The 288,358-nt window shown below is 35.8% G+C and overlaps 1 protein-coding gene and 1 pseudogene across 6 annotated transcripts; both read left to right on the top strand.

Annotated features, from left to right (window-relative positions):
* The first annotated feature begins 137,599 nt into the window (after positions 1–137,599).
* On the top strand, positions 137,600–137,695 carry LOC133101812 (U6 spliceosomal RNA; annotated as a pseudogene).
* Positions 137,696–162,831: 25,136 nt separating this feature from the next.
* On the top strand, positions 162,832–280,437 carry USP15 (ubiquitin specific peptidase 15). 6 transcript variants are annotated; one of them, XM_061206270.1, is made up of 22 exons: positions 162,832–163,215; positions 181,783–181,910; positions 190,820–190,950; positions 201,228–201,354; positions 207,563–207,708; positions 211,910–211,971; positions 226,186–226,272; positions 234,802–234,946; positions 256,864–257,037; positions 258,802–258,960; positions 259,040–259,264; positions 266,644–266,727; positions 266,818–266,912; positions 267,010–267,201; positions 268,104–268,219; positions 268,402–268,674; positions 269,053–269,123; positions 269,471–269,586; positions 270,210–270,359; positions 272,366–272,469; positions 276,595–276,683; positions 279,996–280,437. In XM_061206270.1, exons 1-22 carry the CDS (start codon positions 163,127–163,129, stop codon positions 280,176–280,178), a joined length of 2,946 nt encoding a protein of 981 aa, XP_061062253.1. In that variant the 5' UTR covers positions 162,832–163,126; the 3' UTR covers positions 280,179–280,437. The 6 variants fall into 6 exon arrangements, 5 of the variants coding, with proteins under 5 accessions (XP_061062253.1, XP_061062254.1, XP_061062256.1 ...); XM_061206271.1 differs by lacking the exon at positions 226,186–226,272; XM_061206272.1 differs by lacking the exons at positions 162,832–163,215; positions 181,783–181,910; positions 190,820–190,950; ... (3 more) ...; positions 226,186–226,272; positions 234,802–234,946 and adding exons at positions 238,490–238,555; positions 250,613–250,758.
* Positions 280,438–288,358: the final 7,921 nt, after the last annotated feature.

Here is a 288,358-nt window from a genome sequence, read left to right as displayed (position 1 = left end):
TGGAATAATATTCAGCCATAAAAAAGTATGAAATCTTGCCATTTGTAACAACATGGATGGACCTCAAGGGGATTATGCTAAATGAAATAAGTCAGAGAGAGGAAGAGAAAGACAAATACCAAATGCTCTATCTTACAGGTGGAATCTAATAAACAAACAAACAAACAAATAAACAAACCAAGCTCACAGATACAGAGAACAGATTGGTGGTTGCCAGAGGCAGGAGGTAAGGGGCACTCTCTTACCTCCCTACCTGTCTGGGGCACTGGTGTGGAGCTATAATGTCTGCGGCCATTTTTTGAACACAAAGTGACAAGCTCAAGGACCAAAAGGTGAGAAGATGAAGAAGGCACAACAGACAGGAGGAAAGAGCTGGGATTCTTCATGAATTCACAGAGACGCCACCCCATCTCTGCCTACTCTTGGCAAACTGAAGCAATTAAATGCTTTGCTGAACTGCTCGGGCTCTTTTAATAAAGCACTTATAGCCAAAAGCAAGCCTTACTGACTGCATTGACCAGAGATGGGATTTATACTCAGGTTTCCATGATGCTAAAAACTATTCTCTTGGGAGTTTGGGGAGAGAAGACAGCCCTCAGTGCCCTTCCACTGAGGAGCCACCTTGCCAGCCCCAGACTGCTTGTACTGGACTACTAGGTGTTAGGAAAACTTGTATCTTGTCTAAGTCACTTGTCTCCATTGCTGTGACACCATCTATTTCCTGCCTTAAAGTGTCCTGTGTTAGCTCTTCTGTAAATGTCTGAAAGGATTCACCAACACCTATCCTTCTCAAACTCTTCCAAAATCTAGCAGAAGGAGGAACACTCCCAAACTCATTCTATGAGACCACCATCACCCTGATACCAAAACCAGACAAAGATGTCACAATGAAAGAAAACCACAGGCCAATATCACTGATGAACATAGATGCAAAAATCGTCAACAAAATACCAGCAAAGAGAATCCAACAGCAATTAAAAGGATCATACACCATGATCAAGTGGGGTTTATCCCAGGAATGCAAGGATTCTTCAATATACGCAAATCACTCAATGTGATACACCATATTAACAAACTGAAGGAGAAAAACCATATGATCATCTCAATAGATGCAGAAAAAGCTTTTGACAAAATTCAACACCCAGTTATGATAAAAAAAAAATCCTCCAGATAGTAAGCATAGAGGGAACTTACCTCAACATAATAAAAGCCATATATGACAAACCCACAGCTAACATTGTTCTCAATGGTGAAAACCTGAAAACATTTCCTCTAAGATCAGGAACAAGACAAGGTTGCCCACTCTCACCACTGTTATTCAACATAGTTTTGGAAGTTTTAGCCACAGCAATTAGAAAAGAAAAAGAAATAAAACGAATCCAAATCAGAAAAGAAGTAAAGCTGTCACTGTTTGCAGATGACATGAGAACTATACATAGAGAATCCTAAAGATGCCACCAGAAAACTACTAGAGCTAATCAGTGAATTTGGTAAAGTAGCAGGATACAAAATTAATGCACAGAAATCTCTTGCATTCCTATACACTAATGATGAAAAATCTGAAAGAGAAATTAAGGAAACACTCCCATTGACCACTGCAACAAAAAGAATAAAATACCTAGGAATAAACCTACCTAAGGAGACAAAAGACCCGTATGCAGAAAACTATAAGACACTGATGAAAGAAATTAAAGATGATACAAACAGATGGAGAGATATACCATGTTCTTGGATGGGAAGAATCAACATTGTGAAAATGACTATACTACCCAAAGCAATCTATAGATTCAATGCAATCCTTATCAAACTACCAAGGGCATTTTTCACAGAACTAGAACAAAAAATTTCACAATTTGTATGGATACACAAAAGACCCTGAATAGCCAATGCAATCTTGAGAACGAAAAATGGAGCTGGAGGAATCAGGATCCCAGACTTCACACTATAATACAAAGCTACAGTCATCAAGACAGTATGGTACTGGCACAAAAACAGAAATACAGATCAATGGAACAGGGTAGAAAGACCAGAGATAAACCCACGTACATATGGTCACCTTATCTTTGAGAAAGGAGGCAAGAATATACAACGGAGAAAAGACAGCCTCTTCAATAAGTGGTGCTGGGGGGGGGGGCTTCCCTGGTGGCACAGTGGTTGAGAATCTGCCTGCCAATGCAGGGGACACAGGTTCGAGCCCGGGTCTGGGAAGATCCCACATTCCGCAGAGCAACTGGGCCAGTGAGCCACAACTACTGAGCCTGCGCGTCTGGAGCTTGTGCTCCGTGACAAGAGAGGCCGCGACAGTGAGAGGCCTGCGCACCACGATGAGGAGTGGCCCCCGCTCGCCGCAACTAGAGAAAGCCCTCGCACAGAAACGAAGACTCAACACAGCCAAAAATAAATAAATAAATAAATAAGTGGTGCTGGGAAAACTGTACAGCTACATGTAAAACAATGAAATTAGAACACTCCCTAACACCATACACAAAAATAAACTCAAAATGGATTAAAGACCTAAATGTAAGGCCAGACACTATCAAACTCTTAGAGGAAAACATAGGCAGAACACTCTATGACGTAAATCACAGCAAGATCCTTTTTGACCCACCTCCTAGACAAATGGAAATAAAAACAAAAATAAACAAATGGGATCTAATGAGACTTAAAAGCTTTTGCTCAGCAAAGGAAATCATAACCATAAACAAGACGAAAGACAACCCTCAGAATGGGAGAAAATATTTGCAAATGAAGCAGCTGACAAAGGATTAATCTCCAAAATTTACAAGCAGCTCATGCAGCTCAATACCAAAAAAACAAACAACCCAATCCAAAAATGGGCAGAAGACCTAAATAGACATTTCTCCAAAGAAGATATACAGATTGCCAAGAAACACATGAAAGGATGCTCAACATCACTAATCATTAGAGAAATGCAAATCAAAACTACAATGAGGTAGCACCTCACACCGGTCAGAATGGCCATCATCAAAATATCTACAAACAATAAATGCTGGAGAGGGTGTGGAGAAAAGGGAACCCTCTTGCACTGTTGGTGGGAATGTAAATTGATACAGCCACTATGGAGAACAGTATGGAGGTTCCTTAAAAAACTAAAAATAGAACTACCATACGACCCAGCAGTCCCATTACTGGGCATATACCCTGAGAAAACCATAATTCAAAAAGAGTCATGTACACAATGTTCATTGCAGCTCTATTTACAATAGCCAGGACGTGGAAGCAACCTAAGTGTCCATCAACAGATGAATGGATAAAGAAGATGTGGCACATATATACAATGGAATATTACTCAGCCATAAAAAGAAATGAAATTGAGTTATTTGTAGTGAGGTGGATGGACCTAGAGTCTGTCATACAGAGTGAAGTAAGTCAGAAAGAAAAAAACAAATACCATATGCTAACACATATATATGGAATCTAAAAAAAAAGCAAAAAAAAAAAATGGTTCTGAAGAACGTAAGGGCAGGACAGGAACAAAGACTCAGACGTAGAGAATGGACCTGAGGACACGGGGAGGGGGAAGGGTAAGCTGGGACGAAGTGAGAGAGTGGGATGGACATATATACACTACCAAATGTAAAATAGATAGCTAGTGGGAAGCAGCCGCATAGCACAGGGAGATCAGCTCAGTGCTTTGTGACCACCTAGAGGGGTGGGATAGGAAGGGTGGGAGGGAGATGCAAGAGGGAGGAGGAGATATGGGTATATATGTATATGTATAGCTGATTCACTTTGTTATAAAGCAGAAACTAACACACCATTGTAAAGCAATTATACTCCAATAAAGATGTTAAAAAAAAAAATGCCCTGTGTTGTCTAACAAGCACAGTAAGGTATTAGTTTTTGGAATGTGACACAATATTACAAAATTAGTCTTTAAAAAAAAAGAAAAACGTGGAGGGTATGCTTGGGTCTCTGACTTCAAATGTGTGCTGTGAGACTTACACAAGTTTCCCTCTGAAGGACTGCGACGTACTTCAAGAGAGAGAGGTAGCCATCTTCTAGAGCAGCTAACTCCAAGTGGCAAGAGGCCCACATGACCACAATTAGAGGAGACACGCCTCACGCATGAAGCAAGACCTTGTCGGCAGAGAAAACACAGTGGTTCCAAATATGAGCCCACAACCAACTGTCACAATGTGAAAGATGCTGCTAAGTATGGGTGTTCTTTTGCAATTAAGCTGCTCTCATGTGCTCAGCTCCATACAACATGCTCTAGGCTCTGGAGTGAGTAGCAACCGGAACTTCTTTATTTACCAGTAGTTAATTCTTCCAAACAATTAAGTGGGGAGGGAGCCTCTAGTCCTTAGTAAAAATGACAGGGATTTGGGAATAACGGCATTTGCAAATTTAATACTGTCAGAGTTTTCCTCTAATTTGGGGGCCTTGCTGCTTTCTTACGTCCATTGTGAGACCCGGATAATAAGCTTTACTGTTGTGCCCCAACACCTAGAAGGGGGCCTGGGAAACAGCAGGCACTCACAGCAAGAATCAAAGTCACAGAAAAGGATGTTGTTATGGGCTGAGTTGTGTTCCCCCAAAATTCATATGTTGAAATCCCAAGCTCTAGTACCTCAGAAAGTAACCATATTTGGAGATAAATTCTTTGAAGTGGTGATTAAGTTAAAATGTGGCCAATGCTGGGTAGGGAGATGAGGAGGAGTTAATCCAATTTGACTAGTGTCCTTATAAGAAGAGGAAGAGTCAACAGGGATGTGTAGGCACAGAAGAAAGACCTTGAGAGGACACAGCGAGAAGGTAGCCATCTGCAAGCCAAGGAGAGAGGCCTCAAAAGAAACCAAACCTGTCAACACTATGATCTTAGACTTCTAGCCTCCAGAACTGTGAAAAAATGAATTTCCGTTGTTTAAGCCACCCTGTCTGTGATTTTGTTATGGTAGCCCTAGCAAACTAATGCAGATGTGAATAAATATCTAGGATTCATTACAAAATAGTATTTCCAAATTTTTAAAACTGCCATTTGTTTTTGTCAGCTGAAATTCCTATCCCTTTTATTGATTAGTTCTCTCATTTTTGGATCATGTATATGCCATTTTATATTTGTATTGTATTATAGTTACAGTAATTCACAACAGATTTAATTTTGCTATTCTAAGATGCTTCCAATTTTGTTTTCTAAATATAACAAACTGTATTTTAGGAAATGTGTTTTAGGAAATAAGCTAATTTAGATCTGAATTTCCACACACTGACCCAGGGTATTCAGCCCAAGACCCCACATCTTTTAAACAGGTATGCTTAGGCTGATTATTTAAATGCTTAGCACTTCAAATGTTTCAGTTATCTAATCTTTGTGAGGTTTAAATAACTTCTGCAGCAAAAATTGGTTTCAGATACTGCCTTAATTTTTTTCTTTAAAAAACAGATGAAATATAATTAAAATGTGCACCAAGAAATGGAGAATGACTTTTATGTTTTTTTATGTGATAGACTCATAATCTGGGAATAAGCTCAAAAAGTGTTTTTCATATAACGTATAATCTAAAAATGCATAGATAAATACTATAAAAACAGTAACGATATAGTCTGCCATGTCAACTCTGAAAATATGGTTAAATACTGTATTTCCTTAATAGTCATATATTTGGGGAACTAGTTCATCTTTCTCTCCTTGTACCACAGGTGCACAAAGTTGGATTAATCATAATCCTTGGCTCATACCATACTCACATCATTGGTAACTGTATGACCCACTTTCATTTATTTAGCCATTTTTAATAATGTAATAAGGAACCATGAATTTCCCCACCCATAAGAAGTAAGAGGATTTTGATTGGAACCCACGTTCAGCTACATGGTCACCTCACATGACAACCTTTTCGATTCTAAGACCTGAGGCAATAACCACATTAATTTCCATATTCATCATTCCCTTGATGTCCTTAACAGACTTATTACATCTATCTGTATTTCAAGAGATACTTTAGTTATTTTAACTTTATAAAAATGGTATATTATATATAATATTTTAGAATTTGATTTTTTTTACTTAGTATTACATGGCTAGGACACCGTCATATTTGTAAATGCTGTACTTTATTTGACTACTGAGTCATATTTTACTGTGAATATATCACAGTTTATTCATCCATGCTCCTACTGATATGCATTTGGATTGTTTCCAGGTTATTCTTTAACTAGCACTGATATGAACATCCTTGTACATTTTTTCCATTGCCCATGCAAATGAGGTTTACTGAATATTTAGTAATGGAATTTCTGGATCATAGGATATATGAATGTGCAATTTTTTCCAAAATGTTCAATGTTTTCTAAAATGATTGCACCAATTTACACTCGGACCAGCAGTGAACATCTAGTGGATCTATCCTCTCCAACAATCGATATTATCAGGCTTTTCATTTTTTTTGCCAAAAGAAGAGCATAAAATGATATTGTACTACTGTTTTTATTTGCATTTCCATGACCACTAACGGGTATGATATGATGTAATGACCATCTCTTCATATGTGTGTTGAACATATGAGTTTCCCTTCTGTGAAATATCTATTAAGGACTTTTGCCTATTTTTCTTACTGATTTGTAGATGTTTCTGTGCTCTTGAGACCAATCCTTTGTCAATTGTGTATGTCATGAATATCTTCTCCTGGTTTGTGATAGGACTTTTCATTTTCTTTAAGTGGTCTCTTGATGAACTAAAGTTCTTATTTTAATATAGTAAAATATGTCTTTTCTTTTATAGTCGACATGTTTTATGCCTTTTTTAAGGAATATTTTCCTACTTCTAGGTTTAAAATACATTCACCTATATTTTCTACTGTTTAAATATTTGCTTTTAACATTTAAATCCTTAATGCATCTAGAGCTGATTTTTTTATATACTGTAAGGTAAGGATCAAATTTCCGAATTTTCTTGATACTTAATGAACTATTTATTCTTCAAGCATTGATCTCTAGTTATAGGAAATTGCAATTACATGATTCTAAAATCAACTATCCTAAAATTCTGATATTACTTACTTATACAATACCTTCCTAAATGAAAGAAAATCTTACACAGTAGTAATTGAAGTTGCAAATTCCATCATATACAATAAGAATGATTATAAAAAGGAGAGAAACATGAAGGTGATTTTCCTGACAGCTAAGCATGCCCAATCCCTTCATCAAGGCATATTTAAAAATCTATTTTAACTAATCGGAACATACAAACAAACTCACACATATACACAACATACACAGAAAGCAACAGCAGTGTGGAAGAGGCAAGCATAATCATTGCTCCACACACATAACAACTTCCATATCCATTTTTGCATCCCTACTAGGATTTGTTTTACAGTCATTTTGTATGTTGGTTATTTTGAATTCTACTCTAAAATAAAATTAACCTCTACCTTATATATAAAATTGGTTCACAAAGAAATGGCATACCAAACAGTAAATTAATTGCCAAATATCCACTATCTCAGAGGAGCTCTTGTTTCTCTGTTTCTCCACTATTTTACTCTATAAAAGTGAAAGGGTTTAACTTCCAATCCATTTAACAAACACCTGTTGAACATCTAGGGACTTCCCTGGTGGTCCAGTGGTAAAGAATCCGCCTTCCAATGCAGAGGACTCAGGTTCCATCTCTGGTCAGGGAACTAAGATCCCACATGCCACGGGGCAGCTAAGCCCACACACCACAACTACTGAGCTTGCGCGCCTCAACTAGAGAGCTGGAGTGCCGCAAACTACAGAGCCCATGTGCTCTGGAACCCATGCACCACAACGACAGAGCCCACGCGCCCTGGAGTCTGAGCGCCACAACTAGAGAAGAGAAAAAACCCACACACCACAACTAGAGAGAAGCCCGCGTGCTGCAACTAAGACCTAACGCTGCCAAAAATAAAATAAAAATTTTTTTAAAAATCCACTATGGGCAAAGCACTGAACTAGATAATATAATGGACAAAGTTGTTGTCCTTTGCATGGAATACAAAGTTGTTCCATAATATAATCAAGGAGACATAAATAAATTTAAAATGGGACCAACTATGATAAGTTATATTGGGTTGGCCAAAAGATTCGTTCAGTTTTTTCCATAAGATGGTTCTAGTAGCACTTTGTTGTCTTTAAGTTCATTCGAAACAATTTTGTTAGACTGTATTGTGACAGCTGTCATATCAGTGTGCATTTAAAAGAAAACATCAAAATTGGTGAATTTTTGTGTAGCCATTTTAATATTGAAGATGGAAGGAAAAAGCAACATTTTCGGCATATTATGCTTTATTATTTCAAGAACGGTAAAAACACAACTGAAACACAAAAAAAGAAAGATTTGTGCAGTGTATGGAGAAGGTGCTGTGACTGACTGAACATGCCAAAATTGGTTTCTGAAGTTTCGTGATTTCTCGCTGAACATGCTCCACGGTCAGGTAGACCAGTTGAAGTTGACAGCAATCAAATCGAGACATTAATTGACAACAATCAACATTATACCATGTGGGAGATAGCCGACAGACTCAAAATATCCAAATCAAGTGTTGAAAATCATTTGCACCAACTTGGTTATCTTAATCGCTTCGATGTTTGGGTTCCACATAAGTTAAGCAAAAAAAACCTTCTTGACCGTATTTCCGCATGAAATTCTCTACTTAAACATAACGAAACATTCCGTTTTTAAAACAAATTGTGACGGGCAATGAAAAGTGGATACTGTACAATAATGTGGAATGGAAGAGATCGTGGGGCAAGTGAAATGAACCACCACCAACCACACCAAAGGCTAGTCTTCATCTAAAGAAGGTGATGTTGTGCATGTGGTGGGATTGTAAGGGAGTCCTCTATTATGAGCTCCTTCCGGAAAACCAAACATTTAATTCCAACAAGTACTGCTCCCAATTAGACTAACTGAAGGCAGCACATGACAAAAAGCGTCTGGAATTAATCAACAGAAAACGCACAATCTTCCATCAGGATAATGCAAGACCGCATGTTTCTTTGATGACCAGGCAAAAACTGTTACAGCTTGGCTGGGAAGTTCTGATTCATCCGCCGTATTCACCAGACATTGCATCTTCGGATTTCCATTTATTTCGGTCTTTACAAAATTCTCTTAACGGAAAAAATTTCAATTCCCTGTGGAAGACTGTAAAGGCACCTGGAACAGTTCTTTGCTCAGAAAGATAAAAAGTTTTGGGAAGATGGAATTATGAAGTTGCCTGAAAAATGGCAGAAGGTAGTGGAACAAAACAGTGAATACTTTGTTCAATAAAGTTCTTGGTGAGGGAGATTGCGACTGACATGTATATACTAGTATGTATAAAATAGATAACTAATAAGAACCTGCTCAATAAAAAATAAATAAAATTGAAAAAAGTTCTCAGTTAAAATGAAATATGTGTCTTTTACTTTAAAACTGAAGGAACTTTTTGGCCAACCCAATATAATGGAAGTAGTCACAAATGTTCATTGGGTTCAATTATGTTTGTAATTCCTAAGCACATAAGAGGATACAGCATTGTACTTTTCAGTGGTCTCACTAAATAGGCATTTTTTAATTTCTTTTTAAAGAGTCCATTTAGTAATTTCATGATGTTGGGAATTTAGAATAAAAACAGTCAACAGTAGGCAAAATCCATTTCCAGGCATGCCCCAGAGCGTAATGTAAACACTAGCATAGCAGATGATGACTGTTGCCAGCATACTTGATGAAGGCTTTTCTCCAAACTCAAAAGAGAAGAACTGAAGAACAGGGTCTTTCCAAACTCTCCCGTCCTGTAGTATACATAGTCAGACAGTTCCAGCCTACACAGTTTCTTGGCTTTAGGTTTCTACCTGACCCAAGAGAAGGACCTACATAAAATTATGAAGATTTTTAACGCCTGCGCTAGGCCCTCTACTTCCCTGTCTTATCTGTTTTCCCCACTCCCACTGCCTTTATTCAGAACCTCTAGTGGAGCATCCCACCCAGACCTTCCAGTTCCAAAGGACACATCATGATTTCTATGAACTACCCAAGGTAGATTCTAACTCTGCCCACTACTCGTCCCACCTCAAGGCTCTATCCAGTATCACATCCCCTAAGAGTTTTGGGTGTCTTCCAAGGTAATCCCAACCTAATCTCACAAATAATGTATACCAATATGAGAAATTTAGAGAGGCCCCATCCTTCCCAGGAGAGTGAATATCATCATGAGGCTTTTAATTCAGGTAGAAAAAAAGTATGGTGCTGCAAAAATTTTAAAGAAAATTCTTTGCACTTGCAGTCAAAACACCTCAGATCGAATCTAAATTCCACAATTAATGTGTGAGATTGAGCCATTTAACTCTACTGAGACCCAGTTACTCAATCTATTAAATGGAAGGAATATTAGCAAATTCACATGAGTGCTGTAGAAAATTACATGAAGTATAAGAGTATTTGTAAACTATTAAGTAATCTAAAATATAAGTGATTTTCATTTTATGGCAATGATAAACCACCAAGAAAGATATTTAATTAGACATCCCTCAAGACATACTGTAGTAATGCCTACTTCACCTATGCTAGGAATAGGACTGTCCACAAATTTGTAAGAGACAAGGATAATTTCCAAAATCATGCCTTCATTCAATCATTGACCCAAAATAAAAAGTGAATGCCAGAATACAAGAGTACAGAATACAATGTACAAGAATATACAAGAGTAACCAAGGTAGACATGGTTCCTGCCCTCATGGAGCTTATATTCTGTCCATGGTTTAAAAACAGTTGGAAAATACGGAGACACTGCAAACACAAACAGGACCACCGAATTCCCAGGTGAGCACCAATCTTACTGAACCGAGTGTCATCTTTGTTTTTTTACTGAAACAAGGGAGCCCATGCTTATTTCCATAAATCAGCCTGTGAAACCAGCATAATCTTAAACCATATAATCTGCTTCATCATTCCTAACCAGCAAAAAACAAAGTAGCCTAGATGAGACCCAGGATTTTCATAACAGAAAGCCTAATGGAACATTTTTATACCTGAAAAAGTAGGGTATTTGCTTTCTGTTTGAGTTACACGTTAGCTCTCTTATAATAACATCTAAAGCTGAGGGCTCACTAGGCTCTAGGCATGGTTTTAAGCAGATGACATTCTGTCTCATTTAACCATTATAACTCCATGCAGTAGATACCATTATTGTCTTGCCATTTTTTGGAGGAGGGAAATAAGGCATAGAGAGGTTGAGAAACTTACCCTAGGTCACACATCTATTTTTTGACATGCCCAAGATTCAAATCCAGGCTGTCTGACTATACAGTCCATCTGCACCCACTGTGTTCTACTGCCTCTTTATAGATTCCTCTCAATAGAGTGATTGATGGCTATATTAATATAATATGCAGAGAATGAGGAACCACTGTTCAACATAACCACAGTCACTTCAGAACTCATTCTAAGGTACTGGGCGCCTCCAGAAGCACCAATCACACGGGCTTGGTGTGAACGGCACTCCCTAGGAGTATGCAGTACACAAACGGCATAACCGCTCACAGTGGCCCTGTACCTCCATCATAACCATACTTTTTATCTCACAGCGTTTCTCATGTTGCTTCTCCACAAAAAGAGGCCCTGTCCCCTCCTCTCTTCTGCTCTCACCATGCACAAAACCACTCATTATTCAGGCCCATTCAGATCCTCCTTGAAGCCTTTCTGGGCTCTTCCAGCTACCTCAAGGATCAGCAGGTCTGTTTTGTGAACACCTACTTTATGTTCAGTTTACTTTGTGGGCACTTGGAACCACTGCTTAACATTTGATTACACACATAATGTTTTGTGTTTTACCAAACACACTTATCTACTCAACTACATGTAAGTTCACTGAGCACAGAAAATTGTTTTGATTCTCGCTTCTGACTACACCACTCCCCCATATACACAGATACACACACATTCTGCACCTCACATAGTACTAAAAGTTCAATAATTACTGTTTGCATAGTTGGTGGACTAATTGATTAATCTATTGAATAAATATTCACCTAAACTTAAATAGCCTCCAACATTTTCTACACTCAGACACGGATGCACACGCAATGTGTGAGCCAGTGAGGTAATAGACGAAGAAAGGGAATTAAAAAAAAAAAAGCTTTCACTGGGAAATTACCCTAAATATAAAAATCACAAGAAATGGAAATGTATAAGGGTTCAATCTAAAAAGTTTTAAAGGGAGAAATGACTAACCTGAAAAGTAAGAAAAAGAAAGTAGTATTATACCTTTAGCATTAAACTACCTTCTCAGCATCTGAAAATCAAATGCTCCTCTCCATCAATTCTGTCATTTTCCTTCAGAAGATGTCATATATCTCCCACGTTTCAAGTACATTTTAAAATCCACATGGCTTGCACCTTCTATTTTACTTCTCCCTTCTACTCTCTTTCAATCACACGTACACATACACCCCATATATCCTGACTTCTTCCCCTGCCCCTCAAAAAATCTCTTTTTGACCATGAGTTACTGGTTTTGAGTCATCAAAATAGTGCCAGAGAAAATTTCGTTCACTAACTTGGGCTCCCTCTGCTGGGTCTGCAGCAGTAAAACATACAGCTCTGTAGAAGCAGAGGTTATAGAACTCATTCCCCACAGCATCTCTCCTGTTTTAACTAAAACTAAACTCAATATCCAACAGAATATAATCATTTGAAAACAGAAAAGATTTAGGACTTGGATAAATTAGTAACAATAAATCAAGACAAGTGGTTGTTTAAGAAATTGCAACACAGATCAGTGTTTTTGCCCCTGCTTATTTTCAGGTATAGAATGGTGGAATTCAGCAGGGGATCTCAAAGATGGCAGAGATAATGACATAAACCTGTGCAGAAGAAAATAATCACAAGAAGTAAGATCTAGATTACATGTGTGTTTGTCAGAAGCAAACGCAGATGGATATGATCCAAGGTCATATAAAGCCTCTAAACAAGGTTCCTGAGGAAGTAAAGAAAAAGCAGCAGCAGCTAGGTAGAATTACTGAGGTATCACAAATAGAAGCTTTGATAACATCACTGAAATATACTAGCAAACCTGATGGTATAAAGTATACTGAGCCAACACAGTCACACACACACACCAAAAAAACAAAACAAAACAAAAAACCCTAAAGTCACAAAGTACATTCACATTTATTAAAGATAATAGAAATGTAACTTACATATCAAAATGGAAATGGTGCATATTGATTCCTGTTACAAAGAAATATTATTTCTCATTTAATTGATTTGGTGCTTACTATAAAAGAGAATGGTTAAATTGACCTAAACAAACCATCAGACCAGGAAAAAGAATGAAAATAGACCTAAGACACTTAAAACTCCAGAATAATATTGTCTGTAATATTTTTTTCCCTTAAGACAGCCTGGTATTCTGCAACAAATATCTTAAATCAATCCCAGGGTGATCTTGCAGAATCATCAAATACTCAGGGAACTGGATATTCCATAGCCTAGAAATTCAAGGCCTGAGCTTTTCTCTCCAGAGTCCAGTATGAATACTGCCAGAACCCGAGGCCTTTACTGGTAGCTCTTCTGGTGTTGCCAGGCCTCCTGCCTTCCCCACTGTCAAATAATTAGCTGTTATAAAGAGTTAAGAAGACTCCAGCCCACGACTAGCTACAAAATTGACATGGCCAGTACAAAATGAAAATGCAGGACCCCTTATGCAAAATGTATCGATTTAAGGATTTCAAGAGAGGGATAGCAGAGCACGAAACCAACCAAGTAAGCCCTTCAAAGCACAGCCCTTCTAAGCGCAAGGCCCCATGTGACTATATTGGTCACAGGCCCATGACACTGGCCCAGCTCTAGCCTAGTTAGTTGGAGGTTAGCAACTAACCTAGGAGGTTAGCCATAAAAATGTCTTCATGGGTCCTTCACCCCCAAAGATGCTACCTTTGTCTTACTATCCTCAAAGAATTTCCTTTGCAAGAAAGACATCTTTACTAAAACAAGGTTTTGCTTAGTTCACCAAATGCATACCAGAATCTGTTTTTTGTTCTGTCTATCCAAGTTTGGTTTTGGAGACAGAGCATCTGTTGAGAAAACCTAAGACAACTCATGCTGACTTTTTTGTTTCCTTTCCTGTGAGGGGCTGTACCATTTAAGTGGCTAAAAACACAACCTCCAAAGTCAAATCACCTGCGTTCAAATCTCATCTCCAACACTGACCATCTGTGTGACTATGAACAGGTTACATAACCTTTCTGAATCTGTTTCCAACGGCAAATGATAATAGTACCACTTCATAGGGTTGCTTACAGAGATATATTGAGGCATTATCTACAAAGAGTTTAAGTTCTGGGTCCATAATTATTGATGAATTTGGTATTATCATTATACAATAAGAAATTTTTTCAAATGTTTCACAATCCGGATCATGGAAAACCAGCTGGTTACCAATGAGCCACCTGGCATTTAAAACAGTTGTGTTTGGTGTGGTTTAACAGATTATCTTACATGAAATAACTTCTGGTGTAGCCCCCATGTTCTCCAGATTTTTAAATGCCTTTGTTTATTCATTTATTTCATAAATATATATTAATTCTCTATTCTGGGATAAGCACTATGCTAGATATGAGGAATGAAAGATTGACAAGATTAAATTTCTGCTCTAAATGAGCTCAACAACCAGAAACTTAAATGAATAATTTTAATACAATGTGCCAAGTGCAACGACTATTGGAAGACAATTCTCCAAGGATCTCTCCTTTTTCGGCACTTTCTGAGCAAAGGCATTAAAAGCTATTTTAGTCTAGACTAGCTGTTCAGGAATGTTTGTATACCAAATAGCCTTCCAAGATATAGTGACTCTCTCTCCACGGGAGAGGGCAGATTTGTGTTTTGACCAGAATAATAAAGATAATGTGTCCTTCCAGGGCAAAGTGTGAACAGGTTTGCTAGCAGCCCCCTTTAAAAGGCTGAGGTTTCCAAAGTTCAGAATTCCTCAGTTGTGCCACAAACCTGCTGTGTGTGTATAGAAGGGGAAAATAGATATTTCATTCAGAGGGAAGCCATGTATGAAACAGCACTGTATAGATGCTTAAGTACAAAGGATGCAATAATGTCAACAAGTAAGGTTGGAGACAGGAAGTGGGTAAAGATGAGTCTAGAGAACCACACAAAGGCAGAACCTTGAGGGACTTTACGTGCCAAGCATAAACTATTTCATAATAACTGTTTAGCTAACAATTTTTCAGCATTATAGCTCTTGAAAAGTCATGGCATTTTGTGAGCAAATCTTTTTTTTTTTTCTATAGAGTGACATTTTTCCCCAAATCCACTAAATAAATACTCTATAAGATGTGATATACTGATGTTACTGTTTTAGGGAGACACCAATTTACTTGACTTACCAGTTTTTAGTCAGTATCTTATGGAATACATTTAAATTAAGTAACACATTTGGATAAACCAATAAAAAAAATTTTGAGAGCGTATGTATGGGTACATATATGCCCTAGTTTCATCATGAGTTCATGTAGTAGATGTAGTCCTGGGTTTAGCCTTTATTCGGCGCACAAGGTACTTTCCTGTGCTCTCTTTAGAAAGTGAAGCTTGAGTACAAGATAATTATAAATCCAAAAACACTGAAGAACTGGTAAAGGAAATGAGTCAGAAAGAAGATTGCACCCTCCAAAGAATGATCAACTCTATCATTCACTACCCACTCTCCCAAGTCTTGTCTTCTTCCTTCGGCAAGTATAATAAGCCTCCATTTTATGTAGAAATTGGATTTATTTACTTTCAAATTGTTGTTTATTATTTATATAAAACTGTCCTCATGTTTGAATTGCTATCTTTTTCTAACGGTGAAAGCTGTTTGGGTATCTAAAGTTGGGATTGAACTCACTATAATTTTTCTCATTAAAACTAATGGATTTGGGGATAGCTTCAACAAGGCGGAGGAGTAAGATGTGGAGATCACCTTCCTCCCCACAAATACACCAAAAATACATGTGGAACACCTCCTACAGAACACCTACTGAACACTGGCAGAAGACCTCAGACTTCCCAAAAGGCAAGAAACTCCCCACGTACCTGGGTAGGGCAAAAGAAAAAAGAAAAAAACAGAGACAAAACAATAGGGACGGGACCTGCACCAGTGGGAGGGAGCTGTGCAGGAGGAAAAGTTTCCACACACTAGGAAGCCCCTTCACTGGCAGAGATGGGGGTGGGCCGGGGGGAAGCTTCGGAGGCACGGAGGAGAGCGCAGCCACAGGGGTGCAGAGGGCAAAGCGGAGAGATTCCTGCACAGAGGAGCGGTGCCGACCAGCACTCACCAGCCTGAGAGGCTTGTCTGCTCAACTGCCGGGGCGGGTGGGAGCTGGGAGCTGAGGCTCGGGCTTCGGAGGTCAGATCCTAGGGAGAGGACTGGGGTTGGCTGCGTGAACACAGCCTGAAGGCGGCTAGTGTGCCACAGCTAGCCGGGAGGTAGTGTGGGAAAAAGTCTGGAACTCCCTAAGAGGCAAGAGACCATTGTTTTGGGGTGCACGAGGAAAGGGGATTCACAGTACCACCTAAATGAGCTCCAGAGATGGATGCGAGCTGCAGCTATCAGCACAGACACCAGAGACAGTCATGAGACACTAAGGCTGCTGCTGCAGCCACCAAGAAGCCTGTGTGCAAGCACAGGTCACTATCCACACCTCCCTGCCCAGGAGCCTGTGCAGCCCGCCACGGCCAGGGTCCCGTGATCCGGGGACAACTTCCCCGGGAGAACACACGGTGCGCCTCAGGCTGGTGCAACGTCACGCCGGCCTCTGCCTCAGTAGGCTCACCCTGCATTCAGTACCCCTCCCTCCCCCTGGCTTGAGTGAGCCAAAGCCCCCAATCTGCTGCTCCTTTAACCCCATCCTGTCTGGGCAGGAACAGATGCCCCCAGGCAACCTGCACCCAGAGGCAGGGCCAAACCCAAAGCTGAACCCTAGGAGCTGTGCGAACAAAGAAGAGAAAGGGAAATTTCTCCCAGCAGCCTCAGGAACAGCAGATTAAATCTCCACAATCAACTTGATGTACCCTGCATATGTGGAATACCTGAATAGACAACGAATCATCCCCAAATTGAGGCGGTGGACTTTGGGAGCAAATGTAGACTTGGGGTTTGCTTTCTGCATCTATTTGTTTCAGATTTTATGTTTATATTAGTTTAGTATTTAGAGCTTATTATCACTGGTAGATTTGTTTATTGATTTGGTTGCTCTCTTACTTTTCTTTTATATTTATATATATATATATTTTTTTTTTTCCTATTTCTCTTTTTGTGAGTGTGTATGTGTATGCTTCTTTGTGTGATTTTGTCAATATAGCTTTGCTTTTACCATTTGTCCTAGGGTTCTGCCTGTCTTTTTTTTTTTTTTTTTTTTTTTGTTACAGTTTTTAGCACTTATCACTGGTGGATTTGTTTTTTGGTTTGGTTGCTCTCTTCTTTCTTTCTTTCTTTTTATTTTATTCCTTTTTATTTTTAATAATTTCTTTTTATTTTGTATTTTAATAACTTTATTGTTCTTCCTTTCTTTCTTCTTTTTTCTCCCTTTTCTTCTGAGCCATGTGGCTGACAAGGTCTTGGTGCACCAGCTGGGTGTCAGGCCTCAGCCTGTGAGGTGGGAGAGCCAAGTTCAGGACATTGGTCCACCAGAGACCTCCCGGCCCCACATAATATCAAATGGCAAAAGCTCTCCCAAAGATCTCCATCTCAACACTAAACCCAGCTCCACTCAACGACAAGCAAGCTACAGTGCTGGACACCCTAGGCCAAACAACTAGCAAGACAGGAACATAACCCCACCCATTAGCAGAAAGGCTGCCTAAAACCATAATAAGTTCACAGACACCTCAAAAACACCACCGGACATGGTCCTGCCCACCAGAAAGACAAGTTCCAGCCTCATCCACGAGAACACAGGCACCAGTCCCCTCCACCAGGAAGCCTACACAACTCACTGAACCAACCTTGCCCACTGGGGGCAGACACCAAAAACAATGGGAACTATGAACCTGCAGCCTGTGAAAAGGAGACCCCAAACACAGTAAGTTAAGCAAAATGAGAAGACAGAGAAACACACAGCAGATGAAGGAGCAAGGGAAAAAACCCACCAGACCAAACAAATGAAGAGGAAATAGGCAGTCTACCTGAAAAAGAATTCAGAGTAATGATAGTAAAGATGATCCAAGATCTTGGGAATAGAATGGAGAAAATACAAGAACCGTTTAACAAGGTCCTAGAAGAACTAAAGAGCAAACAACAATGATGAACAATACAAAAAAATGAAATTAAAAATTCTCTAGAAGGAATCAATAGCAGAATAACTGAGGCAGAAGAACAGATAAGTGATCTGGAAGATAAAATAGTGGAAATAACTATCATAGAGCAGAATAAAGAAAAAAGAAAGAAAAGAATTGAGGACAGTCTCAGAGACTTCTGGGACAACATTAAACGCACAAACATTCAAATTATAGGAAGAAGAAGAGAAAAAGAAAGGGACTGAGAAATATTTGAAGAGATTATAGTTGAAAATTTCTCTAATATGGGAAAGGAAATAGCCAATCAAGTCCAGGAAGCACAGAGAGTCCCATACAGGATAAATCCAAGGAGAAACACGCCAAGACACATATTAATCAAACTTTCAAAAATTAAATACAAAGAACAAATATTAAAAGCAGCAAGAGAAAAGCAACAAATAACATACAAGGGAATCCCCATAAGGTTAACAGAGGATCTTTCAGCAGAAACTCTGCAAGCCAGAAGGGAGTGGCAGGACATATTTAAAGTGATGAAAGGGAAAAACCTACAACCAAGATTACTCTACCCAGCAAGGATCTCATGCAGATTTGATGGAGAAATAAAAACCTTTACAGACAAGCAAAAGCTAAGAGAATTCAGCACCACCAAACCAGCTTTACAACAAATGCTAAAGGAACTTCTCTAGGCAGGAAACACAAGAAAAGGAAAAGACCTACAATAAGAAACCCAAAACAATTGAGAAAATGGTAATAGGAACATACATATAAATAACCACCTTAAATTTAAAAGGATTAAATGCTCCAACCAAAAGACACAGATTGGCTGAAGGGATACGAAAACAAGACCCGTATTTATGCTGTCTACAAGAGACCCACTTCAGACCTAGGGACACATACAGACTGAAAGTGAGGGGATGGAAAAAGATATTCCATGCAAATGGCAATCAAAAGAAAGCTGGAGTAGCAATTCTCACAGCAGACAAAGTGGACTTTAAAATAAAGACTATTACAAGAGACAAAGAAGGACACTACATAATGATCAAGGGATCAATCCAAGAAGAAGATATAACAATTGTAAATATTTATGCACCCAACATAGGAGCACCTCAATACATTAGGCAAATGGTAACAGCCATAAAAGCAGAAATCGACAGTAACACAATCATATTAGGGGATTTTAACACCCCACTTTCACCAATGGACAGATCATCCGAAATGAAAATAAATAAGGAAACGCAAGCTTTAAATGATACATTAAACAAGATGGACTTAATTGATATTTATAGGACATTCCATCCAAAACCAAAAGAATACACTTTCTTCTCAAGTGGTCATGGAGTATTCTCCAGGATAGATCATATCTTGGGTCACAAATCAAGCCTTGGTAAATTTAAGAAAATTGAAATCATATCAAGTATCTTTTCCGACCACAATGCTATGAGACTAGATATCAATTACAGGAAAAAATCTGTAAAAAATAAAAACACATGGAGGCTAAACGATACACTACTAAATAACCAAGAGATCACTGAAGAAATCAAAGAGGAAATCAAAAAATACCTAGAAACACATGACAATGAAAACACGACGACCCAAAACCTAGGGATGCAGCAAAAGCAGTTCTAAGAGGGAAGTTTACAGCAATACAATCCTACCTCAAGAAACAAGAAAAATCTCAAATAAACAACCTAACGTTACACCTAAAGGAACTAGAGAAAGAGAAACAAACAAAACCCAAAGTTAGTAGAAGGAAAGAAATCATAAAGATCAGAGCAGAAATAAATGAAATAGAAACAAAGAAAACAAGAGATAAGATCAAAGGAACTAAAACCTGTTTCTTTGAGAAGATAAACAAAATTGATAAACCACTAGCCAGACTCATCAAGAAAAAAAGGGAGAAGATTCAAATCAATAGAATTAGAAATGAAAAAGGAGAAGTAACAACTGACCCTGCAGAAATACAAAGGATCATGAGAGATTACTACAAGCAAATCTATGCCAACAAAATGGACAACCTGGAAGAAATGGACAAATATTTAGAAAAGCACTACCTTCCGAGAAGAACCAGGAAGAAATAGAAAATATAAACAGACCAATCACAAGCACTGAAATTGAAACTGTGATTAAAAATCTTCCAACAAAATAAAGTCCAGGACCAGATGGCTTTACAGGCAAATTCTATCAAACATTTAGAGAAGAGCTAACACCTATCCTTCTCAAACTCTTCCAAAATGTAGGAGAGGGAGGAACACTCCCAAACTCATTCTACGAGCCCACCATCACCCTGATACCAAAACAAGACAAAGATGTCACAAAAAAAGAAAAATACAGGCCAACATCACTGATGAACATAGATGTAAATATCCTCAACAAAATACTAGCAAACAGAATCCAACACACATTAAAAGGATCATACACCATGAGCAAATGAGGTTTATCCCAGGAATGCAAGGATTCTTCAATATATACAAATCAATCAATGTAATAAATCATGTTAACAAACTGAAGGAGAAAAACCATATGATCATCTCAATAGATGCAGAAAAAAATTTCGACAAAATTCAACACCCAGTTATGATAAAAACCCTCCAGAAAGTAGATATAGAGGGAACATACCTCAACATAATAAAGGCCATATATGACAAACCCACAGCCAACATTGTTCTCAATGGTGAAAAACTGAAAACACTTCCTCTAAGACCAGGAACAAGACAAGGTTGCCCACTCTCACCACTATTATTCAAAATAGTTTTGGAAGTTTTAGCCACAGCAATTAGAACAGAAAAAGAAATAAAACGAATCCAAATCAGAAAAGAAGTAAAGCTGTCACTGTTTGCAGATGACATGAGATCTATACATAGAGAATCCTAAAGATGCCACCAGAAAACTACTAGAGCTAATCAGTGAATTTGGTGAAGTAGCAGGATACAAAATTAATGCACAGAAATCTCTTGCATTCCTATACACTAATGATGAAAACTCTGAAAGAGAAATTAAGGAAACACTCCCATTTACCATTGCAACCTAGCTATAAAACTATTTAAGGAGACAAAAGACCTGCATGCAGAAAACTATAAGACACTGATGAAAGAAATTAAAGATGATACAAACAGAAGGAGAGATATACCATGTTCTTGGATTGGAAGAATCAACATTGTGAAAATGACTATACTACCCAAAGCAATCTACAGATTAATGCAATCCCTATCAAACTACCACTGGCATTGTTCACAGAACTAGAACAAAAAAGTTCACAATTTGTATGGAAACACAAAAGACCCCAAATAGCCAAAGCAATCTTGAGAAAGAAAAATGGAGCTGGAGGAATCAGGCTCCCAGACTTCACACTATACTACAAAGCTACAGTCATCAATACAATATGGTACTGGCACAAAAACAGAAATACAGATCAATGGAACAGGATAGAAAGCCCAGAGATAAACCCATGCACATATGGTCACCTTATCTTTGATAAAGGAGGCAAGAATATAAAATGGAGAAAAGACAGCCTCTTCAATAAGTGGTGCTGGGAAAACTGGACAGCTACATGTAAAACAATGAAATTAGAACACTCCCTAACACCATACCCACAAATAAACTCAAAATGGACTAAAGACCTAAATGTAAGGCCAGACACTATAAATTCTTAGAGGAAAACATAGGCAGAACACTCTATGACATAAATCACAGCAAGATCCTTTTTGACCCACCTCCTAGACAAATGGAAAGAAAAACAAAAATAAACAAATGGGACCTAATGAAACTTAAAAGATTTTGCACAGCAAAGGAAACCATAAAAAAGACGAAAAGACAACCCTCAGAATGGGAGAAAATATTTGCAAATGAAGCAACTGACAAAGGATTAATCTCCAAAATATACAAGCAGCTTATGCAGCTCAATATCAAAAAAACAAACAACCCAATCCAAAAATGGGCAGAAGACCTAAATAGACATTTCTCCAAAGAAGATATACAGATTGCCAACAAACACATGAAAGGATGTTCAACATCACTAATCATTAGAGAAATGCAAATCAAAACTACAGTGAGGTTATCACCTCACACTGGTCAGAATGGCCATTATCAAAAAATCTACAAACAATAAATGCTGGAGAGGGTGTGGAGATAAGTGATCCCTCTTGCACTGTTGGTGGGAATGTAAATTGATAGAGCCATTATGGAGAACAGTATGGAGGTTCCTTAAAAAACTAAAAATAGAACTACCATACGACCCAGCAATCTCACTGCTGGGCATATACCCTGAGAAAACTATAGTTCAAAAAGAGTCATGTACCACAATGTTCATTGCAGCTCTATTTACAATAGCCAGGACATGGAAGCAACCTAAGTGTCCATCGACAGATGAATGTATAAAGAAGATGTGGCACATATATACAATGGAATATTACTCAGCCATAAAAGGAAATGAAATTGACTTGTTTGTAGTGAGGTGGATGGACCTAGAGATTGTCATACAGAGTGAAGTAAGTCAGAAAGAGAAAAACAAATACCGTATGCTAACACATATATATGGAATCTAAAAAAAAAAAAAAGATTCTGAAGAACCTAGGGGCAGGACAGGAATAAAGACGCAGATGCAGAGAATAGACTTGAGGACATAAGGAGTGGGAAGGGTAAGCTGGGATGAAGTGAGAGAGTGGCATGGACATATATACACTACCAAATGTAAAATAGACAGCTAGTGGGGAGAAGCCGCATAGCACAGGTAGGTCAGCTCGGTGCTTTGTGTCCACCTAGAGGGGTGGGATAGGTAGGCTGGGAGGGAGACGCACGAGGGAGGAGATATGGGGGATATATGTATATGTATAGCTGATTCACTTTGTTATACAGCAGAAACTAAACACACCATTGTAAAGCAATTATACTCCAATAAAGATGTTAAAAACAAAAAACTAATGGATTTCTTTTACTCTGAGTTTTTCAGTTAGCAATAGGTCTTTCTGAAAATGAATTATAGTCATTAAATGAGAGATGAGTGAACTTTGAATTTTGTGGTAGGCTCTGAGGAGACAATGAATGTCTTAAACAGTAGAGCATAACACAGCAGTCAGGATCCAGTGCTCCCAAGTCTTAATACAGGGTTAAAACCTGGCTCTACCACATATTACATACGTCACCTAGCCCAAGTTTCTTCTTGTGCATTAGTTTTCTTGTCTGTGCATTAAAGGTAATAATACTTCTGATATCATACTATTGTGAAAATTGAGATTTACTGTACGTTGAGCACTTAGAAGAGTACCAAGTACATCATAGGTACTCAGTTAAATGTTACCTGCTAATATTATTCCCTTCATATTTGTGGCTTCTGTACATCACTCTGACATCAAATGTGAAGAAAAGATTTGAAGGTATCAAGACTGGCAAGAAAGAAATCCACCGGAGGCACAATCAAGGCAAGAAAAAATGGGTAGGGAATAAGAAGCAAGAGTATGGTGGAAAACAATGCATTCTATTTTGGACATGTTGAGATTAAGTTGCCTGAATTACATTTTTTTTTTTCCCTTCTATCTCAGTAGTTTGTTCCAGTCAGTTTTATCAATCTGTTCTAGGACAAAACAAAAATATGTAAAAGCTGAATTAGGATTACACTTTGAAACAGAAACTGCAGAATATATGGGCTCAAGAATTTTCAATGTTTATTCAATGTTAATCTCTTTAGAGAATGGCCCTGGGAGCCACGTGCTTATTGTTAAGCATGACAAAAATCAATGCACTGAGTTTGCACTCAGAGAATTCATTTCCTAGGAAACTGAGAGGTTGTGAAACATATATTAAGCTTATGTTTACCCTGCCCTTCCCAAGGCTTGTTATAACAGAAAGAGGGCTTCCTGGTGGCACAGTGGTTAAGAATCCACCTGCCAATGCAGGCGACACAGGTTCGAGCCCTGGTCCGGGAAGATCCCACATGCTGCGGAGCAACTAAGCCCATGCGCCACAACTACTGAGCCTGCGCTCTAGAGCCCGTGTGCCACAGCTACTGAGCCCACGTGCCACAACTACTGAAGCCCGCGTGCCTAGAGCCCATGCTCTGCAACAAGAGAAGCCACCACAATGAAAAGCCCGCACACTGCAACGAAGAGTAGCCCCCACTCGCAGCAACTAGAGAAAGCCCGCGCAGCAAGGAAGACCCAACACGACCAAAAAAATAAATAAATAAATAATAATAAAGTTCCCTTTAAAAAACAAAAAAGTATCTAACAGAAAGAGTTAAAAAACAAATCCAGGTTAAAAACAAAAAACGAGAGGTCAAAACAGGTATAAGTGACAGATTTTGTTCCTTTCATGCTTTGTTTATCCTCCTACCACTTATAACACATAATTCACATAACTCCCCGCTGCTCCTCCCCGCAATCTCAATACTCCCCTGTCCAACTCTTTCTTCCCTGGCCCCAGCACCTCCTCCAGCAACTGCACAGAAGGGCAGGGACTATTCCTGATTTATGTTTAAGTCTCTTCTTTGCAGAATAGCATAGCACGTATTAGGTGTTTAATGTTGGTTAGTAAAAAAAGGAATCATTGATTGCATAAACCCACTTACTAATGATAAGCTACTTAATCATCTCATAACTCAAAGAGTGGTTCAGAGGATAAGACTAGGGTCACACAATAGGTGGTTTCTATTATTTAAGTCTCTGTACTTGTAAATCCCATATATCACATCTGAATCCATGTGTACAAGAAGTTACTACAGACACATAAAATTAATTTTAGTCTCATGCTTGAAACTTTTATTATTTTCCAAATAGTTCAGTAAACAACGTCATAAAAAGTTCTACCTGATTTGCTGTGCTAGCCCCAGACTGTGAACGAGACAGTCCTCCATAAATAGTTAATTCATTGACTAATAGATTCCTTTCTTTTTCCTACCCAGAAGTGGGTATTTTTCTTTCCCATTTTGTTGGATTGAACCCACAAATAAACCTTATCCGAATGACAGAGAAAAAATTTCCTTCTTTCTTATGTTTCCCTAGTAGGCTTGAAATAAAAGCATAGGGTATTGTAACAACAGCTGTGTTGACAGAAGTATTATTCCAAGACCATGTCACCTATTATTTTTAAAGTGTATTTAAAACACATTAACAGAGATCAAGTTATATTTCAATTTTCTTGTAATGTGAAAAGTAAATAATCCGCCCTATAAGAAAGAAGTAGCAATTCTAACTCAAATAACTGTTATGATGCAAGAATTAATTGAGCCTCTTCAGATAATTGTACCACAGCGTAACATCTTTATCCATCTAGCAACCAGGAATCCTCATAAACCAACACTTCTACACTTCACCAATACAGTGGTAATTGATGTTGATAAAGACAATGAAGCACTGTAAGATGCTAAATTATCATCTAAACCACCAAAAGTATTCACTGTCATCTTGTAGTTTAACTGAATATTGCGGAATTATAATTTGAGAAGAAGTGCTAGCCTGCACAGCAGAGTTTCTATAGACATTTTGGACCAGATAATGTTTTGTTGTGGGGACTGTCCAGTGCGTTGTAGGATGCTTAGCAGCATCCCTGGGCTTTACCCACTCAACGCTAGTAGCACCTCTTCCTCCCACCACCCTATCAAAAATGTCTCCACGCACTGCCAAATGTCCACTAGGGGGCAAAATTGCCCTCAGTTGAGAGCCACTGTTATAGTAGGCATAATGTGTGGCAACTCTTGAAGATCAAAAATACCATAATATTCCATTTCCCAATCATCCTGGATAAACAAGAAGTCTGTATGTTATGCTTTGGTAACACTCCATTAACCAGCATATTAGACTAACCCAGAAATCCCATTTCCTTGTTACAATAGATGAGAAACGTAAATCCAACGTATCTATTCATGAACTTAATCTTCTTACATTTTAGCAGCTATTTTTAACAATAAATTAGAAGACAAGGTATTCTAATACCTTGAGTATGCTCAAGAATTTACAGTGTTTATTCAGCTATTTTTAACAATAAATTAGAAGACAAGGTAGTTCTTCGGGTAAATTGCCTCCGTTGTCACAAGTAACTGGGGGCTTGAGGGGCTTTACAGCCATAGTTGTAGCCTCATACGTAAAGGTCCCCCTTAGCTTGTTCTTTTACTCTCGGGAAACAAGGTAACCCATTATCTTTTCAACTGCTATCAGAAAGCCTACAAAATTTCTCCTGCTATTGCTGAAACTCACATGAAGGAGGAAAAGCATTACATTTTAGCTCAAAATTAAAGTGGCAAAAGTGAAATATACGATTCAAGGGGTAAGGAATAAATGAATAAATAAATTAATATTACAAATAGGGCTTCCCTGGTGGCGCAGTGGTTGAGAATCTGCCTGCCAATGCAGCGGACACGGGTTCGAGCCCTGGTCTGGGAAGATCCCACATGCCGCGGAGCAACTAGGCCCGTGAGCCACAATTACTGAGCCTGCGCGTCTGGAGCCTGTGCTCCGCAACAAGAGAGGCCGCGATAGTGAGAGGCCCGCGCACTGCGATGAAGAGTGGCCCCGCTCGCCGCAACTGGAGAAAGCCCTCACACAGAAACGAAGACTCAACACAGCCAAAAATAAAAATAAGTAAATAAATAAATAAATAAATAATAAAATTAGAAAATATATATATATATTACAAATAAAGACCAGTTCGTGACATCTTTACTGGCCAACTCAATCGCCAGGATATACTGTGGTAGGAAAATGAATGAAAATGAGAGTTCCTTATTATTTAAACTTAGAAAATAAAATATTTGGTGTATTCCTCAGTTTGTTTCATTTGGCACTTCCTGAGCACTCATTAAGTGGCAGGCACTGCGCTAGAGCCGTTCACAGAGGTTGAGAGCATTGCCACACATAGATGTATGACATGCTCCACATAGCGGTTTTCTCTAGCTGGCGCTTGAAATCCACTGACTCATATTAGATATGTTTTAATTGTTCACATTTTCCAAACACAGTATGTTTTCTTTGAGAGGGACATACCTATTTATAAGCAAGGGTCAAGAAAGGGAAAAGAGAGGGGAGAGAAAATGGTCTGTTTGGGAACATTTTATTAAACTGTAAAAATCTTTTTCTGAACAAGAAAGTGAAAATCATGTCAGTGGTTAACAAACTGAAAACCTGACAAGGGATAAGCATCAGCAAATTGCTTAACAAAAAGGTAACTACCGGTTACAATGTTGATGCAAAATCAAAAAAGCCAGCTGACATAAAATAACATGTTAAAACAGAAAAACCTTACTAATGAAAAGGGACAATGCTGTAGAGCTCATTGGCTTTTGTGGAAAGAATGTCACACGTGAAGCAATGCAGTAGTGAAGTTCACTAGATGAGCTAGAAATGTAGGGTACAAACGCAAAATGTCAGAGCCTGTTCCCCGCTAAGTAATTATAATTAAGAGGTCACCTACCACCCCTGAAATTGTAAAGTCTTTGGTTGGCATCCCACAAGGGAGAAAGAAAAAAGAGGTAACATCTGCACTTTCTCTATGCACTTAAGCTTATCCAACAGCAAGTAGTTAACTCCTACATAGTTAGAGGAAGTGCGGTATATAAATTAATTATTTTATAGAAACTTAGAAAGTTCTTGAAGTGAAGAACTTTGGGCATGTTCTCTAGTAACTCTCCACAAATCCCTCTGCAAAATTCAAATGGCTCTCAGTTGTGCTCCTGGAACAGCCCAGTGGCTGTGTGTGCACTGTACCAGATACATTATGACCAAAGCAATAGAAACACCTTTTTGGTTTTTCATTTAATTCAAGGGAACAGATAAGAGAGGTTCACTTAGGTGTGAATTTTGTAGCAGCAGAAAAAAGTCTATACCCACTATCTAAAATGGTCATTTTCAAATGTTCTATCTTCTTTAAACCCAGCTTTCAGGGAACCAGATATGTTTGTTTAACTCTAATCTGAGTTACTATCTCAACTGTTTCGCCTGTTAAACAAATCAAGCCACTATTCTCCATTTTTGTGCTTGCTGCCTTCCATTTCTATCCTTCCATTGTTTCTATGATGGTTCTTTTACTAGGAATTAGTATTTCAGTCATTCCTCTTTCACAACTTCATGGCCAGGTCAGGTTTAATGTTTGAGAACCCTTCTAGATGCTGGAAGCGTGCATTTAGTTCACAACATTAAAATGGAAAATGGTGTGTTAAAGCAACAAATGAGAGATGCCTACACAAAACTGAATTGTCAAAAGCAAGAATGAAATCTACACTGACAAAATTTTCAACATGAAATAAAATTTGTGTCACATTTCATCCCAGGTGAACTTGCTTTTTAAAATAAACACTTTGGGATAGTATTCACAACAAGAACTTACCTTAATCTGGATTTTCCCTGAGTGTGCATTTAAGATTAAAACTAAATAATGCCATTTGCAGCAACATGGATGGACCTAGAGATTATCATACTAAATGAAGTAAGCCAGACAAAGACAAATATCATACGATATCACTTATGTGTGGAATCTTAAAAAAAAAAAAAAAGAGACACAAATGAACTTATACACAAAACAGAAATAGACCCACAGACACAGAAAACAAACTTATGGTTACCAAAGGGGAAAGGTGGGGAGGGGCAGGGGGATAAACTAGGAGTTTGGGATTAATAGATACACACCATTATATATAAAATAGACAACAAGGACCTACTGTATAGCACAAGGAACTATATTCAATATCATAATAAACTAATGCAAAAGAATCTGGAAAAGAATATATATATGTGTGTGTATATATATGTACATACGCATAACTGAATCATTTTGCTGTACACCTGAAACTAACACAACATTGTAAATCAACTATACTTCAATTTAAAAAAAGAAACCTTAGTTTTATACCAGACTTTAGAGTGGCACTTCAGGTGTCAGAGGGTATTGTAGCCTATCACTTCTTGGTATTCATACCTGGTACTCACACCCCTGTGTAGTCCCACATTGTATCAAGGTTGGTCTGTGTAATCAATGGAATATGGCAAAAGTGATGGTATGTCACTTATGAGATTAAATAATAAAACACACACACAAAAATATTAAACTCTAATCACTTCTGTCTTCAGAAAAGCCAATTTTTAACAATAAAATGAGGATCCAGTGGACACTGTGGGTATCTCCGCAATATCCATCCCATCTTCTCCCTAGTGCATATTAACAAGGTTGTGCATGTATTCACCCCAACCCCAACTCCAGGGTGGGCTCTGATAGGTCTAAACCAGTGACTTCAACCCTATCATATCCATTGGCCTCTTTATGTAATAATAATTTTGTAATATCTCTTTCTATACTAAAACATTAATTCATAAATAAATATAATTTCAAAAATCAGTATGATGTTCAAAATAAAAGGCAAAGTAGAAATAAAAGGAATTCATAAAACAAATATATTTCAATAGTAAATATTTAGACATGATAACGTAGTTAAATGCCTATACCTTTACATGGAACCACCATGAAATGAGACACCTACATACGCAAGTGATAAGGTGTATTGCACAGACATCTCAAAAACCAGAGCATCATAACAACCATGATGTGATTTTTTCAAATGGATGAACAAATCTTGGAAAAATTCTGAACAAACTACAATATTCTCACAACATACCCAATAGCTATGTTTCTGGGAAATTCAGTATATATTAAAATATTGCCCCCCAAACTCCGCTTGGTGTTTAAATGTGGCACAGCTAAGCTCTACGTTCAGATGATTATATAAAATTTTTCACCTATATATTTTCCAGAAGCACATCCAAAAGGTATGCAGAATATGGGACAATTCTTTGTGGTGCAGGCCTGTCCTATGCACTGAAGGACCGTTAGCATCCCTGGTCTTCATCCACTAAATGTCAGTTTTGAACCCCCTCCCTTCATTGTGACAACACAGCACTCCTTATAAGTTTTTGTGCACACACACCCAAGGGTTAATATCACACCCCATTAAGAATCTCTGGGAATAGTCTCACTACAACTATTATTTCAGGAATAAATATGGAGCCCAGGCCTAAGCCAGTCTGCATGAATGTTATCCTGGTTCTATCAAGGTCAACCCAATTAGAACAAAGCTCAGGACTTATGGTGGAAATTCTGGAATCTTTTTTCTTTTTGTACAGTGTGGTATGTGGATACAAAATCTGGAACTGGGCAAAACTGAATCACAGAAGAGAAAAGAACTAAGAGAAGGACAGGAAAAAAATAGAGATAGAGATTTACTCAATCATCCTGGAAGCCTCATTTCAATTACATAAGCAAACAATTCCCCTTTAATTCATAAGCCATATTAATCTTTGTTTTTCCATTACTTACAGATGGAAGTCTTCCCCTTGCCCTCCAAGGATGCAACATGACTCAGGGAAAAGAGCAAGACATAGCCCCATAAAGGCAAGGATTTTGAATATCTGACATAATATTGTGTTCCTGAAGCATAGCATGGTGCCCAGCTGCCAATAAATATTAATTAGTTGAATGAATAAACAAACAAACATAGGCTTGGACAAACAAACATGGAGTATAAAGGCTTGCACTATCTTCATAGCTTTGCCATTTACTACCTAGGATAACCCTGGGCAAATAGCATCTCAGATTCCTTACCTGTAAAACTGAGAACAGAGTTCTATCTGCTCACCTCTCCATTTTCATCTCATAATATTTTACCCCTAGATTATAATGGTGAGCCACATTGAACTCCTTGCAAAACAATCTACTCTCTTTCCTGAGTCATGGTCTTGACAAAGATTATCTCCTCTTGGAATGCTCTTTCTCTTCCCCTTCTTTATTTGTTTATTTATTTATTTATTTTTGGCTGTGTTGGGTCTTCGTTTCTGTGCGAGGGCTTTCTCTAGTTGTGGCGAGCGGGGGCCACTATTCATCGCGGTGCGCGGGCCTTTCACTGTCGCGGCCTCTCTTGTTGCGGAGCACAGGCTCCAGACGCGCAGGCTCAGTAGTTGTGGCTCACGGGCATAGTTGCTCCGCGGCATGTGGGATCTTCCCAGACCAGGGCTCGAACCCATGTCCCCTGCACTGGCAGGCAGACTCTCAACCACTGCGCCACCAGGGAAGCCCTCTCTTCCCCTTCTTATGGTTGACTTTTCCTGCTTCTTCATGATTCAATGGAGGGTCACTTCCTCTACCAAGTCATCCTGACAACCCTGTAGCCATGCCCACATTTCTATCACATTCCATTAATGTTTTCCATTGCACTTATCACACTCTATATTAATTTTGGTTTTGATTTGTTTCCTTATTTATCTAGTGTCTCTTCCACTAGAAGGTAAACTTGATGAGGGCAGGAAGCATGTCTATCTAGTTCATCTATCACCAGCACCTAGCACATAATTGTCAATACGTAATTGTGAAATGAATGGTCCTTAATTCTCCAGCCCACCTCATACCACTCAAACTCTATATTCTGTAGCTATCTGGACTTATTTAAATTCCTCAAACAAGCTTTTGCACATGTTACACCACCTACTAAAAGTCATCTTCCACCCCAGTGTTGCAGTACTACCTCACTTCCCGATCCCATCTCCCATCACTTGTCTAATTTCTACTGTTTTATAGGGTCTTATCCTAACATCATTCTTTTCCAGAAGGCCTTCTCTGGCCCAAAATACTAAGTAAAGCCCCCACTACTGCCCACTACAATAATGCCAAATCACAATACTAATCACATGTACTATAACAATTACTTAATTATCTCTTTTCCCTGGTAACCTGTAAGCCCTATGGAAATAAGGACTATATCTTCGCCACAGCTTCAGTCACATCGTAGGTGCTTAACAAAACCAGTTCCCTTCCCTCTCTCAGTAAGACTGGTACTCGATATGAGGTTGTGATCAAGAGACTGTTACAAAAAAGAGCCAGTTGTGGGGGTTTTTTTTTCCCAAATCACCCAAGCAAAGCCACATTCTTAGCAAAATCTGACTCCTCTAACTTCGTATCAGGCAAAATGCCAGTTGTGAAGGACTGGATAGTTAAATAAATTGCTTAGCAATCCAGTGACAGGCATCACAAGATTGCCATCAGATTTATGATTTGGAAACTCAGCTACTCAACAAAAGTAAAAATCTCTTCATCAGAAGGTTATAGATTCAGCAGGGTGTTACTACTACAAGGTGAGAAAGATTTGGAAAATTCATCATAGATATAAAGCAAAGGGTTGTTTGAAAATGAAAATAAACATTAGAAAGAAAAAACATGTAATGAAAATAGATTTTATATATCATGGTAAAACAACCAAATTAAATAAGAAAACAAGCTTTCCATTTAGAAAGCAAATTTAGAGGCTGATTTACCACCTCTGAATTATCCCACTTATGGACATCATCAGCTCAATTAAGTTAGTAACAAAGCTTGCATTATGCAATCAAGTGAAAGATCATATGAAGTGCTGTTAGAAAAGCATATTTTTGACTGGTCAGTAGCTAAAGAATGAGAACTTATTGCGATATGAACTATCTGATAAACAATGTAAATCTCAGGAGAAATCATATATGTATAGAAGGAATGCCTGGCTCCTTCACCCTGATTGACTTTTCTCTGTTCTTTCTGTGTCTCAGGAGAAGAACGCTCTTTCTCATGCCAGAGGCATCATCATGATGAATGCTGATGAGACAATATTTGACTTATCACTGCCTATACACTTATTTTGCATGCAGTTTTTCAACTTTGTAAATTCATTGGCTTGCACACACAGCAGTATCTGGGGTATGAGTCCTAGTTTACCAGTGGACAGGTTTTTGTTTTTAAATTATAGAGATTTCTATTAGGAGAAAAAGTATATTTCCTTTCATCAATTTAGAAGACCCAAGAAACTTAAAAGTTATTTTATTTAATACAGTGATCTACAATTATTATGAATCATATAATGTAAGTATGGATACAGATGGGTTAGATAGATACAAATCCAGAATCAGAATGTGGCAGTTTTCATCTCTTCTGTGATTCTTCTGTCAACTCTGATAATTTTCAAAGATATCTGTTTTACCCTTCTAGGAAACTGTATCATTCCAATATGCAACAATTACAAATAGCAAAGGACAAACCTTTCAGAATATGATTCCCCCCACCCAGGTTCTGGGAGAACACTGCACAGAAAAAATAAGCTATCCTTGTAATTCACAACAGTAAGTATAAAGTATAAAGATCTCCTAAGCTTTTTTCGTATACAGTATATATGCAGAGAAGTTTATAATTAGCAGTGGTCAGGGAGTCAAAGACAGAAGATATTGACAGACTGAGAAATATGAGAAGGCAGGATAACATCTCCTAACCACAAAGTGTTTCGTGGTGAAATATTTGTTAAGAGAATCAGCAAGAGTAGGCAACAATTTCTCTTACATGGGGGGATGGGGGATGGGGAGGCGGTATTTAGAACACAGCCATTGGCTAAGTAAAACTTTATAGAACAGTGGTTGGTAACATTTTGGGGTTCATGGGCCTCTTTTTCTTATAATCTTCAATTTCTTATTCCCAGAAAAAAATATGCATATGCACAAAATTTTCATAAAATTTGAGGAGATTCCCTGAGCCCCTTAAGTCTATCCTTGGAAACCATTCCCCATTCCCCAAGAGAAGCCTCTGCTTTGGAGAGGACCCTCACCTTTAACATGGGTCTGAAACTTAAAGAAAAAAGCATTGTATTAGGAATTTGTCCTCAATACAGCTGCAGCTATTTGGCCAGAAAACCTCTTTTTCTCACCCCTGCCACCTCAAGGACAAGTGTACTGGGAAACGCCCTGCACAGATTCTGCCCAGAGTCAAAGTAACGTATCAATAGTTTATGGGCAAATAAACCATGATCTACTGAGTTTATATTATAAGTGACAATACCTAAGCTAATGAAGAAGGGAAGAAAACTAATACTTATGAAGCACTTTGGTAGGCTAACCCATCTACAAGTTGTTGTCACCCTACCATGATATTAAATCTTCATAAGAACCCTGGGAGTTGGTTATTATTCCCTATCTTGGTCAGTTCAAGCTGCTATAACAATATACCACAGATTGGGTAGTTTATACACAACAAATTTATTTCTCACAGTTGTGGAGGCTGGAAGTCCAAGATCAAGGCACCAGAACTGTAAGACTCTCAAGTGGAGACATGTCAAGTTTTCACATGTCACGTCAAGACATTAACAGTGGATGTGTTCTGGTGAGGACTCTCTTCCTGGTTCCCAGCCAGCACTTCTCCTTGTGGTGGAAGGGGTGAGGGATCTTTCTGGAACCTCTTTCATAAGGGCACTAATCCCACCTATGAGGGCTCTACCCTCATTACATAATCACCTCCACCTCCTAACACCATCATCTTGGAGGTTAAACTTCAACATATGGATTTTGGGAGAACACAAACATTCAGACCACAGCATTCCCATTCAAAGACAGCGGTTCCGTAAGGTTAGTAACCTGCCCAAGGTCACACTCCTGATATGTGATGGAAATTGGATTCTAACTCAGATTTCTCTAATTCCAAAGCCCACATGCTCTCTATTATGTTCTATTACCCCACAGCTAAGTTTATGGCATGGTCATCCACAGTGCTTGGAATACAGACAGAGTCCAGGGCCTCTTTCTTGGAGCACACACCTAATCTAGTCAAAAGTCTCCCAACCCTTTCTCACCACCTCTACTGCAAACACCCTGGTATAAGCCATCAGCAACTCCATATGGGTTATTGTATGTTTGGGGTTTTTTTTAATAAATTTATTTAGTTATTTATTTATTTTTGGCTGTATTGGGTCTTGGTTGCTGCGTGCAGGCTTTTCTCTAGTTGCCGCAAGCGGCAACTACTCTTCGTTGCGGTGCGTGGGCTTCTCATTGCGGTGGCTTCTCTCGTTGCAGAGCACGGGCTCTAGGTGCACGGGCTTCAGTAGTTGTGGCACACTGGCTCAGTAGTTGTGGCTCGCGGGCTTTAGAGCGCAGGCTCAGTAGTTGTGGCGCATGGGCTTAGTTGCTCCGCAGCATGTGGGATCTTCCCAGACCAGGGCTCGAACCCGTGTCCCCTGCATTGGCAGGCGGATTCCTAACCACTGTGCCACCAGGGAAGTCCTGGGTTATTGTAATAGCCTCCTCTCACTAGTCTCCCAGCTCCCATTCTTGCCCCCATACATTCTGTTTTCAACACAGCAGCCAAAGTGGTCCTTTTAAAGCATAAATTAGATTATAGCATCACTCCTCTGCTCAAAGCCTGCAGTGTCTCCCCAACATACTCTGAATAAAAACCATATGCCTTACAAAAGCCTACAAAGTCCAACTCCATCAGGCCCCACCCTTGCCTCTCTGATCTCACCTTGGATCTTTGAAATCTCTTCCTACAGATCACTCCAATCTAGGTAGAATGGCCTCCTTGATGTACCTCTTGATTTCAGTACCTACTTGTTCTCTCTGCCAGGAATGTTCTTCCCCCAGATTCCCTATCACAAACTCCCACACATCTTTTAAGACCTTGTCTCAAAGGCCACCTCCTCTGTAAGGTCTTTCCTGACCACACTATTTGAAATTGCATACAAACTTCTACCTCAACATTCCTTATCCCTCTACCCGTCTTTATTTTTCCCTATATCACTTATTATCATTTGACTTACCATCAATATTACTTGTTTGCTTATGTTCTGTTTTCTGCCCCCTGTAGAATGTAAGTTTCACAAGAATAGGAATTCTTGCCTGTTTACCGCTATAGCTCCAATTGCCAGAACAATGCCAGGCACATAGTAGATGCACAATCAACATTTGATGAAGGAATGAATAAATAAATGGTCACTGGTACTTCAAGTCCCAGTTGACAGACCAACAGAAGGCATTGAATTGTGCAGTCTCCTAGAACCTACATGGATGATGGCTGCTGTAATGGGAGGGTTGCCTTGCTACACTCCACTGCACACCAATTAAATGCAGCCTTTGAGTGTGTATGCGGCGTTCAGCAAAGTTTGGCTTCCCCTGGTACAACCAAATGTCTGCTTCACGTCTCTTTTCAGTTCAGTGCACCACTTAAGACATCTAAAACAGTGGAAATAGAAACGTTCATTTTAATTTAAAACAACCTTTTTCAGAAGAGGTGTGAGCTTTCCATTTTAAACAGGCTTGCCAACCGTATCCTTAATTCAATAATGAGTGCCACAGAATTAATAGATTTCATGCCCCCCAAAGACCAGCAATAGGGTGAAAAAAATAATTTCTGTCCTTGCCCATGGAGTAACTAGATAAATAAAAGAAACCCTAAGATTTTATGAAATTGTTAGATGTGTTTAAATTGTGGGAACATAGAAGGGGGAATTTTTCCAAAGCTTTAATACCTTTAATACCAACCTAGGCAGAGGTCTTGTCAATCACTTGTTAAAAGGTGAGTTTGGGGAAAATATAGAATAAATACAAATAAGTAAGCCAATGTGTTTTAACACTCCTGAAGAAAGCAATAGTCAGCAAGATAGTCATTATTATAATTACTTGGTACTGTCGCAACCAATGCACCCAACTCTGTAAAATGAATTCCTGAGTCTCATAAAATTTTTAAGTGTTTTGTAGGATTCATTTCCCCTATTTAGGGATTGTAATTTACAAAGAAGTAGTATAAACTGAAACATTCTACCCCAGAGAATCAGCACTACAAGTTGTTTTTACTGGAAAAGCAAAATACAAAATTTTATGAGAGAATATGAAGTTTACACCTACTATTTTATAGTTTACTCACTGATTTAATATAAAATTAAACAGCAAATCAAGGAATTCATAATTGGGGATAGGAAGGATACGTTAGCCAGAGTCTACACCAGAGAAACATTTTCTCCAGTGAGCAGGCTGTGTGACCGATGACATACGTCTTAACAACAAGCACTGCTTGAAACCATAGCATGTGATAAAAAGACTAAGGAGCCAACACTTTGGAGAGACGCTTTCTCATTATTCGAAAGTCATAACACGTCAGAGCTGGAAAGGATCCAGCCCAATTTCCCCATTATACAGACAAGATAATTGAGGTTTAGATTTGAGAAGTGACTAACGCAGGTTACACAGTGACTGAGCCAGGACTAAGATAAAGTCTCCTAACCCCCAATCAATCATCTTTTTACTATATTGTGAGTACTCAAGACATTCTGGTTTCCCTTTGTTTTAAGTAGCAGGAGGAAAGACAGAGAAAAGACACTGTCATTTATTACTGTTTATTTGTATTTTTTAATATAAAGTCTTTAAAAAGACAATACCAGAGTGGCAGTGTGTATTTCATTTCCCCAGAGCATATGGGCTCTTGGGTGAGTGTGCTTTATGAAGAGATTTGTCCTGGGAACTCGGCAGGTTTTACTGTAAATATTTTAGCAGTTTCCCGTTATTTGCTCTGGGATGAAATTTATCCCAGCCTCCTCAAACCAATGTCTGCAGATTAGAAGCAGTTTTGTGAGGGAGTGCCTGCAACAAGAATGACAGCATTCTTCATTCAAGAATGTTTTGGTAGACATTCAAAGAAGGACTTCCTCCTGCCCAACAAGAAAGAACAGCTTCAGCTATCAGCTCCTCCAGCTTCCCATCAGCTGCAGAAAACTGTCTCGCCAGAGCACGAGCCCTCTGGTACCACCCAAATCTGGTGTCCAAGCAAGGTGGTAGGATAAACAGTTGGGCCAATGCAGGACAATTCTGAGGCACGATATTTGCTCCAGAGCTCACTCCCAGGGGGAGCAAGGCTTTGTCGGACCTACATCACAATTCGACTTCTCCCTCCACCCAATTCTGCTTCCTGAAACCTTCACAGGTGTTGATCCCCAATAAATATCTTGCACCCCAAGCTCTGTCCCAACATCTGCTTCAACTCAATCCAAACTACCACAAATGTTTACTTTGTTTCTCAGGCAGACACCCTAACCACAAGGTTTCAGCCAGCCCAGGGTGGTACCCAGTTCATACTCTCACCAATTTCCCAGGTGCTGACTGTGCACTGGTACTGTCAGAAGTGGGTTATTTCCTATAGGAACAGGGAAATTTGAGAGAACGATCAAAGACTATAGGCATTGCTCACATCAGATCAAAAAGTAAGCACGTGAGCTGAGTGAAAACAGCCTAGACTACAGAGAGGACAGATGAGTCCTTGGTGAAGTCGATACCAGGGAAGGACCCTCTGTTCACGTTTTATCATGATCAGCTTTCCTGGCCCAACACTGTGCTGGGTGCTTTACACGTGCTGCCCCTTCAAATCCTCACAACCACCCTCTGCTCTGAGGTAGGTTTTATCATCCCTGATTTACAGTTTTGGAAACGGAGAGGCTACATAAGTTCTTCAAGGTCACCAACATGATCATAGATGCCTGAAATTCCTTTAACAATAAACAAAGTTCTTCATTCCATACACAGAAGGTAGGTTTAAAGCCCTGAAGCATCTTTGGAGATGGAAAATTCAGAATGATGACTGGGTTCTGCGTGTTTCCTGTAGCCTGACGGGAACATTACAGGTGTGACGGCTCACCTTGGCTAATGGGTATGCTTTTCTCTGAAGTGGTTCAAGGTTGTTGGCACCAGCCTGGAAAGTTCCAGCTCCTGCTGCTGTTGGATGGGCTCTCATCTAAGCCTCAACCTTCAGAAGCTTTACCTGAAGTCTTCTACATCTGCTCCCTGCTTTGAGGATAAACCTCAGACCTGGTACTCACAGCATTTAAACAAAGAACTCTGCTTGGCCCTTTGTTATTTCGAGGCTTAAATTTTACCGTATGTTGCAGCTTAACAGTTTTACATTTTTTAGTGAATAATCTTTTGATTTGGTTTTATAATATTACCTGCTTTTTAAATTTTTTAAACTGTAAATAATGAGATGATGTAAGCAAAGCAATTGAGAGGAGAGCCGTACCCCAAACAGGGGAAACCAAGTGCTTATTTTCTATAGTTAGTTCTGCACAGGCTTTTCCTATAGCCCTAAGGGGGACTCCTAGGCAAGCCTCAATAAACACTAAACTCAGTCAATTAAGAAAGACTGACAGAGCCACACTCATCCCTGGTCCTGGTAATTTAGGAGAATCATAAACTAAATTTTCCTATAGAAGTGCATTGAAACTGGACTTCACACTAAATTATCATCGTTTCTGTTGTTATTATCAGCCACTTATTGAGTGCCTACAAATGCCAGACTTTACATATTACCCTCATCACTCAGCGAAGGAGGCATTTTCATCTGTGTGTGCTAGCTACTGGTAGGTATTATTTTCCCCTTTTTATAAAAGAAACAGGGGCTCATAAAGGTTAAGTAACTTGTCACTTTATGAGCTTGTGATCTTAGGAAAAGCTATTTAACCTATCCAAGCCTGTTCTGGCAAGTATAAAATGGGAAAAATGATAACTACTAGAGCCTGTAGAGTACCCACAGCCCTAGTGCTCTGCCTGGCTCACACTAGGCCCTCAATTAGCATTTCTTGAATAAATGAAATTCACAAGGTCTAAAGGTGATGAGAATTAGAAACACTGCATGAAAATGGACTAGAACATTCTGTGGCAAATGGTGGCTCAATCATTGTTATCCGGAGTTACACATTGGTAAGTAGCAGGCCAGGAATTCCAGCTTTGTTTCTCAGTCTCCAAATACCTCAATTCTTTTCACTATCCTGTATCATGTTTAAGATCATGGCATTCTTATGTTTCCAGAATAATTTGGAGACTAAAGACATAAAATAGCAAAAATTCATAGTGTCTCCCAAGCATGACCACCCAATATTCATCAGAGAAGCTGAGAAGAAAATAGGAGAAAAGTTCTATGCAAGTCAGACCTTTCAATGAAATTTCTCAGCAATGCTTCCAGCAAAGTTCCCTATGACATTTTCTAGAAGGATTAACAGTCTGTAATTAGTAGAATCCCCTTTAAATTTAGGTGGATTCTCAAAAAAAAACAAATTAAATAGATCCACATTTTGTCAAGGCAGAATATCTGAGATGATTTTTTATATGGTTAATAGTTATTGAATTGTAACTATTTTCAAGGCAACGTTTTAACCACTCCACGTGGATTAACATCTTTAATCCTGATGACGACTCTACTGTTTAAGTACTACTAGTGTCCTCATTTTCCAGTGCAGAAGAGTGAAGCACACAGAGGTCAAGGAACACACTCAAAGTTACACTGTGAATAAGGGTTTAGCCGAGATTTAAACCCAGGCATTCCAGTGCCAGAGACCACTATGCTATACAGTCCCTCTGTATCTGCCTTTCCAGACTCCCTTGCTTTAAAAAAACTTAAGAAATGGCTAAGTTTAAAATTGTGCCTAACGAGTTTTTTTCAATAAGGAGATGACTACACCATGCTAGGTTACCTCCCATCCACCTGTGACATAACCCCGTTGCCTTCCAAGACTAACAGCCCTCTTTACCTCCCTGAAAATACTAAGCCCCTTTGGCAGAAGAATCTCCCATACATGACTGTCATCTGAAGAGAGCCTCTAATTGCATTTGCAGACTTACTTAGGAAAGAACCAGGTACTGTTAAGGCATGCCTGACTTTCTATAAAGCCAAGTGATCAGTATGCAGAGCTTAGACCTTAGAACTAATCATCTACAGGAATGTTTTCACCAGCTGAACTTCTCAAAGAATCTGACCAGCCCAAAGGCTACCTGACGAGAAACTTGTTTTTCCATCTGTACAACCTACCCAGGATAACATTCCTAGAGCCACCACACTGCACTACTCCAGCACGTGTCATTCACGTGATGCACGTGAAGGGAGCTGCCTGGATTTGTGCAGTGCTCACCCTGAGCAGTGGTGAACAACAACCCAGACTCATCTAATGGCAATCGCATAGCAGTTTTCTCTGCCTGCCCCACAGTCTTACTCACCTAGTCTCCTCTTGATGGTATCCATTTCTTGGAGACCATTAGTCAAATTGTCCTTTAAAATTCTTGGGAATTCCCTGGCAGTCCAGTGATTAGGACTCCACGCTTCCACTGCAGGGGGCACGGGGTTCAATCCCTGGTCGGGGAACAAAGATCCCACATGCTGTGTGGCATGGCCAAAAAAAAAAAAAAGTTCTAAAGCTCCCTTATGTTTACCATATAATTGATAGTTTTTTTCTTTCCTGTGGAAAACAAATGGAACTAGCAAATGATGACTGCTATCTATTGTTCTTAAGTAAGATGTGTATGTCCTTCTCTAGAAGATACAGTTCAATATAGAAAGAATGAAATGTTAGCCAAGTTCCTGTAAGAAATATCTTTGTCCAAAATTATACTATGGGCATATACCCAGAGAAAATCGTAATTCAAAAAGACACATGCACCCCAATGTTCATTGCAGCACTATTTACAATAGCCAGGACATGGAAGCCACCTAAATGTCCATCAACAGAGGCATGGATAAAGAAGATGTAGGACATATATACAATGGAATATTACTCAGCCATAAAAAGGAATGAAACTGGGTCATTTGCAGAGACGTGGATGGACCTAGAGACCATCATACAGAGTGAAGTAAGTCAGAAAGAGAAAAACAAATATCGTATATTAATGCATATATGTGGACTCTAGAAAAATGGTATAAATGATCTTATTTGCAAAGCAGAAATAGAGACACAGACGTAGAGAACAAACATGTGGGCGGGATGAACTGGGAGACTAGGATTGACATATATACACTATTGATACTATGTATAAAATAGACAACTAATGAGAACCGACTGTATAGCATAGGGAACTCTACTCAGTGCTCTGTGGTGACATAAATGAGAAGGAAATCCAAAAAAGAGGGGATATATGTATACATAGAGCTGATTTACTTCACTGTACAGCAGAAACTAACACAACATTGTAAAGCAACTATACTCCAATAAAAATTAATTTAAAAAAATAAACTCTTAAAATTAAAAAAAATTATACCAGCTTCCTATTTAATATTGCTACTAAAAAGCAGAAAGTGGCCTGCCTCTGGAAGCACCTCTATTGAGGCATGCAATTATGATTGGATATCATTCCTGCCGATCACTTCTGTTCAGAAGAGCTCAACAAAAAGGTAAAATTGCCAAAACCCTACAAAGGAATGACCCTATCCCTCACCTCCATCAATAAAAAGGAAAGGTCCAAATATGGTTGGACATTTGTAGAAAAAATTAAGAAAAAGAACCCACAAAGAGAGCTGATCCAATGTGGTAATATATAAATGCTGTGTGATCCTTTTTTAGATACAGAACAAAGAATCAGAAGAATAATCTTTTGCTGATTTACATCTGTAGGTAACTAGATTTGCTTCTTTTTCTTAATTTCAAATATATGTTAAAATTAACCGAAAAGGAGATACCCCTAATATTTGGCATCATTGAAAGCAATATCCCAGACTCTTTAGTAGAACACCACCTAGATCCAAGGCCATAGAATGTCATCGCATCGCCCCACAGCTGGCAGTTTTTTCATTAAGCCACTGACCTCTCAAGATGGACTGGTCAAGGAGGCCTATATTCTCATCTCATAAGAAATTGATCTGGTGGTTATGACTCAGCCAGATGGATTTGGCCTTGATGTCCAACCTGGAAGTGTTAGTAAATCATCACCTACATGAACCAGTTTATTTAGAAGCCTCTCCTCGGTGGGGTATAAACATAAAAAGTTTTTTTCTCTCTCTCCAAAGCCTCCTAAGTGGCTCCCCTCTTCTCCAGTGTAGCAGAGAATTTAGCAGTGTCCTGGGCAGGCTCCATAACTTCTTAATCACCTTTTGTTTTCAATAGTTTGTTCAATCTGATTTCCAATCTCATATCAGATTTAAAGCTTTCCCCACTCATCATTGCTCAGTCTGTGGTAGAATGGATGTGAAGGAAGTAGAGGAAAATATATTATTTAACTTATCTTCCTCCTTTACCTTAGAGTGAACATCAGCGATCTCCCTCTAGGACATTCCCTCCTCCACTGGGTCTCTCCCCCTTCAGATGAAAGGGACAAGCATCTCTTACTTGAATGGCATTACTGGGTACCACTGGCCACGGATGTGCAATCTGCAGAAAATGTCCAACCCCAGACATGTGAGACACACGTGTGAATCTTTCAGCTGACTCTGCAAGCTGTCTTCCATGTACAGTCCCTGGACATGAGGAAATCTGGTTCCAGCCTGACCTCTTTGCTGGCCCACTCTCAACAGAGTGGTATACCCCAAAGCCCTTTTTGTAGGGTTGCCCCTCATACTCTGTGGGGTCCAGAGAAGACAGCTTAAGCCCAGCTACTCCTTGGTACCTCTGTGACCAGTGAGAAGTTCACGCTTCCTTCCTTGCCATGCCAAGTGCTGGGAAGGTAGGCTACTCCCCACCTCCCCGCCCTGCCTCCTCTCAGCCTTGCTATTTCACGTCAGTTCTCCTTTTCCCTGCTGAGATAAGCACAGGGATACACCAAGTCCTTTGACAAATCTAACATCTATCCTTGAGTGACAGTTTCCCCTTCTTGCAGGCACCCCAAGTGTTTAAGAGGAGTTTTCCCAGGTCCCCCAATTTCACCTTGAGAAGCCGAAGCACCTTTCTTCTGCTTAGCGTTATTCTTCCCATCCCCTGCCCCAACTATCACAGCACCGCACTATTCAGGGCTATGCTGTGTGTGCCTGCAAAGCTCCCCCTTCCCTCATCCCATCTCTCATAGACTGGAACTGGGGACCAGAAGGTTGGGGTAATGACTGGAGGTAGCAAGGCTTCTGCCCCTTAGCCCTGAGTGAGGTGGGGGCTCTCTATTATGATGGCTCTCTTACAAACAGAGGTTTAGGGAACTCCCTGGCGGTCCAGTGGTTAGGACTCCATGCTTTCACTGCCGAGGGCGCAGGTTCAATCCCTGGTCGGGGAACTAAGATCCCGCATGCCGAACAGCGCGGTCCAAAAGAAATATATATATATATATAGAGAGAGAGAGAGAGAATAGAGGTTTAACCTAGCTTTGAGATCTAGTCTCTATATCCCAGGCAAAAAATGCCACTGAACATCCTGTTACATATAGAAACATGGTGCAAGGTTTGAGGAGGCAAAGGGCTGCTTTTTCCATGATCTCTGGAATATATCTGGTAGGGACTAAAAATCTCTAGGATGTGACAAGATAAAGTCAAATACAAACTCTGACCTGATAATCTTCATTTGGGGGTTTTATAACCTTGTTTATACAGAGCCAGAGATCTAGAGAGTGACTGCCTCTTGCTAAAGTTTGAGTCCTTTATTAAAATATGACCACTGGGCAATGTAGAGACAAGGGGCTTGGTCTCACTGATCCTGGTAAGATTAAGAAGGACTTTTCTTAGTTACCTGATATAACCAATTAGAAGTCATTCCTTCTAATGCCAATATGAACTCCTCCCCGATAAAAGAAGATCAAATATGTCTTTTTTTTTTATATGAAAGGTTTTTTTTAAACATCTTTATTGGAGTATAATTGCTTTACAATGGTGTGTTAGTTTCTGCAAATATGTCTTTATGTATATGCTGGGCTCTTCTTGTTGAGGTGTTCAAGGATTTTTCAGACACCCCAACCTGACAGTCTTTCAAAATTTTTATTTTCTATGATCCCTTTACCTGACATTATAATCTTAGGATGACTTAGAATTCTTTTCTAGACCGTGCCTCACTGGTACACTTCAGCTGGAGTTGGTACACCCTCAGCCTGACCCTGAGCTATGCCTTAGCACAGACTTACAGTGGTTGTTAATGTATCATTTGCTTTTGATTCCAAGACAAAAACATTCACAACCTACTATGTGTTCTGGATACAAATCCCAGTAATATTCCCTCAGGTTCTTTATCATAATTTCTTAAAAATCAGCATGGATAGGAATTAGCTCTTGAGACTTAAAATTCAGGTCCTATAAGTAATGGAGAACAAGGGATAAGACATAGATCTTCAGGCAACTTTCTAAGGCTTTTAGAAAGAGGTTTTAAAACTGGGTTCTACAGAGCCCTAGCATTTCACACAGGTATCACAGGAGCCTTCATGGTGGTAGCTTTTCCCACTCTCTCTCTCTCAGTTACACATTGTCAACCAGATTTCATCAGCTCTGTATATGAGGCTTAATGTTTTGTATGGGGGAAAAATGGTTTTGCTACCCCAGCATAAACATTTTCTACAAGAATTTCTTTACATGAACCAAATAAATATTCCCTTGCCGTATCAAATAAGAATAAAAACTGCCTGAAGGAGCAACTGAACTTATTTACCAATTAACTATCATAAAAAACAACATGTTAGGGGCTTCCCTGGTGGCGCAGTGGTTGAGAATCTGCCTGCCAATGCAGGGGACACGGGTTCGAGCCCTGGTCCGGGAAGACCCTACATGCCGCGGAGCAACTAGGCCCGTGAGCCACAATTACTGAGCCTGCGCGTCTGGAGCCTGTGCTCCGCAACAAGAGAGGCCGCGATAGTGAGAGGCCCGCGCACCGTGAGGAAGAGTGGCCCCTGCTTGCCGCAACTAGAGAAAGCCCTCGCACAGAAACAAAGACCCAACACAGCCAAAAATAAATATAAAAAATAAATTAATTAATTAAAAAAAAAAACCAACATGTTAACTATGCCAAAAAGCAGTCATCATTTTTGCAATTCACTCTTCAGTATTCAGCTGTATCAAATAACTTCCTTCAGCTCTGACTTGGCCACAGAAATGCCTTTACAGAGCTATAATATTATGCCTTGGCCTTTATCAGGGGTCAATATAAGGAACCTCAATATGACAACATTTCTTCCTTGTTTGTGAAGGTGCTGCTGAAGACTTTGTCCATGTCCCTTACATAAAGATACATGTCACGAACTCCCCTTAGAGTTAGGGCTAGAAAAACCTTCTATGTTCCTTTTTTTAAGATACCAAAGAATTTGTCATTTAGATTTGCCTTTAGCTGCCAAAAAAATTGAAAGTTAAATCTGGGCACAGGGTCAGAAGGGAGAACTTATATTCAAGATGCTGTGTTTTCTGACCCAATTATCAATTATCACCTGGCTCTTCATTAATTCAGCCAACATTGAGTACTTAGGTGCCAAGTACTGTGGTAGGCACCAAGGGCACAAAGATTATTAAAACACGATGCTTGGGCTTCCCTGGTGGCGCAGTGGTTAGGAATCCGCCTGCCAATGCAGGGGACATGGGTTCGAGCCCCGGTCTGGGAAGATCCCACATGCCGCGGAGCAACTAGGCCCGTGAGCCACAACTACTGAGCCTGCGTGTCTGGAGCCTGTGCCCCGCAACAAGAGAGGCCGCGACAATGAAAGGCCCGCGCACTGCGATGAAGAGTGGCCCCCACTTGCCGCAACTAGAGAAAGCCCTCGCACAGAAACGAAGACCCAACACAGCCTAAATAAATAAATTAATTAATTTAAAAAAAAAAAAAAAACACGATGCTTTCCCTGAAAGAGATCTTGGTTGAATGGCTGTTGTTCTTCTATCTTCATGATATTTGTGTATATATCTACCTTAATTTGTAACCTATCTCATATCTGTTTTCAAAAACAGATATGGTATCACAGGCAAATAAATGAATTAGCATGACCTGGTAAGAGAAGGCATTGATTTAAATTTGCCTACAGGGGTAGGTAAGTTATATTCTTTTCTCTTAGCCTCCTGAATCATCTCACAGACTGAACCTCTCTTCCAATCCATCCTACAATCAGATTAATTTTCCTAACAGGCCTTTTCTGATCACATCACTCATTTATTCAAAAGAATTAACTGCCACACCACACACTTGTCCTCAAAATAAAATCAACAAAACTGTAGCAAGTCAGAGGTAGTCTTATGAATATGGAACCTGCCTAAATGTTTCATCCCTCATATGTATTTATGAGTGGATGGGAATGGGTAACCCATTCCTAGACTAAAATAGGCACATCTAACTGCCTAAGGCCTTGTCATTAAAAAAGATTACAATGGATACATGTGTACTTTCGCCTAAAATTCAACTTTTTATCCATTTGGGATCTTATAACCACCATGTAGCTTATTTACTTTATTTCCCAGTTTTGCTCACATTCATATCATCACCACTATCACCAAAGGGGGAAGGGAGGAACGATTTTGCAGTTTCGAATTTAGTTTCAAATGTGCCTGAAAATCTGACTCCTGGAAACAGAGGGGCTCTAAGAGGTCCCTTGAGATGCAGACTGGTTTCTTTCCTTTAGTCAGGAAAGGCATTCTTTTTACCCTTTATAAAGTCAACAACTTTAGCAAACCAAAGTTCAAGGTCACCCAGCCAATCAGCCCCTATCTTGTTGGTTTCAGCTTCCTCCCATGGTACCTCTATGAAGAAGAATGCCAACCCATGAGCCACTACGGAAAGCAGTCCATGGTGACTGTCCACCACCCATCAGTGCATTTCTCTTGCAGATTAGTCCTTAATTGAAAGTCTCCACAGAGAAAGATGGTGTTCCTAGATCTTGTTACTTTCAGAAAAGTCTAAGAAGTCTTCTCTATATAAAGGAAGGTTTTCTTTATTTTAAATGCACAAGATTGCCCAGAATGACAATATATATGGCCCATTTGCAGTATCTGATGTGTCCATAGTTATTTACCGTCATATAGAAAAGACCTGATACTTTATGATAAGATTTTAGTAGCAATTTCATAACCCAATTATATGTTATCATTGAGAAGAAAATCCTTTAGCCAGTTTACTCTGATTTCCACTGTAATTCTTCCACTTTTCTAGCCAGAAAAAGTGTTAGGAAGCTAATTTCTTTCTCTTCCAGATTTGTGTATCTAGTACATAGAATAGAAATCTCTATTTCTACACACCCTTGAGCCCAATAGGACTTCTATGTCATACATTAGAATAGACTCTATTATTTAGAAAAGTATATTTATGGGGTTAGGAATACTAACAAGACTCGAGAAATAAATTCTTCATTTACATTTAATTTAGTTATCAGATACAGTTACCCAGTGAACTACAGAAAAAAAATGATGTTAGCCTTTAGATGTTTATGGTTCTAGGGACGAATAGGAAACACAATGCAAGACTGTAGTGCAGACTATTTCAACAAAGCAGACATTTCTGATTTAGTACATTCCTCTGTAACAGCAAGCCAATCCATAAAATAAACAGCACAGTGATGTTGCTTTAGAAAATGTACAAACACCTTACACTGCAATCAACTATATCTAGAGGGGGAAAAAAAGATGATGGCTGTAAGGTTTTTCCTGCCACGTTCATTAGAGAGCATTTTTTAATTACATTCACATTCTCAGATTACTTATTTGTATGCACAGTGAACAATGGAGAGAAAAAAAACCTTAAAGTGGATATGATTTGCTGCAAACTACTGAGAAAAATGTGAACTTATGTCAATTCCTTACACAGGATAAAGCAGCTGAGGAGGAAGAAGACCTCCAAGAAGATGAGGCACCCTGACGCCCCTTAAACTCAGGAATTCACTCTTGACCCAAAAGGTAGCACTAAAATGTGACAAAACATTCACTGTTTAGAGATTTTACTTATTTGTTGATTGCCTGTGGCATAAAGAGGTCTCAAGTTCTCTGTAAACGTGGAACCCAAAATTGTCTAATCCAGATCTGAAGGATAGATATGAACATTCTGACGATGTCTTCCGCTGCATAGTAATTCATCTCCTGTTTAAAGATCTGTGTTATGCTATTCTGAAATTCAGGGTCACTCTCCCATAGAAGTGAAGCATAGAGCTGTGATGGGGGCAGTGTATAATTTTAGGCTATTTGTACACAGCTGCAGCTACTTGCATGGGTAATTGCTTTTGCCCAAATCACCAGCATAATTGTGGCTCTAAAGACATAGATTTGAAAGCCACTGAAGTGTCAAATTATATTACAACAATAGAGCCAGTTCTCTAGAAAATATTCATGTTTTAATTTTAATCAAGCTCCAAGAATGTGTTGAACCCTTGCTCTAGGGCAAAAATAAATGCCAAAATGTTGTGATATGTTGATGTCTAGCCTGACAAACAGAGGAGGGACGCCAGCTGCATATTCTATAGTAAGACTACATTAATAATTCTAGTACCACCACCTCGCCTAGTGCCTGGCATTCAATAACTTTGTTTTTAATGAATGGATATAACTTCTAATTTCTACAATTTAAATTGGAAATTTGGGATCTGAAGGTAGAAGGACCAGCTATGGTTCTTCTGAGAGGTGGCTGGTGAAGGCTGTCCAAAGCAGAGTGGTGACTACAACGAAACTGGATTTATCTGCTACCTCTGGCGTATGTTTGGCACACTGACCCCCTGACCTATCACATTACATTATTCTGTCAGGTGAAGAAGAACATGAGTATCTACTCTGGAAAATACTGCAACCTAATTAGACAAGATTTCTGAGAAGAACAATAACAGGAATATAAAATCAAAATACTAAAGCAATTGTGTGATACAAGCAAAGCAATGTAGTATAGTGAAAAAGAATATAAGATACAGAGTATAAAGACATGTTCAAGTTCCAAGGACTGCCATTTATGTGCTATGTGCTCTTAGTCAAATCACTGAAACTCTAACTAGTAATATATTTTTATTAGTAATGGATTGCCTGCAGGTGAACAACTGTGGGCGCTGTTTTCACATAAGAAGTCCAGGAGTATGGCGTTGTTGGAGTTGGTTTGGTGATTTAAGGATGCAGGGTCATGGTTACTGGAGTTCTCTTGGCCTTTCCCTCTGGTCCTAAGAAATCTGTGACAGCTCTAGCTCTAACAGTTATGTCTGTTATGAGAGGAGGAAGGGGGACAGGAGGGGACAGAAGCGTCATTGGAAGAGAAAAGGCTCTTGAGATCCAAGTAAGACTTCCGTTTATAGTTCATTGGCTACAACTGTGTCACATACCACTGGTAGCAAAGGAGGTTAGGAAATGTAGGGTTTTTTTAAGCTGGACACATTTCCAGTCCAGTCACAATTGGGGTTATGTTAGTAAAGAAGGGAGATCGGAATGAATAGGCAACTAGCAATGTCTGCCTCAATATTCTTTACAGACTTGGTGTTAAGGATTATATGAGATAACATATTTGAAAACGTTCTGTTAACCATAAAGCTAAACAAAATTGGTTTTTAATTGAAGTGTAGTTCATGTACAATATTATTTAAGTTTCAGGTGTACAACATAGTGACTCACAATTTTTAAAGGTTATATTCCATTTATAATTATAAAATATTAGCTATATTTCCTGTGTTCTACAATATACCTTTGCAGCCTATTTATTTTACACATAGCAGTTTGTGTCTCTTAATCCCCTACCCCTATCTTGCCCCTCGTCCCTTCCTTCTCCACACTGATAAACACGTTTGTTTTCTATATCTGTGAGTCTGTTTCTTTCTTGTTACATTCACTAGTTTACTTTTTTGATTCCACATCTAAGTGATAGCATACAGTATTTGTCTTCCTCTGTCTGACTTATTTCAATTAGGATAATACCTTCCAAGTCCATCAATGTTGTTGCAAATGGCAGAATTTCATTCTTTTTTATGGCTGAGCAGTATTCCAAAAGTTGAACTTTTTTTAAGTGCAATAAGTATTATACTATTTTCATGTACATACAGTATCTTGGAAAATGACCATAAGATAAAATATATACTATATTTTAACTAACATATAAGCATATTAACTAATATATAGTATATTAGGTCCCATAAACACACACCTGAAGCAAATGGGAGGAATTAATTTCTTTTCCTTATGTATTGAGATAATGTAAATTAAAACCATATGTGATTCAGTTATGGTCTATAACATTAACGCAAATATAGGAGTTTTTTACGTTTTGCTTAATTTTTTATGTAAATACATTATTTACCTTTGATGACTCAGGTTTTTGCCTAAAAATGGGGTATATATGCCTTTACTTCATTTACATGTTATAAAACTAAATAGTAATTATGCAGTTTGTAAATTAAAATGCCTTGAAACACTATCCTCTCCCTCAAAAAATAAATAAAAATACAACTATAAAAAATTTTAAGCACAAAATTTTAAATAATTTATCTTCAGTATCCAAAAATATATAATACACAATGTATTTTTTTCTTTCAAGAAGTCAATTTTTTCATATCCTAGAAAATGGTTTGGGAAAAAGATGATTTTTTTAAATAAAAAAATCAATGCAGGAAAGAAGAAATTAGGAAAATATTCTGTCTCAGTGACAACGAATTATAGTGCCCTATGAAGAAGCAGTTGGCACAGTTACTTGATTTTTTTTGACTATCAGAGCATAGATAGATATTAAAATGCAGTTGGAATGTGCATGATGTTAAAGTGGTGAGTGATATTAAGGAGTAGACATTTAGAAGGCCTCAGAAATCACTTTGCCCACACCTACACCTAACCATGGCAGCAATACCTCTGCAGTCAAGTCTGCCTCCCTGAGTCTCATCAGTTCACTTACTACCTCAGGGTTTTTGCACTTGCTGTCTCCTCCTCATTTTTCCACATGGCTGTTTCCTTCTCAACATCCCAGTGCTGATTCAAATGTCACCTCCATAGAGATGCCTTCTGGGAACATCCTGACTAAAGAGCTGACCTCCTCCAGCCTTTCCCACCCCAAAAGAGTCACTCACCATCATCTCACTTTTACTTCTTCATTGCATTTACAATTATTTGACATATTTTATTTGGTTTGTTTATCCTATGCCTCCTCACTAGTCTAGAATATAAACTCCACAAAAGCAGGGGCACTGTCTGTCTTGTTTATAGCTCTACCTCTAGTACCTAAAACAGGGTTCATCACAAAGTAAGTGCTCCATAAATATTTGTTGAGTGGGAAAAAAGATATATGTGCATTCTATAAACCACAAGTTTATATAACCACTTTAGATATTTGGAAAGGACTAAGTTGCTGCATATAGGTGTACATAGTAGGCAGTATTTCAAATCATAAATGTAATTTTCATATAATAGTTCATTAAAACATATTCTATTGGCATATTTCTACTGAGGGACGGATTTTAAGTACCTAAGGAAAACAACTAAAGAGCTGACCCAGACATTCCCCTGGTGAGTTCTTCAAAATTTATTAGCATATAAGAACATATTTTTCCAGGCACTGTCAGCTCTCCATGGGAACAGAGTAAAGTCTTCTCAGATCTATAAGCTAAATTCCTTAGACAAAGGACTCTCAAATTGCTATGTCCCCTTAAATCTGCATCTTGTATCTTAGACCTAGGTCTCTGTTCTTCAGATTCATTTCTCTCCTACCCAACCCAGTTATAATGACATAGTTGTGAAACTATAACTGGTCTTATTTTGGACGTTTCTTTTTTTTCTCACCTTTAGTTTCCAAGACAGGATGGTAAAGGTAAGATATGTAATTAAAAGCAAAAACAGAATGTTAACCTCCTTAATTATCTCCAATACTTAACGTTCATGTACTTCCAGTACAAATGAAAAGGAAAAGGCACTGGAAGATAGGAAGCATTCGATTCCTTCCTCAACTCAGTTAAAGCAAGAAAGAGGAAATGTTCATCTTTCACTGAAATACTCCAGTTTAGAACTAAAAGGTAATAACTTCACATATTATACAGATATGACAACTGAATTCTTAATCCAATACGGAGTTCTAAAAAAATTATTAAGAGTTCAGGCTGTCAAAAGACTCATTATAGAAGAACCATAATTTCTTCCTGTCCCATGGTGTAAGTTGACATAGCACTGAAGAACTCTTCTGTTTCTGTAAATGCATTAGATGTGGCTAAAAGACATTTTTTTAACGCTCAAGTTGCTTCCTTAAAGTATTGGCTCATGCAGTGCTGTAGTCAATCACTTGCCAAAAGGTGGGTTCAGGGGAGAATAAAACAGAAACTAAACAAAGGATTTTAATAATCCTGAAGAAACTAACCTTTGATGTAATGGCCATTAATAAAAATATTCATGCTATCATTACCAGCAGAATTGCCACCATAAACTGAGGAGACTATGGTGAATTACTGAGCATCATAAAATTCTTAAGTATCTTGTAGGATGCATTTCCCCATTTAGGGATTATAACTCAGGAAGAAATATTCTAAAAGGAACAGCCTGCTCCTTTGAGTGTCAGAACTCCAGGGTGTTTTAATAGAAAGCCACAATAAATATTTTTTATGGCAGAATCTGAATAATAGGCTTGAATTCTCTATCAAGTCTCAGCTTTCTAACTAAGCTCAGTGCAAACAAGGTAAAGTAGTAGAGGAAGACAATGTTTGATGCTCTTAGCTTGTCCCATGATATTCCTATTCCTACATTCTTGGATGCACTGCCCCTGGAACTCTGTATCTTCAAGTATCTCCTCTAACCTCTGTACCTTTACCCAACCCATTCAACTCAAGCAATATGACATCCTCTGTGTGCCAGGTCCCAACCAGATCCCATGTTTTTAGAGCTAAGAGGGCAAGGTGGTTGGTGTTAAGGATATATGTGAAGTCCTTTCTGAAAATCTCCTGGGAACCTGGCCATGCAACTGCCCTTTCCCCCCAACCCCCACCAGGAATATCTCTCTTGGCCTTTCTTCTTTCCCTAACAGCTCTATGATCCCAGATGATAATTAAGTACAAGAAAAAGTCAACATGTCTGTGAGCAGGCATGTAGCCAGCTGATAAAAGAGATTTCTACCAAGGTTCAGTGTCACTTCCTGTATTAGTCAGGGTTCTCCAGAGAAACAGAACCAATGGATTATAAAAGGAGGTTTACTATGAGGAACTGGAAGCTCCCGCAACCATGGAGGCTGAGAAGTCCCACAATCTTCTGTCTGCAAGCTGGAGACTGAGGAAAGCCAGTGGTATAATTCAGGCCAAGTCCCAAGGCCTGAGAACCAGAGGAGCCAATAAAGGAAATCCCAGTCCAAGGGCAAAGGAAGATGAAATGAGATGTTCCAGCTCAAGCAGTGAGGCAGAAAAAAGGGGCAAATTCCTCCTTCCTCTCACTTTTGTTCTGGTCAAGCCCCCAAAGACTGGGTAATGCCCACTCACATTGGGGAGGGCAATCTATTTGTCTGAATCCATCAATTCAAATGTTAATGTCACCCAGAAACACCCTCACAGACACACCCAGAAACAATGTTTAATCTGGGCAACCCACGGCCCACTCAAATTAACATATATAATTAATTAACCATCACACCTCCTAAGAAAATCTTCCCAGAATCCTTCAGGTAGTTTCTCACTCTTACATTCTGTTCACACTTCTCTTAAAGGCCTTGGCCAGTTGCAATTATTTGGTGTCTCCTAATCAAGTGTCATCTCTTCATACTCATCTCTGTGCCCTTACCTTAGCACAGTACCTGTCACAGAAAATACTGAATAAATGTTGCTAAATATGAATGGGTTAGAAAACAATAAGAAATTGTTTTTCACTGCCATCCAGGGGCTCCAAGTCATGCAAATAACTCTGATATATGACAGAGAGTAACGTGTAGTAAGAGAAAGATACAAATGCTTACTGCCAGCTTCTGACTTCAATGTGATCAGCTGCAAGTGCGCATGAGTGTGAAGGCAGGTGTGTCTCCTATAGGTATGTCCCTGACCACTTCTGTGTCCTTACCTGTGAGAGGGGTCTGAAATTAGGTCTTGTTGCTCTCAGGGTGGTATTGCAAGGGCAAATACACATTAAAATAGAAGACTTAATCACTATCTCAAAGAGACATCTGCACTCCCATGGTCACTGAAGCACCATTCACAATAGCCAAGATGGGAAAACAACCTAAATGTTCATCAACAGATGAATAAAGAAAATGTGGTGTACATAAACAATGGAATTTTATTCAGCCTTTAAAAAGAAGGAGATTCTGCCATTTCTGATAATATGGATGAAACTTGAGGACATCATGCTGAATAAAATGAGCCAGACACAGAAAGACAAATATTGCATGATGTCACATATATGTGGAATATGTGTGTGTGTGTGTGTGTGTGTGTGTGTATTTTTAAGGCAAACTCATAGTAACAGAGAGTATAATAGCAGTTACCAGAGCCTGGGGCATAGGGGAAAAGGGAGAGATTTTTTAAAAAGAAGAAGGAAAAAAAAGTACAATAGTGGTTGCCAAGAGGTAGGGCAAGAGGGTCGTGGGAGTTATTGTTTACTGACTACAGTTTTCAGTTTTATAGGATGAAAAGAATTCTGGAGATGGATGGTGGTGACAGTTGCACAGCAATAAGAAGGTACCTAATACCACCAAACTGTACACTTAAAAAGATTAAGATAGAAAGTTTTATATTATGTGCATTTTACCACAATAAAAAATTAATAATCTGATGTATAAAATACTACCAGAAAAGAAAAATATTTCAGAGAGTGAAGAATGTCTGAATGTATATCTACAACAAAAGCACAGTGAATGAGAGGACTGCTCTTCTGTATATTAAAGAAAGTTGAAAATTTTGGAATTTTTTCTAAAAAAGAAGAAAATAAGAGAAGACACATCCTCCCCAACCCCCACTCACTATTCCTTTCCTTATTTACTTTCGAAGATTTGTAATTTTAAGTTCTTTCTCTCTTCAAAATACACGTAAATCTTTTTAAAAGGTAAGTCAATCTCTTGCTGACTTTAAAACCCAGGAACGTCTTCCTCAAAGACCTGGGAACCAACTCTCTGAAATGTAATTATCTAGGAAGACAGCACCCCATCTTCCTATGTCTGTTGGGAGGGCAGGAGCCTAACTTCAGTGGGAAATTCATACCAAATTGCAATAACTACCTCCTGTCATGAGAAGAGTGTATATCCTCTGGATAAAGTCAATTAGCTAACATAGATGGTCACCTCAATTACCAGGTGAATATACGATAAACTATGCTTGACAAGTGGTACTGTTTAGTCTCCTAACTTGAGGACTAGTTATTATTTATCTGGAGGACACATAATGATTTGTATCTGCTTAGCTATACAAAAGGCTGAGATTGCTTTCCATCTTTATAATCTCTTAACAGATCACCTGTGATACACATGACATTCTGGTTTAATACTTATTCAATAATAAAAGTGTTGTCATTCTCTCTACCTTTGTAGAGAGGTTTCCTAAGTTGGAAGGATATGTTATTTTTAATTTTATTTCCCCAAGAGCATCCAGTATGAACACTGAAATGCCCAGTGCATTGCAGCCTTTCTCTAGTCACCAGCAAATTTGCCTTGTTTATTTGACTGGGGTTCCTCTTTGGATTCTGAAGTCATAAAGTAATAAAATCATACCATTTAAAAGGAATTTAGATGTCAACTAAGAATTCGGTATCTATTATGTGAATGTCCCTATGTGGCATTCTACAAAAAAAAAAAAAAAAAAGTACAGCTTTTTTTTTTTTAAGGTTTTAAGATCTAAGGAAAGGGAAGACTTACTCAAAGACAGAAATGAAGGAAGATGGCACTGCAAGTAGAAGATGCAGCGTGAACAAAGTACAAAGGAGGAAAAACAGGGTGTTTGGAGAACACTAAGAAGCTTGGTCACATTGAAATGTTGAATGCATGTAGGACCTTGGAAGACAGAACCAGTAATGGAAGTTAGGACAATAGTGCAGAGATCTGCATGCCAGGAGGAAGAGTTTCCACTTGACGATCAAAATGTAAACCAGGCGGAGACCTTCAAGATGGTGGAGGATTAAGACGTGGAGATCACCTTCCTCCCCACAAACACATCAGAAATACATCTACATATGGAACAACTCCTACAGAACACTTACTGAACGCTGGCAGAAGACCTCAGACTTCCCAAAAGGCAAGAAACTCCCCACGTACCTGGGTAGGGCAAAAGAAAAAAGAAAAAACAGAGACAAAAGAATAGGGACGGGACCTGCACCAGTGGGAGGGAGCTGTGCAGGAGGAAAGGTTTCCACACACTAGGAAGCCCCTTCGCGGGTGGAGACTGCGGGTGGCGGAGGGGGGGAGCTTTGGAGCCACGGAGGAGAGCGCAGCAACAGGGGTGCAGAGGGCAAAGCGGAGAGATTTCTGCACAGAGGATCGGTGCACACCAGCACTCACCAGCCTGAGAGGCTTGTCTGCTCACCCGCCGGGGCGGGCGGGGGCTGGGAGCTGAGGCTCGGGCTTCGGAGGTCGGATCCCAGGGACAGGACTGGGGTTGGCTGCATGAACACAGTCTGAAGGGGGCTAGTGCATCACAGCTAGCCAAGAAGGAGTCCAGGAAAAAGTCTGGAGCTGCCTAGGAGGCAAGAGACCATTGTTTTGGGGTACGTGAGGAGAGGGGATTCAGAGTACCGTCTACACGAGCTCCAGAGATGGGCGTGAGCCATGGCTATCAGCGCGGACCCCAGAGACGGGCATGAGATGCTAAGGCTGCTGCTACAGCCACCAAGAAGCCTGTGTGCAAGCCCAGGTCACTATCCACACCTCCCCTCCCGGGAGCCTGTGCAGCCCGCCACTGCCAGGGTCCCATGATCCAGGGACAACTTCCCCGGGAGAACACATGGCACGCCTCAGGCTGGTGCAACGTCACGCCAGCCTCTGCCTCAGCAGGCTCACCCTGCATTCAGTACCCCTCCCTCCCCCTGGTTTGAGTGAGCCAAAGCCCCGTAAACAGCTGCTCCTTTAACCCCGTAATGTCTAGGCGGGAAAAGATGCCCTCAGGCGACCTACACGCAGAGGCAGGGCCAAATCCAAAGCTGAACCCCAGGAGCTGTGCGAACAAAGAAGAGAAAGGGAAATCTCTCCCAGCAGCCTCAGGAGCAGCGGATTAAATCTCCACAATCAACTTGATGTACCTGCATCTGTGGAATACCTGAATAGACAATGAATTATCTCAAAATTGAGGTGGTGGACTTTGGGAGCAATTGTAGATTTGGGGTTTGCTTTCTGCATCAAATTTGTTTCTGGTTTTATGTTTATCTTAGTTTAATATTTAGAGTTTATTATCATTGGTAGATTTCTTTATTGATTTGGTTGCTCTCTCCCTTTTTTTTTATATATACAGACATATATATTTTTTTCCTTTTTCTCTTTTTGTGAGTGTATATGTGTATGCTTCTTTGTGTGATTTTGTCTGTATAGCTTTGCTTTTACCATTTGTCCTAAGGTTCTGTCTGTCCTTTTTTTTTTAATAATTTTTTTATTTTAATAACCTTATTTTATTTTATTGTTTCTTTCTTTCTCTTTTTCTCCCTTTTCTTCTGAGCCATGTGGCTGACAGGGTCTTGGTGCTCAGGCCAGGTGTCAGGCCTGTGCATCTGAGGTGGGAGAGCCGAGTTCAGGACACTGGTCCATCAGAGACCTCCCAGCTCCACGTAATATCAAACGGCAAAAGCTCTCCCAGAGATCTACATCTCAACGCTAAGACCCAGCTCCACTCAAGGACCAGCAAGCTACAGTGCTGGACACCCTAAGCCAAACAACTAGCAAGACAGGAACACAACACCACCCATTAGCAGAGAGGCTGCCTAAAATCATAGTAAGGTCACAGACACCCCAAAACACACCACCAGACACAGTCCTGCCCACCAGAAAGACAAGATCCAGTCTCATCCACCAGAACACAGGCACCAGTCCCCTCCACCAGGAAGCCTACACAACCCATTGAACTAACCTTAGCCACTGGGGGCAGACACCAAAAACAACGGGAACTATGAACCTGCAGCCTGAGAAGAGGAGACCCCAAATACAGTAAGTTAAGCAAAATGAGAAGACAGAGAAACACACAGCAGATGAAGGAGCAAGGGAAAACCCCATCAGACCACACAAATGAAGAGGAAATAGGCAGTCTACCTGAAAAAGAATTCAGAGTAATGATAGTAAATATGATCCAAAATCTTGGAAATAGAGTGGAGAAAATACAAGAAACGTTTAACAAACATCTAGAACTAAAGAGCATACAAATAATGATGAACAACACAATAAATGAAATTAAAAATTCCCTAGAAGGAATCAGTAGCAGAATAACTGAGGCAGAAGAACGGATAAGTGACCTGGAAGATAAAATAGTGGAAATAACTACCACAGAGCAGAATAAAGAAAAAAGAATGAAAAGAATTAAGGACAGTCTCAGAGACCTCTGGGACAACATTAAATGCACCAACATTGTAATGATAGGGGTCCCAGAAGAAGAAGAGAAAAAGAAAGGGACTGAGAAAATATTTGAAGAGATTATAGTTGAACACTTCCTTAATATGGGAAAGAAAATCATCAATCAAGTGCAGGAAGCACAGAGTCCCATACAGGATAAATCCAAGGAGAAACACGCCAAGACACATATTAATCAAATTATCAAAAATTATATACAAAGAAAAAATATTAAAAGCAGCAAGGGAAAAACAAGAAATAACACACAAGGGAATCCCCATAAGGTTAACAGCTGATCTTTCAGTAGAAACTCTGCAAGCCAGAAGGGAGTGGCAGGACATATTTAAAGTGATGAAAGGAAAAAACCTACACCCAAGATTACTCTACCCAGCAAGGATCTCATTCAGATTCGACGGAGAAATTAAAACATTCACAGACAAGCAAAAGCTAAGAGACTTCAGCACCACCAAACCAGCTTTACAAAAAATGCTAAAGGAACTTCTCTAGGCAGGAAACACAAGAGAAGGAAAAGACCTACAATAACAAACCCAAAGTATCAAGTAACTTTTCTGACCACAATGCTATGAGACTAGATATCAATTACAGGAAAAAAACTGTAAAAAATACGAACACAAGGAGGCTAAACAATATACTACTAAATAACAAAGAGATGACTGAAGAAATCAAAGAGCAAATCAAAAAATACCTAGAAACAAATGACAATGAAAACACGAGGACCCAAAACCTATGGGATGCAGCAAAAGCATTTCTAAGAGGGAAGTTTATAGCAATACAATCCTACCTCAAGAAACAAGAAATATCTCAAAAAAACAACCTAACCTTACACCTAAAGCAATAAGAGAAAGAACAACAAAAAAAACCCCAAAGTTAGCAGAAGGAACGAAATCATAAAGATCAGAGCAGAAATAAATGAAACAGAAATGAAGGAAACAATAGCAAAGATCAATAAAACTAAAAGCTGGTTCTTTGAGAGGATAAACAAAATTGATAAACCATTAGCCAGACTCATCAAGAAAAAAAGGGAGACTACTCAAATCAATAAAATTAGAAATGAAAATGGAGAACTAACAACTGGCACTGCAGAAATACAAAGGATCATCAGAGATTACTACAAGCAAATCTATGCCAATAAAATGGACAACCTGGAAGAAATGGACAAATTCTTTGAAAACCTTCATAGAATGAACCAGGAAGAAATAGAAAATATAAACAGACCAATCACAAGCACTGAAATTGAGACTGTGATTAAAAATCTTCCAACAAACAAAAGCCCAGGACCAGATGGCTTCACAGGCGAATTCTATCAAACATTTAGAGAAGAGCTAACACCTATCCTTCTCAAACTCTTCCAAAATATAGCAGAGGGCGGAACACTCCAAAACTCATTCTACAAGCCCACCACCACCCTGATACCAAAACCAGACAAAGATGTCACAAAGAAAAAAAACCACAGGCCAATATCACTGATGAACATAGATGCAAAAATCCACAACAAAATACTAGCAAACAGAATCCAACAGCACATTAAAAGGACCATCCACCATGATCAAGTGGGGTTTATCCCAGGAATGCAAGGATTCTTCAAATACACAAATCAATCAATGTGATAAATAATATTAACAAATTGAAGGAGAAAAACCATATGATCATCTCAAGAGATGCAGAAAAACCTTATGACAAAATTTTAACACCCAGTTATGATAAAAACCCTCCACAAAGTAGAAATAGAGGGAACTTACCTCAACATAATAAAGGCTATATATGACAAACCCACAGCCAACATTGTTCTCAATGGTGAAAAACTGAAACCATTTGCACTAAGACCAGGAACAAGACAAGGTTGCCCACTCTCACCACCATTATTCAACATAGTTTTGGAAGTTTTAGCCACGGCAATCAGAGAAGAAAGAGAAATAAAACGAATCCAAATCAGAAAAGAAGAAGTAAAGCTGTCACTGTTTGCAGATGACATGATACTATACATAGAGAATCCTAAAGATGCCACCAGAAAACTACTAGAGCTAATCAATGAATTTGGCAAAGTAGCAGGATACAAAATTAATGCACAGAAATCTCTTGCATTCCTATACACTAATGATAAAAAATCTGAAAGAGAAATTAAGGAAACACTCCCATTTACCACTGCAACAAAAAGAATAAAATACGTAGGAATAAACCTACCTAAGGTGACAAAAGACCTGTATGCAGAAAACTATAAGACACTGATGGAAGAAATTAAAGATGATACAAACAGATGGAGAGATATACCATGTTCCTGGATGGGAAGAATCAACATTGTGAAAATGACTATACTACCTAAAGCAATCTACAGATTCAATGGAATCCTTATCAAACTACCAAGGGCATTTTTCACAGAACTAGAACAAAAAATTTCACAATTTGTATGGAAACACAAAAGATCCTGAATAGCCAAAGCAATCTTGAGAAAGAAAAACAGAGCTGGAGGAATCAGGCTCCTGAACTTCAGACTATACTACAAAGCTACAGTCATCAAGACAGTATGGTACTGGCAAAAAAACAGAAATATAGATCAATGGAACAGGATAGAAAGCCCAGAGATAAACCCACATGCATATGGTTACCTTATCTTTGATAAAGGAGGGAAGAATATACAATGGAGAAAAGACAGACTCTTCAATAAGTGGTGCTGGGAAAACTGGACAGCTACATGTAAAAGAGTGAAATTAGAACACTCCCTAACACCATACACAAAAATAAGCTCAAAATGCATTAAAGACCTAAATGTAAGGCCAGACACTATAAAACTCTTAGAGGAAAACATAGGCAGAACACTCTATGACATAAATCACAGCAAGATCCTTTTTGACCCACCTCCTAGAGAAATGGAAATAAAAACAAAAATAAACAAATAGGACCTTATGAAACTTAAAAGCTTTTGCACAGCAAAGGAAACCATAAACAAGATGAAAAGACAACCCTCAGAATGGGAGAAAATATTTGCAAATGAAGCAACTGACAAAGGATTAATCTCCAAAATTTACAAGCAACTCATGCAGCTCAATATCAAAAAAACAAACAACCCAATCCAAAAAATGGGCAGAAGACCTAAATAGACATTTCTCCAAAGAAGATATACAGATTGCCAAGAAACACATGAAAGGATGCTCAACATCACTAATCATTAGAGAAATGCAAATCAAAACTACAGTGAGGTAGCACCTCACACCAGTCAGAATGGCCATCATCAAAAAATCTACAAACAATAAATGCTGGAGAGGGTGTGGAGAAAAGGGAACCCTCTTGCACTGTTGGTGGGAATGTCAATTGATACAGCCACTATGGAGAACAGTATGGAGGTTCCTTTAAAAACTAAAAATAGAACTACCATACGACCCAGCAATCCCACTACTGGGCATATACCCTGAGATAACCATAATTCAGAAAGAGTCATGTACCACAATGTTCACTGCAGCTCTATTTACAAAAGCCAGGACATGGAAGCAACCTAAGTGTCCATCAACAGATGAATGGATAAAGCAGATGTGGAACATATGTACAATGGAATATTACTCAGCCATAAAAGGAAACGAAATTGAGTTGTTTGTAGTGAGGTGGATGGACCTAGAGTCTGTCATACAGAGTGAAGTAAGTCAGAAAGAGAAAAACAAAGACCGTATGCTAACACATATATATGGAATCTAAAAAAAAAAAAAGGTTCTGAAGAACCTAGGGGCAGGACAGGAATAAAGATTCAGACGTAGAGAATGGACTTGAGGACAGGGGGAGGGTGAAGGGTAAGTTGGGACGAAGTGAGAGAGTGGGATGGACATATATACACTACCAAATGTAAAATAGATAGCTAGTGGGAAGCAGCCTCATAGCACAGAGAGATCAGCTCAGTGCTTTGTGACCACCTAGAGGGGTGGGATCGGGAGGATGGGACGGAGACACAAGAGGGAGGAGATATCGTGATATATGTATATGTAAAGCTGATTCACTTTGTTATACAACAGAAACTAACACACCACTGTAAAGCAATTATACTCCAATAAAGATGTTAAAAATAAAATAAAATTAAATTAAAATTAAATTAAATTTAAGAAATGTAACCCATATTGTCTCTGAAGGGAGCAACATATGATTTAGCAAGGATCTTCCATGATAAATACAAAAATGTATGTTCAGTGCTACACTCCCTTTTTATTTTTTTAATGTTTTTATTTTGTTATTGAAATATAGTTGATTTACAATGTTTCGCGTGTGCAGAAAAGTGATTCAGATATATATATATACACACACATATATATATACACACACATATATATACACATATATACATATACATTTATATATATTCTTTTCCAGATTTTCCATTATAGGTTATTACAAGATATTGAACGTAGTTCCCTGTGCTATACAATAGGTGTAGGTCCTTATTGTTTATCTATTTCATACATAGTAGTGTGTATCTGTTAATCCTAAATTCCCAAATTATCATTCCCTGCCTTTCCTCTTTGGTAACCATAAGTTTGTTTTCTGTGTCTGTGAGTCTATTTCTGTTTTGTAAATAAGTTCATTTGTATCATTTTTTTAGATTCTACATATAAGTGGTACCATATGATATTTATTTTTCTCTGATTTACTTCACTTAGTATGATAACCTCTAGGTCCATCCATGTAGCTGCAAATGGCAATAGTTCATTCTTTTTTTATGGCTGAGTAATATTCCATTGTATATATATCACATATTCTTTATCCACTCATAGGTCGACAGACATTTAGGTTGCTTCTGTGTCTTGGCTATTGTAAATAGTGCTGCTATGAACATTGGGGTAATGCTACACTCTCTTTACAATTCTGTAAAAATTATCCTTAATTCCAGACTAAATCTTCAAGCACTAGAAGAAAACATAAATCTCAACTTTTCATTGCTCTTAGGAGCTGGTCTCTTATCTGACCACAGTTATCAGTTTTATCTCCGTAACAGCTAACAGCAGTTTTGGGGTGCTATTAAGATGGCATGGCTGTTTAGAAGAACTATTTCTTTGTTTTCAACTCCTTATCTTCTGGGCCAGAGCAACCACTGCTCTCACTTTTCTTATGCTGTCACTCACAGTGGCTAAGGCCAGTCGTTCCAGTTTTTATTTGACCTTCCTTCTCATTTTCAGGGAAGTGTCTTACCTATTTAAAGATGATTTGCTGAAACCAAATGAGCAGTCACGGAAATGTAAGAACCCACAGAACGTCCTCTTTCATTTGTAAAATCTGCATTCAAAGACAGATGCTTTTAAAGAGAGGCTGTTATTTAAGGAAAGCAAATATATGTTTGTTTTCCAAGTAATATAAATCTCTCACTGGCCTATCATAATTGCAATGGATCTTCAAAACGCTAGGCAAAGGAAGAAATGGATGTCAGCAATAACCATTTGTATTAACATGTCATATTTCTTTTGATAAGTATATTAAAAACACAAAGATTAAGGGTGTGGAGAAGTGGGGGAAAGTTTCATTTTAACTCTTTCCCGTGACTTCATAAAAAGAATTTTCACTTCAACAGATGTTTCTATAATCAGAGCTGAGATCTAATTTATTTTTGGTAAACAGAGAAAATGAAACTGTTATGAATAGTCTTATTTAAGGCAATCAAAGAGAGTGGAACAAGAAATCTAGTATTTGATTTGTTTTTCACAAGCACGGTTCAAAGAACATCTGTGCTTATGCCTCGAATCCTTCTGTATAGGGCTCTCCCTTAGAAGTTTTAGTAAGAGCTGAGTCCATTGATCTGCAATTTGGTAAACTTGAGGTTTTTGAAGGGCAGCCAAAGTTTCACTTAGGTTTGAGATAGAGAGTTGTTGAGAAACTGAGAACATCTATCTTGTTCCTGGAGAACTTAAGATACATTTTTATACTCCGGACATCATTGTGACTTGCAGACAAAAGCCAGGCAGCCTTATTGAGACACTGAGTTCTTTTTAAAGAAATATTTCATTTAGTTTCTTAATGAGCATGTCTGTCTTTAGTGAAAGAAATATGCCTAAAAATACAAGTGTTACTTCCCATGGGAATGTGTAAGTTTTAAATCTAGCTAGGGTTCAGGTCTTAGACATTCATACATACAAGATTCACTCAAGATTTTAAAAAAACAATTATTTTTTACAAATCCACCCAGCAATTAATCAATTGGAAAAATTAATCAACTGGAAAAATACAGACATAATCTTGGTTATTTCACAGTAGTTTCCAAATGTTAGAGCTTCTCATACATTTCAGATTAAATCATGATATTTTTCATAAAAGGAACATTAAATATCACATAAGTGAAAGAATAGGGATAAAGTAATCAGTACAAAGCCTGGCACAAAGGGCTCAATAAGCAACAGCTGGCAATTCAGTAGGGCAGTAGGGGTAGCAATAGCAGTAGTCATCCACCCTCTCCTCACCGAACAGTTCATTTTACAGATGAGGCCCAGAAAAATTAAATCATTAGCCCAAGGTTACAAAGCTGGCTAGTGGCAGAGCTGAAATTGGAATGCAGGCCCCTTTACAAGTCTAATATTGTTTCCCCAATACCTTGGGGGGAATAATTTTTTCAATTATAATGAGCTCTTTTGTCATATAAAAGATCCTTAGAGAGAAAGGCTAAACTTCACTTCTATCTTCCGGTGGCAAGCCTTCTCAGTTTCTATCCTGATTAACTTGTAATTTCAGAATGTGATGGGATTTTTCTCAGTCCTCACCTTCTTTTAACCTCTGCTACTTTTCACACCATCACTACACTGTCCTTTAGCCTGAGCAACGCCACAGTAAACCAACTCCTATCTCTCTTTACTCCTTCTGTTTACTTTCTCCCTCCTTCCTCATATACCCAAAGCATGGGAATCTCTAGAGCTGAACCGCTGAATCTGTTCTTTCTCCTTCAGAGATCACATGTATTCCCAAGGACTCTCTCTATGCAGCTAACTCTAAAACGTCTTCAGCCCTCATGTCTTTCTTGAAATCTAGCAGCAAATTTCCAGTTTCCTACTGGATGTTACTACCTAAATGTTCCAATATTATCTCAAAATTACTATGTCTGGAATCAAAATTATCATCTTCCCCCCTAAAGAAGCTCAAAATCTCCATTTTCAAAGTTTGTTAACAGTTCCATAATTCTTCCAGTCTTGAAATCATGAAGACATCGTTGAGTCTCCTCACCCTTCGGACGTGATCGATCACAAATTCTATTATATCTTTTCTTTTTTCCTTCCTTTCCTTTCCCACTAATATCACATTAGTTTAGTTCCTCACCAGCAAGGCCAGAACTACTCTGAGAGTCTATTAACTGATGGCTCCGCCTTTACTCCTCACCATCTTACAAACTCCCTGAGGGTAATTTATCTTCCTGAGTTACATTCTATCATATTATTCCTCAGATCAAATCTGTCCAACCACTTCACTGCACCTACAAGATAGGATCTAAACGCTTTGGCTTTGCAATCAGAACTCTCTACCATCTTGCCCTGTTATCCACTATGTTCACTCAATTTCTCAGCAAAATACAAAGTTACATACCAAGTTTGTACGTTTAATGTTTCTCTTTGACATTATTCAGGCAATGAGAAAAGGTGTACAGTGCTCAGAATTAATGTGATGGTTTTTCTTTCTTATGAACAAAAATTAAATTTAAACAACCTAATACTTTTTTAGAATTGACGTCACTCACTATTAACATTTTCCAAATGAAGAAGTTTACCTTCTAGAAAGGTTTTATAATCATTGTCCTCCACAGGCGATTCAGGCTAAAATACAGTCTCGATAATAGTACTAAACAAAAGCAGGAAGTCTGTTTCATTTTTCTCCAACAAAAGGTTAAGGAAGTCTGTCCAAAACTTACTGCTTAGGGAACCCAGAATTTAACATTTTGCCAGCTGGGCTGTTTTTTTTTTTAATTGGTGGTTACTTAAGCTTACTACAGTCAGTCTCTCTCTTTCTTCCATATTATTAACAAACATTATCTGCATTCTGACTTCTCGGGATGTTCAGGGACTAGTATCATGAATGCTCTTTTGGGAAGGCTATTAGCTAAATCCCTCTGCAAAGAAATACACCTACAATAACAATTCTTTGATTTTTCTCATATTTTGTTTCTTTTTCTTTTACGTATCTCTCGTTCTTTAAAAAAATTTATCTAACGCAAACTGAAGCTACACTGAAACACCACTTCTTAACTATCAGATTGACACAAATCAAAAAATTTGACAACATGTTCTTTGGCAATTTGGTAGAACAATGTGCACTTCATACAATGCTTGTGTTAACGGAAAATGGTAAAACCCTAAGGAGGGAAATTTGGCAAAATTACATGTGATTTTAGCCTATAAGCCATCAATTTCACTTCTAAGAATCTATCCCAAAGTAACACTGGCAACACACAAAAGCCCATTTTTGTAGCACTATTTATTAATAGCAAAGGAATGGAAATAACTTATAAATGAATTAAACAGACTCTATTTTCTCTTGTTCAACCTTTGCTTCCTTTTCTTTTTTTCCTCTTCTCTTTTTCCCTTTCCCTTTTGTTTGCTACCTCACCTTCACCTCCACCCCTGGACCTTAACAAACTACAAGCATTCCAAAATACCTCCTTAAGAACTGCTCTGACAATTGCTAGGAGGAGATTTACACCCATGATCCCAAACTTGAGGCATGAAGAGCCAAAACAACCTCCAACTGTCCCAACCACAAGTTCCCCAACAGTTAAGGTGAAGAAGCAAAATGGCCTTACCACCAAGACATGTACTCCTCACTTCTCACACTGTGAAATTCCAGGCCCAACACAACTCGAGGAATTATTTGGGTTTCGGGTACTTCCCAGTGAACACCAGCTAATTAAAGCTCATAATCTCTACCTGAATCATTTTAGCTATTATTTTCTTTGACAAACCCCAATCTCCATCTTTAGGAACTGACCAAATAAACCATATTACATCCACCAAATGAACACTATGCAAGTGTAAAAAGGGCTTAGGAATCTTTATATACTACAGTGGAATGATTTCCAGAAATACTAAATGAAAAAAAAATCAGTGGAGTACAATATGCTGCCATTTATCTAAGGGTTTAGTATATAAATATACACATGCATTTAATTATTTTTAAAAATACATAAGAACCAAAACTTTTTAACAGTTACTTATATAGAGGGAGGGAGGGAAGTGGTTGAAGGGGACAGGGATAGAAACTAGACTTCTCTGAATATGCCTTGTGTGTTAGATACAAATATTTTACTTTTAAATTAAATTTTAAAAAGCAAGCTCTGAAAGCTAAAAGCAATATGAAACCAGTGAATCTATGTAGCATAAGCACAGAGAGAAACTATTAACTAACATTAGATGTTTTCAGTACTCATTCATTGGTGATAGAGTTGGTATTGTCCTCCTGAGACTGCTGTGTGTACGCTGTCTGATGAAACAAATGAACAATTATATTGTTGTCATTGGTAAAAAGGCTTTCCACCATGGGATAAGACATAAAATCAAAGAAATTAAATGAAAACTCTATAGTCCTAAACTTTAATTGGAGGTATTATGAATTTATAATAAAACATCATAAAAGTTAATATTTCCTAGTTCTGTACACCAGAAAGGCTTTGAAACAACATTCAACCCAATAGCAATGGGCAAGCCTAGTTCCCAGATCGTAGTTCTAAATGCCATTTCCTAACAAAAAGAAGCAGGGCTTCTTGAGAAAATAGTTTATTCCAGGTTTGGAGAAGGAAAAGTATAAGATAAGATTGAGACATCTTGTCACACTAAAATTAGGGTTGTTCAAAAACCTCATGAGAAAACTTGAAAAGGTTCTTACTGACCAAAGATAGGGCAATTTGAGCATTAATAAGTAAAATATCTGCAATGGAATGAAACATATGAAATATAAGTTCATAATTATAATTTTTAAAAAGCTCAATAGTCACCTTTGAAAGATGCTAAAAATATAACAATTATTTGAAAATTTGTAAATTAAAAAAAATCACACTTTTATCCTGCCTTTTCTACCTATACCTCTGTGTGAGCAAATAGTTGAGAAGGAGAAATTTCTCTTTATAGAAGTAGTATAGCCAATAAATTTAAAAGGAATAATTGAATTAGTAAATCGCTACTTTGTAACTCTTCATTAATTAATAGATCTAGGCACTGAGCATCAGTGATTATTAACATCAGGAAAGAGAGACAACCAGATATTATGTACATGTACAACACCATCTGTGAAGTATTCTTGCCCAAAAAATCTAAATTGAATATGATCATGCTTCTAGTTTGAATTACCAACTTACCAAAAATATAGGGAACAAATAAATGGGTTAAAAACATAGCAAGGATTCAATTGGCAAATCCAGACTATAGGAAATATACTGGACAAATGACCTGATTTCTTCCACTGATAAATTACAAGGAAGAAGAATAAAAGAGATGGAGAGGGAATGCAGGTTTAAAAATATTTGAGAGGCATCAATTATGAATGAATGGATTGCTTTGGATCCCAATTCAAACAAACTCTATGTATATCCTGATGCAAGATATCTGTTTATATTCTTTTAAGATCCTGATCTTAGAAGTTCCCATCGCAAGAAATTCCAACACTGACTGCTGGATATTTGGTAATATTTAGGAATTAATGTTAAATTTTTAGGTGTGATGACATCATTGTGATTAATTTTTTGACATATAACACTATTAGTTAAGGTGTATATCACAGTGATTTGATATATGTATATATTGTGAAATGATCACCACAATAAGATAATATCCATCATCTCACGTAGTTACCTGTTCTTTTTTCTTGTGATGAGAGCACTTAAGATTTACTCTCTTAGCAGCTTTCAAATATACAATGCAGTCAGCATGCTATACATTACATCCCCAGAACTTACTTATCTTATAACTAGAAGTTTATACCTTTTGACTCCCTTCACCCATTTCCCCCACTCCCTCCCTCTGGCAACCACCAATCTGTTCTCTGTTTCTATAAGTTTGTTTTTGTTTTTGTTTTTTTTCAAATACAAGTGAAATCATACTGCATCTGTCTTTCTCTGTCTGACTTATTTCATTTAGCATAATGCCCTTGAGGTCCATCCATGTTGTCACCAATGGCAAAATTTCATTCTTTTTTTATGGCTAAAGAATATTCCATTGTATAAATATACCACATTTTCTTTATCCATTTATCCATCAATAGACCCTTAGGTTGTTGCCATGTGTTGGCTATTATAAATAATGATGCAATGAGCATGGGGTGCAGATATCTCTTTGAGATAGTGATTTCAGTTTCTTTGGATATATATCCAGAAATGGAATTGCTGGATCATATGGTAGCTCTATTCTTATTTTTTTGAGAAACCTCCATATGGTTTTCCATAGTGGCTGTACCAATTTACATTCCCACCAACAGTGTACAAAGGTTCCCTTTTCTCCACATCCTTACCAACACTTATTTCTTCTCTTTTTAATGATACCCAATCTGACAATATGAGGTAGTATCTCACTGAGGTTTTGATTGCATTTCTCTAATAATTAGTGATGTTGAGGACCTTTTCCTGTACCTGTTGACCACTTGTATGTCTTCTTTGGAAAAATATCTATCCAGTTCTTCACCCATTATTTAATTGGATTGTTCAGTTTTTTGCTATTGAATTGTAGGAGTTCTTTATACACATACACATATATGTATACATATATGTATGCATACATATATTTTAGATACATATTTATATATTTAAATATATACATTTATATGTGTATATACACATATTACATATATACATTTATATACAACATATAATGTCTTATACAGTATAGAATATCTTGCATACTATAATACAATGATGAAACATTAAGGAAGACACAAATAAATGGAAAGACACTCTATGCTCATGGATCGGAAGAATTAATATTATTTAAATGTCCATACTACCCAAAGAAGTCTACAGATTTAATGCAATCCCTATCAAAATTCCAAAGGCGTTTTTCACAGAAATAGAACACACAATGCTAAAATTTGTATGGAACCACAAAAGACCCAAAGAACAAAAGCAGCCTTGAGAAAGAAGAACAAAGATGGAGTCATCATGTGTCTTGATTTCAAACTTTATTACAAAGCTACAGTAATCAAAACAGTATGGTATTGGCACAAAAACAGACACACAGATCAATGGAATAGAACAGAAAGCCCAGAAATATATCCATACATATACAGTCAATTAATTTGTGACAAAAGAGCCAAGAATATGCAATGGGGAAATAAATGGTGTTGGGAAAACTGGACAGCCATATACAAAAGAATGAAACTGGACCACTATCTTACACCAGACACAAAATCAACTCAAAATGAATTAAAGACCTGAACATAAGACCTGAAGCCATAAAACTTCTAGAAGAAAACACAGTGGGTAAGCTTACTGACTTCAGTCTTGGCAATGAATTTTTGGATTTGACAATTAAAGCAAAAATAAACTAGTGGCACTACATCAAATTAAAAAGCTTCTGTTTAGTTTTTTGAAAAAATAAAAAGGCAACCCATGGAACAGGAGAAAATATTTGCAAATCATATATCTGATAAAGGGTTAATAGTCAAAATATATAAAAATTTTTTTAATTCATTATCTTTTGGAGAAATACTGAAATATTTTCAGAAGAAATGATAGCTATCTTGGACATTCTAATCCAGGGTAGAGGAATGGATGGAGGTATAGATGAACAAAAACAGCCATAAATTGGTTTTTGTGTAAGCTGGGTGATTTGGCCAATATCATACACCTAGTAAGCAACATAACTCTTATCTTAGTTGTATGATGCCAAAGTCTGTGATCTATCTGGTCACTGAGATTCTCTCAAATGCACCACACAGATGCCTGCACATGACCATTTGTAAATTGATAACTACCTATATTACCTAGCTTTTCAGGGTTCTCCATGTCTTAATTATGCATTTAGTGAGAGTTTTATAAGTGTGTACCTATTATAATAAAAAGTGAGGCCAACAAGAAGAGTAGTAAATTAGACTTAGAAAAAAAGCACAAGAAATAGATGTTTTAAACTAAATAACAGGTCTTTTTAATAAGTGTTTTTGTTAATATAGTCTATTCATAACTGATAGCACCTAAATAATAGAAATGAGTCTGAGATGCATAACAGAAACGAGTTTACAGTATAAGCACAAATCTAAAAATTCAATTAAGATTCTAAGAGAATTCCCTTATTGTATAGCTTCCAAGTTCTTTACAAGCAGCATAACTGTCTTGTTTGTCTTGTTGTGCCAGTGATTTATGAAAGGTAGAAGAGAATATTGCAGTCCCAAGGACCCTAAGGCAAGACTTAATAGTACCCTTGAGCCTAAAATAATTGATATCTTTTTTTTAAATGCCAAACAAAGGAAACTATATGTCAAAGTACAGTGTTATCATCATCATAATAGTAAGTAAAGGTACTTTTATAAAGTCAAGTAAATCAGATAATAGGTCACAGCATCACACTGGGTGAGTACTTTAGACAAATCTCTTTGAGGAAAGAAATCTCCTAATGGTATAGTGAGTACAAAGATGCACCTTCTCCTGAAATGTTGCCAAAACATGAAAGAAATACTAGTTTTGAAATTTGTCCAACTTGTACATCAAGTCAGCCAGGTTCCTGAGATAGATAACTCTGCTTTTATGTTCTTGCATTTCCACATTTGCTCTACCAGAATAATGTACTTGTTTATTACTTCTGTAGTATTTACTCAATAGGGACCACCAAGAGCTATAAACCCCAACTGCAATATGGGCTTTATCAGATAGCAGACTAGCTTGGCTATTGGCCTATTGTTATAGCCTTACCCATCAACATTTTGTATCCACAACTTTTAAAAGTACGTTTATTCTTACTTTTATATTCAGGCTGCTATAGATTGATTCTTGATTGACCTCTATTTTGAAAACAATAAGTAGTTTGCAGCCTAACAACATTATATTATTCACTTTGTTATGACCCGTCACACTTAAGGTATCACATGATCTCTCTGATTATACACTGTATTATTGCTGTTATGATTATTTTAGTATTAATTACTGTTATTATTGCTTTATTATTAACCATCACCTTGTTACTGATAACTGATTTGTGCAGATGAGCTACAGTATTTGAAGAGAAAAGAGAACATAAGTAAGCAAATCCTTAATGCACAATTCTTCAGCTCTGCTTTGCTAAAATTTTACATTACAGAACAATTCCAGATTCTGAAATATAGTCCCTGAACTTTGATGGTATTGAAAGAAAACTACAGCTGTGACTAGAACAAAGTTTGAACGATAAGAAGAAACTTCTGCTGCATGACATTCCGTTTATAATAAATCATTGGGAACAGACACTCCCCCAAAAAAGAATTTCACCAGAGACTTCAAAGGACCTGTTTTCTTCCCTTTTGATGTGTTGCATACTGATAACACTGAGAAAGTAAGAATAAATACATTTCGGGGCTTCCCTGGTGATGCAGTGGTTAAGAATCCGCCTGCCAATGCAGAGGACATGGGTTCGAGCCCTGATCCAGGAAGACCCCACATGCCACAGAGCAACTAAGCCCGTGCGCCACAACTACTGAGCCTGAACTCTAGAGTCCATGAGCCACAACTACTGAGCCCACGTGCCACAACTACTAAAGCCCACGTGCCTACAGCCCATGCTCTGCAACATGAGAAGCCTCCGCAATGAGAAGCCTGCGCACCGCAATGAAGAGTAGCCTGCGCTCGCCCCACCTAGAGAAAGCCCGTGCACAGCAACCAAGACCCAATGCAGCCAAAAATAAATAAATAAATAAAATTTATTTTTAAGAAAAGAAATATATTTAATCTATTATAACATTAAGAAACTGGCCACAGGCCCACACCTATTATTTTTAAAAATTCATGGAGGATTAGGAAGATAGAGTATAACTATATTGTCTCTCATATATATATTTTTTAAACGTTACTGGAAACCTACCAGAGCAAATCATCATAAAATCTTTGTCAAAAAGAAAAACAGCATAGATCATGTAGTAAGGCCATTCTTTAAAAAAAAAAAAAATTTTTCAGGGATTTCCCTGTCTGTCCAATGGTTAAGACTCCGTGCTTCCACTGCAGGGGCATGGGTTCAATCCCTCGTTAGGGAACTAGGATCCTGCATGGCACATCGTGTGGCCAAAAAAAACAAAAACAAAAACAAAACATTTCAGACAAATTTAACATTTTTATTTAACAAAATTATAAGTTTAGGAGATAAAAAACAAGGATGCTTTCCTTCCTTCCTCCCTCTCTCCCTTCCTTCTCCAACAAACATTTATTAAGGGACAACAACATGCCAGGAAATAGGCAAAAAACAGCCCCTGCCTTCAAGAATCACATAATCTAGTGTTTAAGGCAAACAAATAATTTCATCAAAATAAGGTGGAGGCATTAAGGGATGTAAATCAAAGTTGTGAGTGCTTAAAAGAGGGCCCCAATAGTTCCATCTAAATAGAAGACTCTCTTGACATGACTTCAGTGATATATTCATCAGTATGCCAAAAAGTATTTCCAAGATCATGTAACTACAACAATTCAGCAAGAAAAATGAAGCATTACAGGAATTAATCTTGGATCCAGAGTGGTTTAAATGGTTTTCCACTGCCTCCATAATGGCCCAGACAGCATGGTTCATAACAGTGTGGGCAGCTATGTCAAAAGCTCTTTCAAGGCAAGGGCTGACTTCTCCCTCTTTTTACTGCATAATAATACTCAGTAAAAACACAGAGTAGGTGCTTAATACATATTAATTTCACACTCAAAGCTACATGAACCTGCAAAGTGTTTTCATATATAAACATGAAATTAAAATGTCAGTGACCTTGGTTAACTGAAAATAATCAACAGAAAACAAATGAAGGCTAGAGCAAGGCTTTGCCTTTGAATTCAAATAATCTGGGTCCAAATTTGAGTTCAGTCACCTAATAAGCTTAGTGGCCTTCAGCAGGGCTACTCTTTAACCTCTTTGACAATCAACTATTTAGCCATAAAATGAGGATGAGGATATTGATACTAATCCCTGGGGCCCTTAGGTCATTATGAGGAATAAATAAACTAACATATATAAAGATCCCTAACTCAGGGCATCGCCCAATGTAAAGTACTCAATAAATGTTAGTCTCATGTCTTCACTACATACATGGAAAAAATGAGGTTTCCTAACTAGAAAAGACCTTGAAGGGTCTCTTCCTCAATTTCCCTTTAAGACATTCTGAACTTAGTGAAAAAGATCATTCCACAGCCTTCCTTATCAAATGGTTTAATCTCCTTTAGGAGCAGAGGAAAGAAACTGGCCTCAGTATCAAGCATAACCTTCATCCATTCATTTATTTGCCTATTATTAAGTATCTACCACATGCAATGGACTTCGTTCCAGACCAGTATCTTCTAAACCTGTGTCTGAGTTTCTGATCTAGATAACCTGGTGAATGATAAGTATCCATAACCTACAATATTGGAAATTCACCACTTTCTGAGACAACTTTTAAGTCTTTACTCAGATTTAAATATTATTTGGTGACAAAGGAAAACATAGAAGAGTTTTGAGAGAGCAGAGAATGAGTTCAATCAGAGACATCCAGATGGAGAAGCCTAGTATACACTGGATATTCAGACTGAAAAAATCTTGCTATGAACCTCAGATTTGGAAATCATCAACACATTGGCACTAGTTAAGTGATCAGAGTAAATAAAATTAACACGGAAATGTAAATACGTAGATGTGCCAAGGACAGAGTACTAGGGAACATCATATGTCAAGGAAATACTGAGGAAGAGAAGCCAGCAAAAGAGGTTCTAAAGAATGATCATGGGACTACAACCTTCAGGATGGCAGAAGAATAAGACGTGGTGATCACCTTCATCCCCACAAATACATCAGAAATACATCTACGTGTGGAACAACTCCTACAGAACGCCTACTAAACGCTGGCAGAAGGCCTCAGACTTCCCCAAAGGCAAGAAACTCCCCACGTACCTGGGTAGGGCAAAAGAAAAAACAGAGACAAAAGAATAGGGATGGGACCTGCACCTCTGGGAGGGAGCTGTGCAGGAGGAAAGGTTTCCACACACTAGGAAGCCCCTTCGTGGGCAGAGACAGGGGGTGGCGGAGGGGGGAAGATTCGGAACCCTGAAGGAGAGCACAGCAACAGGGGTGCGGAGGGCAAAGCAGAGAGATTCCCTCACAGAGGATCGGTGCCGACCAGCACTCACCAGCCCGAGAGGCTTGTCTGCTCACCCGCCGGGACGGGTGGGGGCTGAGAGCTGAGGCTCCGGCTTCAGAGGTCAGACCCCAGGGAGAGGACTGGGGTTGGCGGCATGAACACAGCCTGAAGGGGGCTAGTGCGCCACAGCTAGCGGGGAGGGAGTCCGGGAAAAGGTCTGGAACTGCCGAAGAGGCAAGAGACCATTGTTTTGGGGTGCGTGAGGAGAGGGGATTCAGCGAGCACCACCTAAACGAGCTCCAGAGACGGGCGCGAGCTGCGGGCTATCAGCGCGGACACCAGACATGGGCATGAGATGCTAAGGCTGCTGCTGCCGCCACCAAGAAGCCTGTGTGCAAGCACAGGTCACTATCCACACCTCCCCTCCTGGGAGCCTGCGCAGCCTGCCACTGCCAGGGTCCCGTGATCCAGGGACAACTTCCCTGGGAGAACACACGGAGTGCCTCAGCCTGGTGCAACATCATGCTGACCTCTGCTGCCACAGGCTCACCCCGCATCTGTACCCTTCCCTCCCCGCGGCCTGAGTGAGCCAGAGCCCCCGAATCAGCTGCTCCTTTAACCCCGTCCTGTCTGAGGGAAGAACAGATGCCCTAAGGTGACCTACACGGAGAGACGGGGCCAAATCCAAAGCTGAACCCCAGGAGCTGTGTGAACAAAGAAGAGTCAGGGAAATTCCTACCAGCAGCCTCAGGAGCAGCAGATTAAATCTCCACAATCAACTTGATGAACCCTGCATCTGTGGAATACCTGAATAGACAACGAATCACCCAAATTGAGGCAGTGGACATTGGGAGCAACGATGTATATTTTTTTTTCCTTTTTCTCTTTTTGTGAGTGTGTATGTGTATGCTTCTTTGTGTGATTTGTCTGTATAGCTTTGTTTTTACCATTTGTCCTAGGGTTCTGTCTGTCCGTTTTTTGTGGGTTTTTTTAGTATAGTTTTTAGCGCTTATCATTGGTGGATTTGTTTTCTACTTTGGTTGCTCTCTTCTTTCTACCTTTTTTTTTCTTCTTTTTTTATTACTTTTTTTATCTTTAATAATTATTTTTTATTTTAATAACTATTTTATTATATTTTATTTTATTTTTTCTTTCTTTCTTTTTTTCTCCCTTTCCTTCTGAGCCGTGTGGCTGACAGGGTCTTGGTGCTCCGGCTGGGTGTCCAACCTGTGCCTCTGAGGTGGGGGAGCCGCATTCAGGACATTGGCCCACCAGAGACCTCCCAGCTCCATGTAATAGCAAACGGCGAAAGCTCTCCCAGAGATCTCCATCTCAGCGCTAAGACCCAGCTCCACTCAACAACCAGGAAGCTACAGTGCTGGACACGCTAAGCAAAACAACTAGCAAGACAGGAACACAACACCACCCATTAGCAGAGAGGCTGCCTAAAATCATGATAAGGTCACAAACACCCCAAAACACACCACCAGACATGGTCCTGCCCACCAGAAAGACAAGATACAGCCTCATCCACCAGAACACAGGCACCAGTCCCCTCCACCAGGAAGCCTACACAACCCACTGAACCAACCTTAGCCACCGGGTGCAGACACCAAAAACAATGGGAACTATGAACCTGCAGCCTGTGAAAAGGAGACCCCAAACACAGTAAGTTAAGCAAAATGAGAAGACAGAGAAACACACAGCAGATGAAGGAGCAAGGGAAAAAACCCACCAGACCAAACAAATAGGCAGTCTACCTGGAAACGAATTCAGAGTAATGATAGTAAAGATGATCCAAAATCTTGGAAATAGAGTGGAGAAAATACAAGAAACGTTTAATAAGGATATAGAAGAACTAAAGAGCAAACAAACAATGATGAACAACACAATAAATGAAATTTAAAATTCTCTAGAAGGGATCAATAGCAGAATAACTGAGGCAGAAGAACGGATAAGTGACCTGGAAGATAAAATAGTGGAAATAACTACCACAGACCAGAATAAAGAAAAAGAATGAAAAGAATTAAGGACAGTCTCAGAGACCTCTGGGACAACATTAAATGCACCAATATTCGAATTATAGGGGTCCCAGAAGAAGAGAAAAAGAAAAGGACTGAAAAAATATTTGAAGAGATTATAGTTGAAAACTTCCCTAATATGGGAAAGGAAATAGTTAATCAAGTGCAGGAAGCACAGAGAGTCCCATACAGGATAAATCCAAGGAGAAACACACCAAGATACATAATAATCAAACTATCAAAAATTAAATACAAAGAAAAAATATTAAAAGCAGCAAGGGAAAAATAACAAATAACATACAAGGGAATCCCCATAAGGTTAACAGCTGATCTTTCAGCAGAAACTCTGTAAGCCAGAAGGGAGGAACACTCTCAAACTCATTCTACGAGGCCACAATCACCCTGATACCAAAACCAGACAAAAATGTCACAAAGAAAGAAAACTACAGGCCAATATGACTGATGAACATAGATGCAAAAATCCTCAACAAAATACTAGCAAACAGAATCCAACAGCACATTAAAAGGATCATACACCATGATCAAGTGGGGTTTATTCCAGGAATGCAAGCATTCTTCAGTATATGCAAATCAATCAAGGTGACACACCATATTAACAAATTGAAGGAGAAAAACCATATGATCATCTTAATAGATGCAGAGAAAGCTTTTGCCAAAATTCAACACCCAGTTATGATAAAAACCCTCCAGAAAGTAGGCATAGAGGGAACTTGCCTCAACATAATAAAGGCCATATACGACAAACCCACAGCAAACATCATTCTCAATGGTGAAAAACTGAAAGCATTTCACCTAAGATCAGGAACAAGACAAGGATGTCCACTCTCACCACTATTATTCAACATAGTTTTGGAAGTTTTAGCTACAGCAATCAGAGAAGAAAAAGAAATAAAATGAATCCAAATCAGAAAAGAAGTAAAGCTATCACTGTTTGCAGATGACATGAGGCTATACATAGAGAAACCTAAAGATGCTACCAGAAAACTACTAGAGCTAATCAATGAATTTGGCAAAGTTGCAGGATACAAAATCAATGCACAGAAATCTCTTGCATTCCTATACACTAATGATGAAAAATCTGAAAGAGAAATTAAGGAAATACTCCCATTTACCACTGCAACAAAAAGAATAAAATACGTAGGAATAAACCTACCTAAGGCGACCAAAGACCTGTATGCAGAAAACTATAAGACACTGATGAAGGAAATTAAAGACGATACAAACAGATGGAGAGATATACCATGTTCTTGGATTGGAAGAATCAACATTGTGAAAATGACTATACTACCCAAGGCAGTCTACAGATCCACTGCAATCACTATCAAATTACCAATGGCATTTTTTACAAAACTAGAACAAAAAATCTTAAAATTTGTATGGAGACACAAAAGACCCCAAATAGTCCAAGTGGTCTTGAGGGAAAAAAACAGAGCTGGAGGAATCAGGCTCCCAGACTTCCGACTGTACTACAAAGCTACAGTAATCAAGACAGTATGGTACTGGCACAAAAACAGAAATATAGGTCAATGGAACAGGATAGAAAGCCCAGAGATAAACCCACGCACATATGGTCACCATATCTTTGATAAAGAGGCAAGAATATACAGTGGAGAAAAGACAGCCTCTTCAATAAGTGGTGCTGGGAAAACTGGACAGCTACATGTAAAAGAATGAAATTAGAACACTCCCTAACACCATACACAAAAATAAACTCAAAATGGATTAAAGACCTAAATGTAAGGCCAGACACTATAAAACTCTTAGAGGAAAACATAGTCAGAACACTTTGTGACATAAATCACAGCAAGATCCTTTTTGACCACCTCCTAGAGAAATGGAAATAAAAATAAAAATAAACAAATGGGACCTAATGAAACTTAAAAGCTTTTGCACAGCAAAAGAAAACATAAAAAAGACGAAAAGACAACACTCGGAATGGGAGAAAATATTTGCAAATGAAGCAACTGACAAAGGATTAATCTCCAAAATTTACATGCAGCTCAATATCAAAAAAACAAACAACCCAATCCAAAAAATGGGCAGAAGACCTAAATAGACATTCCTCCAAAGAAGATATACAGATTGCCAACAAACACATGAAAGGATGCTCAACATCACTAATCATTAGAGAAATGCAAATCAAAAGTACAATGAGGTAGCACCTCACACCGGTCAGAATGGCCATCATCAAAAAATCTACAAACAATAAATGCTGGAGAGGGTGTGGAGAAAAGGGAACCCTCTTGCACTCTTGGTGGGAATGTCAATTGATACAGCCACTATGGAGAACAGTATGGAGGTTCCCTAAAAAACTAAAAATAGAACTACCATATGACCCAGCAATCCCATTACTGGGCATATACCCTGAGAAAACCATAATTCAAAAAGAGACCTGTACCACAATGTTCATTGCGGCACTATTTACAATAGCCAGGACGTGGAAGCAACCTAAGTGTCCATCGACAGATGAATGGATAAAGAAGATGTGGCACATATATACAATGGAATATTACTCAGCCATAAAAAGAAACGAAATTGAGCTATCTGTAGTGAGGTGGATGGACCTAGGGTCTGTCATACAGAGTGAAGTAAGTCAGAAAGAGAAAAACAAATACCATATGCTAACACATATATATGGAATCTAAGAAAAAAACCAAAAGAGTGGTTCTGAAGAACCTAGGGGCAGGACAGGAATAAAAACGCACAAGTAGAGAATGGACTTGAGGACACGGGGAGGGGGAAGGGTAAGCTGGGACGAAGTGCGAGGGTGGCAATGACATATATACACCACCAAATGTAAAATAGATAGCTAGTGGGAAGCAGCCACATAGCACAGGGAGATCAGCTCGGTGCTCTGTGATCACCTAGAGGGGTGGGATAGGGAGGGTGGGAGGGAGACACAAGAGGGAGGAGATATGGGGATATATGTATATGTATACCTGATTCAGTTCGTTATACAGCAGAAACTAACACACCACTGTAAAGCAATTATACTCCAATAAAGATGTTAAAAAAAAAAAAGAATGATCATAGAAGTAGGAAGAGAACCACAAATATTGTTCAATCAGCCTGTGGGGGGAGGGAAGTTGAGTTGGAAAAGAAGATAATGGTCATCTAAATCAAATGTCAGAGAAATCAAATAAAATGAAGCCTAAATAAAATCCACTGGGTCAAAAATTTAATTTTCCCATAAAGAAGTTCAAAGAAAACTAACTTAATAAAAGGTCCATCTACCATTTGAATGCCTCCAAAATAATGCTCTCCTGGAATCTGTCCAGTTGCACTTTCATGAACACCCCAATGTTAGAAATTTACCACTTTCTAAAACTCTTAATTTTTCGACAGCTCTAAATATTACAAATTTTTTCTCCTTTTGAATCAAAATCTTACTCCTTATATGTCTTTCCACTGATACAACACTATTTTCTAAATATTTGAAGATACAGCCTTACCCTGATTGGCAAATATATTTGTGTGTATATGTATATACATACATAACATGTTTGTGTATTGGCTATCTCTCCTACTAGATTATAAACTCCAAGAAGTAAGGAAACTCTCTGCTTTACTAAGTAAGTATCTGCAGCACATAGCATAGTGCCTGACACATAGCAGTTTAATCGCATAAACAATGATTAAATGAATACATATATTGACACATAGGGTATTAAACTCTAGAATAAATTATTGAATGAAATTTTAGCATTCTTTTCTTTGTAGATTTTTTTCCTTAATTGGATCAAAGTTATGTGATCAATGTTCACATAACTTTCTAAATCAGTGTAAGAAAGCGAGACAGATTAGGTGCCCTCTGAAACGCCCTTTCAGAACTTTGATTCTATAAAAAGCTGACAAAGATTATCTGTAGTGGAAACATCGCATTGGGAAATCAGAAAAACCAGGTTCCAGACCTGGGTCTGCCACTATTTCTGTGCTCTTCAGCAAATCTGGCTACTTCTCTGGTCCTTGAGAACTCATTTATATAAAGTGAGGCTTTTGGATTCTACTATATATACTCCAAGGTTTTTTCCTGATTTAAAACTATAAGATTATGGCAGGGGGAGGGGTTGAATCAGGTGTAAATTTTATAAAAAAATGAGAAAATATATAAAAATAGAAAAATATTTGAAATGCCTACTCATTGCTTTGATTATATCATCATTTCTTTAAACTTCACATTTTTCTTCTTTTCTAAAGTTATTGTGTATCTACAATAAACTCCTTTTATACCACATTTTCACTTTGCCATATCCCCAGTCATTTGAAATAAAACTGCCCTGTAATCTTCAACAAAGTGGCTCTTCAAATGAAAGTACATTGTTGTTTGTTATGATTTTAAATCTTATCTTTCACAAGAGGCCTTTCTCTTAGTATAACAAAACTTTCTAGCTGGGGCTTTTTATAGTTTTAGAGTGCAATCTATAATGATACTTAAATTATTGATAATTAAGATAAATTATCACCAACTACTAATCCATTCTAGAAGCAATAATTCAGACTAAGAAACTGAAGTAAACAAAGAGCATATAAAACATAATATATATATATATATATTCTGAATATATATATACATATATATGTTTACTTTGCATGATACCTCTTATTTAAAAAATAAAAAAGATTCAATATGTTCCCATCCCTTTCCAACACTGAGTTTTAAAGACAGATTCAAAAGAAAATATAATGTAGCTATTGCATAATACAGTACTCCTCCTTTGATTTGGTCATCATATTAAACACATCCGTAACCTTCAAGAATAGGAACCTACTATTCATATGACCATAGAATGTCTGCTGCCTGTATTACCATATTATTAGGAAAAAAGTCCATTTACAGATACATTTTCTGTTTTACTCAAAAAGGGATTATCTGAATTCTTCCAATACACTTAATGTTTTCATGAAGTTTTGTCATTAATCAGAAAATTAGAAGAATGCATTGTTCAATACTCACCAAGCATTTAACATCTAATTAGTCTTATACTGATGTTCTACAGAGGCAACTGAGCCCTGCAGCCGGGACTGCTGCATAGGCTATTCCCACCCTACCCTTAAGAAACACATTTTCTTACATAGCAAAGAGCGAAGAGAGATTTTTGTAAGATAAATGTAATAGAATGTTTCAGCCTGAATTTAAATTCCAGAAAAAGACACACTTTAGCTCACATTTGTTTAGAAGTTAGAGCTTTGTTCTTCAATTCAAAGGTACAAATACATGAGTATGTGAATGAATTTTTCAAATTTTCTTGAATGCTAGATCTTTATCTCATTACTTAATAAAATTTCTTATCAAATGGAATTAGAGAATCATAGAAGGCTGCATATGGGAAATCTGAGAGATATTCAAAGAATGCTATGAACGTTAAAGTGTAATTTTAATGATACAATTCTAAACTTAGAGAGGTAGGACCTACTTAGGATGTCTAGATAGAAATAATTTGAACCAAGACAATTCTTTAACCAGCAGTCTGTTAAGCAGAATGAGTCTACTATTCTAACAAGTATGACTGGGCTTCCCTGGTGGCGCAGTGGTTGCGAATCTGCCTGCCAATGCGGGGGACACGGGTTCGAGCCCTGGTCTGGGAAGATCCCACATGCCGCGGAGCAACTAGGCCCGTGAGCCACAATTGCTGAGCCTGCGCGTCTGGAGCCTGTGCTCCGCAACAAGAGAGGCCACGATAATGAGAGGCCCGCGCACCGTGATGAAGAGTGGCCCCCACTTGCTGCAACTAGAGAAAGCCCTCGCACAGAAACGAAGACCCAACACAGCCACAAATAAATAAATAAATAAACCCAAAAGTTTTAAAAAAAAAAAAAGTATGACTGAGATGCAGTACTATATGGTTAAAAACTCAGCTCTGAAGCCAGGGTGTATGATTCAAGACTTGTCTGATTCTTAAAAGCTGTACAGCCTTGGTCAAGACACTTATTTATAAACTAGGGATAACAGTAGCAGCTTCTTCTGGAATTACTGTGTATACTAGATGAGAGAATTTATGTAAAGTGTTTGGCACAGTGCCTGGCACATCATGAATGCTCAACTTTTTAATTTTTAAAATGTCTATAGATCTCCACAAAGAGTAAAGACCACAGGGGAAAGTCTCTATCCCCTCACAGTGTGCTTGTCCACGAGAGCTCTGCAGGGGCACAGCCTTAATACAATGATCTCCAGGGTTAGCAGAGGGGAAAATACAAATAAGAAACGCCAGGCATGCTCCCCACTTTCCTCCATTGCTCTCTCTTCCTGCTATCATCAGCTTCTCTACACAGCAGATCATTACAGGAAAGGTGGACCTCATGCTTTATGAGGCCAAGTTGCAGCAAGCTGAACAAAAGCCCAAAGAGAGAACAACAGAGAGAAAGGTGAGTCTCCTTTCTGATATTAAAAAGAGCTGAGATTCTTTTATATATGTTATTGCTCCCCAGGGCTCTCTCCTTGGTGTTTATACAAACACTCTTCCTGGAGATCTCATCTAGTTAGGTTTCAACAGCAACATGTACACTGATGACTCCCAAATCTCTATGTCTAAACCGTAATTCTGTCCTGAACGCCCAACCCAAATTTACCACTACTTATTTAGATTTCCTCTTGAGTATCCCAAGGGCACCTCAAACTCAGAATACTTAAAATTAAACCAACTATCTTCATCTAAATAGACTAGAGTAGCTTTGGGGATCTAACTGTATAAACAGCAACAGTCGCCCAAGCCAGGACCTATTCTTGACCCTTTCCCTCTTCGGCACATTCAGTCTCCAGGACCAATTGGTTCCATCTCCTACCTCTAAATTGTGCCTTTTCTTCTTCCCTTCCTCCAACATTTTTTGTCAAACTCTTGCCAATTCTCACTAGCTCTCTAGCTGGTCTCCCTGGCTTCCTATTCTGGATGCCATGGAACCTCCCCTCTATAGTGCCACCAAAGGATCTTTCTAAATATCAGAGGAGGATGGGTCTGAAGAGGGTCCTCAGAACTAAAAGCCTGGCAGTGTATAATAGGTCATTAATTTTGTTACAATTCTTCTTAGAGTGGCTATGAAAGTGGACATAAACTACATAAAGAAAAAGAGACTTTCTTGAATGTAACATAAAGATGTACTGTTAAGAACTACAAAGGGTCTGAGATTTTTTATGCTACTTGGAAGCCTGCCATATTTTATGGATGCTGGCAAAAGACATAAGACTCCTGGGTCAGAGGACTTGTTACATAGCAAGAAGCATGAACATCACTTTCGAGTCAGTTCCCTTTGTCCACAAGTCCCACAGGTGTGATACAAAGCAGCCCATATGTATGTTGCACATGCATTGGTTTGTGGAACCTTGAGATTAGGAAATCTTTTATGATGGGCTACAAGCAGACATGCTCTTTGCCTTGAAGGGAGACATTATTTTTATTATGCTGGACAGCAAGCAAATCTGCCCTGTGATTCAGAGGAAGACATTATCTTCCAAGACTGATCACTTTCTAAACATCCTTAAAAAGATATTATGGAACAAAAGGGTACTTAGTGTCTTGAAAGACCCAGGGAGAATTTTCTCCCAACAGATAGGCTTTGAATTCAAGCCAACCTCTTGGCACTCACTAGTTGTATGATTTTTACCAGTCTCTATCAGTTTCCTCACCTGAAACTGAGGATAGCACTTATCCCTAACTCACAGCCATTTTAAACATCAAATGAAATCACATGCATGAAACTGTTTTATAAACAATACAGCAGCATACAAATGTTGTTATTATTTATGCCTCTAGAACACACCAGTGTTTATTATGAAGATTAAAAATATAGAATTTTAGAATAACAAAATTAAAGATCAATTAATAAAACACTTAGTAACTGCCTGAATATTCTAGGGTAGGCTTAGGTAGTACAAGTTGAAGAATAAAACACATTTCTAGATCAAGAATTTCACAGTCTAGGAAGGAAGCAGACAGGGCAGTGTCTAAGATATGTTCAGGGGACAGAATAGAAGCACAGAAGGATGACCTATGGTCATCACTGACTTATAGAGCTTAGAGAGATCTAAGTAATCATTAAATCCAATCATCTTATTTACCACTGAGAAAACTGATGACAAAAATGTTCAGTAACTTTTTTCAGGGTTGACTACATGTAGGTGAGGTCAGAACCAGGATCCATTCTTTCTGGCTTTTAGTTCGGTTTAAAAAAAAACAAAAAACAAAAAACAAAAAAACCTGACAGAAATTTCTTATTCCTGGACAGAGTTTTTACATGATCAAGAGGGAAAAATTGGTTTGGCACCATACATCTTTCCCTCCTCTATAGCTTTACTTTAGTTTGTTGCCATTTTACCTCTTTGTTCCCCCAAAATTACAATGGATGTATTCTTTGTCTTTTTCCTTCTCTCAAAGGTCAATTATTTCCTCTTTTTGTTGTATAAAAATTCTAGCTAGAACGAACTTCCTTTCTGACCCTTTTTCTTCCCTTTCACTGCATCTGACCTCCTATCTAATACCTTTTCCCCATCATATCCTACAAAATGCTAACCCTGCCACCTTTATAATCCCTAATTGCCAGTTATTCAGTCTGCTTTTTGCTTTCATTTCACTCCAGTCTGCCATACCATCTACCCAGTGAACTTGAAGCAGATTTCACAAAATACAAAATGAAATATTAGCCACAAACCCTGAGGCCCATTTTAAAGACTAGAGGTAATCAGCTGCTAGGAAAAGATACTAGACAAGGAAGACCATAACTCACACAGCCTTCCCAGAAATATAACAGAAACTTTGCTCCAAGGTAAAGTTTCACCAATATACAATAAGCTTGATTTTAATTCTACTTATTGATTTTGAAAATCTTTCAGTACTATACAGTACCTAAGTTTTTCATTAATCTCATATTTGAGATTGGGTTGGGAAAGAAGCATAGATCTATCTTTTTCAATAAGTTCCACAGTGTCCCTAGCTCAATAGCCTTAGATCTTAATTATAAAAGTATGAGTGTTTTTGGACAATACAGAGAAAAATCATATCCCTTCAATTTAAAGTCTGTCCTTTGACTCATTAAAAAGTTCCAAAAATATACTTTATATTTCAAAGAGTGAAGACATTATATTTAAGGGTTTTGAACAGCTTTTTAAGTATATAGGAATGCTAATATATCCAGTTTAATGCAATCTTTTAAAATAAAGACAATGCAATAATTCAACTTTAAGTTTTTAATGATATAATGAGTTGACTTTTTTTGGTTTTATAACACACGAGTTTTCTTTGTATTCAAATACAGTCAAAGAATTTTAATTTTGTGAAATTATCTATGGTGCAAGCATTTAAAAGCTTTGCTTAACCCAGAAGGACTAAAATAAAATCAATACTTGAATACATACTATCTGTACTAAATAGCATTTAAAATTAGAACACCAGTAATTTTCAACATCATTGAAGCCAAGAACAATGATATCACAGTCAACAGTGTTCCTGAAGGTGAAATAAGTAAATCTGGTTCATGATAAATTATGAAAATGGTAATTATGTAGATAAGAATAAATGGCTTTAAATTCCCTAATGAATGATAAGTCAAGTCACTGACAAGAGTAATCAAAATATATTCCATATGTGATTAACAACACTTAAATTTGACATTGACAAATATTATTTAATTCAAACAACAGTAGAATCACAAACATATGTAGTCTCTAAACCTCCAGGTTACAATAAATTGTAGAAAGAATGGGAATATCGGTCAGCATGCTCATTTTGTTTTTGTCCTTGCTGTTTTGCCTAGAATGTATTTATTTTTTAATGCTAATATACCTTTCAGGTTAGAGATGGAAAGTGCAGGTCAAAATAAATGCTCTCTCTCTCACACACACACACAACAAACACACAATTAGAATAAATGACAGTTCTTCATAGAATACTTCCTCACACACTGAAGAAACATACAAAAAGACATTCTATCAATATGAACTACTGATCATCTTCCCATTAAATTTATTAAGTACTGTTATGTGCCAGACACTGTGCGAAGCACCAGGAATCAACAGAAACATGTTAAACATGGTTCTGCCTCACAGAGCTTACAGTCTAATGGACTCCGTAAAATCAATTCATATCATTACTCAGCTATAAGCAAAGCTCTTCAATATAATAGAAACTTCTATTAAAAGCACTTAAAAGAACCTGAGTAAGATTTAATAGCATTACTATTACAAACTATATTAATCATACAACTTGCAAGAAAACAAACTGCTTCACTCTCTCAGACTGACATGTCTAAATTTAATCTCAGTTTATAATTAATATACCACAATAAGAAAACATGCAAGAATTTCCAGGGCGTTGATAAAACTGGCAACAAAATTTTTTTGAACTGAGCTTGTGACACGAGACCCAGGTCTTGTCTCAGTAGATTAGAGTCACACATCTGAGCTATGACACTTCTGGCATTAGTAAAACTGGTTTAGTGAAAAAACTATTAATAAAATATGAAGAAGTTTAACTCCCTAAATGATAAGCTATTATGTCTTCAATACTAAATTGAACACTTATGAATTCTGTGCTCAGATTAAAGAGCCTTTGAGAAAAGTGTTTAGAGTCGGTGGCCAGGTTTATGCTGCTTACTACAAGGAGAAACCTGTCTGAGAAGTAAGAATTGGAGGCTTCCAACCTTCCTGTGTGCATGAAATGAAATTCAGTGGTAAAGAAGCTCTCTAAAGCCTTGCGACTCAAGTACCAGACTCATTAGCTTCACCCAGGAGCTTGTTAGACATGCAGAATCTCCAGGCCCCACTGCAGAACGTGCATTTTAGCAAAATTCCCCCAGATGATTAGTGTGCGTATCGAAGTTTAAGAAGCACCGATCTAAAGGGATAGGTTTTACTGAAATATAGAGCCATTCCAAATATCTGGCATAAACTTAAACTTCCGTATTCCCAGCACATCTCCTAAACCCTCCAAGGTACCACCAACTTCAAGGTGAGTTCAGCAACAATGAGTCAATCAGAAGAAAACTAAAAACAGCGGTGAGATTGAACCACTCATTATTATCATTCAGCATCTCCAGCTGAGCCTTTTACTGTCAACCACCCTGGCTCCAGATGCAACTGGGGTTGGAGGATTGTGCCTACAGAGGACAGAAGGGCAGGCATACACGTATTTCCCTAGCTAGCTGTCTTCACACATCCCTCTGTCAACAGTGACACAGTCATGTTGCAGGCCCTTAGCCTGCATATGGCCCACAGATATGTCTGCTGGCCCATATAGTATTTCAAATTTGAATTTAATACCATCATTTATAAATCTGAAACTTTCACGTTAAAAAATCTGCACATCTAAGTTCTCTTCTACAAATCAGAAAATCTGGCAACACCAGACCCACATTCCAGCATGGCAACAAGTGAAGCCAAGGTTTGGCTATCCCACTCAGAATGTTGGCCAGAATCTCCACTATTCCCTACAGTCTCCCCAACACTGTAGCTGAGGCTATGTGTCAGTTGCCATTTGTCATCTTCCATTTGGTCTGCTTCATTCATTCACATTCCCAGCCTGACTCCTATAGGCATTTGAATTTGCAACTTTAAGAGGCTCTAGGAAGCATCATGTCACTGATCTCAAGTCATTCAGCCTATCCGAATTTCTTTCTTTCAGGTACTTAACTCAGGAAAAGGAGCTATTGTTTGTGTCACCCTTAGTTTGATCATCGATCTTGTGAGTTGGAATCAATCCACTAAACTACATTATTACCTCACCTTAAATATACACTGTGATATTTTTCTTCACAACTCATTCCAACTCAGACATTTTAACTATTTTAACTCTTTTCAGAACTGTACTTCACAGTTATAAACAAGAATTAATAGTAAGAGCAGATATAGCACAAATACATTGTTGAACCATTCCTCCAGATTCATTTCAAAACTTCAAGTATTATACTAAAACAGTAAATTCTGTATCTTTGTCTTCTTTGTTTACTGAAATACCCCAAGCACCTAGAGAGTGTTCAATAAATACTTATTGAATAAATGAATGAAATTTCCCAAGGATTATAAATTCTCTAAAGTTCATATGCAGATTTTGAATGAATGTGTTTAATTATCAACAGGTATATGAAGATTATTCATTTGCTAATTAGTTCTATTTGGGTTAATCAACCAAACCATTTTATCTCAGTGACTATGAAAACCAGCAGTAGAGAAGAGACATGCAACCTCAACAAGCCTAAGACTCATGGCCTATCACAACTTGTTTTGCAACAAAACAGCATCATGCAAACTAGGCAAAATGGATAAACAGAATAAGAGTTAGTCTGATTCAATTTTATGTCCCTACATCTATAGTCTTTAGTCATCACCATAATCATCATTAACATCACCATCATCATCCCAATCATATAAAGCTTAACTTTTACAAATTGCTTACTGAAAAGCATTTATGGAACTTTTACTGGTGTTCCAGGAACTTTTTGTGCTCGATGTCCCTTGACATTCTGAATAAAGGTATGTCCTGGAATACTGTTATACTTCCCATACCATGATGTTTAGTAGGTCAGAATACAGGAAAAAATTACATTTTTAATTATTTTGAAAATTTGACTGAAGAAAATATATTGCTGAGAAACTGAGGCACAGAGAAATAAAGTGATTTTCTTGTGGTTACATGGTTATTTATTGGTAGAGTTAGAAAAGCATCTCCAGAGCTCTCACCACTGCACCACATTGGTTTTACAATAGTCATTTCCAAAATTTATCTGCGAACCAAAATGCAAGCCAATGAATTTTAACCACTCAACAAATGATGTGATGAGCAAATATATCTTCAAATAGCAAAGTCTAAATTTTGACCCAGTTTTGGTGTATTTATAAACACACAACAATCAATCTAAAAGGAGTTTGCAATAATGCTAAATATGTATCTTAGCAGGAAACTACTGTGATACAACATTTCAAGAACTAAGCCTGAAAAAAAAAATTAGGTTAGAATTTTCCTCGAACTTAAAGCTGCCCAAAATGGGGCCTCTGTTTTCTGGAGTATGAGGTTTCAATGCCCTTTCACTCTCCCCTTGGGCTTTGGATTGCTTGACTTAAAGGTGGATCATCTACCTCCTTTCTCCTTTTATACCATAAAAGAGAGCTAAAGTTAGAGCTGTTTCGCTCAATTCAACTCAACTTTCTGAAGAAAATACAAACAAAAGCAGGACCACGTCACTGTTACTGATATGTCTGATGGCCATTCTAAGGAGGAATTTACTGAACTCTTCAGCACCAACAAATTTGAGTATGCCATCCATCATACACCTACAACAAGGAAAACTAAACTGAGAAAGAAATGGTAACAATAACTAGGTTTTTCCACCTTAAATGAATTTGGAACTGTCATAAACTAATATAAATTAAAAATATAAGTATATATGTTGTTTTCCTCAAATGATCTGAATTGACCACTTCTGAATTCTTCTGATCTGAACAATCACAAATTTGCTACATTGGTCCATAAAGCTCTATTATTTGAGTAGACCCAAGTATTAGGGCTGCTCTCTTGAAGAACCCATTCTAACAAACTCTCAGTGTTCTATTAATAGGTTGAGGTTTTGTTATTAAGATTCCTATGACCACATAACCCATTTTTAGTTGCCTGCCTTTGCTTACTCCAATCCATCAAGACAAAAAATATGAAGCCAGAAAAATGCAGACTAGGACAAATAACACACCTTGCTTTTCTTATATAGATGGTCTTTTTCATAATAGAGCAGGAGAGAGAAAGCATATTTACTTCCTCCAATATTTAAGTACAATTCTCACTGGAATCTCCAAGAAGGATGTTAAAAAAGGGAGAAAAACTCAGCCAGAACCAAATAAAACCATGGCACAGTTTTTACATATAAATAATAATTTTCAGTGGTCAGTTTTTTTGCACGAGAAATAATCCATTTGTATCCTCATAGCCCAGGCCATTCTGCTTGAAAACTTTAATTTCAAAGCACATATACACTTTTCCAAAAATCTTCTGTCATAGTGCCTACTGTGGATACCTTCATGAATTCACTTATAAAGAGGGGCATAATCTGCCAGCTCCATAATCTGTTCTGTATTATTAAACTCAACAGACATCTCCATATGCAGCGACAGGAGGCCATAGGCAATTAACACTGCAAACTGTAAGGTTTAGAATCTTTGCATGCACATGCATGCAATTATACAGTGACTAGTTCATAGCAGCAAAAAAAAAAAAAAAACTCATAAAAATATTTAGTAAAACAAACCTTTGCACTCTCCGGGCTTTATGTGAAGAGTTAGCTTTATGTAGCACAAAGATAATAGAGCAAAGAAGACTTGTTTGGCAGATTGTCCCCATTTTGTCAAAGTACTAAATTCAGCCTACCACCATAATTGCTAAGAAGGCAACATTATCACATTATCCAATCTCTCTGTAAAGAGTTTCCAAAATCTACTGTGTAAAAGGAGCATTATAAATATAAATTTAATTGATAAGTATGTTTGTGCTATTGCTAGGGGAAAGGGAGATGTACCTTTGCTAACTGGCCATTCAGGGGAAATCATAAAATAATTACAGGTACTATGGAGTAATTTAGGGGACTGAAGGAAGTGATTAAAAGGACTTTATCTAATATAAGCATATAAACTATGATTCCCTAGCTATATTTCATACCCCATAGGGATAATTGTGAATAAAACGGAATACTCTCCTTATAGCTTACATAGTCATGTCTCATCTGAATCCCAAGTTACCTGAAAGTCTTATATTTTTCAATGGTAATAATAATCAACTGCCTAAATATGCTAGATTTTCACTAATTCCAGTGACTAGGTGGCCTAGTTACAGCACAGGATGAAATCCAACAAAGACATGTGGTATACACATTGGAAGTGGGTGCATTTAGGAAATTTAACAAATTTGGAGTATAATATCAATACGTTTCTGGAAATTTTGTAGATACCATTTGAAACCAGAATAGTATGCTCTAACGTAACACACGGTTTGTGTTTTGACTGTGGAGGCACATATTTAATAAAGACAGAATACAGATATATTCACTGTTTAAAATGTGTTGAGATTTCTAGTCATAGTGTCAATAAACACATCCCAAAGCACCCCTACATAGAGGACAAAATTGATTTTTTTTTTGCATTTGTAGCCTAATGAATACAAATATCTCTGAAAGAAAAACTGAAGAGAAAAAATACTGCCTGCAACAGTGGCTCAAAGAGTAAAACTCAATTATAAATGACCTTGTTAAACCATGGTTACCCAGTTGCACCGTAGGTCAAATCATGTAAAATAGTGAAAAACTAGGTACCTTAAAAATGTAGACATTTTTTTAAAAGTCATTCCCTCCCCCTTCAATACTAAACCAGTATTTTACATGGATCCCATTAAAAGCATATGTATGTATGTATGTGCATATATATGTATAGAAGTAGAGATTAGATTCATATTGCAGAGAAAAGTATTTAAATACCACTTTTCTTCACATTCCAATGAAGTCTAACCATTCCTCTTAAAATTTCTGTTAAGAATAAGCAGAAGATAAGAATTGTTAGCTATATTTCACTGACAGGGCACTGAATCACTGTGCCAAATGAATAGAATCAGATTTTCTAAAAATTACCCAATAAATCAGTGGTCAATGACAACTAAAAACCAAAACTAATTTCTAGGTCTCTGTTTGCTAGGCCCACCTTTCCACCTCCCCTGTTTCAGACTGCACTCCAAACCCAAAGTAAAACTATTCTCTAAAAAGACTTATAGTAACTCATTGTGAGACTATTCCTCCCCTTCCAGTGGTACAGTTCCATGTGCTCTAAGTAATTCAAACTAAACCAAAGAATTTTCCAACAAAATAGCAAAGCCACCATATTACATGGCATTAAAATCAATGGTTCATAAGCAAGATATAGGATGTGAAATGCTGTGCAGGTATGTGGACCAGACATGAGGTTGATTCGGCTGGCTTGGCCTTCATATCTAGCAGCAATCTGTGTTAATGCGTTTCTTCTCTTTGTTTTGATGGAGCCCTACTAATAACAAGTTGATGATTGCATTTGTAAATGTCAGTTATAGATCAAAGGGGGCTATGTTAGATGCTTATTTTACTTCAACTTATGGTTTTTCACCTAGAAAACAAAACTGCATTGCACAGTAAAGTTCCTTATTTTTACTTGACTCTTCAACGAACAAAACAGCTGCAGAATAATGCAATTTAATGAGGCATTCCTAATAAAATACTGGAGAAGTAAAAGCAGGGGCACTGAACTGTTTCTGGTTGTTTCATCTTCTCAAATATATTAGAAATAACTGATGACACTTTGGAACATTCCTAGTTTGGGACATGCATTAAAGAGGCAAATGCCCATTAGTTTGCTGCCACAGGTGAACTTAACGCAGAATCTGACAGTACCTTTTATTAGGGCCCACGATAAAAAACAAAACAAAAAACAAAAACAAAAAAACAAACATCTGGAAAATGCTGGAGAGGCACATCTTACCCTACCCGTATAGGATAATCCATAACCTGCAGTTAGTGATAAATCAAACTTAAAATGCACTTTCAACATTTACGTATTCCAAAACACATTGTAAAGGCTCATCATTAAAATACTACATTAAAGATACAGAATCCAGGACGACTAAACCTTTCTGATATTATACAAAATAATTTCCATAAAATCTTCTATCACCCCCTGAATTTCATCACTTCATAAATTTTTAAAAAGGAAAAGTGGCCATGTCTAAAAACAGATCTTTTTACAGCTGTTGTCATCACATTTTTATAACTCGGTGGTTAGTAAATACTGTAATGCAGTCTCCAAGCAATATGTACCTTTTTTGACATAGATCCATGTCTTCATAGATCCATGAATCTTCACTCTCCAGTTTGTCACTTAAAATAGCTAATACTTTTCAGATTCAAAATCACACATACTCAGAAAGCTTAGGTTCCTTTTTAGCACAACTTGTAGTATTACAGGTGTTTGCTTTCACGTCGAGGTTTTTTGGTTCTTCCGTAAGAGACATATATCATAGCACTATGTATAAATATGTAAATTCAAGCATCCTAAACTACAAAACTGTATTAAAGGCAAGAATCAAGATTTCAGTCTCAAAAAATGCCTGATTTGAATAAAGCAACACACTAAAACTGTGTTCTGCCTCTTAAAAGTCACTGTGTCTAAGCAGTTGGCAGTGTGACACTGCTTTCATAGTATTATGTCTATAAATAATGCAATCTAATTTTTTTCATTGAAAATTAAGAAAATGAAAATAAAATAAGCTCCAGTGTGGTTCGTAATGGCCTTCCAATGGCTACAGATGGTTTTAAAAATTAGGATTCTAAAAAGGTCAGTATGCAAACAACTGACCCAGGAAGAGATCCAGAACAGAATCAAGTAGGAAAAGGGAAGATTAAATGTGTCTGATCATTTTTAAGGATCTTAGGTGTCAAATTTGAAACTGTAAAAGATTCACCAGTCTGAGAGTACATGTGCAAACGTGGGAAGGCTGGAATAAATACAAATAATCTTAATGCCCCGGCTTTTAAAGGCTTTAGAAGTGGTTTCAGAATCCTTTGCTAGTTATTGCCATTTAGGACTTTACCCAGAAATCTTAAATTAATTACTCATTTGTCTTAACTTACATTGCCTAACAGAGCAGTTTTAAAGTGTTAATTGATAATAGTCTGAATGTTGATGTCTCAAACAATCTAGTTGGGGAAGACAGGAACCAGATAATTATCATGCAGTCAATAGTCATTAAAATTCATCCTGTCATGAGTAAAAGACCCTTATACACTGACTGCTTTGGGGGTACTTTTCAGAGTAAAGGTTGCATACAGGTTTGTTTGGTTTTGTTTTCTTCAAGAATGATGTTTGCAAAATTCAAGAGGGTATTTAACACTCACAAAAAGAAGATATTTTCTCTTCTGTCTTATTGCCACAAGCCAAACTCACCCAGCACCAGGTGAAGACAGGCTAGCTAGCCACTGTAGTGACTACACCTGTGATTCCACACACTTCAGGCAATCGTTTAACACTTGCTCAGGAGGTGGAATACTGACTAAAAAGCATCACGTCTACCACGGGGCTCTGCAAGCACCTACAGTTCCTCCTTTTCAAGTGGGGACTAGATAGCTCAGCCTGCAGTTCTAGGAGAAATAGGGCAATGGATCTCAAACTTTCCTTTACAAGGGCAGTTTCTGGAAATAACACGTTCCCCACTGACAAGTGAAGATCAGTGGCTTAAAGAAAACACCTCTTGGTGGAACCTGGCCTTTTGGAATAGAAGGGGGAAGGGACAGGAAAGCAGTGGGGCAGAAAAACCGTGTACTATTAGCAAGATTCTAGAGGCATCTATGCGGAAATAAGTGAAAAACCGTTAGTTTCTCGAAGCTGTTCTTTTTCTGAACGCTGTTCCTAAAATGATCCTTGTTCTAAAGCTCTCCCGCAGTATCCTTTACTGAAGCTTTATCTCACTCGGTAGTAAAGCGTCCGGTACCAAATCTAAATAAACCTTTACACAGATGAGGCTCCAGAACTTATCAAGAAGATTCTTTATGAAAATGGTTACAGGTGGAGAAATCAATAGCCTCATTGAAACACCCACCCTCTACAGACAGGCCCGAGAATTAACTAATCAGAAGTGGACAGAAAGTGGGGATTTCAGAAAGGCGACCTGACATCCCATTGATCCTCCCTTGAACGCGACCCCCAACTTCTTTTTAGGAGTCCACAATGGTTACCAACCGAGATTGGTTGGGTCGAGGGATCGAATTAAAACCCACTTCAATCCTCGGCCGGGTCGCTCGTTGTGTTAAGAGAAATGGGGCGCAGAAGAGAGGGAGGGCAAGGCTCTTGGAACCGCCTTTCACTTGCTCAGATCCCCTCTCGGCGTTCCTCTACCCCCGCCCCTACCCTGGACGCCCAACCAGCATCTGCTATCACCTCTCGCCTTCCCCGGGCGAGCTCTCTACAGCCCCCGACCCCCGGAGAGGGGAGGGCTTCCGGGCCCCGGGTCCTCCAGCTGCCGCCCGAGTCCCCAGCGCCGGCGGGAGGCGCGGCTGGCACCTACCTGCAGCCCGGCTTCCTGGTGGCGGCAACACCTAGCGATGCTCCTGCAGCTTCCGCGGGCCCGCGCCAGCCTTATCGCTCTTGCATCGCTTCCAAGATGCCAATCCGCCGTCACCGTTCTGGGGCATAGGGAACCGAAGTCTGGTGGTGTGTGCTCGTGGAGGGCGTGTGAGTGTGGCCCCGAGCGTGCTTGTGTGAGCGCGCGCGCGCGCGTGTGTTTCCTCCTCCGAGAGCAAAGAGGGTTCAGGAATCTCTTGACATCCAAACTGGAATCCCCTTAAAGTGGGTGGAAGGTGGCGTGCGGGAGCCTCGTTTCTTTCCTCCTCTCGTTTTTCACAAGTCAAAGTAATCAAAAGATTTGTTTACTGGGGAAACGCCGAAGTCCCGCAGCCCTCGCCAGCGCCCGCGGTCGCCAGCGGTCCTCGCCGGATGCGCGCGGTGCGCTCAGCTCCTCCCAATGCGAGAATCAAGGCGGTCTTGCAGCAGTTACCGCTCTTACTCCATCTCTGATTTGTTTGCTTTGAACGCCGAGTAAAGACTTTTCCTCCTGCCACACGTCGTCTCTGCCTCTCACACATACACACACTCACGCATCCTCGGTTCCTTTTCCCCCGCCCTCCCTTTTTGCTCTCTGGGGAAAGGCAATTGGACGGAACAGTTCACCTTCAGAAAAGCAGCCTCCGCCACGTACTTCTCCAGTTCCCTGGCTCTCGTAGGTCCCAGGTCTCCGTTGTGCGAGAGTTGCTGGGGAGGTTCGGGGTAGGAAGGAGGAGAGGCTCTGAGCTCGGCAGTCTTCCGCCTGCGAGACGCTGGAGTTCCTCCGTCAGGCGCCCCTGTTCCCGCTTTTAGCAGATAGGTCCCAGCTGACGCCCTCTCGGAGACTTGGCGCCAAGTCCACTTAACAGCAACTCCTAGCCAGCTGCAGACCCTCAATCCCGCCTCGAAGTGCTGCGGGCAGAGCCCCACGCAGCCCAACCGCTGCCCCTCTAGGCATCGTGGGCTGGGAGGAAGGGAAACCGCCGCTGTCCCCGTCTCCAGTACGCTGGCACAGTCACCGCCGAGAAGGTGCGTGTTCCAACATGGAACACAAGCGAGCAGGTGCTGTCTGTGTCAGTTCGCTAAAGGAGGGGAGGGAGATGAGGCGGGGGAGGAGGCCGGGGAAACAAATCCGCTCACCAGAATAAAAAGAATTAAGCGGTTTAGTAACCGAAGTCTCCTCTCCGCCGCCCACCCTAGGGCGCTGCACTGTCAAAAAACACTAGTGGTACCTTTTAGAAAGTCACCGTAGAGGGCAGAGCCCCCCTGTTCCAACCAGACCCCTTATTCCACCCAGCCTGGACGTCCAGAGAGTCCGGAGGGACTGGCTTCCCTGTAGAGTAAAAGGAGAACGCAGGGAGGAAATAGGTGCCGACACTCCAGGTTGAGTTAAGCAGGAAAATGCGAGGGCAGGACCAGGCGGCGTTGCCTCCCTCTGTCTCTCTCCCAACAGCCACCTCTGTTAGCAGCCGCAGCTGCTTCTGAGAGGAAACTGCGGTCTCGAAGAAAAAGAAAGAGGCAGTAAAAGCTGAGAGGGCGGCAATTGGTATAAAAGCTGGACTATGTCTCCCTCTAGAGGGAGGCCCGGGTTAGAAAGCTTTACTGACTAACTACGACTCCAATTTCTCCACAAAGAAAAAGAAAATACTGGTTCCAGAGAATTTTGTAGTTTTACAAATTCCAACCTCTAATGGATTTAGAGAGAGGATTTGCACTGCAGGCCTATGTAAGCAGAGTCCTTGCTAAAGGAACCTCTCAATATTTACAGAAATTTAATAGCAAGACGCTGGAAGGTCATGTCCTTACAGGTTTGGTCAATTTGGGTGTTGGTTTAAGCAGTATGCATACGAGCTCAGATGAAGGATCTTCTTAGACTCACTTTGATCAAGTTTGGCTATGAACAATACCTTAATCTAGTGATTAGAGGATTATGCAAAAATGAATAAGTAGTAATAATGAATTTAGAAAAAGAAAAGAAAATCTAAAGCAAAGAAATAGCATGCCGATCCAGGAAATCTTACAAGCCCCTTACATCTAGGGATATCTCAGAGATCTTGCTTTGGAGCCAATATTCATACCTCTTATTTAACTAAACTAATCATTGTCAACTAAACTAACCAGACAAGGCGTTCGGGTTTTTTGAGCATCAGCTGCTGGCATTCCTTGTCTGGTGCCTACAATAAACATTGCATTTTCCTTCACCAAAACCTGGTGTCAGTGGATTGGCTTTACTGCACCAGGGCAAGTGGACCCAAGTTTCGTTCGGTAACAATAGTGTCACAGATGTTATAATGTTTTGTTACTTCAGTCAAGTCCAAGCTAGGTTCCATCCGTAACTTTAATATTTAGATTTTGTGAACTAACTATTTGAAAGTTTTCATTCAAAATATTTCTATATCATACAACAAACTAGTGAATATAACAAAAAAGAAGCAGACTCACAGATATAGAGGACAAACTAATGGTTATCAGTGGCAGCGGAGGAGCAATACAGGGCTGAGGGAAAGAGAGGTACAAACTACTGGGTATAAGATAGGCTCAAGGATGTATTGTATAACACTGGGAATATAGCCAATATTTTGTAATAACTGTAAATGAAGAGTAACCTTTAAAAATTGTACAAAAAATTTAAAAATAAACTTAAAAATAAATAATAAAAATAATAAAACAAAAAATTCTGTATGTTTAAAAATTATTAAAAATGTATTCAAGTTTTTATTAAACTCCTTCCCATTTCCATTCACTCTGAATTTTTGAAGTAGTCATATTTTAACTTGATAATCTAATTTAGTACAGGCTCAAAGAAAGAAAAGAATCTATAAGAAATAGCTTAGACTGATTGAAGTCATTTAAAGCAAGGAGCCAAAACTAAGTCATGTAGTTTTATTATTTAGCTAATTGTACTATAGTAGATTTGAATCAGTCGAGCACATGGCAGTCATTTGAGGTACCCTCACCTGGTCTCTTTCAAAAGGTTCATGTCATATGGTCAAAGATTTTTATTTCATTCCTCTTACAGTTAATGAAAGTTTGGTCTGGCTGCTCGCCACTCAAAAGCCAAAAAAGAGGCAACGTTGGTGGAAAGGAAAGTTTGCTTTATTTCAGATGCCAGCAACAAGGCGGGGAGAGCAGACTCCTGTCTAAAGGCCAACTTGACCCAACCACTGACAATCAGTGGGCAAGAGCTCTTATGGATGGAGGGAGGGGGCTACATGTAGAAACAGCACAGTCAGCTCTGACAGTCATCTTGAAATTGGTCATGTGGTGGTCTGACCAAAGTTATCTTGATTGTTTTAAGTACAATTAATCTTCAGTTCCATGGTCAATTTGTTCCCATTTCCTTGAGGCCAGTTCTTGGAATTGTGGCAGCTTATGTCATGGCTACAGTCTGGTCATCATGTGGTTAACTTCTTCCACCTGGTGGCGGTTTCAGTATTTACAAGGCAGCTCACAGGATGTGGCTCAGAACATTATCTATAGCCCTTGAGGAGGAACCAAAGGTCCTTGACTATGCTTAATGACGAAACTATTATTATTTGGACTCCTTTTACTGTTTTCCTTTGTTTCTGCATTTTCTCACTTCTCTGATTAAACTTACTCTTTGGCTAAAGTTTTTGCACAGACAAAAGGCAGGCAGAGGACATGGTGGGGGGGCGAAGGACCATGGGGTCCGGCTCCATTTCATTACCTAGCAACTTATTTCCCCAGGGAGCAAAGTTTACGTTTTAAAACACCTGGCACTGTTTCACTGCCAATCTTACAGTAATTCTCAGTCTTCTATGTTAAGTAGTAGGATGGAATCCAAGCAGGAATGACTGGAAATCTGGGCTCTGTGCTGGGAGGAATAACCATTTACAAAATCACTTTAGAACACTGGCCTTCCTTTCTTACAAGAAATATAAAGTATACTTTATAATCCTTCTAGCTTCTAACTCAAGTAGCTCTCTGTGACTATAGGAAAATCTATCATTTTATCATATTGTTAAATTTTTATTTTTATTGTTAAAATATATGACATTTCATCCTTATTTTCCTAATTAAACCCATCATGTTTTTACAAAAATGTAAAAAAAAAGTTCGTAAAGAGAACAAATGTGTAAATTAATTACAAAATATAATAGAATTTCTTATCCAAAGTCATATGATACTTAAATTCTGTAATAACCTTTGTACTTTTTGTACAGATCCAGATAATTTCTAATGATTTTTAGATCAAGGTATTCCTATTTCCAGCATCTCCTAGACTTTGAAATCAAATATTTTGTTTTCCCTCCTAAACAAAATGGCAAATACCTCCCTAGTTTAATAGAAATCTTGAGATGATACTTCTTATCTTCTGTTTATTTAAACTGCCTGCCTCCTCCCATATAAACAGTAAAAAATAATTACTTGGAATGCAGAACTTCACTGACAGTAACCCCGAGCATAGCTCTTCATGTTCTGAGAGCTCACTGAAACATCACTTTGGGGCACTGTAAGCTTTCTGCTGTAGGCTTTCTATATTATCTCAAATTCTTATCTCAAGTCCTCACAACATGCCATAAAGTACCTGATATAACCCCATTTTACACATGAAAAAATTTTTACATATGAAAAAAATCGAGACAATTTCACCGTGATTAAGTGGCAGAGCTGGGAATCAAAGCAGATGGCTCTACCTGAATCCAAAACCAGTTTTTGGTTTGGTTTTGGCTTTGATATTTTTTTTCTACCCTCCCCAGAACCACCACTAAAATAGGCTATCTTCTATATTACAGGGAAATAAAAATCATTTGGACCTGGATATGGAAAACACTTAGCTAAAGAATGTGGGTCCATTAATAAGAATAGAAAGAAGTTATTCATGGGAAAGAGAGAAGAAAAATTAGCACCAGCTCCCCTCAGCACTCAGCCAGGGTCTAGGATATTAAAACAAATGAACAAAAAAATTCTGATTCCTAGTGTGTAAGTGAAGAGGAGTGCCGTTCATTCTTCCTTGTCTCTTCTTGTTTTGTTTATTTGGTCCTAACCACCTCATTCTACTGATATCTTTTTCAGTAATGTCTCCCTCACTCACTTTTGTTTTCATGTAATTAGGTAAACAGAAGGAAGCACAGAATCCATTTCACATAACCTAAGGTGGCATGTGTACGTTATTAACTTTTAGAATCCCCATCATCTAGCATAGTACCTAACACACAATAAATACTCTATAAATACATTATGGTCAGTAATCAGGAAACCAAATTGGTCAAGTGAGCAGACTGAAACCACGATGATAAACCAAGAGAATTACTCCACAGAGCCATATGAGAAAGTAACTGAGGTAGGAAGACTGCCCTATATGGAGTAGTGAGGCAAATGGAACAAACCACTCCAAAACTTAGTGGTTTAAAGAACAAGCATTGATTTAGTTCACATTTCTGTGGGATTGGCAATATGGGTTGAGCTCAGCTAGTCAGCTGGGCAGTTCCTCTGAACTCAGCTGAGCTTACTTGTGTACCTGTGGTCAACTGGCACTATAGTGCCTCACTATAAGCTGACTGTAAGCTGGAGTATTTGAGAGTAACTAAGCTGCTTATCCCTTATCATCTAACAGGGTACACTAGCTGTTTACATGGTGGCAATCACAGGCTTCCAAGAGTAGCAATAGGGGAAGCCTCAATACCCAAGCACTTTCCAAGTCTCTGCTCACATCATGTTTGCTACAGTACCCTTGGCTAAGCAGTTCATCAGACCAGCCCAGATTCAAGGGGTGAAGAAACACTCCATCTCTTAATCGGTAGAGCTACAAAAACCTGGTACATTAAAGAACCTGGTATGGGGGAAAACGTATTTGCTTTCATTTTTTCAATCTAGCATGATAGCTATCCCAGAAAGCTAGCATCTTGCATGGTAGCTTAACCCACCAAGTGTTTTATGGACTGACCTGTGCACAGCAGAGTATTCCCATTATAGATTAAAGGACACCTGTCTTGGGTAAGAACAAGATGTTTGTTCAGATTATTGAGTCCCTGGACTGTTCCCATTATCAATTTAAAAGATATAGTCCATCCAACACCTTTCACCAATACAATGCAACATGTTTCTGTAATTCTGTCTCACTAGAAAGCACAAATGTTCCAAGATTTAACATACTTTCCACATTAGCCATTGAATTAATCTCAGGGCTTTAATTTACAATTCAGATTTATCAACAGTATTATAAAAATTTGACTTGTTAAGCTAGAAATCACTAGCCACTTTTACGTGACAGTGATTTTGTCATCTTTGGTACACAGACCTGATAGCATCTATTTCAGTTATTTAGAGACTTTGTTCACTTCCTGATTTTTTTATCATACTCCAAAGAATTGAGATGAGTAAAACCTACTATAATGGCTTCCCAAATGGACTTGACTGAAACCCTTGGCACCACCTCACCACATCTGCAAACAATCTCTACCTGGTTAACTCCAACTCATTCATTAAGGCTCAGGACAAGGGTTACCTTCTCTAAAAAATCATCCATAATTCCCTTAATCCACTATATTAACCGTTTCTCCTCTGTGCTGCCAAACACCTGAGAGTTCCCTCTATCTTAACACTTTTCACATTGTGTTGTAATTGAGTCATTTTTAATAGATTATCCTACATTAGACTATATCCCTCTTGAAGGTACACAGTCATGTTCATCCTTGTTTCATCTACCAAAGCTACAGACATGAATGGATGAGCAACTAATATATCTCAATTCACAAGACTGTGGAGCAATGTATGGTCACATTTATTTTATTATCCAATAATAATGACTTTAGGCCTCCATCTTGCTGATCACAAGCATTACATGCATCTAGACACTAGAGTCCCAAGTGGCTACAGGCACTCTTGAAGAATGCTGACATGGTTTATAAAATTAGCCTTCTTTATTACTGCACCTGCACACACACCAGAGACAGGAGCTCACATGCACTCCTTAAGGTCTGTCGTGTCCTGCTGACCTCCAGAGCTCCACCTGCCTGTTTCTATTTCCTACATTCAGCTGCTTCTATGCACATTTTAGCACTAAGCCCCGCTTTAGAATAGTAACTGAAGTTCAATTTGCTCCAACAGCTGAACTGCAGTGGTTTCTTGAGTACAGGGAAAGTTTCACTTCTCCACAATGTTATACTTGGTCCAAGATCAAAGAAAAATAGCCCTAGACTCTAGAAGACCCACCTCTTGGTGAGCAACTTAAGTTACAAGCACATAGACATTTTCCCCAAGATGTGCCCGCACTGCCAGAGTAGCTAGGTAAGAAAGAGAGCTGGTATCAGCTTCATGCTGCATCCAGTATAAGCCCTTCCCTGTGACAACTTAGATACTGGTGTTGAGACCAGGTCTCTAGTGTCTAGACATCCTCATTCCTTGTGAACCTGAGGTTGACCATAGGGAGGGATGAGATGAGTTGGGTAATCTTGGTCTCACTCCTTGGCCAGATGCTTGCTGAGTTGCAGAGACCAGGGTGAAAAAGAGCCCTTAGGAGAATCTAACATTTGTTTCCCAATAGTTTGGGGGAAAATGTGAAATTAGAGAAAAGTGCCTGCTCCTTGTGTGAAAAATCTAAAGGTAGGAGGCTAGCTGAAGTGACCAAGGACAGCAGTCCAAAAAAGAGGGTCATCTGATAGTCAAGAGGCAAATCTATCATTTCATGGGCCAAAGACATATTAGTTCCATGGACCAAGTGGGTGTCACACAAGGTAGTGGCCTGAGTCATCAAAGCAATGGAAGAAAAATAAAACTATTTATTGATTGCACTTAATTTGTACCCATTCTATTTATTTATGGGCTAACATGGGTTCTATGAATATTGGCTTTCGGGGCATGTTAGTTCTGTAGCATAAGGTAGTAAGAAACTATTTATAGATACTACTTGTTAGCAGAAAGAAGCTATTAATATCATGGTAGGGTGAGACCTCATGATTTCTAGAACTAAATAGGAAGCAAGTAAGTAGCTATAAAATCATTATGAACAGCTAGCATGGGGTTAGGGTTAGGCAGAGACTGACACACTCCAGATCTCTGAGAAATTAATGATCCATGTAATGAATATACCAGTCTCAGCAGTACAGGTTAGAGGGCAGGATCATCAGGATTAAGAATGTTGTCTTACTAAACTGCTCCCTTCCACCATCAGAAATTAAAATTTCCATTGGTTTGAGGTAGGAAGTCTAGGGTCTTTAACAACTTTACCTCATTTAAGTCATTGGCTGTCTTCATTCATAAGATTTTCATAAGTTACCAAGACCTGGTTGTCCTTCAGTCTCTACCTGAGGTGTGATACATAGCCTCATGCCAATACTACCGGCTCCAGATGATCTGTCTCTTGATCTTATCATGCTTGTAGTAATCATGGGTAATCAATGTTTCTTCTAATGCTCATTCTTCCTGCCTGGTTTATTGGATTAACTAGATTGCTTTTGGCCTCTCATTCCCTTTTTGCCCTCTTTCCTCCCTCACTTCCCCATTGCAAGGTTGTGGAAGCAGACAGACTCTCACTTTATCAGGGAACCAAAGATTCCACACCACAAGGTACATTCTGAAGGTACAAACCAAGATGAAAGTCCGTTTTCGTACCATGCTTAAGAGCCTGGTCTTCCTAGTCTTTAGCTCAAAGTCCCATTTCCCTGTATTATTTGCCAAATAGATATTAATAATCCATAGTTTTCATCCACAGAATGTAGCTAAGAATAGGGGGAAGGGGAGCAAAATCCACTGAACTAATTGACCATGCATCAAAGGTTATTTTTCACTGAAGCTAAGTAGAGGATAAGGTTTACAAGTTTTTACTCAGAAATGGGAAAGAAAAGAAAGAAAACTAACACATTTCTTTCTTCTCATAATAGTTCTATAAAACAGATATGATCTCATTTTATGACTTATACACTAAGGCTCAGAGATGAAGTAAATTGCCCAAAAATTCAGTTAAAAAGTGAGAGCAGCCAGAATTACAATTAGATCTGACTCAAGAGCATTAATAAGAACTCATGTCTCCTAGTTATTAGTCCATTGTTCTTTTCACTTTACATATTGTTCTGATTTAATTATTTCCACAAAGCTCAAGCGCAAACCCTGAAATTCCTCCTTTCAAACTCTCTTTGGATTTCTGTACAAAATTTTCTCCTATTTTTAGTATAATATAAAATGACTTCTGTCATCCAACATGATCAAAATATTGCCTGCAAAGGTTTAAGTGTTTCAAGAAACTTCTCTATGTATTTCAGCCATCCAGTGTCAAAACAGAGCAACTGCAGGCAGGTGCTGATGTTTCCACAGACAGGCATGATAGTACATACTGTCGGCTTTACCACAACAAAAATAAATCATGACAGAGGTTCTGAAGTCTTTCAATGGTAAAGATTGTACATTTAGAAGACACTCCCACACAGAAAGAAGCACATGAAAATGAGAAGCCAATATTTTTTAAATGAAGAATTTAAATAGTGTAAGTGAAGATGTGCCTGTTCCAAAATCCTAGAAAAAATGGAATAAAAGGAAATGAGATAATAAAGTTTAATCGTATGTAAAGAAGCAGTCAAAAATAAGAGGAGGTAAATTCAGTTTTTAACACATTTTTAACGTACTTTAATGTACAGGTTAATTAGACAGTGTAATGAGCTACAAAAAGAATTAGTGGACTTGCCAATATTGGAGGTATTCAATGAAATCTCTAGCCTGACAACTGATGGGAAACATAGAAATCAAGTTCCCTCCTGTCGTAATGACAAACACAAGGAAACAACATGCAGCAAGATATCTACGAAGACTAACGTTAAAACAACATCATCATCTAAGTGGATTTACTACACGCTTAATTGTATGTAGATAGCACCTGCCCTTTCAAGAAAGTCTAAAAGAGCAAAATGATAACATCACTACAAATGAAGCTAGTAGCTCATTAATCCAATTACATGAATGGCAAAGAGGAGTGAATTTTAGAGATGGGGGATAGTTTAAATTTTAAAAGTAGAAAAATAGCCATAGAACTCTGAGTAAGAAAAGGAAAGGATTTTTAACGGTAATATGTCTTATTTCATAATTATTCAGGTTTTCTGCTTGGGCTCTCTGGGTCAACCTCGGCTGTGAAATCCTAGCTCTACTAGGGTGTCGGCCCCAACACAGTGCACAAGTATACAATGTTGTAGATTGGACCAGTAGCTCTCAACATTTTAATTAGTTTCCATGTGTGGGATAGAAAGCATTCTTATAAATGTACCAGGACTATTCAAAATTCTTGGCTTCTTTACTGTAAGTCCTTTCTCTCCCACTGACAAAGCATAGCTAATACAAGTGAGTAAACAGGGCAATTATAAAGGACAATCATAGGGATAACTTTTCCAGTTTACACTGCAAAGTAAATACTTCCCAAAGCTTTGTGCTTTATTAAGTCACTTTATTATTAATGACTAACTTCACAAAAAATCACCAAATTGTATGAAGCCAGTAGTCAAGCAATAAATATTGTTAACAACCATAATTCAATTATCCCCTGTGGCTCAAGCCACCATTAGACGCTTTGCAAGTTGACAAGGTGTCAAAGCTGAGCCTGTCCAAGTTCGCTGACATACATGGAGGAAAAGTCACTCTACTCCTCTCTGCTTAATAACCATTCTCTAAAAGTTGATTCTTCTCTCCTCGGCAGATAGAACTGCTTTCCTTTAAAAACTTGTTAGAATAATTGAGATTGTAATATGCTCTACCACCAAAAAAATTTCTAATAAACATGAAATATTTGAAAATGCTTTCTTTCTTATTCATTTGGCATTCTAAATTATCAAAGTTGTAATCCAATTCTCAAGAGAAGAAAATAAATTGCAACTGTGCTGACGCAATAGGTTTCTCAACTATTGTGTTACTTTAAGGAGAATAAAAAACATACTTAACCAACTGAGTCCAAGACATGTAAATTCCAAGGTAAAAAAAATTATGTACAAATGATTAAAACTTTTAATATCAGAGCTCCTGAATATGCCTGAAAATAAGCCCAAACAAATGATTGAAATGTGAAGTTTTTGCCTTATATTCTAGTTCTAAAAAAAAAAATGCAACTATGAAATTATATAAAATGGAAGCCTCAAATAACATACTTTGTTCTCTTTGGTGGAAATAATTATATTAAAGGCTGTGAAATAACTGTATAAGTATAATTTATACTGGCAACCCAGGAAGTTTTGAGGCCACAAGTTTTATTTTAGCCCCTGTCTCTGAATCAATTTATACCCAGAAGCCACTATAAATGTCTGTCTTCTCTTCTAGATTTACACCAGGCAACTGCTAGTATACAACACGTCCCTCAATCCCTCCTCACTAGGATAAGGAGCACAGGTGGAGAAGTAGTGGAGTGTGTTAGAGCCCGGGATAGGCTGCCCTCAAATGTGCCTCAGTGGCATATCGATTATATTGAATTAAAGTTACTTAAGAGCCAATGCAAGAGGGACAGTTTGACTCTCCTTTCTGTCTCCCTAAAGCAGGAAATAAATCTCTCATATGACAGGTGCAATCCCTGCATCTGGAAGTAGGACACTCTTATCACCAGAGATAGGGAATTTGGGGCCAAGAAGCCTGCGTAAACAAACCTTGTTACTTCTTTAATTTACTACCCTAAGCCCAAACTCTTAGATTCTTCACTGATTAAGCACCCAAAGGCTATGTTTCTTGTCTTGTCCACTCTTCACAAATGTATTGTTTCTTTGTCTAAAAAGTATAAAAGCTTCCTGCTTTGGCTACTTCTTAGGTCCTATGTCTATGAGACCTCCATACACATAAATTAAAATGTGTTTCTTTTTCTCCTGTTAACCTGTCTTGTGTCCATTTTATTATTAGTCCAACCACAAGAACTCAAGAGGGGTAGAGGGGCAAATTTTCCCCTCCTGGATGGTCAGTAAGCCATCAGGAGGCTAGGTGGACCTCCCACTTCCCACCCTGAGACTGCTGCAGCTGAGAGAACCTGAGACGTCTGACAAAGGCGGTAAAAGGTAAGATTTCTTACAAAATGCCTGCAAGGTCTGGTGGAAGCAAAGTGGTAAGAGTCCCTTTTCTCTCTCTCTCTAAATTTAGATGAGCAGGAGAAAATATTTGTAGAGCTAGTTGGTTGGACTTAGTGACTCCTGGGGATCCTTTTCCTCCCAGATACGGTCTCTTTCTTTTTTTTAATTGAAGTATAGTTTATTTACAATGTCATGTTAGTTTCAGGTGTACAGCAAAGTGATTGTTATATATATATTTTTTTTCAGATTCTTTTCTATTATAGTTTATTATAATATACTGAATATATTTCCCTATGCTATACAGTAGGACCTTATTGTTTATCTATTTCATATATAGTAGTGTGTACCTGTTAATCCCAAGCTCCTAATTTATCCGTCTTCCCCAGCCCTTTCCCCTTTGGTAACCATAAACTTGTTTTCTAAGTCTGTAAATCTGTTTCTGTTTTGTAAATAAGTTCATCTGCATCTTTGTTTAGGTACTACATATAAGTGATATCTTATGATATTTGTCTTTCTCTGTCTGACTTCACTCAGTATGATAATCTCTAGGTTCATCCATGTTGCTACAAATGGCATTATTTCATTCTTTTTTATGGCTGAGTAATATTCCATTGTATATTTGCACCACATCTTTTTTATCTATTCCTCTGTTGATGGACATTTACGTTGCTTCAATGTCCTGGCTATTGTAAACAGTGTTGCAATGAACACTGGGATGCACGTATTTTTTTGAATTATGGTTTTCTCCAGATATATGCCCAGGAGTGGGATTGCTGGATCATATGGTAGCTCCATTTTAGTTTTTTAAGGAACTTCCATACTGTTCTCCATAGTGGCTATACCAGTTTACATTCCTACCAACAGTGTAGGAGGGTTGCCTTTTCTCCACACCCTCTCCAGCATTTATTTTTGGAGAATTTTTGATGATGGCCAGTCTGACCAGTGTGAGATGATACCTCATTATACTTTTTATTTGCATTTCTCTAATAATTAGTGATGTTGAGCATCTTCTCATGTGCTTTTTGGCCATCTGTATGTCTTCTTTGGAGAAATGTCTATTTCGATCTTCTGCCCATTTTTTGGTTGGGTTGGGGTTTTTTTTTGGATATTGAGCTGCATATTATAAACAGCTGTCATATGAGTACTTTCAGGAGGATCAAATTGAAAGGGAAAAAAAGTATAATGGCTAGCCTTCGGGAATCCCTTATTCTGAAAAAAACAAATATTAGATTTAAAGATCCAACATAAATTCCTCTTCTTAAAAAAGAAAAGAAAAGAAATAGACCATCTGGAAGCCAATATTCAAGGGCTATTAGAAACAACTGTCTTTGTCTTACAAATCTCTACAAAACCAGAAATGCAACTCTAGAAACAAGTCAAGGCCCACTTATCTTTACCAATCCCAGAACTTCACCTATTCCTCTCAAAATGCTTGTTGATATTATAAAAGATCAGGATATTGGAGCAAAATTGTCCCATACTTTAAAAACAATTTTATAATAATAACTACCCTAAGCTTATAATAGACAAATATATTCCAAAACTCCTAGGAGAAAGCTTGTATTTTCTTTCTCTGTCCCTTAAAGTCATAAATCTTATCACTTCTTTGAAATGTAAACACAGGCCACATTGCCTGAGACTGAGCCAGATTAACTCAATTGGTAGAACCTGAAACAAACAAAACAAAACCAAAAAAAAAAAAAAAAGGAAAGAGGCCTTTTTAAATACAAACTGTTAAAAGGATTCTCTTGCTCAAACTCTAATAAATCACAGCCTCCTTATAATTGCTTGTCAAGGGCAAATACATATCTTAAAAGTATTCACCACAAAGGGAATCCTCCTACACTGTTGGTGGGAATGTAAGTTGGTGCAGCCACTGTGGAAAACAGTATGGAGGTTCCTCAGAAAAACTAAAAAGAGAATTACCATATGATCCAGCAATCCCACTCCTGGGCATATATCCAGATAAAACTATAATTCAAAAAGATACATGCACCCCTATGTTCATAGCAGCACTATTCACAATACCCAAGACATGGAAACAACCTATTGTTGACAGATGAATGGATAAAGAAGATGTGGTACATATATCCAATGGAATACTACTCAGCCATAAAAAAAAGAATGAAATAATGCCATTTGCAGCAACATGGATGCAACTAGAGATTATCATATTAAGGGAAGTAAGTCAGAAAGAGAAAGGCAAATACCATATAATATCACTTATATGTGGAATCTAAAATATGACACAAATGAACCTATGTATGAAACAGAAACAAAACCAGGGACATAGAGAATAGACTGATGGCTGCCAAGGGGGTTCGGGGTGGGAGAGGCTAGGAGTGGGAGTTTGGGATTAGCAGATGCAAACTGGTATATATATAGAATGGATAAACAACAAGGTTCTACTGTATAGCACAGGGAAATATATTCAACATTCTGTGATAAACCATAATGGAAACAAATATGAAAAAGAATGTATATATATGTATAACTGAGTCACCTTGCTGTATAACAGTAATTAACACAACATTGTAATTCAACTATACTTCAATAAAAAATAAATTTAAAAAAAAGTATTCTCCACAAATAATAAAAGACTTAAGCCATCTGAGTAAGTGAACTTCATTTATTCCAACTGTTACTTATAAACTAGTGAGTTTTGTATTGTACCTGATTCATGGCTATAGTTTTAAAATGAAAACTATGAGATCTCTGGTTGTGCCTGTCTACATGTCTATATGTGTACATTGTAGATATGGTATTTTTCTACCATCAGATGATTTGACAAAATTAATTTGTAAAAGACCTCTATTTCTTTGACCTAAACAAACAAGTGCTTTTATTAAAATTCTCAAAAGTATAATAAAGACTAACACAAATATTTTTCGAGTTCACATGATCTAGAATAATCTTTGGTGAATAAAAGCTAACTTTAAGCCTTTTGGCTTAATTAATACAGGTATGTCTTCAGAGTTATCAGCATTAAATACAATGCAGATAAACAACTTTTGTTCTACCTGGGTATACTAGTCAAATGGGGTCATGTAGTCTCTGTTGCAGTTTGTCAACAACAACAAAAAAACTTAAGGTAATGACTAATTGCTTCAGTGTCTCATGAAATTGTCATGAGTAATCTAAGTATGACCATTAAAAACAAATGACTTAAATAGATGTAAATGAGATAAGAGTTTTTAGATAAAATTTTTAACAATAATTATTTTATGATATGTCTACTTAAATTGTTTCCTAAATCTCTTGGGTAATTTATACCCTTAGAGTTTTGCAAAGTTAAATTAAATGATGGGGATTCACTGAATGTCTAGATCATTTCCAAATAAGATAAAATACTAAAACATTTATTGCTAAACAAGTCTAAGTTTACCTACTTTTGACCTCTATTACAGAGACTAAATAAGTTTGGGTTTATTAGTAAATATATCTTATGCTTTATTGAAAGACTGTACTATGAAATAGCATATGTTTCTAGAAATTATAAAATATATTTATAAGTTTGCCAAGCCACAAAATGTTAATACAGTTCACAATTGTTTACTTCTTTATTTTCACTAAAAAAATTAAGATTTCAAAGGATTAAGAATTCTAATTAACACATGTGGCTAAAGCTACCAGAAACAATAAGTGAAGTAAGATGTGTTTTGGGGTAAGAAAAACTATAAGGTATGGAGATGTTTTTGTTAAGGAAAAAGAAAGTGATTTTGTCCTAAAGCTGCTTATTTCTAAATGGGAAAGAAAACAAGTGATAAATAAAATGGACATGGAAAATTGTAAAAGGTTTGTGGGAAAAAAAGGAATCTTTCTAAAGGAATTTTATCTGTGGTAAGGACTGGCTAAGACTGCAATGAATTTAATTAAGTAAATAAATCTTAACATCGAAAGTAAGCTGGTACAATATTAAAATTTGATTTTTCTGTCTGTGAAAAGGACAAAGTTTTCTTAGATTATTGGTCTGGTTTTAATGAAAAATTGTAGACAAAGGTTTTCTTTACCTTTGATATAATCTGTCTAGAAAAACAAAGATTCTATATTTTGTCTTAAACAGGTCTTTGATTACTTAGAAGAAAAGGAAAGAAACTGAATTTTTTCAATATTAAAAGAGCTAGGGCTTTTTATAAATATTTAACTTCTCTATTTGCCTGTGAAGTCTTTGTCACTTTGATTAAAAGTATTGTTTCACAGTGGCCTATGATCCTATTTAACCAAGTGTTTTTAAAACTTTTGGTATTTTTGACAAATTTCCCAAAAATAAATTTTCCAAAAATAAAATTCTAAATGAAGACTTATTGACCTGGAAATAACTTTGGGGTTTTCCAAAGGTCCCTAGAATGCCTCAAAAGATTTATTTTCTTTTCTTATAGAAGGGAGATATTAAATTAATTAGGCTTATTTGTAAAATTTCATATTTATTAAATTACATAGGAAGCATTGTCAAATAAATGATGATAAGCCTTCTTAGATTATATTGTATGAATAAATGTTATTAATATAAATGTTCTAGAAAATATATGAAATTTCTAAAATTTGGATATGCCCTAGTATAATGTTACCAGTCATAATTCTAGTTATTATCTTAAAATGTGTATCACAGAGATAACTAAATTTCCTCTCAATTCCATTATAATGAATCAGATCTTTAATAATAGCTATTTTTAAGTTTTTTATCATTTACAGACAGTTATTGTTTTACTCATATGTTTTTACAAAAGCTTCCTGTAAATGTGTTTTACCTTCAAAGAACTGCATGGAAAGGAATCTAACAAGTACTCTAGAATACAAGTTTCTGATGTCTTTCAAATAAAACCACTGAACTGGTTAAGAATTTACAGAACCCTAATGGAGAAACTGATGCCTTCATAAAATTTCTAACAAAAGATTAAGGAGAACAAGAATTAATTACATGGGACCAAATGAACTGAGGAAGATGATTATAATTTTTTATGATTTTTTTGCGATATCGCTGATTTTTTAAATGTTTTACTTCTCCAGATTTGAGGAGCAATTTTGTAAATTATACCTTTGTAAGCAAGATCAAAACATTTATCTGTTTTTCTCTATTTGATCCCTCCAGAATTCAGAAACTGTCAGTGAGTATTCTTATTTTCTTGACAATATAGTTATTTGCATATGTTCAATAAGAATCTGTTGTCCTTATAACAGGACACAACTGGAACCATTGATTATATTACCAAAGCTTTGACTGGAATGTCATATTTGAGAGATACATGCCTAGACTCAGATATGACCAGACAGCTTTAAGGAACTAAGGTTGACTTTATGGAGCCAATAAAGCCCCTTGGAAAAACAGCCTGGTGCTTTGTTTACAGGGTTCCCAGCAGTCTTTCCAGGTGAGTAAGAAATTTCACTTCCTGACAGGTACAGAATCCTCAAAACATTTGGGGGACCTTGAGAAGAGAGGAATTAACCCAAATCTATACCTACTGCAAACAACGTCTGATGGCAAATATTGATGTTTGGCTTGGCTTCTTAGTTTTGAGAGGCTATTAAAAGTTCAATTTGAGATTCCTTCTAAAGTTCTGACAAAGCAGATTTTAAAAAGCCTATATGGTCCAATCACTATTCTTGCTGTAGTTATATGAATAACTAGGCCAAGTTTATTGAAACTAGACTTACTTTGCAAATAAATTAATCTTAATTTGGCTATCTTTGGTAAAAATGGGGGTAATTGTAGAGAGAAAAAAATATGTTTCAGTAGAAACTGTAATACATACTATAGATACCAGATTCTAGTTCTGTTAACTACTGTCTTTGAGGTTTTTGTTATTTACCTGTAAACTGAACTGGATCCTGAATTATTCTAGTTTCCTCTAACATCTGGCTATGACTCTCCAAACTAACATTTCCAAATTTCTCCTAACCTTTTCATTTGAAATCATTGAGAATTAAAACTGCCCTTTTCCCTGAAGGCCTGCAAACTGAAGCTAGGTGACTTGATATAAACTTCAGAGAAATTGTCACAATCTTCATGCCTGTTGCTGCAGGAGCCATTCAGAAAGTTTACTGATGACATCATCAGAGGCATTTCAAACTGTAAAAGATGCTTCAACCCTAATATCTAGAAATCTTCTTGACTGACTGGACTCTGGGCTCAGAAACTGGTTTATAATCTGCTCCAATCATTAACCTCTGTTTTTCTTTTGTTTCCATTGACACACTTGTTAAATACACGATTGCTTGAACCATAGGTTTAACTTTTGGAACCCACCTACTCAAATGAGTCTAAGTGAACTGGCCTATTGTCAAGACTAAGAGACTGGTTCAATGAGATGGAAAAATATACCAGCTCAACTTTTAATATGTGAAACTTCCAGGGAAGTTTCAGAGCAGGGAACTCTTGGAGCCCAGGGCAGACTGCCCCAAAATGTGCCTCAATGGCATATTAATTATTTTGAATTAAAGTTACTTAAGAAAGAGCCGATACAAGAGGGATGATTTAACCCTCCTCTCTGTCTCCCCAAGCAGAAAATAAATCTCTCATGTGAAAGGTGCACTCCCTGCATCTGGAAGTAGAAGGACACTCTTATCACCAGAGAAGGGAATTCAGGACCAAGAAGCCTGTGTAAACAAACCTTGTTACTTCTTTAATTTACTACCCCAAGCCCAAACTCGGTTTAGAATCTTCACTAATTAAGTACCCAAAGGCTACAGTTCTTTGTCCTGTCCCATTCTTCACAAATGTATTGTTTCTTTGTCTAAAAAGTATAAAAGCTTCCTGCTTTGTCAACTTCTTAGGTCCCATTTTTATGAGACCTCCATACACACGAATTAAAATGTGTTTCTTTTTCTCCTGTTAATCTGTCTTGTGTCCATTTTATTATTAGTCCAGCCACAAGAACTCAAGAGAGATAGAGGGCGATATTTCCCCCTTCCCAACAAGAGAAAGAATAGAAGAGTTCTAAGTCATACTTAGAATTCAGAGGAGAAATCCCTGGTTATAATCTGTTTATAAACAATCTGCATAGTTTTCAGTATGAATACTTGAACAATTTAAGTTCAATTTGTTTAATTATTATTAAAAATACAAGTTGCTATTAGGTACTCCTTTGTGTAGTATGGGGCTTTTTAAATATACATCGTCTGGTCTTTTAGAATTTATAATCCAAGCCAGAGAAAAAAAATGCTATCAGTCTCTGAAATCCTTTAAAATCAGTTATTCTTTATCTCAACTCCAGGTAGCTTCAACTTACAATGGGATGTCTTTCAAGACTTTATATGTTATTTGAAATTCAGAATGTCCCCATCCCATGGAAACAATGATTAAAATGGAAATTAGGTTCCCAGACCTGTGTACCAAAATAAAAAATTCAGAAAAAAAAACATTAAACGAAGAGATTCTGAATCAAGTTCCCAGTTGATACCACTACCAGAATGTAAGCACCCTTTGGACTCTTAACCCTTGGGGGAATGAATAAGAACCTGATGAAAGAACATACTTCTAAAATTTAATAAACTGTTTCAAGGAGCCCGGTGATCCCGTGAACCACCCAGGAACCCCCGGTTAAGAAGGGCTGACTTAGACATATGAGTGACATCAACAAGATGGTGGAAAGAAAGTCTCACCTCTTGTCCCCCCGACAGAGACATCGATAAAACAACAATACTTGGGCCAAAATACCTTCATAAGGCTTCCAGAATCCAATTAAGAATTTGCAACACCCCAAAAGAGCACAAAATCAAGAAAATAAAATGGTTTCACTTTATTCATGTCAGCCCCTCCCTCAAGCCATCCAGTTCAGGGCTGAGATCACTCAGCCTGCAATTTCTTCCTCAGGGGAAAGAATGAGTGACGTGCCCATCCAGCATCTGCAGCCTTCCAGGGAACTGTCCAAGAGATTTACTTCTGTCTCACTTCATTCATTCAGTGTGCTGAGGCAACTACCATAGTTAGAACACCTGGGGGCAGCTAAGAACAAAGAAAAGATGGCTTCACTAGTGAATTCTACCAAACATTAAAGAAGAATTAATACCAATTCTTCTCAAAATCTCTCCAAAAAATTGAAGAGGAGGAAACACTTCAAATTCATTTTAAGAGGCCAGCATTACCCTGATACCAAAACCAGACAAAGACACTACAAGAAAAGAAATTACAGGTCAATATCCCTGATAAATATAGATGCAAAAGTCCCCAACGAAAAAAACACCAAGCAAACCAAATTCAACAGCATATTAAAAGGATCATAGACCATAATCAAGGTGGATTTATCCCTGAGATGCAAGGATGGCACAACATAAGCATATCAATGAATATGATGCATCGTATTAACAGAATACAGGATAAAAATTATACGATCACCTCAATAGAAGCAGAAAAAGCATTTGACAAAAGTCAGCATTCTTTCATGATAAAAACTCTCAACAAATTAGGTATAAATGGAATGTACCTCAACATAATAAAGACCATATGTGACAAGCCCACAGACAACATCATACTCAATGGTGAAAAGTTAAAAGCCTTTAAGATCAGGAACAAGACAAGAATGTTCACTCATACTCCTTCAGCAATGCTGAGACTCATTCTCCTGATTCAAGGCAAAAAGGGGGCATGTCTAGAAAAGGAAGGAAGTTGTGGAACACATCTAAGAGAGATTACTAGAAAGCTAAATCATTTCTGCATAAGATACCTTTGCATATTCACATAGGACACTGAAACTTTCTAAGTATTGATAAGTCATTTTTTCATAAAGTATTTATTAATTGCATGCTGATATTCAGTCACCAAAACAATCACTGTTATACTATACCTAGGTCATTCAAGTTTTCCCTTCTCAGTAGTTGCCCTAACAGTGGGAATATCCTGAAGTGAAAAAAGGTTAGGATTTTTTCATTTCACTTTATAGGATAGAAGAATGACAAATTTACCAGCACATACCACAGCCTAGGAAGTACTGACATTTTCACCTATTCTTTTGCCTTTCAGCTTTGCTTTTCAGATACAAAGAATTATCTGAATATAATCTTACTCTGGGTAAATTTATTGTAGCCACAGCCTCTCCAGGATAGTATTTGGCTTAAGAAAAAAAACACTGTTTCACAAACAAAAAAGATATTGGTACAAACATAGGTTTTGCAACTTACTGTTTGTGTGATCTAAATTCCCTGAACCTTATCTGTTGAGACAGGGCACCTATATAATATCAGCTATTTTAATTACAGGGATTGTGGTGAGCTTTAAATAAACATATAATTATGAAGACTGGCAAGTTTCACCCATTGAAAGAGCGAGTCCCAAGGACCTGTATCACCATGGCAAGTGAATAAGTTAACAATTTTCTCAACCCTTCTTCCCCAAAGGGACCTGACCTAAGACCATTTAGTCAACGAAGAAAATACCCAAACATTTCAAGGGCTTTTGGACACAGGGTTTGAGTTGACACTGAAACATCATCATGTTCCCCCTGTTAGAGTACCAGAATATGGGGGTGAAGTAATAAATCCAGTCCTGTCAAATTCCTCTGCTAACAGTGGGTCCACAGAGCGCTCCAGTGCCTATTTGTCCCCTCTCCTGTTCCTAAAGGCATAATTATTATGAACATATTTGGTAATTAGCAGAACCTCCATATTGGTTCCTTGGACTGTGGGATAAGACCTATGCAGCTTCAAACCACCTTCATCAAGATTATAGTTTTTTTAAGTATTTTATCCCTGGTTGGGAGTTGAGGGGAGTAGCAGAGACTAGTGCCACCATTAAAGACCTTCAGGATGCATGGTTGCTGGTTCTCATCATATCCCCATTTCATTAACCAGCCTGGACCTTACCAAAAAAAAAAAAAAAAAAAGATGTATCCTGGAGAATGACAGGAAAGTAAGGCAATCTCAATTAGAAAGCAACCCCAATTGCAGTTGCTATGCCAGATGTGACCTCTTTGCTAGAACAGATTACCATGGCCTTGGGTGCATGGTATACTATCATTGATCTGATGAACATGTATGTCATTTTCCATCCCTACTGGAAAGATGAGAAATCATTTGAATTCACTTGAAGCAAATATGTGTATATATTTACAGTCTTAACAAGAACTAGATTAATTCTTTTGCCCTCTGACATAATATAGTCATAAAGATCTGAACCGGTCATTTGGCAAGACATGGCATTGGTTCACTTTATTGATGGTACCTTGCTAATCAGACTGGGTAAGCAAGAAGTTGCATACAAAAAAAAAAAATGTTGCATACATATAATAGGCCTTGGTATAACATATGTGTTCCAAAAAGTGGGAGTTATTATACTCCAATAAAGATGTTAAATAAATAAATAAATAAATAAATTTAAAAAGTGGGAGTTAAACTATATGAAAGTTCAGGGAAATTCCATATAAGTAATATGTAGGAGTCCAGTGCTCTGGGACAAGTCATGACATTCTTTCTAAACTAAGGAACAAATTATTGCATCTTGTCTCTCCCTGCACAAAGAAGGAAGCATAATGCCCTGTATTTGTGTTTTGGTTCTGGAAGTAACATATTACACACTAGTAAATACTGCTCTGATGCGCTTAACAGGTGCCACGAAAGTGTGAGTGAGACTCAAAGCGGGAAAGAGACTTGCAGCAGGTCCAGGTTGAGTGCTTGGACCATATGATTTGGCAGATCCTTCAGTATTCAAGGTATCAGTGATGGGAAAAGATATCATGTGGAGTTTATGACAAGCTCCCAAAGTGAAATCACAATGTACATCCTTAGGGTTCTGATCAAACTATGCCATCTGTAGTAGTGAGTTATACAGCATTTTAAAAAATTATAAAAGGTCTCTGGAATGCTACTGGACCTTGGTAGAGACAGAGGCCTGACCATGGGAGATCAAGTGACCAGTGGGCCAGACCTGCTCATTATAGGGTGGGTTCTGCCAGACCTCCCCTAAGTCAGTTCAAGAGAGCCATCTGGCCAAGATCAAACCTCTTCCCTGGGTTCCACCTACCTCCAATGTCTAATCCAGATACAAGGGTATAAAAGCTCAGCACTTCCTTCAAAGTGGAACACCTCTGAAGGGCCATACTAGTTCCAGAGTTCCCCTTGAGATGGCTGAGGCCATTGTCACAACTGAATCACAGCTCAAGTCCTCCCTCTTGCCATTCTTACTTCCTTTGATCCCCCATGGATATCGATCCCAAGGACATTCTACAATAAATTTCTGGCAAACAAATGTGCATCTAAGAATCTTTTCCCCAGGAAAACTTACCTAAGATACACGTACCAAAATTCTACTCAGTTAGGTGAAAGTGAGGAAGGGGAATAAAGAAGCTTTACTTCCGGATTTTTCTAAATAAATCTGAATTGAATTGATTTCTAATTTATAAAGAAAAAGAGTGGGAGAAAGGAAGAGAGGGAGGTAAAGGAAAGGTAGAAGAGACTCCCCTCCTCATGTTTGATAAACACATCTTCTCCATTCCTTGAAAAGCTATGTAGTCAGTTGTGTAGCCTTTCACTTCCCAGTTACTAAAGTGGAGGATAATATTATCCCAGAAAAACACTACCATTTGCCATTCAGCAAAGAAACTAAACATTTCAACCCAAACTGTACTTGTTTTTACCTCCTGTGAAAATACTGAATTTTACTCATTCACTTAATAAATATTTATTTAACACCTATAATATGTCAAGCACTGATCTATTTCTATAATATAGTAGTATTATCTTTACGTACACTCTTAAATCTATAAGCCAAATAGATATTTCAAGTATTATTAGATATAATGTTATTCCTAGCCACTTATTTTCCTTCTCTTTTACATTTTGTTGATACCTCACTGCAAGTCACAACATCAATAAAGCAATAATAATCAGAGTAGATATCATCTATTTACCAAAGATATCCTGAAGGACATTTTTTTTCAAGCAGTTACACATTTACATAGGACATTCAATAATATCATACTTGCAAAGTAGCTAGACATTTTGGCATTTTGGATTTGAAATGATGAGATTAAAATGGCAGTATATGAAAACTGTGATTTGGACTACATGAGAAAAGATGAGGACAAAATAATATTTTATTAATGAATATGTCAAGGTGAGTATAGCAAAAGAAAACATTTTTTGGAAAAATATTTTTGAAAAGACCCAATTTAAAAGTCCCTCTTATTAATATTATATCTCTGTAAATCGATGAATAAAAATACACTCCAGCTCTAAAAACAAAAACTTGGTTGATTTATAGGAGTTCAAATATAGACCTAAAAGAAATTAATTTGGTTATTTGAAGTGTGAAATGAAGAATTAGGTTTAGTTAAAATTCAAGTGAAACCTCAGGTCACAATTTTACTTGTATTTAATAGAAAACTTGAAGACGTTGCTAACACAAGTGCTTTGGGGAATGCAAAACATTGGTAGATACAAGAGAGGACTAGAGAATATCTACAAACAGTAACCACAAAATAAACTAAATCTACACTTAGTCTAAACCAATATAAACCTGAATTTCTGTATACCAAGGACAGAGTTATTCTAAAATATTCAGAAGTTAGTTCTAATAGTAAAATTTTTAGGACTGTTGACTTGAAACTTTGAAAAGACATATATTTTTTATAAGAGATTTATTTGCTAACAAAAATGTTTTTCACTTAAAGTTGTAAGCAATATTTGTCATAAGGGGTTGAATTTGTTCACTAAACTTACGACAATTAAATCACTAAATATAACCTTACTGTTCTTATTATAAATGACCCACCTACCCTGTACATAAAACTGCCTCCTTCTATTAAATTAGAACTGTATCAGTGAGTCTTCCTCCTTGAATAACTTGCTAAGTTAAATTATTCTAACATATTAACTTTAAAACACAACACAAAATCTCATTCTGTAACAGGGTTTACTCAACAAGCTAACCTATGGATTTGGGAATTTTTTTTAATCTAGCGATCAAAGAGAATGTGAGATGGAAACAGAAAATACTTGTTAAGTTTCAGAAAGTGAAAAAATCTAAAACAAAATTATGGAGTATTATTAAACAGCTAAATTACTGAAGTGTCATTTCAAAAAACTTGAGAATGCCTTTACTAAAGGCAGAACCTAATGAGAGACAGAAACAAACTACTGGAACGAAAAAAAAAGAACTAGAACAAAGTATAAGTCATGTGAAAGTAAGCAGTGCAAATAAACTACGAGGAAAAATAAATACAATAAAGAAAAACACTAATAATTATTTTGAAAAGAAATTACAAAATTAAGCCAATTAGTGAAAAGGAAGAAAATACAATTTAACAAATTGAGAAACTAAACATAAGAACCAAAAGATTTTGAAAAATATTTGATTAAAACAGCAATGAGACACTGCTACACACTTAATAGAATGACAGGTCCAAAACACTAACACCACCAAATGCCAATGAGGATGTGAAGCAACAGGAACTCTCACTCATTGCTGGTGGGAATACAAAATGGTACAACCACTTTGGAAGACAGTCTGGCCATTTCTTATAGAACTAAATATTCTCTTAACATGTGATCCAGCAATCATGCTCCTTGATATTTACTCAAACGAGTTGAAAACCTATGTCCACACAAAAACCTGCAGATGTTTATAGTAGCTTTATTCATAACTGCCAAAATTTGGGAGAAATGAAGATATTCTTCTGTAGGTGAAAGGAAAAACTGTCGTCCATCCAGATAATGGAATATTATTCAGTGCTAAAAGGAAATGAGTTGCCAAGCTGTGAAAATGGATGGAAGAAGCTTAAATGCATATTATTAAGTGAAAGAAGCCAATCTGAAAAGGCCAAATACTATACGATTCCAACTATATGATATTCTGGAAAAGGCAAAACTATATAGACGGTACAAAGATCCATGGTTGCCAAGGATTCTTGGGGGGAGGGATAAATAGACAAAGCACAAAGGATTTTTAGGCCAGTGCTACTAGTCTGTATGATACTATAATGGTGAATACATGTCATTATACATTTGTCAAAACCCATAGAATATGCAAAACCAAGAGTGGATCCTACTTTGAACTATGAACTTTGGATAATAATGATGTGTCAATGAAGGTTGTAACAAATGTACCACTCTGGTAAGGAATGTTGATAGTGGGGGAAGCTATGTATGTGTAGGAGTAGGGAGTATATGGGAAATCTCTGTACCTTCCATTCAATCTTGCTGTAAACCTAACACTACTCTAAAAACTAAAGTCTATTTTTTAAAAAGAAAGAGAAAGAGAGATGCCTGGAAGAAATGAAACAAAATATTTTAAAAAGTAATCATCTCTGAGTAGTTAAAATATAGGTCATTTTTATTTTCTTTATTATACTTCTCTGTATTTTCCAATTTTCTATGATATACATGTATTGCTATTATATATTATAACCAGAAGTTACCTATGCTATCTTTTAAAAGATTTGGAAATTACTGAAAATATTTTTAATAGTATAGCAAGATGAGAGAATATATTTTCAACACATATAAGCAACAAAGAGCTATTATCCAAAATATATAAAAACTCTTACAAATCCCTAAGTTGGAGACTTCCCAAGTAAAGATTCCTAAACCATGTTAAACAAAGAGTTTAAGTCCAATAAAAAGATGGAGTGGGGCTAAATAAGGGTTAAAACAAGCAAGACATATTAGGAAGTGGTCTGTGTCTGTGACAGAAGGGTGAAGAGACACATTGCATTGTGAAAACCTCTATTCCATTGGATATACATGCATGCCTATCTCCATTGACTGGGGAGAAGTAAAGGCTTTAAAACACACACACGCGCACACACACACACACACAAATTCTAGATCATAAGGAAATTCCAGCTAGCCTCAACACGGCTCTGGCTCCTTCCCAACATGAGCCACCCACACGTACCTCGTCCAGCAAAAACTTACTTCCTTCAAAATGAGTAATCAATAAAGAACCAGCACAAGACCTGTACAAAGATTCTACCAGAGCAAATAAATATGGAAAGCTTATGAAGAACATTCTCCAGAAAATATTGCTGAAGGATAAGTAAAAGTTGTGACCCACGCATTTCACCATGAAATTAACATATATATTCATATTTTCTCCATGAACTGAAAACAGAAGAATTCATATATACATACTGTGATTGGTTTAAAAATATTAAGAAAGAATCTCACTTATAATAACAATAAAAAAAGGATAAAACAGCTAAGATTTTATTAAGTAAAAAGTATGTGACATTTATATAAAGACTTTTAAAATAATATTAAAGGACACAAAAGAAGACTTAAACAAATGAAGAAGCATACCATATTCTTGGTTAGAAAGACTCAACATTATTAAGATATAAATTCTCCTTAAATTAATCTATAAATTCAGTGCAATCCCAATAAGAATATTAACAGGACAGCTACACAGAAAAGATGGCTGACAGAGGTGGGGGATGGGGAGTGGGCAAAATGAGTGAAGGGAGTCAAAGGTACAAACTTTCAATTATAAAACAAATTAAGTCACGGGATGTACTGTACAACATGGTGACTATAGTTAATAATATTGTATTGCAATTTGAAAGTTGCTGAGAGAGTTAATCTTAAAAGTTCTCACTACAAGAAAAAAATTCTATAACTATATACGGTTGACGAATGTTGACTAGAATTATTGTGCTGATCATTTTGCAATATATACAAATAAACAATTATGTTGTACATCTGAAACTAAAATAATGTTGTATGTCAATTATACCTCAATTTAAAAAAATACTAACAGGATTCTTCCATTAGCAAGCTGATTCTAAATTTTATATATAAAACATAAACAAATAATATGTGATCAAATGCTTTTTGACAAGGGTACCAAGACCATAATCAGGAAAAGACAGTCTTTTCAACAAGTGGTATTGGAAGAACTGGATATCCACACACAAAAAGTTGGACTCTCACCTTAACACCACATACAAAAACTAACTCAAAATGGATTAAGACCCAAGCGAAAGAGCTAAAACTATAAAATCTTTAGAAGAAAACATAGGGGGAAACCTTCATGACGTTGGATTTGACAATGATTTCTTGGATATGACACCAAAAACACAGGTAACAAAAGAAAAAAAAAAAAGATAAAGTGGACTTCATCAAAACTGTAAAATTTGTGGAGCAAAGGACACTATCAACAGAGTGAAAAGGGAATGCAAAATGATGCAGCCACTGTCAAAAACAGTATAGTTGTTCCTCAAAAAGATGAAATAGAGTTACCATACGATTTAGTAATTCCACTACTGGGTATATACCCAACAGAGATGAAAGCGGGGACTCAGACAGGTATTTGTACACCCATGTTCATGCAGCATTATTCACAATAGCCAAAAGGTAAAAGCAACCCAAGTGTCCATCAACAGATGAACGGAACAGATGGATATATATGACAATAATAATGTATCATTATATATTACTCAGCCTTTAAAAAGGAAAGAAATTCTGACACATGCTACAAAATGTTTGAATCTTAAGGGCATTACGCTAAGTGAAATAAGCCAGAAACAAAAAGACAAATATTTTATGATTCCACCTACATGTGATACTTAGAGTAGTCAAATTATAGAGACAGAAAGTAGAATCATGATTGCCAGCAACTGAGAGAAGGGAGGAATGGAGAGTTATTGTTTAATGAGTACAAAGTTTCAGTTTGGGAAGACTCCTGGAGGTGGATGGTGTTGATGGTTGCACAGCAATGGAAATGTGCTTAGCTTCACTATATTATACACTTAAAAATGGTCAGAATAGTGATTTTTATGTTATGTACCTTTTACCACAATTTTTAAACAAAAATTTAAGTTTAAAAAATAAGTAATAGCCAATACATTTCTGAAAAAGAGTATTTAAAAAAGTAGCCAACCAGTTAATGAAAACAGTGTGGTATAGCATAATAATAAACCAACACATAGAAGAAATAGACTAGAGTGTCCAGAAACAGATAAAATAAAATGAAAATTTAAATGTTTTGAGTCATGAAGGGGAGTTCCCTGGTGGTCCAGTGGTTAGGATTCGGCTCTTTCACTGCCGTGGCCCAGGTTCAGTCCCTGGTTGGGGAACTGAGATCCCCACAAGCCACACAGAGTGGACAAAGAAAAATAAAGGTAAATGTTTTAAGTGATTAAGAGAAAGATGATTACTTAATAAACGCTATTGGAGTAGCCTTATGGAAAATAACAAAATTTGATTCATATTTCCCACTTTAAAATAAGAAAAATTCCAGATTGATCAAAGACTCAAATATTAATAGATTATAAAGGAGCTAGAAGAAACCATGTGAAAAAAATTTACGATCCTGAAATAAGGAAATTCTTTCTAAGTATGCTTCCAAACGAAAAGCCATAAAAGAAAAAACTATTTGACTACAATTAATTTTTATAACAATTACATGGAAAACCCACTAAAGTTTTTTTAAAAAGAGCAAAGCTGGAAATAACCTGCAATTTATTCACTGACAAATGATTAATTTCCCTTATATAGTAAAAGTGTCTCCAAATCAGCATTATAGAGAAAAATATGGAAAATGTGGAAAAATCTAGAGACATTTCATGGGTTCTTGGTCACATGAAAAGATGCTCCAACTTTCTCACAGGAAGAGAAACATATATAAAGATACACTGAAATATCAATTTTCACCTATAACTTTGGCAAAGATTCAAAAGTTTAATATCACACTCTTGACAAGAGCATAGAGAAGTGGGCATTTTTATTCATTACCGGTTAGTGTGTAAATGAGTTTAAAATCTGTAGAAGACAAGTTGGCAATATTTAACAAAACTTCCAAGGTTCCTGCATTTTGACCCAGCAATCCCACTTCTAACAACTGATCCTACAGGTAGTCTCATCCAACCAACATACACCCTATTCCCAAACAACATATTTAGATTTTGTTCCCTAGGCTATGCTTATTGCCTTTGAGAAGTTTACTTTGCTGGCTCTAAGATATTCTAAGATAATGTTGTGTTCTCTCTGCTTCCTCCTACAACTACTTTTGCTTAATTTTTAAAGCTTTCATCATCATTTCCACCTATCTGGTGGATTGGGGTTTTAGCTGTCTCCTGGTTTGTGTTCTTTTATTTTCTCATTCTCCTTGCTGCTTTCAGATGATTTTTAGTAAGAGAAAAGGAAAATGCCAACTACATATGACACCATCTTCAAACCAGAAGTCCTCCCGGGTCCTTGAATTCTCTAATCCCTTGGCTTCTGAAATTTGACTCCCTCCTGCTTTTCCTTTTCCTGTCTGACCTATCCTCCTCATTCACCTTCATAAATTCTTCTTCCTATGACATCCCTTAAATGTTATTGAGTTTTAGAATGCCATTCTTGGTCCACATCTTTCTCTTGACATACTCTTCTGAAGCAATCCCATCTATTCTCTGGGCCTTAGCTACCATCAGTATATTACTCTCCCCTCGCCCAGATCTTTAGCATTGACCCCCATCTTCAGATTTTTACATCAATTCACCTTGTATTATTTAAGTCCTTCAAACAATGAATACCTAAAACGCACCAGGTAAAGGCTGACTGACTCAAGCAATTTGAATTTATAAGTACTGTTGCTTTGATATATTGCACTATAATTTCCTGTTTCCTATGTTGTAATTTTTTAGTCAGCAAATACTGCTTAATTGGCTCTCTAATTATTGGGCCTAGAAATATACAATAATTAAGGTGGCTCTCTTTTCAGAGTTGTTTTCTGACATAGAAAATTAGAAATTGTAAACTTAGGTAAAACTTTGAAGATGTGTATATTACTTATCTCTGTGTTAGAAACATTATAGCTAGCCAGACTTTTAGTTATTTAAACCATACACTCAAACATGGAAGAAATAATCATTAATCCTGACCTGCCACTGAATATGCCCTTATTTTCACATCCCACAGACTGCTAATCTCAGTTTTCTCAGTTAAAAAAAACGCACCTCATCAAAGGTGAATTATTCAATGTTACAAATGTTTATTGAGTACCCACTTATATGAAATCCCCTGTGCTAGATGCTTTGAAAGATGTAAAAATGAATAGAGGCTCAATCGTTTCAGAGATTTACAGTCTAAAGATGACAAAAACAAATAACAAGTGTCATTCCTCCATGTGCAAGAATATAATATGTGCCAGAAGAAGTGTACAAATAAAGAGCTACAGAGGATCACTGGGGGAAGAAATAATATCTGGATGGGGGAATGGAGGGTGAGGAAGGTCAGGAAGAGTTTGAGGTGGACCTTGAGATGACCAGAAACAATGAGGAGAGTTTTGCTACAGAAAAGCCTGAGGGCAGAAGAGAAAAGGGGTGGTGAGGATATTCCAGACCAGTGGTTTTTAATCTTAACTGCATACTAGCTCACTAGGAGGATATTTAATTCTCAACACCTCTCCTGACACACACACAAGCCAACGTTAAGCACCATTATTTTATGAGGAGAGAATAGCATGTGTCCTGCATAACAAGAAGATATGAAAGGTAGATATATTCTGGGAAACTGAAGGACCCATTTTTGTTTAAACATGAGGTACATGTAAGAAAGTGATAAAAGATAATCTTGTAAGGTTAGATTGGGGTCAGATCATGCAGCAAACTTGCCTCACATCGGTACTTCTCCTGTAAACACTTAAGATGGTTCAGAGATACAAATGTCTCCTATTTTCATCAGAGATAAAGTCTGAGTTTCATTTTTCTCTTCTCTTTGTTTTGAAGGAATTTTCAAAAGGAGGACTCAGAAATATCTTTGCCACCTTGAAAAGGGGCTACCCTTTCCTTTCTTTTTTTACTCTCAATTTAATTTTCTAACATTAAGTCCTTATCCTGGCTGATAGAGAAGTTTTATCTAGTTCTTTCAGTTAATTTCAGTCTAATTTACCGATCTCTCAGTGGAGTTCCTAATTTGGTTCCAGCAACTGCTGCCACAATAGTTATTGGGTATGTGGAAGTCTAACTTCTGCGCCCTCTGAAGAAGCAGTAACCATAGTAGAAGGAACAGAAGACGTTTCTGACTGCTTCCCCATTTGGAAATTATCTCAAACAACAAGAAAAAGAAACAGAAACACAACATTTTTGCCTAAACTGGGAGAAGCAAAGATAAGCAAGCTGCCTTAGCCCTCAGAACCCTAGAATGGCTCAAGAGTTGGAGGCAGTGATGCAGAGAGGGGCTGAAAACACAGAGATTGCTTGTAAGACTGTACAGCTTGTAATGAAACTCCCAAGTTCTCATCCTCAAAGAAGCCAGGCAACTTCCCCAATCCCTGCAGGGAAACAAGTGTTTGTTCTCTGGAAATACAGAGAGGTCCCAGTTTGAAGATGACCAGGCATAGATGAAAAGGTGGTGAAAAGAGTTCATACTGCGCAGTAGGACCCTTCTCCTCTTTCCTCCTTTTGGCTCCAGAAAGAAGATAGAAGGAAAGCAAACAAAATTCCAAAAATGGTGACGAAAGAAAGTTCCAAGATAACAGTGAACATCAAAGCTGAGAATGCAACCAATTCAGATTGTCAGGACATCAGATATGTCCAGTGTTGATGTTTCCAGGGGGGGAAATAGAACAAATAAATTTTCCTAAAGTTTAGGCCTGATGAAAATTATATTGAGATATATTTTATGGCAGTTTTGGAACTATGGGAAAATTTTATTCAAATTTTCAAAGAAAAATAATGAATGAAGATTAAAAAATCAAGCAATTATCAACTTCAGAAAAAAAGAACAAGATAGGAAATAAAAGCATAGTCTAATGCTTGGATCAACAGTGATGAATATTTACATAGTCAAAAGATGCTGACACAGAGGATTAACCAAGATGGCGGAGTAGAAGGACGTGCTCTCACTCCCTCTTGTGAGAGCACCAGAATCACAACTGGCTGCTGGACAATCATCGACAGGAAGACACTGGACTTCACCAAGAAGGATACCCCACGTCCAAGGACAGAGGAGAAGCCACAGTGAGACGGTAGGAGGGGCGCAATCAGAGTAAAATCAAATCCCATAACCGCTGGGTGGGTGACTCACAGACTGGCGAGCACTTATACCACAGAAGTCCACCCACTGGAGTGAAAGTTCTGAGCCCCACGTCAGGCTTCCCAACCTGGGGGTCCGGCAACGGGAGGAGGAATTCATAGAGAATCAGACTTCGAAGCCTAGTGGGAATTGATTGCAGGACTTCGACAGGACTAGGGGAAACAGAGAACCCACTCTTGGAGGGCGTACACAAAATAGTGTATGCATCGGGACCCAGGGGAAGGAGCAGTGACCCTGGGGGAGACTGAACCAGACATAACTGCTGGTGTTGGGGGGTCTCCTGCAGAGGCGGGGGCTGGCTCTGTTTCACCGTGGGGACAAGGACACTGGCAGCGGAGGTTCTGGGAAGTACTCCTTGGCGTGAGCCCTCCCAGAGTCTGCCATTAGCCCCACCAAAGAGCCCGGGTAGGCTCCAGTGTTGGGTTGCCTCAGGCAAAACAACCAACAGGGAGGGAACCCAGCCCCACCCAGCAACAGTCAAGTGGATTAAAGTTTTACAGAGCTCTGACCGCCACAGCAACAGTCAGCTCTACCCACCTCCAGAGCCTCCCATCAAGCCTCTTAGATAGCCTCAACCACCAGAGGGCAGACAGCAGAAGCAAGAAAAACTACAGTCCTGCAGCCTGTGGAACAGAAACCACATTTACAGAAAGATAGACAAGATGAAAAGGCAGAGGGCTATATACCAGATGAAGGAACAAGAAAAATCCCCAGAAAAACAACTAAATGAAGTGGAGATAGGCAACCTTCCAGAAAAAGAATTCAGAATAATGATAGTGAAGATGATCCAGGACCTTGGAATAAGAATGGAGGCAAAGATTGAGAAGATGCAAGAAATGATTAACAAAGACCTAGAAGAATTAAAGAACAAACAAACAGAGATGACCAATACAATAACTGAAATGAAAACTACACTAGAAGGAATCAATAGTAGAATAACTGAGGCAGAAGAATGGATAAGTGACCTGGAAGACAGAATGGTGGAATTCACTGCTGCGGAACAGACTAAAGAAAAAAGAATGAAAAGAAATGAAGACAGCCTAAGAGACCTCTGGGACAACATTAAACGCAACAACATTCGCATTATAGGGGTCCCAGAAGGAGAAGAGAGAGAGAAAGGACCAGAGAAAATATTTGAAGAGATTATAGTCGAAAACTTCCCTAACATGGGAAAGGAAATAGCCACCCAAGTCCAGGAAGCGCAGAGAGTCCCATACAGGATAAACCCAAGGAGAAGCACGCCGAGACACATAGTAATCAAAGTGGCAAAAATTAAAGACAAAGAAAAATTATTGAAAGCAGCAAGGGAAAAACGACAAATAACATACAAGGGAACTCCCATAAGGTTAACAGCTGATTTGTCAGCAGAAACTCTACAAGCCAGAAGGGAGTGGCATGATATACTTCAAGTGATGAAAGGGAAGAACCTACAACCAAGATTACTCTACCCGGCAAGGATCTCATTTAGATTTGATGGAGAAATCAAAAGCTTTACAGACAAGCAAAAGCTAAGAGAATTCAGCACCACCAAACCAGCTCTACAACAAATGTTAAAGGAACTTCTCTAAGTGGGAAACACAAGAGAAGAAAAGGACCTACAAAAACAAACCCAAAACAATTAAGAAAATGGTCATAGGAACATACATATCGATAATTACCTTAAACGTGAATGGATTAAATGCTCCAGCCAAAAGACACAGGCTTGCTGAATGGATACAAAAACAAGACCCATATATGCTGTCTACAAGAGACCCACTTTAGACCTAGGGACACATACAGACTGAAAGTGAGGGGATGGAAAAAGATATTCCATGCAAATGGAATTCAAAAGAAAGCTGGAGTAGCTATACTCATATCAGATAAAATAGACTTTAAAATAGAGAATGTTACAAGAGACAAGGAAGGACACTACATAATGATCAAGGGATCAATCCAAGAAGAAGATATAACAATTATAAATATATATGCACCCAACATAGGAGCACCTCATTACATAAGGCAATTGCTAATAGCTATAAAAGAGGAAATTGATAGTAACACAATAATAGTGGGGGACTTTAACACCTCACTTACACCAATGGACAGATCATCCAAAGTGAAAATAAATAAGGAAACAGAAGCTTTAAATGACAAAATAGACCAGATAGATTTAATTGATATTTATAGGACATTCCATCCAAAAACAGCAGATTACACGTTCTTCTCAAGTGCGCACGGAACATTCTCCAGGATAGATCACATCTTGGGTCACAAATCAAGCCTCAGTAAATTTAAGAAAATTGAAATCATATCAAGCATCTTTTCTGACCACAACGCTATGAGATTAGAAATGAATTACAGGGGAAAAAGCATAAAATACACAAACACATGGAGGCTAAACAATACGTTACTAAATAACCAAGAGATTACTGAAGAAATCAAAGAGGAAATCAAAAAATACCTAGAGACAAATGACAATGAAAACACGACAACCCAAAACCTATGGGATGCTGCAAAAGCAGTTCTAAGAGGGAAGTTTATAGCTATACAAGCCTACCTAAAGAAACAAGAAAAATCTCAAGTAAACAATCTAACCTTACACCTAAAGAAACTAGAGAAAGAAGAACAAACAAAACCCAAAGTTAGCAGAAGGAAAGAAATCATAAAGATCAGAGCAGAAATAAATGAAATAGAAACAAAGAAAACAATAGCAAAGATCAATAAAACTAAAAGCTGGTTCTTTGAGAAGATAAACAAAATTGATAAGCCATTAGCCAGACTCATCAAGAAAAAGAGGGAGAGGACTCAAATCAATAAAATCAGAAATGAAAAAGGAGAAGTTACAACAGACACCGCAGAAATACAAAGCATCCTAAGAGACTACTACAAGCAACTTTATGCCAATAAAATGGACAACCTGGAAGAAATGGACAAATTCTTAGAAAGGTATAACCTTCCAAGACTGAACCAGGAAGAAGCAGAAAATATGAACAGACCAGTCACAAGTAATGAAATTGAAACTGTGATTAAAAATCTTCTAACAAACAAAAGTCCAGGACCAGATGGCTTCACAGGTGAATTCTATCAAACATTTAGAGAAGAGCTAACACCTATCCTTCTCAAACTCTTCCAAAAAATTGCAGAGGAAGGAACACTCCCAAACTCATTCTATGAGGCCACCATCACCCTGATACCAAAACCAGACAAAGACACTACAAAAAAAGAAAATTACAGACCAATATCACTGATGAATATAGATGCAAAAATCCTCAACAAAATACTAGCAAACAGAATCCAACAACACATTAAAAGGATCATACACCATGATCAAGTGGGATTTATCCCAGGGATGCAAGGATTCTTCAATATACGCAAATCAATCAATGTGATACACCATATTAACAAATTGAAGAATAAAAACCATATGATCATCTCAATAGATGCAGAAAAAGCTTTTGACAAAATTCAACACCCATTTATGATAAAAACTCTCCAGAAAGTAGGCATAGAGGGAACCTACCTCAACATAATAAAGGCCATATATGACAAACCCACAGCAAACATCATTCTCAACGGTGAAAAACTGAAAGCATTTCCTCTAAGATCAGGAACAAGACAAGGATGTCCACTCTCACCACTATTATTCAACATAGTTCTGGAAGTCCTAGCCACGGCAATCAGAGAAGAAAAATAAATAAAAGGAATACAAATTGGAAAATAAGAAGTAAAACTGTCACTGTTTGCAGATGACATGATACTATACATAGAGAATCCTAAAACTGCCACCAGAAAACTGCTAGAGCTAATTAATGAATATGGTAAAGTTGCAGGATACAAAATTAATGCACAGAAATCTCTTGCATTCCTATACACTAATGATGAAAAATCTGAAAGAGAAATTATGGAAACACTCCCATTTACCATTGCAACAAAAAGAATAAAATACCTAGGAATAAACCTACCTAGGGAGACAAAAGACCTGTATGCAGAAAACTATGAGACACTGATGAAAGAAATTAAAGATGATACCAACAGATGGAGAGATATACCATGTTCTTGGCTTGGAAGAATCAACATTGTGAAAATGACTATACTACCCAAAGCAATCTACAGATTCAATGCAATCCCTATCAAATTACCAATGGCATTTTTTACGGAGCTAGAAAAAATCATCTTAAAATTTGTATGGAGACACAAAAGACCCCGAATAGCCAAAGCAGTCTTGAGGGAAAAAAACGGAGCTGGAGGAATCAGACTCCCTGACTTCAGACTATACTACAAAGCTACAGTAATCAAGACAATATGGTACTGGCACAAAAACAGAAACATAGATCAATGGAACAAGATAGAAAGCCCAGAGATAAACCCACGCACCTATGGTCAACTAATCTATGACAAAGGAGGCAAAGATATACGATGGAGAAAAGACAGTCTCTTCAATAAGTGGTGCTGGGAAAACTGGACAGCTACATGTAAAAGAATGAAATTAGAATACTCCCTAACACCATACACAAAAGTAAACTCAAAATGGATTACAGACCTAAATGTAAGACTGGACACTATAAAACTCTTAGAGGAAAACATAGGAAGAACACTCTTTGACATAAATCACAGCAAGATCTTTTTTGATCCACCTCCTAGAGTAATGGAAATAAAAACAAAAATAAACAAATGGGACCTAATGAAACTTCAAAGCTTTTGCACAGCAAAGGAAACCATAAACAAGACGAAAAGACAACCCTCAGAATGGGAGAAAATATTTGCAAACAAATCAACGGACAAAGGATTAATCTCCAAAATATATAAACAGCTCATTCAGCTCAATATTAAAGAAACAAACACCCCAATCCAAAAATGGGCAGAAGACCTAAATAGACCTTTCTCCAAAGAAGACATACAGACGGCCAAGAAGCACATGAAAAGATGCTCAACATCACTAATTATTAGAGAAATGCAAATCAAAACTACAATGAGGTATCACCTCACACCAATTAGAATGGGCATCATCAGAAAATCTACAAACAACAAATGCTGGAGAGGGTGTGGAGAAAAGGGAACCCTCTTGCACTGTTGGTGGGAATGTAAATTGATACAGCCACTATGAAGAACGGTATGGAGGTTCCTTAAAAAACTAAAAATAGAATTACCATATGACCCAGCAATCCCACTACTGGGCATATACCCAGAGAAAACCGTAATTCAAAAAGACACATGCACCCCAATGTTCATTGCAGCAGTATTTACAATAGCCAGGTCATGGAAGCAACCTAACAGCCCACTGATAGATGAATGGATAAAGAAGTTGTGGTACATATATACAATGGAATATTACTCAGCCATAAGAAGGAACGAAATTGAGTCATTTGTTGAGACGTGGATGAATCTAGAGACTGTCATACAGAGTGAAGTAAGTCAGAAAGAGAAAAACAAATATTGTATATTAACGCATGTATGTGGAACCTAGAAAAATGGTACAGATGAGCCGGTTTGCAGGGCAGAAGTTGAGACACAGATGTAGAGAACAGACATGTGGACACCAAGGGGGGAAAACTGCGGTGGGGTGGGGATAGTGGTGTGCTGAATTGGGCGATTGGGATTGACATGTATACACTGATGTGTATAAAATTGATGACTAATAAGAACCTGCAGTATAAACAAACAAACAAAACAACTAATACTAAACTTTCATTGGGTTATTTGTATGGAAATATGTTAATATAAATGTTTCAGACATTACATGAAATTTCTAAAAATCTTATATGTTCTGGTATAATGTTATAAGTCATAATCCTAGTTATTACTTTAAAATGTATATCTCAGAAATAACTAATTTTCTTGTCAACTGCATTATTATGAACTTTCATCAAATCTTTAACCGTGGTCATTTTTAAGTCTTTTGTCATTTACAGACAGTTCTGGGTGTACTCTGATGCTTTTGTTAATATGTTCCTATAAAAGGGTTTCATCTTCAGGAAATTCATGGAAAAGACTCTGACAAGTACAGGTTTCTGGTACCTGATTGTACTGCTGAACTGAATGAATAAGCATTTTCAGAACTCTAATGAAAAACTGATGAGCTCATAAAAGTGCTAACAAAAGATCAAGATGAAAAAAAAAATTAATTACATGGGACTGAGTGAACTGATGAGGATGAGTATAATTTTTGTGACTTTCTGGTTGAATTTAAAAAAAGAAAAAATCCCACAAGAACTCAGAGGCAAAGAATATACAAATCAATTTTCACTGCAAAGTAAAGGAGCTGTTGCAGTGGAGGATTACTGGACTGAATGTCAATATTATGACATAGTATGAGTGTGTTTCATGTTTGGTAATTGCAATCATTGTTGCTTTTGTTGTGGTCATCCATGTACAATGCTTGGTGTCAGTCTATTTATCTCTTGTAAAAATAAAATACAGTGTGTGTGAAAAAAAAAAAAAGATGCTGACACAATTAGAGATTTAATAAGCAAAAACTGAGATACAAAATTATATAGAAAAATAGAAGGAAGGAACAAGAAGCTATGAATGAGCTAAAGTCTTTATGTTCCAAAGCAAGAAGACAACAGATGTTTACGATTAATAATCAAGCGATGGCAGTACGTACGTATTGTATATAAATGGAGGTAAATATCAGAATAAACTTTTAAAACAGTTGGAAGTGGTGGCTTCCAGGGAGAAGAATGAGAGAAGGTAGAAAATGGGACTACAATTTTTATGCTATACTTTTATGCTATACTCTACAATTTTTATGCTATACTCTGAATTTTTAACTATTTAGGTATAGTACTTTGGCAAAAAGTAAATAAAGGACATGGAGGTTAACATGAACATACTGTAAAAGTCAACATTCCTACTTCTAGGTACATACTCTAGAGAAACTCTCACACATTTATAAGAGGGTACATATGCAAAATTTTGACCAAAACTGAAATGTCTATTGGAAGGAAAATAACTAACTAAAATATGGTATGTTTAAATGATAGAATATCATTCAGCAAGTAAAAGCAACCCACTAATTTTATATATATATATATATATATATATATATATATATATATATATATACACACACACACACATATATACATAATTAGTGGATTATAAAAAACAATGCTGTCAGAAAAAAAAAAGCAGTTGCAGTATAATTTATACAGGATGAATTCATTTAAGTAAAGTCTAAAACATAAAACAATACTCTAAATTTTATCTGAATATATTTTTATATGTGTAAAGGCATAAAATTTGAATGAAAAGACACATCGAGCGCTTGCTTCAGCAGCACATATATTAAAATTGGAACAATACAGAGAAGATTAGCCTGGCTAAGTTGCTGGAGCTGTTGAAGCCACCAAATTTTTTGTGATACACAAACAAGCAGGAAGTGGGCAGATGAATTCACCTACCTGCATCCTTATCTCATTTATATCCTTAGCACTGCTTATTAACTGCGTTTGTGGTACACCAACATAAAAGCCTTGAACCAAGTCCAAGTTGTGATTTTCACCTATCTTCAAACTAAAATTAAAGCTTTGTGTTCCAGTCTAAGATACAGAGAAATAAATATAGAGAGACATTTAAAACAAGAAAGAAAGAAAAGACACATTGAATTTATAGGGAAAGGGGAAGGAAATGGGACTAGATTGGGCGGACAAAGACTCCAACTTATCCTTAATGTTTTAGTCACTATATTATAAAAAGATAAAGCAAATATGACAAAATGTTAACTATTGAGGATTCTTTATGGTCATTTTCTAGTGTATGTTTTATTACTTTGTGTAATTTCCTATATTTTTAAAATATTTCAAATTTTAAAATTTAATTGCACAAATTTTAAAATTTAACATCACACACACCTAGCCTTATACATGTATAAGATCAAAAAGCAAAGTCTTCTTAGTCCAGGAAACACAGTACTTTGATTGGAGTAAAGTTCACATAGATTGAAATTCACATACCTTATGTGAACGTAATCTGTAATAACCAACCAACTTGTAAAACTCTAATCAAAAACCTATTATTTAAAAATAAGCACATTTCTTCCCCAAAGCTAGATTCATTTAAAAGTCTTTTTAGATGAGTCACTGACCTGAAAAGTAGATAATAAATATGTTTTACATAAAATTGTGTTGAAAATTACAGGCAAAATTATTGATTTTAAGCTAAGTTATTAAGATTTTTAAATATTAAGATACTCAAGATATTAAGAAAATGAAAACACCCTTAGTTATGAAAGATTTACATAGTAAGAGGATATTATATAGGATATATCCAGGATATCAATTTTCCATTACGTATTTTCATATAGAGACTACATTTGAATGCCAAGCTTCTCCACTTAGTAATAACGCTGATAAAGGAAGTCTGGCAGGAAAATGCTTTAGTACTTCTGATGCTGGACCTGCAATGTAGCACTAGCAAATTTGGCTTTAAGAACTGCCTACTTATGTATTTATAGATGCATATAATGTACCTTTAGGCTGGAATCGAGCCCCATAGCCGTTCCAGTTTATCAAGTAAATGAAGTAATTTTTATAAAACATTATGCAGTCGATTAAACCAAGCAACAATATATACTCATGATTATTTGTAAAGGCTATCATTTATGGACTGATTTTTTGTTTTATTGTGTGGTTAAATGCCAGGGACTTGAACCAGCAAAAACTAACTGCATGGTATAAACCCAGAAAACTAAGATGATGGTTCAGTAGCAATCTTCTCTTAATGATTACAGCTATTAGTTAACATTCATTGCACACTGGCATCATTCTTCTCATTTTATAAAATATCCCTGTCTTTTCAAAGGACCAGATTTTGGCTTTTTTGATCCTTCTTTTTGTTTCTATTTTCTATTTTATTAATTTCTGTGATTTATTCTGTTGCACTTTTTCAATATTTTAAAATGAAATTTTAGCTCACTAGTTTTTATTTTTTCTTATTTATGCATTTAGACCTTACATGTCACTCTTGGTTCTGTTTTACCACCAGACTATTCTCACTGTTATTCCTTTATAAATGTTATATAATTTCCAATTTGATTTATTTTAGCCATGAACCATTTAGTTTTCAAACACATAGTATTTGGGGCCATCTTTTTCTTTAGATTTCTGATTTTGTTCAGAAAAGGAGCTCTTTATGACATGGATTGTTTGATATTTTTTGAAATCTTCTTTATGGCTTTGTGCTGCTTGATTTCTATAAACGTTTTACCCATGTTTGAAATAATCTGTATTCTCTAAATGTTGGCCAGAAGAGTCTATATATGATTATTAGATCAAGCGTATTGCTTATGTTGTCCTAATATTCTTTATCTTTATTGATTTTTGCTTGATCCATCAGCTTTTTTCATTTTTAATATTTATTTATTTATTTTGATTGTGCTGGGTCTTAGTTGTGGCATTTGGGATCTTTTAAAAGAGTTTCTCAATTTCTACTTACAATTCTTTAGACTTTCTGCTTTATATGTTTTGAGGTCATGCCTCTAGATAAGAAAAGATTCAAGATGTTACATTTTCCTTATAAACTGTTATTTTTATCATTAAATAGTGACTTTTTTCCTACTAGGTTATTTTCTTTTTTGCCTCATAGTCTATATTGATAGAAATTTGATTGATAATAGATGGTAAGACAACTCAAAATAGGTTTTGATCTACCAGCAAAACCAACTTTCTTTGGTATTCTCCTGGCATACTATTTTCGATCATTTTATATTCAACATTTCTGTATGTCTTCATGTTTTTGGTACCTCATAAATTGCTTAAGGCTCTTTTATTTTTTAAATAGGTATAAAACCTCTGGTTTTTAACAAGTCCAATCACTCATATTTACTGTGATTATATTTGGCCTTATTTCTACTATCATAAATATGCTATGCTTTCTATATGCTATGCTTTCCATTGCTGCTTCTTTTAGTTTTTCCCTGTTGGTTATTGTTGCTGCTGTCATTGCTGTTCCCCTTCTAATGGATTGGCTTAATTTACTGTCTTATTTTTTTTTCCTTTTTGTAACAGTTACCCTTAAATTTTTAACATACTTTCTTAAAATGGTCTAAAGTTAATTGATACTGCTACACTTAGACCATTTATTGTATTTGTTAAAATTATTTCCTTTCAACTTCTTTGTTTTAACTTTTAATTGTAAAATATGCAAAACAAAATTACTGTCGCAACCATTTTTAAGTGTACAGTTCAGTAGTGTTAATTATATTCACATTGTTATGCACCCAATCTCCAGAACTCTTTTCACCTTGCAAAACTGAAACTTTATACCCATTAAACAACAGCCCCCCTCCCCCATTCCTCTCTTTCTCCAGACCTTTATAACCACCATTACATTTTCTGTCTCTATGAATTTGACTACTCCAGGGACCTTGTGTAAATGGAATCCTATAGTATTTGTTTTTTTGTGACTGGCTTATTTCACTCAGCATGATGTCCTCAAGAGTCATTCATACAACAACTTTTTTTTTTTTAATATTTAATTTAATTTTACTTTTGGCTGCATTGGGTCTTCGTTACTGCGCATGGGCTTTCTCTAGTTGCGGCAAGCAGGGGCTACTCTTCGTTGTGGTGCGCAAGCTTCTCCTTGCAGTGGCTTCTCTTGTTGCGGAGCACAGGCTCTAGGGGCACTGGCTTCAGTAGTTGTGGCATGCGGGCTCAGTAGTCGTGGCTCATGGGCTCTAGAGCGCCGGCTCAGTAGTTGTGGTGCACGGGCTTAGTTGCTCCGCGGCATGTGGGATCTTCCCAGACCAGGGATCGAACCTGTGTCCCCTGGATTGGCAGGAGGATTCTTATCCATTGCACCACCAGGGAAGTCCATACAACTACTTTTTAAAACACCCCTCCTTCAAAATCAGTCTAATCAATGGTTATGTGTATTTATTTCCTCGTTCATAATGGCTTCTTACATTCATTTCTAAATTCAATTTTCATCTTCCTGAAGTACATTGCGTGAGAAGCTGTGAGAAGGTCAGTGTGCTGTAAACTCAATCTTTTCCTAAAAATCTCTTTATTTCCCTTCATCTTGAATAATTTAACTGCATAGAGAATTTTAAGCTGATAGTAATGTTCCCCTCAGCACTTTGAAGATATTTTCCCAATGTCTTCTTGCATACACTGTAACTGATGAGAAGTTTTCTATCTAAATGGCATTTCTTTAATAGGGAACTGTCTTTTCTCTTAGTATTTAAGATTTTCTCTGAGATTCATATTTTTATGCTCATGAAAATGGGTCTAGGTATTTATAGGTATGAATATATATGTATGGATTTATTTTTATTTTTCTTATCAAACTCATTTTAATTTCTGTACATATAGGTATGTGTTTGTGTATCTTTAGAGAGAGAAAGAGTGTGTGTGTGTGTGTGTGTGTGTGTGTGTGTGTGTGTATAGAGAAAGAGAGAGAGTTGTTTTTGTTTAGTTTTACTTGCATCAAGTTCATTTTAATTTTTGAATCTGAAGACTTTGTTTTTTATTCTGGAAAAAAATCATAGGCATTTTCTCTTCGAATATTGCTTATTTTTCATTCTGGAACTCCTATTAGACATATGTTGGGTTTTATCCATTCTCCATTAAATTATTGTTCTTTCATGTTGTCCATACTTTATCTCTCTATTCTGCATTCTGGTAATACAGTAGATAGAGGATTTTTCAGCAAATGATCACTCCCTTTCCCTTGCCCCACAGGAGGAATACACTTCTCTACTACTGATGTGGGCTTGCATAGTTGGGCTTGTTTCTTGGTCTCTTGCTTTTTGCATGAGAACAGGGCTAGCTTCTGGCTTGAGGAAGATGAGATATGTGTGAAGCAGACTTAAACCCAACTTGCAGCTTAGAGACCAGTTGAGTCCTGCCAAGATCAGCCAAACTCCATCCAACCCACAAATGTATAAGAAATATATGTAGATTATTGTGTGATACTAGGATTTGGAGTGTTTTGAAAGGCAGAAAAATTTGACTGATACAGAATTTGGTATTTAAAGTGCCGCTGTAACAAAAACCTAAGTTGTGTAGCACTGGCCTTGGGAATGGGCAGCAGGCAATTATGTACTTGTCATAGGAGAGTGGAAAAATGGCAGCAGTGTTATGTAGTGGAAAAACGTTTGGGAAAATTGTCACCTGCAATAACATGGAAGGCAGAACATGTACTTAATAAACTTGTGAAGTTAGGTGAGATGATTTCAAAGCAGGATGTTAAAAAGTGGGCTGCTGCTAGCTGTACTTGAAAAGGCATAATAAAGAGATGAACCCAAAAAGACCTGCCTGAATTATAGTTGAGAAGAAATATACAGTCCAGAAATTCTGAAACTTGCAGGGTTAAAAATGAAACTGTTTATCACCAAATTCCAACTTCAGAGAAAAAGCAAGTCTAGGCTACTACCAGTAATACTTGACCTCAGGGTAAAGACAAAATCAAGGGTGTAACTGCAACACCCTTTGTTAAAACCTCAGAAAAGATAAAGGTGGTATTGCCGGTCAAAGTGCCATGAAAGTCAGCTCTGACATGGAGATTAGCCTGCAAATAAGTGCTCTCAGGATCAAAACCTGTGGAAGAAAGGAAGCAAGCAAGATTGAGCAGAGAAAGAAATTGGGCTATAATGCATTTACAAAAAGACTTCAATCCACTGAAACTAAATGGCTCCTCTGAGTTGTTCCAAACTGAGGCATTGAGGCCACACCTTTATAACCCCATATCAACTAGTCATTACACACTAGATGCCCCCTGGAATGGAGCATCTCCTAGGCATGGTGGTCCGTTGTTTGATATATTATAAAAGATCCTATGCCATGAGATCAAACCCTCTGTAAGCCCTTTGATGGTGGAGATGGTGGAGATACTGCTGGCAGGAAAGGAAAATTCATGCATGTAATATCAGTTGTAATCAAGATGAATCATTGCCTTTTCCAGAATCAGGGTCCAATGTACTTAACTTACCACCATTTGTTTCTCCTCTAGGGATGATTCCATATTACAGGCTCAGCATTGGTCTCTGTTCCCAGCAAGTTGGACATTTGGCAGCAGTAACAGCTAGCTCAGTCTTGATAAATAGGAACTGTGCTGTGGGCCCCTTGTATAGCCACCATCCCTGCCCCTGTGGCTATGACATTCACGTGCTCATTGTTCCACCTCTGGGGATAGAGGCTATTTGATGCCAACTGTTGGAGTCATTCAGTCTATTTGTTCAATACTTCCTCTGTGGTGTATGCTTTATGGTTGGTGCTCACATATAATACAAAACTCTTGACACTTTTGCCCATCTCCTTAGGTCCATCCATATAACTTTTCCTCAGGCTTCCTGGCCCTCAGTCTAACAATAGTTCTCCTTGCAGGCCCCTGAACAAACTTGTCTTCCCATGCAAAGTCGATGACCAGGTGTACCACCCAAAGTTCTGCTCATTGGGAGAATTTCTCCGCTTTCTTTTAACCCCACCCAAGAAAGGATCTGTAGTGCAGACACGATCCTTTTCTTGGCTTTGACCCACATACTGAGCTAAGTCATTCATAAATAAACCTCAACTTTTTCCTTTTATCGTAAACTAATCATTAGGTATCAATCATGCAGCCATAGAGATGAGCTTAAGTAGACAGTGTCTACTACAGATGTTATCTACTAAATCTTTTCACCCGGATAAAAGGGATCTAAAGAAATAAAGGGTATGGTCCCACAAAACCTTGACGGTACCCAAAATATCTGTAATTAAGTCTATAAAGTAGGATGACCATATCTCAAAGAGAATTGTGGAGCATTTTGGTATGTAGCATTGACTGGAATCAATACATAGAAAATCCATGACTGTTTTTGAAAGCTATTCTAGCCAAAGCACCACAGGCCTGAACTAAAAGAAACTGAGACTTTTCAAATATAAAAAGAACTTTGGGCCCCAACTTTCTATAGGCAGGGACCAGACCATGACAGCATCTTAGCTACAAGGAAAAGCTCTCTTCAGAAGTGGCTAAGGAGGATGATAAAAAAAAATAAAGATCCTTCCTCCCCACAAGAGGACAGAGCAAAGAGCCATGAAGAAGCACAGATGGGACTAGGACTAGAGACGGAACTCTAGTTCCAAGAGACGGAACTAGGACTTCATCAAGGAACATTCCAGACCCCCAAGGTGGAGGTACTTGGAAATATTTGTCTAGCAAGATTTCAAAATTGGCATGAGCCAGTGACTCCTATCTGTATCTCATTCTTCTCCTTTTCAAATGGAAGTGTCTATTATAGTTATCCTGTCCTTGTTCCACCATCATATGTTGAATGTATGAGAGCAGATACCTTATCCTTTAAGTTTCTAGGTCTTTGAATCACAAAGAGATACTCTAAAACTTATATAAATCATGTGATCCTAAACTTTAAATCTGATGTCATGACTGAATGAGACTTTTGGGGTGTCTTGAAATGGAAGTGAGTGTATTTTACATATGGTTGGTGAATGAAAATTTGTGACTGAAAAAGTAGACTGTAGTAGATTAGATTTAAAACATTGTTCAACAAATAGTCATTCTTTTCCTTCCTTCTCTGGAGAGGAGTATATTTTGCCCCTATTTAATTTTGGGCTTGGCCATTTAACGTCCTTGGCCAATTGAATGTTAATGGACCTGACAGGACCAGAGGCTTGCAATGCGCTTACATGACTGAGCTTTCTCTCTTGCATTCCAGCTTTTCACATCAGAAGAATATGCCTCAGGTACACTGATCTTTATGATAACAGAAATGTAGGGCATACTTGGACCCAACTTGAAGCTTAGAGCCAAGGTCAGCTGAGTCTAAACTAGATTTGTCAAGCCTTAGTAACAATAGGTGTAAGAAGTAAATGAAAGCTTATATTCCCTGCATGCTACCAAGTATATGGGTGGTTGGTTGTACAGCAAAAGCCAAGTAGTATAGGGAGATTTTCTCAGATCAAGAACTTAATTTATGTAGGGATAGGGGATTAAGAGATACAAACTACTATGTATAAAATAAATAAGCAATAAGGATATATTGTACAGCACAGGGACATATAGCCATTATTTTGTAATAACTTTAAATGGAGCATAATCTATAAAAATAGTGAATCAATATGTTGTACACCTGAAGCTAATATAATATCATAAATCAACTATACTTCAATAAAAAATAAAATAAATTTTAAAAGGATTCAATTTATGAATTGTTTCTTCATTTGCATCTTATTTGTAATTTAACCTCTTGCTATGACCAGAATGTGGTGCACAAGCCAAAGTCATATTTTGAAGCCCTAACCCCCAGCACCATGGAATTTGGAGGTAGGTCCTTTGGAGGGCAATTAGGATTACATTAGGTTATGAGGGTGGGGTCCTCATGATTGGATTAGTGCCCTTATAAAAAGAGGAGGAAACATGAGATGGCTCTCTCTCCCTGATTAACTGCTTGAATTGAATCATCAGTCTTCACCTGTCTTTGGACTGGGACTTGCACCATCTGCACCTTCTGCAGGTTCTTGGGTCTTCAGACTCAGTCTGGACTTTATATCACTGGCATTCCTAGCCCTCCAGCTTCCAGACGACAGATCATAGGACTTCTCAACTTCTATAACTGCATAAGCCAATAAAGAAAGAAATAAATTTATGTATATGTATATCCTATATATATGTATATCTTATATATGTGTGTGTATCCTATTGGTTCTGTTTCTCTGAAGAATCTTAACTAATAAAGAAATTGGTATTACGAAGTAGGATGCTGCTGTAACAAATATCTAAAAATGTGGAAGTACCTTTGGAATTGGGTAATGGGTAGAGGATGGAAGAATTTTGAAGTGCATGGTAGAAAAAGCTCATATTGTCATGAAGAGACTGCTAAAGGTGATGCTGGTGAGAGCTCAGAAAGAAAAGAGGAAAACTAGAGAGAAAGCCTCCATCCTCTTAGAGAATACATAAATAATCATGAACAGAATGTTGGTAGAAATGTGGATGGTAAAAGGCCATTCTGATGAGGTCTCAGATGGAAATGAGGAACAGATTATTGGAAACTGGAGGAAAGGCTATCCTCATTATACAGTGGCAGAGAATTTGGCTGACTTGCGTTTGCAGTCTAGTGTGTTGTGGAAGGTAGAGCTTGCAAATAATAAAACTGGGTATTCAGCTGAGGAGATTTCCAAACAAAATGTGAAGGAGTAGCTTGGTTCCTTCTGACTGCATATAGTGAAATATAAGAAGAGAGATTTGAATTGAATACAGAATTACTGAGCAAAAAGGAACTAGAACTTAAATATTTGGAAAATCCTCAGCCTGTCCATAAAAAAAATGAGAAAGTGTGTTCAGAAGAGAATGCTAAGGGTATGGCTGACTGACCATTCAATTAGGAGTTTAACATGGGTGTGAATCACAGATCTAATCAACCATCCCAGCAGCAACACTGCCGGTTTGAACTGAAAGTAATGGAGAGGGGACAAAATGAAGGAAGGCTGTCAGACTTCTTAGACCCTACAGAACCTCAACCATAGTGCTATTAGGCTGTGAACATGCGCTATTCTTCAAGATAAGGGAAGAAAGGCCCTGAGGGGGAGATCAGCTCAGGTGCTTTGTGACCACCTAGAGGGGTGGGATAAGGAGGGTGGGAGGGAGGGAGATGCAACAGGGAAGACATATGGGGACATAGGTATATGTATAACTGATTCACTTTGTTATAAAGCAGAAACTAACACACCATTGTAAAGCAATTATACTCCAATAAAGATGTCAAAAAAAAAAAAAAAAAAAAAAGAATGGCCCTGAGGGTGATTCAGAGATCTTCAGGGTCACCACCTCACTTTCAACAAGCCAGACAGCCACCAAGGGAAGCCATGGGGTGGGACTGCCTGGAGCTGTGGGGTCATGACACCCACTGGAAGAACTGTGGTGTAGACTGTGTGTTCCCACTGAGCCATGGGGATGGTATTGCCACTCCAGGAGATTTGGAGGGCAGAGCATCCAACCAGGACTATTCTCTCACCTTAAGATCCAATGAACTCCAATAAAAATTAATTTAAAAAAAACTTAATTAAACTAAAACTTAAATAAACGCTTAATTAATTTCACACTAAAAAAAAAAATCCAATGGGATTTGCCTTGCTAGAGTTTAACTTGCTTGGGACCCAGCACCCATTCCTTCTCTCCCATTTCTCCCATTTAGAATGGAAATGTCTATCCTATGCCTGTCTCACATTGAATTTCGGAAGTGCAGAACTGCTTGGTTTCACATGTTCACTCACAGCTGGAGAGGAATTTTTGCCTCAAGATGAATCATAGCTCGAGTCTCACCCATATGTAATTTAGATGGACTTTAGAATTGATGCTGGAAAGAGTCAAGACTTTTGGCGTTGTTCAGGTAGAGTGAATGTATTTTGCCTGTGAGAAGGATATAAATTTGGGAAAGCCAGTGGCAGAATACTATGGACTGAAATGTTTTTGTGTACCACTGGCCCCCAAATTCACATATTGAAGCTCCAATCCCCAGTGTGATGGTATTTGAAAGTAGGACCTTTAGGAAGTGATTAAAGTTAGATTAGGTCATAAAGATGGGGCCTCATGTAGGGATTAAAGCCCTTATAAAAGGAGGAGACAGGACATCTACTCCAATTTATGGAAAAGGTGGTAACTCTAACTCCCACTAACATCTCCAATTTTCAGCCACCAGAAAGGAAGAACACAAACGGGGGAGTGATAAACATGATCTTTCCTTTTAAGAGCATGAATAAGAAGTTTCACACATCACTTCTGCTCACATTCTATTGACCACAACCTAGAACATGACCACATGTATTAGCAAGGGAGATTAATAGACCATGGTGTGACACCATGTTCATAAATTGAGAGACAATATTGTTAAGATGACATTACTTCCCAAACTGATCTACAGATCCCAAGCAATCTTTATCAAAATCCCAGCTGACTTCTTTACAAAAATTGAGAAGCTAATTCTAATATTTTTATGGCATTTCAAGAATCTCAGAATAGCCAAAACAATCCTGAGAGAGAAGAACAAAGTTGGTGAACTCACACTTCTCGATTTCACAGCATATTGCAAAGCTAGATTAATCAAAGCATTGTGATACTGCCATAGGATAAATACAGAGATGAATAAAATAGAGAGTCTTCTAGTTATCATTAGTTAATTTTCAAAGAGGGTGCCAAGACAATTAAATGGGGGAAGGAATAAAATTTTTAACTAGTAATGCTGGAATTTCCACATGCAAAAGAATTAAATTGGACCCTTTCCTCACACCACATACAAAAATTAACTCAAAATGGATCAAAGACTAAATATAAGATCCAAAGCTATAAGACTCTGAGAAGAAAATATAGGTATAAATCTTCAGGACCTCAGATTAAGCAATGTCTTAGAACACCAAAAGAACAAGCAAAAAAAGAATAAACAGATAAAATTGGACATCAAATTTAAAACTTTTTGCTTCAAAGGACACCAACAAAAAAGTGAAAAGATAACCCACACAATGGGAGAAAATTTTTGGACATCATCTATCTGATAAAGGTCTAGTATCTAAAATATTTACAGAACACATAACTCAGTAATAAAAAAAATCCAATTATAAAATGGGCAAAGAATGTGGATAGACATTTATCCAAAGAAGATATACAAAGGGCCAAAAAGCAAATGAAAAGATGCTCAATATCATTAGCCATCAGGGAAATGCAAATCAAAACCACAATGAGATATCACTTTACACACACTAGGATGCCTATAGTCAAAAAGACAGATAATAACAAGGGTTGCTGAGGTTGTGCAGAAATTGGGACCCTCATAGACTGCTGGTGGCAATGTAACATGCTGCAGCCACTTTGGAAAACAGTCTGATAGTTCTTCAAATGATTAGACATAGAGTGACCATTTGACCCAGCAATCCCACTCCTAGGTACATACCCAAGAGAAGTGAAAATATCCACACAAACAATTGTACGTGATGTTCACAGCAACATTATTCATAGTAGTCCAAAAATGGAAACCTATCAAATGTCCATCAACTATGAGTGGATTAAATTAAGTGTGGTATATCCATACAATGGAATTATTATTGTTATTATTCAATAAAAAGAAATGACACACTGATACATGCTACATAGATGAACCTTGAAAACATTATGCAAAATCAAAGAGGCCAGTCACAAGGGAGCATATATTGTATGATTCTACTTAAATGAAATGTCCAAATAGGCAAATCTATAGAGACAGAAAATAGATTCATGGTTGCTTGGGGCTGAAGGGCTGAAGGGGTTGGGGTGACAGCTAAGGGATGTGGGGTTTGGGGAGGGTAATGACGATATTCTAATATTGTGGCAATGGATGCACAATTCTGTGAGTGTACTAAAAGACATTAGATTGCACACTTTAAAGGAGTCAAATGTATGGTATGTGAATTATCCCTCAAAGTGGTTTTAAAAAAGAAAAAAACATCCAGAGTGTTTGGTTGTGTAGCCATGTGTTCAGCTGAAACTTCTATTGCTATGGAAGAAAAGGAGAGTATACATTTAGAGACAGTAAGCAGTCTCTGCCATAGGGAGCACTCTGACTTTTGGCACTATTAGTACAGTTTCCAATTTAGTAGCAAATCATGTTACAATAAGAATGCCCAATATCATTAATATAGTGACTTACTGAATTAGTGTGACATTATAGCAAGAGCAACGAAGTAACAGTAAGGTTATTTGGATGCTAGTCCTCACCCTACCCTTTTACTAGCTTTATGACCTTGGTAAGTTGCAATCTTTCTAAGTATTAAACTGCTCATCCAAAAGGTGAGGATTACATGAGATGATTGCTATGTCCACTGAGTTCTAAGGACATTTGATTTCAACTCTACAAATGGATATTTTCACAGACTGTTTCCTCCCTATTTGTCATTTCAAGAGTCAAGCACTTGCTTACAGTGTTCCCAGGAGCCCCCCTCAGGTATAACAACCACTGTAAATATTCTTCAAATAATATTTACTTCTAATTCTGAAATAGTTCATCTTTAATTCTCCATTCAAGAGTTTGTATTTTACTATTTGAGGCACTGAAAGTGAATGAGAGCTTTTCTCCTTAATATTTATTATAGACTCTTAGGGCTAAATTAGATCAGGGTAACAAATCTAAAACCCTGACTTTATTTTTATTTATTTATTTATTTTTATACAGCAGGTTCTTATTAGTCATCAATTTTATACACATCAGTGTATACATGTCAATCCCAATCGCCCAATTCAGCACACCACCATCCCCACCCCACCGCGGCTTTCCCCCCTTGGTGTCCATACGTTTATTCTCTGCATCTGTGTCTCAACTTCTGCCCTGCAAACCGGTTCATCTGTACCATTTTTCTAGGTTCCACATACATGCGTTAATATACGATATTTGTTTTCCTCTTTCTGACTTACTTCACTGTGTATGACAGTCTCTAGATCCATCCACGTCTCAACAAATGACTCAATTTCGTTCCTTTTTATGGCTGAGTAATATTCCATTGTATATATGTACCACATCTTCTTTAGCCATTCATCTGTCGATGGGCATTTAGGTTGCTTCCATGACCTGGCTATTGTAAATAGTGCTGCAATGAACATTGGGGTGCATGGGTCTTTTTGAATTATGGTTTTCTCTGGGTATATGCCCAGTAGTGGGATTGCTGGATCATATGGTAATTCTATTTTTAGTTTTTTAAGGAACCTCCATACCGTTCTCCATAGTGGCTGTATCAATTTACATTCCCACCAACAGTGCAAGAGGGTTCTCTTTTCTCCACACCCTCTCCAGCATTTGTTGTTTGTAGATTTTCTGATGATGCCCATTCTAACTGGTGTGAGGTGATACCTCATTGTAGTTTTGATTTGCATTTCTCTAATAATTAGTGATGTTGAGCAGCTTTTCATGTGCTTCTTGGCCATCTGTATGTCTTCTCTGGAGAAATGTCTATTTAGGTCTTCTGCCCATTTTTGGATTGGGGTGTTTGTTTCTTTAATATTGAGCTGCATGAGCTGTTTATATATTTTGGAGATTAATCCTTTGTCTGTTGACTCATCTGCAAATATTTTCTCCCATTCTGAGGGTTGTCTTTTTGTCTTGTTTATGGTTTCCTTTGCTGTGCAAAAGCTTTGAAGTTTCATTAGGTCCCATTTGTTTATTTTTGTTTTTATTTCCATTACTCTAGGAGGTGGATCAAAAAAGATCTTGCTGTGATTTATGTCAAAGAGTGTTCTTCCTATGTTTTCCTCTAAGAGTTTTATAGTGTCCGGTGTTACATTTAGGTCTCGAATCCATTTTGAGTTTATTTCTGTGTATGGTGTTAGGGAGTATTCTAATTTCATTCTTTTACATGTAGCTGTCCAGTTTTCCCAGCACCACTTATTGAAGAGACTGTCTTTTCTCCATTGTATATCTTTGCCTCCTTTGTCATAGATTAGTTGACCATAGGTGCGTGGGTTTATCTCTGGGCTTTCTATCTTGTTCCATTGATCTATGTTTCTGTTTTTGCGCCAGTACCATATTGTCTTGATTACTGTAGCTTTGTAGTATGGACTGAAGTCAGAGAGTCTGATTCCTCCAGCTCCGTTTTTTTCCCTCAAGACTGCTTTGGCTATTCGGGGTCTTTTGTGTCTCCATACAAATTTTAAGATTATTTGTTCTAGTTCCATAAAAAATGCCATTGGTAATTTGATAGGGATTGCATTGAATCTGTAGATTGCTTTGGGTAGTATAGTCATTTTCACAATATTGATTCTTCCAAGCCAAGAACATGGTATATCTCTCCATCTGTTGGTATCATCTTTAATTTCTTTCATCAGTGTCTTATAGCTTTCTGCATACAGGTCTTTTGTCTCCCTAGGTAGGTTTATTCCTAGGTATTTTATTCTTTTTGTTGCAGTGGTAAACGGGAGTGTTTCCTTAATTTCTCTTTCAGACTTTTCATCATTAGTGTATAGGAATGCAAGAGATTTCTGTGCATTAATTTTGTATCCTGCAACTTTACCAAATTCATTGATTAGCTCTAGTAGTTTTCTGGTGGCATTTTTAGGATTCTCTATGTATAGTATCCTGTCATCTGCAAACAGTGACAGTTTTCCTTCTTCTTTTCCAATTTGTATTCCTTGTATTTCTTTTTCTTCTCTGATTGCCATGGCTAGGACTTCAAAAGTATGTTGAATAATAGTGGTGAGAGTGGACATCCTTGTCTTGTTCCTGATCTTAGAGGAAATGCTTTCAGTTTTTCACCATTGAGAATGAGGTTTGTTGTGGGTTTGTCGTATATGGTGTTTATTATGTTGAGGTAGGTTCCCTCTATGCCCACTTTCTGGAGAGTTTTTATCATAAATGGGTGTTGAATTTTGTCAAAAGCTTTTTCTGCATCTATTGAGATGATCATATGGTTTTTATTCTTCAATTTGTTAATATGGTGTATCACATTGATTGATTTGCGTATATTGAAGAATCCTTGCATCCCTGGGATAAATCCCACTTGATCATGGTGTATGATCCTTTTAATGTGTTGTTGGATTCTGTTTGCTATTATTTTGCTGAGGATTTTTGCATCTATATTCATAGTGATATTGGTCTGTAATTTTCTTTTTTTGTAGTATCTTTGTCTGGTAAAACCCTGACTTTAAACAGGAAAATATTCAACTACAATTGTTAAGTATCATTAGTAAAGGAGATTCCTTGAATTATTTGGCTGTAATTCCCAACTAAAAAATCTTAGTTATAGCTAACTCAAGCTTTTCAGTTCCATCTGTCTCCAATTAAGGGAAATGTATCTCTAAATAGCATTTTTCAAGATGTTTTGCTCTTAAATTTAAGTCTATTTAATCATTTTTAGTTATTTTAAAAGCCATCTTCATATTGCCATTGTCTGTGTGTTATGTAATAGTTTACTTATTCAAGACTCCTTCAACTCTCATGTTGTATTATTTATTACCTGTCAAAATATGAGTCCTAAGGAGTTAGTTTTATAAGTCAATACATAGGCACTTTCAGTACTTTTCTGGGAAGTCATGTTCTCAGTCCCATGGATCCCCAAACTGCTCCCTAGGCATGAAGAGACATGGGTCCAGGAAGAAAAAAAGGATTTGAACTCATTTGGGGATAGGGTGAGATAGGATAGGGGTGGGTATCCACTGCCTCAATACAAAATGCAGAATGTTTATAAAAAGAATAATTATTGATGCTTTCATTTTTAACATATGTTGTAGTCTGTCTCTATAATGGAGATTTCTCAAAGGACTATTTAACTTCATGAAATCATATAGAGGGCTTCTAACACAGCAGATTCCTAGTTCTCACCTGCTGATTTTCTGATTTGAGAGGTACCCAATAATGTGCCACTTTTACATATCCTATACTTATTCTTACATACATCAAAGTTTGAGGATGACAACAGCCTACAAAAAGATCTTTTCCTCTTTTCAGTGTTTCCAAAATAAAATCCATTTTTAATAATAAGATTTTAAATGCAGTAACAAAGACTATGATCCTTAAAAATCTAAAGCAAACAAGGTTTTGACATAGAGTCTAAAATAATCACACATTTAAATTGTCATAGGTAAATACGTGGTGTGCACATATATCATATGTGGTACGCGATTTATACAAGTATTTCATTCCCTCTGCTTAAACATTATCTAAATATATATATATAAATATAATATATAAATATCTTAAAAATCTATATGCCATAGCATATATTTGTATTACATTTATATTTAACCATTTATGGCTTAACAAATCTTAAATTAGGTCTTTGTACAGGCAGTACAACTTTTTTAACATAAAAATAAATTACTTTTACATTGCTTACTAAAGATAGTTATCATCAATTAGATACACAATTCTTAGTAGTTTATTGTGCTTTAACAAAAATATGATTTATCTACTAAAAAAATGAACCCAAATGGACTATAAATGGTTAATATAGAGATATCAAAAAGAAGAAATGATTGAATATAAAATCAATCCACTGATACAATCCAGCATTTTTATTAAAGAAATTGCCGTAATTTTTAAGAAGGAAAAGAATCCTAGATGAAGTGATGACAGTTACAGTATATGAGAGTTATACTAGAGTTTGTTCATTTAATTTACTGAGACTAAATATTCCTAGAGGGCTGGGGATAGAAATTTTTCTATCACGAACTGACAATCCAGCCTTACAGCTACAATATAATTGCACTCTTATCACAAGGTCATTGCCTGAATTCGGGCAAAATTAATTCAAGAAGCTAACCTATCTCTTTACACCAATGCTTCCCAAACTTTGGAGAGCATAACAACCACCTGTGAGATTGTTAATATGCAGCATTCTAAACCTTATCCCCTATAGATTCTGATTCACTGTGTCTGGAGTTGGGCCTAATAAACCACATTTTAAAATGCACCTTAAGTGTTTGTGATACAGCTAATTTACAGACCAGACTTTTAGAAACACAGCCTGAGTTAGTTTAGAAACACTGATTTTCCTTTTTAACCCTCCAGCCACTAACAGTCCATTGGATAAGTAATATACCTTCAGTGGTGAAAAGGAAGAATAAATTCCAAATGAGTTCTATCATCCCTTTCTGAAGTTCATATGAAGGACTGCATTCTCTTCTTAGATTCCTTGTTCCCTAATTTAAGAGTTCCTTTTTTGAGGGGGAAGCCCTAGAATTTAATTTGAGGTACCCAAGTCTATTCTTAATCAGCGAATACTATTTCTATAGCTTTTGAAGAAACACCTAATTCCTGAGTTGATTTCATCACAAATGTTCTTCCATATCATGATAGCAAATATGTAATAAAATCATTGTCAGTAGGGACTTCCCTGGTGGCGCTGTGGTTAAGAATCCGCCTGCCAATGCAGGCGACACGGGTTCGAGCCCTGGTCTGGGAAGATCCACATGCCGCGGAGCAACTAAGCCTGCACTAACTATTGAGCCTGCACTCTGGAGCCCGCGAGCCGCAATTACTGAAGCCCGCACACCTAGAGCCCGTGCTCCGCAACAAGAGAAGCCACCGCAGTGAGAAGCCTGCACACGACAACGAAGAGTAGCCCACACTCACTGCAACTAGAGAAGGTCCACGCGCAGCAACGAAGACCCAATGCAGGCAAAAATTAATTAATTAATTAATTAAATTAAAAAAAAAATCATTGTCGGTAAAAATTTCCTTCCCAGTGAATTACCATTTCCCTTAGATGAGTCTTTCTATATTTTAAAAAACGTATTTACTCTCTTTAACATAGTTTTAAAGTTCTTTCAGACAAAAAAATATTTACATCTTTATAAATTGTTATTGTTTGTTTTCTGAATTAATTTATGCAATATGAAAATAGAAAGCTTACAAATGCAAACCATGTTAACAGTAGAAGAATTTGGAGAAAACTTCCTCTATTTTGGAAGTCTGACAGTTCTGAACTGTCTTTTAATTTCCTAGTTTCTTTTACTTCCACTTCAAGAGAAACAAAATTGAAATTCATTTTTCTCTGAAAGGGCTAAAAGAAACTTGCTGTATAGCACCATTTACACTAACTATTCAAAAGCAGTTAGAGCATTATGGAGTCTAAAGGGCATTACTTAAAACCACTCAGCTCTTGCTCTATTAAAGACAGGGTACTTTCCTCCTTACCTTGATCTACTTCTGTTTTCCATTAACCACTTTAAGTAGTCAGTAGACATGGGTTTTATCCTTAGTTTTAACTTGCCTGCAAAGCCATTTCATTCAGTAAGTATATACTTATCAAGGAACCATTGTCCACATAGACCTGTATCAAATACCTTGGGAGATCAGAAGGAAGACAGGGAAGAAGGGAAGGAGGGCGAGAAGGAGGGCAGAAGGAAGGAAGGAAACAAAGTTTTGACCACGTGTATGGATTTGTAATCTATTTTGGCTAGTAGTTTTATGTATTATCCAGCTCATATGTATTTACAGCTCTACTCCTCATAAGTCATCTTGACTCAATTTCCTCTGATTGTAGTTCATGAGGTTGGCTTAACTGCTGCTCTTGCTTCCCTGAACTGTTTCAGAGTCTCTATTAGTGAGTCTTTATAGCGTTTCTCTGCATAGTATGCCAATAATTATTCTACTACAACTGGTCTACAGAAGCTGTTTGTATCTACTGTCATCTACCATGGCTTATACCTGACCCAGTGGAAATGTAATCAGCATAATTTACAAACTCCAGGTCATCATTCTTGATGAATATTTATTAAAATTTGATGTTAAGAATTTGGCAACATTGCCTAAAAAGTTAAAAAATATCTCATAATCACTGAAGACTTTAGTATGGCTATTACTTTCTATATTGTGTCAGTTTTACAGTTCATTGCTAAAAATATCTTCCATTCTTTTGTGAACCAGCAGTCCAGAGAATATATCTTATTGAGCCCAATTTCTTGTTATCCATGACATAACATATCTGTGTAGTGCTACAGTAGGTGGAGATACAGTGGTCAATTTTAAGTCTGAAAATATTTTGCTTTGTCTTAATTTCCTCAAGATAGGCTGTTCTACTACCTATCTGTATTAGCTTTCTATTGCTACTGTAACAAGTTACCACAAACTTAGTGGCTTGAAACAACACACATGTTTTATCTTACATTTCTATCGGTTAGAAGTGGAATACAGATTTCACTGAGCTAAAATCAAGGCAGTCTTCCTTTCTTGAGACTTCATTTCCTTGCCTTTTCCAGCTTCTAGACGCCATCTACATTCCTTGGTTCATGGCCCCTTTATTCCATCTTCAAAGCTGTTCCTCCGTTGTCATATCTACCTCTGACCACAGCCAGGAAAGTTTCTGGCTGTGGTCAGAGGTAGATTCATGTGACTAGATTGGACCCAACTGGATAATGCAAGATAATCTCCCCATCTCAGGGTCCTCAACCTTAATCAAATCAACAAAGTCCCTTTTGCCGTGTTGCCACATAAGGTAACATATTCACAGGTTCCAGGATTAGGACATGGACATCTTTGGGTAGCCACTACTCTGCCTTCTGTGCTGTCAGTCTCGGTCCACAGGTACGATGACTATAACACATGTATTTGATCTATTATGTATCTATGTTTATAATTAGAGGACATTCATAATCATACGAAAATATTTTTGTATCATGTTCCACTATTGGCTTCCAAGTACATTGTTTTACCCTTAAGAACACCTTCACAGAAAAGACTGTGAGTAAAGCTGGACTTTTAATATTATCCTTCTCGGCCCCTTTAATGATTGGGTGTCTTTGACATAGGATACTACTAATTTTAACAGAATTGTTTATATTACTGCATAGCAGCTTTGTGATCTTAATGAATTTGTTTAAACATTCAAATTTAGTATCTGCCCCAGTCTAAGAGGGACAGATATTTCGTAAGTAATAACTGCTACTATATATTGAGCTCTATTATGAGCTTCACATTCATTACTTCATTCTCTTTTTGACTGAATGCTATAAAAGAAGTCTATTATTCCCATTTCACAGATGAGGAAACTAAAGTTTCCAGTATCACAGAACTAGTAAGTAGCAGAGTGGGTCATTCAAATATAGGTCTTTCTAAGATATATAATTTTTTCACTATGTTGTATTAAATTTCCATAAACATTAAGTAAATCAAGTTATATGTGGAGGTATATTGTTATTTCCTGCACATATCATGAATTCCTCATGCTAAACAAATCACATCCAATGTATTACATAGTGGCCTTGGGCCACTAATAATTTTAGAAATGCACAACTGACATAGTTCAAAGGGCCTAGACAGAAGCATACTGGCTAGCAACAAAAAGTGATAGTAAATATTTTTATAAAATCACTAGACTTGTTTTACCTTCATTGTTTATGTCTTCTAACTTGACTAAACCGTCCATGTGGTCTGTAGTGCCCCTATTGCTTAGAGATACCTGGAAGACAACATCATGAAAAATTCCTCATACAATGTTTATATCACTCCCAGAACACAGATGTATTCTTTAAGACCTGCTATTATATTGTTCTAAACCTCTGTGTAAGCAGTTTAAATCTTTTTGCTATCCACGCCAAAATGAAGAGAAGGATTGTTCAAACAGAAAATCTGAATAATTCAGTCCTCTCTTGGGAGGAAACAAAGTTAATCTCTCTGGAATCTATATCGTTGAAGAATCACTGGATCATTACACAAGTCTCTACCTCACTTTGGATGTGTAGATTTCTAAGACCCATGGGCATAAAAGAAAATGTGTTTAAACTCGTGCACAAAACTGATGTAAGTATGATCAAGTATATAATGTTAAGAGCAATATTTTGTTTAATTTAACCTGTCCTTTAAAACAAAAGATCAGCATGTTTGAAATGATTTAGCTTTCTAAAGTCCATCTATTATTATGAAGCTTGGGAAAAGGACCCAGAAGCTGCTTAGCATTTCTATTTTTTCATGAAGTGGTTCTTTATCAACCTTGAAGTCTACATATAAATATAATAACATATTCAACCTTTAATCTGTCAATACATATAAGCAACAAATAAAGAAAAAATAAAAGAGGCAGATTTCCCTCCTATCAACCTTGATTTAATCTATATTACTCTTGATTGGATAGGATAACCGGAGTCTTTTCTTGTAAAAGTTTCCCACCATACAGGTACATTTCATTTTGAAATATCTAGGACCCACAGAATATACTATGTCTTAAGAATTTTTTTGCTATAATTCTAGACCTATAAGACTATTCGATTTGTTTATTGATTCAATTCAATTTAGTTCTCTGATCATTTAGTATCTACTATAGATTGACATCAGTCTTCAGAGTAGTGTCAGCTTTCACAGCATTTTGTGTACGCTTCCAAAATAGAGAATAAAAAGTAGCAGCTCAGATTAACTCATTAGCAGACTTCATGCCCATGTTAAAATTAAACTTTCGAGATCCTTTAGGGTAGAAGGTATAATTTTGTTTGTTCTAATTTTTTTAATTTAAGTAACTTTAGTTAGGGCAGATCGTTCATTAGAGTTCCCGCAACTCCTTACTGTCTTATAACAGTTTTTCTTCGCCCATTTACATTAGCTATATTGAACCCTTGCAAGCATTTGAGTTTCAGCCCCAGAAGAGTCTAATCACCTTATTTTTAATTAGAAAACAAATGTTCACAGAGATTAAATAGCTTGGCCAAGGTGACCCAGCTAGTTAGTGGCACTGAGCCAGAGTCAAAATCCAAGTATACTGCCCCTTTTTCTAAGACACTGTATTCATTTCACTACTTTTTCTTTCTCTTTATCAGGACCTAACATTTATCTGAAATAAGAAGCCTCTGTGGTTTTTTTTTTAAGTTTTAAAAACTGCATCGTGGCACTTACAATTTTTATTTATATCTCAAGTTTAAAAATATCATTAACAGATTAAGCACATTACTACATGCTGTTTTGGTGTTTGCACTACTCCCCCACCTTTCCACTGCCTTTTAGCTGTCCAGAGAGCGAGTAAAGCGAAAAGGGAGTTATAAAATTACAAAAGAGAAAAGAATGAAGGGTTTAGACAGTTGAACAGGCATGGGGGAGTGGGGCGTTATCGGAGGGAATAACTGTAGAGGAAGGACAAGGAAGAAGGAAAAAGTGAAACAGTGGTTCCTGAAGATCTGAGATAGGAAGTGTTGAGACATAAAGACAGCTAGGTCATCAATCATTGTTCCTTTAGGGGATGTGCTGATTCTAGCAGATTTTTCCTTAGGCTCATGTAGCCAGCACCAAACAAAATTGTGAAGTATGCAAAGCTCCTCTTGGAATTCTTTGTACTTTCTTGCATTCAGCTCTATTTTTTAAAAAATGCAGTGCTTTTTCTTCTTTCTCTGGTCCATCTCAGGCTGAAAACCAGCTCTCATTTAACACCTTAGTTTTAAGACTTACTCTTCTCCTGGACTGTTGACATTTGAAGTCCTATCTTTTAATTGTAGGATACAAGAACCTTTCTGAAACGGATCATTTAAACATCGGTGAGCAGAGAGGAAATTATTTGAAGATGAAGGAATCCTGCCTTTATGTAAGGTGCACTTTATTCATATCAAGCCTAATTTCTAAAGTACCCAGCATACCCCCTTTCCCTATTCAAAGCCCTAGGTTAAATTTTTAATGGACAAGAAAGGTGCAGAGTCTGAGAAGGCAATGGCAATCACCAAGTAAATATTACATTTTTATAAAATTAACTAAGGGAAGCATCAATGAAGATACTCATTCCAAACAAGCTGATGTAACCCCTGGCTTATATTCAATTATCTGTGTGATTCAAGGGAAAGTAACATTTCTCATCAATTATTTACTTAGTTATTCAGTAGAGAAAATATTCAGTAGTGGACCTTAACCAATTTAGTATTTATAAACAATATCTTATTTCTCTTCATAATTGAGAGTAGAAGAAGCATAAGTAAAATAAGCAGAATTTCCATAAATTAGTAAACTGAAGTCACTAGAAGGTTGATTGCTATAATCAAGATCATGAAGGTCAGTAGAAAAATAAAAGCTTACTCAAAACTTCTAGATTCTGGAGCTAAACTGTTTGGTTTCAAATTTGGGTTCTGTCACTTGCCTCAATTCCTCATCTACAGAATGGGAATAATAATAATACCTGCCTCATGCAGTTGTTATGAGGATCAAGATAATACTTCAAAGTGTTTAGAACCTGGTTTGGCACTTTATCAGTGCTTGTTAAATAAAATACTATGACTATTATTTCTTTCTTGACTCTGAAGGCAACTAGTTAGGTCTACAAAATGACCTCATAAATCTGACATATAATTCAAATTGACATTGAACTTACACATCTATATCCAATTAACTCATTGCCTTGAACATGGTGCAAATGAAGAAAAGGTTATTTCATTTTTTGCATGGCTACAGACTTCAACATATCAAAAATGCACTTTCTTTGAAAGGAAATTGGATAGCACAGTGTGCATGAGGCATCTCTTCTCAATTATGTTATGTTTATAAAATGATGGAGAGTATGTTTGCCTTCAAAGTCCGTAACTTTTTTTCCAACAGCTTTATTGAGATATAATTTACACACTATTACAATTCATCCTGTCAATAGTGAACAACATTAGTGTTTATTGATTGGCTACTATGTCCCAAGTAATAAACACACATTGTTTCATTTAATCTTTATAAAAATTCTTTAACATAGGTACTGTTATTCCCAATTTAATGACTAAACTATAAGTTAAATACTTTGTAGCTAGAGGTTGAGATGAGGTTTGAATTCATGTTCATATGACTCCACTATTCTTCCCATATCATGCTGCCTTTCTCTGGAAAACTACTTAGTTCTCTTTCAGAGGTTGGGTGGGAAAGGAGGGAAACGTAACCCTTGGATGGTACTCATAGTTAAACAAACTCGAATTTTTAACTTGTCAAGAGTCAAATAGTATAAGAAATAGCAGTAATTGGAAGCTGTTTTCAGAATTTCAAATCAAGGATGATACGATAATACAAAATAGTATTATTTCAAAGAAAATAAGCAGTAATAATGCTGATACACACAAATTACAATGCCAATATACACTACTCTTGGAAGGGTTTAGCACTTCTTAGTAGCATATTACACCCATTTACTGCATTCCCACCAAATGAGTTAGGGTAGAGGTTGAAAACGAGTAAACAAGAAAGATCATGCAGGAATTCTTATCCATCGTTTAGTCTTTTCACATCACGTGTTATCTTAAAGTCAAATCTCCGGACATCTTCATGCTTGGAATTACTTAAGCAGTTTTGCCACAATTCATTTATGAAACACATATTTGGGTGGTTCTTATATGTTAGGCAGCATTGTGCTAGCCGCTAGTTGTACAAAGGTTTTGGGGGGGTTGTTTCATGACTCTAGGGCAGCTCAGTTTACATTTTAGTTTAGGCTTTCATACGGAGTGGTAATTAGTGTACTATAGTGTATAGACAGCCAGTGGGCTTTGGAAGCTGGATTGCCTCTCCACTTACTGTGTGACGTTGGCATTTGATTTTTGAGAAACCCGATTTTCCCATTTATAACACAACTGGCTTCAAATAACAGCTGATATTATCTATTTTCAGGTGCACACACCATGCGAAGGTGTGCCTAAGAAAATGTTACTTCCTAACACCTAGGAGAATGGGTTTCTCGCCCGTTTTTTCCCCTTTAGTACCTGGCATTCGATTCATATTTTACACTCTGTTCACCGAGGAACTGGAACATGTTTTTCACTGCAGCTTAGCTATCTGGGTGTGCCTGGGGAGGCGTCACAAAGAACCTGTAAAAGGTCTCCACCTACAGCGGGAGTAGAAGCGCAAGAAAGAGCCCAGGCAGAGCACTGCGGCTAAGCGTTCGGTTTCGGATTGTTCTCTGTTTGGCCCCATATTCACCGAGTTTAGGTTCTGCGACTCGCAACGAAAAGACTCGAGTCACGGACCTGTTAAAATTTTTCTGCCATATTTTAGCCGTCCCCACGCCCCCCGCCCCACCCTCAAGCGTGAGTGAATGCGCAAATAAGGATTTTCAGGCGTCTGTGGGAAAGAGGGAGGGGAAGGCAGAAGTCAGGGATGGACGGGGCGGTGGCACCGCTCAAGCGCGAGAGGACCGAGGCCCCGCAGACGAGAGTTAAAACCAGGCGGTCCCGGGCCGGAGGAGGCCGAGGCGAGCTGCTGGACGGGCGAGAGCCGATGGGGGGCAGCAGACCACCGCGGCGGACTCACTCCGCCCGGGGCCAACGCGTCTCCGGAGGTGCACCCCCCCCCAACCTTACGTCTCTTTTGGTTTCGACCTGCCGACTGGGCGGGGCCGCGGGACGCCATTCCCACAATGCTCTGGGGCGTGCTGCCGCCGTCGCTGCCGCCTCCGCTACCGCTAGTGGAAGAAGATGGCGGAAGGCGGAGCGGCGGATTTAGACATCCAGCGGTCTGACATCGCGACGCTGCTCAAAACCTCGCTCCGGAAAGGGGACACCTGGTGAGGGAGAGGGGTTGAGGTGGCTGCGGTTGCCCGAGGGTGGTGGAGAACTGGGCGGGAACTGCGGGCTGGTGTCTCGGTGGTGACAGGTGCGGGCAGGTCCGGCAGCGGCCGCCTCGGGCAGCAGGATTTTGGCCGCTCCCGAAAGGCTGGGGCAAAGATTGGACCCGAAATGAGGGCCAGAGTTCGTGGCTCGCCGGGGCATGCTAAGAGGCTTGTGGGGAGCGGCGGTGGCGCCGGCAGCTCGTGCAGTTCTCTTCGTCCTTCTTCCTCTGGTAGTGCCGCTCCCACCCCAGGCCTTCCCGAACGATAGGTTACACTCGTCGGTGTGAGTATCTTAATGTTTGACAGGTCCTGGTCCCGCAGCTGATCAGGATCTCACCCTCTTTACTTCTGTAGTCATTTCTTTTCCCGGCATTGTCGGCATCCAAGTTCCCTATTCTGATTCTCGTATTCTTCCGGGAGGCCGGCTGCAGGATGTTTGCGGTTCGTACTACACAGGTGGCATGTGTCAGGGCGCCACTTAAGAGAAAGGAACCTTAGTTCCTAGTTCCTTGTCAAAAGGAGGGAGGGGAGTACGGAACCTTAGGCTTCTGAGTGGTACCACGTGGTCTTGTGCCTTAGTGGAGGCTTGATAGACGCCGGCAGCGTTTATCTTAGAAGTGCAGCTCTTCCCTCCTGTTTGAAGGATAACGCAGGCCTGCGAAAAGTAGATAAGTCCACTTGAGGCTTAAGTCACTTGTTAACGTTCAAACTTGTAAAATACGAAAGGATATACTTAAAATACTGAAGGAAGTATTTGGAGATTTTAATATTTGTGGGCCGTATCAAGTGGTATTCAGAATAACTTCAGTATGTGAATATGTAACATAAAGTGCTCTGCTTTATTAGGAAGGATAATGCGCTTCTTTATTATAATAAAAATTATTTTCACTTCTCATCGTCACCATAACAGTGGTATATAATTTACAGAGTGTTTTTTCATTTATTCGATATGGCTTAGTGGAAGGAACATAAGATTTAGACCCAAATTAGGTTACCTTTTCACCACTTAGCTTGCAGTATGGCTTTGAGGAAAGTTACTTTAAATCATTGCACCTCAGTACCTTCGTCTGTGAAATGGACAGAATAATTTCATTATAGGGGTTTATCCTGATTCAATGAAATATTCTAAAAGATTTTCTATTTATGAGATAACATTAAATTTTAGTTACCTTCTTATCACCGCCATTTCTGATAAAATGCTGTGGTATTACAATCATTTTCAAGTAAGGTGGTAGATGGCAGACTTGGGACTTGAATTTAAGTACTTTGGTCTAAGTCTTGGTACTTTTTTCCTACTTTGTTAGGCTGCATACTATGTTTATATGATAAAAATCCCTGAGGGTGTAAACATATACTTGTTGCATTACAGCAAAAAATATTTAATAATTATTGTTCATATGGCAGTGTTCCTAAGATGTGTATTACTGTGGGGAAATTGGACATTTCCTAGGACATTTATGTTTACCTTGGCCTGTGGATTGTTAAAGATGAAATCAATCCTTGCTTCTTATTGTTTGTTAAAGAACACTTTAAAATTCTTAATTTATCTTGCCTATTACCACCTCATAAAAAGATAAATGTGGATTTCCACAAAATAGAAATCTACAATTTAATATATAGATATTATTTATAGGAATATTCTCTTTAATGTTGTTGTGGTTTTGATATACTGAGTAATAATTGGCGGTGTTGATACTACAGGATGATGGGAGCAATATGAGTATTGTGAGCACTAAACGTTAAAGTTTAGCATTTTTATTTTTTGACAAAGTTACAAAGTTTTAAAAGATCTATTTAAAAGAGTAAATACAGGAAGTCCATAAATTTGAGTCATTTCAGTGCTTCCATTTTAAAGAAAAGGAAACTGAGGCCCAGATACTTAGGTAAGAGCAGAATGTGCAAATTTTTATCTTCACAATTGATTTCCCCTCTTATTTAAAGAAAAAAATGCAGGAAAAAGATGGTACTGGGATACTGCAGAAACTGTATAGTTTGGTTTATATGCGAGCCAGTTTTCTTGGAATTAGCAGGTGAAACCTGTCAAAAAAGGAATTAACAAAAGTTTGATTCAGAGTTTTAAGGAGAATAATTTCGTAAGTACAAATTTGATAATGTATTCATGAGTACAGAATTAGTAAAGATATTTATTAATTTAGTTGTAACTTGGGTTCATGTTTTTGGAACTCATTAAAACTTGTTGAAAAGTTATTTGTCTTTTTAAGGTCTTAAAAAATCATTGGATTAGTCATTTATGGGTATTTGGGCAAATCCTGTTTGTTATTTTATAGCTGAAATGGGCCATATGCAAATGGCACATTGTCTTGGTATATGTATATAACTATCTTGGAAAGACTGATTGGACTATTGAGAAAAAATGGTAGGTTTACCATGAGTTTATTCTTGAAATTTTAATACTAATGTTTGATGTTATAATGAAATGCATGGAGATGAATAAAGTTCATTAATTAGGTTGTGAGCACTTTGCAGATAAGGACTGCCTCTTAGTACTCTGGTAATTAATGCTAACACCTGGGCAAGGATAGAAATTTGCTTCTACATGAATTTCTGTTTATTTGTAAATAGTGAATGATTTTTATCTGGAAGCTAACCTTCTAGAAATGAAAATAAGTTACACATGTCTGAGATGAGGAGAAACAAACCTTATGATATGTTTGGTATTAGACTTCATAGTGACAGTAATGTCAAAATTGATGCAAGAGAGTTGTAAAAAGGTTGGGTATAAAAGTAACACAGATCTGCATTAGATGGAGTAAAGCAGTGGTCTTGTATGCTGTTTCTTGATCTGTGTTCAGCTCCAAGGAGAGATTCAGAAAACCATGAACAAGACTGTTAGAATTTAGAAACTATAGAGGAAGAATAAAGGAACTAGAACTGTTTAGCTTAGGATGAATGAAAGATAACTTAATTTTCAGATACATGGTAGTTTCTCCTGATAAGATAAAAGGAAAATTTGTTTAAAGTTCATTGCATGTAAGTATGTTAGGGATGGAGGAACCTATTGAAGGGGATGATAGTTAAATGAATAAATGTACAAATGTACAAAGGCATGTTGTGGGTTAGGGAATACTCTCTTTGGAGATTTCTTTTAAAATAGATTTATTATGAGTAAATAAACAGATGACTACAAATCACCAAAATCACTGCTTTATTTCCCCATTTTATTAAATGTTATTCATCTACCAATCATTTTCACTAATTTTTATGTTCAAGTATGTTCAAAGCTAACTTTACAAATTAAATTTTGCATGTCATTTTTATATAAACCCTAATAAAATAACTCTAGTAGGTTTAAGGTAACTTTGGAGAGTAGCTTTAATTTGCATTTAGAGTCATTTAAAATATGTATGATGTTTTTGTCTCAATAAACTGCCAAGCAATCACATCAGTCAGGTTTTTAGATAAGAGAGACACTAATTTCAATTTCAGAGCTTTCCTTCCATTCCTACTCTTTTACTTAGAAGTCTTTGAGGCTTTATTTTATATGGTCCCTTATGTTTTTGCAACTTTGATTTACACTAACAGAAAATAATCGTAAGTCAAAAAATCAGTTAATAATGTAAATGGACAATATTAATCAATATGAACTCCAAATTGTTTAGTGTGTACTTGTTGAGAAGTTTTTACATTACTGTTACGGTTAACTTTAGTTGTAGCAAAGTGTTTACCACTGAAATAGGGTATATATTACATCATTTGCAGGAAATGAAACCAGAAAGCAAAACTGTTTTTTAGTGTTGGTAACTTGATGAAAATAAGGACAGAAATAGGGACATTAAAGTGTATTTTTCACATTTTAGTTGCTTAAAATCGAGAAAAGCAATTTTTCCTAATTTAATTGTTTTCATAAGTTTTAAAATCACTTGTAAGTTGTTAGTGAAGCCAAGATTAATGTACCCTATTTGGCCCAGAAGATCCAGAGCTTTAGTCAGTGATTTCATTCATCTACCTAGTGACATTCAGGCTTTATTTTTTCCTAAATCATACCATTTTTTTTATTAGCACATACAAGGTATTAACTAGATGTTCTTTTTAGAAAATAGTTTTGTGACAGTTATTAATCTTGCTTGCATGAAAGTATAGTAAGAAAAAAATTGTCAGGCTATGACCTATCATATTACATTTAAAAACTCTGTGCTAGGTATTGTTGAAGTACTTACGTATGTTAACTTATTTACTCATCACCACAATTCTAGGGTACTAGAATGTGAATGTGCTCTAATTCACATTTGCCAGAATAGGAATTCACCCAGATAGGCTCAAAGAGGTGTTCACACATTGATATATCTGAGATTTGAACCCAAGTCTGGGGCTTTAATTCAGGCTTTAAAATTATTGTTCTACGCTGCCTTTTATTTTAAAGATGCATTTTAAAGTGTTCCACTTTTTTAAAAAATGGACATTCTTTTCTCTTTAAATGGAGTCTATTTTATATTTAGCAGCAGAATTCTTCCATTTTATCCCACACTTGTTTCTTGTGACTGTTCAGTTTAGATATGGTAGAAAATCTTAACATCTTGCTTTTGGAAATTAAAATATGTTTAGAGATTAATAGGTTATTTACTGAATATGTGGAATAAATATTATTTTGATCCAAAAGTACATTTAAACAAAAGAAACTGGGATTGTGTATTATTTAGATTTGGAGTTTTAATTATCAGTAATCATAAGCGATTGTTAGAGGCCATATGGCCCCTTTTCATATAGTTTTACAGAAACAGCATATCAAGCAGATAGAAGAACTTGTAGGATATTTTGTTTTAGTACTTTGCCCATATTTTAAAAGTGTTTGGTTTACAATAAACCACAAATACACAAGACTTTTTTTCAACTAAGAATCCATAGGAACAGCCCAACACAGAAAATGCAAATGTGAAAGTTTGGTATTTTATGTTCCATGTTTACCAACTTTTTGTGAATTTTCAAAGTCAAAGCACATTTGAATTAAGACAGTGGAAGGTACATAACCATATTGATACCTCTTTAACATCTTCCTGAAAACTGACAGTCCATGTAACATCACTGCTAATAAAATCAATTTTGCCGTGTTAGTCATTAGATATATTTGTTTTATTACATGAGTTTAGAGTGATTTTTCTTTTCCTCACTTTGAGAATCACTTTACAAAAAAACCATGATTATTATAAAAGTGAATTGAAACACCATCAGATATATTGGCAGGGAGATAAAGGGAAGGTTGAGAACTACTGGTGGAGGTGTTTACATGCATTATCTGATTGGAGTCTCAAAATAAGGATCAAAGTATGTATTTATATTCCTTTCTTGTAGATGAGAAGTTTGAGCTCAGAGAAATCAGTTGGTTTGCATGTGGTTCACAGGTGATAATACCACCACTAGTGAACCTTTATTGAATGCTTACTCTGTTCCAGCCACTATTCTAAATGCTTTATACATGTGCAGCCATATAATAAGAGCAAGTGCTCTTATTTACCTCATTTTACGGGTGTGTGATGATTTCAGAGCTGGTTTTTCAAATATTATTTAAATACCTGGCTTATAATGATTTAGAATACTAAATCCTACCAGTATCTTCTTAGTATTAAAAATGTTTTGTGCTGTCACTACTTAAATGTAATTCAAACAGTATTTCATAAGGCAGTAAACTATTTCTTCTTAGTCTCCATATAGAATTTTTCAGCGATTACTAGTTTTTCCTTCCCTGCGTAATGTCAGCCTGGTTTATGCCTCTTATTTTCATTTCCTTAGTTACTACTGTAATTCACACTCTGTATCTTATATTTATTCCTTTGAAGTCGTTTTTCCAGATTCTTTCGCCATCTATTCTTTAAACAAAGGGAATGTAGTTCCTTTCAACTTTATCATCCAGTTTACACAGAAGCCACTACTAAAGAAACCTAGAATAAGACTGATTGGTAGTAAGTGACCTCAGTTTTGGATACAGATTAAAATGATGTATCTGAGGGAACAATCAAGAATAGCTCCTCAAAAAGAAGAAGCTCAGATTCTAATATAAGGCAGAAACCCTCTATAGGATTAACCTATATTTGGTTATGCCTAGAATACTGCTTCTGTCGGTAAGATTCCGCATGGTTTCTTTATAGCTCTCCAAAAAGAAAAGGAGGGTAATGACTACTTTTTCCTCTTCATGAGGAGGAGAATTAAGAATACTGTCCCTTCCACTCTCCTTTTAGTTTTGAGAAGACCCACATATTAGTGTGATAATTCCTTGTGGTTCAGGAAAATCGTGATTCAGGAAACTGTTTTAGCAGAAGTAGCCATAGAAAAGACTTCCTTTGTGAAAGAAGTTAAAGGCTCTCACAAGTAAGTCCAATGTGGCTCTGAAACCAGGCTATTCTGAGTTTCAGAGAGGCAGTTTTTGGGTTTTTTTTTAATTGAAGTATAGTTGATTTACAATGTTGTGTTAGTTTCAGGTGTACAGCAAAGTGATTCAGTTATACCTATACATATATCCATTCTTTTTTAGATTCTTTTCCATTATAGATATTACAAGATATTGAATATGGTTCCCTGTGCTATACAGTAGGTCCTTGTTGGTTATCTGTTTTATATATAGTGGTGTGTATATTTTAATCACAAACTCTCCTAATTTACCCCCCCACCCCACCCCCCAAAACACACACACACACACACACACACACTTTCCCCTTTGGGAACCATAAGTTCTCTATGTCTGTGAGTCTGTTTCTGTTTTGTAAATAGGTTCATTTGTATCCGTGTTTTTAGATTCCACATGTAAGTGATATCATCTGATAGTTGTCTTTCTTTGTCTGACTGACTTCACTTAGTATAGAGAGCCAGTTAAAACCTGGGAGCATTAGAGACAAAATTAAAGAGCATCAAGTTCCTGTAGTAAAATACAAAAAGATTAAGAATGATAGGGTGATAATTATATTTATCATGTTGTACATTACATCTCTAGTATGTATTTATTTTCTAACTGTTAAGTTTGTACCTTTTGACTGCCTTCATCCAATTCCTCCTCCCCCCCACTCCTGCCTCTGGTAACCACACTCTTTTTATGTGAGTTTGGTTGGTTGGTTGTTTTTGTAGTATAATTGTGCTATATCACTGTGTTACTTCCTGTTGCAGAACATAGCGATTCGATATTTCTATACATTTCAAAATGATCACCAAAATAAGTCTAGTTGTGATCTATCACCATGCAAAGATATTACATAATTATTGACTATATTTCTGGCACTGTACATTTCATACCGGTGACTCATTTATTTTGCAGCTTGAAGTTTGTACCTCTTAATCTCATTCACCTATTTCTCTCCTCCTCCCACCTTCCTTTCCTCTAGCAACCACCTGTTTGTTCTCTGTATCTATGACTCTTTTCTGTTTTGTTATGTTTGTTCATTTTTTAGATTCCATATATATGTGAAATCATACGTTTTTGTCCTGTCTGAGTTATTTCATTTAGCGTAATACCCTCTACGTCCATTCATGTTGTTGCAAATGGCAAAATTTCATTCTTTAAGGCTGAGTAGTATTCCATTGTAATATAACTAACAGTGCTGTATGTTATATATGAAAGTTGTTAGAGTAAATCCTTAGAGTTCTCATCATAAGGAAAAAAGTTTTTTTCTATTTAATTTTGTATTATATGAGATAATGGATGTTCACTAAACTTATTGTGGTAATCATTTCATGATGCATGTAAGTGAAATCATTATGCTGTACGCCTTAAACTCATATAGTGCTGTATGTCAATTATATCTCAATAAAACTGGAAGAAAGAAAAAAAGAATGATAAGGGTTAAATGATCATGGTTAAAGAGACCCGATAATTTGGGTTGCTTTATATTATTTAGCAATATAACAGCTTGACAAAGTTTAACAGTTTAATCAAGAGATTTATCTTTGATATAGATGGAAAATGTGTTTTCATAACTTTGGATATCAAGCAGAAGAAACTTTTGACTCTCAGGAGAGATGTAGCTAAGTATTTATATGTACCGTGTAGTTGTGGCTATGATTACAAATATTACCACTCTTTTATAAGGTTAAGAGCTTTTTGCATGTATGAAATAAGTGATAGTGTTCTCATTTTACAGATTCAGAAACTGAGGTACAGAGTTAAGTGCACGTGGTAATAGACTCAGTCAGTGGTAGAGCAGAGATTCTGACCTAGGCAGTCAACTCTAAAGCCTGCATTTTAAACTGTACTGCCTGCCTATGAGTGATAAGCCATAGCAATTTATGGAAGCAATTTTTTGAGGGATGAATACTTGAAAGTATTAGAATCAAGAAGTGACAGCTTTGTCATATTAGTAAAACACCATATTCATCTAGTTATCCATGTGAGGAACCTCTAGAATTTTCTAGGTCTTTCTGGTTTAGCATTCTAGTCGTAGCAGTCTCATTTCTAACTAATATAGCTCTTTGATACAGATGGTGGTTCCCGTTTCCTGCAAAGTCTTTACGTGTTCCTACCTTATAGGACCTTACACATCATTCATATTATTTCCAGTACATTTTACTAAGCCCTGACTTTCACTTTCTTCAAAACCAATCTCTGTAAAATCATCCGTAATAATTCCATCCAGATCTATGGCCCTTTCACTCTCTTTTTTTTTTTTTTTTTTAAATACAAGAGCTTTATAGTGATATAATTCACATATCATACAATTTGCCCACTTGATGTGTACAATTCACTGGATTTGAGTGGTATCTCATTGGGGTTTTGATTTCAATTTTCATAGTGGCTAATGATGTTGCACATCTTTTCATATATGCGTAATGACCCTTTGTATATCTTTGGTAAAATGTCTGTCTAGATCCTTTGCCTATTTTCCAATTTGGTTATTTCGTTCTTTATTATTGAGTTTTAAGAGTTCTTTATGTATTCTGGATACAAATTCCTTATCAGATAGATGATTTGCAGAATTTTCCCTGATTCTGTGGGTTTTCTTTTCACTTTCACAATCTTACTTGGCCTCCTTCCTGAGTTCTTTATTTGTCTCTTAGTTTAGATGTAAAAAGAGGTCATAAAAATTAGTTCTTGCCAACTGATGAATTTAATGTGCAGAGCAGAAAATAGGTTGGAAACGCTTCAGATCTAAAAATTAAGATATAAAGGCATGATTATTTTGTTTATTTGATGGTTTATTTGAAAGAACTTCATAGCTTTCTTTGGTTATGTTTTACTGATGAGTTTTAGTTTTTGGTACTTAAAAAAATTCAGTGAAATATCTAGTTTATAACGATTTAAAATACTACATACGGGACTTCCCTGGCGGTCTAGTGGTTAAGACTTTGCCTTCCAATGCAGGGGATGCGGGTTCGTTCCCTGGTCAGGGAGCTAAGATCCCACATGCCTTGTGGCCAAAAACCAAAACATAAAACAGAAGCAATATTGTAACAAATTCAATAACGACTTTAAAAATGGTCCACATCAAAAAAACAAATAAATAAAATACTAGATACTATTAATATCTCTTTTAGTATTAAAAATGGTTCATGCTATTGCAACTCATGTAATTTAAACAGTATTTTATTAAATGAGAGGATTAGTCATAGAGTGAATTAATATCCAAAATTGTTTATGCTGTTAATTCTACGCACAATAGTTACACATGTTGTTCTCAGATTAAGTGTGCTACATTGGATTAGGCTGAAATTTTTGTGTATCTTCTTAGTTGTAAAAGAGTGACAGTATTATGCCTACTTTGAGGAGAAAAAGGTAGGATTTTTTGGAAAAAATAAACGTCATATTTATGTCAGTATTAGGCAATTAAGAAAGAACTGCTTATCTGAAAGTTGTCAGCATAAACATGTACTAATCAAAAAAAAAAAAAAACAACTATACATTCACTAGCTCTGTGGTTTTCTAAATCCAGCTTTTGGGATCTCCCCATTTCCCTGTACTGCTTTTAAATGTCTTTGTATTCAGGACTATTTCTAAGTCATTTATTGGTCCCTTTATATCTTTCTTAAATTTGCTTCTAGTGTGTATAAAAACACTAAACAACTTTTGAGACTCTCCTATCTTTCCCCACTACCATCCCCCCAAAACAACCAAACAACAACAAAAAACCTACAACCTGGCTTTTTTAGTTCTTACAGTAGCTTTTCTGCATTTGAGGACTGTCTTAAAATTGACTCAGATTTATTTTGGGTCCTAAAATTGACCCCGCTTCTCTGGAGCCATTGAAGATTATTCTGTCCAGACCACAGTACAAATTGTCTTTCTTGATGCCGTTAGAATATTTAGCACCATACAATTGAAGTACTCATAACTTTATGTACGTTTTTGATTTATAAACATTTCATGAGTATTTGAACCTCCCAACAATCCTGTGAGATACTGCCAGTGGTCATCATGAAATGTAAATCAGATCATATCTCTTCTAAATATTTTTCACTGGCTTTCGTTGCATTTAGGATAAAATCTTTAATTACCTTAAAGGCTCTATGTAGTCTGGCCCCAGCCTACCTTATCTAGCATCTCTTCTCCCTTTGTCATAAACTCCAGCTGCATTTAGTCAGCTCCTCCAGCATACCTAACTCCTGAAGTTGTTCTGGCCCTAGCACATGCTGTTCCTTCAGTCTAGATAGCTTTTTATCTTATTGTTCGTGAAATAACTTCTGTCCATATGCTAAAATATTATTTTTTCAAAAAGGCTTTCCTTTATTCTAAATAGGGACCCCTTTATTATGCTTTCGTAGCTCCCTGTGCGTCACAGCACTTAACTACAGTATTTTACTACGTCTTAATTATTTACTGTCTCTTTCCTCCACTAGACTCTGAATTCCATGAACATAGGGCTCTTGGCTATTTTGCTAACACCTAATGCATACGGAATAGCATATATGTAGTAGACCTCCAATAAATATTTTTTGAATGAATGTATTTCCATTTCTAAGATGAACAATCTAAAGGTTTAGCATTGAGTAACTTCTCTAAGACCTCACAGCAAGTAATGTCAGAAAGAGAACTCTGGTCTAGTACTTTTTCTACAGTAAATTTAGAATTCACATCTACTTAAGTCTCATTTCAGGAGATAAGAAAATTTATAAGCAAAAATAATCATGAAAACAAATTGCTATTGGGTGTGCTTTTCTGTTAAGTTCCTGATAGGCAAAGATCTAACATTTACCAAAAGGTACGCCCACTTTGAAAATACTTATTTTGTTCATGAGTAAAAAAGAATTTGAGGACTGGCCTCGGGATGCAAATTTTGGAATCATTGGTATGAGTTACAATATCACTGAGAGTATTAACAGTGAGAGAAGAAGAAATTTGAGAGCAGCTCTGTGGAATACTAACATTTAAGCAGAGGAAGAGAATGTTGTTAAATTACGTATATATATAATTATATGTAATATATATTTACTGTTATCATATTAATACAATATTATATTATTATTAGATATAATATTATATATATATATATTCCTCCCATCCAAAAAGGTAGAATCACAGATTATTTTTAAAAGCATTGATATGGTAATAAAATTATGGATCCTTTGGATTTGTTAGGGTGGCCGTTGGTAACTTAGTGAGAACCTTTCTGAGAGCCCGTTGAGGTAGGAAATCTGTTGTGCTAGGTTGAAGAGCAAGTGAGGGTTGAGGAAAGCTTGGCTGCAGGGACAAGTCAAAAAATGGGGGTAGATAGAAGAGGAAATGAATATGTGAGTTGGGAGGTAATGTGGGGGGAATGGGGAAAAGAGTTGGCCCCTCTTATATGCTAAGTTAAAAAAAGAGAGAAAAGATACAGGGAGAAACAAGGGGATAGGGGCTGTTAATGATGTAAGTCTCCAAGGAGGCAGAAGGAAATTAGATCCAAAGACTAGGAACAAAAATTATTAGCCTTGGATATAAGGAGGGTTATATCCTCCACAGTATATAAGGGAATCGGGTATGATAAAGGTGTGGAACAAAAGAGTAAGAAAGTTGGGGCTTTTACTTCCTTGAAAAGTAAGCAGCAAGGCTGTCTATTCAGCCTAATGGGCTAGAGACTTAATGAGACTGGCAAATTATTGGAAATAGAGAAGGCTAAACTGGAGACATGCTGGAGGATTGTGGGTCGTCTTTAAAGGACTTGAGATATTGATTGAAGACCATAGATCTTTAATCTCCATGAAATTTTCTTTAGTAATTTTTGAACTCAGATAATAACATGATCAAAATATTTTCATATTGATGTTCTAGTGTTTGAGAATCATCGGTCGTGACCTAGTGTGAGGCATTGTCATAAAATCCCTTGTAATCCACTGAAACAGAGGGGAATGACAGTGATTAAGCCACAGCCAGAGGCCTCAGTCAAAAGTAAAATGATCTTGAGCATATTTTGGTACATTTGCTTCATAGCTTTTTATATGGGAGCAGTCAGATAGCTCAATATTATTCAGAAATATTTCACCTTTAGTTTCATCTCTAAGGTATAGACTCCTTTGTGTAAGAAACTTAGTCTGTTTATCGTAAAGTGATTAATAACTACTCTGTACTTTGGGCTATCTAGATGTTTGCACATTAGTATTTACTTGAATTTTAGATGGTTGCAAGTCTATAGTTTAATGTAATATTTGATACTAAAGCTTGATCAGCTCAAAATCAGTATTTCTGTCAGTTTTAGGATTTTTTGATTGATTGTTTTGCTTATATTATCTTCCCAGATATCAAGGGTAATAATCTCTACTTTCTGTACTTTGTGCTTTTCTTTTCTTATGAGATGTCAACCAGTCATTTTTACTTTTCTGGCTTACTTACTAGGCGTTAGTTACCAAAAGGAAATATTTCTTGAAAATGAATACATTACTATATATCAGAATCATAATTTGATCAATTTGGAAATAATCAAATAAATCATGTTTTTCTAAAGAAAATTCTCCAAAGCTTATGTAAGTTTTTTGTTCAAATCTAATGCAAATTCATCTGTTGGATTTGGAAGAGGTAATATAAAATATAAAAGATAAATATGAGGTAATAGAAAATTATAAATTTCTTTAAAAAATAAAACTGAAGCTATGCATTTTATACATTTTGCTGTACATATTTTTTATCCTATTTTTATGCTTGAAATTTCTTTTCATTTGCTGAATCTATCAGCTTTGTTGACTGCAACATTATTTGTAGTCTGTACATTTGACTCCATTTCATTTTGTGTATGTATATGAAGATATATATATAAACTATTATTCTATATTAAATAGAAAACATATTAGTCCTATTAAATATTTCAGAAAACAATACAAAGAAAAATGTAACAAAACACCTGTGTACACCTTTCTTAGTTTAAAAAAATAAAACATTACAGATACAGTTGAATCTCCCTGTACATGTTTCCCTAATCCTAACCCCTTCCCTCCCTTGCCAGAGGGAGCCACCATCCACAAACTGATTATTATTCTCTTTACTTATATTTTTAATATATATGCGTGGATCTGTGAATAATATTATTTGTGGCATGCTTAAAAATTTTATATAGTTGTACTGTGTGTGCATATCTATGTTATCTTAATATGTTTGTGTTATATTACATGTAGCCTTTTGCAGCTTGTATTTTTTAATTCAACATTGCAGTTTTGAGATTTATCCATGTTAATACATGTAGTATTTTTCATTTTAGTTTTTGGGTAGTATTTCTTGGTAGGAATAATGAATATTGGTTTTGGTTTTTTTTCCCAATTTTCCATTTGCAAATTATGCTGCGTTATGTATTCTTCAGTTGTATTCTTGTAAATATGTGCAAGAGTTTCTGTAGGGTAAAACTTAGCAATGGCAATACATGATTCTATGGTATGCACATCTTCATCTTTAATAAATATTGCCAAATTATTCTCCAAAATGAGGATTCTAGTTTATACCCCAGTTGGTAGTTTATGAATTGCAGTTACTACACATCTTCTCCACACTTAATATTATTGACACATGTGCATGTGCTTGTGTGTTTACCAATTTCATGAGAATGATGTGGTATGGTGTTAATTTGTATTTTTCACATTGCTAATGAGATTGAACATCTCATAGGTGTAGAGGCCATTCTGATGTTCTGTGAATTGCCCTTTTTTTTCATTCTTTTTTTAAAAAATTAATTTAAAGGAGTTTTTCATGTTCTAATCCTTTGTTGGTTATAGGCAGTATAAGTATCTTTCCCAATCTATATCTTTCTTTACTTGGTGCCTTTGTTGAACAGAAGCTTTTCATTTTAGCCTCTCAATTTTTATCAACTTTTACTTTTAAGATTTTTTGGTTTTTGTCTTAACTCTTCCTATATTCTGAAGTAACAAAGATTTTCTCCTGTATCTTTTAAAAAATTATATTTTCGCTTTCACATTTATGTTTTTAATCCAACTACAATTTATTTTTGTACAGTTTCTGCTGTAATGCAGAATGTGTACCTAAAAATCACTGTGCTATATGCAAAATCATGCAATAAAAACCACAGGGCATACGGGAAAAATAGGGTTGGGGCACAGAGCTTTAAAAAACTTTTCAGTTTTAGTGAAAAATTTCACTAAATTTTTTTTTAAAAAAGATACTTAATAAAAATGGTAGCATGGTTTTACACATGTTAAATGGTTAAGAAATACATTAATACTGCAGTAAATATGGTATTTTTATTTCGAAAAAGATGAGATTTGCTTGAAGTGGGATTGTGAAATGGTAGAAGGAGGGTTATCCGAAATCTGCCAAGAAGTTGTAACACCAGATGGGGAGAGTGTGGTTCATAACACACATGGTGAATGTAGGTAGATGTTTAAAATGTATGTTTTGTGCATACCTGTGCAGCTCAGTGTACCTGGGAAATTTTCCACATGTATCTAGTGTTTGTTTCAGTTAGGACTAGGGTGAGACAAGCAAGGTACCTAGGGTGTAAAATTTAAGGAAGCACTCCCTGTTAGGGTCCCTAGGCATCTCACTTGCCTCACCCTAGTCCTCGCACTGCTTATGGGTGAAGTAGTGCTTAAGCATGCACTGAATTTGTGTTACCGTTCCCTTGTATATCAATCATGTTGAACACATTCAGGCTTTCGTAAGAAGCTTTTTCGAATAGAACTGACTACATATGTGAGGTATAGAGCTCTTAATTAATTTTTCCCGTATATATAGCCAGATCTTTCTACACTGGTTTGTAATGATTTTGGCATGCAGCATAGTTCCACATATATTTGAGCCTGGTTCTTCTTTCTTTGTGCTATTTTCATTGGTCTTTCCGCTTCTCCCTATGCTAATAACACATTTTCTTAATCACAGGTCTGGCACTAACTTTGTAACCTTGGGCAAGTTAATTTCTGTGTGCCTATGAAATTATAATGGTGCCTACCTCATTGGGTAGTTAACGGAGTAAATGAGCCAATATATTAAAGTGCTTAGAAGTATGTACCTGGCCCAAGAGTAAAGCTCAAATGTTAGTTATTTTGTTATTATTAAAAGTAATCCCTGTAAGTTAATAAAGAGTCTTGAGATCTAGTAGACTGAGATTGCCATCTTGTTTTTCCTTTTCCAAACTAAGAGGAAATGGGGAGATGCTTTTGGAAGGATTCCCTGAGAAAGTGATGGTTAAACTATCTGAAAGATGATAAGAATTAACTAGGTGTTGAGAGCAGTAGGAGAATATTTGAGGCAGAAGGAGCCATGAGGCAGAAAAAAGTGTGCTCAGGAACTAGATCTCAGCACAAAGAAAAATGGTACCAGTTAAGACTAGAGAGGTAGGAAGGAGCAGATCAGATCATGCAAGACCTATTAGGCAATGTTAAGCATTTTAGACTTCATGTTAAAATCAGTTATAACTATTTGTAAAGATTGATATTTGAAGAATAAAAGCCACGAAGTATTAATCTTTACAAATAGTTATAACTATTCAAAAAAGAAACTCAGAAGCTAAAGTTGGGTGCATCTGGACCCTAATAGCATATCAAGGATTAAGAGTGCTGTTGAGAATGTAAAATAAATTCAAGTCCTTGTTCACTTACTTGTAATCTTGGTGAGCTATTGATTTTGTTCTAGTCTTTTATGGGTTAAAATTAAGAAATCTTGTGTTTTGGGCAGATTCTTAATAGATTACGATTAGAGTTTTTACAGTACAACAAATCCATGTAAATGTCTTGAAATAAATTTTTTTTCATTTATTTGTCCACTTCATCTAATTTCAAGGGTGCACCTATAACTACACATTATTTCAGTAATTGATGCTCCTGTTTTTTCTACTTCCCTCATGTTTCATTACCACAACATTCTACAAGTAAGTTATAGGTGCCTGTAATAGAAATATGATGGCCATTTTCAATTGAAGGTAGTGTTAAAAACAGCTGAATTTTCGTCACTTGGGAGAGTTTCCTGTCATAATGGTTTCATTATACAGAAAGCACTCAGTTCAAGATCTAGGAAAGAAAGTTGAACTAGAAATGTTATGGCAGCAGATGAATTCTGCCCAATGCAACCCTGCACTAAAACTAAAGAATTTATTAAATACTTTGAGAGCTAAAACATCATCTTTTAGAAATATCTTTTAAGTAAATATAAATAGAATTTTGATAGTATTCCACAAATAGTTTTTAATGTAAGTTTTATAAATGACATTTTATAGTATTATTGTTAATCTATAAGTTCAGCGCAATTCCAATCAAAATCTTAATAGGGTTTTTTGTGGAACTTGACTAACTGATTCTAAATTCATATGGAATAGCAAATGGCCAAAGATAGTTAAGACAGTTTGCAACAAGAAGAAGCTGGGGGAACGTGCCCTAAGTAATATCAATATAAAAGTAATTAAGGCAATTAAATTGGCACAATGATAGAAAAATAGATGAATGGAATAGGGGAAAGATTGCTTAGTATGACATTTATTTGCAAAGAAAGCAAATGAGATGTCTGAATATCTTGTTTAAATTGCAAGGGAGAAAGAGTCTAAAAAAATTTTAGGGGCTTCCCTGGTGGCGCAGTGGTTGAGAATCCGCCTGCCAATGCAGGGGACACGGGTTCGAGCCCTGGTCTGGGAGGATCCCACATGCCGCGGAGCAACTGGGCCCGTGAGCCACAACTGCTGAGCCTGCGCGTCTGGAGCCTGTGCTCCGCAACAAGAGAGGCCGCGCTAGTGAGAGGCCCGCGCACCGCAATGAAGAGTGGCCCCCGCTCGCCGCAACTAGAGAAAGCCCTCGTACAGAAACGAAGACCCAACACAACCAAAAATAAATAAATTAAAAAAAAAAAAAAAAAAAATTTTAGTGGGTGATATACAATTAAGTATAATTTTCTTTGTTATCAATTTAACATATAAAGTCATCGCTAGTCTAATCTATTTTATTTATCTTAGAAACAGGGTTTTCTTAAAACTTAGTTTTTCAACTCTTATTTTCTCATAAATATCAAAATCTACAATTTGGAGGCTTTCCATTGTGTAACCCTGATAGTGGGTTTGGAATACTCATGTATAGATAATTCTGCCTTACCCACTTTTAGGGAATTAAACTGTTGATGAATATTATTTAAGAATTGTGGGGTTTTGCTATGTTGGTGCCTTTGCTTCAGGTATTTTCAAACATAACTGTAGCGTTTCATTCCTATAGTGCTGTATGTATAGTGCTATAAGCACAGAAATATTAGAATGATGTTCTTCTAAAAAACTTGGTTATGCATGTGGGCTTTAAACATCTTATTAATCTTTACTTTTGCTTTTGTTTGTGATTGAACCTGGTTAAGTGTGGGGCAAGTGTTTCTGGAAAAGAATTTAAAATAATTATGAACCAGTGGCAAAGCATAGTAGGTATAATATAAATCAATGTAAAGTTTTTTAGATTTATAATTTTTTATGCTTTCTTTGCTAGAGAACCATTATTTTACTTTTTCTGTCACTGGTCATCTGATGAGAAACTAATTTAGGTATTTGAAAGTAAGATGAATATAGCTTCAGTAATGCTTATTATAGTGCTTGGTATCACACTTTTGAAATCAATTAAAAACCAGTCCTGCTTGCCCCAGCAGATTTTACTAATGTATGAGAAACAATTAGAGACAATATCGTTGTTACTAACTTTTGTTGGTAAAGAAGCTAATTATTTTTAAAGCTTTGATTATAATTACTAAAATCAATCTTGCAAACCTTTAATAATTGCTTTCCTTACCCCATAAAAGATAAATATATAAAATTAACATACTGTAAGTTTTTTGCAAAAGAACCATTTTCCATATTTGTATTTTACCATGTTGCATTTAAAATTTTATTTTGACTGATTCCTATAATTACCATTTGAATTTTTCTTCAATTGGTAAATACTCTGTTGAATAGCTATTGCGTTTTTTTAAAATGCTATTAAGGATTTTTTTAATGTATATGTTAATAATTGTCTTTAGTAGATACTTTACAGAACAATAGAAATAATACTTTACACAAGTGAAATATTTTTGTTCTACTACTGTGACATTATAGTTATTCTCAGTAATCCTTTGAAGTAGACATGTACTTTGATATAAAATGAAATATAAAAAAATAGATTTTCTGCTATTCCTGTAGTTCCTGGTATTTTCCTTTACCGGTTTCTCTTCTTTTTTAGGTACCTAGTCGATAGTCGCTGGTTCAAACAGTGGAAAAAATATGTTGGCTTTGACAGTTGGGACAAATACCAGATGGGAGATCAAAATGTATATCCTGGACCCATTGATAACTCTGGGCTTCTTAAAGGTATTATTTCCTTCTTTCAGTCAGGTTGTAAATGTGTTCGTTTCAGTATGTTATAGTAATACGGAAAATGTTAATGTAAATAAATTGGTAAATTAGAAATTTCTTTGTGTAGTCATCCCCCAGTGTCCATGCGGGGATTGGTTCCAAGACCCCTTTCAGATACGAAAATCTATGGTTGCTCAAGCCCCTTATATAAAATGGCATAATATTTGCATATGATCTATGTATCCTCCCATATACTTTAAATCATTTTTAGGTTATCTATAATACCTAATAAAATATAAATTCTATGCAAATAGTTGCTGGTACACGGAAAATTCAAGTTTTTCTTTTTGGAACTTTCTGAAATTTTTTCTTCCCCTCAAATATTTTCTGTCCAGGGTTGGTTGAATCTGCAGATACAGGACCCATGGATACAGAGGGCCAACTGTATTATAGATTTGACCTAATGAATTCAGATTATTCTGTTATAATTAGTTATATTCTGTATCATGACAAATTCGGTTTGTCATTTCTGATGTAATAAGGGTTTATTATCGTTTAAACCTAGAATGTAAATTAGAAAGCACTATCTTATTGTTTGAGGGAAATGCTGTATTGTGTATTACTTTGCTAATGGGCACATGACTTTTTTCTTTAAGTTAGGGATCAGTGGTATATGGTTACATTCTTGGATTTTTGCATTCATCTTCTACAACCTTTACTACTTGCCAGCTCTTCTAAAACTCGTATAACATTTAAAGAGAATAAAACATAAGTACCAGAACTTCCATTTCTGGCCAGGATGGAATAACAGGGACTAGACTTACCCTTCCACTTGAGTGAACTAAAACCCTGACAAAAAACATGAAACAGTGGTTCTCAAAACATTGGACATAAGGCAACAAAGAACAGTGATCCCTGAGAGGTATGAAACAAATGAAGTGAGCCCTATGATTTCCTCAGCTTACTGCACTGAGAGAGTTTCCAAGACACGGCACAGAAGGAGAAACCCACGCAAAGCCTGGCAACCTCCCTTAGTTGAGGAAAGAGTTTGGAGTCCAGGGAGACCAAGGCAGCCAGAGTTCTCAGGGCAGAGTACCAGAGCGGAATGAGCAGCACACAAGGAGAGAGAGAGACCTAGAGATCTATAGAAGCTCTCTTATAAGTCTAGAGCTGACTGTTGACCAGTGCATGTATGTGAGGAAGCTACCCAAGGCCAAGGAAAGAACCATCCAAAAGAATCTGAAGGAACAATCGTTTAGGTTCATGTTACCAAGTCAGGTTCATTTGCCAGATGCACAGCAAGCCAAATTCTGAGATACCAAGATTTGCAGCAGAGAAAGGGTTTATTCATAAGGCAACCAAGTGAGGAGTCGGGAGAACAAATCTCAAATCTGCCTCCCTGATGGCAAGAGGCTCAGGGTATTTATGGGAACAAAGAAGCAGGGTGGTCTGAGGTGTGGGGAGCGTGGGAAAAGGTAATTGGTGATAAGGAAAGAGTGAGGTAATAGTCGTTCTGTGCAGGTGCACCTCAGCTACTTGCTTCTCTGTGGGACGCATGTTCAGAAAATGGAGGCGTTAGCAGGTGCTGAGGGTGGAGTTTTTGGCCCTCTCATGTCAAAAGTCACCAAGCGGACTCTCACACAAGCCCAGTTGGACAGTCGGTGGTCTTAACCAGTCTTAGCTCCACCTAGAACTGAACACAGCTGATTTCAAGTTCCTGAAAAACAACTCAGGCAAATATCTTATTGTTTAGGCTATGAGAAGCTTGGAGGACATGCAAGTTTTTATAAAAACAATTAAAGTGTGCTTGATCAGTAAAGGCAGGTTACAGTTATAGTTTAATGGATCTAACTGATGAGTACCCTCGGTTTCACTCATAAAGGACCAGGAATAATGTGTTCACAGTAGCCAGAGTGGAGAACCTTATAAATCTCGGGGTAGACTGCAGAGAATGGGTTTGCCTCTATAGAAGGGCAAAATTTATCCTTCTAAATTGAAAGTATCAAACTATTTCCAAGTAACTTAACTGCATCTCAGAACAGAACACGAGTATTTGTAGGAATACAAAAATATCCAGCATCCAACAAGATAAAATTTATAATATCTTGGATACAACCAAATATTACCTGGAATGCAAAGAAGCAGAAAAATACAATGCATACTAAGGAGAAATAGCAGTGTTTAAAAAAATTTTTTTTAAGTGGAAAAGAACGAAGAACAAATGAAACAGATACAAAACGAATAGTAAGATGGTAGATTTAAACCCAGCTCTATGAACAGTCATATTTAATGTAAATATCCCAATTTGAAATAGAGACTGTAAGATTGGATTAAAAAAAAAAGACCCAACTGTATACTGTCTACTAGAAACCCCCCTTAAATATAAAGATACAAATAGATTAAGAGATTGAAAAATTGTAAGACTGACCTCCAGTGACCCTCCTCTTATATAATCATCTCCTTTTTGAGTATGAGTGGAACCTGAGAATAGGATATCATTCCTATATTATATGACAAAAGGGAGATTATCCCAGTGAGCTTTATCTAATCGTGCATGCCCTTTAAAAGCAGAGTTTTCTCTGGCTGGTAGCTGTAGAAGTCAGGATTCAAAGCATGAGAAGGACTCATTGCTGGTTTGAAAATGGAGGGGACTACGTGAGAAGGAAGACAGGCATCCTCTAGGAACAAAGAGAGTCATTGGGCCCACAGCTAGCAAGGAAACAGGAACCTCATACCTGTAGCCACAAGGACCTGAATTCTGCCAGCAGTCTGAATGGACTTGGAAGTAGATTCTTCCCCAGAGCCTTCAGATAGGAGACCAGCCTGGTGACATCTTGATTTCTTCCTTGTAAGACCCTAAGTAGAAAACCCAGTTGAGCCCATCTGAACTTCTGACCCATAGAACTGTGAGATAATAAATGGGTGTTGTTTTAAATTACTATGGTTATTTGTTATGTAGCAATAGAAAACTAATACACATACTAACACTAATCAAAAGAAAGCTGGAATGGCCATATTAATATCAGACGTTAAGTTTTAGAACAGAGAACATTACTAGGGATAAAAGTTCATTTCATGATCATAAATGGGCCAGGACAATTTGTTAAGAAAACATAATAATCCTAAATATATACCCAGCTAATGGCATAACTTGAAAATATGTGAAGCAAAAACTGATAGAACTGCAAGGAGAAATAGAAAAAATCCACAATTATATAATGGGTATTTCAATATTCTTCTCTCCATAAATGATAGAAAACGTGTAGACAGAAAAGTAGTAATGAAATAAATCAACCTACCTGTCCTAATTGACATTTATAGAATATTCCACTGAACAACAGCAGAATGAAAATTCTTTTTAGGTGTGCACATGAAACATTTAGATAGACTATATTCTGGGCCATAAAACCTGTCTCAATAAAGTTAGAAGGATTTAAATCATATGAAATATGTTTTCTTACTACAGTGGAATAAATAAGAAGTTAATAACAGACGGTTGGAACATCTTCAGATGTTTGGAGACTAACATACTTCTGCATAAGCCATGGGTCAAAAAGAACTTAAAGGGGAAATTAGCAAGTATTTTTAACTAAATGAAAGTGAAAACAAAACATATCAAAATTTGTGGAAGGTTGCTAAATAGTATGTGGGGGGTAATTCATAGCCCTTAACATCTATAAAGAAAAGAAAGGTCTGAAATCTTTGACCTTGGTTTCTGACTCAAACTAAAAGTAAGAACAAATTAAACCTAAATCAAGCAGAAGAAAGGAACTACTAATAAGTTCAGAACAGAAATTAAAGAGGAAATAGAAAAATAGAGAAAATCAATGAACCCAAAAACTGGTTCTTTGTGAAGATAATAAAATTTATAAATACCTAGTTTGATCACCAGAAAAGGAAAAGACACAACTACCGATATCAGGAACAAGAGAGGTAACATCAATACAGAAATCTACAAACAGCAAAAGGAGAATAAAAGAATATTATGAACTTTATGCCATTAAATTCAACAAATTAGATGAAAAAGACAAATTCCTTGAAAGATGAAAACTACCAAAGCTCATTCCAAAAGAATGGATTCTCTGAATAGCCCTGAATAACAAAAGCTCTTTTAGAAAAGTGGGAGAGAATACGTCCCAGTTCATGCTATGAAACCGTCATTACCTTGATACCAAAATCTGGCAGAGACATTTCAAGAGAAAAAATTCTAGACCATTATCCCTCATGAACATAGAGACATTTCAAGAGAAAAAATTCTAGACCATTATCCCTCATGAACATAGATGCATCAATTATTAACAAAATTTTAGTAAATCAAGTCCAACAATAAAGAGGATATATATAAAAATAAACATTAAGTATAAATAGAGAAATAAATATTACAAAGATAATATATCATATAAAACAAAAGAGTAAAATACAAGGAAAGTTCCTCAACCTCATAATGGACATCAGTGGAAAACCTACAGAAGACATACTCAACAGTGAAAGACTGAGTGCTCTCCCTCTAAAATCAGGAAAAAGCAAGGATGTCTACTCTCAGCTCTTCAAGCCAAGATTGTACTGGAGGTCCTAGGCAGTGTAATAAGGCAAGAAGAAGAGATAAAAGGCATACAGCTTGTATCGGAAGAAGTAATAAATCTTCCTTTATTCACATACACCTATGTCTATGTAGAAAATTTAATGGAATCTACAAAAAGAAAATTTCTAGAACTAATAAACGAGATAAGCCTGTAGGATACAAGATCATTATTCAAAAACCAATTGCATTTTTGTACACTAAAAATGAACTAACATGAATTGAAATTTTAAAAGTACATTTTATAGTGGCACCAAAAGTATAAAATACAGATAAGTCTGATAACATGTGCAAGACATGTAAACTAAGAACTATAAGACATTGCTGAGATAAATTAAAACCTAAATAAAGACAGAAATTATGTTAGCGGATCAGAAAACTCAATATTGTTAAATTCCCCCACTCAATCTACAGATTCAACACAATTCCAAATCACATTCCTAGTAGGTTTTTTTCTATCTCATTTAAAAATGAGACAGAATTTACATACCATAGAATTCATCCTTTTAAATTCTGTGATTCAATGTTTTTTGGTATATTCACAAAGTTTTAACAACCATCACCACTGTCTAATTCCACAAAATTTTCGTCACCGCAGAAAGAAACTTCGTATCCATTAGCAGTCACTCTCCATCCCCACTCAAGACCCAGCCATAAGCAATCACTAATATACTTTCTGTCGCTATGGATTCGCCTTTTAGGGACATTTCATCTAAATGGAATCATACAATATGTGGCCTTACCATTTGACCTCTTTCACTTAGCACAAAGTTTTAAAGTGTCTTCATGTAGCATGAATCAGTACTTCATTTCTTTTTATGGATGAGTAATTTTCCATTGTATGGAGATATGCCACATTTAATTTATCCATTCATCAACTGATGGACATTTGGGTTGTTTTCACTTTCTGGCTATTATGAATTATGTTGCTCTGAACATTCATGTACAAATTTTTGTGTAGATGTATATTTTAATTTCTCATGGATCTATACCTAGGCATGGGATTACTAGGTCATATAGTAACTCTGTGTTTAACTATTTGAGGAATTGCTAGACTTTTCCAAAATAGTTGCACCATTTTACATTCCCACCAGCAACAAGTAGGGTACCAATTTCGCCACATCTTGCCAACGCTTGTCATTGTCTGTTCGTTTATTATAGCCATCCTAATGGGTATGAAGTGGTATCTATTGTTATTTTGATTTGTATTTCCCTAGTGATTAATGATGTTAAGTATCTTGTCTGTGCTGCTTATATCTTTTTTGGAGAAGTGTCTATTCAGATCCTGTGCCCATTTTTTAATTGGGTTATTTGTCTATTTATTATGTTTTAAGAGTTGTTTATGTATTCTGAATACTAGTCCCTTATCAGACATATGATTTCCAAACATTGTCTCCTAATCTGTGGATTGTCTTTTACTTTCTTGATGGTGCCTCTAAAGCGCAAATTAATTTTGATGAAGTCCAATTTATCTATTTTTTTCCTTTGGTTGCTTGTGATTTTGGTGTCAGAAAGCATCACCTAATCCAAGATCAGAAAAAAACTTATTTTTTTTCTAAGAGTTTTATAGTTTTGGCTGTTATATTTATGTCTTTGATCAATTTTAAGTTAATATTTGTATATGGTGTGAGGTAAGAATCAATTGAACAGATTAGAGAATCCAGAAGTAGATCCACACATATATATGGCCAATTGATTTTACACAAAGTTGTAAGGGGAATTCAGTGGAGAGAAGATAGTCTTTTAAACAAATGCTGCTTGAGCATTAAGTATCTATTTGCCAGAAACAGGTGAACTTTGATCTATACCTGGCACCATATACAAAATTAACTCAAAACAGACTGTAGACCTATATGTAAAAACCAAAACTATAAAAAAAATAGGAGAAAAATTTTGTGACATTGTGTTAGGCAAAGTTTTCTTAAATATGAATTTAAAAAGCACAGTTGATAAAAGAAAAAAATTGATGGCTTGTATTTCGTCATTAACAAACGCTTCAAATGACACTGTTCAGAGAATGAAAAGATAAAGCACAATGTGGGAGAAAATATTTGCAAATCACCTAGCTGATAAAATATTTATATGCAGAATAAGGAATTCCATAAAGCCCAGTGGAAAAAGTAGACAAAAGGTTTGAACAGATGCCTCACCAAAGAAGATAGTGTTGTCAAAAAGCACATGTGGGACTTCCCTGGTGGCGCAGTGGATAAGAATCTGCCTGCCAATGCAGGGGACACGGGTTCGATTCCTGGTCCGGGAAGATCCCACATGCCACGGAGCAACTAAACCCGTGCGCCACAACTACTAGAACCCGCAAGCTGCAACTGCTGAGCCTGTGTGCCACAACTACTGAAGCCCGCACACCTAGAGCCCGTGCTTCGCAACAAGAGAAGCCCACGCAACACAATGAAGAGTAGCCCCGACTCGCCACAACTAGAGAAAGCCCGCGCACAGCCAAAAATAAATAAATAAAAATGTAAAGGAAAAAAAGCACGTGTAAATATACTCAACATCAATTGTCATTAGAAAAATGAAGATTAAAACCACAATGAGGTCCCACTATACATGTGTTAAAATGATTAAAATTTAAAAGATGAGCCCATACCAAGTATTGACAAGGATGTGGAGCAAGTAGAACTTTCATACATTGTTTTTGGGAATGAAATAGTCTTGCAATTTCTTAAAAAGCTAAACATACATTTACCATAGGAACCAACCATTCTACATATGAAAACTTGTACATGAGTGATCACATCACTGTTATTTGTAGTAGAGAAAATTGGAAACAATCCAAAATGCCCATCAACAGCTGAATCGATAAACAAATTATAGAATATCCATATAATGAAATCCTACTCAGCAATTAAAAGGAATGAACTATTGATACATAAAAACATGGATGGATTTCAAGATAATGATGCAGCATAAATGAAGCCAAACAAAGCAGTACATACTATTTTTTATATAATATTGTAGAAAATGCAAATTGGTCTACAATTGCAAAATACAGATAAGTGGTTTTCAGGGGACAGGACAGTAGACCTGGATGGACAAGAAGAGATTACAAAAAAGGGCTACAGGGAAACCTTTGGTGGTGGGGGGATACTGATAGATCTGTTCATCATTTTGGTGATGATGGTTTCACACTTGTAGTGATATGTCAGAACTTATCAAATTTTACACTTTAAATCTGCAACAGTTTGTTGTGTATCAATTTTATATCAATAAACACAAAAGTAACAAAAATTAGGGGTTCTGTGTTTAGGGGTGTTCTCCCCCTAAAAAAATGATCCAAAAATTGATCATTTTATTTTATCCACTAGATATAAATTACTATTTGGATTCTGTTACATAATAAAATCATTTACTCAAAATCTTGAATTATTGTGGAGAATAGCACAGAAGTCTTAATTTTTAAACTTTTTTTTTCTTTTCCTAAATTTACTTCAAAGTAGTCTGTTATAGTGGAAAGAAAATGGATATTAGCATAAACAGATACATGTTTGAGTCCAGTCTCTACAGTTTTCTGTATGTGAACTTGGGCAAGTTAATCAATATCTGAATCTATTTACTAAGTAAAATGGAGCTATCTACTTCATAATATTCTTCTGAAAATCAACTGAGATAAAAGGGTTTTCCATAATAATACCTTTCATAGTACCTGCAATTTTCTGAATGATTTAGGGCAAGGTACTCAATTTCCTTGAACATATTTTTTGATCTAAAATAGATATCTATCTCTGGCCTGTCCTATACTACATTTCTAGTTCAACTGGAATTTTGAAAATGGATCATAGAATTAGAACCATATCTGAACAACTACCTCTACTTTAGATCTGTGGAGGAATCTAGATCATAGGCCCTCTGGAGTAATGAGATGCCCTTTTGTGATTTCCATCATGGTTCCCAGCCCATGTGCTTTGGCATCATTGTTAAAGGTTATTGATTTGCTTCTGAATTTTCTTCATCAGCTAATGCTAGAACGATCACTATTACCATGTGAGGGATCTCTGATACTTAAAATATTTGGGAAACACTCTTCATTCAGATCCTTTGGCTAACAATTACACTTTAGTATTTTTTTTAAGAGCCCAATAAAAGAAAAATTATTTTTTTAAACACTGTTGGTTGCCTGGTACACATTGAAACTTTGTAAAGCAACAGTTTATTTTGGAATATGTAGACTTAGATGTGAACCTCTTCAGAGCTTTCTTCAAAACTCATTATTTAAGTACCTGAATTAGTCTCCATGAGTTTAAGTAATTTTTAATGTGTACAACCAAAGTATTTAGAGATATGTAGTATTGTTTCTTTTTATGTATTGAGTTTATTTTTCCTTTTGTAGATGGTGATGCCCAGTCACTTAAGGAGCATCTTATTGATGAATTGGATTACATACTGTTGCCAACTGAGGGCTGGAATAAACTTGTCAGCTGGTACACATTGATGGAAGGTCAGGAACCAATAGCACGGAAGGTACATATTAAGAATAACTGAATAGAAATATTTTTCTTAGTTCACATTTTCTTGTTAATTTCAATGACTTATAAAGCCTCCTCGATTATCTTGGAGAAAAAGACCATCAGAATGTTACTGTACACTAACACACATAGAGGGTTTACTATATGCTGGCCACTGTTATAAGCACATCATATACGTTATTAACTAGTTTAATCCTCATAAAAAATTCTCTGAGGTAAGTATTATCCCCATTTTATAGATGAGGAGATGAGGACAGAGGTAGAGAGGTGCAGGGTCTTTTAGAAAGCCACATGAGTTTACATACTTAAGTAGCCTGACTCTGACTTTTTTTTCTGATTAAAAAAAAAATTTTTTTTTAAATAATGAAGAAACTAAAAATAGAAGAAATATTTTACAGCATACAATTTTCTTAAAACTTGAAAATGCAGGTATTTTTCTTATCCTTATTTTAAGTTTTACAGTTACAGTCTAGAAAAATTAAAAATGACCCACTTTCTTTATTTTTTGGTTAACTAAAAATTCATTTATGGAAGTATCAGTATCACCATAGTAGAATAATACCAACTGCTTAAAGTAGATCTGTCAGCCTTACACAAGTATTTGATAGTGTATTTGGATGGAGCAGAATTATTTATCTGATTTTTTTCTACATAAAAACGATTAAAAAGCCGAATTATGTAACACAAGGGTATAAACCTCTGATAGACCAAACCATATTTGGATTTATTTGGAACTGATGCTACAAAGTTAATATATTAACAGTTTGTATTTGTGTATCTATGGTTTAGGTATAGAATTGAATTTCGTTTTCTAAGTAGAATGTGAATGTGCCTTTGATTTAGTTTAGTGTAGTTTAATTCTGTTCCTTAATTTCACTCAGTCTTATAGCCATTTCAAAGTTAAGATTCATATCTTCTAGGAATGCTAGCCATAAATTATATATATTTATATATATATGTAATGACCTATCATTTTTATCTATAATTGCTGGAGAATTGAGTGTTTTGACTATTTGAAGGATAAACTACTCAGCTGTAAAACTATGTAGAAGAAGACCTTCATTCCTGGGATAAAGGAAAATCTGTAATATGTCTGGAATATCTTCAAATGTGTTAAACTGTATTAATTCAACCTTAATGACATACTTTTTTTTTTCTTAATAAATGTAGCATATCATATAGTATAGTAAACAGGTCAACTGACAACTCCATTGGCATTTCTTCTTGAAAGAGGGCTTACTGGCATTTCTTGAAATCTGTGTCTGATAAGCAAGTTAAAGAAGATAAAGAATCATGAAGACTTCATACAGGGAGAAAGAAAAAAAGTTTAAGAAGTCTGTTAGGAGGCTATATATTTATTTTTAATAAGGTAGTTGGAATTCACTCAACTTGTAAAATAATTTTCAAACTTTAGTGTGTATAAAATTACCTAGAGTACTTATTAAAATGTGTCTTCCTCCAAAATTAAATCAGTAAGTCTGGGAATTTCCATTTTTGCTATGCTTCTGATGCCAGTGAACTCAAAGAACAGACTCTTATGCCAGTGGAAGTTACTTAAAAGAATAGACTGGTCTTTTAGAGTCTGAAGCCCAGCTTTGAATTTTACTTATCTCTGATTGCATTGAGGAATCTGGAATTGGTAATGCTACTACTGTCATGTAGAAACAAAGTTAACCATCTTCCTGGACCTCAAATCATCACTAAACTGTCTCACTTAAAATGTCAAACGTTCAATTTAAAACAAAAACAAAACAGGTGAATGAGGAGGAAGTACAATGGGACCAAAATCCAAGAGAAACTATAGGTAATAGAAACAGACACGTGAGGAATCCAGATAATGGAATTATCAGACAGAAACCTTAAAACCCTGTGCTTCTTATGTTCAAAAAAATAAAAGATAGTTGAAAAGAAGAACCAAATATAATTCTAAAACTGAACAATAATATGAAAATATTAAGTATTAAGGACATATTATTTGAGTGAAATACTAGACTAAAAAGAAGGAGAGAATGTGTAAACTAAATGATAACATCAATAGAAAATATATTGACCAAAGCTTAAAGACACTGAAGAATGGAAAATAAAGAAAAAAGCAGACGGGCACATGGAATACAGTGAATAAGTTTAACATACATTTAAGTGGACTCCTCAAAGGAAAGGAAAGACAGAATGGGGTAGAAGTAATACTGGAAGTAATAGCTGAGACTTTTCCAAAAATGGTGAAAGGTATCATGCTACCCATTAAAGAAATGCTGTGAATCCCAAGCTGAAAAAAATGCAAACAAAACCATACGCAATAAAACTGTTGAGAAACAGAAGATATTCCTGATAGTAGTCAGAAAAAAAGATACATTACCTTCAAAGTAAGGGTAAGACAACGAAGTGATTTCTCAAGAGTAATGAATGCCAAGAAAATAATAGTGTATCTTCAACATGCTGAAAGAAAATAACTGCTAACCTTGAATTCTATGACCAAGGAAAGGATCCTTCAGAATAATGGTGACAAAAGCTGTTTTCAGATAAACAAATTGATAGGATTTGTTACCAGCAGACTTGCACTAAAGGAAATACAAAACAGTCTTCAGAATGAAAAATTACTCCATATGGAATCTTGGAGACACAGGAAAAAATGTTGGCTGACAAAAGCACATACTGTGAATAGATGTTAAGGCGGGCTGTTTAAAATAGTAATAATTCCTTATGAGGGTGAAAATATGTATAAAATTAAAGTGCATAACAATAGTAGTATATAAGTTAAGATAGGTGCCCCCAAGACAACCCCCATTATCTCCACCTCCTCATATCCACAGCCTTGGATAGTCCTCATCCACATTGTACCAGGGTCTTGGTATTGTACTGGTCTTTGTGGCCAGTGACATATAGCAGAAGTCATGGTAAAGTATATCACTTTCAAGATTAAGTTTTAGGTCAAAAGGATAAACTTACAGTTTTAAAGTAAATAAGTTATGGGGATGTATTTGTACAGCATGGTGACTATAGTTAAAAATATTATATTGCATATTTGAAAATTGCTAAGAGTTCTAGAAGATCTTAAAAGTTTTCATCACAGGAAAAAAAAGTGTAACTATGTAGGGTGATGGATGTTAACTAGACTTAACTGTGGTGATCATTTCACCATATATACAAATATTGAATAGTTGTGTTATACACCTGAAACTACTGTAATGTTATATGTCAGTTGTACCTCATTTAAAAAGAAAAGATTAGATTATAAAAGACACCTTGGCTTACATCTTGGGTGCACACGCCCTCTTGCTCTCTCTCATTTCTCAGTCTGGGAAATTCAACTGCACATTCAGGCAGCCTATGGAGGGGCTCACATGTTAAGGAATTGAGATCTCTGGCCAATAGAGAGGAATGGAGGCCTGCTAACAGCGATGTGAGTGAGCTTGGAAGTGAATCCTACAGTCTCATTTGAGCTTCCAGATAATTGAAGTCCCAGTCCACAGCTTGACAACAACCTCGTGAGAGACCCCACGCCAGAACAGCCCAGCTAAACTGCTCCAGATTCTTGACCCTCAGAAACTATGTGAGATAATGTTTGCTTTGTTAAGCTGATAAACTTGGGGTAATTTATTATGCAGTAGTAGGTAGCTAATACTGATTTTGGTTCCTGGAAGTTGCATGCAACCGTAACAAAAACTTGAGATGTGGTGGTGGCTTTGGAACTGGGCAGTGGATAGAACCTGTAAGAACTTTAAGAGTATTAATGAAAGCATAAAGTGCCTTGAATAAATTGGTAGTAGAATTTTAGACTTTGAGGAGGCTGCCAGTGAGATCTTAAAGGAAGGTGAGGAAAATCTTACTGGAACCCAGTGATTTTTGTTATAAGGTGGCAGAAAGTTTAACAACGTGTCAATCTGCAGTAAACTGAAAGATAAAAAATATATTTATGAACTAAACGATCTGCCAAAATGTTGAAAGAACTGCTGGGTTTCTTCTTGTGCTGCCTTTAGTCAGATATGAGAAAAGAGAAGCTAAAGAAAGGACTGTTAAATAAAAAAGAGCCAAGACTTGCTAGTTTTGAAAATTAGCCTCTCCAGATGACAAACAACACTAAAACTAAGAAATATTTCCAAGCAAAGATCAAACTCAAGGCACTCTCAAGAAAGCATGGTCTAAAGTTGAAGCCAAGGTTGTGACTGTAAAATTTCTTTGTTAAGACCTCAGAAAAGTTGAAGGTGGTGCCTCACAATACTCTTCAGAAAAAAGGGCCCTTTAAAGGATTTCAGGGTGTACTTTATATCACCTTTCAATATGTGGCTTCTAGGAACAGTAGGGCTTCTAGGAAGCTTTAGGGCAATGTCCCTGAGCCTTCTCAGTATAAACCCAAGGTAGAAAGGACTTAGCTAGAGGACATTTGTGGTTGTGACTTTTGCCTACTGGGTTGAACTCCAGTGAGATCCACTGGAGACGCACAGTGTTTTCAAGAACCACTGCCATCTTGGACTGCAGAGACATTATAAAATTAAAGAGGCCTTTGCCCTTGCAGACTGCTACAAGCAGGAATCAGACTAAGAATTTACTCAACTGCAAACATGTGCTAACTTTCATGAAAAAAAGGATGACTCAGAAAACAGAAGCAAATGTTATGAAGAGTCATTTTCATGTCAAGGCAAAAGTGAGCCCTAACCAAGGAACTTTCAGTATTTATCTTTTAGTTCACAGGCCTATAGTCAAGAGGAACTATACTCGAGATACTTAAGGAACTATGCCCAAGGATCCTCATCTGTACCTTAGTCAGATATAGATGACAAGTTTCTGAACTTTGAGTTGATGCTGTAATGGGATGAGACGAGTGGGGGCCTTTGCGGGGGGTGGAGTGTAGTTTGCATGTTGATGGGAGGGTCTGTGACTTATTGGGTACCAGAGGTTGGACTGTGGTAGACAACCTCACAGATGCTCCCAAGTTATCGCCATCTCCTGTTATTCACACTCTTATGTAATCTACATCATACCAGAATTGGTCTGTGTGACCAGTAAAATATGGCAGAAGTGATAGTATGTTGTTTCTGAGTTTGTAAAAGATACTGGAGTGCTCTCTGGCTCTCTCTTGGATCAGTCACTCTGAGTGAAGCCATATGCCATGCAGGCAGCCTATGGAAAGACTCACATGATGAGGAACTAAAAGTCTCTGCCAACAGCTGGAGAGGAACGGAGGCCTGCCAACAACACATGAATGAGCTTGGAAGCAGATTTGAACAACATGATTAACCACCATGACCTAATTGACATGCGTTGCACTTAGTGCAGAATACAAAATTTTTTTAAGTGAAATTTTTACCAAAGTTAACCACATGCTGGGCCATCAAGCAAATTCCAATATATTTCTAATGATAGAAATTATTCAGTGTATTTTCTGTCCTCAGGGGAATTTAGAAGTCTGTAACAGAAAGACAACTAGATCTCTCAGCTACCTAGAAATGGAACAATATACTTCTAAGTAATCCTTAGGTGAAAGAAGATATAAAAAGTAAAATTAGACATATTTTGAACTGAATAATAATGATACATCATAAAAGAATGACTAAAGTCATTCTTAGAAGGAACTTTATAGCTTAAATGTAAATACTGGAAAAGAAGACTGTTCTCAAGAAGAGAAGAAAAGGAAATTAAGCCTAAACAAGAAATAATAATATGAAGTAGACATTAATAAAATAGAAAAAAAATTTTGCATTAAATGAACAAAGTTGACTCATTATAAAGAACACTGAAATAGATCAGTAAAATAAAGATGAGTCCTGGCAAGACTGATCAAGAATAAAAGGAAAATAAGCCCAAATCACCTATATTAGGAATGAAAAAGGGGACATCATAGCAGAGTCTAAAGACTTTTTTAAAAGATTAATTTTGAATAATTTTATGCAATTTAAAAATTTAGGTGAAGTGGACAGATTTCTAGAAAAATATAACAGTGTTGAAATAAGAAATAGAAAATCTCAATTGCCCTGTCTGAATAAAGAAATTAAATCATTAAATAAAAATCTTTTCACAAAGAAAACTGTAGCTCCAGAAGGCATCACCAGTAAATATTCAACCAAATATTTAATAGCACAATACCAAGTAATTTAATTACACAATATTAGCAAGCCAAACCCAGCAGTATGCAAAAAGGGAGTTAAAAAATGACCAGGCTGGATTTTTTTCAAATGCAATTTTGATTTTACTTTGAAAATCACTTATAATTTTCGTATTATCTGAGTAAAGTAGAAAAACCATCTCAGTAGATGCAGAAAAAGCATTTGATAAAACTCAATATCTATGTATGATTTTTTTAAGAAAAGCTAGAAATAGAAACCTATTTCAGACATACTTATTGGTAAAATATTCAAAGCTCTTCCTCTCCGATCAGGGACAAGACAAGGATAACTATATTAGAGGTCTTACTTAGCCAGTGTGGTAATGCAGGGAAAAGAACTCAAAGAATAAGGATTGAAAATAAATAAAATTGTAATGTTCTAGAAGACGTGATTTTATATGTTGAAAATTCCAAAAGTTGTACTAACAAACCATTAAAATCAATAATTAAGTTTCACAAGGTGGTTGGATATAAGGTAAATATAGAAAAACCAATTATTTATCAGCAACAAATAAAGTTGAATTTTAAAATAATGTTTACAACAGATCGAAGTATGTAGAAATAAACCTTACAAAATTACTTCCCTACAATGAAAATTATGAAACATTACTGAGCAAAATTAAAGAAGACCTAATGAGTTAATGGTCAGGGGGTCACCAAACTTTTTCCGTAAAAAGCCAGATCGCAAATATTTTCAGCTTTGTGGGCCAAAATGGTCACTGTGGAACTACTCATCTCTGCTGTTTTGGGTGCAAAAACAGCCATAGGTGACACATAAATGAATGGGAATAACAGTATTCCAATAAAATGTTATTTACAAAAATAGATGATGAGCGAGATTTAGCCTATGGATCATAGTTAGCCCACTCCTGATCTAGGTGCTGGTTAATTAATGTCTACCAACATCATAAAAAGAGGGGCAACTAGATATTATTTGCATCTTGTTTAGAATATATCTCACAATCCCTATGAAGTAGTCTTACAAAAAATTGCAAGAATAAAAAGATTGATGGTGAACTTTTCAGTTAAAATACACTTGAGACTTATCAGTCATTTGCAGTGTATGGGCTTTATTTGGATCTATATTAAAAATGATTTTAATTTTAATTAATTTAATTTTAACGTAATGAATATTTGATATTAAGGGATTACTTTTAATATTTTAGGTGTGATAATGTTTTTATGGTTATGTTTGAGTCCTTGTTTCTGAAGAAATATATCTTGAAATATTTGTATAGAATATCACAAGTAGGATTTGTTTGTTATACGTTAACACCTGTGATTTCATAGTTGTGTTATACTTCTCTACTAGTCTCTCTGTCTTTACCACTGAGTGTTCTCACCCTGACTCCAGGGACTGGGTCTAATTCACCTGTGTATTTCTAGCACTAAGCATAGATGCTCAGTAAGTGCTGCCAAATTGAATGTAGCTAACTCCTCAAAAATAGTAAATGTGTCTATTAGGCCCAGTGTTACCAAATTGTTTTGAAGTACTAGATTTCTTTAGAAATTACTTTCTGTTTCCAAGGGGGGAGAAGTCATATGCCGATATAAAGAGTAGACTATGTTAGGTTTATCAGGTATATTTCATAGCTTTAGTCAAAATGCTCTCTAATATTCACATCAAAATGAACAAATGGAAATTATATTTATTTTAATTTAGCATAAACTTATATTTCCCTAACTAACTTAGTAAAAAAACTTGACCTTCATTGTGGCCATGAATTAATAGAATCCAAGCACAGATTTCAACAACATTATAATTCAATTAGGAAAAAAACACTTTAGCTGTCACCTCTAATTCTGAAACATAACTGTTATTTCTGAATATTCACCTTCCTGTCTTATTTCAAATGTATATCTTAATGGTTATAATAACTAGGTAAATCTTTGTATCCTGTTTTTTCTAAGCCTGTTTCTTCCTGTTACAGTCTTAATAGCCATCATTTTAAATGATTATTTTCAACACAAACATTTTTAATGAAGGTAGGATACTTTATATAAACAAATATAAAGGAGATGCTATATATGAACAAGTAATATACATATGATTATGACACTAATACATAAATATGCTAATTATTTTTCTCTGCTGTGATGCTGTTGTATTCAAGCTTTAATCATTCATACAGTGTGGTTCTTTCAAATAAAAATTGTTTGAGGACAAACTCATATCTTCCTTAAAAGAACTGCTTTTTAATACACTACTTTTGGAAACAGTAAAATATCTTATAAATACAGTAGTAGTATTCTGAGTAATGTTAATGAGGGTTTTAGCAATGTAAGATACTGTTGGACAAAAGAAGAAAAATGAGAAATATTCTGAATCCCAAAGAAGAGTGGTTTTTGAAATCCTGATTTTTTTAAAATTTTATTTTATTGGAGTATAGTTGATTTACAGTGTTGTGTTAGTTTTGGGTGTACATTAAAGTGATTCAGTTATACCTATACATATATCCATTCTTTTTTAGATTCTTTTCTCATATAGGTTATCACAGAATATTGAGTAGAGTGCCCTTGTTTTAGGTCCTTGTTGGTTATCTGTCTTACATACAATAGTGAACTGATGTTTTGTTTTCATTGTTGCCAGTGAGTTTCTGACAGTTAAATCACCAGATTCTTTCCAGGAAAATATCTATTAGTTTTATGAAGATTCTCATTTTTTAAAAAACTATGCTTACTTAGAAAATATATACCTCAATATAAATCATAATGAGGGATTTTCTTATTTTTTGTTATTTTATCCTGTTTCTTTATCCCATTACCCGCTGTATTGTTAGTCATTCCCCCCCCCACCCGCCCCCCAGCCAATAAAATGAGGCCTGTAGTTACCTCAGTTTTGGCAACCTACCGATGATTAGTAACTAACTTGATATACTATTATTTTAGGATTCTTACTCACATATTGAGTCCCAGAGCAGAAATTTCTGATTAATAAGAATATTTGATTCCTAGCTTTACAGCTTCAGGTAATCTTAGAAATGATGTAATATCCTTTGCTTCCTTCGTAACTTCAAATAAGCATAAAGCAAAATCCTTCAAATAAAGTATAAAACAAATTTAATTAGTTCAGGGTTAAACAGTTGTATATTAGTTTGTAAAATGAGTTAAGTTAATTAACAGGGGAAGTGCTTGCTGTTGCTTGTTTTAGAAATGTGAATGTAACAAGTATAATGAGGAGAATATATGTGACAAAAGTATCATAAAAATTAGCATTGGATTGGATATTTTAAATACTAGACAAACTACATTTGAACTTTTTGAGCTAAAACAATTCCCTGCAAGTGAAAGACAAATTATGAGTCCCTTATTGAATTGATGCAAAGCGTGTGAGTACAACAGTCATTTGGAGCCTCCCTTTTGCCATATTTGTCTAATGTATCACATATCAGGCCGATTACTATTTTCAGAAACAGTGTTCATGGCTGAAATCCTACAGTTAACCTTTAGAAGATCAAAAGGAAATATACTTGTTAATAAGGTGACCCTAATATATACATATTTTCTCTTTTTCTGCCTTATTGCTTGCATGTTTAGCAGCTTTTTTTTTTTTTTCTTCATTTGTTGCATAGAATTACTGAGTATGCATTTAAAGGTCAAACAAAGTCATCTTAGGATGGAAAACTAACATATCAGTTACAGGGCATAGCTGGATATTTTGGCAACAGTAATTTGTAGTATTGTTTTAAAAGATTTATTGTAACGTACAGAGTGATATTATAGCTGTTGCTAACAGAAATTGTATAAAACTTACAATTTTTAAAGGTTTTCTGCTTGAGATCAAGTACTAAAAGCTAAAAGTATGTCTATATCTTTAATCAGAGCTGTATTTACACTTTGCATTCACTTTCTCATCATAAATACTAAATGTATTCATTATTTATAGTATACCAAATTATCTTCATAGAGTAGTAGAATGCCTTTCTAAACTGTCTGTTAATGTTTGTGTCATGATTATTCATATTCTGTTAAATATTAAAATTTCCAAAAATGTTCCTTTCTTTTTCAGCTATCCAATATCTATTATTTTATACTGATGGGTTTTAATAGTTACTAGTTTTTCACTGGAGATCTGTAGTTTTTTTCTAAAGCCTCTTTAGAGAAATGTATTGTTATTCAAAACAGTGAAATATATCAAGCTATAGCTGATACCAATTTGTTTTGTTTTTTAGGTGGTTGAACAGGGTATGTTTGTAAAGCACTGCAAAGTAGAAGTATATCTCACAGAATTGAAGCTCTGTGAAAATGGAAACATGAACAATGTTGTAACTCGAAGATTTAGCAAAGCTGACACAATAGGTAATGCAAGATCCTGTTTCTTTGTTAAACCATTACTATTAGAAATTTATTTAAAATTCTATTTGTTATATGCTATTAAGATGATAACCATTTTAAGGGTTTATCCTTAGACATTACAGATTTCCAAGCATCATACAATATGTCTTAGCTTAGAGTTGAATTATTTATCATTTCTAGGTCTACTTTACATTATTAAATGAGTTTAATATTTGTGCCATTTTACTTTTTTAAAAAAATCAAATAATTGTTTTAATTTAGCATTTGAAAATACATATCATGTTTGTAACATGACTATAAATTGAAGTAGAACTTTAAATAAAAACTTGCTTAGGTAAAACTTTGTCAGGTAATGTAATATATATATCAACAATAATAATAATAATTTACCATTCTTAGCATGGAAAATGACCATTTATTTTCTTTTTTCTCACAGTTTATTCTTTGGACTCTATAAATACAAAATTAAGTAGCTACTTACAGCAGCGGGCTTAGCATTAATATGACTCATTGATTTTTTTTTTTAAATAATGAGTAGGTTACAGAATTATATATCAAATATAAGTGTGCCTAACTCCTTCTATGTATTTATATATCTTTATATATTTGCATATCTACACATATAAATGTATATTAAAATACATGTAAATTTATAATTCTGTTTAAAAGCCACATGTTAATTTAAGATCAAGAATGTATTGAATAACAAAATAAAACTCATAGATTCAGAGAACAGATTGGTGGCTGCCAGATGGGAGGGGCTTGGGGGTTGGGTGAAATTGGGGGAAGGGGATTAAGAGGTATAAACTTCCAGTAAGTCATGAGGATATAATGTACAGCATGGTGACTACAGTCAATAATATTGAATTGCAAATTTGAAAGTTGCTAAGAAAGTAAATCTTAAAAGTTCTCATCACAAGGAAAAAGTTTTTCTAACTTTGTATGGTGACAGATGGTCCCTTATTGTGATCACTTAGTGATGTATACAAATGTTGAACCATTCTGTCATACACCTAAAACTAATATAATTTTGTATGTCAGTTATACTTCAATTTAAAAAAAGACCATATTGAATAAAATGTTTTTTAAATAAATGATTATGCATTTAATAACAGAATTGCAGTACTTTTTGATAAGACACAACTCAAAATAAAAATTATAAAAGGTTGTTATTTTCAAATAAAGTTTTTGGAACAGAAGATTAATGGCAATAACATTGATCTTGTTGGAAAGTGTAAATGGACACTGGAGAAAGACATAACACTTAATGTAGAACTTAGAAAGAAAGAAAGATTAGAAAATTTATGAATTATAGCACCGTATAGCTTTTCTTGTTGGAACCAGTCATTAAGTACACTTTATTAAAAGTAAATAAAAATATTTCTGAATTTCTTAAGTACATTTGACTTTCACCACATAGGCATTTCACTGCAGGAAAATACTTTTAACTCATAATTTTCATGAAATAGTACCATTCTTCAATTCCTAATGCTTGGTTAATCCTAATGTTTTTGCCAAACATTATGTATGGATTTTTTATTTTCCCTCTCTTTATTTACCTAGAACATTTGTAAGTTGAGATGCAATTTCAATAAACTCATACAGTCATCTTTCTAAAATGAATGCTTAAAATGTTAGGAACTCCATATAAATGTCATTTTATTACATTATTATGGATAAAGTACTTAACTCTTGCAGTTCTAGATTTTGGGAACATATTCAGGAAAGTAAAACATTTCTATATCCTAAGAACTGAAAGTTTTAAATGTATAAAATTACATTAACCATATTAAAATGTACACAATAAGAATCTTTAAGAATCTGTAAGTCTGTCCAACAAAGATGACCTATTAAAATTAATTCAGAGACTAACTTCTGAAATGTTCAGCCAATTGGAATATAAATAAGCTACCTCTTAAATGCTTGATGTAGATAATATTTTCTAGTTATTTTAAAGTTTGGTATTTTCTAGTTAAAGTTTGGTATTAAACTTTTGGTATTAAAGTTTCTTTGTTTCTTACCTCATTTTTATAGGAAAATTATATATATATATAAATTGTATGAGACAATAAGAAACTTATTTTAGAACATTGGTTCACTGAAAAATATTTTAAAACTCATATGAAGATCTAAGGTTTAATTTCTGAACTCAAAACAAGCATTTTGGAGTTTTTACATTAAGTACTAGGTAATAATTATCAAGGAGATGATTTGTAAAGAATCTCTGCTTCAAAAAGTTTATGATTTACATAGATGTTAATTAGCATAGTTTAAATTTACTAATACTTTAAAATGCTACATACATTGGCTATATGCCTTAAAATTGTATATGAATAAATTTTTTCATATAGCTAACATTTCTTATTAGAACAGTGTTTTCAAACTGTGTTGTCTATACTTTCGTGGTCATTAAACAGTTTGTGGAGTAAAGAGAATGGAATGGAAAATATCAGAATAGAAAATATCAACATATATGTGTATAGTGGGTCACAATTCCTTACTGTAGTTTTAAAAGTTTGAAAATCTATATTAGAGCAAGTTTGCTTTCTAAGCAAAAATTTTTGCAAAAATTAAGTCAGGAATTTTAGAAACTTCATGGTCATGGTTATAATAGTTAGCAGTTATTGAATACTTACTATGCTTTAGGTACTTTCCAGGAAATTTCTTATTTAAACCTCAACATTACTGTACCCTCATCTTAAAAGTGATAAAGCCTAGGCTAAGAAAGGTTAAGTAACCTACATAGGTTCACCCTGGTACCAAGTGATAGAGCCAGTATTTTAACTCCTTAACCCGGCCTCTTATACCAGAGTCTCACTTCTTATTTTGCTGCCTTATACAATCTGTGCAAATGTTAATTGGGTTGATTTTGTGTTTCTTTAGGAAGTGAGTTTTGAAACAAAGAATTTGATAAGAAAGGAAATACGAGATGTATATTTTTCCCTGTGTGTTTTTTCAATCTTGATTAAAAAGGATCAAAATAGCTATGTACATGAAATATAGTATACAAATTCTGTAAACGGAATTAAGAAATATAAGCACCTGTTTTCTGTTTTTACCAAATTAATAAAATGTTCCATTTTCAGCTAGTAATGCCTACATTGATTTATAATAAAAATGATAGTAGCCATAGGTAGGATCTAAATAATTTACCATGTTCAGAGCCAAAATAGTTTGCCATTTTAATATTTTTCTGCCTAAATTGATATATTTGGGTATTGAACATGCATCAGTAAGAAAGATAAAACTTGTTTTTATTTTTTCTTTACAGATACCACTGAAAAATAATTTTATTATAAAATTTGAAAAATGCTTTATGTTTATAAAATTTATTAATAGAACTGCTTAACTTTCTTATTAAATGTTCCTACTAGAAATGTTTGTCACAATAATTTTATTTCTATTATCTGTGTTAATTTTTTTTATCTCTTTATGCTTTTCATTAACTGCCTAATAGAGTTGGATTAATATACGGAAAAATATGCACATGTTCTCAATACCTTGACATTCTCAACTCCAGTGATCTTGATCTGCATCCAGCCTCAACCACCGGTTCCCATAGATATACCCTAGGCTGTCATTATCTACAGCTGCACTTGCCAAATTTCAGTTTAAGCAAACTGCTTTCTGGCTACCACTTCCTCTGCTCCCGTTCTCTCTTGAACCCACTACATCAGACCAACCACTTCCTTGGTTCTGCTTCTGTGATGGTCTCTAATTACTTCTACATTGATACATCCAGTGGCCAAAGTCTTCCATTTCTTAACATGCCAGCAAAAATTAACATACTTATTCACTTTTCCATCTAGAAATATTTTCTCTTCATATGGCTGCCAGGGCACAAGTTCTCACTGGCTGCATCTTCTCAGAGTCCTTTGTAAGATCCTCTTCATATTTCTGACCTCAGAACATCAGTGTGATATGCTCAGTCCTTGGATCTTCTTTCTTTTCCTTGGTGATTTCCTCTAGTCCCCTGGCTTTAAATACTTTCTGTATATTTATGTCTTATATCTCCTACCCAAACTCTCCCTTAATTCCAGTTTCAACCATTCCATATCTTCACATGTGTCTGATGAGAATCTAAAGATAACATATATGAAACTAAACTCTCTCCCTTCCCCCTAAAACCTACTACTCTGTCATTTTTCCTCATCTGAGTAATCATCACTTGCACTCTTCTAATTGCTCAGGCCAGAACCCTTGGTATTATTCTGATTCTCTTGTATTTCTCACCCTGCATATAATTTAGCAACATATCTTCTAAGCAGTGCCTTCAGAATCTATTCCCAGTCTGACCACTTAACATTGCTTCCACTGTTACCACCTTGGTTTGGATTTCTGTAGTAGCCTAGTCTCTCACCCTTGACATCCTGCAGTTTGTTTTCACTAGCAGCAAAAGTGAACATTTAAAGTGTCAATTGGATCATACCACTTCTCTGCTCAAAACTCCTAAATGACTTCCCTTCTTAATCAGATAAAATAGAATACTTTCATAACTGCCTCAATTCTATATGATCCTACATGAGTACCTTTATGGTCTTATTTCCACCTTGCTCATTCCACTTCAGCCACATTGGTGCACCGTTCTGTTCTAAAACATGCCAAATACATTCCCATCTCAGGGCCTTTGCATTACCCTTTTCAAAACTCAATAAAGGGGGCATTTCCATATGTGTTGGTATATATTATATTATGTATATAAATATGTATGTATTAATAGAAAAAAATGCCTGGAAGAAGAAGTATCAAAATGTTAACAGTGGTTATCTCTAGGTGGACATTTTATTTGTACTTGTATTTTCTGAATTTTTGCAATGAGCAAGATTTATTTCTTCAATCAGGAATGAAGTATTCATTTTTATAGAAAGACTAAAATGACCTCCCTTCCTTGGCTTCTTCCTCTGTCGTCCTTCCTACGTTATTTTCTGTTTCTTGATCTGGGTACTGCTTACACGGGGGTATCCACTATGGAAATTTATCATTATATACTGATGATTTGTGCATTTTTCCGTATACATTTACACTTCAATAAAAAACAAAAATTAATGCCGCCAAAAGAAAGCAGTACTTACAGTATATTTATATTTATTTAATGTAATTTTTTAAATGTTCTGGCTAGTTTGCATTAAATTTTGAAATACACTATAGTATTTACAACTTATTTAATGCCTTAATCAAACTGTCATTGACTATAAGACTATTAAAGAACATTAGCTGCTAAGTAGAACATAAACAGTGTTACTGGACTAAGTTTAATTACGTAGGATAGGTGTGGGTTTTTATATTTTTTAAGAGAACATGTATTTTTAGGTTTAGTATTTTACAAATAATGTTTTGTCCAAAATTAATCAAGTATTCTAAAATATAGAAGTATTTTATATTTCTTTATATGTCATAAAATATATTAAGTGTAATTTTCTTGAGTCTAAGTTAGGTAAGTTATTGACCAGAATTTGATAGATATAGTAGTATTTTCTAATATCTCTTTCTAATGTTTAAGTACTTTAAAAGATTCATCTAAATATGGTACCGAAACTTAATTACTCTCAAACATGTAGACACTCCTATATCTTATTTTACAGCAGATTAAGCTGCTCCAGTTTTTTTAAAAAAAGACTTCTTCCGTTCAGATAATTGGTTTAGAAATAAAGAAAATATATGGCTTTACCTTGGAAACAGGAAATTTTGACCAATTCAGACCTCTCTTCAAAGAAGGCACTTTTCTTTGTGTCCCTATATTCTATTTAATTTTAGTTAGCTATTTAAACTGTAAATTGTATTCAACTTAATATAAATTATTCTTAAATTGGTTATAACTTAAAATATTTTTTATCTGTGGCATCTCTGAATCATACTTTAATTTCTAACTCCAACATATCATTAGAAAATATATTGACTTTATAATGTGTAAAAAGTTAAAGTTCATCCTGTATAACATAAATTATATTTTAGTGTTATATGATTGAACTCTTACCTTTTGAGGTCTTAATTTCCCAAAGTAATCATCTGAGTTATAATTACCATTTTGTTCCTAAAAAGTATACCTGGTCTTAAAATTTTTCTTTATTGTTTTTATGTATTTCCTACATATTTGTTCATCTATTCTTGCTATTATATCAGTAATTTAAATTTAGGATTTTTATGCTAGTGAGCACTTAACTCTCTGTGGTATATTTTTAAATATTTACGTATCTTTCCTCCTTAAATCTAGATACAATTGAAAAGGAAATAAGAAAAATCTTCAATATTCCAGATGAAAAGGAGACCAGATTGTGGAACAAATACATGAGTAATACATTTGAACCACTGAATAAACCAGACAGCACCATTCAGGATGCTGGTTTATACCAAGGACAGGTATTTTTTAGCAATACTGTTTATTTTAAGCATACTATACATGAAGTTTTTGGGAGTCACAAACTTTATGGCTATCCTGACAATCTATAATGGGTTCTACTGTTTCTGGTTTCCTCTTTCTAACTCATCTCTTCTCTATCCCTGCTGGTCACTAATTATAACTTCTGCTTCTCTCCTTGAGCTTGAGAATAACCTACTTTTTAAAAAGAAGTTATTTTCCATTGAAAAATAGCTAATATAATAAGGGGTCAGCAAACTTTTTGTAAAGGATCAAATAATAAATATTTTTGGCTCAGCGGTCTGTAAGGTCTCTGTCACGACTACAACTTTGCCATTGTAGTAGCAAGAAAGTAGCCATAAACAATATGTAAAAAATGGATATGGCTATGTTCCAACAAACTTTATGTTCCAAAGCAGTCAGTGAGCTAAGTGAACTTAGTTTGCCAACCCCTGCTAGAAGGTATCAACCCCCAATTTGGTCTTTCTTTATGACAGAATCCAAAGAAATGAATGTGTTGAGAAATGAAGGCTTTTAGACACAATCAGCAAGTTCTACTGATTCCACCTTCTAAATATCTCTTTAATTAATCTTTGTATCCCATTCTCACCCCTTATCTTTCCATAATCTCTTAACAAATCCCTCTGCTTCCAGTCTTTTGCATGTTCGTTCTCAGTCTTCCGTATTTCTGTCAGAATACTCTTTCTAAAATGTAAACCTTATTATTTCCTTTTCATAAACCTTTCCTGGCTCCTTAACAATTGTAGAATAAAGTCCAGGCACCTTAACGCAGCATGCAAGTCATGGTTTATCCATTTGCCTAGTCTTCCAGCATCTTTCGATTATCCTTGCCTTTGGATTTACACGCTAATAATACCAAACTGAACTACTTACGGTTCCCTAAGCCTGCTATGCTTTTCCATACTCCTGTGCTTTCGTATATGTTGTTCCATCTGCCTGTTGTACCATTCTCCCCAGTCCCTGCATTCATCCAGGAAAAGTCCTTTTAAACATCCAAATATTGAAATTAAACATCCCATCCTTTCATATAATCTAACCAGATCAGATTATTCATCCTTCAAATTCCAATTCAAAATTTGTCACATCATTTCTTGAGCCTTTCCTGATCTATTTATCTCAGTATCTAGTTGAGGTATAGGATTTGTTTTTCTTTGGAGAAGAAATTTCTCCCTTAACTTCCATAGTGATTTACATATATGTCTTGTATCATTCATTAAGTTATTTATATATTAAGCTCCCCAACTAGACTGTGAGGTCCTTTTTTTAGTTGGACTTTGTGTCCTATTTATTTTTATTTTAGTACCTAACCCAGAGCCTGCCGCTCCAGTATATGGAAGTTTTTTGTTTTGTTTTGTTCTGTTTTATTTAAAATTGATACTGATATATGATGTAAGTTATTAAAAAAAATCAGAGGAACAGAAGGAAATTAATTTTTTAGCAAATGCCTACTATATATCAAGTATTGTACTCGGCTATAAAACAGTGATTTTCAGACTTATTTTAGCCATTATATTCTTACGTGAAATCTTATGAAATCTAATATGTATTACAATTAAAAGGAGTTACCCAGTTGAAGCTGAGTGTGAGACATTTGGAATTCTACTGGTTAGTCAACACTCCCCTCCTTAGCCAGCCAACTTCCTCTTTCTGTCTTCCAAATAGGCATACACTTCTCTCCTTGGTTACCATCCATCAGGCCTTGAGGTAGCTCCAGGAGTACAATTTAAAATATATAGGATTATTTCTTTAAATCTTTCAGTAATTGATTCTGAGTAATGGCTATTATTCTACTCATCATGTACATTAGAAAACCAAGGCTTAGAGAATTTAATTTGTTATTCTTGATAGGAATGCATTGATCAGAATGAAGAAGACAGAATAAATTATTTTAATGAGAAGATTAAATATCTTATTAAATATATTATTCTTATAAAATATCTTTAGGGACATTTGATCTTTTGAAATAGGAACGGTTCAAAGAACATGGATTAAATTTTCTAGGTTTTGTACCAGTTATTTTCTGACTGATGATAAATGAACTAAACACTATCTTAGACTTAAAAGAAGTTTGTTTTTTTTTGTTCTTTTTGTTTTTTTACTGAAATCAAAAGTATCCTCATTAGAAAGTGAAACAGAGATACATTATTGAAGAGTTTATCTCCCAAAATGGGTGGTCTTTATCTCTCTCCCTTGTATGTGTGTGTTCAATTTAATTAAGTCTTAAAATCTTTTAAAAAATAATTTCATTTTGAGTTAAAGTTTTAACCATGAGCAAAATTTTATTCAGAAAATGATACATTTGAATAAACAAGTGAGTTTTAACTTAACATTTCTGGTGGCATTCAACATTAATATCTGTGACTGTAAAGACAAAAAGAATTTAAAGTACAAATACTGCTAGGAATTAAAGGTTACAGTTGAACTTTAAATATTTACTTGATTCTTCAGCTTTAAGACCTTCCTTTAAAAAACAAGCCATAAACAGTGATACTAAATGCATAACTTTGAAATTTTCTATAGGTAAAATCTTTTGTTTTATAACTGGTTCAAGTCCTCCTAGAGACAAAGTTTGTATGTATGTATATATGTTTTTTTATATAGTATAGTTTCTATGTAGATGTCTGTAGAATTATAAGTTGTAGCAAAGGAAAACCTTTCTTCAGAAGTTAAAAACTACTCACTAAATTCAATTTTATAAATATGTAAATATATATCAGAATGATGCCAGTTGAGCATAATGGTTAATTGTCTGTGGTAGGTAAGGAGAGAAATATGATCAGGGAGGGATCAGGATGGGAGGTATACAGTGCACTTATTCATTATATGTTACATATACTTCATGTGTGTGTGTTTTTTTGTTTGTTTTTTTGGCCGCACCATGTGGCATGCGGGAATCTTCGTTCCCTGACCAGGAATTGAACCCGTGCCTCCTGCACTGGGGGTGCAGAGTCTTAACCACTGGACCACCAGGGACGTCCCTCATGTGTGTTTTTTGAATGTAGGAAATAACTGTTTTTCTTTTAAAAGACAACTTTAGTATTTTAGTTAGCATACTCTTTCAACAGCAAGATTCCATGAGTTTTTTAAATCGCTATTTCATTGTTATATGTGTTCTGAATCAGGCTTACATTTTACATGGTTAAGATCCAAATGCCAGCTTATGAATTGCCTGAAACATATAGTCCACAAAAGTGTATTACTAAGAGTATACAGAACAGGTTACAAAATTGCAATTTTAAGAAACAAGAGTTAATGAAACTTAATATGTAGAATATATGCAAATTTTTAATGCCTTGAATTTACTTCAAGGCGTGTTTTCTATATTATAGTTTTCCTGTGGAAATTTAGATGTTAACTTGTTGAGACGATCACATATTTCTTTTGTTAATTTAATTATTTTGGTTAGTTTTTCTTCTTTGCACAGACTTGCCCCTAGTAAAAACTAGAAGAAAGCCTTCTTTTTTAGACTGAAACATATGAAAAAAGATTCTGGGATGTTTTAAAATAAAGTATAGCTCACCTTAGCCTGTACTTTTCATTTATTAGAGGTGTTTTTTGTCTACCCTGACCATGCTGCAGTAGGGAACTTCAGTCTGATTCTCACACACGTGGCTCTATCGTTTATATATTAAAAGATTTTATAATTTTGTAATGTAAGTAAAGACAAATTTCAAAGCCCCAAACAAATTATGTGTAATTATGTATACTCTGTAATTTGGGATTATCTTTGCCACTGTTCCTCAGTATTTGCATAATAATAGCTGACTGAGATCATACATCAGTATGTTTAACAACAACTATAACCATTTATTCAGCATCTGTTTTTTGCACAGTACTTTTACAAGCTACAAATAGAAAAGAAATAGAAAATGTGCCCTAAACTCAAGGAACTTATATTGCATCTAGTTTTTTATACTTAAAGTCATAGAACCAATGATTTTCCTTGTAGTGTTTTACCTTCTATCTTTCTGACCGTCATTGCTGACTTCTTATATTTAAGGTCTCTTTATCTCCCTTGACCAGCTTTGGAATCAAAATGCAGATACCTCTTCACCTTGTCTACTGTGTCCTTTAAGTCATCGCAGAGTTACTTTAGTTTCTTAGCATATACAGCTAATCTTCTAAAGCTATTTTAACTTCAGGGTTAAGGAAAAACACTCTTTTATTGTGTCTTATTTGCAGGTGTTAGTGATAGAACAGAAGAATGAAGACGGAACATGGCCAAGGGGTCCTTCTACTCCTAAGTAAGTGCTCCCACTTTTTATGGCTCAATGCATGATTTTGAAGCTTTGATTTCAGATAATAAAATCCAGAATGATAGAAGAACCTAATTGTATATTGCAAATATATATAACTTCTTTATATTTTAATATTTTATTCTCGTATAGAAGTTATCTAAGTTTGCACTTAAATGAATATGCTGTAATTTAAAAGCCTTCCAATTCTAATCTCTTTTAGAATAAGGTACAGTATAAATACATTATAAATGTAATGGTGCATTGTCTAATACAATCAAATCACTATTAAACATTTTGTTTAATATTTTTCAAGCATTTTGCGGTATTTTTAAAAGTGTCTGTTAAAAGAATGCTCTTTATCAAAATGAATCTGATGTGAAAGCAACAGATATTTTAAATCTAATCGTGAAAGCAATATTTTATTTATTTAGATACATGTGTTAGAATATAACAGCACAAGTAGAGATAAAGGAGTATAAGAATTGCTTTTGATGGTAAATGAGTGATTAGAAACCTTTTAAACTTTTTTTTAAGTGTGGTAAGAAAACATAACTTGATATCTGCCCTCTTAACAAAGTTTTAGATGTGTGCACTTACAGTATTGTTAACTGTAGGCACATTGTTGTACAGCAAATCTCTAGAATTTATTCATCTTGTATAACAAACTTTATTCCTGTTGAAGAGTAATTCCTCATTTCTCCCTTCCCCCAGCCCCTGGGAACCACCATTCTACTCTCTGTTTCTATGAGTTTGACTAGTTTACATAGCCTCATATAAGTGGAATCATACAGTATTTGTCTGTGATTGGCTTACTTTACCAAGCATACTGTCCCTTAGGTTCATCAATGTTATCACATGTGGCATGATTTCCTTGGTTTTTTAAGGCTGAATAAAATTCCATTGTATGTATGTACCATATTTTCTTTATCCATTTATCTGTCAATAGACATTTAGGTTGTTTTCATTATCTGGGCTACTGTAAATTATACTGCAGTGAACTTGGGAGTGCAGATGTCTCTTCAAGATACTAATTTCATTTCCTTTGGATATATACCCAGAAATGAGATTTCTGAATCATGTGCTAGTTCTATTTCTAATTTTTTGAGGAACTTCCATACTGTTTTTCATAGCAGCTGCACCATCTTACATTTCCACCGACAGTATGCAAGGGTTCCAATTTCCCCACATTCTTGCTAGTACTTGTTATCTTTTGTTCTTTTGATAATAGGCATCCTAACAGGTGTGAGGTGGTATCTCATTGTGGTTTGATTTGCATTCCCCAGTGACTTCTGATGTTGAACATCTTTTTAATATACCTATTACCTGTCTGTATGCCTTCTTTGGAGAAGTGTCTATTCAAAGAAGTCTCAGGCCCATTTTTTAATCTGGTTATTTGGGGGTTTTGCTGTTGAATTGTAATGAGTTTCTTATATATTTGGATATTAACCCCTTACCAGATATGTGGTTTAAAGATTTAAAAATAAGACCTGATACGGGGAGGGGGAAGGGTAAGCTGGGACAAAGTGAGAGAGTGGTATGGACATATATACACTACCAAACGTAAAATAGATAGCTAGTGGGAAGCAGCCGCATAGCACAGGGAGATCAACTCGGTGCTTTGTGACCACCTACAGGAGTGGGGGGGGGGGTGGGATAGGGAGGGTGGGAGGGAGGGAGATGCAAGAGGGAAGAGATATGGGGACATATGTATATGTATAACTGATTCACCCTGTTATAAAGCAGAAACTAACGCACCATTGTAAAGCAATTATACTCCAATAAAGATGTTAAAAAAAAAAACAAAACCTGAATCTGTACATCTAGAAGAAATCTTAGGGGAAAAGCTTCATGACATTGGTCTAGGCAGTGATTTCATGAATATGACACCAAAAGCACAAGGAACAAAAGCAATTATAGACAAAAGGGACTACATCAGACTAAAAAGTTTCCGCACAGTAAAGGAAGCAAATCAACAGAGTGAAAAGGCAACATGCCGAATGGGAGGAAATATTTTTAAGGGTTTTAGGATTATCAGAAACACTTAGGGCTAGTTGTATTTCAATATTTGGACTTTCTAAACCTCTGAGAAGTAATATGGTACATGTGCCACCTAATATTTTACTATTTTTGTAGAGTCCAGGGGGACTCTTATAGTTAAGCACATTAATATTCAGTAAGTATCCACACTAAGTAAGATAAAGAAGGAGTGTAAATAGCATCATTTCAGTTCAGGTTAGATTGCCCTGAAGTGAATTATGAAAAATTTTTTAAGTTTTCAGAGCTTTTGGAATTTCAAATTTTCTGATAAGAGATTGTGAATTTGTGTTTTGAAATCCTTAAAATAATGATTCTTAAATAAATAAATAAATAATTTAGTAATTGCTAACCTAGCTAATAAACTAAATTGCCAAGTGATAGTTTATTAGAATACAAAAAAAATTTTTAATCAGTATCTAGTGTATGAAAAGACACTCAAAAAACTAAGAATAAAAGGGAATTCTCCTAACTTGTTAAAGCCTATAAACCCAAAATCTGTAGCAAACATTTAATTGAGAAATTTTGAACACAAACCAAATAAGATTAGCATTTTAAAAAGAAATAAAATTCACTATTTGCATATGATGCAATCTACATAAAATCCAAAAACAATCAGCAGACTACTAGAACTAAGAGAATTCAGCAACATTATCTAATACAAGATTAATTTGTAAAAATTAATAGGTGTTTTCCATACCCATAGGTAAGCATTCTTTTTTATGAAGAACCAGATAAGTATTTTTAGCTTTATGGGCCATAGGTTCTCTGACTCAACTGTAACTACTGATATAGCAGTAGGCATTGTGTAAACAAATGCGTGTGGCTGCATTCCAGTAAAACTTTATTTAAAAACACATGGATTTGTCTTGTGAGCCATAGATTCCTGACCCTGCTATATAACATTAGTAACCCACTTAGAAAATAGCATAACAAAAAATAACTTAATTAGGAATGCATAAAACCTTCATGGAAAAAAATTCTAACTTCATTAAAGACAAAAGATTATCGTGTACTATATGGCTTAACCTAGCCTGTTTCCCTAATTTTATCATGTCAGTGCCTCCTATTCAAAATTCTATCCTGGGGCTTCCCTAGTGGTGCAGTGGTTAAGAATCTGCCTGCCAATGCAGGGGACACAGGTTCGAGCCCTGGTCCGGGAAGATCCCACATGCCACGGAGCAGCTAAGCCCGTGCACCACAACTACTGAGCCTGCGCTCTAGAGCCTGCGAGCCACAGCTACTTAGCCCGCGTGCCACACTACTGAAGCCCTCACGCCTAGAGCCTGTGCTCCGCAACAAGAGAAGCCACTGCAATGTGAAGCCTGCACACCGCAACGAAGAGTAGCCCCCGCTCGCCACAACTAGAGAAAGCCTGCACGCAGCAACGAAGACCCATATCAGCCGAAAAGAAATAAATAAAATAAATTTAAAAAAAAACAGAAACAAAAACAAAATTCTATCCTGACCTTTTTTTTTCTGTTTGTGTGTGTGAGAAACTTCAGAAACTCATTCTAAAATTAGCATATTCCAATAAAGATCCAGGATTAGCTAAGTCAGTTTTGACAAAGAGGAGGAAGGGAAGTGTTTACCTACTAGATAGTAAGAATTACTGCAAAGCTATGGTAATAAAAACACTATGGTGCTAACAAAAGAAAGGCAAATAGACTGGAATAAACTAGCGAGCTAAGAAAAACTCCTGTATGTATGGTAAGTGGCACTGCTAGGCAGTGAAAAACAGGTTGCTTAAAGCAGATAGGTGCTTAGATTTTATTAGGAGTACTAACTATTTGGAGAAAAGAAAGCAGAATCACTGCCTTACACACTACATACAAAGACTCCAGAAGGACTAAAGACTCAAATAAGAAATGTAAAGCTTTAAAGCTAATAAGATATTTTGGAGAATATCTGTGACTTAGGGATCACAGAACATAGTGTGAAAATTAATGTTTGATTGCATTAAATTAAGTATTTTTGTTAAAGGAACCATATACAAAGTTAAAAGTCAAATGTCGGTTTTAGAAAATCTAGAACCTACAAGAGAATAATACCTACAGTGTACAAAGAACTGCTGTGAATTAACAGAAACAAAGCAAACAAGCTTTTAAAAAATAAAAGATATAAATAGTTTAAAGAAGGGGAAGCCCAAGTGCTGACAGGTAGCTGAGGAGATATACAAACTCACTAGTAATCAGAAAAATTAAAGCATGAGATACAACCTAATAGCCATCAGAATGACAAAAACTTAAAAGGGTGCTAATAAAAAGTGTTTGGAGGGTTGTAGGAGAAGTCTTATGTACTGATGGTGGGAGTACAAACTAGTACCATGCTATATATCAGTGTTTAATTAAATCAGGAATGCTTAATCCCTCTGACTCATCACTCAGCGGAATTTTTCACACAGGTCCCTGAATATACAGTCTTTGTAGCTGCGTTGTTTGTGGTAGTGGGGATTTGAAGACAGCCTAGCTAAGTATCTATCTCTGGTAGAGTGAATAAGAAAAATGATGGTGATATACTGTGGAATGCCAGTGCAGCAGATAGAAGTAACAGTGGTGAGATCTTTAAAACTGGATAAACTTTAAAACATAGAGTTGAGAGAAAAAATAAAAACAAAACGAGATTTAACTCAGTACCATTTAGGTAAACTTAGAACATACTATGTAAAATTATAATATTCAAGAACATTGAGAAAACACCTGTAGTGGAGGAAAATAGTACAGATAAAAAACGTTTGAGGAATTAACATTTACTTTTATTTATGTGTATATAATTGAAGTAAGGATGCAAATTCTTTTTTTTGGGTAAATGACAGCTTTAAAAAAAAAGTAGAATTCTGTGTGCTCATTGAAGTTACATTACAAGCAGATGTAATTTAAACAAATTCAACTCCAGCCAAAGGCATGTAATTTTAAGTTCCTCAGGAAAGAAACCTCAGGTTATTAAGATACAGAACAGCCTGTTTTATATGCTTAGAATTGTCATCATATCTGTCAGGAGACAACCCCTCGTCCTCAACATGGTATGAAGATGCTAGTTCTAATAAACATCACTAACCTGGGGTCTGTCCAGTGCTCATACTGCTTAGCACGTAACTGTTTCCTACCTAGAGTGTCAAAAGCCAAGGAAAAATCATTAAAAGCTATAATATGGTGATATAAGGAAGAATCACCTGTTGAGTTTGTTAAAACACTGTTTCCTAAGCCCCATCCCCTGAATTTCTGATTCGGTAGATCTGGGTAGGGCTCATGAATTTGCATTTCTACTAAGCTCACAGGTGATTCTAATGCTGTTGGTCTAAGTATCACACTGAGAAATTCTGTAGATAACGTTTCTTAATATGTATTATGTGAACCCCCATAAGCAGCAGCTTCCAGAGTCCTCCCCCAGACCAGCAGAATATAAATCTTTATGAGGGGACTCAGGAATCTGAATTTTATGAACAAGAAAATATAAGAACACCACTACAGTAGGCATATGTTCACTAAGAGAAAGCATGTTAGTATCTAAGTGTCTGACTTTTCTATACCACTGAAAACAAAGAAATTAATTGTTCTGAAGGCTCTAAAATCATACTAGGCCCGTTTGTTTTTTGTTTTTTGTTTTTTGTTTTTTTGGCTGCGTTGGGTCTTCCCTGCGATGCGCAGGCTTCTCGTTGCGGAGCACGGGCTCTAGGCATGTGGGCTTCAGTAGTTGCAGCACGCGGGCTCAGTAGCTGTGGCTGGCAGGCTCTAGAGCTCAGGCTCAGTAGTTGTGGTGCACGGGCTTAGTTGCTTCGCGGCATGTGGGATCTTCCCTGACCAGGGCTCGAACCCGTGTCCTCTGCATTGGCAGGCGGATTTTTAACCACTGCACCACCAGGGAAGTCCTAGGCCCATTTTTATCAGAATGGAGACCATATAGCCTCATCTGAAGAAATGCTAAATATTAAAAAAAAAATGTTAGGCGTAAAATATAATTTTGTTTAAAACATGTCCTATTTATAAAATGTATATACCCTAAGACAACCCAAAATCTATATTAGAAACCTAAGAACCTACCTAAAAAATTTTCAGAAGTTTTCTATCTGGATTTTTCTGCTAGATATCAATTTATAATTTGAATTTTTCATCTTTATAGTCATGCTGTATTTTTAAAATATTAAAATGCTTAGTTTTTTCAGAACGTGCATTTCTAATCTAGTTCTTAAGCATCTCATTTCTTAAAACCTCTCAAAAACGTGATATTTTCTAATGATACCTTAGAAAAGCTTAAACCACTCTAACTTTTTTTCTATTCTGTTGAATTTGACTATTTTCCAAAGATGTTGGAATTGGGTGGATAGTCTGATTATTCAATTGGAGATGTGTGACTGGTTACATTTTGTATTTTTTTAATATTATTTTAAGGTAGAATAATTGTAGAATCCTGGGTGTTCCTGAAGAGAGGAGAAACGTAATCAATAGATTATCCCTTACTTTCCAGAAAATTTGTTTAATGTTAACACCTTATTCCTCAGTTAGAAGCAGTACAACTTTATTAATTGACTAAATTGTACTATGAATTTTTTTCTGTATGGTTTCATTTAGGTATAACTATCTTGAAGAATGCCTTTGAGATTACTAACATTATGGAAATAAAAAGGTCCAAATTTTGCTGTTTTCCTGAAATAAGTAAAAATTCTTGTTAGGGTAACATGAGAAGTTGATTTAATTCAGATGTTTTCATTAATTGCTCAAGAATATTGACAAGAGACATGTGATTAAAAATCTGGTGGAAAAAGATAAGGGTCATTGATAACTGAAGAGGCAGTTTTCATGAGCTAGAAAATATTCAGAGAAGAATCCAAAGTCAAGGTAAGGCATGAGAGGCTAAAAAAAAACTAGAAAACTAAGCCAGTAGTTCTTAACTCATATGTTGTTCCCCCTGCCGTCTGTGTTGTTCTGATTAACAGAATTCCAAATTGGTGACTGAAGCACTAAGTATAAACTTAATCTAGTGGCATATTAGTATTTTTACAGCGCTCTGTCCCTGAGTGCTCTGCTTGGAGAGAGGAAGCACTTTATAAATAAAACCATTGCATACTATTTTTCAGTTAGGGTAAATAATAAACATCTAGGTGACTCTGCAATATTCTGTTTTTGTTTTTTTTACACCAGCTGTTTTGCTATTGTACCTGTTTAAATACAGGTAGAAAAACTTAGCATATACTTCTTTAGAATTTTTTAAAGAGTTATTAAGCCCAATTTGCATATATAGTAATTGCATGGTTAACTGTATAAATGGATTCAGAAATGGTGGCTAGACCTATTAGATTGAAAATTCATATTAGTAAACTGTTGTCAGATAAAGTGTTTTCATTTTAACAATAAACTGTACAGAGACTCTTGAAGTATTTATAAGCATGATAGTCTCTGCTTATTTGAAACATTAATAGATTTGGTTATGACAGTTTTATTTTGGTACTAAAAGAACAGTGGTTATTATAGTTCACAGAAAGTGCATTCTCAAAGTTTCTATGAAAGTATACAAATTTGTTACTAGTTTTAACCTTGTTCAAATACTGGAAATGGGGGATTGAGTGATTTTGGATGTAGGGGTCGAGAGGATGGCTCAAGAGCCAGTTTTTCATTTCTTGTCATTCATGCATATTCATATATTTTAAATTAATAACATGTCTTCAATTTGAAATGCAACCTGTGAGCCATAAATCTAGGGTAACATTCTAAAACCTGCAATTTCTTGTCATTTTTAAAGACATTTTGAGTCTTTATAAATTTTCTTTCATGTTTCATCTCATTTTATCTTATTCTTATTATTGGTCTCATTAAGAAAAAGACATAGAACACGACATTGTAAATCAACTATACTCCAATAAAAATTTTTTGAAAAGAAAAAGTCATAGAATGACTTTTTCTGAGACTCTAAAGTTTGAGGTAATGGAACAGCCAAACAGAACTGCCTAGGATGAAGTTAAATATAGGGAGCCAAAGCTTGGAGAGTAATGAGAACTGCAGGTATGGAGTTACATTCCTAGAAGTGAGAAATATTAGGCATATGTGAATTATCTAATTAAAAATGTAAAGAACTGTATACTAAACCTTAAAGGGTATCCCTAAGTAATGATATAAAACAAAGATCAAATAGAAGGAATAATCGTGTAGTTTCAGGAAAACTTGGATTCTGTTTTGTCATAGAGGCCAAAGGAAAAAAGAGCTTCTAGAAGAAAGGGAATGGTAAGCAGTGCTAAATGATGCAGAAAATGGGGGGAGACAGAAGAGATTTGGTGTATTTGACAAATGGGGTCAGCATGATGAGAATGACAAATAGTAGGAAAAGAGGGGATAAATACCTAGTCAGAAAATGGAACACCTGGTATAGATCATTCATCATGTAATGTACTGAAAGAAGAAAGATAACTAAGGTGTACTTGGTTGGAAAGGCAGGATTCCTGGAGAGAAAAAGAAACTATATATAAATCTGTTTGTTATTTAAATATACACATCCTTTCCTGGGTGTTTGTCACCTAACGATGAAGGCAGCATAATGGTAGAATGAAGTTCTTGTGTACTGCTATTTACCGATAAACTGGTTTTTTCTGGTTATTTTATTTTGGTGGTCCAAACTCCAAATCTTTTTTGGAAAAGCTTGTGCTTGTACATAAATACACACTTCCCATAACTCTGTACTTTGAGGTTCCTCAATTTAATATTCATTAAGATCTTGAGTGTGTATGCAGATTTTCCTTTGAAATGCTGAAAATGCACATCGATTAAATAAATCTTTCCTTCATGTAAACACTGTTACCTACTTTCTTTTGTGGTAAGATAATGTATAACCTAGTACTATGTCTCCAAGTTTTACCAAAGAGAGCATGGTCACAGTCAAGCTTCTTAGTTAGTATTAGCTTCAATATTTAAAAGCCATATCCAAATTTAATTGAAATAAGACATTTACATAGTATATTTCATGCATAAATGAATGTAACTTAAGTATTCAGTTCTCATATAGATGCTTGATTCAGAGGTGCTCACAAATAATTATTGGTTACTTTATTTCTTCCTTTCTCCCCTGGTTCTAAAAAGGATTTGAGCAATTTACAGTAACACATGTAAGTCAAAGTTAACTATATGAATAGATACAAAAGTCAGGACAAATGGAAAATAAACGATTGTCATAGTAAGATGAAACCAGAGAAGTTAGCTGGTAGGGAGCAGTAAGGGCTTTTGCAGTTACTAAAATTAATCTGCATATGTATGAACTTATTTTGGATCCTGATTCAAACTACCCAGTTTTTGAGACAATTAGGGAAAAAATGTGAACATGAACTGACTATTAGATTGGGACAGACAGTAGTATCAAAAAAGATTTCTTACCTGCTAGGGATGCATACTGTAGTGTTTACAGGTGAAATTATAAATGTCTGGGATTTGCTTTAAAATTGTCCAGCAAAAACATGAAGGAATGTGGAGGCCAAGGGGATTATAAATAAACCAAGAGTGGTAGAATGTTAATAATTTTTGAAGCTGAATGACTAATATTGGGTACATGAGGACTTGTGTATGTTTGGAGATATCTGTAATAACACAGCAAAAATAAAAATGGGTTGCAGTTTTGGGGTTGAGATTGATAATGGCTAAAGAAAAGTAACTGTAATTTTATTTTTTTTTTAAGTGGAATGTTTTGTCAAATACCATATAGAGCAGTCAAAATGAGGAACAAAAATCAGGTTATGAGAAACACTTTATATATAAATTTCCTTAAATTGTCTTTTGTTTAAGTATTTAACAGCCTGCCTGACATAGAGGAAACACATAGCAAATGCTTGTTGAACTGAACTAATCTGCATCTCACAAGAGTAAAAGTGCTTAATTTTTCAAGAGATTTAAATTTCTCTTTTTCTCTAAGAACTTACCCTAGGATGATTGTTAGAAATGGGGAAAGTTTAAGGTCGGTCTTGTTTTTCTTAATAAGATAATTTTTGTTTTATAATGTTAAAATTTACAAATTCGGGTTGTTTTATATCAGGTTTGAAAATAACTATAAAAAGTTTTAAATAACTATTTTTGTTATGTCAGCATTCAGACTTAATTTCTCTATATTTTGATTGCTCAGTATGGTATTAGATTTCCATGTATGTAGACTATTTAGATAACTTACAAAGAATAAGCTGTATTTTTCTGTTCAAGTAAGAAGTTCAGCTTAGCCTTGAATTGCAGGCTTTTAGTTGAAACATTGGGAATAGGGAAATTAAAATACTGCATTCAGTTGTCAGGGATAAAGTTTAATTTTCTCTCTTCATGAAATCATTTCAGCTAAACTCATGTTTTACCTTCTTCTGTCTTGTTCAGAGACGATTCACTGCGTTATATTACACTTAGCCCAAACTAGCCAAAACTAGTTTAACACTAGATAAATGGCTTAATATCTAGTTTATGTATAATATTCTAAGCATTTTTTTCACTCATCTCTTCAGAAAGCTACTAGTGCGAAGTTGCTAATAAACAGTGTAATTTCCAAGTTATATCAAAGAAAGAGAGTTAAAGAGCTCAGGTTATAATCCACAGATTGACTAGTCAACCCCTACATTAACTCCACAAATGTTAGCTAGGTTGGGCTATGTGTAATCTCGGTCAGAAGTTGGAATCACAATAGATGAGTGATCTAACTATTAACCATAATGTCTGTAACAGGAGGTAAAAAGTGTTACCATACTTTCTGTTTAGCTGTGGATCACTACATCCATCCTGCTCTCTCTGATCTCCATGCTCTTTAAGAACAATCTCTCTACCAATAGTATTTATCTCAGTGTTTCCTAGACCTCGTTTTTCCTTCGTTATCTCCTCTCTCCTATACATATAAATGCCTAGCATGCTGCCACACGTATAGTAGACACTCAGTTAACACTAGTTCGTGCTTTTGTTTCTTTTCCAGTATCATCTTCCTTGCTAACCTGTAGATATAAACAAATCTCCCCCATCTTTTAAAACAAGACCATCAACTTCCTCTGAATACCATTTAGTTTTTCTTCTAATAGCCAACTTCTTTAAAAAGGCAGTGCTTACCATTCCTTACCACATATTCAGAATTTAACAAAGTCCTTATTTAACTTTTTTTAAACCTAGTTTATTTGACCTCTCTTTAATACTTCTTTTTGATAACTATCTTCTAAAGAAATTCTCTTATTTTGAATCCATGATACCACAGCTTTTCACGGCTACTTCCTTGGCACTATGCAGTTTTACCTACCATTGTTTTTGTACAGTGAAGGAGGTCAGATAGTAAATAACACATTTGTGTTTTTATGAAAATAGTTTTGATCATGGACAGGTACCCTGAAAGGATCTTGTATCCCCCTCAGTGTCCATGGACTGTACTTTGAGAACTGCTTCCTAAACCTCCAAGACATGTTGCCCTTGCCCATTCCACTGTCTTAGTCCCAGCCTTTATTACTTCTCACCTTTGTTGTTTTTATAGTCTCCTAAATGCTCTTCCAATCTTCAGTCTCTTTCTCTTCCTCGAGAGTTACCTTTCTAGGGGGCTTCCCTGGTGGCGCAGTTGTTGAGAATCTGCCTGCCAATGCAGGGGACACGGGTTCAAGCCCTGGTCTGGGAAGATCCCACATGCCGCGGAGCAACTAGGCCCGTGAGCCACAATTACTGAGCCTGCGGTGCTCCGCAACAAGAGAGGCCGCGATAGTGAGAGGCCCGCGCACCGCCATGAAGAGTGGCCCCCACTTGCCGCAATTAGAGAAAGCCCTCGCACAGAAATGAAGACCCAACACAGCCATAAATAAATAAATAAATCAACCAACCAACCAACCAACCAACAAACAAACCCAGCAAGGTCCTACTGTATAGCACAGGGAACTATAGTCAATATCCTATAATACACCATAATGGAAAAGAATCTGAAAAAGAATATATATATATATATATGAAAAAAAAAAAAAGAGTTACCTTTCTAGAATACAAATCTGATTACGTTGATACTCTTAAATTTCAACATGCCACAGCACAATTGGATAAAATCCAAATTCCTTCAGAGAACATAAAAAGGTTCTTCATTATCATACCTACCTTACTAACCTCTGTTCCTATCACTACACCCTACCCTTTCAGCCAATTCATTGGTAATTCCCTAAACACATCATGCTTTCTATAGCCCCACACATTTTCACATGCTATTGTTTCCACCTGGAGTACTCTCACTTTCCAGTTTCCACCTACCCCTCCAACTGTGCACATCGTTTTAAAATCACTTCATGTTACTACCCACAAAATTTGACTTTTTGTTATAATTTTAAAATTTGTTTTAGGACTTATACTGTTTTATAGTTATTTTGTTTGTATCATTTTCCCCTATTAGAGTATGAGCTGTTTGAGATCAGGAACTGTCTCTCTCTTTGTACTCCTAGTGCTTAACAAGGGCAAGGCATAATGTAATCATTTAATAAATGTTTGAGTGTTTTAATGAATTTCATAGAAAATTCTAATACTGTTCTGGGATAGAGTTGCTAATGAATAGTAAAAAGGCCACAGATGGCAAAAGGAAAAAGGAAAAAGGAAAAATATATATATATATATGCCTCAGCCATATATAATATGTAATAAATATAATACATATTATAAATAAAATGAAGTAATCTTTATTTTCATAATTTTTACTATAAGTAAAATTCAAGGGAATATTTCAGTTTCTGTATACCTGAAAAGTTGTAGTGAATTGAATTAAATTGTAGTCAGATGGATCACATTTTGAAAAATTAACCTCCTTAATTGATTATAAGTCAGTCTTGGTGTTTTTAGATTGTTTTCCTAAGTTAGCATTCTTAACGTGAAGGCAGAAAAATGCCAGAATACTTCTATATTAATATTAGTTCTATTAATATCCTAAAATTAGTACCTTAAAATATTAGTATATTAAAATTACCTTTTAAATTTGTTTTCTACATTGTTTTATATTAAAACTTGGTTGCTTGTATTTTTTGATTTCAGCTTAGTACAGTTAAATAAAATCTTGTAAGGGTCTTCCATCAGAAAGGCAGCTAAATAGAAGTCCCACTTAATGTAATCTACCTGTATACAACCTGCATCATCAACAACAAAAAAACTCTCCTTTAAAATGAAGAAAAAAATTTTACCAATATTTCATAATATATAAAACTTCAAAAGTTAAATAAAATTTTATGTGTAAGAAATTTTATTACCCACCACTTAATTTAGCAAAATCCAAATTACCTAAAAGCAAATTTTGTAGATTACACTTTCCTGCCCAATGACCATTTTGCTGTTCATTAGCACCTGAGTAGAGGAAATAAAATAATTTTTAAACAGTAATCACTTTGGGCCTCACTAATTTAGAATTTATGATGACTGAGATACTGGACTGAAAGTATTAGCCTCTTACAGCCCGTGGCCTAGACGTTGCCTAGTAAATTAAAATTGTATACAAAATTACAAGGGAAATTAAATCTTTTAGAGACTTTTAAGTACTACTTTAAAACAATCATTCCTATATAATGGATTTGTTTACTATAAATCATGCCTATAAAGCATATTTGTTGATTAAAAGCCATTAGTAATTTAGATTTCTCCAAAAACATTCTGAATTAGTGAGGTGTGTAATAGATAGTGAGATTTATATATGTTCAGTTTTTGCAGGGATAACCTTGGCCAAAAATTACTTCTCGGGATTATGTTTGGAATTCTCTTTGCTATTTCATCCCTCTTGCCTTACAGTTTTAAAAATTGGTAAAATCTATGATATCTGTGTCTGTGTTGTATATAATTGGAATGCCATAGTACCTACTGAGACACAGTGGATTTCTTTTACATGCTTCCTTTAAAAATTAATATTTTAATTCCATTGATTTAAGGAAATTATTGATTATAAAATGTTAATAATGGTTACCTGAACTCAGAACTGGGTGTATTGCATTAGTAGATTTATAAGAATAATATCAAGTTTTATATTTAATTTGGTAAATTTCCTTTGAAAATAGTTCCCTTATATACTATTATTTTTTATATGAACAAATACATTGGAAATTGAAAACCAAAGGGTATATGGTGATTTTGCTCATAAATCTGTTTTCCAGCATTCATTTACTACATACATTGTCATCTGTAGTTCTTTTCTTTATTTCATAATTAATTTCAAACTTCAGCATTTTTTATCTAATTTAACATTTTCATATTTTTAAAGGTCCCCAGGTGCATCCAATTTTTCAACTTTACCAAAGATCTCTCCTTCATCTCTATCAAATAATTATAACAACATCAACAACAGAAAGTAAGCACTGAATCTTAAAAACTCTTTGTTTAATTGATCGCCCTATTGTGGTTGCAAAAAATCTCTTGTATCTAAAATTTAGGATAAAAGTCTTAATGCATTAAAATTGATTTTCTTTTAAATCACTGGTCAGTTCTTCAAGGAGTAACTTCACAAGAAAGCAAACAGAGGTATAAACTTCTTGATTTAATATATATACTACAATAATTTACTAAAAGAGAAATAAAGCACTTTCAGAATTTCATATTCTAAACACTAATTATTGAAATATATATACAAGTCTGTTAGAATTCAAATTTTTAGGAACAGTATAAATTTCAGATGTCATTTTAGAACTAGACATGTAATCACAGACAATACATAGTGTTTTTTAAAAGTGTTTATCAGTGATTCTCAACTGGAAAACATACAAATTTTTATGTTTATCAAAAAGACAATTACTTTTTCTGAAAAAGTTTGGAGAAACAATTCCCTTGCTCCATCAGGAATAGTATTCAGAATCTTAGGATTTACAAAAATTACATGAAAATGTGTGCCATATTGCTATAAGAAAAAGGATTCAAAGTCACTTGGGATTCGCTATAACGTCTGACATGGATGTATTACCTTGAAAATTGGCATGGTTTTATATAAAAGGATAGAAAGAAAACCTTATTTATAATTAGTCCATTCAATTATGGGAAGAATTTTAATCCAGAGATGATTATTGTCCTTTTACTTCTTGGATACATACATTGTAGTTTATGTATTAGGTTTACAGGATTTATGTAGTTAAATATTTACACTACTTGTCCAGTTCATAAATGGCATCTGATTATTCCAAAGGGTAAATTCAAAAGGACTGAAACTATTTGTGAAATAATCTTTTAAAAAGCACCGTTAATTGAATTTATAGGTTTAATTAATGTTCCCTTAAAATTCATATGGAGAGGTGGGGCTTGACAAAATGATTCTAATTTTAACATACATCTGGATTATAAATATATAAGAATAGCCAAAATAACTTTGGAAAGGAAAAACAATGAGAAAGGATTAATCCTACTAAATATCACAACCTGTTATAAAGATATAAGATTCAAACAGCATAGTACTGACCCAAGAATATACCTCCAGATCAATGGAATAGAAAAGAGAGCCCAGAAACAGACCTTTATATATAAAAGAATGTAGTGTGATCAGAAAGTATCCTAGACTAATGGAGAATGGGCAGATTATCCAGGAAATGCTATTGGAAAAATTGGATTGCTATTTCTCTTTAAAACTTTAAATTAAACTAAAATTTTAATTGTCAGGCATATAAAAATTAAAAAGCAAATAAATGGAAAATATTCTTGCTACAAATGACAAAGGAAGGGCAGATATTCTTAGTATATCAAGCTCATAAAAATCAGTGAGAAATTTTTTAAGACAACTAGAAAAGTAGGTAAATGATGCAGCTGGGCAATGAAAATAAGAGAATTAAAACAAACATTTTAAATGTTCAAGTTCACTACTAACTAGAGATATGTAAATTAAAAACATAAACTCCATCCACTTTCCCCCACCTCAGTCTCATTGGGAAAAGTTAAGTGATGGTACCTGTTCTTGTAAGGATTCTGTTTGAGTGGTTGGAGTATTAGTCCAACTTTCGTAGAAAAGAGTTTGCTATATGTATCAAGAAGATTTAAAACACTAATTCCTTACTTCAGTAGTAACAAGATACGTGCACTGTAGTATAATAGTGAAATACTGAAGACACTGGATATCCAAAATTGCAGTGTAATGTGTTCTCTTCTATTTAAAAATGTATATCCACAGGCAAAAGAGTAAAGGGAAATACCCTCCTATAATCTGGTTTGTATTTTACATGGTATCTTTTAATGTAATTCATCAAAAGTAATTTTCTCATATGAGATAAAATATTATTTGTGTTTCTACCAATTGCTGATGGCTCCCACATTTACTATAAAAGAATTTGGTTCCAGGTATAACATGTATTTATAGTTAGTTATGCTTTGGAGAGATTTTTTAGCGTTGTATATAGACTATATTGAACATAGGCTGTATTTTGACCAGAGTTGCCATATTAGTATATGTGATCTGGTGCTTCTGTTTTTGTCTTATTTCCCTCTCACAGTAAAAATATGACAGTACAATCTGATCTCAAAACCTCTGACTGCAGAAAATATTAAGAGAGGAACTGGAGTGTTGTCTTAAAAGTTTAGAACATGATTAATTAATGATTCTACTCCTATGACTAGGTTATATTTTTAGCTGTTTATATTTGTCTATTTTAGACACTAAAATAGTCCTTTCATATTAGGAAATTTTAATAGCAAATAGCTACTGGTACCACCTTACTTAAAAGTAAAACTTAACCTTTCTTAGTAAGGAACAAAATTTAAACATTTATAAAATGGAGAGTTGATTTTTTTTTTACTTTAAAAAACTTGAATTAATGTTATAACAGTTATTTCACATAAAATTTATTTCTTGACTTTCTTTTCAACTTGTGGAAATAAGTAGCTGCTTAAGACTTCAGATGGAAATAGCATAGTTTCTTTAAAAGTATGTAAAATGGGTAATGACCTTTTAAGATTAAATACGTTTATGAAACTTCATATATGTGGAGATAATACTCCAAGTGTAAAGTACATATTAAAATCAGGGGGCTTCCCTGGTGGCTCAGTGGTTGAGAATCTGCCTGCCAATGCAGGGGACACGGGTTCGAGCCCTGGTCTGCGAAGATCCCACATGCCGCGGAGCAACTGGGCCCGTGAGCCACGGCTACTGAGCCTGCGCGTCTGGAGCCTGTGCTCCGCAACAAGAGAGGCCGCGATAGTGAAGAGGCCTGCACACCGCGATGAAGAGTGGCCCCCGCTTGCCGCAACTAGAGAAAGCCCTCGCACAGAAACAAAGACCCGACACAGCCATAAATAAATAAATCAATAAAATTAAAAAAAAAAAAAAAAATCAGTAGTTGTGACACAACGTTTATATGGCATTTATTTACAAATTCAAGACTTAAACTGATACATTATTAAGTTATAAAGTTTTCATTTCCAGAGATAAAAATATTTGTTATAAAGTAATAACAAAGTGTACTTGGAATTATTTCATTGAAGTTTAATAAAGTTTAAGTTTTTATTAAAGACTAATATTATGAAGAATCAGATGCCAGAATATTGTTCATTCACCCTGTGTAGTAGTTTTACTTGTTAATCCGTACAGTATTAATTCTTGCCTCAATTATAATTTAAGTACATTTTAAATATGTACCAAAATCTTTCCACTCTCCGCATTTTTCTTCTGTCTTGCTGCATCTGCTTTACTATAATACTTCCTCTAAAAAAATCTCTTTAATGTATTTATTGTCTCAACTCTTGGCATTCCACATCAGGGCACATTCTATTTTTCTGTTAATTCATTTAAAGCTCTTTTATTTGAAATGGAAATGACTCCCTGTAAGAGATTAAACGATGAAAAGGAACTGGATTTTGGAGACTGCCAGAGACTAGCCATCTGGCTTTTGACAAGTTAGTTGCTGAAAGTATCATTTCATTAACTGCAAAGTGAGCATAATTATAGTTATGAGGATTAAAGTATAGATATATAGTGCTTATAATGTTAAATGTAAATGCTAATTGAAAACTCAGTTTCAGCCACCATCACCCTGATACCAAAACCAGACAGAGATGCTACAAAAAAAGAAAATTACAGACCAGTATTACTGATGAATATAGATGCAAAAATCCTCAACAAAATACTAGCAAACAGAATCCAACAACACATTAAAAGGATCATACACCATGATCAAGTGGGATTTATCCCAGGGATGCAAGGATTCTTCAATATACGCAAATCAATCAATGTGATACACCATATTAACAAATTGAAGAATAAAAATCATATGTTCATGTCAATAGATGCAGAAAAAGCTTTTGACAAAATTCAACACCGATTTATGATAAAAACTCTCCAGAAGGTGGGCATCGAGGGAACCTACCTCAACAAAATAAAGGCCATATATGACAAACCCACAGCAAACATCATTCTCAATGGTGAAAAACTAAAAGCATTTCCTCTAAGGTCAGGAAGAAGACAAGGATGTCCACTCTTGCCACTATTATTCAACATAGTTTTGGAAGCCCTAGCCATGGCAGTCAAAGAAGAAAAAGAAATAAAAGGAATCCAAATTGGAAAAGACGAGGTTAAAACTGTCACTGTTTGCAGATGACGTGATACATAGAGAATCCTAAAGATGCCACCAGAAAACTACTAGAGTTAATCAGTGAATTTGGTAAAGTTGCAGGATACGAAATTAATGCACAGAAATCTTGCATTCCTGTACACTAACAACGAAAGATCAGAAAGAAAAATTAAGGAAACACTCCCATTCACCATTGCAACAATATGAATAAAATACCTAGGAATAAACCTACCTATGGAGGTAAAAACCTGTACTCAGAAAACTATAAGACACTGATGAAAGAAATCAAAGATGACACAAACAGATGGAGAGATATACCATGTTCTTGGCTTAGAAGAATCAATGTTGTGAAAATCACTACCCACAGCAATCTACAGATGCATTACAATCCCTATCAAACTACCAATGGCATTTTTTACAGAACTAGAACAAAAGATCTTAAAATTTGTATGGAGACACAAAAGACCCCAAATAGCCAAAGCAATCCTGAGGGGAAAAAAACAGAGCTGGAGGAATCAGGCTCCCTGACTTCAGACTATACTACAAAGCTACAATAAGACAATATGGTACTGGCACAGAAACAGAAATATTGATCAGTGGAACAGGATAGAAAGCCCAGAGATAAACCCATGCACATATGGTCACCTTATCTTTGATAAAGGAGGCAAGGATATACAGTGGAGAAAAGGCAGTCTCTTCAATAAGTGGTGCTGGGAAAACTGGACAGCTACATGTAAATGAATGAAATTAGAACATTTCCTAACACCATACACAAAAATAAACTCAAAATGGATTAAAGACCTAAATGTAAGGCCAGACACTATCAAACTCTTAGAGGAAAACATAGGCAGAACACTCTATGACATAAATCACAGCAAGATCCTTTTTGACCCACCTCTTAGAGAAATGGAAATAAAAACAAAAATAAACAAATGGGACCTAATGAAACTTAAAAGCTTTTAGCCCAGCAAAGAGAACTATAAGCAAGAGGAAAAGACAACCCTCAGGATGGGAGAAAATATTTGCAAACAAATCAATGGACAAAGGATTAAGCTCCAAAATATACAAGCAGTTCATGCAGCTCAATATCAAAAAACAAACAACCCAATCAAAAAAATGGGCAGAAGACCTAAATAGACATCTCTCCAAAGGAGACATTCACATGGCCAAGAGGCACATGAAAAGCTGCTCAACATCACTAATTATTAGAGAAATGCAAATCAAAACTACAATGAGGTATCACCTCATACTGGTTAGAATGGGCATCATCAGAAAATCTACAAACAATAAGTGCTGGAGAGGGTTTGGAGAAAAGGGAACCCTCTTGCACTCTTGGTGGGAATGTAAATTGATACAGCCACTATGGAGAACAGTATGGAGGTTCCTTCAAAAACTAAAAATAGAATTACCATGTGACCCAGCAATCCCACTACTGGGCATATACCCAGAGAAAACCATAATTCAAAAAGATACGTGCACCCCAATGTTCATTGCAGCACTATTTACAATAGCCAGGTCATGAAAGCAACCTAAATGCCCATCGACAGATGAGTGGATAAAGAAGATGTGGTACATATGTACAATGGAGTATTACTCAGCCATAAAAAGGAACGAAATTGGGTCATTTGTAGAGATGTGGATGGACCTAGAGACTGTGATACAGAGTGAAGTAAGTCAGAAAGAGAAAAATATCGTATATTAACGCATATGTGTGGAATCTAGAAAAATGGTACAGATGAACCAGTTTGCAAGGCAGAAATAGACACACAGAAGTAGAGAACAAATGTATGGACAACAAGGGGGGAAAGTGGAGAGGGGGGTGGGATGAATTGGGAGATTGGGATTGACATATATACACTAATATGTATAAAATGGATAATTAATAAGAACTTGTATAAAAAATAAATAAAATTAAATTTTAAAAAGTCAGTTTCAAATATTTATAGAAAGATAAGGGCTCGATTTTACTAAAAAATGTTATATTTTTAAATGTATATTCATTTAAGATGCATTAATCTAGCATAGCATTAAAATTCCCATTAAGATTACTGGCAACTTTATTTGTTTTTGCAAAGTAACATAACCTTATGGGATAAGGACTAGCTTACAACCTTTAGAAAAAAAAAATAGCAGCAGTAGTCATGAAAGGTATAGAGGCTGTCTTTCGGGTTTAGGTTTCCATGTACTTTGTCGAAGTGTTTAAAGAGCTGTTGGTTTTGCTATTTTCCCCGACAGAGTTTATTTGATTTAAAGAACACATAAGATGTGGATTATAAGTGACCAATGAAGATAGTATTAAAATATTTTTAATTTGTTTTCTTTATTATCATTGAGCATGTAGACTACCATCTTAATCTTTGGCCAAGGTTTATACTTATCCTGTCACTTAAACTAAAATGTAGATATCCTTTAAGGATTCAGATCACTTGCATGGGTGTTGGTGTGGGTGTGGGTGTGTGTGTATGCATGAGCATGTATTTGGGCATACTTTCCCTTTGTACTCTGACTTAAGTTTTATTGTAATTTTACAGCTGATATATATGGGTTTTTTTTAACATGTTGAAAATGTAGGCCTTGCATTTTTGTAATATATAGCAGACCTTGATTTTAAGCACTTCTTAAAGGGGTAAAAGGAAAACCAGGATTCAGTTTTTTGTTACATGTCCTCAAAGTTAGATTCAAGAATCCAGTCACTGAGTGACTATATATGGAATTGCTGATAGGTGCCTTGAACTTTGGAAGGCAGCTGTGCTCACCACTATACCACCAACGCTAGTGCCTTGAACTTTGTTACTGCTAATATAAAATAAAATATGAATTATTAGGCTAGTGATCTGCAAAATCCAAAAGACGCTTGAACCCGTTTTTTTTTTTTTTCTTTAAGTTTAAAACAAGTAAATAACTACAAGTCTATGAATTGATCAAGGTTGCACTTCTTTGGAGCCTGCTCTTTTTGTTTAACTTTGGGGTAGGTTGGTTTTTCAGTCTGAGAGTTGATCTTTTATTTGTGATGAAGGGGGGTGTTTTCTTAAAACTACAAAAGTATTAGTGGGATAGCATTGTGTGTGTAAATTTTGGTTGATAATCAGGTTTTGTGTGTTTTACCTGTTGGTTTGTTAGGGTGTGTATATTTACTAAAGGCTTTGTTAGAACAAGCAGTAGTACAGTTCATTTAAACTGTTATAAAGTGAGAGTATAGAAGCTACAATAGAAAGTATTTGAAATTATAAGTAACAACTTTAAAAAAAAATAATACCAGGAATAAATTATAGCCAATTGAGATTGTCAGAGTTACTGATTTACCATGTTTATTTGTAACATTGTATTCATTTATTTACATCATTATTTGCTTTTAGCAAATAACCTTGATTCTTGTTCAGGTTTGTTCTAGTGAATAAAAAAAATAATGATTGAAAGTATGCTTTTGAATTATATCCAAAGCATCCATCATAAATATCTTATAAGATAACCTATTAAAAATTAAGGAAGAATCTATCCTTTTCCACAAAATTTTTTTTAGTTACATGTAAAAAGAAAGAGGGATCTAACTTATTGACTTCTCTTAGTTCTTTGTAAAATTACCCTGATTCTCTAAGGTTGAATATTATGTAGGTTTTTTTTAAGATTAATATTTATTGTACTCATAGTACAAATTATCCTGAGGTTGTATTTACCTAGTTAAATAAACTGCATTAATCTAACAAACTAGAAGATTCTTTCCATAATAATAATACTGAAGTGTGTACTTGCTTCAAATCATTTCATTTTTGCATTGCTGATCACCCCAGGCTGTTTTCTGCATTTGAATACCAGATTTTGCTGGTCTAGCGTAGAATACTATAAATAGAATCTTCGATGCATCAGAACAGTGATGTCACAAAGGCCCTGGAAATCTCTGCTCTCACCTGTAACTAAAGTACAACTCTTCCAGCTTCTACTGTTCTCACTCTATTACAGTAGCAGGATGTAAAAGGGACATCAATGAGATGATTTATTGCTGCGGGTGGTGTTTAAAATCTGAATGTTTTACATTTGATGGAGCAGTGAAGAATGGAGCAAGCTGTGAAGCTGCTCCAGTTAATCAAGGGTAGAAAGACATAATGTGGTTTGTATTGGTTGGTGTGGTATATGATGCTGTGATTTTGTTGATTGAATGAGGAGTATATTAATTGAGGGGGTTATTTTGATTTAGGTTCATGTTAAAAGTACCTGAGTTAAGTGCTTTATAAAAAAATTAATGACTGACCGCATATCTCAAATAGGTTTAAAGTACTCTGTTCATTATAACTATATGATGATAATTGGCTGCATTATGAAAAAGATTTTTTGTTTTCTTCCAGTGTGAAAAACTCAAATTATTGTCTCCCATCATATACTGCTTATAAGAACTATGATTATTCAGAACCTGGAAGAAACAATGAACAGCCCGGCCTCTGTGGCCTAAGTAACTTGGGAAATACGTGTTTCATGAACTCAGCTATTCAGGTAGGTCCTTCCAAACAAAGTGAAACTCATGTTTTATGGTAATCAATAATACAAGAGAAATAGAGTTGGGTTTTACATGTCAGAATATGAGTATTATATGTGTTTGGAGAGTTTGTGTTTTCATGGAAGATTTAAGCATACACATTTGAATCATTCATTCTAAGAATATCTTATCATGATTCTCAGGTGGCATGTGATTGATTATCATATAGTAGAAGATTAAATATAAGTTCATACAAAAAATATAATTCCAAACAGAAAACCTAGGTTCTCTGAGAAGAAGAAAAAGCGAGTGAGATCTCTCCTTTATATGATGTCTCTTGCTTTTTTTAGACATTGGTGGGAATTTCAGAGAATGATTATTTTATGGTCACCAGTGTTCTAACTCTAAATAAAATTAATTTTAAATCTTTTTTTTTACCTTAATGTGAAATTAAGATTTGTAAAAATAAGAAAATTTTATGAACCTTTTGTATACATATTTTTAACAAATCACTTTCCCTTAATACTCTTTCGATTTGGGGATATAACAGATCACTGCCCTTTTTTTCCCTTTGTGTCTCCATAGAGCTTCCCTTTTCTTCCTGCTCTGTCTGTACCTTCTTCCAGTTTTACTTGTGAAATATTTATGTCTTTGATTGATTGTGAAGTAACAAGATCCGTGTATACTTTAATATCACTGTTACTGTGCATAAAATTAGAGCTGGTTATTTTATTCCCCTTTTACAAATAAAATTCTGTATTTCAAAAAGCCCAAAATAATGGTATACTATTTTGATATTTGAATTTTAACCTTCTTTTGGAAGTCCTTTTTTTTTCTTTCTTTTTTTTTGTGTGTGTGTGCAATTCTGAATTTTTATTTTTAAATCTGCAGTATTCTGTTCTCTATATTTTAATACTGAATCTCCTATGCCCAAGGGGCACCCTCCAAAGATATAAATTAAATACATATATAGATTGATAAGGACATTATTGTAAATCTTGACTATCTGAGAAAAGTATAGGACTCTTTATCATCCAAAATTCAAAATAAATCCTTTGTACATAGTCATTAATCCAGTTGTTTCCTAAATGAACCATTGTCTTTATAGCATTCTTGAAAAATTAGAAATTTAACTGTCATAACTCTTGACCAGAAGTTGGCAACTTTTCTGAGACATGCACTGGGATGTATAATTGATTAATTCCTGATATCTTGGTTTAGAGTTGAGCCACTCAGGAAATAGCCTATCTGCTGAAGCAGATACTGTGTAGGTTAATAAACTATTCCTTTAAGCTTTCTTTGATGAGTAATATTGCTTATACTTTAATGTGAATTACTTTATCCAAAATTTTTTTCTAGGATCCTAGCACTAGTTAGACAATTAAATTTTAAAATATTATATCTTTATTTTCCAGAAGAGGAGAAAGGGAACTCATCTGAGAAGAGCAAGCCAAAACATATTGTTATCCTGGCAGTTATTTAGATAACAAAGTAAAGTGCATGGGTGCTGAGCTTTCAGAGTAGGAACAGGGCAGACATATTGTAATTTTGTTTGTATATCTGTTGGACTACCCTGCCTAATCACTGAAAAATCATCTTCAGCACCACCTCTGGAAAATGTTTTATATAATCGGTGGTTACATCAGTATCAGAAAACCCTTTCTCATATCACCAATCATATTAATTGTTATACAGCTGCTTATCCTTGCACTACCAAAATTACTTTGGTTCTGGAGGCTTGATATTCTTGAGGTCTTTTGGGTTTTGTTTTGTTTTTTAACATTGTAGTATGGAAAACCAATCTTGGTGCTTTTTCATAAGGATTAAGACTAGGATTTTCAAAAAGTTTTAATAGCATAAGCATAAAAAATTTGAGTCTGTTAGAACAAGAGTTAATGTTCTTGCTAATCATTCATGGTAGTCTCTAGCTTACATTCAAACTAAATTCCTTCTAGGGCAATATTACATTCGAGTTTCCTGTGCCTTTGTTATAGTCTATTTAGTGTTGTCTCCATATGATTAACTCAATTTCTCAAAAACAAGTATTAAAATGAAATCTTCTAATCAGCTATGTTGAGCTAGATTTGGCATTTGTTGAACTGTTTTGTGTATGTTTAAGGTATAAGAAACTTCATTTATTAGTTTTTGCTTCTGTTCAAAGCAATTTTATTACAATAGGTATGTCTAATGCTGACCTTCTCTTTTAATATATTTCACCTTTACATGTTTCATTTCAACTGAGATATAGCCATGAGGGTGAGGTTTGTTAGGGTGATAGTTTGTAATTTTCTGATAATATCATAAAGTAAGAAAAAATTTTCATGAAAATTTTAGCAAAGTATTTTAAGCAGTGGATATTATTTTATGTCTGTATCTTGTTGGAAACTGTACTTTTTCTAAAATAAAACTCTCCAATCAAGTTGGAGAAGAGAAAAAATTAGTTTTAATTTTTGCTGCTTTTGACTTTTAATCCAAATCCAGAATTAGAAAAGCTAGTACTTCAGTTTTATTTTCTTAAAGCATCTGTGATTTTTAATTGCTTTAGATGTCAGCTCTCAAGTTGAAACTTCACCATAGGAGGGAATATAAAATGGTGGCAGTAGCCTATGTTATTCTGTTTCATGAACACCATGTAAGTTCTTAGGTCCACAGATGAAAAGAGTAAAAGATAGTTAATAGAGTAGATTTTTTAAAATAATTTTTTTAGATACCGTTTCCTCAGTTATGCTTTTTTTTTCAAGTTTCTTTGTGACTTCTGTGACACTTCAGGTAATTCATGAACTTCAGAAAATATTATAAAACTTCTACTGATAATTTGTATTTTAATATAATTCCTTTTATTAATTCAATAATTCTAAAAATATGAGTGGGCATTAGTACATCAGGCAGTGTAATTATTGATATATTGTTAACAATATGGATGTGAAAGCATACCTATTTTTTCTTTGTGAGAATGGGTTATGCTTAACCCATCAGTAGCCTTGAGATGATGAAATTATTTGATCGCTTGTGATTAAAAACTTAAGAAGCACCAATCTGAGTGTGACTTAATATCATTATTGTTATTATTCAATTTAATTAAATTGATATTCAAGATTTTCTCTGATTTAATGGTACAACTGAGTATTAAATTTTTCTGATGAGTATAGTACTGCCATACAGTTTCAATTTGTCAAGTTAATATTTACTGAATGGCAAACATGTGAGATACTTTTAGACATAGATCCTGACTTATGAAGAGTATAGTCTTGATATTGTGATTTTTCAAATGTTTTACTTTTTAGCATGAAAATCTTTTTTTAATTATTACTGTGAAAAGTTTAATTGTATCCTCAATATTTAAACAGATGTAGTGAAGTTGCTTTGGTTGGGTGAAGTGCCCAGAGTCCCATCTGCTTTCTTCTGTTTAGTGGCCCCAGAAGCATTCTCATGGGATCCCAGGACTCTGAGGAACAGTTTAAAAACCATATTCTGGCTAGAGAAAAGAAAACAACACATTAAAAATTAGCAATATAAGTTAGAAGCACAGACTGTGGAGTTACACTATCTGGATTGAAAACGTCTCTACTACTGATCACCTGTGCTGCCCTGTATAAGTTATTTCTACAACTCATTTTTCTCCTCAGGTGAGGAAAATAATAGTACCCATATCTTAGGAGTTTTGTGGGGATTAAGTGAGTTGATGAATATAAAGCTCTTAGGATAGTGACTGGCACATTGTAAATGAATAGGTATTAGATTATGATATTATTTTATCTTTTTAAATTGAAGGAGTCAAGCAGAATGACTTCGGGAAAATTCTGCCATCCATAGTCCGTGTTTTATTTGTTTATTTTATTTGTTTATTTATTTGTTCTCCTTTCCTACAAGTCTTATTCCACTTTGTCAGGACCTAGTGAATGAAGAAAGACTTGAATGTACTTTTAATTCTTTTTTGCTTAGTAGTATTACAATAATGGTATTTATCATCTCCATTTCTGAGCTGTGTTAATTTAGCTCTCCTAGGCATACTGATAGGCAAGGGATATAACAACATAGAACTGTTCATGAATAATCAATCTGCAGGAAATATAAAATTCTTGAGTTCAGGTTATCTCTGGCCTCAGCCTCCTGAGTAGTTATGATTACAGGCATATACCACTGTGTCCCAGTGGTACAAACAAGTTAACAAAGTAGTTTTCTAGGGCCCTAAATGTATTACTCCATTGAGAGAATGTCTAGTTTTTGAAATTTGCATTATTGGAGGTAATTTTAATTAGCATTAGTTGAGTAGATTTCAGGAGCACTCCAACCCGTGTCTTTTTCATTGTCAAGGCCTAGGAGGCTCATGATTGGCCTCCTGAAAGAAGCAACTCTTCAGATGGATTTGAAGCAGGGGAGTGATATGGTCTTTTCCACTGGAAAGCTGCATGGCGTGAGATAGTTGTTTTCAAACTCTTTACTTGGAAGTAACAGGGCTCCTTAAATAGACTCTAGGAAGTCACTGAAAAAACTGATAGTAATCAAGGACCTGTTCATTATCCCTGTCATACAATGCAGTCAGTTGAAATTCCAGGCATTTTTAAGGTCAGCTTCTTCCTGTGATCTGTTGGGTTAGGGAAAAAATCTTTCTGTAAATTCAGAAGAATATAGAAAGTTGAAAGTTTTTTTATAAGACTTAATTAAAGAGAATGAGTAATACTACACATAAATAATATTCTTTTAGGGAACTAGATTCTCATTACAATGTAAAACAGTGAAAAAGTCATTACTAAAGCTATTATTTCTGTGTTCTAGTACTTTATAGCTTTGAATGTGACTAAGTGTAATGCTTTTCTACACTTACCTGAGACTCTCGTTTTGCATTTATTGGAACAAATTCTTGGAAACCCACTTTAACATGAAGCTTTGTAATTTTATTCAGATTAACCAAACTTACAGCTGAATAAATGAACATAGTTTCAATCACAAAAAGAAACACCTAATCCCTAAGACATAAGAATTTTAAAAAACAGTTTAGGATTTTAAAGAAAATGATGACTTCCGATAAACTGAGAATGTGGCTGATTAAAAATTCAAATAATATTCCTAGGGCAGATTTTTATCTATCCAAGCAATTAAACTCAATTATTTGAGTTCCTTCCATACTATGTGCCAAAAATTACATGGCAAACTAGCATCAAAAATATGTTTAATTATCTATCAAATGACAACTCAATCAGATCTTTCCAATTTGATAAAGGTAAAGAAATGGAAACAGCCTTACTTGTATTAGAACCATTCACTTTCCCATCACAGATACCAATGTTTCTACTTCTCCCTTGTTTGCAGGGAAAGGGAGAAGTATCCCTTCCCTTTAGAAAAAGAAAGGGGGCTGGGAAAAGAGAACCTGAATTCTCAGGCAGCTTATTTGTGGAAAGAGTATATATAGCAAAGTTCTGTAAGTGTTTAGTTTTCATAAAACTGGAGCAGAAACGGTATCTCTGAAAGAATGCCTTGTACCTGTGTAACTTGGCTAAAATGATTTCTAGTCATGAAAATATGCCTTTCTTAACCAACAGTCTTACTTGTCTGTTCTTCACATTCTTCCAAATTAATATACAAATTTCTCTAGGATTAATGCTTCTATTTCTGTTAATATAAACTTTCTAATGTTTTGTCAGTCCCTAATTCTATAATAGGAAATGACAAGAGTACAGGTTACAGGGGAAAGGCTTATTTCAAGGAGTTGTAAATAATTACATCTGATTTTAATACAGAATTGTTTTACATTATATTCACTAGGTAGAATTACTTTCAGTGCTAACACTTATGGCAGCAGTTTTTAATATAATCAGACTGAAGTATCTTGTATTGATTTTAATAACTACTCAAAGTATTTGTAATTGAAAACATGAGAAATGTCAATCTTTAATATATAATGGTAACTACAAATTTGCCCCCTCTAAAAAAACAAAAGAAAAGAAAAAGCGGTTCCAGATTTACTTCTGTTACCTAAAATTCAAAAACAGTTCATTTTCTTGATGTCAAAATCTTTTCTAAAATACATTTTCTTCCTTTAATAAAGGTATGCATATCATTCAACACATTATGATTGGAATATTCTTAAGTATATCAGGGTTATGTTCTAAATTTTATAAATTGGTATTATTGAATAGTGTCACTAGAAAATATAAGATATTGGACTGATAGAGCCTTTCAAAGGAGAAAGCCATGCTAAATTTCTCTTAAAACCTTGTTTGTTGTCTTTTGCCTATTTGTTCTAACGTATACATTTAAATTCTGGTCAGTTGCGGCTATGCTGTTTTAATTACTAAGAGGCCCTCGTCTATTAGATTTTTTTCTTCTAGTATCACACTTAAGATCATCTTTCTATTTTAGTTTGTGAGTAAAAATAGTTTGTGGTGATGCATGTTACCAATGATCAACTTCATTAGTGTTTTCACTTTGCATGATTCAAACAGTTTCCCTGGGAGGTTATGTACACACTTACTCATTTGATGGTGTGTTCGAAATAGTTTAAGAACTCCTTTCGGAATTGCTTTCATTCTTCTGAATTTCACTGATGGATATTGCTCTTCCTTTGATGACAAAGTTGATTTTTCAAAAACCTGATGTTATTCAGAGCATTATCTGCAGAATATTATAGGTGATCAAGCTGGATAATTTTTTTCGAATAATAAATATACTTGTGAAGTCATCCATTCATTTACTCAGCAAATATTCATCAAGGGCCCACTAAGTGCCTTTCACTCTGATAGGCAGTAACTATACCATGGTGAGCAAAACCAGTACTATTTCCATGGATCGTAGTCTAGTAGGGGAGATAAACATTAAATAAATTGTGAATATTTTAAGCATCATGAAAAGAAAAAATCATGGAGAGTGCTCTGAGTATAACAAGAGCTGGGAGAGCACCTAATTTATACTGGATACCATATCCCCCAGAAGTAACCTTTGAGCTAGGACCAAAGAATAGGTGTTAGGCAGGTGAGAGTTGAAGTCAGGTGGAGCAACAGCATGTGCAAAGCCCCTAAGGTGGGCAAGTTTGAGGAACCAAAGATGAGTAACCTGTGGGATAATATTTAAATGGGGGTGGGATAAAATGAGTTCAGAGAAATAGGCAAAAGCCAGATCATGTAGGGGGAATATGGATTGTAATGTATTAAAAGGCATTGAAGGTTCCAGGCTGCTATCATCTCATCTGGTTTATTGCATCTGTGAAAAAGAGATCCCAGGACTAAGCCTTACAATATGACATTTGAATATAACATTTGAATGGAGGAAAGACACTACTGTTGCAACAGGAAAAAAAGAAATGGATTATGGACGCAAGTAGTTTCTAGATTTTGTAATGACGTCCATTATCCTAAAAGTACGAGACCAGATCATAAGCTAAGAATGAAAGAATAATATTGCTCAGCAATGTTGAGATCTCATTTAGGGTTGGAGACCATCAATTTAGAATGGTATAAATTTATTCACTTGAGAGTTTCTCTAACACTGTTTAGCTACATGGTGCATAAAATAGATGGGTTCATACAATAAAATGATTGGGTTCATCTAGGGCTGTAGAGAGAAAAGGTCAAAGGAATTAAGAGCAACTAGACTAATTTTCTTATTTAGCTAATCCAGTAAACTTCCATTGAGACCTACTCCATGCCAAGTGTTGTTCTAGACACTGGTGGTACAGAGTTGAACAAGACTGTGCCTATCCTCTCGAATGTCGTGCTGTAGTGAATGAGATAGCCATATAAATAAATAAGATGTAATATGTGATATGATAGAAAGCATGATCAGCCAAATGTTTTGAAAGCAAAGAAAAGAGAGCCACTGGGAAATAAGTGAGGCTTCACCAAGGAGGTGACACTTGAGTTGGGTCTTGATTTCATTTGACTGAGTATATTATTCATTATGACTTATGTTTGGTTCATCTGGTCATAAAAATAGCAGTGACTTACCAGAGGTACAACTATAACATTATAGCTCATGCTTGTTACCACATTTTTCCACCACAAAAATCCCTACATCAGAGGGAGGAACACTCCCAAACTCATTCTACGAGGCCACCATCACCCTGATACCAAAACCAGACAAAGATGTCACAAAGAAAGAAAACTACAGGCCAATATCACTGATGAACATAGATGCAAAAATCCTCCACAAAATACTAGCAAACAGAATCCAACAGCACATTAAAAGGGTCATACACCATGATCAAGTGGGGTTTATCCCAGGAATGCAAGGATTCTTCAGTATACGCAAATCAATCAATGTGATACACCATATTAACAAATTGAAGGAGAAAAAACATATGATCATCTAAATAGATGCAGAGAAAGCTTTCGACAAAATTCAACACCCATTTATGATGAAAACCCTCCAGAAAATAGGCATAGAGGGAACTTACCTCAACATAATAAAGGCCATATATGACAAACCCACAGCCAACATCACCCTCAATGGTGAAAAACTGAAACCATTTCCACTAAGATCAGGAACAAGACAAGGTTGCCCACTCTCACCACTATGATTCAACATTGTTTTGGAAGTTTTAACCACAGCAATCAGAGAAGAAAAAGAAAGAAAAGGAATACAAATCGGAAAAGAAATAAAGCTGTCACTGTTTGCAGATGACATGATACTATACATAGAGAATCCTAAAGATGCTACCAGAAAACTACTAGAGCTAATCAATGAATTTGGTAAAGTAGCAGGATACAAAATTAATGCACAGAAATCTCTTGCATTCCTATACACTAATGATGAAAAATGTGAAAGTGAAATTAAGGAAACACTCCCATTTACCATTGCAACAAAAAGAATAAAATACCTAGGAATAAACCTACCTAAGGAGACAAAAGACCTGTATGCAGAAAACTATAAGACACTGATGAAACAAATTAAAGATGATACAAACAGATGGAGAGATATGCCATGTTCTTGGATGGGAAGAATCAACATTGTGAAAATGACTCTGCTACCCAAAGCAATCTACAGATTCAATGCAATCCCTATCAAACTACCAAGGGCATTTTTCACAGAACTAAACAAAAAATTTCACAATTTGTATGGAAACACAAAAGACCGTGAATAGCTAAAGCAATCTTGAGAAAGAAAACTGGAGCTGGAGGAATCAGGCTCCCTAACGTCAGACTATACTACAAAGCTACAGTAATCAAGACAGTATGGGTCTGGCACAAAAACAGAAATATAGATCAATGGAACAGGATAGAAAGCCCAGAGATAAACCCACGCACATATGGTCACCTTATTTTTGATAAAGGAGGCAAGAATATACAGTGGAGAAAAGGCAGTCTCTTCAATAAGTGGTGCTGGGAAAACGGGACAGCTACATGTAAAAGAATGAAATTAGAACACTCCCTAACACCATACCCAAAAATAAACTCAAAATGGATTAAAGACCTAAATGTAAGGCCAGACACTATGAAACTCTTAGAGGAAAACATAGGCAGAACACTCTATGACATAAATCACAGCAAGATCCTTTTTGACCCACTCCTAGATAAATGGAAATAAAAACAAAAATAAATGGGACCTAATGAAACTTAAAAGCTTCTGCACAGCAAAGGAAACCATAAACAAGACGAAAAGACAACCCTCAGAATGGGAGAAAATATTTGCAAATGAAGCAACTGACAAAGGATGAATCTCATGCAGCTCAATATCAAAAAAACAAACAACCCAATCCAAAAATGGGCAGAAGACCTAAATAGACATTTCTCCAAAGAAGATATACAGATTGCCAACAAACACATGAAAGGATGCTCAACATCATTAATCATTAGAGAAATGCAAATCAAAACTACAATGAGATATCACCTCACACTGGTCAGAATGGCCATCATCAAAAAATCTACAAACAATAAATGCTGGAGAGGGTGTGGAGAAAAGGGAACCCTCTTGCACTGTTGGGAATGTAAATTGATACAGCTACTATGGAGAACAGTATGGAGGTTCCTTAAAAAACTAAAAATAGAACTACCATATGACCCAGCAATCCCACTGCTGGGCATATACCCTGAGAAAACCATAATTCAAAAAGAGTCATGTACCACAGTGTTCATTCTAGCACTATTTACAATAACCAGGACATGGAAGCAACCTAAGTGTCCATCAACAGATGAATGGATAAAGAAGATGTGGCACATATATGCAATGGAATATTTCGCAGCCATAAAAAGAAACGAAATTGAGTTATTTGTAGTGAGGTGGATGGTCCTATATACACTCCCAAATGTAAAACCGATAGCTAGTGGGAAGCAGCCGCACAGCACAGGGAGATCAGCTCAGTGCTTTGTGATCACCTAGAGAGAGGGGTGGGATAGGGAGGGTAGGAGGGAGGGAGACGCAAGAGGAAAGAGATATGGAGATATATATATGTGTGTAGCTGATTCACTTTGTTATAAAGCAAAAACTAACACACCATTGTAAAGCAATTATACTCCAATAAAGATATTAAAAAAAAAAAAAAAAGAAATCGTATTTTACCATAGTAAAAACCACATTGTTCATTCGCTCAATAAACACATACTGACACCTCCTGGGTGCTAGACAGCAATGCTTTTTCATATGTCTGCCAACTCTAAAAAGAGACGTACCTAAATATTTTGAGCAGTGACAATATCAATGAAACAAACATATAGTCTCCTGAAGTAATTAAGTCAAAAATGATGTTCATTTTAATTTGAAGTGTTTACTGGAAAAATCACTCTTTGCTTTATAATCAAGTTCCATGTATAATTAAAAATATGTCTTCATTTAGATTTTTTTAATATATAAATTTATTTATTTATTTATTTTTGGCTGCTTTAGGTCTTCATTGCTGTGCACAGGTCTTCTCTAGTTGCGGCAAGGTGGGGGCTACTCTTCGTTGCGATGCGCGGGCTTCTCATTGCCGTGGCTTCTGTTGTTGCGGAGCATGGGCTCTAGGTGCGCAGGCTTCTGTAGTTGCAGCACACGGACTCAGCAGTTGTGGCGCACGGGCTTAGTTGCTCTACGGCATGTGGGATCTCCCCAGATTAGGGCTCGAACCCATGTCCCCTGCATTGGCAGGCAGATTCTTAACCACTGTGCCACCAGGGAAGTCCTATTTAGAGAGATTTTGTTTTGAATATAAACTGAATCATTGACTGACACACACACGCCAATATACATACACACATACATATTTATTATGCATATATGAATGAATACATATATTTTTAAATAGTTTTGGTATATGATTAAGGTATTTTGTGTAATTCTTCAGTAATTGCCCAGGGCTTTTCTAAGCATTATATACCTTGCCCAAGAGAAAGCTTTCAGTAACTGTTTTTAAAAGAAATTAAAAACAAGTTCTTGATCAAAATATTACTAACTGTTCGTAAGGAAATTCTTAATAGCAAGATATAATATACTTTATGATTCCTCTTACATTCATTGAATACCATACCAAAACTATCTATATCATCATAATTATGCCACTATCTTCCTGAGACCTCTTTTACCTTCCCTGAGACTTGTTCCATTAATTGTCTCTTCTTTGTTCTATATCTTTAACCTCACCTCTTCACTGTCTTCCTTTCCACATATATACATGGTCAACTCTTTTGTTTTTAATGGGGTGGGAGGGAGATGGAGTGAGGAGGACCCTTGACCTTGAAAAGGGTGGTCTGTCCTTTCTCCCTACTTTCTCATGTCCCATTCAATAGCCCTCATGTCTGCAGCTTAGCACAGTAGTTAAAGCTTAGATTTTGCAACTTGACTGCTTGGATTCAAATCCTAGTTCTGTTGCTTGTAAGTTGTGTGACCTTGGGTAAGAAACTTTTTAGTTTATCTGTTAAATGAAGATAACATGCTTAAGAAGTGCTTGGCACATAGCAAGCAATGTGTAAGTATCAACTGCTGTTATATCATCACTGTGACCATCATACCACACCATAGAAATTGTTTTTGGCAAGGTCATTCTTGACTCCCTGTTTCCTAGGCTCTTTGTAGCCCCTTTACCTTTGAGAAGTTGACATCTGCTTAAAAGTGACAAATCCCAGATCTATCTCCACCATACTTCTCCCTCCTGAGTTTCCCTCCAAAATATAACTATTAGATGGACATTTCTGCCTAAACAATATTACAGATAACTCAAACTCAGCATGTCTATGACTAAACATATTTCCTAGAAGCCGGATGCTTTTATTTATTATACTCTCTTATAGGTGCAACCATTAATTAACCCAAGTCAAAACCTGAGACTTACCACAAGTTCTATTCATTCTACTACCTCTTAAATGTCACTTGTATCTATCTTTTCCTTTCCTGTCAGTACAGTATTTTAACACTTGAGCATCTTTTAAGTGAACTGTTGAAAAATACATCTAACTCATCTCTTTGTTCCATCATTTATCCTCTTCTAATCCATTTAGTACACTGCTCCCAGAGTCAGTTTTTAAAAGCAAATACCTCCTTGCTTAAAACTCATTTCCGGGACTTCCCTGGTGGTGCAGTGGTTAAGAATCCGCCTGCCAATGCAAGGGACACGGGTTCGAGCCCTGGTCCGGGAAGATCCCACATGTCGCGGAGCAGCTAAGCCCGTGCTCCACAACTGCTGAGCCTGCGCTCTAGAGCCCGCGTGCCACAACTCCTGAAGCCTGCTCGCCTGGAGCCCCCTCACCGCCACTGGGGAAAGCCCACACAGCAACGAAGACCCAATGCAGACAAAAATTAATTAATTAATTAATTAATTTTTAAAAACCTCATTTCCTATCACCTAAAGGATAAAATCCAAACCGGACCCTACCTAGCTCTTTAACTAAAACTAAAGGTTCTTGGAATTCATTAAGTTTCAAATCTATATATAATGTTACCTCTTCCCTAGTTGCCGTGCATGCGCACACACATACAAACACACACACACCCCTTTTCCTCTATCTCTTCTGGACAAATACCTACTACACAGTAAGAATCATGAAATTAGAGGCTATCTTTGGTTTTCTTTTATATCCCCAATGTTTGGTATAATGCCACATAATAGTAACTACATTAGAACAGTGTTTCTCACAGTGTTTGGATGAGACAGTCCTGGTCAACAATAAAATAACTATAGAAATTAAGCATAAGTGAGTGATCCAGAACTTTTATAGCAGTTAGGTTAGTTTCATATCTATTAAATCTAATAATTTTAAAATGGGTCTTTTCTGTATGTTATTTCTTATTTCATTTTTCTAGTGGTTCATTTTTATTTTCTAAAAGACTTTATAGAAGTATCAGTCTGTGACAGTTTGAAAATTTAAAAAGATACTAGTCCTTCCACATAGATGATTTGAGAAGCACTGCATTAAGAAAATTTACCTGAAATATTTAGTACTTGACCTGTACCAGATTAATGATATTTCTGGAGCTGTCTAAATGTCAAAGAGCACAATAATTTTTAAAAGAATTATAGCTTGTAATATATATATTTACTTCTTGCAAAGACCTACCAATTTATATAAAGTCTAATAAACACTACAGCTTATGTTCTGCCGATGTAGCCAGTCTGATGGCACTTGAATTGGGCTGCCATGTTAATCACAGCTTGGCAGAACATACCCTACTACTCTGCAAATTGTTTCTTGAATGATTTCACAGTGAATGGCATGAAAACATCATTTTAGAACAGTATTTCTGTATTTCTAGTCTCTTAACATAATGGTCTTCTGTTCTTCATATTTGTTGAGTGATTAATCAAATTTAAAGTTCTCTTTTATTATGAAAATAGTTAGAAACCTTCATAGTTATGTTATCACATAGTCCTTAAATTTCTGTTTCAACTCAGCTTAAATATTAATATTGTCAATTATGGGCCTAGTGTAATGAAATGATACAGAGAAGTATATGACTTGGTAGTTCTTTTAAAGAATGTAGTAAGTCAGTTAAACTTTTTAAAAAAATTCTGCTGTCCCTTTCTTTATGCCTTAGCAGGATAACTAAAAGATGAACAAATCACATAATTCTTAATACTAAGTTATTCAAAAATGTTTCTTTACTGAATATTATGTGCAGGGGACTGAACAAAACTATGAAACACTTGTTTTTTCTTAAAACCTTTCACTATCTTGCTTGCTTAAAATATTGGCATTCATTTCATTGTGAGCCAGTTTTGAATTATTAATAGGGTAATTAATAAGCTACTAAACATTAAAATTGAACTAATAAACTTTAGTTCTTTAAAATAAATATAACTTACACTAATATTTATTAATGTTATTAGAACCATTTAGCTTGAGCATGCTTCCCATAAACTGAATATCTAAACATAAAATCATTCAATAAATAGCCTGTTACTTAAAAAAAAAAAAAAAATTAAACAATTGCTGTTACAATCTAGTAGTTTTAAAACATCATACAACTACCTGAAGCTTATAGCATTGTTGTTGATCTAATCATTATCCCAGAAGCTTTCAAATTTATCTCTATTGCAAGTGGATCTTCTATCCAGTTTCTACTTTTAGCTTTTAATATGAAAAAATCACTGGTCTTTATATAATCATGCTTTTTTAATTGTGACATCTCTAGTTATAGGACTTACTCACTGCAAGTAACAGGGTAGTCCTTTTGACAAAATTTTCCTTCCTCAATCCTATAGATGAGGAGGGGAAAGGCATTGACATTTCTTTGCTAGCCAAAAGGTTTCCCATTAGTCTCATACTTCCCAAGCTTTCATAATAATTCTTAATTAAATTCAAGTAGTGTGTGAAGAGAGATTACATAGAATTTGAAGAAAGGGTGACAGCATGGACTTTAAATGAAGTTTAATTTTATTTATGTCCTAAGCATAGTGACCAGATTAATGATAAACGTGAAAATGTTAGAACGTCTTTGTCCAATTCAAAAATACTGCCTTTAGAACTACTTTATGTAAAATTTCAATATTTTAAGTCAAGTGTATGGCAGTTCTCTCTTCACTAACTAGGTGGGAGAGGGAAGAAAACAAAGGTTTTTTAAACTAAATAAATAAAAAGAAAGTTATATCCACTTATATATTACACAAATTTGTTCTTTAAAGAAAGCTTGAAGAGAGAATGGAAATGTAAAGCAAAATAGAGCTATAGTTGTATTTGTTTTACTAAAATATATGGAGAAACTTCAGAACTGATCTCAAATATAATGAGATTTGCCTTTCCTAGGAAAAAAAATAACAAAAAATAAAACATGAAGTGTCTTAAAAATATCTCATTTTCCAAACCTCCGTGGTGAAGGGGCAGGCTTATATTTGTAGTTCTTCATTGTAAAAGTCTACATCATAGTTTTCTGTCTTATCCACTACTTTTTTACAGAATTTGAGCCAGTATCCCAGTTTTAATAAAATGCTTTGGAGTTATACAGTACCTTTTTAGAACGTTTATACTCTTGTCATGACGAATTGAAAAGTAACATGACAAATTCGAAAATTCTTTGTCCATCTAATCTTAAAATCCAAAACAAGATATTTGGGGGTATTCTAAGATTACTTTAACCATGGATTACTTTAGGTTTTATTTTTTAAATCATAAGAAAATAAAATGGTTTCCTCATTTTAGATTGGGTTTTTAGTATTGGTCAGTTTGAAAGTGTAGCTACTGTAAGAGTTGTGAGTGGCGTTACATTTTGATCAGTTACAGAATGAGTTACACAACTCAAAGGCTTTAGGTAATCAAAAATTAAGTTTGTTTTCTTTCCTGTTCTAGTTACCGGTTTACTAAAATAGTGAGCATACATGATCACTTGAAAATTGGGCTTCTGGAGCACCTGAACAGAAAGGGAGTGGTTCATATTCAGCATTACAAAAGACAACTTTCTCTTTTTGAAGGGGATTACTTTGACTATTTTCCAGGTACTGGGGAAATTCCAGATTCATTACAAGTTATTGGGATGGCTATTAATTATTCATTTCCTAAAATATGTTGATTATAGACTTGAGATTTGGTTATATAGTAGAACTTTATTTCAATTCATCAATTTTAAAAAAACTATATAGAAGTTTATAGTGAAATACAAAATTGAGACTCTTACATGAGTCACTCTTTCAGAGAACTTGAGAAACATCAGTCTTACTGATCAGAACATATTTAATGGAAGAACTTTTTGAAAGTAATGTAAGAGGAATAGGATTTTTGCATGTGTATGTAAGGAAAAGTTATGTACAAAACATTGTAGTCTTTCCATGAAATTTAAGTAATGAGAGAGAATCATACTTCACATAATACTGCAATTTTAGGATGTTGGGTTAAGGGCAGAAATTTATAACCAGAGAGTTTTTCATAGATAATTAATACTTTATAAAATAGTCCAATGGTATATGCATTCTTTTTAAAGAAGTTCTTCATGGTGACAGTGATTAAAGGTCTGTATACATTGAGCCATATAGAATGTCCACTGGATAAGATACTTGATTATTTAGAAGAATTTTTTTAAGAATTGTGGTGTCTAGTTCCAGGTTGATTTGGGAAAAAGAGTCTTCATGAAAATATATTGCCAAATATTTTTCTTTCACATATCTTTTACTTATATGGATTTATCTTGACAGTTATTTTTTGGAGTATTCACAGTAGTTATTTTTCCCTCATTAGGAAAGCCTCTTTAGGCATTATTTGGACTTTATTTTTGAACTTGTAGAACTTTAAATAGGTTATAGTTATATAACAGGGTGCAATTCAGATCTTAGTCAAGTGTTTTCCCACTCAGTCTCTAAGGACTGATTTACTGTATAAGTTTTTATTCATTCATCACACCTTTATTACGGTATGTGCCAGGCATTGTGCTAGATGCTAAGTTACAAAGGTGAATAAGACATGGACTCTGCTCTCAAGATAAGGACAGTCTAAGTGAGTTCAAGGTATAGCATTAGTCCAGAAGAAGGAATGTTAGTTCTTCCTTGAGGTGCTGAGATGTTGAGATGAGTTTTAAAGAATAAGTAGGAATTTCTTACAGGGGAAGAATGTTCTAAGAAGGGGAGGAGTACATGCTAAGGCTCAGTCTTAATACGTTAAACTAAGGAATATATCTTAAGACCCCGTATTCAAATTCACATTCAAGAATACTCTTACTTGCAATTTCCATTTTAAATGCATATGTGAACACAAGTAGAGAACTACAAAGCCATTTTGAGGAACAGATACATTTGCTCACAAAACGATTGGCTCGCACATAATACACCATTCTCATCATTCCTCATGGATCAGCATCTTTTCATGCTAGCTTATATCCTCAACCTTCCAGTTAGCCAGCTGTGAAGATGCTGTATCACAAAGGCTAAATTAATGAATGCCAAGTCTACCATACACTAAATATGAAATTTTAGTATTTCATATTACCATATACTAAATGTGAAATTTAGTTTTTTAATCCTTAGATCTTCAAATGCTCTTGTCAGTTTTGCACACTATTAACTTGCCTAGGGATCATAAAAAACATTTAAATAAATAATTTGCCTAGTTAACAAGTGCATTTGCCTGTTGATTAATGTAGCTTTTTTACTTTTTCTCTTTTGCATCAAGAATTGAAACTACTAGTACAGAATCTTTTTCTTCAGTCTGATTATTGCTTTATTTTTAACATGGTATTTGACAGAATTCTACCCAATATTAGGACCAACTCTAGACACAATTATAATACAAACAAAATGTGGCTTGAGATACGTGTTTTATGATCAGTCACATTACTTCATATATGGACCTCATTTTTTTGGTGATGACTTGTAAGAGGTAGTTCTTAAACTATGAAAGTGTTGGCATTTGTCAGTGTCAGGCAGTTGAAATCAAATGAATTAACAGAGGTGAAGCTCAAAATGGCATGTGACTATTAGAATGTCACAAAACTCATAAGTAGCTGTAAAAATAACATACTAATATTGTTTATATAATCCTTTTTGTTTTTATCATACATTCATATATATTCTCAGGTTTTGTGGGGGTTTTTTTATTCTCAGTTTTTGCTAAGAAAAACCATGTATGTTAAGGATGAGGGTTTTTTTTTTTTTTATTTTGCAGTTCAGGAAGCATTGAGAATAAGAGGTATATCCACATAGGCACAACATATGTTGTATGATTTCTAGTCCATATTACATTACTGGAGTAAAGTATCATGAGTTAAAAAGGACATTTCCTATGTCTACATATGTAGGACTTCTAATATATATATGCCTTAAGAAAGGAATTGTTTTGGAACAGTCCCAATCAGATAGGAAAGTGATGTTTTTTATAATAGAAGAATCTTTGAGAGAAATGCTTCAGAACTCTGGTTATAGTTTTTATTATTGAACTAATGAAAGTTATCTTTATTCTTTAAAACATTGTATTTAATGGCAGCCAGTCCAAGTATCCAATTTTCTTGTAATTGTCAAAGATGTTCATGTTTCTAAGATAGCCTCATGTTAAAAGATTGAATAATGAGTTGCATAAATTAAAAATCAAGCTGTATTATGACCAAATTTAAGAAATGGGCTTCTTTCTTCTACCAGAATGATGACATTGAATACTGATGTCACCTGGAGGAAATATTTTAGTTGTTTGAGCTCTATTCCAATAGTTCCTTGAAATTTATACCAAAAGAGAACTTTTAATGTTTAACTGGTTTTCATATTATTTCAAGAATATAGTGACTCCTATAATAACATTATATTCAAGGTGAAGGAGAAAATTATGGTATTTTCAAGATGAGGAAAAAAAGTCTAACATCAGTTTAGTTTTTAAACTATTATGATCTATGTATTAGAACAGTTAAACTGGCTATTGAATTTCTGTATTTGTGTTTTAGAAAATTTTTAGAAGAATTAAGGTTGTGAGTTCCTTGAAACATTATGTTCAGCAAATAAGATGCTTTGGGGGACCATTTAGGATTTAATAGTTTACATTTAAATATAAAGTTTATCTCAAAATATATTGGTTATGATATCTTGACAGGAAATACAGGCAGTTACTTATTAAGACTATTTCTGTTTTGTTGTTTAGTTTGTTATCAGTGAATTATAATCAGTTTCAAACTGGCATGAGTCACTATGAAAATAAGAACTGGTCTCTGTGTCAGTGACTTTTTAAAAATCCAAGTAGAGGCCCACTACAAAGCAGATGGTAGATTAAATGAAAGTCAAACAAAAGGGGACCAGGGAGTTTTTAATAGGTGCTGTCTTTTTGGATTTAGTATTCAGGTAGAAGTGCTTGAAGAAACTTTTGAAATTATTCATAACAAGCAAAAATATTTTTGCCTCACTTTGTGATATTTCATTCAACAAAATTTGAGTACTGTGTGCCAAACATTGAAAGAAAAGAGTTAAAAAAAGAAGAAGAAATGGAGGATAAATACATTAGTAAATATAGGCAAAAAACATTTTAACTAAGCATGCATTTATTGTATACATGCTAAATGCCAAGGGACATTGTGCTCAGTGCTAGAGACATGAATTTAAAGGATATCATGATTCCTGCTCTCGTGGAAGTCTCAGTCCATTTGGCAAGACAGACAACCTAAAAGTTAAAGTTACAGTATATTATAAAATAAATGCTGTAATAAAAGTAAGCCCTAAGCAATAAGGAAACATACAGGAGGAAACACTATAAGGGAACCTGGGAATCCTTCCTAGACAGGATACCTGAATGGTTTAGTAGAAGTTAGTAAGGCAAAGAAGGTATATTTCACATAGGTAGAGTAATGAGAACTTATGAAGTGAGAGAATGCATGGAGGTCAAAGAACCACAAGTAATCAAATAAGGCTGGGATGGAAGTTTTTTTGTTTTTTGTTTTTTTTAAAGGTATTTTATTGACAAGGGATGTAAATAGATGGGCAAAAGACAGACCCTTCTAAAGATTTGAAATTTTAATCTGAAATTGCTATTAAAGGATTTGTAGCAAGGAAGTGACATAATTAAGTCATAAATTTTAGTGACAAATTTTAGAAAGATCACTCTGGATGCTATGGAAAGCTAAAAAGATTTTCAATTATAGTTGGAAGGTCTTTGCAAGATAAGGATAAACATGAATAATTAGGTAAAAACAAAGCTCAAGAATTATTCATGTTTGCACAACTTGATTTTTTGAAGTGTTTAAACGGTAAAGCATTAGGTTCTTTATATAATTGTTACACGCAGTAGTAGAATATTATATTCTTAGTATAACCCTGAGCTGATCAAATACAAGGATTTGAAAACTAATTGATAATTGTTGTAAATGCTGTTTGACCTCCAGTTTGCCTCATCGACTATTTAGTGTTGGTCCTTTTTGTACTAAATGAGATGATACTGCTAAGTGATGGCATTTATGCCCTGTGTAGTCATGGTATATTCTAGGTTGCCTGGCCCTACCTCCAGTCCTGGGTTTATAATTAAAATGACATATATTACAAAAAGAAAAGAGAAAATGAAACTCAGAAGGCCTGTAAGATTATGAAAGTTTGAGATATAAAAGGAATTAAGAGGAAAGGTAGGAAAAAAATCCCTTCCCTAATTATTTCCTACACTGTAGCTTACCTCTTGTTCACATAAAATATTTTACTGCTGAAAAAGACATGTAAATAACTGTACAGCCTGTATAGCCCACCTCAAACATTTTTTAACTGTTGATATTATTTTCATTGCCTAAGAATAATACAGTAACAAGTTCCATGATATTATAAAGAGTTCTCCCTTTTACCTTGAGGTAGGGGCCAGACTACCAGTTTGGACAGTATTATTTTTATTAGAAAATTCCAAAATAGATATCATAGTTACATGAGTACACATAAATTGATTTATAATTGAAACCACAAAATATAATGCCATAATCTATTTTTAAGAATTGAATATGCTTAATTTTGGAGTTTTAGCCAAACAGTATATGACATATAGTCATAGTTTATAGCATCCAAGTTATCAGCATGAACTCAGCAGGCTGAACCTTTCATAGTTACCAAAACTATTTAACTTATTCCATATGAGTGGTAAGCAAGCTTTGAAAAACTTTTATTTCCATTAATATAAGTCTGAACTGTCATAAGAACAGGTTTCTACTACTTTACGTGCAAGCAACTAGCTTCACTTAAGGCACTTTGTCACTTTACTCCAAGACAAATATCTTCCTGCAGCCAAAAAAAGTTAACCTATATGACCGTATGTCTGTGTCAGTCATTACATGTTCTAATTAATGGCTCTAGACATCTACTTGATAAAGTAATATTCAGTTCAAAATGAAGTCACATTTTATGGTATTATCAACTTAAAAAATTATTTCATCTTGAGATAAAATATTGTGGAAAAACTGTACCTCCGCCGTCTCTTTTATTTTAAATCCTAAATTATTTAATTCAAAATGCAACAGAGCTGGAGAATTAACTTATTCGTAATTTTAATCTTGCCATAAAGGAAAGTTGGATTGTTGTGTTATTAAAGAAGAGCTAGAAGAAGTAAGAACACAGTTAGCCAGAGTTCACATAACAAAAGTTTGTTTTCTGAGGTTCAGCTGATCTGTACTCTCCCTTCTAAAAATGGTTGATCCAAAAGGAGAGTTTAGAAGGCTGCTCTTTCATGATAAGGAACTGACAAAGGAAGCAGTAAATACCTCTTTAAAGTTCATTTCTTGCTTGCGCTCTGTCTCAGTTTTTACCTACTCAGGCTAATTTGCAGATGCCTGGGACGATTAGACAATCCATAATTTCTACCAGTCAAGTAAAAGAAGGAAAGAAAATTCTGAGCTTCTCTCCCAGTTAACCAGTAGTTTGCTGTGGTTAAAATTCATGCAGATTTTACAGCAACAAATATTAGCGTTTTCATTTACTATAAGTAATTGACTTGAAATTTGGGAAATGAATAGTTGAGTACATCATTTGAGTGTTTATTTGATCAGTTACTTATTAGTGCAAGAGGTCATCTTGTAAATTTTTCTCTGTGTATTATCACTTTGTTTCTCTCTACATTTTAACATGTTTAACGTGTGGTTTCTTTTACTTGAAAATATATTTTATTCTTTGCAGTGTTTGAGCAATACACCTCCACTTACTGAATATTTCCTGAATGATAAGTATCAAGAAGAACTGAATTTTGACAATCCCTTAGGAATGAGAGGTGAAATAGCTAAATCTTATGCTGAATTGATCAAGCAAATGTGGTCTGGAAAATTTAGCTATGTCACACCAAGAGCCTTTAAGGTTAGTATGGTAAATACATTTTCAACAAGGCCTATATCACACCCAAGAGGACAAAAATCTTTGGGAAAGGGGCAAAAAATCATAGCTATTACAATGGTTTGTGGCCCTCCAAAGGGACTCAGCACATAAATACATACACAGCATATATGGTATTAAATTTTCAGGGTGGGGCACATAATAGATGATTAATTTAAACTGTCCAAAAAGAGTTCTGGAGGATGGTAAAGGAAATAATGAAATAAAGTTTGAGAAACACTGGTATGGTTCAAAATGACTATAGACAGCAGTGAGCATTTGCATACTGTTTTAGAATACAGCACATCTCTAAGAAACCTACATAAATATTTTATACAAATGTAAAGACTAAATTTGGGCATGTTATTAAACTCTTAAGAACTCTATTTTGCGAGTCATTGTTGGTTCGAAAAATTATTGAAATGAAATTGGTCTGCAAAGTAAGCACTAAATATTAATTAAATATATTTTCAATATAATTCTTAAACTTCTATGTTTTTTCTTATTTGTGAAGTAGTTAATTCTTAGAATCAAAATCTCAAGTAATTTAGTTTGTCATTCAAATAAGAATTGAACTGAAATTTAGCTTTATATTGTTAAAGTTTTCCTAATTAATTATATGGGTGAGATTTATGAGAAATTTTAAACGTTTGAAGAAAATAAGCAGTTTTCAACCGTTTTTTATACAACTTAAATGATGTTCATATAGAACATGGACTGGGCAACATTTTATTAACTATGTACTAGTTCTTAAAAAATAAAAAACAAATCAAAAGAAGTCCTGCATTTATCTTCCTTAACTTTCCAAACTTAGGACAAGCTAGTTCAGACAAGTCATTTCTCAACCCTTATCCATGATTCCAGTTAGTTTCATTTTACGCGATGTTCTCAATTATGTGTAAATAGGTCCTTGATATCTGACTTTTTTCTTTTGCATTTCTTTTCAGTCTCATCAAAAAAATACTTAGCACTGCAAAGACTAGGAAAATTATATATAACATGAATATTCTTTTTAGCTCTATGAGATTTATCCTCTCTTTACACACAAACTAAATGAGAGCATTGTACTTTTTTCAAGTGACCGAGAAATGTTACTGAATTTTAAGTCTTTAGTGTTTCCCAATCCTTCGTACAAAACTATACCATATTTTCTCAATGTTCTCTCCTTAGGTCAACATTTCTTTTCTATTTTACAGGTTAGTTATCATTATTAAAATATTTTTAGATATGTAATTCTTTTTTTTTAAAATTTATTTATTTATTTATTTATGGCTGTGTTGGGTCTTCGTTTCTGTGTGAGGGCTCTCTCCAGTTGCGGCAAGCGGGGACCACTCTTCATCGTGGTGCGCGGGCTTCTCACTATCGCAGCCTCTCTTGTTGCGGAGCACAGGCTCCAGATGCGCAGGCTCAGTAATTGTGGCTCACGGGCCCAGTTGCTCCGTGGCATGTGGGATCTTCCCAGACCAGGGCTCGAACCCGTGTCCCCTGCGTTGGCAGGCAGATTCTCAACCACTGCGCCACCAGGGAAGCCCCTAGATATGTAATTCTTTATGTGTATTTATCCATATGTAATTATCATATCTGCATATGACTGCAAAAGTGCCACAAGTTGATTTGAGGGTTACAAATAAATTTTAGGAAGTAGGTGAATTCACAAATATGGAATCCGTGAATAATGAAAATTGACTATATATTTTTTAAATCACTCTTGTCCCTAGAACCGATTTTATAGTTTTGCTTCTCTTACAGACACAGGTAGGACGTTTTGCTCCTCAGTTCTCTGGATACCAGCAACAAGACTGTCAAGAACTATTAGCTTTCCTATTAGATGGACTACATGAGGATTTGAATAGAATTAGGAAAAAACCATATATACAATTGAAAGATGCTGATGGAAGACCAGATAAGGTAAATTTAACCATATTATTGTCACCATTGTTATAATAATGTGGTATCTCTTTGTAATATGTGTCTGTTTTCCTTACAGGTAGTTGCTGAAGAAGCCTGGGAAAACCATTTAAAAAGAAATGATTCTATCATAGTAGATATATTTCATGGCCTTTTTAAATCAACCTTAGTTTGTCCTGAATGTGCTAAGATTTCAGTAACATTTGATCCTTTTTGTTACTTGACACTTCCATTGCCCATGAAAAAGGAACGTACCTTGGAAGTTTATTTAGTTAGAATGGATCCACTTACGAAACCTATGCAGGTAGGAAGTGATTAATTTCTTTGCATTTGTTATTTTTATAAAAGATTAGTGTTGAGTCCTTATGCCTCAAGTACAATTCGATAATAATAAGCTGTTTTGCATAAGAGATTTTTATACACTAATTAGTACAACTTTTCAGAATCTTGAAAGGGTGTGGGATGTGTAAAGTACCATTATTTGTCATGTAAAAACAAAATTCTCAAAGACTTTTTCTTATCAAAGAAAAATGAGAGGTGGTTTGATTTTACAATATTGGTATGAATATTAGCTTACAAAGATTAATAACATAGTAATTTCCCAATTTTCCAACTTGAACTTTCTCTAATGTTCACTGTAATTTTTCTCCTACTGGCTGTTGGAAGAGAAACTAATACTGGCTATACATTTTGATTCATATTATGATAAGATAATGGTATATTTATTTTTTTAACATCTTTATTGGAGTATAATTGCTTTACAATGTTGTGTTAGTTTCTGCTGTATAACAAAGTGAATCAGTTATATGTATACATATATCCCCATATCCCCTCCGTCTTGTGTCTCATTCCCACCCTGCCTATCCCACCCCGCCTATCCCACCCCTCTAGGTGGTCACAAAGCACCGAGCTGATCTCCCTGTGCGATGCAGCTGCTTCCCACTAGCTACCTATTTTACATTTGGTAGTGTATATATGTCAGTGCTACTCTCTCACTTTGTCCCAGCTTACCCTTTGCCCTCCCTGTGTCCTCAAGTCCATTCTGTATGTCTGCATCTTTATTCCTGTCCTGCCCCTGCCTTTTTTTTTTTCCAGATTCCATATATATGTGTTAGCATACGGAATTTGTTTTTCTCTTTCTTACTTCACTCTGTATGGCAGACTCTAGGACCATCCACCTCACTATAAATAACTCAGTTTCGTTTCTTTTTATGGCTGAGTAATATTCCATTGTATATATGTGCCACATCTTCTTTATCCATTCACCTGTCAATGGACACTTAGGTTGCTTCCATGTCCTGGCTATTGTAAATAGTGCTGCAATGAATATTGTGGTACATGACTCTTTTTGAATTATGGTTTTCTCAGGGTATATGCCCAGTAGTGGGATTGCTGCATTGTATGGTAGTTCTATTTTTAGTTTTCTAAGGAACTTCCATACTGTTCTCCATAGTGGCTGTATCAATTTACATTCCCACCAAGAGTGCAAGAGGGTTCCCTTTTCTCCACACCCTCTCCAGCATTTACTGTTTGTAGATTTTTTGATGATGTTCATTCTGACTGGTGTGAGGTGATACCTCATTGTAGTTTTGATTTGCATTTCTCTAATGATTAGTGATGTTGAGCATCCTTTCATGTGTTTGTTGGCAATCTGTATATCTTCTTTGGAGAAATGTCTATTTAGGTCTTCTGCCCATTTTTGGATTGGGTTGTTTGTTTTTTTGATATTGAGCTGCATGAGCTACTTGTATATTCTGGAGATTAATCCTCTGTCAGTTGCTTCATTTGCAAATATTTTCTCCCATTCTGAGGGTTGTCTTTTCGTCTTGTTTATGGTTTCCTTTGCTGTGCAAAAGCTTTTAAGTTTTATTAGGTCCCATTTGTTTATTTTTGTTTCTATTGCCATTTCTCTAGGAGGTGGGTCTAAAGGAAGATGCTGTGATTTATGTCATAGAGTGTTCTGCCTGTGTTTTCCTCCAAGAGTTTTATAGTTTCTGACCTTACATTTAGGTCTTTAATCCATTTTGAGTTTATTTTTGGGTATGGTGTTAGGGAGTGTTCTAATTTCATTCTTTTACATGTAGCTGTCCAGTTTTCCCAGCACCACTTATTGAAGAGGCTGTCTTTTCTCCATTGTATACTTTTGCTTCCTTTATCAAAGATAAGGTGACCATATGTGGGTGGGTTTATCTCTGGGCTTTCTATCCTGTTCCATTGGTCTGTATTGCTGTTTTTGTGCCAGTACCATACTGTCTTGATTACTGTAGCTTTGTAGTATAGTCTGAAGTCAGGGAGCCTGATTCCTCCAGCTCTGTTTTTCTTTCTCAAGATTGCTTTTGGCTATTCAGGGTCTTTTGTGTTTCCATACAAATTGTGAAATTTTTTGTTCTAGTTCTATGAAAAATGCCCTTGGTAGTTTGATAGGGATTGCATTGAATCTGTAGATTGCTTTGGATAGTATAGTCATTTTCACAGTGTTGATTCTTCCCATCCAAGAACATGGTATATCTCTCCATCTGTTTGTATCGTCTTTAATTTCTTTCATCAGTGTCTTTTAGTTTTCTGCATACAGGTCTTTTGCCTCCTTAGATAAGTTTATTCCTAGGTATTTTATTCTTTTTGTTGCAGTGGTAAATGGGAGTGTTTCCTTAATTTCTGTTTCAGATTTTTCATCATTAGTGTATAGGAATGCAAGAGATTTCTGTGCATTAATTTTGTATCCTGCTACTTTACCAAATTCACTGATTAGCTCTAGTAGTTTTCTGTTAGCATCTTTAGGACTCTCTATGTATAGTCTCATGTCATCTTCAAATAGTGACAGTTTTACTTCTTCTTTTCTGTTTTGGATTCCTTTTATTTCTTTGTCTTTTCTGTTTGCTGTGGCTAAAACTTCCAAAACTATGTTGAATAATAGTGGCGAGAGTGGGCAACCTTGCCTTCTTCCTGATCTTAGAGGAAATGGTTTCGATAATGATATATTCAAATACCTGTAATTTTTAGGCATCTTAAGAACCTGGAAAAGAAGTGGAAATTTAGTTAGGCTAAAAATACTTGCTTCAATAATGTTCTAATCTTTTAACAGTTTGGGGTATCAAATAACACTTAGTCTATGCAAGAGCCCTGTGCTAGACCTTAATATCAGTTGTCTGCCTGATTCCATTGCCTAGTGTTATAATTGGATTATTTTACATTTTATGGAGCAAAACACTGTATTTTCTCCCTTTATTAATCAGTTAATCCTTTTCTGACACTTGACCCACCCTAATAAAAGTATTTCCTTCCTTTTCTACCTTCTGTTACCCTAATTTCTATTATAGCACTTACCAAATTTTATTATGACCTTTGGTTTACTTTAACTTTTGTCCCCTAGACCATGAATTCTTTGAAGAAAAGGACTTCGTAAATCTTTGTATTCCCAACCCTCATGACTTAGAAGTGTTCAAAAATTTTATTCATTCAAATGGGCACCTACTGATTGTAAAGCTCTGGTAAACAAAACAGACATAGTTCCTACTTTAGAAGATTCTTTACTAAAGATCTTAGTTTAGGGTTCCAGCCAGAAATGCAGTTTGTTAGAGCCTATTAGTTGTATTAGTCTGCTTGGGCTGCCATAACAAAATACCATAGACTGAGGGACTTAAACAACAGAAATTTATTTCCCCACAGTTCTGGAGGCTGGAAGTCTAAGACAAGAGAGCCAGCCTGGTGGTTTCTAGTGCAGAATCTTCCTCACTTACAGATGGCCGCCTGCTCTGCTGTGTCCTCACAGGGCTGGGAGAGAGACTGGGAGCACAAGCTTTCTGGTGTCTCTTCTTACAAGGATGCTAATCCCATCATTGAGGCCCCCACCTTCATGATCTCATCTAAATCTCTCAAAGGTCCCATCTCCAAATACCATCACATTGGTTGTCAGGGCTTCACAAAGGAATTTTGAGACAACAGAATTCAGTCCATAGCAGTGTTCATGAAATCTATATGAAAGGTATGCTTTGAACAAAATTGTCATCATACCATTCATTTAGTGGAAGTGTTTGGGTTTACTGTCAACAGGGCACAGAATATGAAGTATTCATAAAAATATAGTACTTTCATCCAAAATAATTAAAGTTGGTAGAGACAAGTCATGTACTCAGTTATGCAAATTTCACCCATCTCTTTTGCTATTTATATATTTGCTTCATGAACTCATTGAACCTGGTGTCTTCATGTCAGTATTTCATCCAGCAGTGCTGAGAATATTTTAGAGAACAAGAGAGACATGGCACTTGCCCTTATCCATGAGCAAGGTTAATAAATACCTGCTTTTATTTTTGGCCAGGGGCATATATGTTCACATGTCTAAAATCACATTCTTTAGATACTCACTTATTCACTTGTTCAGAACTATAGGATTTTTAACATTCTTTTCAGTGGAGAGAAGGTATAGCAATGCTAAACTACATCCTTAACCTCTCTAGTTTGTAACTTTACAAATGTATGCCAGTGAGTGTAATGGAATAAGAGAGGAGTATAAAAAAAATGAGTAAAAATTTATTGCAACATAAAATAAATGTACTCTATTTCTCTACACTCATTTGTTAAAGATAGTACTTTCCCATGCCAATAATACAACATCTATTATATAGAAGCAAATTGAAATCAAATTGCACATTAACCTGGAAAGTATGTGTTGAATGGTCTTCTGTAATTTGGGTTTTAAATTATTTTTCCAGCAATGTGAATTTCACGAATTTACCTCTTTTTTCACTTGGTGACCAGAAGCATAAATTTGTGGAGGTTAGAGCCATGATCAGCACAGAGGAATTGGGATTTTTTTTTCCTCTTGGAGATAGTAACAACTCAAATCCAAAATGATCACCTCATTAACACTGTGCTTTAACGAGCTCTAGAGGGAAAGGGAATTAGCTAGGTTAGGCCACTTGATGAGTTTTCCCATCACTGAAGTTGATTTGAGTCATGGAAGTTTATTTGTAATTGTGTTGAACATGTGTTATGTATTGGACTCACATACTGTGCAAGATGCTGGAAGTACAAGGGTGTTCCTAGTCCTTGTTCTCAAGAAGCTTTTCACACAGTGTGAAAAGTGCTCTGACAGGGTGCTGTAGGGATATACAGAAGGAATAACCTACCCAAACTGGTGATGATGCCTTTGCTGAAGCCTGAAGGATGATTAGGTTTTAAATTTAATCACATGAAAGTTGGGAATAAAGTATTATAGAACAAGAGAGTGACACGTACAAAGGGCTGAAGGCAAAAGAGAATGTGGCTCACTTCTGGAAACTACAAGTAGATAATGTGGTAAGCAGAAGCTAGATCACAAAGAACCTTGATGCTTTCATAGGAAGTTTGGACTTCATCCTAAAAGACTAAGGGAGCCATTAAAATGTATTAAGTATAAAGAGATTGTGTGGTCAGGTTTGTATTTCAGAAAGAACACTCTGGCTAGTGCAAAGATTGGATTGGAGGGGCTTAGATCAGATGTACTAAGACCAGGTCGGAGGTTTTTACAGTGATGCGATGACAGAGGACAAGGGCTTGAACTCTTAAACTAAGTGTCAGGATGGCAGTCAGATAGAAGAACCAGTTGAATATAGGAGTTGAAAATGTATTAAGAGTATTCAAGTTTATTGAATTGGAAAACTGAGGAGAGAATGGTACTATTTGTTTTAATGGGAGATATAGGAAGAATGGTTTAAGAAGAAACCTATTTTAGGATTGGATATGTTGACCTAACATGACCTAAATCTGTGTTTAGTATTGGACAAGTTGAGATTCATGAGGAAAATTTAGGAGAGATATCAATAGGCCTTGACTTTATGTATGTAGACTAGAGGAGAGAGGTCTGTGCTTGAGATATAAATTGGGTGGTTAGCTCTATGAAGATGGTAGTGAATGTCTCAGAAGGATGAGATCACCCAAATGATCATCTAAATCAGAACTGTTTTAAAAATAAAAAGGGCCATATTAATAATTATACCAGGACAGCAGGCTAATCTAGGACTCACCAAAGCAAACTGGGATATATTGTCACCTAGTCTAAGGAAAGCATATAGAATCAAGAAGGCTGAGGATAAAACTCTGAAGGATAATGCTAGAGGGTAGTTCTTTACTCAAAAGAAGGTGTGACCAGGACATTAAAGAATAAGAAGTGTAGTGTCATAGGGAGAGGAAAATATTGAAGGAGGCAGTCGTCAGCAGTAATGCTGCAGAGAGTTCAATAAAGTAAGGACTGATAAAGATTTGGTTAAATGATAGTATTGACAGCCTTGGTAACAGGTTAAATAAAGAGGTGAAGGCAAAAGCCAGGAGTGGATAAATAGGTGAATGAGAGATAAAGAAGTTACGATAGTCAGTGTAGACATTACTTTTAACAAGGTTATTTATAAAGCAGAGGAGAAAGGGAGATAATTAGTGGAAAATTATTAGAAAACAGTGAGAGACTGTTTTGTTTTTTGAGACTTGTATACAGTTCAGTGCTTTTATAAGAGTCAAGATAAAATGAAATAAAGGATAATTGCTGGGTTTATGTTCTAGAGCAGCGGTCCCCAGCCTTTTTAGCACCAGGGACTGGTTTCGTGGAAGACAGTTTTTCCACGGAACGGAGGCAGGGGTGGGGGTGGGGGGATGGTTCAGGCGGTAATGCAAACGATGGGGAGTGATGGGGAGCCATGGGGAGCGGCAGAGGAAGCTTCGCTTGCTCGCCCGCCGCTCACCTCCTGCTGTGCGACCCAGTTCCTAACAGACTGTGGAACAGTACTGGTCTGCGGCCCGGGGGTTGGGGACCCCTGTTCTAGAGGAGGCAGAAAAGGATAGATGCCAGGGTTAGCCTTGAATGGGAAGAGTAACACCTGATTCTCTTTCCTTGTGTCAAAAGAGACAGAGAAAAGGACCTTTTAGACTCAAGTTTGTAGGGGGAACAGTAAGTTGGAGATTTTCCTATCCAGTAGCCTATATTTTTCTCAGTGAAATAGGTATTCTGCTGATAGTGAGGGGAGAAGTGGTAAAATTAAAAGCCTAAGAAATGGTGAAGATTTTAAATAGTTATTGAGAAAAATAAGAGAATAAGCGAATAAAGGCTACACAGAAGAATTTCTGGCTGGTGTTGAAGGATCCGCTGAGATTGAGCACTGTGAGTCTGTAGTACACCAGTCTCTGAAGTTGAGCAGTTTACTCCAGCAATCTAAACAACTCTGAGAAAGTACAGCAAGAATAAAACTGAATAATAAAGTAATTAAAGTTTTTGCAATGAGTGGTTGAAGGGATGCATCATGGGGGTGGAAGGGCATGGAGATAGTAGGGAGCTGATAAACTAGGAGAAAATTGAGAATTAGAAGGACTAGATATCTCAGTGCAAGCCAAGAATAGGAAAGAATGAGTTTCCAGGAAAAGTAAATAGTGATTAAACAGTTAAGAGTTTAAGATGTCAGAGGTGGTGCAGTAGATGGCAAGATCCAAGAAGTGAACTACAGTTGAATGCAAGTGTAGGTCTTTGAATTGAGGAGTCAGGGAACAATAAGATAAACCATCCATGTGGATTTTGTCACCCAGAATGATGCCAAGATTGGAGCAAGACATGGTGAGCCAGATGCCACCGTGAATGTGAGGAAGCAACCAAAAGGTCCATCTCATCTAGTGAATATTTTCCAAAGTAATAAATGTATTATAATTTTTTTTGTTTTTTAGTACAAAGTGGTTGTCCCCAAAATTGGAAACATACTTGATCTTTGTACAGCGTTGTCTGCTTTGTCAGGAGTACCTGCAGATAAGGTAGGATGTTTCTGGGTTTAAAGTATGTAAGTTGGAGTTTAGTTTTTCAGTGTTGTAAAACCAGCTTAATAGAAATTTATTTCCTTTTAGATGATAGTTACTGATATATACAATCATAGATTTCACAGAATATTCGCAATGGATGAAAACCTTAGTAGTATTATGGAACGGGATGATATTTATGTGTAAGTATGAAATCTATTGTGCAAATATTACTTGAGGAAAAATTGAAAAGAAATATCATAAAATTTTCAGAGTTTATAGTCACTTTTATTCTTGTAGGTTTGAGATTAACATCAATAGAACAGAAGACACAGAGCATGTGATTATTCCTGTTTGCCTGAGAGAAAAATTTAGACACTCAAGTTACACCCACCATACTGGTTCTTCACTTTTTGGTCAGCCTTTTCTTATGGCTGTACCACGAAACAACACTGAAGATAAACTCTATAACCTTCTGCTTGTGAGAATGTGGTAAGTGCCAAACAATTCTACATTAACAAAATATTAAATAGCTAATAAAAGTAAACATGCAAGGTACTATCAGAATATAATTAGTTGTCTGTATTATTTCACCTTTGTTTAGATGGGTAGCAATGTAAGAAATCACATTATAGTCTAATCCATTTTCTTGATCATGTAAACCACATTACTGAGGTAATTTTAAACCCAGGAAGCATAAATTCTTTTAGTTGTTTTACACCAAAAGTTTACAGTTGGAAGAAAATAGGAATTTGTCATGTTTGCACTCTGAAATCATAACAAATGTCATATGCTTCATTTCTTTATACACAGTGCTCATACTGATAACAAGAACTCATACTAATAAATATTTTTATTTAAAAGGATAAACTTTCATGGTTGATCCTTTTGCAAGGCAACACCTTTTTGTTTTCCTAAAACCTTGATTTGAATTATAACGTAATCAAGAATGCCATTTGCTCCCTTTCTTTTATCCTTTATAGCTGACATATTTAGTTTTCTTTCTTGCATACCTATTTTAATATTGTAGTCCCATAAACCATACATAAAGATGACATTATAAACTGTAAGTGGTCTTAGCAATGATATATATATCATCTAAATGAGGATCTTTATAAAATAATTTTATGTCAAGAAATTATTTGCCACAAACTTTTAACGTATAAAAGAAAGATGTTAAAACCCTAGAAGTAACAAATTAACTTATTTTTATGAAGACAGCCAAACACAAATGATTACGGTATCATATCTTGAGTTTGAATTTATCATTGAATCCATTAATGACCACTGTTAATTGTATTTAGAGGTTTTGTTTTATTGAAAGAACGAGAAACTTTTATTTAAGTTTTTGCCTTTATAGAACTGAACTTGTTTGATTTCTGATTTTATTTAAGCCGATATGTCAAAATATCTACTGACACTGAAGAAACCGAAGGATCCCTACACTGCTGTAAGGACCAAAATATTAATGGGAATGGCCCAAATGGCATACATGAAGAAGGCTCACCAAGTAAGACTTCCCTATTAAATTGTAAAAACTTTTCACTTGGGTTATTGCTGCATAGAAAAATTAAGAGGATGGGGATTAAGGAACTAAACAATATTTGCAAGCCTGGGAAAAATAGTGTTAGTATTAATAAGTTTTAAGTGTAACATTGGGTTTATTTAAAGATTTCTAATATCTAATTTTAGGTGAAATGGAAACAGATGAGCCAGATGATGAATCCAGCCAGGATCAAGAACTTCCCTCTGAGAATGAAAACAGTCAGTCTGAAGATTCAGTTGGAGGAGATAATGATTCTGAAAATGGATTATGTACTGAGGAAACTTGCAAAGGTCAACTCATGGGACACAAAAAACGATTGTTTACATTCCAGTTCAACAACTTAGGCAATACTGATATCAACTACATCAAAGATGATACCAGGCATATAAGATTTGATGATAGGCAGCTTAGGCTAGATGGTAAGTATTTGTGGAAAATGGCTTAAACACTAAACTTGAGCGCATGTTACTTTTTTTAGCTGAAACCATGAAATTCAACACTATCATGAAAAATAACATTTATGTATCTATCTACATTTTTAAATGAAAAGCCTTCATTTCTAAGTATACTAAAACACATGTCGGTGTTTATTAAATGAAGGTTGGACTTATGCTTAAGTTTTTTTTAGCTCTAAAATATCTTAATGGCTTGGAAACAGCTATTTACCCTGATCACCTAGTGCAAGTAGAAGAGACTGCTATTTGTTTATTCTGGTATATATCTTAACATTAAAATATATTAGTTTTTAACATTAAGGCATATTAAATCTTAAAGAAAAAATATGTTTTCCACCTTAGAAAGATCTTTTCTTGCTTTGGATTGGGATCCTGATTTGAAAAAAAGATATTTTGATGAAAATGCTGCTGAGGTAAGTCATCAATCATTCCTTCTTTATCTCTCCCTGTTGATCACACTGTTTTGTTACACTCTTTTGCTTCTACCAACTATGTTTATTTTGCAGTAAAATATTGGTTATGTGCTAAAAGAGAAAAGGCTTGTTGGTTTTGAAACTGCTTTCTGTTTAAACTTCCTGGTTGTCCATATAGGTGTGTATACAGGAATTATTAGAAGTGTAGTGTAAATCTCAGCTGAAATAAGCTTTGATTTTTTTTGAGAACATTTAGGAGTTTTTCATTACTATTCATAGTAATATGGTATCACTAAAATGAGTTTTGTTTCATTTGTTTTCTTAACTCAAGAAATACTTCTCTTTAGGATTTTGAAAAACATGAAAGTGTGGAATACAAACCTCCTAAAAAACCCTTTGTGAAATTAAAAGATTGCATTGAGCTTTTTACAACAAAAGAAAAGCTGGGTGCTGAAGATCCCTGGTAAGAGACAAAATTAAATAATTGTTTCTAATTATTTTTTAAGGATTTATACTGAGATATGTGGTACATCATATTGAAAAAGTGATATTTAAATTCCCTTTGATATTTTTAACAATAAGCATTTCTTTATATGCTAATAATGTATTAAGAGGGATGAAAATGTCTTTAAAAGTATTATTATAATGTTAAGCTTTAATTTTGTTACTATATTTTCCATAATAGCCATTTTACTGTGAATAATTAATTTTAGTTACATTTTCCCAAGAACTTTTAGCTGTGCAGCTATTTCAAGAGAAGCTTTTTTAGGAAAATCATAGTATGTTTTGTGGTATTACTAATTCCATTAGAGTCCAGAAGTTTTGAGATTTTTCTAATGCCTGTATCTCCGCACAGTTTTATAATACATCCATGTCTTTTTAGCATACTGTAATGTAAATAATCTAGCCCTCATTATTTCTTTGAATACTTATTTACATATTCATTTTTAATAGTTAAATCTATTTGGAAAATGTATTGATGATAAAAATAATAATAGAAGTTCCTACTGTTATATATTAGGCATTACCTAATATTACCTCTAACATTGTCTCTAACAAGCTTTAAATATTTCTCTTTATTTTTAGGTATTGTCCAAATTGTAAAGAACATCAGCAAGCCACAAAGAAATTAGATTTATGGTCCCTGCCTCCAGTACTTGTGGTACATCTCAAGCGATTTTCTTACAGTCGATACATGAGAGACAAGTTGGATACCTTAGTTGATTTTCCTATCAAGTAAGTTCTGATTGTGCTTCATAAACATTGGGCACCTCTAGCTTTTTTTTTAGACATTAGGTAACTTTGCACCCAAATTTTAGGGGTTTTTTTTCCTTTGGTCTATTTACTTTTACATATAGTTGACTTTAAATATTATATTGGTTTCATGTGTACAGCATAGTGATTTGATGTTTTTATACCTTACACAGCATACAAAATTATTATAATACTACTGACTATATTTTCTGTGCTATATACTAAGTCCCTTTGACTTATTTTACAACTGGTAGTTTGTACCTCTTAATCCCCTTCACCTTTTTCACCCATCCCCCCACCTTCTTCCCTCTGGCAACCACCAGTTTGTTCTCTGTATCTGTGAGTCTGTTTCTGTTTTGTTATATTTGCTCATTTGTTTGTTTTTTAGCGTCCAATCTCAGTTTTTGAGTGTATTTTTGGGTACTTCTGACAGTTTGTGTGGATCGGTAACAATTTTTATTCCTTCTTAAGAGATCTTTCAAAGAACAAAGAGAAAATATATTTTTTTAAAGAACAGAGTAAGACTCTTTCTATGTTACATTATCTTATGAGTTCACTGGCCCTGTTTATAAATCTAAGATACTTCATGGGATCTTAGTGATTTTCTTTTTCCCAGGACTTATTTCATCATTAATCCTCAATTATTTCTAAATGCTTTTTTAAAAAGACTAATGTGAAAACAGAATAACGGAATTACTTAGAAGGAGGATGATGCAGTAGTGTAATAAGTCATCCCTATTGTCATCCTTCAGTTTTCTTATTGCAGCATCCAGAGTATGACATCCTATTTGTAAAAATGTGTAAAGAAGTCTGGAGACAGCATCTTGGTAGCCTTTTTTGTTTTTCTTTTAAGCTTTCACTAAACATAATTGAGAATTCAGAAGGACAAAAAGGGAATAGTGTATCTTCATTCATGGAGTCCAGGAAGGACTTTATCACACGCTATCTTGTGACAAGAACATGCTACTCTCCCATTTCGCTAAAAAAAAATTGGTAGTATTCTTTCATATTTCATGATATTTGTGCACCAAATTTACTTAATACAGTTAGTAAGTAAACAAATACTGAAGGCAGGTGTGTGTGCATGCAGAGGTGATTAGAAGGAAATAGGTGATGTAATATTGAAAACATTCTTTGGCTTGCTTATTCTAATTGGTGTTTATAAATTTAAAATTGAAAACGTTTTGCAATTATAGAACAAAAAATGCTAATTTTCTCTTTAACAAAACAAAATTATGAGCCATCAAAGTTTTCAAGAATACAGCATTTTGAAAATGTGAGTACAAGATGAAACAAAAGTAATGATAAGCTAGAACCTTTTAGAGATGTATTTGAAATTTAGAATCATAATTGCTTTTTAATTATGTAAATATAAGAAGAATAACCAGAAATAATGATAAGCTATAAAATGGTCATATTCCAGTTTCATGCATGCTAGATTATATAAACAGTTGGTTGTATTTCAGAGAATGTTACCCATTTAGGTTACAGAGGTCATCAAAACCTGAAAAATATAGAATAGATATTGGGGTTATATTTAAATATATACTTATATTTAAATTATGATAAAATTTCTAAGAAAGTTGTTTTTCACTGTCCCTTTATTCTTCCTTAAATAAATCATTTCTGAAAATGACTTTAAAAAATAAAAGAACCCAGATGGTAAATGGTGATGTCTGTATTTCCTCATATACTAAGAGAGAAATGTATTAGCATGAAAACATTAATCTGAATAACAACAATCGGAGAATTTTTAAATTCTCAATCCCTAAGAAAATTTTTGCCAAAACATTCAAATCTCAAGGGTATTTATATAATTTGTTTTATAAAGTTATTTGGCTGTTAGTAATTTATTTAGTGAGATAGATAGATACATAGATAGATAGATGGGAATACATTTAAATGAGTCAAACAACACTGACAAAAGAGAGTAGAATTCATTACATTTAGGGAAAACATAAAACTAACTTGATCTCTTTTTTAAACAGTGATTTGGATATGTCGGAATTCCTAATTAATCCAAATGCAGGTCCTTGCCGCTATAATTTGATTGCTGTTTCCAACCACTATGGAGGGATGGGAGGAGGACACTGTAAGTTGATAGTTTACCTTTTTTTTTTTTTTTAATTTTTATTTATTTATTTTTGGCTGTGTTGGGTCCGTCCTGGACTATGAGTTGAAGGAACTGCTTATTAAGGCCCTACTCTTTATTTATTTATTTATTTATTTATTTATTTTATTTTTGGCTGTGTTGGGTCTTCGTTTCTGTGCGAGGGCTTTCTCTAGTTGCGGCGAGCGGGGTCCTCTCTTCATCATAGTGCGCGGGCCTCTCACTGTCGTGGCCTCTCTTGTTGCGGAGCACAGGCTCCAGACGCGCAGGCTCAGTAGTTGTGGCTCACGGGCCTAGTTGCTCCGCGGCATGTGGGATCTTCCCAGACCAGGGCTTGAACCTGTGTCCCCTGCATTGGCAGGCAGATTCTCAACCACTGCACCACGAGGGAAGCCCCGATAGTTTACCTTTTTACTAAAATCATGGTGTTTGATAACTCCAGACCTTTTTCCTTAAGATATTTATTACTTCTTTTTTTTTTTTTTTTTTTTAATTTTTATTTATTTATTTATGGCTGTGTTGGGTCTTCGTTTCTGTGCGAGGGCTTTCTCTAGTTGTGGCAAGTGGGGGCCGCTTTTCATCGCGGTGAGCGGGCCTCTCATTATCGCAGCCTCTCTTGTTGCGGAGCACAGGCTCCAGACGCGCAGGCTCAGTAATTGTGGCTCACGGTCCTAGTTGCTCCGCGGCATGTGGGATCTTCCCAGACCGGGGCTTGGACCCGTGTCCCCTGCATTGGCAGGCAGATTCTCAACCACTGCGCCACCAGGGAAGCCCCTATTTATTACTTCTTAAAGGGAAAATGTGAGATGTGTCTTACATATAGTAGTCATTCAATAGATATTGATTAATGAATGACTCAGCTTTTGAACCTTTTTTTTTTTAACATCAAGAGTAGAGGATTGAGTTAATCATGCTCCACAGTTCAAAGCACAGGAAATCACTGGTCCATTCAGAGCTCCTGTCCTTCCCCATTCTCCTTCCCCTTCCGTTTCTAACTTGTTTGATGTATGAGCTCTCATGAATCGTGCATCATTGTTAATTTACATGATTGTTACTCTGCTGTGGATCTTACTTTTCTCTCTTGACACTTAAGACGTCTCCATATTACTTTGTGTCAATTTAATTCATTGCTTCTAACCACTCATGATTTATATATCTACCATATTTTATTTCTCTATTTGCTTCATGGTGGACATCCAAATTGCCTTTAACTTTCTACCACCACAAGAGCAATAAACATCATTGTTTATGGTCTCCTACGTGAGAATTTCATTGAGCTACATACCCAGATGTAAGATTGCTGGGTTATAGAGTAAAGTACTGTGAGATGGCTCTCCAGGACGGTTATACCAGTCTGTGCTCTCCAATTGATAGGTTTTTCTGTTGAACCAGCATTGCATTCTGGGATAAATCCTAGTCTTGAAGTATTTTTTAATATACCCAGTTGGATTTGGTTAGCTGATTTTATTTAGGATTGTTAAAATTTAATTCATAAGTGAAATGATACTGTAATTTTTTTATATTGTTCTTACTTTGGAATCAAGATTACAGTCTAGCCTAATGAAACAGGCTGGGATACTTTACTCTTTTTCTGTTTCCTGGGGCAGCTAGTATAATATAGGAATTAACTATTCATGAAAGTGTAGTAGAATTCACCTGTAAAACTATCTGGGCTTTACAGTCATAAATTTTTCTATTTATGTCATGCTTATTGAAGTATATTCAGTTTTCTTTTTCCAAAATGTGTACATTTTGGCATTCTCCATTTTTCTAAAAATGTATGTTTTCCAATATATTTGAGAGTAGTTGTTTGTAATACTCTTGTGCTGTATTTTTGTCCCTTTTTTGTTCTTTTCTGTCTTGTCAAAGAATTAGCTTTCTATTTTATTACATTTTTCTTATTGTTATACATGTATGTATTCTATCTCATTGATTTCTTCTCTTCCCTTTGGTATATCTTTCTTCTTGTTAATTTGGGTTTGCTCTGTTTCTCTTTTTCCAGCTTCTTGTGTTGAATGCTTATTAACTTTTTGTTTTCCTTTTTTTCCCCTCTATTGAAGACTATAATTAAAGCTGTAAATTTCCCTTTAAATATTCCTTTATCACTATTCCATAAATATTGAAATATAGTATTCATTGTCTTTCAGTTCTATATATGTTTTTAGTTTCCTTTATAATTTTCTGATTATCCCAAGATTATCTCATCATATGCTTTTTCAAATATATGGTTTTATAAAGCTCTCCTTTTTTCTTAATTTTAATTTTATTTCATAGCATTTAGGGGCATTATCTATATTATATTAATCCTAGGAGTTTATTAAGACTTCCATGTGGCTTAATATATGGTCTGTTCCTTAAATGTTTGTGTACTTGAAAAGCATACGTATTCCCCATTCAAACATAAAGTTCTATATTTCCGTTACAGTTAATCTGATCAGTTGTATTCAAATCATTACTATCTCTGGTTTTGTTTTTTTTTTGTTTTTTTTGTTTTTTAATTTTATTTCTTTATTTATTTATTTTTGGCTGTGTCGGGTCTTCGTTTCTGTGCGTGGGCTTTCTCTAGTTGCGGCAAGCGGGGGCCACTCTTCATCGCGGTGCGCGGGCCTCTCACTGTCGTGGCCTCTCTTGTTGCGGAGCACAAGCTCCAGACGCGCAGGCTCAGTAGTTGTGGCTCACGGGCCTAGTTGCTCCGTGGCATGTGGGACCTTCCCAGACCAGGGCTTGAACCCGTGTCCCCTGTATTGGCAGGCAGATTCTCAACCACTGCGCCACCAGGGAAGCCCTCTGGTTATTTTTGATGTTCATTCTTTTTCTGAGAGGAATTTGTCAGGACTCCTACTAAAGTGTTGATTTATCTGTTTCTTCTAACAGTTTTATTAATTCTTTTGCATTATTAGTTGCATTTATGTTTAAAATGGGTAGCTCTTCTTTCTCTATTGTTCCTTTTACCAGAATTTGACATTCATTTTTCATTTTGTCTTTTTCTCAGAATTACAAATATTAATTTAGCTTTCTTTTGATACCATGATTTCGTTTGCAAACTCTGTGTGCCTTTTTGTTAGATTTGTCTCTTATAAATCTATATTATTGTTAAATCTTATCTTTTTATTTTCAGACTTATTGGTCTGAAAATATGTTTCTTTAAATTTGGGAGTGTGGTGGTCTTGATTTCAGATTGACAAATTTATAACCCATAATGGGCTCCACCCAGAAGAACAATAATTTTGTTTAAGAGGGGTAGAACTATTTAGAAGACAAAGCCTATAAAGTCACTTTTTAGAAGCTATGACAGCAAATAATTGTTTTGAGTACATTTTGCAACTTTGTTTCCTCAGTTACTGGATAGTTTATACAAAGTATGGATGGGAGCAGTGGGCTTTTTTTTTTTAACTTAAAGATAAAGCAGATCTTTAAAATTTGTGCAGATCAATTGATCGTTTTTTACCTTTCCTTTGCTCTGTACTTTTGTTAAAGACTGGAAAAGATTCTGGTGTAAAAAACCTCAACAAATCAATGAGATATATATTGTTGGAGAAATATTAGTCATAGAAAATTTAAATTTTGGTTAAAAATTCAAACTTTGGAATCAGAAACAGGCCTGAGTTTAAATCTTAACTCTGCTACCTAACCGCTGTACTGTTGGACAAATTAAACTTCTCTTGATGCCTCCCTTTCCCCATCTCTAAAATCAGAAGAATAGTAATGATAGTACCTTCTTTACGAGATAATACATGTAAAGTGCATAGCCCTGTGCCTGATACACCAGAAGCACTACATAAATGTTAATCACCAGTTATTGTCATTAGCATTGTTATTCTGTGAATTAAAAAATAATAAATCTGTCCTGTTTGTCCCTGGGATGAAAAAAGTCACATATTTCAACTTATATGAAAGTATCATAGGCTTTTAGATTGTAGGAAATTACTCTAAAAACCTTTAATCATTGGAATCACTTAAATACATGATAGATAGGCCTTATATAGATGATTATCATGTAATTTTAATAGGTATTCCCTATATTAGATGGTTTTAAAGTTTTGAGGGTTCCCTCCCAGGAAACCACAGCTCATTTAAGTCACAGAAGCGATTATATTTTTTCATTAGATACTGCTTTCGCAAAAAATAAAGATGATGGAAAATGGTACTACTTTGATGACAGTAGTGTCTCAACTGCATCTGAAGACCAGATTGTGGTAAGTGTGTCTTTTATTCCTGAAAATCAAGGAACCTACTGTTTAAAAGGGGCCCATGGAACACTATAGTCTATATTCTAGCAATTCTAATAGGTGAGAGACTTGCTCTGATTTAAAGAAACTTAAAATTGTCCTCTAAGTGGAAATCTGTCTACTAAATTTGCCCACTAACAGAAGCATAAGTTGAAACATGAAAATTTTTCAGGTTTTCAACATGAAAACTGGAGTTTTCTAATGAAAATATTACATTTTCCCCTGAAAAATAGGCTCAGACATTCTAGACATTGACTGCTTAAAGTCAGAATGCTAAAATAGAAAAAAAAAAACAAATCTTTAATGGCCTTACCATACCTCAGATTTTTAAAGTCTTCTCCTTTATGACAATTACATATGCAAACTCAAAATGATATAGTTATATCAAACAAATTACAGATTTTAAAAAAATTAACCCTGTGTATTTGTTACTTTGTAGTTTTCTGAATAGTAGAAAAATTAGGAAGTTACATCTACTCACACTTGCATCAGTTTATCAGCCACAGCTGGAGCCAAAATATTGGCATTTGTTTTGTTTCCCATCAGAGCACATTTTTATTATCAGATATTGATTGATGAACAGATGACTAGTATGTTCTAAGAAGAAAACTAAGAATTGCTTGATAAGAATTTATTATTCTATAAATTTTGCCTTTCTGTAAATTTTACTTGTTGATGACAGTATTACAAAGTATGAGAATTAAGGTATTTGCTCATGTGATGGTATTTCCTGTACAGAGGTTTTCTGGTGATGTTGGGGAGCACTGACTGCTTTACTTTATTTCCTGATTCAAATTATATATTCCTTGAGGGCAGAGACTAGTTTTTTACTTTTTTAGTTTATAATGCTTTAAAAGTCTTCAACTAAAATTGTTCAATTTAATAAATTAATAAACTTCTGAGCCCAATTACTGGCATAGTTTTAATTGGTCATTGGATGAACAGATATGAAATTATTTTGAATTGTTTCTCTGTAGATGTTTCATATTTTTATATATGTATATATAATTTATATATATTTATATATTAAATTATGTACCGTTGCTTATCTCCCTACAGCTGTAACAAAGAACAAAAAGACTTTTGAACTCTTAATATTTTAATATTTTTTAAAATGTATATATGCCTAAGTTAACTACATTTTCAGTTTATATTTAGACTTCTAATTTCATATCATATCCCTCATTCTTCAGTTCTGTTCTCCTTTTTAATCTACCAACCAAAACATCCTGAAGTTGCTTACATTGTCCTTCAAAGTCTATTTGACAACACTGCCCTAATCTTGCTTTCAAATAAATAATATATCTTGTTTATATACAGTAAGTGAATTTGATGTTACCTTACATTTTAACAATGACAATTCTTCATTTAGTCAACAAGTGCTTGAGTACCTTCTATATATAGCACTTTATTCTAAACAAGGTTAAAAGACAGCTCTCTGTGATTTCAAGAAGCTTACAATCTAAAGGCGACGAGAAGTGAATTGGCAATTGTATATGATAATTACTATTAAATATCTTGGCTGTATAGTTTGGAGGCAACTGTCTCAACTGATTTGGGGTTTAAGGAGGCAGGGCCAGTGCAGGGAAGTTTGCATAGAGAAAGTGGTGTTTGACCTGCGTTGCAGATACAAATAGTGGTAAATTAGACAAAAGATGCAAAGGTATTCTAGGCAAAAAGAACAGTACCTACAAAAGCAAGGAGGCATGACAGAATATAGCATTTAGGGGAACAGCAAATAATTTGGTGTTACTGAAAGGAAAGACTCTTGTTGGGGATATGGAGCAGAAATTAGGCTTGGGCTAAACTTAGCACTCAGATCAAGGAAGATGACATTTTTCGTTGTTTAGACCTTTTCTTAAAGTTTGTAAGAAGTATTGGATGGTTGTTAAGTAATAGAAGAACATTATTAAATTTGCTTCTTAACATTAAGTGTTAAGAACACTTTAGAAGACAGGTTGGAGGGCACTGAGTAAAGCAGCAGAAAGGTCATTAAAGGAGGCTGTCATGTAAGTTAAGCAACAAGAGCTTCTAAATTTCAAGTAGTGGTAGTAAGTATATAGGCAAGGGGAGAATGGATTTGTGAGCTACTTAATGGATAGAAATAATAGAACTTGATTAAGATTAGATATAAAGATGTAGAGAGGGAGAAGATGAAGATGACTCTTCAACATTCACTAAGATAGTAAACATAGGAAGAAAATTTGCTGTGAAGTTTGAGATACGTGTATAATAGCTATGTGGAAATTTCCATTAGGAAATTGGACTAATAGGACTAGGGTGAGTTAACTCAAGGGTGAGAACTGGCTTCAGTTATAAATCTGAATTGTCTGTCTTAGGTAGCAGTTAAAACCATAGGTTCGAATGAGTCACCTATGGGAAGATACAGATTGAGAAAGAGCAGTAGGCTGAGGACAGAACATGATTTTTTTTGAAGGTCAGGATTTAAAGAGCCCACAGAAAAGTAGAAGAAACTGTCGAGATGGAAGATCTAAGGAAAAATGGTGTAACAGAAGCCAAAAATGCTTTAATGCAGGAAAGAGGAGTAGTAAAGCATTAAATGCTACAGAAAGATTGGCTAAAAAAGGCATCCATTTAATTTGTTAATAGGTTTTTGAGCCTAGTGAAAGCCATTTCATTAGAATGGGTGCAGCAGTCACATTGAATTGAGGAGTGTACGTGAGAGTGAATGATGAATATTAGATTTTCTGTTTCCAGCCTGGCTGTGAGGAAGAGGAAGAGGTATATGGCAGCTAGAAGAAGAGGTACAATGGAGAGGGATTTATGATGGGAAACGACTTAAGTATTTTTTATGACCAAAAGTCCAGTAGATAAGGACTCATTAAAGATACACAGTGATGATTGATGGAGCAATATCCTTAAGATGGTAAGAAAAGTTAGAATCTAGAGCAAATACAGAATGAAGTTATTACTATTAGAAAGAAGCTTACCTTTTCCTTAGAGACAGGAGGGAAGAAAGCATAGAATTCTATTTCATTTTAGAGAAACTAGGTTAATCTGTGATACAGTTGGATTTATTTATCTATCCAGCTAACTTAGAAGAGAATAAAAATGTTAAATCCAGTGACCATTCTTCCTTTATATATAGAAGTCATCTTATATTTACTCAATTTTAGTAACCCCCATTTGACCATGTGTGGTTTTCTTGATTTATGTCCTGTCACCAAAATTGGTTACCAGCTAAAAATTCGTACTGTATTTAATGTAACCTTTAAGAATCATAACCATTTTAACATTCTTTTTTTTTTGTTTTAACAGTCCAAAGCAGCATATGTACTCTTCTACCAGAGGCAAGACACTTTCAGTGGAACTGGCTTTTTTCCTCTTGACCGAGAAACTAAAGGTGCTTCAGCTGCCACAGGCATCCCATTAGAAAGTGATGAAGATAGCAATGATAATGACAATGATATAGAAAACGAAAACTGTATGCACACTAACTAATGAAAGTCCTAGAAGCCATAAAAGAGAGACTTTCCTGCTGGTGGTATCAAAATGATGAAGTTACCCACCACATTAAACAAAAGTCTGAGATGGGGAGTTTCAGATAACTGAATGTAAATCCTTTATCAGATTTTAACTTGTGCAGTACTTGAAGTGAAACACAATGAAAACTTTAACAGAAATTGTCTCTTAATACATTTACAGTCTTGTATTTACAAGCTAAATATATATAGGAAATCACAAATAAATCCCTTTTAAGTTTGCTGCTGTTTTGATGAATTATGTTTTCTTTAATTTTTTGGATGTGAGTTAATTGATGACAAACGTTAAATTTGTGGATGTTGGTCATTTATTTGCTCAAATAATACTGCAAGAAAACTATGGCTGAACTTAGTTTTTGGATAATCTAATTCATGTGCATTAAGCTGCCACATATACTACTATGATATTTAGCTGCGGTATCCATGTGGCATAAATACTGCAGTAGTATTCTTGGAAAACCAAATTTTCAAATCTTTACCTGGTAGTCAATGTGGGCCTGTTATAAAACCAAATCATGGTACAAGAAATAATCTTGAAAAAGTTATTTCCTTTTGTAGTATCATAAAAAATCCAGAATGTTATGTTCATCTTATTACTACTGTGGAAAACAGGTTCTAGATTTCACACTTCATCGAAAGTCACTTTTCAGTTAAATGTAAGTATTTTTTACTGCTATTGGGATCTATTCCTTAGATATTCAAATTCTTTTTGACTTACTTTAAAATGCATATCTTTAATCTGGTGTTGGTCCAAAATTAAAATTTTGGCTGTCTGTTTTTCTCTACCCCATTTTTTGGTAATTTGGCAACTTTTAGCTCTCCCACGTATTGTAATATAAGGACAAACTTAATAGTATTCTGTATCCATAGTAATAATTACATCAAGCTTAGATGAGAATTTTTTTTCATATACTGGCCTTTAAATCACTAATGGACAATTGGCTTTACAGGTAGGTCTGTTAACTTTCTTTGTGTGTTCCTGATGGAATTCACCATAGCCTTACAGCTTTTCTCAGAAGGTAACTTGTTACAAGAGAATTGGCATTTGCATGTTCCAGAGTCAGAACCTGTACAGTATATAAAGTATACAAACCTTGAATTTTATTTTAGTTCACCACATTCAAGGATCCAGGATGCCAAAAATATGTGTGAACATTTGAAACATTTTTCATTTGCTGCTTTTTCCCTTTGATCTAGTTGAAAGAATGTATTGTCAGTTGGCATACAATACTGCCTTTAATAGAAAATAAATGCTGGGGCACATTTCACATATCGACTACCTGAGAAATTGCTTTGTGTCCCACTGTTATTAAAGCAAAAAGTATAATGTTCTTCACTTGAACTAATCAAATACAATAGATTATAAATTGTGTATTGTAAATAAAAGTTCACTCTGTGAGTGCACATTTTGGTAAATTATTTATTTATGTTAGCATTTAAAAGTGAAAGAGAAATGCATTTGACCAGGATAAATGAGGTATGTTGATCATGGCTTTGCTTTATACCGTGATATTAAAGCTGGTTTTTCATCCTGGTATTTTTAAAGCTGCTTTGGGTTTTTCCTTTTTCCTCTTCTTTTCTTTTCTTTTTTTTTCTTTCTTTTTTTTTTTTTTTTTAATGTAAACTAACCTCCTGCATGACAGAGGTTAAAATTTTGTCTGCACTTGAGTTCACTTGAGTTTACATTTGAAATGTGCATGTTTATTTATACAGATTTCAATAAAGCTATTCAAGGCCTTATTTAGTCTTTTATTTCTTACTCTGAATCTTTTAATAAAAATCCTCTATTTTATGGTAGGTGACCATAGACTTTTTAGTTATACAGTTAAAAATAGAAAGGAAAGCATGTCATAGCTAAGTAAATCCTACTGTTAAGGACATGTTTTAAAGTTGACTTTTTCAGTTTAAATATTTAGTCATTGAGCAAATGTTTGTTTGTATACCTACTAATCTAGAGTCTTGAGATTTAGCAGTAAACAAATATCCCTGTGCTCACAGAGTTTGCAGTCTTTCTGCTACCTACCAACTAGCAAACTTTATTTCCATTTTTCTGAGGTTTAAAGAAAAGACAAAATTTTTTCTAGCTCTAGATTGTAGTCTCTACCCTAGTTGTCCATAGAGACCATTCCTTTTTCCTGTGATTAACTTATATTCCCACTGAAAGAAAAGAAAATGATGTTAATAATACCATTGAATTTGTCAAACTCAAATGGCATTTTCAGCTGCAAAAAGATAAACTGTAAAAATAGTGCAAAGGCTAATCCATACTCTAATTAAAAGTAGATATTCATAGGTAGTACAGGGTAGTAGGAATATATCCAGTCTAGAATTCTGCTTCTAGCTTTGCTACTTAGTAATCACATGACTTTGAATTTAATCTCTCCTGGTCTGTTTCTTCACCTGTAAAATAATAATAGGAGCATTTATTGAGCACTTTCATGGACCAGGTACTATATTAAAGTGTTACGTGTATTACCTCATATAATTCCACAATAGCTACGAGGTAGGAACATTCATCATCCCCATTTCTCATACGGAGAAACCAAGGTACAAAGCAGCCAATATTCCCAAGTTCACGCAATTGCTATGTGGTAGATACTATGTGGTGGCCAATATTCTATCCTCAGGTACATGTGCTGCTTCCCACTAGTTATAGTGTCTGACTCACAGGATTGTTTGGAGCTCAAACAAGATAATGCATTTTATGGGAAGGTGCTTTGTAAGCTATGTGGTATACTCATTACTGACTTTTTCAGTCTGAATACAAAGTCATCTTGAAGTCTAATAACTTTGCTCCCAAAAGTAACTTCAGGTGAATATTTGAGTACTGAATAAGAAAAATACCAGCTGGAACATTGACTAACCATTCCCTTTTAAAACTAACTTTGTTCAACTTACATACATTTATTACAATTTTAATTAAATTTTAAATGTGGCATTTTTTTCCTTGTTCATCTAACTCAACTGTGCCCTTCTTTACATTTCCCCAAATGCAACCCTGATTTTCAGGACTTTTTTTCTTCACCTATGATTTAGTTTTAATTAATCTATATGAAAAAGCTGCAGCCTAATGTTTTCTTTAAATATCTTGCTTTCTTTTATAATCTGTATTCTTTTAGTAGTCCTATATTTGTCCTTGCTTTTCTGGCAGGTAGATATAAAGCCACACGAAACAGTGGTTTGGGCATGAAGAAAATTAGTTAAGTGTCAAAGCCGTTGATACAGTATAAGGACAGTGCTTGTTCATCAACTAATTTCATTGAGGTGAGGACATCTTATGAGAAATAAACCAGGAGACTATGAGATAAAATAAGTAGAGTCTCCTTCAGTGGCTTATGAAGCGGGGAGGGGGGGACATGCCAGTAGGAACCTTTCACCCCAGAGAAGAATGTACTGTCTCTGACACTATCACTGGTACATGGTGATAACAAAAAGTAAGCCAACTTTTAGTCTGTTTTATGATCTTTAAGTACTTTACAGACAATACGTTTCATTACTGCCTGCTTCCCATCCTCCCTACTTGTAGCTATGCTTCTGATCTTTGCTTGTGCAGTATAGATGAGCACATTCTCTCCAGTTTAGTTTTTAAGGTAGAAATGTGGAGAATTCTTGTATACAAGGGGAAGGAACCAAAAGTCTTTAAAATCTCAGAGGAGTAAGAAGGAAAGGAAAATAAATTTTATTTCTGAAGCCAAAGAAGAATAGTGGAAATCTTTGGTCATATTTTTTGCTCTACAATAAAGTAATTTTTTAAATTTTTATTTGAAACAGCTTCTCTTGAAAGGGTAACTATGTTGATAACTCACAAATACTTTTTTTTAAGTGCCAGAGGATAGAGAAAGGGGGAAGGAGAGTGTATTTATATTCTTGCTGACATATATTAAGTTGTAGAGCTATATATATAGTCTATTGTTTCATTATCAGAGTTTTTTAATGAGAAACATGTATAATTTTTCTTATAAGCATTATTCTAGGTTGGGGGCATTTCAATTCTATATATTTTTTCATGTGTTTAATTCATATTTACCATATATTAAAGCAAAAGAATTTCAAAATAGCTCAGATAACACTTTCATTTAAAACTGGATTAGGTATATTCAAATTTTTAATCAGCATAGAATAGGTTTTTAAATATCAGAATCGGGAAGATAAAATATACATGTAAAACGTACAAAGTAAAAATTCAAATATTGATCAGGCCTTATTTGCACTAATGATGGGGTAAAGAATTTTTAAATGGATAATATAAAACAGACAGTACAAAAATTATTTTTGGCAAATATATGCATTGGGAAACATACACTACATCATACCATGGTCTAATTATAACCAGCTCTATCTTTGGAAGCCTGGAAATTGCCAGGATAGTGAAAGGGGAAAGACTCTGGGTTATGGATAAACCATTCAGGGAAAATCAAGAGTTGACATAATATTGTGGACTAGAGTCTCAAAGGACAGAGAGAAAAATCAGTCAAATGGGTTTTGATGTCATTTTTTTTCTAGAAATGCCTATTACATATGATTATACAAAGCAGCTAAAAATACAGCTATCTCTTTGGAAATTGTTCTTTTAAATGGAAATGCTGTAAAAATAAGACTGCACATTTTCAATATGCACAAAATCAAATATTTTAAATGTTTAAATTGTTTTGGTAATTAACTATGTTCTACTGTAGAAAATCATGGTTGAAGTTGGTGCTCATTTTGCTCAAAGTTTTCCCTCATATCAGGAACTTGTAGTTCTATATAGTTTGATGAAACAAAAAAATAGTTTTATTTGCTGTGACCTTCAAGTCCATTGCTAGCTGGAGTTAAATCTACATACATAAAAGTAAAACAATAAATACGGAAACATCCCAACAGTCTTTTCCCATAATGTGTATTCTTACATTTTTCTCAGTAATGACAAATTCTTTACATTTCCCAGACTGTTTTAAACCTTAAGTATCACCTTGCTTTTTAATTCTTAGTTAAAACCTTTCAGGATTCTTAAACTCTGTAATATCTCAAACTGAAGTTTCTCATTAAAACTTATTTTGTTTTTCTTTTAAACTTTATGAAAGAATATTGTAGGTTAACAGGCATTGTAACTCCTTATTCCTCCTCTGTTCATTGATTGTTAGGTATGCTAGGTTTTGAATAGTTTAGACTCATGTATTAAAGTGTTCTTCTTAGTCTGGCCTTACATGTGTGCCTTCACTCTTTCATCTGGCCTGCTTTTCTTCTGACCTTGAGGTCTCCCTGTAAGTAGTGAAAATATTTCATTTTTCTCTATACTGAAAACAATCTTTTGATTATATGAAGTGGGCAATTTTAAAATTCTCTTGAGTTCGTCAGAATTAATCACATCATGACCTTTTAAGTCATTTCCCAAAGAAGTTCAAGACGTCCAGATCATTGTTCATCCCCTGAGCTCCCTAACTCCTGTAGTGAATTATCAGTGTCCTGAAAACTACTTAAGACAGAGCAACCTCCAAGCATATATGAATTATTTTAGAATTGCCCTCACTTAAGAAAACCAAAAAATAAATTGTAAATATGGAGAAATTATTGATAGTACATTTTTTATTCCTGTAGGACTCATATTGAGTGACTTTAGTAAGATAAAACTCCTCGATTTATAAAACAATATCATTCAATTTTGTGCCATGTATCTATTGTATGAGTTGTAATATTGCAAATTCAAACAGTAAACATCAATAATCACGAATACTTGGGTAAGATGTTTGTTGGGAGACAGTGAGATAGGGTAGAAACATTCTGTATTTAAAACCGTTTCCCCACAGCTAGCTCTTAAGTCATTGGCGTCTGAATTTTAGTTTTCTAAACCATAAAATGATACCAGTTTCTTGCGAGGATTAAGAGTTAATGGATATAGAGGTATAAACTTCGAGGTTTTGCAAAATAAGGCATATTTCCTGTTATGGACAACTAGAGTGCTGTATCATTGCTGATGAAAGACTTCTTCAATTGAAGGCTCAAATTCAGCTTTTAAAGTTATTGTTAAGTATATATTTTTAGCCGAAGAATAACCAGTAGGATGGATCAAATTAATATTTGTTTTTTCATTTTTTTTTAAGATGTTCTCCTAGCTCCTCTAAAAGACTTGGAGCAGAAGTCTTAATGTGATGGTAAGCTTGAAAATTAAAATTTCATCACGGATACTAGAATCCAGTTACATACTAACAGATTTGTTTTTTAAAGCTATTTATGAGCATAACTAAACATTTTACACTTAAAACCCTTTTCTCTGCCTTCAGCAGTCATGGATTAGGTTGTCTTTTCCTCCCAATTTTATTAATCAGTATGTAAAATCATTTGAGTGAAGTAAAATCCAAACTCCAGAGGTTATGACTTTTATTGTTGGGATATAATTAGTAAAAGTCAGATTCTATTCCTCTCTTTAGCTTAAAGTCCTCCTCCAAACCCTCCATGAGTAAAAGAGTGGTTCAGAACATAGGCTTAGGACTTTAACCACCTGAGTTCTGGGCCTACCACTTTTCTGTAAGTCTTGTTACCTCTCTGACTCCCAATTTGCAAACTAGAGCAGCTCCAGAATTTCCATCTAGGAGGGCTTGGGGTGAACAGTCTGAGTAGAAGGAAGTGTGAGACTCTTAAAACTGCATGTTTGCTCAGCAAGCACATGGTTTTTCTTGGAATGTACAGTTTACTTGTGGTAGAGGGCTACTAATAGTTATTTGTGAGGAAACCAAACTCCCCATCTACCTAAGCCATTCACTCCTGGCACTGAGTATTACCATACCTTTTAGAATAATTGTGAGGTATAAATTGTGTCCTGATCATTATGAAGAACGCAGCAGGTATTATTACTAACAAAGAAGTACACCCAAGTGTGGGAATGATTGTTCTCTCTTTACAAATGAGACTAATTATCATTATTCAATATCATTCACACTCAAATTCCAATAAGCTTTCTTCAGCAAGAGAACAAAGAATAGGGTAACAATTATTCCACCCATATTGCCTGTTCAACTGGTGCTTGAGGGAAAAGATTGAGAACTAGCCCTTATCCAACTCCTCACCTTCCCTCAAACATATACAATTTGACAACTCTGGGCTTTCCCACATACTATTCTGTTTAATGGTCTGCCTTATCTCCTACCAGGCAAACTCCTACACACATTCTTCAGGACCAATCCCAACATACACTGGCTTGCTCTTCCTGACACATCAGTTGTCACCTTGGGCTATGCATATCTCTCATCCCCCATTAGACTGAATTAATCTGATGGAAGAGTCTTGTTCATAGATGCTAAGATGGTGTTGGGTATAGTATGTGTTCCTAATGTGATAATTATTAAATGAAGGATTTGCCTCAATATCTGAAGCATCACTGTATTACTGTGATTTTGTTTTATCCCTGATGTATTACTGAGTAAGTATTTTTAAAGCTTTCAAAGTAAATTTACCTTATGAATGTGCATTAGAAATAGATATGTTTAAAATACAGTAACATTCTAAATTCCGTATTATTAAGAATAATAAATTCAGTATTTATGGAATTTAGAATATTCAAGATTAAATGTAAAGAATAGCAACATTTCATTTATATTTTCTAAAGACATTTTTATTGCAAAGAAATCTGTCTTCCAACCCAGTTTTTGTCTGGTTTCCATGGCAAAGTAACCATTCTGTGACTAGGCTAATAGCCTCCTTATCTAGTATCACATATACAACATTCTGAAGTCTAGTTTCCCTTAAGATTGTCCATTTTTCTTGAGTCCAAGGTTTTCCAGGAGAATTAACTATCAAAAGTTAGATCTAGATCCTTTTTGCCTCTGTATTAACCAACAGTGTAGTCACCAAGTTTGTCTTCATGCGTCTTCTGAGAAGGGTCTCAGAGTTATTAAATACTAATGAGAGTTTACCTACTGATTGCTTCCAAGCAACCTGTATAGTGGTACTATGTTTAAACAAACACTGCCTTGAGACCCCATCCCCATGAGAGCCCACAATTTATATAGTATTAATAAGCCTGGATGAGTTGTTACTGCTGTCCCAAAATAGAAGTTCCTAAATCACCCTCAAGCACATTGAAATAGTAAAGATACTGTATAGTATTTGGTTGGAATATACAAAGATAGGTGTACAAATTACTAATTTGGGAAGTGAAACAGT

The sequence above is a fragment of the Eubalaena glacialis genome, chromosome 11 (genome assembly GCF_028564815.1).
Source record: "Eubalaena glacialis isolate mEubGla1 chromosome 11, mEubGla1.1.hap2.+ XY, whole genome shotgun sequence".
Lineage (NCBI taxonomy): Eukaryota > Metazoa > Chordata > Mammalia > Artiodactyla > Balaenidae > Eubalaena > Eubalaena glacialis.
The sequence above is the reverse complement of the archived record's forward strand: the minus strand, read 5'-3'. Positions and strand labels throughout refer to the sequence as shown.

Excerpts from the sequence above, each read along its gene's own strand:
- USP15 (XM_061206270.1), top strand. The coding sequence starts at position 163,127 with ATGGCGGAAGGCGGAGCGGCGGATTTAGACATCCAGCGGTCTGACATC. Across the intron at positions 257,038-258,801 it reads TCACACCAAGAGCCTTTAAG|ACACAGGTAGGACGTTTTGC; the intron begins GTTAGTATGGTA and ends CTTCTCTTACAG. Across the intron at positions 266,728-266,817 it reads CAGGAGTACCTGCAGATAAG|ATGATAGTTACTGATATATA; the intron begins GTAGGATGTTTC and ends ATTTCCTTTTAG.